Genomic DNA, 213208 nt, shown 5'->3' with positions numbered 1-213208 from the left:
AATAGCTCTCCAAATCAAAACAGAAACTTAATCGTGTCATTTATTGTTCATAAAATTACAGTTTCCGCTTGCATCTTTCTGTTCCCGTTTTAAAGAACCATAATCTTTTTGATTGTTATTGTTACATATGAATTCCAATGTTCGTACCTGAGTGCGATGTTTCGATGTAACTTTCATAAGTTAACTATATATTTATTCATTTATATGATGAACACATTCATTTCCGTAAACAAAAACAAGCCTATTTAAAAATTACTCACCCTAGCTGCTAGAACTTTGAAAGCTGTTCCTTGACACCTTGTAAAACACACACTCCAGTTCAGTTTCCAGTCGTAGCTGACCAAAGTTGAGGAAATTACCTATCCTGGTATCAAAAACTTGTTTCACACTTTTGCAAATTTAGTCAGTCTCTAGGTGGGTTTCGTGTTAGCACAATGGTTATAATCACCGTCGTACGCACACCAGGCGAAAAAGTTCAGGGTCCCAATCCTATCCAAGACGCGAGGAACTATTATGAGATTTTTCATTCCGTGGCTCAGTTAGTAGATCTCAGGCATGGACAGAAAGGTCCCCCCCCCCCCGAAACCGAAACTCGCTTTCTATCGAGAAATAAGGAAACCAACCAGAGAACACGCAATTTATGGGCATCATACACATGGGTAGAAGAGGACATGGGCATCATACACATGGGTAGAAATAGAACCCATATATTCATTTTGTCTGTAATTTGCGTGTGTTCTATGGTCGATTTGTCTGTTTTGCTGGACAAGAAACCCCAGTTTATGGGGGGGAAAGCCTTGCTATCCACGCCTGAGACCGACTAACTCAGCCACAGAATGAAAAAACCCATTCCAGTTTCTCGCATCATCGACGGGTTCGAACCCGGGTATTTTCCATCCGGTGTGGGGAAGACGGTGACGATACCACTATGCTACCCGCGCAGACGCGTTTATCGTTCAGCAAACGGCGAGTATGTAGCCCAGTGGTCAGGAGAGAGAGTGCCTAGCACGCGTTCCTTGAGCGGACTGGGGTTCAAGCCCGTGACTACTAAATATGATAAATATTTGTATTGACGATTTATTGTAAACTCTACTGACTTGGTTGTCGTGCCGGAGTATAAACAGAAAATTTATTTATGTAGCCCAGTGGTCAGGAGAGAGAGTGCCTAGCACGCGTTCCTTGAGCGGACTGGGGTTCAAGCCCGTGACTACTAAATATGATAAATATTTGTATTGACGATTTATTGTAAACTCTACTGACTTGGTTGTCGTGCCGGAGTATAAACAGAAAATTTATTTATTTATTAAACAGGAAATCGACCGCAGAACCAGGGCCGTGTCAAGGGTATATGGTGCTCCTAGGCCACATTGACTGATAGTGCCACAGGGCCATCTCCCTCCGTCTATCTAGACAACTTGACAGTACTCCTCGCATATACCACGATATCATTAGATATTCCACCAAAACAGCTGATTGGAGTGCCTTCAAGGACAATATAAAATCAAAGCTACAAATGGATACATTCCAACTAAACCATCTTGATCCACAGGAGCACCTCTCCCTCTTAACAACCACAATCCAAAAAGATTGTGAGAGAACTAGGAAAAAACGTCAGAAGCACCTAAAAGCAATCCCGTGGTGGTGCAGGGAACTAGAAAACCTAAGGCTCCAAATCCACACTGCCCGAAAAGCCTTTCAGAGAGCCAGGCACTCCTGGCCTCCTGCTGAGGTCCAGGCTCTACGGGAAGTAAATAGCAGATATCGTAACGACTACACAAGCCTCATTCGGCAGAAAAAGAAAGTGTCTTGGCAGAACCTTGTAACAACTACTGGTAACGCAGATCCTTGGGGGGTCGTTTATCGCATTGTTATGAACAAGCTGCCCAGGGGAGAGATGTTAAATGCAACCCTGACTCCCGATGGCAATCCAACACACACATGGGCTGAATCCATTAACAATATTCTGAATGCCCTACTTCAGACTGACGAGAGTCCCATCAATGATGAACAAAAGCAAATTGAACAAGACAACCAGGCCTTCTCCAACAATAAAATAGAACCTTCTTTCACCTCTGAGGAAATGAACAAAGCGCTTGACAGAACAAAAATAAATAAATGCCCTGGTCACGATAATATTGAGGCTGAGGTCATCAAGAAAGCAGCATCTTCCGAACCACCTATTAGCACTGTTCAACAAATGCCTTGCGAAAGGAATTTTCCCTGATTCTTGGAAACAGGCGGTGCTTCGACTCATCCTTAAATGTCCAGGCAAAGATCGTACTCTACCCAAATCTTACCGCCCCATTGCTCTTCTCCCGGTCTTGGGCAAGGTAATGGAGCGGCTGCTTCAATCCAGATTATCCACCTACTACCAGACAGCCAACTCAGACTCTCCAAAGCAGTATGGCTTTAAGCCAGGATTGTCCACTGAAGACGCTATGAACAATCTCCTCAACACAGCAAACTCAACCACAGAAAAATATCTACTGGCTATCTCCATTCAAACTGTCAGTATCCAATGATCATTGGATACTGACAGCATATTAGTTTCTGGAATGGAATCGTTATCAAGTGTACACTTCAATGCAGTTCTCAGAGAGGAAGCGAAACGGTGATAGTTTTGGGCAGAATTCCCAAAGCATGGCTCTAACAGAGTCGTTTCCTCCTCAAAATAATTTATTAATTATCTCTTGTTGGGTAGAATTATTGAGTAGTCCAGCGTTTGTACTTGTCATTATCTAAGTTAATTAATTATGTTAAACGTCATGTAATTTTGCGGTGTATATTTGAACGTCAATGAAACTAATTTTTCTCTCGTTTGTTGTAGGGTTTTAGGTGCATTATCAACTTAGGCCCTCTTGCGCTTGTATACTGTAATACGTCTGTAAATTACATGTTCTGTGAGCGATTTGCTGGTTTCAGGATGAAAAAAACCATGCTACCCTCACCTGAGATCGTCTAGCTCGACCACATTGTAAAAGAAGGCCCACAGAAATTCATCAGAATATCGACGGGACTCGAACTCAGATCTTTTCCATCTGGTGTGGAGAGGATGGCGATTTACTAACTGTGCTAACGGGAACGCAATTTTTTCTCTCCATTTCGCATGGATCCCTAATGGTTTTATGCTATTTAATTATTAAAAAGCGAATTCCTACTGCAAGGCAGGAATATATAGCCTTCTCAAAGTTTCCGAAGACCTGTACAGAAGAAGACGTGACCTCAACACGCACCAACCACATCATGACCAGTAGCGACAGTAATAAGCAACACTAACAAAGATCAACCGAGTAATTATAAAGAACTGAACAAAGGACGGACGGCTGCATGAGCTGAGCACCACAGCCCGGCTCTCTTTAACTCTCCTCCCTGGCGGGGGGGGGCGAGACATGTTGCCTCGTCCCCCTGCTACCCATCCTCTCTCTGGTGGGTCATACTGTGTGCTGGTGTCTTTTGCATGCTCCCGAGTTTTTGCCTTTTCTTGATAATTAAAGTTGCAAGCATAATATTTTCTCGTCTTCCCACTATTATAAAGTGATGTTCTGCCTGCCTATGCTCGTGACTTCGATGGATTCATCTGTAGATAAGTATTTTGTATTTTTAATTTCGATATGAACATCATGGCCGACACAAGAGTCTTTGTTCGGAGTTAAAGACGTTTGCTGTCATTGGTTGCTAATTGAATAAACTTGTCATCTTCTGGAAGTACTGGACTGAGCACTCTTTTCTCGGAACTCATTGCCCTCGGCTACGGGAGAGCGTAGTTCCCCTGACCTTTATTCTCCCACGGGACTAAATAATTACAGTTTTTGTGTAAACAGCTGAGTCACTACTAGACCTTACATTTAACACTTTTTTTTTCTTTTTTTTTTTAACTGCTGTTTTTAAAGAATAACATGATTAATAATATTGCTAATTTAGAATTATGAGATTTAACATGGAAGAGAAGACTAATTAATTAAGAAAACCTGTAAGGGGCTCAAAGGGTAGAGTTAGCAGTTCTCCAAAGTCGAATCACGAAACGTTATCGCAGTCAATGCAAGAAAACCGTAATAGTGAAGGTTCCATTTCAACTCAAGAAGTTGGAACTTCTGGTAAGCTCTGGAGAAAATGGCAAGACAGAAATTCTGAATAAATCACAGGATCCTTCTTTCATACATGACAAGATATCCAATATGAGAAAAGATGTAATGAGCTTCCTCATGGAGGAGACCAACAAAGTTCCTAAAAGGGCTGAAGATACAATTATGGAAAATGGTCAAATCTTGAGACTGGCATTACAGCTCTCTTAATTGATAATGAGAGATTAAGAGTTATTAATAAAGAAATCGAAATCCGGGCCAATTTACTAGATAAAATTGTACAAACTTTTTCAGTAGGGAATATTAATAAAATGGATCATAGCCAGCAATCAGTTAATCAAACTGCTGAAACAAATACAGCAGTGTATGAGGGAACACAGTTGCAGGTTGCCTCCTCTGTGAGATCATATGCTGACGCTGCCCATGGAGCAACTTCGGGGGAGGAAAAATCAGTATGATCAAGTGAAAATGTCATAATATTACGAGCTTCTGAAAACTAGTGTCGACGTAAAAAATTTAGTAACTAATAATTTAAAGTCAGAGTTCAAGAATGTAAAAATAAAATCCTTGATATTAGCGCGTAACAAAGGCGTAGTGCTATAAACTGCTTCTAAGTCTGACCTAGTTAGCATATCTACTTCAGATTCCCTGTCCTCTGCGTACATATCTACAGGGGTTCTCAAGAAAGACAATCCAGCAGTCGTGATATACGACATATCTAAGGATTTAAGTAAAGAAGACGTCGTTGAGGATTTATACAATAAAAATTTTAGTGACAACGGATTATCACTAGAGGAAGTCAGAAAGGAAACTTCTTTCAGATTTACGACAAGATCGAGATCTTCATTGAATGTTCACTGGGTAATCAGTTTTACCCCTCGACTTTATAAATGTATCTCAACTGTCAACAAGAATTTCTTGGCCTGTAGCTCGCATAGACATCGGCCATTTACTGTTGTTAGCAAGTGTTTCTTACGCTTGGGATACGGACATACGGCTCAGTACTGTACCCACACATCTCCATCTTGTGGGCATTGTGCCCAGAGTGGCCATGTCTACGCAGAATGCCCGAATAAAGAGGATTCCCCTTGCTGTATAAATTGTAAAAGGCGCAAAAGAAACTTCCAGCATTCTATTAAAGATCCCAACTGCTGCAAATATAAAAGAGCTTTAGAACTGGCACGACAAAGGATTTCTGATGATTGAATCGGAAGCTGCCAATACAGTGAAAACTGATTCCGTGGTGGATAGAGTTCTTGATTCTTCAGGAATTAAAATCATGCAGATAAACAGCCAACGTTCTAGGCTAGTGGCTGATGAAATTAGGAAGTCAATGGAGGAGAACTTCATTGATATAGTATCCGTACAAGAACCGTATTGCGCCAGGATTCAATCGGAGCAAAGCTTTAAGATACTGGGATATTCTCTGAGTGCACGAGTTGTGCAGCCTATACAAGAAGAACCCAAATCAGGAATCGTGGTAACCAATAACGATTTAGATGTTGTGATGATACACGGGTTGTGTAATCAATGTGCCACATGCGTGATAATTGCAACAACAACATTGCAATTTTATTTTATTTCATTATATTGTCCTCCATCAATGGATTTTAATAGCTCTTTGGATTACTTGGAACATGCACTATTTATGTTGAAGCCTAATCACATAATAATCACTACTGATGCAAATGCTAAATCAAGTCTATGGCATAGTTCTACAACAGATGGGAGAGGTCGTCTGCATGAAGAATTTATATTTAATCACAATTTATATGTAATTAATATATCCAATCAGACGGCCACATTCTCTGGACCTATGGGGCAGTCCAACATTGATATAACTATAGTAACTTCTGGCCTGCGACGCTACATCTATGATTGGCTAGTCATTTCTGACTGGACATCAAGTGCCCGGGTTGTTTCGGTTCTCACTGAAAACAATTGATTGGTCTGCGTTCGATGCACCAATTCTTATGGACTTCTCTGTGATAAGGCAACGTCAACTAATAGAATATTCGGCTGACTCTCTTGCTGTATTTATACAGGATTCAATTATAAAAGCAGCGTACAAGGCTGGTAAGAAGAAAGTTGCTAGATCGAAATACTGTCCTTGGTGGACTTAAGAGTTAACAGTATTAAGGCGAGCAGTAAACAGGGCTAGAAGACAGTATCAACGCCACAGATATTGGTCCCCATTCGAGGTTGCAAGGCTGCATGAGGAGTATTTGTCCTTAAAAAACAACTACAGTAGGAAGATAGCTGATCAAAAACGGGCGACATGGACACTTTTTGTGAAAGAATCGGGAAATTCTAACCAGTGGGGTTTACTATATAAACTGTCACGTGACAAATTCAGGTACGGGGAAGTGTTTAATACCGTAACCACGGATATAAGTGAGACTATTGGTTGGAAGGACTCCGTTGAGATAATTTAAAGTAAGCTATTTCCAACTGACGATCCACAGGAAGATACTGAATATCAAACTGGTATACGTAGAGATAATCGGCTCTATGTAGCTAGAGAACATACTGCGAAGTTTACGATGGAAGAACTTACAAGAGTTTTGAAGAAGCTTAATCTCACAAAATGTCCTGGAATTGATTTAGTTGAGAATATATTTATAACGAGGTTCTATAAATCGTTACCTAATATCCTTTTATTAATGTATAACAAATGTCTAACAGAAGGGCTGTTTCCAACGCAGTGGAAGATTGCATTAATGAAGTTAGTGAGAAAACCTGGGAAGCCACTATCTGAACGTAAATCATATCGCCCTGTCGCTCTTTTGGCAAACCTTGGTAAAATCCTTGAAAGGTTAATGTCATTACGGGTAACCGACCTGCTAGTGCAGAAGGATATGATATCGCCTCAGCAATATGGGGTCACTCCTGGGAAATCCTGTGAAGACTGTCTAGTGGCATTTCGAACGCATATTGGGAATTCTACATCCAAATATGAATTAGCAATCAACGTTGATTTCGAAGGGACATTTGATACACTTTGGTGGGAGGCAGCGATGGCTCAGTTAAGAAACGCTGATTGTTTCAAGGAATTATATATGCTTTTCAACAACTACTTCTCAAATAGCTATGTGCTAGTGAAGTCCAAGCACTTCAGCTACGGAAACAGGTTGTGAGAGAGTATCCTCAAGGCTCCGTCTTGGGACCCCTTATTTGGAACCTAGTCTTACAGAATCGGTTGGTTCGCACATTCCCTAATTGTAAGGTGCTGGCATTTGCAGATGATCTGACAATTATAATTGCAGGACGACCTCGCTCACTCTTAGAACATAGAGCTAGTAGTGTGCTGACAGACTTAAGTTCTTGGGCTCAAAGCTATAAGCTTGCTATTAGTCCTAACAAAACTAAAATGATGTTATTTAAAACAGCTTTAGATATAAATCGACCTCCTCAGATCAAGTTGAATGGTGTACAGTTACCAATGGTCCTTGATACCAAATACCTGGGAATTATTGTGGACAGTAAGTTATCATTTCACCAGCACTTATTATATTTAAGCAATAAAATCAGGAAATTTTCTGGTGCTATCATTAGAATTTCAAAGTCTGACTGGGGCCTATCGCATAAAACTGTTTCTGTATTACAAGGCAATATTCCTTCCTATAACTACGTACGCTGCAGGAGCCTGGTTGCATAGAGTTAAAATAGCTACCTTTTGGGGCTAAACTAAATTCCATACAGCGCATCATGCTTCTTGGTTTTCTAAGAGTGTGCAGAACGGTGTCCACTGCTACGCTGCAGGTGTTGGCCGGAGCGCTACCCTTGGATCTACATTTGTTGTATCTTGGTTATTGCTACCGTATCAAGAGGGAAATTCCTACAGAACTTTTTGGTATAGAGATCAATATTCGCTCTGACTGCAGAGGCGAAAAGAAAAGATGTATGAATGAAATAATCAATTTATGGCAGACAAGATGGGATACCATACCTACTGGAAGAGTGACCAACTTGTTTATCCCTGATGTGACTTTCTTTAATGACAAAGAAGTTCGTAATTGGTTTACAAGTAGTTCACAGTCGTCATTTTTGTTAACAGGGCACGGGTCAATCAATGAGAAATTATATGCATTAGGACTAAGTAACTAGGACCTTTGTTTTTGCTGACAACACATATTATATGATTGTCGAATATATTACAATGCCAGGACAGCGATACGTGAAATTCTTGAGAGTATAGCTCCAGGAGAAGAGAAGAAGCTATATTTTTAAGAGACTGTAGTAAGTTTCAGATGTTCCAGGTATTTGCTAAAGAAGTGTTTGAATTAAAGAAAAGTATGATTACAGTGATACGAGGTTGATCAAATCCATCTGGCTGGAGGCATCGAAGTGTTTTGATGCTGCCGTTCTTAATGGTTGCACAACTGGAAGATCTACTCTTCTTCTCTTTATCTGTCTCTCTCTCTCTCTCTCTCTCTCTCTCTCTCTCTCTCTCTCTCTCTCTCTCTCTCTCTCTCTCTCTTTCGGTTTTTGGTATATATATATATGTATGTATGTTTGTGTATATACATGTATACTTAAAACCAATATATATATACTAAGTATATATATTTATTTATTTTTATTTATTATTATTTTTTTTTGTTATCTTAGTTAATTAATTTTATTCTTTTCTTTCTCTTCCCTTTTGGGTTTTTTTTTTTTTTTTTTTTCTTCTCCTTCCTCTGGAGTGGGCCCCAGAGAAGGAAATTCTTTTTTTTTTTTTTTTTTTTGTTTTGTTGTTGTCTCATACTCTGAGATCATAGGTGTCCCATCTACTGGAACTGACCCACCTTCCCGTGGTGTGGACGAGTACCCAAAATCATCTGTCCAGGTGACTGGGTAGCCAAGTGGCCAGAACACAACAACAGCACACACACATAATACACACAAACCTCTGTCACACACATACTGGCCCATTTGTAGTGATACTGTCCTTTACAGAGATACGAGGCGGAGTTGAACTGACGTTCTAGGAGCCGTCCCTTACATAAACACATGTCCACGTGTCCCCATACTTGTCTGTGCGGTAGCACAGTGGTATCATCACCATCCTCCCCACACCGGGAGGAAAAGGCACGGGTTCGAATCCCGTCGATGACGCGAGGAACTTTACTGAGCTTTTTTCACTCCGAGGCTGAGTTAGTCGGTCTCAGGCATAGATAGCAAGGTTCCCCCCCCCCAGAAACTGGGGGTTTTTCGTCCAGCAAAACAGGCAAATCGACCAGAGAACACACGCAATTTACAGACAAAATAAATATAGGTAGATGTAATCATTTACAGGGTACCCTAATATCATAATTTTTTTTTTTGTCCCTACTTCTCTCCGGGTGGAAAAAGCCTGGGTTCGAATTCTGTTCGAACGCCAGGAACTTTAATGGGCTTTTTTCACTCCGAGGCTGAGTTAGTCGGTCTCAGGCGTAGATAGCAAGGTTTCCTCCCCAGAAACTGGGGTTTTTTCGTCCAGCAAAACAGGCAAGTCGACCAGAGAACACACGCAATTTACAGACAAAATAAATATACGGGTAGATGTATTCATTTACGGGAGACCATTATCATCATTTTTTTTTTTGTCCCCATACTTCTGCCTATCCCCTCCAGTCCTACTCACTCTAACTTTTGCAACTGTGTACGTCAGCTCTCAGTCGAAATCTAACTCGATATCAAAATCCAAATCAATCTTTTAACCCTTTCGGCATAGTTCTAGTAAAGCGATGTCCCACGTTTTTTTTTTTTTTATTATTTTTTATTTAGGTCCTAGCCACTGAAATCTCCGGAGACTAGGTGGGAGGGCCTGCCAGAATGCTGAATATAAATCTACTGGGTACTCTAACCTGGCTCCACAGGGGAAGTACGGGCAACGGGTAATCCACTATTGGGGGGGGGGGGTTCCAACGGCTAAATGGTCAGAGATACAACATATGTATACAAATGAGTACAATATAACTGGTAAATAAGTTAGATTAATTGGTATTTAATTGTTAGACAAATTAATTGAATGCAAGCATTATCTTGCTGTTAGCTATATTACAATGTTGTAATATTCTTCATATGGTTTTTCCACTAATTCCTTAGCAAGTACAAAATAATTAGTGTTTGTCATAACATACCACTGTTCAAAATATGAGACAGGTAATTATATTATCTTAATAGTGTAATTAGTGATTGACAATTAAATTAATAATTCGCATTATTATTAAAGTTGAATACTAAGAAAATAATACAGTTGTCGGGGTATATTTATATATATCTGAGGAAAGATGTCTTATAAATGCATTAAAACGTATGCATATGGTAGGTTCAACTTTGGGCAATTTAATACAGTTTGTTATTAAACAATAAGGGTTGACTTACCCGAAAATATTCTGCACCGCCTCCGGGGGGGAGGGTAGGAATCTGTACCAGACATCAATATGTTCCTTTCTCATATTTTCCTAGTAATTATTATTTACTTCTCCTTTACACAATGACAAAATCGGCCAAAACTATCACTACTCTTTTCTTCCGTCATGTCTTGCTCAAAGTTAACTGTGTGTGTGTCCCCCGTGTATCTATCCCCTTTTCCAATATATACCTCCGCATCCCCTCCTGAGCTCCCTAAGAATTGTTTAGTTCTCACGAGTCAACTATGGGGGGGGGGGGAGATTAAATGGATACTGTACCATGCACGGAGTGTCGAAGCTAATATGTTTATAAAGGTCTCGTTACACAAGACGAGCTGTGTCTTGCCCTGGTAATTTTCACCCGTATAACCGATGCTCCCGTTACACAGGAGAACAGGTGACGTCACTGAGTGTAGTATTACGGCGAGCGCACCCCTGGGGTGTTTGAAATCGAAAGTAAAAGCTTAGCTCTGTCAAGTGGCGCTATGTTCGTTGTACAGACCGTGAAAAAAAATATCAGGCACTATTAGGCAAAATTACTTCTTGAAAGTAAGCGAAAGGGCTGAAAAGTGAAAATATTTTTCACAGTTTATTTTGATGATTATAGGGAATGGCTATTGTCCTTTTAGCCTCTACAGTGGACAATCACTCCTGTCGCCAACTAAATCCGTCTACCTTTATCTATAGGTGTGATCGAACCCGAGAAATGAAATATTATTGCCGTTATGTGTCAATTTAAATTCGTACTTTATTTAATATTCGCGTTTATACTCCGGCGCGACCAATAGGTTAAATGCGTTTGAAGAGAGTCATGAATATAAGTAGTAGTAGTAGTAGTAGTAGTAATACTGGCATGTGATGCAAGACAGCAAGCGTATGAGCTTATGCAGCATTAGCCAAAAAAAAAAAAAAAAAATTCACACAATCATTCCCTCTAAATGTTTGTCCAGTTCCTCATTAAATTTATTTAGCCTCTCAACTTCCATAATGACAAATGAAAGTTTGTTCCAGCAATTAACCTCCCGCTGGTTGCTAAAAGCAAATTTCCGCACATCTATTCTACATCTGTCTTTCTTCAATTTGAATTTATGCCCCCTTAGGTTCGTAACCTGAACAAGTGGAAGAATCCCATCAGAGTTCAGCGTGCTCAAACCATTCAAGGCCTTATACACCTCAATCATATCACCGTGCAGGTGCCTAGTCTCCAGCCGCTGCAATTTGCAGAACTTAAGCCTCTCTTGGTAAGAGGATCCCTTCATTCCCCTCACAAATCTTGTTGCCCTTCTCTGTACGCGCTCAAGCAAATCTACATCCTTCTTAAAATGAGACTTCCAGACCTGTAAGCAGTACTCAAAGCGTGGTCTGACCATTGCCTTATACAGAGGGACAATCACCTCCTTTTCCTTGCTAGCAAAATTCCTGTAAATCATTGACAAACCCCATGACCTGCCCTGGCAGCCTGTCTGCATTGCTCAGAAAACTTCATATCTTAACTATTAACTATTATTTTAGGGTCAACCGGTAATTTTTTACATATACTCGTATTTGTGTCATTGCGTGTATTCTCTGGTCGATTTGTCTGTTTTGCTGAACGTAAAAAACCACAGTTTTTGGTAGAAAAAATCTTGCTATCTACACCTGAGAACGACTAACTCAGCCACGGAGTGAAAAAATCCCATTAAAGTTCCTTGCGTCGTCGACGGGATTTGAACCCGGGTCTTTTCCACTCGGTGCGGGTTGGACCGAGTGGGTTGGGCGGTGACGATACCACTGTGCTATGCGTAAAGACTATACAAGTCTTAGCCAAATTTTACAGGCATGAGGGCTTGAACCACGTTTGCTGTTGCACTCACGCTCGCCCTCGTGGGTAGCACAGTTCGTAGGATATCAATCTTCCCCACACCTTGTGAAAAAGACCTGAGTTCGTGTCCCGTCGATGACGGGAGGAATTTTTATGTGCCTTTTTCACAATGTGACAGAGTTGGTGGTCTCGGGTAGCATGGTTTTTTCTCCCGGAAACTCGTTTTTTTTCGTCCAGTAAAGATAAAATCGACTTCAGAACGCGCAATTTACAGACAATATACACGGATCGATATGGCTTTAGTCGCTGATGCTCTTAAAATCCCAACTACAACAACAACAACACTCTCGTCCCTGACTACTGGACTGCGTCAGGCTTTTTATTTTCTTTTATTGTAGTCTTATTTTATTTAATACATAAAGGTGGTTGTTATATTCAGAAAATTGTAAATCGAACTCAATTTTCTCACTTGGGTATACCTCCTCTGCATTTTCATTTATTATAAAAAAATAAATTAAAATAATTCTTATAAAGAGTGTTTACCTATGATAGGTGGATTTTCGTGCCCTCATTAATGCCTATGTTTGTAAATACAATATGGCTACCCACGTGGATGCAGAGGTTATTTTTTATTGACTACTTTTACGGTACTAGTACAGTAGGGACAGTTCCTATTTTCCGTTTTGAACAATTATTGAAATAAATTTTTTCGGAATGAATTTACTACCAAAAACTCGCTCGGAATTTGCCCAAGAAGAGTACTGGAATAAATTCTTCTCAAGAAGGGGACCTAAAGCTTTTGAATGGTAATGCTTTTCTCAAACTTACAGTAATCGTGTACCCCCTTTGAGAGTTTAGTCTTACCTGCGTACCCTTTCTCAGGCGAAGATAATTTGGGATAGTTTTAATAATACTATATTATCAGAACTAGAGCAAATACAGTACAATAAATGGCATTTATTTATTACTATATAAGTTATACATATAAAGAAATAATTAAAAAATGGAAGTAATAATAAAAATCAACAAACAATCTGACAGGACAGCGTAATATACATGGTGGATTCGTAGCAATTTGAAATAAAAGTACACATGTTAGTGAAGAAAGCACATTTTTAATGCTTACTATTTTGGTATTGAAATTGGTATTAAAATGTATACATTTAATTAAACTTCATTTAAATGTATACATTCACTGAGTAATAAATGATTACTCAAAATTTAACAAGGGTACTTTTTGAAAAGACTGCTTTCACTGGCATTCTAAAATTAACCGAGTCACTGTTCATACATACAACACTAGAGTTCGTTTGCAGAAAGGGAAGACAAAAAGCAGTAAAAAAAAAAAAAAAAAAAACGGCCCTAATTATCAAGTGATTACTCCCCACAGATGTCTGGTAAAATGCTTGGATCACTACAAGTAAACAACACACACAATGAGATAATACACATATACCAAATCAAAAGAGTGTAGTCTAATGAAATTAGATAGGGAAGAAAACCTGAAAAATCACTGATTATATAAATCTCATCTTTAGTGATTCAATAAACTGGAATTGTGATTCTAATAAGAGAAGGGTTTTACACTGCAGAATAGCATTAGAATTAGTAGAGGCATACGATGCAAGAAAGCAAGCTTATGCAGCATCAGCCAAAAAAAAAAAAAAAAAAACCACGCTTCCATTTCACCCTTCCATTCATTCCAAGTACCTGTCCACCTCAGCCTTAAATTTATTTAGGCTATCAGCTTCCACAACAAAGGATGGAAGTCTGTTCCACCAACCAACCATCCGCTGGCTAAAGGCAAACTTCCGCACGTCTATCCTACATCTGTCCTTCCTCAATTTGAATTTATGCCCTCTCAAATGATTATTCTGAGCAAGAGGAAGAATTCCATCAGCATTGACATGCTCAAACCATTCAAGGCTTTATACACCTCAATCAGATCACCTTGCAGGTGCCTAGTCTCCAGACACTGTAATTTGCAGAATTTAAGCCTTTCTTTGTAAGAGCAACCCTCTGATCCCTTCACTAATCTTGTTGCCCTTCTCTGTACTCGTTTCAACAGCTCTACATCCTTCTTAAAATGAGGCCTCCAGACCTGTATACAGTCTCAAGGTGTGGCCTGACCATTGCCTTATATAAGGGGATAATCACCTCATCCCTGCTAGAAAAATTCCTGTATATCATTGACAAGACACTATGAGCTACTCTTGCAGACCGTCTGCACTGCTCAGAGAACTTCATATCTGCCTGCACAATTATCCTCAGGTCCTTTTTTGTTCTCTACCACTGTCAGTGTTGTACCACAGAGTTGATACTCCACTCTGGGGTTGCTGCTTCCCATATGTAGTACTTTATATTTGTCAATGTTAAACTTCATTTGCCACCTCTCAGCCCATCTGCTCAACTTTTCTAGATCCTGTTGCAGCAGCATACTGTCATTAGTGTCCTTAACAACACTGCCAACCTTCATATCGTCTGCAAACTTGACATTAAGCTTGATATACCATCAATATCATTTATAAATACAGACAACAACAATGGACCCAATACTGAACCCTGAGGGACCCCACTAATTACATTAGTCCACGTTGAGCAGTGTCCATTGATTACCACTCTTTGTCTTCTCCCACTCAACCATCCCTTTATCCATAGCAGCAATTTGCCTCCAATTCCACAGTATAAAGGGTTCAAGTTTTCATTCAATAAAGTGGCAGATTCAATTAACAAATGATTCCTATAAGTGGAACCTGCTTTACTAAATTTTAATGAATTGTGTTCTGCAGTTAAAAAACTATGATAAAGTAGAATAAAAAAAATTGTGCAGTGTACCCATTTAAAACCCTTTTGTGTACCCCTGGAGGTATGCATATCACACTTTCAGAAACACTGCCATAAGGATTAGCACTTCCGTTTAGATCCTAAAAATCTTATTGATGTTTTTTTAGCTAATTATTTTTTAATAACTAGTTAGAAAAACTATTTTTCAAAATCACTGTCATCTAAGGTGATTAGAGTAATACAAAATAAAGTGATTGATTTTGTATCACTGTCATTAGTTTAAAAAATAATGATAAAGTAAAATCTGCTCACCTAACCCTGCATTGCATTGAGCTTGAAAAATTTTTGAAATCTCAACATAGCATAGTGTTACATGAATAGATTTTTAACTGCTGCATGTTTTGCTCCCTTCGTTTGTACACGTTTGAAATAAAGTAAAATAAAAATAAACATATACAGTGGACGTCACTTATTGCAAACAATTTGAGATACAGCTTAATTGATAAAACTAGCTGAAATATTCGGTTAAAATTCAGAGAAAGTCATCAATGAAAATGAGTGTCATAATGTTTCTGGAAATCAATACAAATAAAGAAAATATTAAAATCAAGAATTAGAAAAGGGTTAAGAATTTCTCTATTTCTTGAGTTTATTCAAACCACCTACTTCCACGACAACAGATGGAAGCCTGTTCCAACAATCAACCACCTGTTGGTTGAAGGCAAACTTCTGCACATCTATCATGCAACCATCCTTCTTCAACTTGAATTTATTCTCCCTCATGTGTAATCTTAGAAAGAGGAATGCCATGAACATTTAGCTTACTCAATCCATTCAAGGCCTTAAACACCTCAATTAGATCTCCCTGCAGGTGCCTAGTCTCCAGACACTGCAGTTTGCAGAACTGAAGCCATAGTATTGGTACTTTCTTTTATAGAGCATTGACAAATGAAGCAGCAGCAACTGGACATGCAGTGTGTCAGAGTTGCTTGTATTCTTTTGATCTTGTGAACTCCTCTGACCGTGTGGTCGTCCTGGAATATAAACAGAAAATTTATTTATTTATTTTATTTTTAAAAAATCAGGATGTTACATAATCACTTCCACTGTTCTGGTATAAACTGCAGTAAGGCAAAAAAAAGCAATAACATAAATCAAAACACTGATCACAATAAAAAATGTTTTTTTTTTTGTGTGCATTCAAATAGAAATCATAAAAGTGATAACATCATACGAATAATCACATTAAGTAGTTTGCACTGCATGTATATATGTATAGTTGTGTGTGTATGTATATATATAGACACAACCATGCACATATACACACATAAACAAAAGGTTATATGAACCTTTGAGCTCTAATACTGTGTATGGGTTGAGGGTTAAGAAGTTGTTGAGTCTTAATTTCTGCAGATGTTGTTTTCAAAAAATGAATAAGAATGAAAGTTTTTCCAAAGAACAAAAGTAAAAGATAAATGAAGAAGAAAAGTTTTGTGAGTTTCTAGTTTTAACTGGAATGGAATGTGAACTATTTAATGCACATGTTTGAATTATTTTGGAAGAAAGAGGTCATGTTTTTTTCTTCCTTATTGTGTTGTAAAAAGCTAATTCAGAACAATAGTGGTTAGGAAAATATCTGTGGAAAAAGGTGTGTAGCAGAAACTGAACATCTGCATGTTAGGAAAGTAGATTGATTTTGTAAGACAGAAATGAAAAATTAATCTAGCTGCTCTTTTTGTAGATAGGGGTTTTGAGTTTTGAGTTGATAGGGGTTTTGATGTGGTTCCAGAGGAACCACATCAGATGTAAAAAAAGTATTTACCATTAGAGTGGAATTTTGATTTGAACAAACTGTTAAAAAAAAAATAACGCAAAGTGAAATCCTAGTTTTTTTGATACAGAAGAAAGAGTATCCATGATATGTTTATATCAAGAGAGGTTGGAAATCAAAGTTATCCCCAGAAAAGATGTGTGTTCTTTCCTAGAAACCTGAGTATTGTTGAATATGAGCCTGGAGTAGAAAATTCTTTTTTTGCAAGAAATGACATGGGACTGGTAGTTAACTTAATTTTCTTTTTCCTAAGATTTACCTAGAGATCAACATTTTAGAACTAGTAGTTGATATTCAAGAAGTTGTGGTTGTTTGTACAAAGTAGGATTTATTGAACTGGAAAGTGGAATGTACTGTGCAGAACTATCAGCAAAACTTTGGATAAGATTTTCAGTTAAGAAGGCCATTAATATATAGGAGAAAAAGTGTGCATGAAAGGACTGAGGACTTTACATCATAGAGAGTTCTTTATTCCTGTCCATGGCCTTTGCCAAAGATCTTTCATAGTCTGTCTTAATCTCTGGGTGTTTTCCATATCAAGCCACTGTATTCACTTCTTTCCAGTGACTCTTTCACTTGAAGGTTTCTGATGTTTGTCTTTAGTTTGGACAAGTCAAGAATATTACCTTGTTTTTTTGCTTCCTTATTATGTTGTAAAAAGCATTCATCCTGCTGATCCAGAGAAATGTGGCTATTTATCAAGGAGGAAACCTGCAAAGACCAGTCATTTTTGAAATTAAACTCTCATAATCATACATTTAGATCTTGCGCACTGAAATTTGCCATAGATACATGTATCATCATACACAATTTCCCAGTCTCTTACACATCGGGCACCTCCGTGGGCAGGAGCAGCAGTGCGTAGCAAACGCTTCTTGATTAGACCGGGATTCGAGCCGTGACCGCCAAATACGGAGGATGCGGAAAGGTCAGGGAATGACCACCGCATATCCCAGAGCAATATGGCCTTAGTTGCTAATGCTCCTAAAAACCAAATAACAACAACAAACAAATAACAAAACTGTTACACATCCTGCTCACATTTTTGCCTTCCCAGTGCTAACAATATATGACTTACTTAGCACTGTCATGACAGTTCTTAACCATTGGATAATCTCTTGTTGAACTTAAATGCTTCTTTACCAAGAGCATAATCTTTCTTTCCATCTTTCAAGACTATTCTTCCAGTATGTTAATACATTTAACTATCCCAGTGAAGTTGAAAATTATGCCTTTGTAACAGAAATTTATATACCAGTGTTTGATGGCTGACAGAGCCAAGTCAATTCTGCATCACTGTAATCTTGGCGATGCAGAATTTCCCACTGGAATCACAAATATGCTTTTTACACGTTCAGCTATATAGAGATATGCATTATGAGGCGTGCACCCAGGATCTGTGTTTGGGGATGGTGGACAGGGCAGATGACCATAGTTGATCAATTTATTTTATATTATATATATATATATATATATATATATTTTTTTTTTTTTTTTTTTGAGGGAGATGCTGGAACCTGGCAGCTCCACTCTTGGGTACCCACCTGTGCATTGCCATGCAGAAATTACAATCCAGATGTCTTGTATATTTGAGCTTTTAATTTTTCTAGTATCAAGGATAGTTGGTCATTCTTAGCAGGAACATTTATCAACTAGAGATCAATTTCAGCATGCATTTGTTTCATCGAAATTAAACAACTGTACTTCTGCATACACTCTTTTAATTGCATCACTGATTTAAGACAGCTGCAAAACATGACCAAAATTCGGTCAGTGCAACTATTATTGTAATGTACAAAAATATTCTCACTTTCCTTAAATAATGCATTTAGCGAGTTGGCATCTTTTCTGTAGTGACAAAAAAAAAAAACAGTGCCATTACTCAATGTTCCCTCCTTTTATATTTTTTCATATGCATATCCTCCTATGTCATATCACTGTAGCTCATCATTATTTTGAAAATTACTTATTTTAGAGAACATTTATGTTAATTATTTAGGCGCGGTCTTTATTTCTTTTAGGTATGGAGAATATCCTCAGCTTTGCAGTTTGCTGACCAAATATATACGTGTTTTAGATAAGATTCTTGTTGTGGGTTGTGGAAACTCAAGCCTCAGTGCAGATATGTATGATGTTGGCTATCATAACAATATAAATATTGACATTAGTGAGGTTGTAATTAGGCAAATGGCAGACAAATATACCAGTGAACGCCCTGGACTAAGTTTCATAAAAATGGATCTTCTTCAGGTAAATATGCTTAAATTTTTTACTTTTTTTCTAAGTATTACAAATTTGCAAGTTTATTATTTACTAGACTAAGCAAGTTGTTAGGCATTAATTTTTTTAAAACATGTACTTATTGTCTATTTATTTTTTAATTAATTATTTGTTCCTTTTTTTTTATCTACAAAATGCAAAAAATAAGAAAGTCAGTCAGTCAGAAATAACAAAAAAAAAAACCAAAAAAAATCGAAGTTTATGAGGATTTTATGATTTTAATGTTTTTCTTATTAAAAAGGGTAATAATGCCATTTTTATTTTTATTTGCTTTTCTTAAATTGAAAATGGCCCTTCGGTGAACATTCCATCTACAGATCTTTTCAATCATTGAATATCTTGAGACCTCTATGGGACCTTGAGACCATTGAAAATTACTTAAATTTGCCCAGATAATTAACTATCCAGTTAGTAATTGATGATTAGGGACAATAGTAATTGATTAAAACTCAATTAATTATTAATGTTAATTAATAATTAACTGAGTTTTAATCAATTAATAATAATTATTTAATCGTTTAATAATACTAAACTTTGTTAAAAACTTTGCAAAAAAGAGGCCTCCATAGTAGGCCTCTGTGGTCAGGAGCGAGTTTTTTTTTTTTTTTTTTTTTTTTTTGATTTGGTAGTTGTTGGCGCATCGGCTTCTGTGGCCATATTGCACCTCCCAAGGTTTTTGCAGTACTTTGATCCAAGCCCGAGGCGGGAATCGAACCCGCGACCTTTGGGTTGCCGGGCAGGTACTTTACCCACTCGGCTAGCCCGGTCGGCCAGGAGCGAGTATGCAGTAGCACACACTCTTTGAGTAGACTGGGGTTCAAACCTCTGACTGCTAAATTCTGTCGATCTGCCAACCCGCACTTGACCAATATGTCAGATTATGATCCATTCCCTTAACATGAATCGTTGCTCCTGCAGTGGATTGATAATGACTGCAGTTTACCTTTTACCTTTTTTTGCTAAAAATTAATAAGCTTCCTTTCTTGCATTGTTTGCCACTATTAATACTAATACTAAAGGCAATCTGAAGAAGAATGCATTGCTCTGGCCTGAAAATTGAAACCTAAAACCTGAAAGAAAATCACATATCAATAACTTGATCATAACCTAAGGAAAGTTCCGGAAAATTTTTATTGAGGTGCTGACAGGACTTAATATTAATATCAGTATTAAAATGGCAGAACAACACAAGTAAGGAAAACTGATGTAGAATCTGCCATCAAAAAAGATAAATAATTAAACTAATAAAAAATATATATATATTTATTTATTAAATTTAAAAAAATACATGCAGTGCCTCATCATACTACCATTTCACATATGTCCAGTTATCATATATTTATCAATAAGTACACCACATTTTACTACCATCCATCTGCATGTTCATACTTACTATCTCCAAATACATACATCTCTTTGCTGTGAGAACAAGTGGTAACTGGTCAGTAAAATTAAAAATTTCATTTAGAATTTTACATTTAAAAGTTTTCATAGTATTAGTGTTTATTGTTACATACATATTGCCTCTTCATTTAATATTGTTATTTTCTATTTAAATGTTGTATGTAAAAGTGTTTTAGTATTTTAGTATTGCTTATTATTATTATCTATGTTTTATTGTATCTAAAAGTGTTAATGTTTCTATAGTTTCTGCACCATTAATTGTTATGATCCATCTGCAATTTTTAATCATAATCAGTGATGACCTATATGTATAATTTTTTATATGAAAACTGTTATTAATAGTAATATCAAGGTCCCATAACCCAAATATATGATACACCATCAGGCATCTCTCATATTGTGGAGTTATACTTCATAACTGTTTTGCCATCATTGCATCACTCGGGTACCTACCCACCCACCGAAGAAGGGCCAAATAGCCCTGAAACGGTGCCGTCTGGGTGGTGGTATCCATCTGAGAATAAGTAACATTAGTCTTCTCCTTAGGTGAAGCGTTACTTATTCGAAGTAGTGCAATATCATGGCAACTCGTTGTGAAGGTATTCACAATATGAGATATAACTTAAAACGATGCCGTTTTATTAATAATCTGATTTATTCAGATATAGCTATGTATTCCTGATGCATTTGCACTATATTTATACATAGAAAACTGTTATTATAAACAAGGCAGAAGGCTATGAATATAACAGCCAGATGTTGTAACTTATGTTTTAGCCATTCCTGAATTAATGTGATGGTGAAAACAAAGAATGAGAATAATGTGGACATCTTCAAGGGGCAATCAACATTCAACAGTTTGCATATATATATATATTGCCATTTGACTTTTAACTATTTCACGAGGGAGTTCCTGGAAAATTCACATTGGCTCATGCAGATGAGTTCCTTGAATCTGTGTGGACCTGTGGTTCAGTGAATTTTCTACATAAATGAGAGCTTACATATGCTCAGTTTTTCCTACGTTCTATTAATATTTTAGAAATAAACAAGCAGTTACCTTTTATTCAGTCAGTAGGATTTCTTCTTTACCAATTCTCCTTATGCGAATAAATTACAAAATGATATGTTAAAACAATATTACATAATGTAAAATAATTTAAACCTCATAATGTGTTCCTCACTATTGACACATGGGCAGTCCAACATCCCAGGATCACAGTGGTGAACCCCAACCCAACCTCAGAAATATCAAACCCCCCAATGTCTTAGTGAAGGAAGACATTTTGTCATAAATGCGAATTTGAAATACGAATGAAATAATATTAAAATGAGATAAAAGTATGATAAAACAATGAATTTAAATATCCACTAAAATTTCCTCCCTTTATTTCATCTGTATTATGAGTAGGGAACTTTTATCTCATTTTAATAGTTTTTCATTCGTATTTCAAATTCGTGTTTATGACAAAATGTCTTCCTTCACTAAAGGTTGCACGGGGGATTTGATATTTCTGGGGTCGGGTTGGGGTTCACCACTGTGATCCTGGGATATTGCATTGTGATCCTGGGATGTTTTAAATTATGTAATATTGTTTTAACGTATCATTTCGTAATTTATTCGCATAAGGAGAATTGGTAAAGAAGAAATCCTACTGAGTGAATAAAAGGTAACTCCTTGTTTATTTCTAAAAGTGAATTTTCTGAACACAGGTAAGATTATGAGTTGTATTGGTTGCGGACTCTGTAGAGTTAGTTCCTTGTAGATTTTTTGGAGTTTAGTAAAAATGAACAGTTTTTATGTAAAACTTTTTAAATATTAATGTGTTCTTATTTTGACTTTATTGTCCAATATTAGAGTGAAATTATTATCAAAAATCAAATCGGAATTTAAAAAAAATTCATAGTAAGAAATTATGAAAAATAAAAGTAAGCTTGTTGTTAATTTTTGTTTTTCAATGTTGCAATATTCTCTTCATCTATTTACATATCACATGATTCAGTTTTATCAACTTGTAGATCAGAAATCTAGAGAATTTATTCACTTTTGGCCTTTGTAATTGGCCATGTAATAAATTTTTGGACAGCCTCTGCTAACATGTAGTCCGTTTCTGTTTTCTTACTGCCTCTAATATAAACTACATTTGTGATTATTTGGAAACACTTAAGATAGTGTAACATCTATTTGAAGATTTCTAGATAATTCACACATTATGTGGAATGACCTTGAAATGTCTATATATATATATATATATATATATATATATACACACATATGTGTATAGAAATATCTATATATATATATATATACACACATATGTGTATAGAAATATCTATATATATATATATACACACATATGTGTATAGAAATATCTATATATATATATATATATAATTATGAATAAAAATTAAAATTAAGTAAAGAAAGAAAATGGATTTGAATTTGAATAGAGATAAAATGGAATATCAATAATATGAATTATGGATCAGGGACACTGCAAGAGCAAAGGTACCCTACAACCATAATGTATATATAGAAAATTATTTTAATGTTATGTGCAAATCTTTAATTTAACTTATGCTAATAATGAAAATACCGTGTACCCTGGGAGCGATGTATGTTGAATAAAGGGGGGGAAGAACGGAAAAGAGTAACGTTATAAACAAAGTGCGAATTTTGAAAAATGTAAAATTGAAAGATACTGCAATGCTATTTCTACTTTGGTCGTTCTTTTCAATAATCTGCTATTTCTATTTTCGTTCTTTTCAAATTTTACATTTTTCAAAATTCGCACTTTGTTTATAACGTTACTCTTTTCCGTTCTTCCCCCCCTTTATTCAACATACATCGCTCCCAGGGTACACGGTATTTTCATTATTAGCATAAGTTAAATTAAAGATTTGCACATAACATTAAAATAATTTTCTATATATATATATATACACACATATATGTATAGAAATGTCTATATTTATATATATGTGTGTGTATATACTCCACACAGTCCATATATGAAAATGATATTATTAGTATCTATTTGCAAAAGAGTTAAAATAAATCTCATAATCAACAAGTAGATATATATCGCAGGTATAATGACATGTTCAAGTGTTGAAAATACCACTACTGTCTTCTAACACTGGTATTTTTCTATAAATAAAAAGCCAGTCACATGTGAAACTTTTAGAAACCTTTCATAGAAGATCATTCACCCCATCAAAAGGATTCTCCATGGCAATAAAATGGTTTTGAACCCAGACCTCTCCATCGTATTATAGCCTTAGTTGCTAATGCGCCAATAAAACCTAAACCAAACCCAGACCTTTTCTCATTTGGAGAGTTCTGGGTTCAAAGACTGTAATATAACGGATGAATTTCTAAAGTTCTCTATAGTTGGGGGTGCAGTTAGCCAATCTTGGCTAACTACACCCCCAGAATAACCCATTGAAGGAACCCTACTTCACATTTTTAAAACTATTTTTCATATTGTGGGAAAACGTCATAGAATTTGATTGTGCAAAGAGAAAAATGTATAGTACTCATTCTGCTCCACTGAAAGTTGCCAGTTTATTCTTTACGTTATGTGTGCCTCCAGCTATTGAAAAATCTTACATCTACTATATGCCAATAAAAACATCACAATTACATATTTCATTCAATGTTTGGTATGTTTTATTGTGTTTAAAGTGTACAAAGTTATAGGCTTATAAAATTGGAAGCCACTTTTGAATTACTCTATATTTTTATATACAAGATATATTTTTATGCATCAGAAGAAGCAACAAGTATCTCATATTGAAGGGCATAATAAAATGAATTTTCTAGTGCCCAGAATTTTACAATTCTAATAAGAACCTGCAGATGAGGTCAAATGCCTTACCACAAGTTTTAATGACTATCAGTTGTATATATAGGGAAGATTTTGGAACTAGATTTAAGTATTTTATAATAAAGTAGAATTAAATGTATGGATCATGATCTTTTATTTATTTTGTGTTCTGTAAATAAATATGTGCAGAACTGTAGAAAATATATATTCACAGTCTACCTCTTTTAAATACAAATATTAATTTATTGAGGGATAAATATCAAATTAGCGGAAATACTGATTTATTCAGTTGAAACACATCATTTTAAATAATAATAATAATGATTGAGCTGGGACACAAAAGGATTATAAAGTTTCTTAAGTTTTCAGTCTGCTCTAATTATGAAGATTAAAAATATGATATTCATGTAATAAATTTTTTAGAAGCTACCCACGGTGACCTAGTTGAGCAGTGAAGTGACAGGACATTGATATAGTAATTGTCAGATGTGTTATTATTATTATTAGCCATATGGTGCAAGGAAGCCTGAGGGTTACCCTGAATGAGAGAGAGAGAGAATGATGATATCCAGCTCAGGACCCCGGGTGTGCCAAGCCCATGAGTCCCTGGGACTATGTAGTTAAATGATTATTGCATAAACTGTTTTATTTTTTCCATTATAAAAGAATATAAATTTTATATGAAAAATTTTATATATCACTGAAAAACTTTTTTTCTTTTTCTTTTTTGTCAGATGACTTTTGAAGATGGTGAGTTTAGTGTAGTGTTAGATAAAGGGACTTTAGATGCATTAATGTCTGATAATTCAGAAGATTCAAACAAGAAAGTTGATCAGGTGTTCATTGAAATTTGGCGTGTGCTTCGGCTAGGAGGACGCTATATCTGTGTATCGTTATTACAAGACTATATTCTGCACAAGCTAGTAACTTGGTTTCTTAACGAGTGTGTATTCTTTTTTCATATTGAGGTTAATAGTTAATGTTTAAATATTGTTATTGTAACTGTTAAATTAAGATAATTGTATACTCATGCTTCTCTTTAGTTTTTACATCAGATTCCACTATTGAAGTATTATTATTATTTATTTATTTATTTATGAATAAATAAATAAATGGAGTGGCATGAAATATTTATACATAAGTTCTATACACAAATTGAAGCATTCTTTGTATTTTCATCATGTGTTATATAACTGCTATATTCTTCTCCATTGTACATATATACACTATATATATATATGTATATATATGTTTTTTTTTTTTTTTTTTTTTTTTTAATTATGGTTGATACATTGTAAGGGTTAGCCCTCGAAAAAGTCCCTTGCAATGTATCTGATTGCCATAACTAACATTTTAATGGTATTTTTATATATTTTTATTGCTTATGTCATGGCATAGATTGATTTTTTCCAGGTCACGTTGGGTACTCACCATGGTTTATGGTTTACCTGATAAGCTAGTATATCATATTTTATTTTTAAAAAAACTCTAACCATTATTAACTTAACTCATATGTATATATATGTATACATATACATAGTTGAGCGCCAGTTATCCAGAATAATTGATGTCAGACCTCTTCCGGATAATTTTTCCGGTAAGATTAAATTTATTTAATCTTACCTTACGATTAAATTAAATAATATTAATTAAATCAAAATTTAGAAACCAATCTCGGAAAACAGAAACATCCATCCAGGCATTTTTATGATTTTTATACCGAACAGGAAAATTAGAAAGATTTTTAAATGCTCTCAATTTTTTCAACTTACCGATAATGAGCATGGACAATCTGTGCATCCCAGTAGCATTTGCAGACATAGCAATTTTAACTCGCTCTTTTCTCATCTTAAAACCTGTTGCTGGCATTTCTCTTTTAGTGGCTGGGTTTTTCTCGGTAATGATTTCCAATAAGTCCTCATCAACATTATAAACATTTTCTTTCTCATAATTTGCTATAACTGAAGCAAACTTACTTTTCAAAGGACACCGCTACCAATTCGTCTGCAGAAAGTTTCTCACCTTGAATATCTAGTTCACGTATACTGTGTCTCAGTTTAAAGTTTTTCAGCCAGCCTGTGCTTGCCTTAAAATCTTCATTACCTCTTAATTTTCGATTAAAACCCAATGCTTTTTTGCACAACATTGGGCCAGACACTGGTTCACATAAACTTCGCTCTGAAGAAAACAAAAAAATAAAGTGAGTGCACTTTCTAAAGCGGTATTTTTAGGTTTCAAACATCATCTTTTTCCTGCTAGTCCTCCTTCACTATCCATAATTGACACAAATTCTGTTGTAGCATTGGAATTTTTCTTGATGTCGTAAATTGTTGAAGTCCTCCCATTAAACTCTTTGGAGAGATTTTCTAAATTTTCCCCTTTTCTAATTCTATTAATAATTTCCATTTTTTGTTGCAATGTTAAAACTATGCATTTTCTTTTCATTCACATTTTACTGTAAAAAATTGAGAAAAATATAAATCGCACAGTTTCAGGCTGATATTATTCTTGCCGAATCTGGAGCTAAACTAATCTGAAATTCATTCATGCTTTCTGAGAAAACCCAGTAGTCTTTGTGATATTTTTCTAAAGCAAATTTTTTTAGGTCACATAGAATTCTAGAGGTCACAACCATAAAGCAAAATCAATTTGCAGTTTTCAGTTTATTGGGCTTTTTGTTTGTACAATCTGCTATAAGCAGGTAGTAAACTTGATCTTTCGCTTATTATAATCAAAATTCAATTTGCAAATGTGATCACTATAACCAGAGCTTACTGTACTACCGTTAATAAAAAAAGAAGAAAGATCAGTCTTTCAAATTATTCCAGATAACTGATGTTCTGGATAACTGACTTCCAAATAACCGATGTTTTACTGTATATATATGTGTTATATCTTCATTAAATTCATATACTAGATATTGTCTAATTAAGCATGAAATCAAATTAAGCATAAATCTGTGTTAATTATGAATAATATGCCTATAAGTTTCATTATGTACCATATGAATATAACTATTAGAGCTACAGTGAATAATTAGCATCATAACATTAATCCAGATAATAGGGTCATTGAAAACATTTGGCACTCTCTTGATTATCTTGCCATGTATTTGCACTACACTGTAACCTAAATATTCATAAAGCTGCACAATCCCACACTAACCGTAATTAAAATTATAAATAGTGTTATGTTATATTAAAATAATGATGTAAATAAATGAAATAAATAGAATGATATAATTCCGCCGGATAAAACTGATAAAAAGGTAACTTTCTGTACAATAAAATATGAAATTTTAAACTGCAAAGAATAATTTACAATAAAACAATGTAGATAAAACACAGGATGATAAAAGCGCTAAAACACCGTAGCTTTCAGAGGCATCCGCCTCCTTTCTCAACAGTGAGGTTTATCATACAGCACATCCTTAAATATCAGCAGGCTCACGGTTCTCAGCACGTGTTTCTACAAGAGCATGGGCAGTATTCTCCCCATGTGCACTGGAACCGGAAATGGCTTGGGAGCGTGCCAGGTGTAACCGCTCATCCCGTCCAAGAACCACAGCCTCGAAGAGGGGATGAATGCGAATTGCCCTGTCTCTATTAATGGTATTGCTCTTAGAGATACAAATCTGCAAGCTCTCGAGCCATTTGCGGTCCCAAAATCTATGTTCCTGGTCAACGATAACAGCTTTGTCTGGGAAGATTTGATGGTGCTCCTCCAAAAAATGTTTTGCAACAGCAGACTTCCCATAATCCGCGATCTTTATCGCGTTCATATGCTCCCGCAGACGATCTTTAAACCAACGTTTTGTTTCACCAACATAAACATTCCCCACAATCCGGGCACCTGATCTCATACACGACCCCACTTGTAAATTCCTTTGGTATGGGGTCTTTGACCTTTGACACAACTGTGTGCAACCTCCACCCTGGAAGCTGCACACAACGTGTCTGGCAATCTCGCAATACCCGAGCTATATGCTCAGTTAAGCCTGGATAGTAGGGAATGTGTGCGGTGGCAACTGGTGTAAACAGTTCTCTTCTTCCGTGCTCCGCTTCTTGGATATATTTATCTATGATCCTCTGGGGGGTAGCCGCATTTTCTGAGATCTGCTGTGACACGTTTAATTTCTTCTTTTCTATCCTTGGAGATGCTGCAATGGGACCCAGCCCTATTCAACAATACCCTAATAACACCATTTTTATGATGGTTGGTTTGTGCCGTATTGTAATATGTATATTGAATGTGTGTAAACCGGCACATGGGTTTCCTATATACATTGGTTTTCACCCTAGGGCCTTCCCTATGTACCAACACATCAAGGAAAGGGAGGGTACTCTCTACTTCCACCTCCGAGGTAAACAATAAAGGGGGAGAAGCTATTAAGGAAACCAAGCACCTCATCCTCTCTCCCCTTCCGAATAATTGTAAATGTATCGTCGACGTATCGTTTCCATCGAAACAAAACATCAGTTTATAGATCATTTGGGAGCATATGAACGCGATAAAGACCGCGGATTATGGGAAGTCTGCTCTGGCAGAACATTTTTGGGAGTAGCACCATCAATTCTCCCCAGACAAAGCTGTTATCATCGACCCGGGCACATAGATTTTGAGACCGCAAATGGCCCTAGAGCTTGCGGATTTGTTCCTCTGAGAGCAATACCATTAATAGAGACAGGGGAATTCACATTCATCCCCTCTTCGAGGCGGTGGTTCTTGGACGGGATGAGCAGTTCCACCTGGCATGCTCCCGAGCCATTTCCGGTTCCAGTGCACATGGGGAGAATACTGCCCATGCTCTTGTAGAAACACGTCCTGAGAACCGTGAGCCTGCTGATATTTATGGATGTACCTTATGATAAACCTCACTGTTGAGAAAGGAGGCGGATGCCTCTGAAAGCTACGGTGTTTTAGCGCTTTTATCATCCTGTGTTTTATCTACATTATCTTATTGTAAATTATTCTTTGCAGTTTAAAATTTCATATTTTATTGTACAGAAAGTTACCTTTTTATCAGTTTTATCTGGCGGAATTATATCATTCTATTTATTTCATATATTTACATCATTATTTTAATATAACATAACATAACACTATTTATACTTTTAATTACGGTTGGTGTAGGATTGTGCAGTTTTATGAATATGAATATTCCCAACCCCAGAGGCCTATTTGAAGACTGTAACCTAAAATTGCACTAAAAATTGTGAATTATAAAAATATGTTTTCAAATTTTTAGTGAACACCTTTCTGGATTTGTACTATAGCAACTTCAAAGATTATTATATTTGGCAACACTATTGATTAGTTTTCTCTTAAGTTCCCTTAATTTTATTGCAATCAGATAGGATTTATTATATGACTGCACTGTCCTGGTTATACAAAAAATGTGCACTAAAAATTGTTCGTTGCATAAATGCATTTTTAGAAATTAGCAGATACTTTTTTACATTAATAACTTGCAGCCTTAAAGATTATCATATCACTTATGTTCTTATGGCATCTAGCTATATAACCATAAACTATGATTCTTTGCACTGAGACATAGACTGGTGTCTGAATGCACTGTAACCTTTGTACATCCACTACATTCAAAAATTGTGAATATACAAAATAAAAATTGGTTGGAAGGATGTAAATAGGTTGTTTTTCTGATCTGTTGAAGGCTGTTATACTGTAGAAAGGTTTTACCAGTCTTTCCTAGTTGATAACATTTAATAGCATTAGTTTTAACTTTTGAATCATGATAAATTGCATTGTTAGTATTATATTACAACTAGAAATAGTTTAATAGTATTAATGTTAATAATTGTATTGATAGCATTAGCATTAGTAGAGGCATATGATGCAAGAAAGCAAGCTTATTCAGCATCAGCCAAAAAAAAAAAAAAAAAAAAACACCACTCCCATTTCACCCCTCCGTTCGCTCGAAATACCTGTCCAGTTGAGCCTTAAATTTGTTTAGGCTATCAACTTCAACAACAAGTGATGGAAGTCGGTTCCACCAACCAACCACCCGCTGGCCAAAGGCAAATTTCCGCACTTCTATCCGACATCCGTCCTTCCTCAATTTGAATTTATGCCCTCTGAGCTGATTATTCTGAGCAAGATGAAGAATCCCATTGGCATTGAACATGCTCAAACCATTCAAAGCCTTATACACCTCTATCAGATCACCTCGCCGGTGCCTAGTCTCCAGACTCTGTAATTTGCAAAACTTAAGCCTTTCTTCGTAAGAGCAACCCTTTGTTCCATTCACTAATCTTGTTGCCCTTCTCTGTACCCGTTCCAGCAGCTCTACATCCTTCTTGAAATGAGGCCTCCAGACCTGTATACAGTACTCAAGATGTGGCCTAACCATTGCCTTATACAAGGGAATAATCACCTCCTTATCCCTGCTAGAAAAATTCCTGTATATCATTGACAAGACACCATGAGCTACTCTTGCAGCTCGTCTGCACTGCTCAGAGAACTTCATATCTGCCTGCACAATTACCCCCAGGTCCTTTTCATTCTCCACCACTGTGAGTGTAGTACCGCAGAGTTGATACGTTGCTCTGGGGTTACTGTTTCCCATATGTAGTACTTTACATTTGTCAATGTTAAACTTCATTTGCCACCTCTCAGCCCATCTGTTCAACCTTTCCAGATCCTGTTGCAGCAGCATAGCGTCAGTGGTGTCCTTAACAACCCTGCCAACCTTTGTATCATCTGCAAACTTGGACATTAAACTTGATATCCCATCATCAATATCATTCATAAACACCGAAAACAACAACGGACCCAACACTGAACCCTGAGGAACTCCACTAATAACATTAGTCCACGTTGAGCAGTGTCCATTGATTACCACTCTCTGTCTTCTACCACTCAACCATCCCTTTATCCATAGCAGCAATTTGCCTCCAATGCCACACTGCTCCAATTTGTGCAGCAGTCTTACATGTGCAACAGTATCAAAAGCCTTTCTAAGATCCAAGTATATAATATCAAAGTTATTCCCTGCATCCAGTTCTTTTGTGACTACATCGTAGTATCCAATCAAATTGGTCAGGCAAGACCTGCCCTTAACAAAACCATGCTGCGTCTGAGCTATAACTGAATTCTTGTCTAGATGATCCTGCAGTGCTTCTTTAACCAGTGCCTCCATTAATTTACCTGGAACAGAAGTTAAACTAACAGGTCTATAATTACTTGTGTCAGCCTTTGATCCTCCTTTGTGAATTGGGGTTACATTTGCACATCTCCAGTCTATGGGTACCTCCCCTGAGTCCAAAGAAGCTCTCATAATTATGGCTAGGGGTTTGCTTACTTCCTTTGCTGCCTCCTTTAATATAACTGGATAGATCCCATCCACCCCAGGTGCCTTTTTTATGTTTATCCTCAACAATCTCTCCTCCACTTTCCTCTCAGTTATTACAAAATCATCCAGCTCACTGCCAATGTTTACTTTACCTACATCATTCTCCTTCCTGAATAACTCCTCATGCATGAATGTAGATGCAAAATACTCGTTTAGATTGTTAGCCACCTGAGCAGGATCCTCAACTGTTGAACCATCAATATCCAGTGGACCAGTCTGATTCATCCCTTTCCTTCTTGAGTTTAAATAGGTAAAGAACTCTTTTCTGTTTTTCTTTGCATCCTTTGCCAAGGATTTTTCGTAGTCTGCCTTTGCCTGCCTAATTTCCTTTGTGACTTGGTTACAGACCAACTTATATCTATCGTAGGCTTCCATGTCACCCATTAATTTGTATGTATCCCATGCATTTTTCTTGTCTGCCACATGTCTCATTAGTTCATCTGACAACCATTTAGGCCTAAACCTTGAACAATATTTCTTAGTTGGTATGTAAAGCCTGGTAGCCTCCAAGATTAGTTCCTTGAATGCTTCCCATTTTGAGTTTGCTGTTGGTAACATCATCAGTTGGTCCCACCGTATAGAATTTAAATACTGTCTCAGACCATCATAGTCACCTTTACGAAAACAAAAACCCTTCCCTTTACCTCTGATGGTAGTTACCTCCTTGAGTAAATCCCACTTCAACACACTGTGATCACTGCCACCTAGTGGTTCATTTATCTGCAGATTCTTAATGCATGAAGAATCACTACTGATAATCAGATCAAGAGTATTGCTCCCTCTTGTTGCCTCACGAACATGCTGATGTAGAAAACAATCATCCAATAAATCCACAAAAGCCTTGCTAGTGTGCGAGTGACCAACCCACAAATTCCAGTCAATATCTGGGAAATTAAAATCCCCCATTATAAGACTCTGATTTACTGGCCCACTCTATTTCCCTGTACAATATCTTATTATACTCATCAGAGTCATTAGGCCTATAGCACACTCCTACTCTCAATTTTGATTTCCCTATGCTTATGTCACACCAAACTGACTCGACACTGCCCGATATTATTGATTTAAGTTAATTTACAATACATTCCAATTTTATTCTAAATGTAATTATTAGTACATGATCTGACCTTATTAAGTGCTACAAGATGCCTGGCACCAGCTCATTTGGCAGCCATTTAAAAATGGTTTGTTTCTTTCTGGACACTGAGTGAGTGAAGACCTAGTTTGGGAAGATCTAATTAAGCCTGTTTTAATCCTAGTATTACATACGATGTACACCCATCAGGCTTTGTGTTCCAATCCCAGTTTTCTGTATTTATTATCATTATTATAAAATAGTATTATGATAAAATTAATATTCAGCTGCTCAAAACCACTCAAAATTTAAAAGTAAAACTGATATCGGAATAACGGGTATGCATGAGCTATTCATTTTGTTGAACTTTTGTCTGTTTTGAGTCCCTATCAGCTAATGGAGGAATGTCCAGATAAGATGAATGAAATTATTTAAGTTGTTATTAGATGGTAAATTGATATATACATGGGCACATCTGAGCCAGTATTGTGCCATTCAGCCTTTATTCATTAGTTAGCAAAATCTGTCAAAAGTCTGCTTGGAATGCAATCATATAATAATGTTTCAATCTCATGCTTAATTAGACAATATGAATCTAATGAAAATACATATTGATAATATTATATGTATGTGTAATATTAAGGTATATTATACGTACATACAATGGTTGGTTAGTTGATTTGCAATAGTACATATAGTGGTTAGTTGATTTGCAATAGTATTAATACTACATATTATCAACTAAACTAAATTTGATAGCAAAATTATAAATTCTCAGTAATACAGTATATTAATATTTATAATTTTATGTAATTTTTAAAAAGGTTTAGTTTAATTTACTTTTTTATTGCAACAACAGTTATATTTTTATAACAAATCACTGAAAGCCTGAATGAAAATTATCTTATTGTTGATATGTCAGAATGCTACCCTTGGCAGCCTAATATATGGCTAGAGGCCATGTTAGCAGCTTTGTATTGCCTATGTGCATATAAAGCTAAAATTAGAAAATAGCAAAAAAAGTGATTTCATTCATTCTGTATGAATATTCTTCCATTATTTCATCAAAGAGTACCCATAATTCCTTATCAGGCTACAGGATTGACCATGTGGCCACATGTTAATCACATGTGGCCACATTGTTGATCAACCACAAGGGGAAGGTGATGTCAGATAAATGAGAAAGGGAAAGAAGGAAAAGAAGAGAGCAGGTCAGAACACCTTAGGAGATACAACAATGTCAGTATTTTTTAAAACAGTACACTCCATAATGCCGACTGGGCTAGCCGGGTGGGTAAAGTGCCTGCCTGGCAACCCAAAGGTCGCGGGTTCGAATCCCGCCTCGGGCTTGGATCAAAGTACTGCAAAAACCTTGGGAGGTGCATTATGGCCACAGAAGCCGATGCGCCAACAACTACCGAAAAAAAAAAAAAAACACTCCATAATAGTTTGAATATGGATCCCTGGATTATAATAAACATTAGGACCCACTGTAAGAATGTGGAGGGACTTAAGCCAAGAATGATTGTGGCAATCATGTGCATAGTCAACTATTTTAGTATTACATGGATTTAGCCGAACCATGTTTCTCACACTAGTACTTGGGAGAGGGCAGAGTGGACAAAATTAGCAGTGCAGATCTCATCCTCCCCCTCCCTGATATTCAGATTCAGATATTCAGTTTTCAAGCCTCCTCTGAAATCAAGACCTTTTTTCACTAACTTTACTATTAGTTTATCACCAGGTAAATTTATTTACTTGTTTTGTTAATGTGATGCATCATTTCCAAGCAGCCAATGTTGGTCATTTTACAAGTACAAACCTGCAAAAATCATAGGATAAATGACTGACAGATGAATGTTACATTGTAAAATATATTTTATACATATTGACTATCCATTGAATTTTCCAGTATTTTCTGTGTTTTTTATTCCTCATTTTGATGCTGAGTAGAAATTGTTATTTTGGAGAAATCAGTAACGTTGGAATGAATACAGGTTTTTTTTCTTTACTTTATTTAGCTATTTCTTAATTCTATAGTATTTTTATTTGTCTGATTTTGCATTTACACGTTTGTTAACCTGTGGCATTCCAGTTTTATGAGAAGTTGTACTTTCTGCAATAAAAATTATCCTTGAAATATTTTGTGATTCTAGAAAAGATTGAGAGTCCCGTTGCATGGAATTCTGCTTTAAATTTTGGGAAGAATTTAAGTGTAGCTTGCATTTCTCATTTGATTTGGTTTGAAGTTTCACATTTACACACTAGTTGAATGTTTTCTAGTAACTGGCAAAAACAGAGACAGTTGTATTGGCAGGTTCACAGAATATTCTTTTAGTTTCTTTTTATTTTAATATTTTGTGCTCTTCTAGCTGGCAGAAGAGACAAAGATAGTCTCAACATATAGTATCTTTTAGTTGGTTTTTTTTTTTAATTATTTCAAAATATGAAATGTAATGTATTGTGAAAAAAATGAACCAATAAAAATTCCTATTTTTATTGGTTGGTTGGGTTTTATTGGCACATTAGCAACTAAGGCTATAATGCGCCCTATTTTTATTGACACTGGCCCTATTATAGCTCACCCTCTTATAATGTTCTGAAAACAATGGCACAGTGGAAACTGCATTAGCATGCACATTTTCATATAACAGTCAGGGACAGGTTCCATAAAAGCTATAAATTGTCAATGTTTACTGCATTTAGCATTAGCAAAGGCACATGATGCAAGAAAGTAAGCTTATATAGCATCAGCCAAAAAAAAAAAAAACCCTTATTTCACCCATCCACTCGCTCCAAATGTTTGTCAAGTTCTGCCTTGAATCTATTTAAGCTATCAACTTCTACAACAGATGGAAGTTTGTTCCAGCAATCAACCACCCGCTGGCTAAAGGCAAACTTCCGCACATCTATCCTTCAACCGTCTTTCCTCAATTTGAATTTATGCCCTCTCAGGTGATTATTCTGAGCAAGAGGAAGAATCCCATCCGCATTGAGCATGCTCAAACCATTCAAGGCTTTATACAACTCAATCAGATCACCTTGCAGGTGCCTAGTCTCCAGACACTATAATTTGCAAAACTTAAGCCTTTCTTCGTAAGAGCAACCCTTTGTTCCAGTCACTAATCTTGTTGCCCTTCTCTATACTTGTTCCAACAGCTCTACATCCTTCTTAAAATGAGGCCTCCAGACCTGTATATACTCAAGGTGTGGCCTGACCATTGTCTTATACAAGGGGATAATCACCTCCTTATCCCTGCTAGAAAAATTCCTGTATATCATTGACAAGCCACCATGAGCTACTCATGCAGACCGTCTGCACTGCTCAGAAAACTTCATATCTGTCTGCACAATTACCCCCAGGTCCTTTTCATTCTCTACCACTGTCAGTGTGGTACCACAGAGTTGATATGTTACTCTAGGATTACTGCTTCCTATATGTAGTACTTTACATTTGTCAATGTTAAACTTCATTTGCCACCTCTCAGCCCATCTGCTCAACTTTTCTAGATCCTGTTGCAGCAATGTACTGTAATTAGTATGTCATTAACAACCCTGCCAACCTTTGTATCATCTGCAAACTTGGACATTAAGCCTGATATACTGTCATCAGTATCATTTATAAATACAGAAAACAACAATGGACCCAACACTGAACCCCGAGGGACTCCACTAATAACATTAGTTCACGAAGAGCAGTGTCCATTGATTACTACTCTCTGTCTTCTCCGGCGCCCGTAGCCAGGTGGGAAGGAGCAGCAGCGCGTAGCACACGCTTCTTGATTAGACCGGGGTTCGAGCCTGTCACCACCAAATACGGAGGATGCGGAAAGGTCAGGGAATGACCACCGCATATCCTGGAGCAATATGGCCTTAGTTGCTAATGCTCCTAAAAAAAAAAAACCAAACCAAATCTGTCTTCTCCCACTCAACCATCCCTTTATCCATAGCAGCAATTTGCCTCCAATGCCACACTGCTCCAATTTGTGCAGCAGTCTTCCATGTGCAACAGTATCAAAGGCTTTTCTAAGATCCAAATATATGATATCGAAGTTATTCTTTGCATCCAGTTCCATTGTTACTACATCATAGTATCCAATCAAATTAGTCAGACAAGACTTCCCCTTAACAAACCCATGCTGTGTCTGAGCTATAACTGAAGTCTTGTCTAGATGATCCTGCAATGCTTCTTTAACCAGTGCTTCCATTAATTTCTCTGGAACAGAAGTTAAACTAACAGGTCTGTAATTACCTGTGTCTCCCTTTGATCCTCCTTTGTGGATTGTGGTCACATTTGCACATCTCCAGTCCAGGGAAGGAGTAATTATGGCTAATAATTATGACTAAGGGTTTCCTTTTTTTTTTTTTTTTTTTTTTTTTTTGATTTGGTAGTTGTTGGCACATCGGCTTCTGTGGCCATATTGCACCTCCCAAGGTTTTTTGCAGTACTTTGATCCAAGCCCGAGGCGGGAATCGAACCCGCGACCTTTGGGTTGCCGGGCAGGTACTTTACCCACTCGGCTAGCCCGGTCGGCAGGGTTTCCTTACTTCCTTTGCCGCCTCCTTTAATATAACTGGATAGATGCCATCCACCCCAGGTGCCTTTCTTGTGTTTATCTTCAACAATTTCTCCTCCACTTTACTCTCAGTTATTACAAGATTATCTAGCTTACTTCCAGAGTTCAATACACCTCTGGCATTCCCCTTCGTGAATAGCTCCTCATGTGTGAATGTCGATGCAAAATATTCATTTAGTTTGTTAGCTACCTGAGCAGGATCATCAACAGTTGAACCATCGATATCAAGTGGACCAATCTGATTCATCCTCTTTCTTCTAGAGTTTACCTAAGTAAAGAACTCTTTGCTGTTTTTCTTTGCATCCCTTGCCAAAGATTTCTCATAATCTGCTTTTGCCTGTCTAACCTCCTTTGTAACTTGGTTACAGACCAGCTTATATCTATCATAGGCTTCTATGACATGTTAATTTATATGTATCCCTTGCATTTTTCTTCTCTGTCACATGTCTAATTAGTTCATCTGATTAATTCTTTGAATACTTCCCATTTTGAATTTTCTGTTGGCAACATCTGTTGGTATAGAATTTAAATACTCTCAGACTACCGTAGTCACCTTTAAGAAAGCAAAAACCGTAAAGGTGACTACGGTGGTCTGAGACAGTATTTAAATTCTATACGGTGGAACCAACGCATGATGTTACCAACAGCAAATTCAAAATGGGAAGCATTTTCAGCTTATTTTTAAAATTCAAAGGTAATTAAATTTAAAAAAATCGAAATAAAGCGTACTTAAGCAATATTGTTTTGTTTTTAGAAGAAAGAATCTTCTTGTGCTGTATTATTCTAGTTTGCTTCTCTCTCTCCCTCAACCCTATGATGTAAGAAATCAAGCTTGTACAATGTCACCAAAAAAAAAATAACTTACATGATTTGCACATCCCTTTTAATAACTTATCCAGTCTTTCATTAAATTCTTTAAATTTAATTTTAAATAATTTAATTTGAAATTATCCTTTTTATAATCATAACAGTTCTGCTATAAAGATTTTTTCTGCCTGTACTTTACTAATTTACAATTAAAATATTTTACTTCACATCAGAGGTTTGCAATACTGTTTATATGTTTTCCCTCTATAGGGGGTGGATGATAAGGATCCATAGATGTTTTGAAGCTGAACAAAGTGATGACTCTCACAGTGCCACAGTTTTTCCAGTATTTATGGTTATATGCACAAAAATGAAAAAGCTTCCTGGACAGAAACCAGTAAGTGTAAACAGTAGCTGAAATTAGTTTTATTATTAGTCAACTTTATTAGAATATAATTATTATCAATAAAATGATGCAGGAACAAAGCTTATGTAACAACAGCCAAAAATAAATAAAATCAAATTTCAATTAAATTTAAAAAATAAAATAAAGTAACCAATGTCTGTTCATTTACTTATTTCTTTAAGTATTTATCTAATCCCTCCTTAAATTTAGATGAAGTTCCAACCTTCATATGTATTGGTGAGAGTTTATTCCAACAGTCAGTCATTCTTTGACTACAGAAAATTTTTGACCTATTTAGTCTACAGTTGTCCCCTCTCAATTTAAATTTATGATCCTTTGCATATGTCACTGAGTAAGCATAAAAATTCCCTCAAATTTTATTTACTCAAACCTTTCAAGGACCTAAAATATCTCAATCAAGTCACCTCATAGATACTTGGTTTCCAAACACTATTGCATCTTTTTTTTTTTTTTTTTTTTTTTTTTGAGGGTTGCAAAGACATAAAATACTTGTTGACATTAGACTTGAATTCTGTAGATTTATAGGATGAATTCATAATTTATTACTTGTAAGGGGTTATGTAGTGAGATTTTTTCTTTTTTTTAGGAGTGAAAAAGGGTGTTTTTAATTTGATATAATATAATATTATTCTTTTAGCTGAGAAGCGAACATCTTTTCATGTTCTTTAAGCTTCAGGAACAACAACAACAACAAAAATAAAGCAAGCCAAATCTGGAGTACACAGATAATTCAGAACAACTTTAATCCTAACAATGAAATTCTTGGCAGTGGTGCACATTTAAGTGAGGTCACATGTATTGAAGTTGTATTGTCAGCCTGTACTCATTTGATTTTTTTTGAGCTTGTCAGTGTTGAACTTGACTGGTTTAGTTCAGCACTAACACTGAAGTGTAACGTGGAGTTCCAAAACACAGAAAACATCACTTTGCTGACTGATGCTTGAACTTAGAGATTTTTTTTCGATTTAGAAATGCTGTATAGTAATTAGACTGTCTCTTGCAGTCTGGATCAAGCCAGGTTTCAACAGATCTAACATTTTTGCAATTAAAAACTCAATAATAGAGCTGAATTGAGTAAAGTTATGAGAGTTCATACATTGTTTGAACTTCCCTCATAGCTTCTGGCTGTTTCCAATAGTCATCATTGAACTTCATCAGATTACAAACCTGAGGGGGCATAAATTCAAGTTGCATCTATTCTACAACTACAGTTGTAGAATAGATACACCTTGATATACAGAAATTTGCCTTTAGCCAGCAGGTAGTTGGTTGCTGGAACAAACTTCCATCTGTCGTTGTGGAAGTTGATAGCTTAAATAAATTCAAGGAGAAACTGGACAAACTTTTAGAGCAAATGGATGTGTGAAATGGGATTTTTTTTGGATGATACTGTATAAGCTTGCTTTCTTGCATCATATGCTCTGCTAATGCCAACTTTTTCAGTGATTGCGGCTGAAACTAGTGCCGTTTGCAAGTGGGCCAAACACCTAAAGAACATTTCACTGCAGTCTCTGCAGTTTGTAAAAAAATGGAACTTCTTGGGGACTGTGTTGATAAAATGATGTATATTTTCTTCAGAGACCTCATATATCTCCATCCATGTGAAGCATCCTCTTCTAGTCACATTGAGAAATATGATCACTGTTCTAACTTAATAAACTTCTGATTGAAAGAATATCCAAATATTTGCTGTAGTTGCAAAACTATCTGTGCAGACTGAATGGTCATGTTTTTTAAATGAATTTCATGCCTGAGAGTGACATAATGAAAGTCATTCATTTTAAAAAATTTCATTTCAAAATTTTGCATAAACAGCAAGTCAGGCTGCTATATGGTTATTTGGATATGCTCATAATGGTAACTTTAATATAGAGGATACCTAATAATTCAGAAACCAGGCTAACGATAATGTATTAAATTTCACAGTACCTACTAATTAAAAGTAATGCACTATTCAAAATGCTGGTTTTGCCAGTTATCCCCTCCACAGAAATGATATGGAGGTTATGCTCAGTTGGCATAGATGTCTCCAATGTTGTATTGGTTGCTTTTGTTTTAAAGTCATTTTAAAGTCATTTCACAGAAAACATGAAATATTTTCTGTGAAAAGTAATAATTCTTTGATAATTTAAATACAGTTGTATCTGTCATGAAACATTTCCATTTCCATGGCTGTTATATTTATATATAATAATCATAAAATTATTGTAAAAAAATTTAAAAAACCCTCAAAATTGCTACTTTTTGATTGTTGCTTATTTTGCTTAATGCAGTTTTTTATACATTATATTTCATCTATTTCTAGTTCATCAGAAAAAAAAAAAAATTCAGTGACAGCTTAATTTAAGATATGAAACCTTGAAAAGCATGCCAATGGTTAAATAAAGTGATTGTAATGTAATCAACAATTTGTTTGTCATGAAATAACAAATTAAGATGTTCTTTTATTGTTAGGTGCCTCCGTAGCCAGGTGGGAAGGAGCAGCAGTGTGTAGCACACGCTTCTTGATTAGACCGGGGTTCGAGCCCGTCACCACCAAATATGGAGGATGCGGAAAGGTCAGGGAATGACCACCGCATATCCTGGAGCAATATGGCCTTAGTTGCTAATGCTCCTAAAAACCACATAATAACCAGTTATAACAATCTTTTATTGTTATGGTGCACAAGTAAAACAAAATGGGAACAACCAGAAAATTAATAACTTTAGCCTACATAGAGTAAAAAATGGTATTTCCTGTACAACTTCTTCAGTGACTATAAAAACAACAGAACAGAACAGAAAAGGTATAATTTTATTTGTAGGGTGCTTTCTAACTTTAATTTTGAACTTATTTAATAATTTTTAAGTAATAAATCAATAGACAAGTCGATTAACATTAATTAAATTACAAATAAAAAGACAAATATATAATAATGAAATAACAAAAATTAAATGATTACATAATTACTAATGTACCTGCACCCTTACAGCAATGTCTACTCAATGCACTTAGACCATTTCCTTTGGCCATATTTGATTGTTGCAGTTTTTTTGTGGTAAAGTCAAATAATATTTAATTAAAAATATGTATTATCTTCTCAAATGTTTTCAAAGATGCCACTAGTGTTGAATAAAATACAGATTTTTATTTAAAAAATGTATTAATTTATTAAAGAAATTAATATTGGGCTGAATGACATTCAGCCCAATGTCATTGCCCTATGCCTTTCTACTAGTTTATGATGATAACCAGCTGAATTTTGACACCTTCCTGTACAATACAGTTACCACTGTGCAATCAAAGAGGGCTGCCCTGGCCTCTTGCTGATATATCATTCCAGTTCATCCACAAGATGTTTTACAGAATTCTGTATATTCTTATGCAATAACCACCCTATCAGGATATGCCTGATGGGGGTAGTTATTGTCCCTGTCTGTCAGTTTTCTTGGACTACCCTGTCATAGTTTAACTGTTTAACTTTATCTCTTTTGCTCTTCCATCTTTTACAGTATTGGCTACTATTTACTTTGGAAGTCTCAAACATCTGCTGGAATACATGCTGATAAATTATTGACATGGTAGTCAACAATTGTACTTCTTTGGAACCTAAGTGCCATACTGCTTTCATACTGTCTGTTTCTGATATATTTGATATATCTTGCATATCTGCTCCTTATACACCTGGCTTGCATTATGCATTACCTTGGGTTTGGGGAGAGTATATCTGAATACTTTTGAGAAGCAAGAGTGTCTGATTTTTTATTTATTATTCTTTTTTTTTTCAATTCAGTCAATATGAGTCACATAGAGACTCAGTATCTTATATTAAGTCAATATGAGTTTCAAAATTTTCATTCCACAGATTATAGAAATGGCATTAGATCCAGAACAGGAAAATTCCTTAAAAAGGGTTGATACAGTGGATGAAGTTTATGATGCAGTAAAAGCTGTTCAGCAGTATGCTGTTCTGCGTCATCACCTTGCTTTAAAGTATGTAAAGTTTATTTGCTTTTTCTTATAAAGTTATATATGTTGCAGTCTACTATTATATTATTAAAACTACTATGCACACATGACAAAAAATATGGTATTGGATGATTTGAAAGACATGAAGTATTACACTGGTATATACAAGGTGGGCAGTATAGTTCCCGGACTGGTGCAATAAAAAGGACCCAAAGTGGAAGAGCTCAAAAATGGTTTTATTTTTATTCAAAGTAATCACCATCTGATTGAGTGCATTTATTATGCTGTTATAAAAGTTTCTGAAGAGAGTCAGCAAAGGCAACCAAAGAGATGATTTTCAGTTTTGTGGTTACATCTTCCTTTATGTCCTCAATGTCCTGAAATCTGTTTTCTTTGAGATCAGTTTTCACTTTGGGAAGGAGGAAAAAGTCCATTGGTGCTAGATTGGGAGAGTAGGGTGGATGGTTGATCTGTACAGTGCCATGTTTCATCAGAAATCTCTTCACAACAAGTGCAGAATGGGCAGGGGCATTGTCATGCAACAGGAACCAGCTGCCTTTGAAGCATCACATCTGTACATAGAATGCAACATTGACTCTCTCCCCTCGAGGTACAAATTTCTTGTTAAATCACACTATGTTTGTCAAAAAATTATGATCAGCATTGTCTTGATCCTGAAATTCTGTAAAAAAAGTTTCCAGGCCTTGGTGATTTTGAATTCTATGCATGCTCTCATGCTTTGTCTATGAATCATACTGAAACACCCAACATTCATCTCTAGTGACGATATAGTCAAGGAAATTAGGATTGTCTTGAGGTCTGGATGATGTCTTTGCATGATGACATCCTTTGTTGTTTCTGCTCAACCTTGAGGCTGTGCAACACAAATTTTGCACCTCTTCCTTTTCCCTAAATATTCATGCAGAATTTGATAAATTGTCTCCTTATTCATATCCAACTCATCAGCCATTATTCTGAGGGTCATATGACAATCTCTTGCCACAGTTTCCTTAACTTTTGCAACCCTATCCTCATTTCAATAGGTTGACATACACCCACTTCTTGGGTCATTGCAAACGTCTTCATGTCCGTCTTTGAACTGTTTTGTACCATTCAAAAACACAATTCTGTCTTATATGTTTCTGTTGCAGATTTTCCCAAAATTGTTACACAGAACATTAACTCCACTAATGAAACTGGTTGTTATTTGCAACCTGTTAGTCTACTGGACAATCTTTGTGCCACCACTTGTTGGAGGAAGTTTGAACAGCAACATACCATTTCTGTTTATTTTCAAACTCATCAAACATGACTGCAACAGCACAAGTTTGGGAATTTTATTGTCTCACTTTGTATGATTTTTGCTAATTGAAAACCATCAGTATATTTTTATTCCCAATTCTGTTTACTTACTAAAAACAATTTTTGTTTTATTCTGATGCACAGCATTTTTCTAAACCAGTATATCAGGGTATTTATTGTTGCAAATCTTGATAGTCTACTATGCTGTTATTTAAAAATATATTGTAATTAGTTGATTGTTGTAATCTAATGTATTAATAATTTGATTTATATTATAATTAATAAATTATTAATGTTACACATAATAACTTATATTGTAATAATTTATTATATTAAATAATACATTATAATATGTTATTTTATATTATTATATTTAAATAACTACATATGTTTATATTACATTCTTCTGAAGCTGCTTTATGCTTGAAGGTGTAATTTCTTAACTTGTTTCTTTACTTTTGTCCTCTACAATTAACTCTATTGGCATACTATACCAATCTTTCTTATTATTTTATCATCTTATTATTTATATATGTATATAAAATTATAATTACACTGTGGGACCTGGTATACTTGGGATCTGAGAGTTTCTGGATAATCGTTTTTTTCAGAATTTGGAGTGCCATTCATAAAATATGCAACGAGAAAAAATATTAGAAAAATAAAAGAATGACATGCTATTAACTTATTTATCCTTTTCTCTTTCCATTTTCAAATTGAGGAATGATAGTAAATATCAAATGTGACATTGTTTGAGGAAAATCATCAGGATTACCTGGACAAGCTGTGGGGTAGCTGTAGAGATACCCCACAGCTTCAAACATTGATGCTTATTCATACCTCTTTTAGAGATGTGTTTAAAACTTGGAATTGTTTTACATATTTTGGCCTTTCTTTTAAAAATTCTTATTCAAGAATTACAAACATTCTTGAATTTTATGAACAGACTTATATGATGCTCTGAAATGAAACTCCTTTCTTCTATATCCTGAATTATTTATTCTACAGTGCTTATCATCCTGTCAGTAGAAGTTTTTTCTTCTACAGTGCACTGCCATTCAATTCAACTTCAATACTCTCATTATCACATATTTTGTTTTCTGTCAGTTGGAGGGTAACTGGAACATTATTGTCACATTGAGGCACTGTTCCAGCGCCTTTTCATCCAACAACTGGGCTTCTTGATATGACTAACCTTTATCATAGTTTGCCAACTCAGCATTAATTTTCTTCTGTGGTACCAGGAACAGATTCGGGCTGTCGAGGGTCCATGGCACACCGTATAGGCCAGCCATCCTATAGGAATCTTCCTTGGGGGGGGGACTCAAAACTATTTCCTTTGGGTTCCTCATGTGTCTGTGCATAAATCCACCCATCTGATACCCTAAAGCTAGATGAATCAGATTCTTTTTCATCATCACCATCTAAAAATAGTGTATACATACTTGTAGATGGCTGCATTTTATACTGTCCTTGAATTAATTTTAATCAGCCATGGCCTAGGCTTTACCAACGCTCCAGATAGCAATTTTGATATTTAAGTTACATTGAAATTTCTCTGTTCCTAAACCTTTATCACATTATTTCAGCAATTTTTTTCCCCCAAAAATTACTCTTTTAATGTGACTTGAATGACTCAGAATTCTTTGATCAAGAAACTAGATCCAGGCCATACAGTTAGGTGGCAAATATGCTATACAAGGCTAATACAAATAAAATTTATGGTTAGTCACATACTCTAGCTAGAACAGATGAAATTACCAGTATTCAGGGTGTTTTAGATTGCTGAACATCATATGAACAATTCTATACTGTACTGTCTTACTCACCCACACCTTTTTATATAATCACTGAAAATATATAAATAGGTTTCATTCCTTACACTTACAGCAACAGAGATTTCAAGGAATCATATCTGATCAGGCAAACAGTGAATCTTCTTATTATGTCTGCTATTTCATGTGTTGAAAATTTACAGCAGTGGTTCACCAGAAAATGAAAATCCTTTGTACTTGGTATTCCAGTGATTTGGTATAAACTAGGAGATCACACATCTGATTATTATTTTTGCATGTGCAGTGTTAAAGGTTGCAGTGCTAAGAAAAAAATAAAAAGCTGCAGCATGATATATATATGCATCTTAAACAAAAACAATTTGCACAAATAAATGTAAATGTATTTCCCTCTTTAAAAACCAGATGATAAATTGTAAGGTGGCAGTATTTACAATGGTCCAAAATGATGACAAAGGCCTGATGTAACTGAGTGGTCAAGCACAAGGGTGTAGAAGCATATGTGCTTTGAGTGGACTGTAGTTCAAGCCTGCATGATAAATACAGTTAATGATTGTAATCATTATCAAAATAATTAAGTAAATTCCTTTGACCTAGTGGTTGTGCCAGAGTATAAAGAACATTTTATAAGAAAAAGTTAACATTAATCTTCAACTGCATAAATATTTACAGCACCAAAAACAAAGCATTTGCATTCATGTCAAAATATTTGACTCAGAGTTTCTCAAGATAAATTGTAATCATATTCTCACACTATCATTTAATTTAGGTCCATTTAATATCAGTATAGTATTAGTAATGGCCATATGACGCAAGAACACCTAAGGCTTATACTGCACCAGCAAATAATATAATTTGATAAAATAATTTATTTTATTAAATTATATTATTAATTTAATAAAATAAATTAATTATATTATTAATAATAGTAAAATTAAATAAAATAAATAAATAATAAAAGGAAAGGAAATTTCCTTTTCTTTTATTTGTCCAAAAAAAGGAAGGTGGGGAGGGGGGGAGAAAAGTATCTATTTCAGTGTATTGATATCTGGCCAGTACCCAATATTACATAAATTTTTAATGTAATACAGTATCCAGTTCCTTGAAGAGCCAAAATCTTTGTCATTTTTTCATTTAAATGGGAAGTAAAGTAAATTTTTCTGACAGATATTTTTAATATAAAAATGGGTAGTATTTATTTATTTTTTTACCTTGTATTTGAATAGGAAATTTGTTGGTAGTGATGTATCTGTCGATCTTTATTCACCATCCACTTCGCATCCTCGATATACCCTCTACGTTGTTGACCGAACAGATGCTTCCTCTCTTAAATATGCAATCTTCATAGTTCCACAAGGAAGGTAAAAATTTTATACTGTTATGGTGTTTTTTTTTTTTTGTTTTTTTTTTTGCATTATGTTTTTATCTGTGTTTTTAAATTAAAATTAGTAGTCATCTAATAACAAATAAATTATAGTTTTAGTTGATTAGATGAAGTTCACTACTTTTAAGCTTAGCGTGAATAACCTTTAAAAAGCATTTGCTTATGGATCTGTGACAAATGTTTTTTATCGTTGCAGAGCTTTATTAACATAATTTCTTTTCAGTTTATCACTGCTCAGTATTGAACATCACAGATGTCATGGCAAGATGAATGTCATGTGAATTTAATGATTGAGATCTGTGAATAGAAATTGGATACAAACTGGATCTTTGACATCAAACATGTCATTCATTTTTGCCATAGCATCAACTGACAGAATAACACTATATAAAGCGTGGCCTTTGGTACATATATACCCAAATGAATTTTAGAATATATATGTAAATTTCAGTAGCTTCTTTTTTCATTGAAATGTGATATACAAAAGTTTTATTTTAATTTGAATAGTATTTCATAACTTTTTTTTTTTTTTTTTTTTTTTTTGAAAGGGAGACTGAATGGTTGTTTGCAACACCAGAAGGCAGAACTAGCTTAGCTCAGTCTGCCAATTCTGAGCGTCTTGTGGTAGTTCATCTCAATAGAAATCATAATTACCAAAACCTTGATGAAGTTAAAGAGGAGCTTTCAAGTAAAGTAATGGAACTAGCACCAGCATCTCTTCAAGGAAATAAACAGGTGATTAAATATAAATCAAAAGCAGTGAATAAATATAAATCAATCTACTGTATCAATAGTTTTATACTTCCAGTTTTTCAGTTATATGATGTATCACTAGTCCTTATACTCCATTACAATAAGAAAACTCTTGATTAGTCTAACGTAGTCTCGGATTAAATAAAATACATTTTTACCAAATATGAAGGGTGTTGTTAAATTGCTAAATACAATTGATACTTGCGGGGTGCTACTTGCAGTTAAGCAGTTTTAATTATATGTTTTTCTTTTTTATTGTTGGAGCACGGTGTAGGATTTCCTAATATTATTTCATGCAGCAGTTGTGCATACTCTTTGAAGTATCCTGTGCCATATTGCTTCTGTGGGCAAGTTGTAGCTCTTGCTTGTTAATTTTATATTTAAAATTTTTATTTTAAAACTAATTTAACTAAATGTATTTTAAATTTTAGTTTTAAAATTTTAATTTTAAAACTAAAATGTGAATACCTATGTGAAGCTATGCATACATTACCTTGCTTGTTAATTTTAGTTTTAAAATTTTAATTTTAAAACTAAAATTAACAAGCAAGGTAATGTATGCATAGCTTCACATAGGTTATATTTCATTTCCAAAATGTTGACCTATAAATTTTGTATATCTTTGCCTAAATTTCTGTTGCTGAATTTTCTTATATACACAATTTTCACTTTGTCTTCATTTCCAGTTTCTTTCCCTCCTATAAAATAAAAATTTTTTATTTCTCTAAGGAAATTTCTCAGCATATATTTCATAGCACTTTTCACTAAAAATAGCAGTCAAAGTAAAATTCCTTTTTTTACATTAATATATTTTTTGACACCTTCACACACAATTGAGCTCCTACTCAGCCTCTAGAGAAAATAAAATTGAACTTTGATTTAGAAAAGAACAATTTTGAAAAATGTGAAAAAAAACATTATAAATGTACAAGAAGTTTAACACATATACTGAATGGTGTCAAAAGTGTGCCACAGAGGTTGCCAGTCCATGTTGACTCAATTGTTTCCCCACAGTTATTGCAAATTAGATGGTTGTGGATCTTTACTCTGAAGTGCACCTCATTCTACAAGTGCTCAATTGACAACTGCAGAAGCTTAAATTTGCTCTTTCCTGGAACCAGTTGTGTACAATTCTTGCCTTGTTGATGTGGCACATTATTCTGTTGGAAGAGCCCATTCTTGGATGGATACATTTCAGCCACTTAGGGAAGTGGCTTTCATAAATAATTTTCCAGATAATATGTGGCATTCAAATATTGCTCCACTGATTTAAGGAGATTGTTGACATCTGGCAAGATGGGACCATGGACTAATGTTGTTTATTGCTATATTCTGGTCCTTCCATCAGCATGAAACAGCAAGATTCAGGATTTTCTGACTAGTCAGTGTTTTTCCAGTCCATTATCAAGTTTTGGTATTCCTTATCCCTGAACCCACTAACTGTACCCACTTTGTTTTTTTACTGACAGGAGTAGAGCCTGGTTCATTTATTAGCTGTAATACCCCATCTATGAAAAAATACAATTTCTTTATTCAACAGGTTGTGTATTTGCCTTTCTGTTACCCTACACAATGCTGTCAGCCTCCAGTGACTTCTTGCCTAAACAAGCTGTTTGTGACCACAGGATCACTGTTGGCCAGATGTTATCTGGTTGTTGGACCAATCTCAGTACATCTGTCATAGTCATATGTGTCAACTCCAGTAGGGTTGCAGTTTTTCAGATACTCATAATGATACATCTTATGCTAACTACCATGCTGCCTTCAGATTCACTTAATTTTTTTTGTCTTGCCCATTCTTGCACTGAATTGCATACATACAGCATTCATGCCTATTTCCCACCTGCTTTATATCACATGGTATGAACAGGAATCTATCTAATAAAGTGGTCACTCAGTGTATGTATGCACACTAGCACACAAAATGTGCCAAAAAAATTTAAATTAAAATATTTACTGGAGTGATATCAGGGTGAATGTTAATATTCCTGTAGTATGGTGTTTGAACTTGAATCTGCATCAGTGAGTACACTGGAATTGAAGTATGCCAAAGAAAAAAAATTATGCAGCTAACTATATTTCACTTTTAATGCACTTTACACATCAACTGAAATGAGCAGATTGAAAAAAATTTGCATGGTACAAATGGTTTAGCATTCACCTGCTCATAATTTTTCAGTTTGCCTTCTTGTCTTCTTTAAAATTGACCTGTTTGACAGCTTAGTTGTCTATCACTGGAAAACATTTTATGTTACAACATGTAGCGCTTTCCCACAGCTTATATACCATTGAACCATTTAGCACTTACCAAACTATATGAAGCATGTACGTCATTGGCTACTGTTTATGTTGATTAATAATTAATCAGTCAGTGTAAACAGCAGCTTATCAGTTAAACTATAGGCCCATTTGAAAGCTATCATGGAAATATTTTTGCTGACTCACATTAAAAATTGTGCTATTAATTATTGTGTAAATTATTTTAAACGAATAAACAATGTTAATGTGATATGGATTTAATACTGGGCTATAATAAAATTTGCTTTTCAAAAAAAATTCCACTACAGTTTTCTTTCCTGTTGTTTTTATGATAGGTTATAGGATAAAAAAAAACATAAAACATAGCACAAGTAAAAAGTAAATCATGAGATTTATTTTTGATATGTGCGAAGCACATCCTTGGGTTACTTTTTGGAACAAATTATTGTTTTTTTGTTTTGTTTTTGCATAGTTTAGGTAGAAAAAAGTTACAACAATGAGTTTTAGTTTTCCTCATCTAAGTTATTTTTCAGATTCAGTTTGCTAAATTCTGATCTCTGTATCATATTTTGATTAATTGATTTTGAAATGATTTTGTTTTTTACCTTTAGGTTCCATTTCTGTCAGTTGGAGAAGATGTTGGATATCGTAAAGTTTGTTACATTGGTTTTAGTACCATTAGTGGGAATTTCATTGTAGAAGATGTTACAAATGAAGGTGTTTTTTTCCGAAGACTTATCTTCCTTAAGAATCAGAATGTAATACAGTCAGAAGCCAAATTAAAGGAAGGTAAATGGAAATTTGTAATAAGTTTTATGTTGAACATCGTATTTAATGTTCTATTCAGTTATTTAAAACACAATTTAGATGTAAGTTAAACAGCTGTTCACATATTTTTAACTTATTTATAAGTAGTTATGTAAACATGTGTGCACAGCTTCAAAAACAAGTTCTGTCTGTCTGTCTGCGTGCGTGTGTGTGTGTGTGTGTGTATGCGTGTGCGCGCACGAGCGGGGAGGAATGCATGCACATGCACATTATTAAGTATATCTTTGTCTATGGTGAATTTAACCCTTTCCCAAGTGCATATGTAGAAATACATTTTTCAGTACATTTCAAATAATGTGTCTGTTTATGTGCAAATTGCCTCGAGAATTTTCCAGTACATACTATCATTTCTTATCTGTGTTTTCAACTAATAGTAAACAGATGGTATAGTACAAAAATAGCTTTTAAAATCAGATGAGAACAATGCACATCTGTTGGTTGTTGTCAAGTTTGGCTTACAAAAGCTAAAATTGAAGAAATTCTCTTGAATTCAGATCCAGAAATTAATGAAATTGAATTAATGATATTATTTCTTGATAAAAAAAAAAGTAACAAGTTTATTTTTTATGAATTTTTTAAAACTTTTTTTTTGTAAAAATTATGGCTTGATTTTCAACAGTAATTTTACTTGGTGTTGGACAATCAAATGAAAATTAAAAACTAATATTTTGAAAGAATGTATACACAAAATTTTCATTTTTTAAAAACTTCAAAATTTCATGAAGCGTACCATAAAACACACCCTTGTTGGAAACTAACTAACTACAGGAAGCCCAAACATGTTTGGAAAACCCACTGTAAAAGTAACTTAAAAACAATTGTGTGTAGCACTAGGAATGTGTAGTTTTTGATTTATATAAAATGTTAAACTAATAAAAGACTGAACACACAGAAGTTAGGGCTAAAATTAATATTAAAAAAGTAATAATAAAATGAAATGGATTTGCAGAGATCTTAAAAGATCTAGCAACTCTGATAGTTCTTTCACTGATTATAGATGCATATGAGATGTGCCAAGCACATGAACATTTATGTTCATGGAGTCGGGCTGCCTTTTTTGTTTGATGTTTCATAACTTAAGGTGATATTCTGTAGATATTCCATCATCACATCTATGCTGGATCAAGATCCTTCAAACAGATTTTTTTTCACATGAGAGAGAGAGAGAGAGAGAGAGAGAGAGAGAGAGAGAGAGAGCTCAAAAATAATCTCAGAGGACCCATTCAACAACAAAAATGTGGGTGTAACAGATTTATGTAGAGAGTTTTACAGGTTTCTGACAAGAACTCCAAGGATATCCAGTATGCCTGAGTTGAGAAATCACATCTGGCTCTTGACATACTCCTCTCCTCTTTTAGGAGAGCTTTCAAAGAATCTTGCTACGTTAAGAGTTATAGATTGTGTTATCAACAGGAAACAAGTAATTTTCTTTAATGGAGAATATCTGAACCTTTTTTAAAGAATAGATTTTTTTCTCAGTGTAGGGAAAACTAGTTCCCATCCAAACCAGGAGATTTCAAAATATCATAATCCCTGAGGCAAGTGTTCTTGCACAGCAGGATTCTGTTCCTTTGGACCAACACATCTAACATTGTCCAGGTGCCTTGAGAATCCTAGGATTACAACAAACACAGTTGCCCAAAAACAACAAGATGTCCTTCATTCAGAAGGCTGCATCTTAGAACTTTCCAGAAGGTTACACAGCTACAACTTCAGAGGCCCAGCCCAAAATGGAATCGATTTATGACCATTGGTATACCAAATTTGATATCAGGTTAGTGAAAAAATATTTTTTCCTAAATTTATGAATAATTTTAGGAGTTGCACTCTTCCCTAATTAGTTTTCATTTCATTCAGTTTTTATTATTTAGCCATAATTGGCCTGTTATTGTTTGTTTGTTACAGTTAGAAGAGTAAATCTTTTTTTATGAGAAACATTTATTTTTCTTCAAATGCTTAAATTAGGCTTTTCCAGTATAAGCAACCAGTCCCCTTCCTCCAGAGATTATATATTGGTTAACTTTTAACAGTTTGACAACTCTTTGGCTTCCAGATTAGAAATTAATCTTGTTTCCATGTTCTTTTCTTCTCTTTCCTAACTCAGGATGTTCAGTTTCCTTTTGTCTCTATCTGAAGGCAGTCATTTTTAGTGTTTTGGGAAGTATTAATATTTCCCATTCATTACATCTATTTTATTTTCTTCGTATAATTTTCTATATATCCCCTTGAAACCATTAAATTTTAATTTTGGCAGAATATACGGTATAAAGTGCATCTTCTTGAAATTATGTTTAAAAAAATTCGATATTCAAGTAATTTACAGCAAAATTTCAAGCCATAAAGTTTATTTCTAAAATGAAATATCTTGTTTAATGTTATTTTGTTTTCTTTCTTTTATTTGTCTGACTTGCTGACAGAATCCCACAGTAGGTTCAGAACTGATAGTTTAGTTGTATTGAATGTTCTGGATGTAGGGTTCCCTCAATTTACCAAATCACTAAACCTGATCTCAATTGACTCTTTCAAACCTCTATTTCAGTGTTATTCATTAAATTTAATCTAATTTTAATTGTTAATTCTCCCTTTTACTCAACATATGAAAAAATACGTTGTGTTCTTGTGAACTTTATAAGTTTTGGTCCTTGAGGCTGTCACAGACATTCTCTCAGATATGCCAAGCTGTGCTTGCTACCTAGAAGTCTAAAACACTGATGGAGCTGATATTCGGGTGACACTCAAGTCAAGTGGACCTAATTTCGGTGAAGTCCAATCATTCTGGAACAGCCAAATCTTCTGATTGCACCTTCATGATTGTGGGACTATTAGTACCGTTGGTATAACGGCACTAGCATACTGGAGGTGACCACCCAGGTGTGAACCAATGTAAGCAGGGTGGCATTCCTCTGTTTTATCAGGCAATACTAGGTGGTAGACGACTCTCAATAACTGGTGCAATACAACCAATCTGCTTATTGGACAATTGAGGTGGTGGAACCCATTATTTAGTCTCTAGAGCAAAGCTCCAACAAACCCTCCCCCATCTCTTCCATCATGCAGTATGATTGATGTCTTTTGAGGTTATGATGAACATCATGGCAAGATCCAATCTTCCTTACATTTTGAGAGTACAGCTGTGAAACGATGTTCACAGGCTGGCCACTAGATAGGCCACCGGACCGAACACCTATTGGTAACTCTCTAGGAGGCTTCCGGATCAGCTAGTGTATAATCTCACTGCCTCTACTCTGCCAGATAGTGACTGGAGGGAGTCTAAGTAGTGTGTATGCATGGGGGGGGGGTACACCATATCCAAAAATTTTTATTACTTCATACAGCATGATCCCCTCTCCACCTTTTCTCACAACTGAATACCATGAATTGTCAAACTAATGTTTTTGTTTGTTTGTTATTTTGGAGCATTAGCAACTAAGGCCATATTGCTTTGGGGATGTGCGGTGGTCATTCCCTGACCTTTCCGCATCCTCTGTATTTGGTGGTCACGGGCTCGAACCCCAGTCTAATCAAGAAGCGTGTGCTACGCACTGCTGCTCCTGCCCAACTGGCTACAGAGGCGCCATCAAACTAATAGAACAGACTTATCTGCGAAAAGATCTAAACCTCCCAAACAAATGGTGCCCATTTCCATTAAGAATCTGCCAAACCTCCATGTACCTCTTCTGACAGAATCCCAGTTATTGGCTGATTCAACTCATCTCAGTTGTTCGAATTATTCGCTGAATGATTCCTTTCGCGTCAGTGGTGGTATTGCATATGTCCATTCTGATATTCCCTGTCACAGACTTAGTAATTTGGAATATCCTCTTTTCAAATTTCTCTGGCTTAAAATCTCTCTACCACATTCTGTCAAATTCATCTGTTGTCTCCTTCATTCTCCCAACTCCACTGATCACTTGGAACTTTTTGACTTCCTCTCTTTGAAACTTGACTTTCTTTTCTAATAGTGAGGTAAATTTTCTTGATGATTTTAATGTTCACAACTCCAGCTGGCTTCCATTTTCTAGCCACAACCCAGCTGGTCGTGACGCTGAGGCTTTTCCAGTTACTAATGACCTCACACAGATTGTTCATTTACCTATCAGAATGTGCCTCCGTAGCCAGGTGGGAAGGACAGCAGTGCGTAGCATACACTTCTTGATTAGACCGGGGTTCGAGCCCATCACCACCAAATACGGAGGATGCAGAAAGGTCAGGGAATGACCACCGCATATCCCGGAGCAATATGGCCTTAGTTGCTAATGCTCCTAAAAACCAAATAACAAACAAACAAACAACAACCTACCAGAATACCAGATAATCTTAAGCAGCACCAACGCACTTGATCTTTTTCTCACAAACAACACTTCTAAGTATACAGTTGAGGTGAATGGTCCTCTCAGCACCTCAGATCACAACTTGGTGATGGTCTCTTCTCCAATGGGTCCTTTTTTTTGTGGCCATTCTTACCCTCATGTTGTTTGGCATTACAAGAATGCAAAATGGGATGATCTGCATGATATCTTTTCTTCTTTTCCTTGTTCAGATTACTGTTTCAAATCTTCTGATGTCAACAGCACTCCACTTTAAAATCTTGTCCTTTATCTAAACCTTGGTTTTCCAATAAATGTGCTAAGTCTGTTCAAGAGAAGAATGTTTCATATCGTAATTGGCTTGTATGCAACTTTCCAGGACCATTTTCTGCCTACACCAAAGCTCGCAACAATTGTAAAGCAGTTATTAATCAGTTGAAACCTAGGCTTCGACCAAGCTAGGAATAAAAAACTTGCTTCATGTCCAAACGGTAGCTGAGTATTCTGGTCTCTTGCCAAAGCTATTGGCTGCAACTTTTGCCCATCTCTGTTCCGACCTCTGTCAAAACCAGATGGTTCTATTGCCACTTCAACCAAAGATAAAGTTGACCTGCTAGCATCCTATTTTTCCTCCAGCTCGTGTATTGATGATCTTGGTAAAACACCTCCCACCATTCCCAATATGCTCCATTCAATGCCTCTTGTGGTCTTCCATCAAAAGGATGTCAGAAGGAATTTGATCAATCTTGATGCTAAAAAGCACCGAGTCCTGATGTATTTCACTTGTTCTCAAAACCTGTGCTCCTGTTCTGTGTTGCCTTTTTTTCACTTTCTTATTCCAAAGGAGTTTTTCCTTCTGTTTGCAAATTTGCTCATATCCAGCCAGTTCCTAAAAAGGATGACAAAAGTAATGGAGAAATCAATTAACTGCCAACTCTTAAACTATATAAAAAACTTTCATCTGATCAGTGATTGCCAATATGGATTCTATCAGTGTTGGTCCACTGGTAATATTCTAGCTTATGTTTCTCATCTATGGATAAATTCAATGAAAAAGTTTGGTGAAACCCAAGCAGTTGCTCTTGACATTTCAAAGGCCTTTAATCATGATTGGCATAAAGGTCTCCTAAATAAGCTGCTTCCAACTTATAGTTTGCCAGCTGCTTTTTGTGATTAGGTATCCTGTTTTTTCTCTGGCCGCTCACTGTGGGTGATGGTAGATGGCTCTCTGTCTTCTAACCTCCACTAATGCTGGTATTCTCCAAGGTTCAGTTCTTTCTCCCACTCTTATCCTCTTGTTTATCAATTACCTTCTTTGACCAGAAATCCAATCCTATCCATTAACCAGAAATCCAATCCTATCCATTAACTAGAAATCCTATCCATAGTTTTGCTGATGATAGCACATTGCATTCCACCTTCCAGTTTGAGAAACCTTGCCTGGCGCAAACTTCTCGAATATCCACTACCAAATCTTTAAATGCTAATCTCCTGGTAATTCTCCAGTGTAGCAAATATAATTTAGTTGATTTCAATTCTTTTAAAACTCAGTCCTATCTTATATCTCACAAAAAGGATTCTTCGGCTACTATGCTCATCTTCGATGGCACTAATTTCTAGGCAAGACCATATATCTCTTATTGGGGATTACCCTGACTTCTAATCTCTCTTGGCATAAGCAAACATTTCTTCCTCTGCATCTAAAAAACTGAATTTTCTCTTTCGCTCTTGGCGTTACTTTTCTTCCAAGCAGCTGTTCACTCTGTGCAAATTTCAAATCCACCCTACCATGGAATATTGTTCCCACATCTGGGGTGGTGCCCCCAAAACCTCTCTCAGGCTTCTAGATTCCATTCAGAAGAGGGCAGCTAGGTTAATTAATGACTCATCTCTAATAGAGTCTCTCCATTCTCTGGAACAACCTTCCTTCATGCATATTCCCTGAAAATTACAATCTACAGAAGTTCAAGTCTAATATCAAACAAATAACCTCTTTCATCTTCTCAGCCTTCAACCCGTGGACAGTACTAAGTACTATAGGTTCTAATACCTCTCTTGTTTGGGGTGTCAGGTGCCATAAAAGAAAAAAAAGACAGTAAATTTATGTTGTTTGATACGATACTTATTTATATTCCATTTGGTGAGTATGAACTTGGCACACCCAGCTTCTCTTTCTTGGTGATTCCCTTCTACTTTTGACTCTCTCTCTCTCTCTCTCTCTCTCTCTCTCTCTCAGGGTAACTCGGGAATTTTTTTTTGGCTGGTGCAGCATAAGCCTCAGGCTTCCTTGCACCATGTGGCTAATAATAATAATAATAATAATTTGCACAGTAAATGTGTTTTTAGTGATAGGTATTTCTCCCCCCCCAATGCTGCCAATGATAGGTTAATAGTTTCCATACTGAAATATTAATAAATAGATGCTTAAAAGACAACCTGATTCACATTATTCTTAAAGAGAGTTATAAATGTAGAGTATTTATCATGCTACATAAAGATTGAAAATGTAATGTGGTCTAATTATATAATTTTTTTATAAATTAAATAGCCAAGAAAAAGAAAAAAAAGGATAACAGCGGGAAAAATCATAAAAAAATGGAAATAGACTATGACTACCTAGCTTGTCAACACCATAGTTTCATGGTTGCTGGCTTAGCATTTATAGAGTCAGCCCTATTTTTATCTGGTAAGCTTTTTAATTTGTTTGTTTGTTTGTGTGTGTGTGTGTGTGTGTGTGTAAATCAAAGTTTCAGTTATTATTAAAAATATGCATATATATGCAAGCATATGTGCAATCCTGTTCGTATTTATGTTCCATTCAGTTTTAATACAGCAGGATTGTGTATCTACAGTTCTTTTCTTTTTCTTTCTTTTTTTTTTTTTTTTTTTTTTCTGTTTTGTTCCAAACAAGAACAAAATCCCAGTTTATAATCCCAGAAAATTCCTTTTCAGCGAGTAGCTCTGCTGCTGTTATATATATTTCGGGAATCAACAGCCAGCTTTCTTGGTTTTCCACATTTCATGGACCTCCTAAATTTATCAGGAGGTTCATATTGTAAAAGGTATTTAAGAGATATTTCTGGGCTTCAAGACTGCCATTAAAGGACTCTGACTCTTCAGATCTGTAGCACAGAGTTCATCTAAATATTTTGATTTATGTTCACTATCCCATTAATAGTGAACATAAAACAGAAATCCCGTTCTGTTTTTATGTTATATCCATTCTCCATTGTTATTACTAACATTTCTTGCTTATTGTGTTTATTATGTTTATTGCTTATTGTATGTTTATTAAGTTTATTGCTTATTGTGTTTTATATATATATAAAACTGTAAAAATAATATGAAGAAGAATAAAAATAAAGAAAGAAAGAGACGAATGTGAATGTGGCTGCATAAGCAATATCCAACAACACATCGCATTACACACACACACACACACACACACACACACACACACACACACACACATATAAATGAGTTTTTCAATGTAACTCTTAAATTTTAGTCATTTCCTGGTCCCTGTAATGTGGATAGTTTACACTATCAAAGTTGTGATATTTCACACTATTTGACCTGTGTGTTTTCTGGGGATGCCGGTCTAAATCTGTTCATAATTGGTTTGTAAATTAAGGTATTATTCAAATTTTAGGTATGTATTCTTTTCACAAAACTCTCTCTTAATTTAGTTCTCCCCCTTGTTCTCTTCTATGTTTCTTTATTTAATTATTAGTTTTTTTTTTGTTGAATTTGCTGTTCTTAGGCTTATCCATTCTGCTAGCATTTTAATTTACATATGTAACTTAATTTACATTATGTTTCTGGCAACACGTTGCTAAGCAGCCACTGATATTTGCCATGTCTTCTTTCTTTATTTTATTTTATTTTACTTTTTTTTACAATCTGCTAATTAATTTTAATTTATTTAACAGGTTGTAGTGGGCATAGTTGCTTGGCATTGCTCATGCTGCCATCTATGGACTGGCTGATTTTGTATTTTATATTTTTATTTATTAACTATTTTTATTAACTATCTTGGTTTTATTTTTCACTGCATAAGGGCCACCATTATACAAATCTGTTGCATTGGCAGGCTGATAGTGGTCTCTCAGTTGCTGTCCGATGCATTGATTGATTGATTTGTGTGATGTTCGAAATGCAGTGATTCCACGACTATTGCTGCCCTGTGGCCTTCTGACTTTAAATTTTAAATTCTGGTTTTAAATTTTGTTTCATTTATTGGTCTCTGTGATGTGGATAGTTTGCAGTATCAAAGTTGTGATATTTCACGTTATTTGGCCTCTGTGTTTTCTAGGGATGCTGGTCTAAATCAGTTCATAATAGACTTGTAAATTATACCATGCTGGTTTTATTTAAGATATTATCCAAAACTTTAGGTACATATTCTTTTCACAAAACTCTGTCTTAATTTAGTCCCACATTCCCTTTAACATTTTTTTATTTAATTATTAGTTTTTGTTATATTCACTGTTTGCAGGTTTATTCATTCTGCTCACATTTTAATTTACATATGTGACTAAATTTACATTATGTTTCAGGCAACATGTTGTTGGCTTTGCTAAGCAGCCACTGATATTTGCCACCTCCTTTATTTTACTTTACCTTTTCTGTAATCTTTTTTCTTTATTTTATTTTACTTTTTTTACAATCTGCTAATTAATTTTAATACATATATATATATATATATATATATATATATTTATTTACAGGGCATTTTTCTTTACTTCCTAATAAAAAAAGGTATACCAGGTTGACATCTCCAAGACAAATTCACTATCAATTTTCTGACATTCAAATCATAGAGATGTATCCAAAAATAAAGGACCATTTTAATATCTTTTTAAGATCAGTGTAAGAAAACTGACCTTATTGACCTTGTCTTAGAGATGTCAACCATAAAATACCATAATATTTTATGGTATTTTATGGATTTGGACTAGCTTTTGGTTAGTTGTGGTTCACTCATCCTTAGTATTTTATTGCATGGAGATGGTTGTTGACCTGTTTCTAGATTTCCATGCCAGTTCTGTCATTGCTATTTGATAGATATTTTTCAACACCTTTGCTGTCTTCTTGGGTTACTCTCTATGCTGATCTTTTTATTTTATTATTATTATTTTATTTTTTAATGCTGGATCCAGAACTGCACAACTATACTTTTGGCAAAGTGAAGTCAGTTTTTGTGATTCTGGAATCTGGATTTATATGGCATTCTTCAATACATACCTCTTCTTGATCCCATCGCTCTATTCATAACCAGTCTGATGCTTGGAAGTTTTACTTGTTAAAAGAACAAGTAATTGGTTTATTTGAAATATGCATTCATAAATCATAACAAAGTAGCTGTACAACAGTTCAACTCTGTGTCACAGGTTGTAATAATGCAATTGTTATTATTAAATGTTTGAAAAGTAAAGACATTTGGGGTCAACATAAAAAAAAAACTATGCACACAAGTTTCTACTGGAAAATAGATTAAAATCTTAGTTGCAATAGCTAAAATTAATATCTTATTTCTATAAGATATTAGCATCTTAGTAGTTTCACCATACCTTCTTTTTATTACACGTTCATATTTCATTCTGAATATGCAAATGAAATCACTCTACTTGATATATATTTTATTGTTATTCTAAGGTTCCTAAATAACATCTACTGCAGAAATGACATGTTTACATGGAACCCAAACCTTGGAGTTGCTCTTGAGACCATACAATTATCACATGAAATCCATATTCTCATAATGAGAATGTGGATTACAGATAAAGAGAGAATTTAAAGTATGTTATTTCCTATTCTGTATGCCAAGTAAAGTGACATTTAAAAATAACTACACAGTTGGAGTGTAAATTTTTTTTTTCATGTAGATATTTCATATTTTTTCTTCAACTCCAGGGAGTTTTAAGTTTTCTTCAGTTTGATTAAATCAAAATTAAATTTCAATTTATATCTCACATTAATCAAATAAAAAGGGTTATTTTTCATGTTTTGTGTTTTTTATTTATTTATTATTATTTTTTTGTTATGTGGTTATGAAATTAATGAAATTACCTCTCTCACTAGCCCGCATTTTGCTGATTGGACTGGGAGGTGGAGGACTTGCATCTTATATTCATGAACATCTACCTCAGGTAAATTCTAAAAACATATTCGTGCCATTTCATCATCCATGCATATCTTAATTGATTAGAATAGAAAATTTATGGCTCACACCACTATCTCCCAACATTAAATTTTATGGTTGTTATATTAGCAATGTACTCTGCCTTTCATAAAATAATACCATAACCAACCTGGCCTTTGGGTTTAACAGTTATAACTACCCGTCTTCAATTTACTACTGAATCTGAATACTGTCTATTATTTTATTTATTTTTTTTTTAAATTTAACTTTGGCCAATAAGATACATACTAAAATCTGTCATAAGCCTACTGCTATTGGAACCTACTTACATTTCAACAGTTGCTTCCCGCCTCTGTTACAGGAAAGATGTTTTGTTTAATGAAATTCTCAATGCCATTAGATTTTGTACTACTGGAAAGGACACTAACAGTGATTTGTCATTATTTTCCCACAAGTTGTTTATAAGTGGGTTATCCCTCTAGGTTAATTAATCATACAGTTGTTTAGCACATCAAAAAAGCTTCTATTTCTTCTTATTATTATTTATTTTCCTCATATAAAACAACTGCTTAAAGAGTTCATTTATTTACCATTTGTTTCCTTCTGGTTATAAAAATATAACTTTTAACAATGAATATACGTTTTTACTTGCGTATACATGAATATAAAGCAAACTCTTTAAGTAGACAAAATCAGCAGTGTACAATATTAAGGGCACCTCCGTAGCAGGTGGGCAGGAGCAGCAGTGCATAGCACACGCTTCTTGATTAGACCGGGGTTCGAGCTTGTGATCCACCAAATACGGAGGATGCAGAAAGGTCGGGGAATGACCATCGCGTATCCCCGGAGCAATATGGCCTTAGTTGCTAATGCTTTTAAAAACCAAAAAAAAAAAAAAAAAACGATATTAAGAGTGAAATATGCTGTTGTTTTACAGAGAGCAGTCAATTGGTTTTTGTTTGTCAGAGCCAATCTCATGTCCAGATTCACATTAAGGCATGTTGTTGCAAATGGTAATGCCATATTTATTAGCGTGGAAGTTTGTCGTATCCTTCCGAGATGACTAACCAGAATTTTGCTCCTTCTTAGAGATGCAAACTGAGTTCATAAAAAAAAACTGGTAAAAGTGATGGCAGTTAAAAGATTACCTTCTTTAAAAATAAAAGTCCTGTGTTCCAACTGAATCAGCTTGATACATCATCTGCCACTCATTTTGCAAGGTCTGGGTTAAATTCTTGTCAACAGTTGGAGGAATTCCTAAAGTCTTCTTTGTTGAGGCTGCAGCTAGCCAATCCCAGGCAGAGGAAGTATCTCTCTCCTTCCCAATTAATTCCAAGTTTTTTAGCCCTAAAAATCTGCAAATTTGTCGATGAACATACATACCTACAGACAGAAAACATGATATGGACATGAGCAATATGCTCCTCTACTACTGAAATAATAATTAGAATTTAGAGAATTTAGAGAAAATGTGAGATTACTAAATTAATCTCATTTAGACTAAAATCCCTTGACATTATTTGTTTCTTAAGTTTGCAGCAGTCATCATAAGTTATCTATTCCTTGACTTTGTAGACATTTTGATGCTGTAACTGAAGCTTTCTTTGTATATATTACTATAGAGGAAATGGTAGAATAGTTTCGCAAACTTTTGTGCAAAGGTTGATCAAACTTTAATTTCCATTGTCATCCACTGATGTGTTGATTCAGCTACTGTGCATTGGAAAGCCAAAGTAAATCTGGTAAATAATACTTAAATTTAGATATTTATATTAAATTTTAGAATACCAGATGTTCTGAAACATTTTTGGTCCCAGTTGCAAATTTTATTTGCCAGGGATATCAGCTTTCTACATTTTAAATGAGAATAGTATAGATTTTGGTGTGCAGTTGCAGCACACAAATAATAATTCCTTAATTTATAAAAATATTAAAATCTTTTAGTTTTGAATTCTTTATAAAACCAGTAAACACTGAGAAAAAAGAATAAATACTCTCCTTTTTACATATTTTTTGCTTCTATTCAAACTAGTTTTAATATCATATTGATAGGTTTTATATATTTACACCATTATATTATCATTAATAAATGCCATTAATAATTATCATTATATTATATGAAAAAACTTTACACTAATTGTAGATAAATATGAGATTTATTGAGCTAAAACTTAGAAAAATGTCTTACGATGAGAAGGCATTTTTTCTGAGCTATGCTTTAATGTTTGATAATATAACACTTTATAAACATCACTCTATGAAGCACTTAATTTTTTGATTTTCCTTAGGTTTATTTGGATGTAGTGGAGTTGGATCCTGCAATTGTTTCAGTTGCAAAAGAGTGGTTTGGGTTAGTGACTAGTGACAATATTAATGTCCATATAGCAGATGGCGTAGCCTTTCTGTGCAAAGCAGCAAACAGAGGTAGGGAATTTTATTTTCCAGTAATTCTTTACTACCCAAATAAAGTTATTTGGCCATCATTGATGCTAGTCTTTGTTTTATGTAACCTATGATTTATACTCCTCTTTGTTGCTATTATTTCAAACTCTAAAAAGGTCATCCTGCTATAAAATGCACAGCATGTTCTGGAAAAAAAAAGCTGTGTGTAGTAGAAATTCATGTAAACTATACACGTTTTCATATAACAGTCAATGATAGTCAATGTAGCTTCCATAAAAGCTCTAAATTGTGAATACTTACACTTATTTCAAGCTTATTTTTATCAATACCTATTATGCTATGATTGATAAATGATATATTAAAATTCAAAGGTTATTAAATAAAAATTTATTGAATAAAACATGCTACGTGAACAATATTGTTTTGTTTTTGATGGCTAATATTTCAAGGGGAGTGGGGGAAAGAATCTTCTTGTACACACACACACACACACACACACACACACACACTCTCTCTCTCTCTCTCTCTCTCTCTCTCTCTCTCTCTCTCTCTCTCTCTCTCTCTCTCTCTCTCTCTCTCTCTCATTCATCAGATCATTCAATTGCTTTTCTTTTTTTTTTAACAAGAAGCTTCTTTTGATGTCCAGAAACATATCAGAAACAAACTTATAAAACTTCCTTTTTTATTTCAATATTTAATGCTTCTCATGTGGGGTTTTTTTTTTTTTTTTTGCACTCAGTTTCCAATATGTAGTAGTCAGAATATATATATAAGATATATAAATTAGAGAGAGAAAAAAAGAGGGAAGCAGAAAAAAAGCAAAAAAAACAAAAGAATAAATAATGAAGAGAGAAGAGGAAATTGAAGAAATGTGGTAGGAATATGATATAAATTTTAATAAAAAATATTAGATAAAGGGCGAAAATTATAAGCCAATGAATAAATTTAGACCGGTGTCTTGAGTGAAAATAATGATTTTCTATTTTCATTTACTTTAAAAAAAAAAAAAACTTCGATTTGCACTCCTCATTCCCCTCTATATTCTGTCTATTATTGGTGTTTATTTACTGTTATCAACTTCATTCCTTCTTTTTAGCAATAATCTAGTCTAGTGGTGAGTGCTTAAGCTTTCCTATTATTTTGCTTGCTGCATTAGGGCCTCCGTGATGTGATTTTATTGCTTCAGTGAGCTGACGTTTTAGTTAGTGCCTCTTGCATTTGCATTATGTTCAAAATGCAGTAATTTTCACAGCTGTTGTATCCAGTGGCCCTCTGATGAGAATGGATGCAACGGTCGCTGGTGTTATACAAAGGGTACTAGGAAAGTTTTGCAATATGACGCAACAATGAATCACAGGAAGCTGCTTGTTGCTGCATGTTGAGACATGTTCATACGTGCACAGTAGCCGCCGCGCCAAGTCAATGGGCTCAGTTATTCATTAGTAGTGAGAGTGTAAAGTGCTTGCGATGGCATCGTGGTCACGAAATGAGATAAGGACAGTTTTGCGGTATAATTTCGTGTGTGGTTTAACCATAGACCAGTGCTTAGAAGAAATGACTCTTGCACTAGATGATGATTGTCCACATCGTACAACGATATTCAGGTGGTATAGAGAATTCCAAAGGGGAAATTTCACTCTGGAGGATTCTGAGAGGCCGGGAAGGCCACGAACGTCAGTTACGGAGGAAAACGTTACTGCTGTGAGGAAAATGCTTGACGAAAACAGGCGAGTGACCTACCAACAGATAGAGGATACTTTGGGCCTAAATGCACCAGCAATTCGTTCGATTCTGCAAGATCATTTGCACGTGAAGAAACTTTGTTCTCTCTGGGTGCCGCATCAACTGACTGAAGAGCAGATGACACGACGTGTGACTTGGTGCCGGGAGATGTTAAAAAAGTTTGATAAGGGACAATCTCGGTATGTGAACAACATCGTGACAGGTGACGAGACTTGGCTGTACTATTACGATCTGCCGACCAAGGCTCAAAACAAAGTTTGGGTCTTTGATGATGACGACACACCCGTAATTGTCAGAAAATCCCGATCTGTAAAGAAGAAAATGATAGCTGTATTTTTCAAATCGAGTGGAATTGTGGAACGTGTCGTTTTGGACACGCAGAAGACAGTCACAGCTAAGTGGTATACTGAACAATGCCTGCCTAAAGTCATTGGATCTATGAAGAACCTGCGGCCAAAGTCAAGAATGGACACCTGGTACCTCCATCACGAAAATGCTCCAGCTCACCGCGCCAAAGCCTGCACCGAATATTTGACCACGACAGGACTGAAACTTCTCGAGCACCCTCCCTACAGTCCAGACCTTGCTCCCTGCGACTTTGCACTATTCCCGCATGTGAAAATGAAGCTAAAAGGGAGGCGGTTTTCCAGTGATGAGGACCTTCTACGGGCTTGGGACAACGAGTGTGCTTTACTCCCTAGTGAAACTTGGCAGAACTGGTTTAAAGATTGGTTTCGGAGGATGGAGAGGTGTATTGAATGTAGAGGAAATTACTTTGAAAAAAGTAAATAAACAAAGCTGTATTGCAAAACTTTCCTAGTACCCTTTGTATCTTATATTTTGCATGACATGTTGGATATTGCTTTATGCCGCCACTTACATTTGTGGTTATCTATTTTTATTTCTTTCTTTCATTTCTTAATTTTTTATTATTATTAACTTTTATATATATATATATATATATAGGAACTGTATATAAATATTTTGTTCCACAAAATATATAACAAATCAACATGTGAAACACAAGCTCATGGACAACCATAAACTGAAATGATACTAGTGTGAAAGAGTATAACATGGTTTTGTGCATTTAATGGCAGCCAAAGTGTTAAATAAATATGCATGTAGTTTCACACATGCATTGTAAGGTGGTGGTGGTGGTGCATTTCAGCAGGATGTCCTCATAAAGCAAAAGGTGAGATTGTACTTATTAGTCCTATAAAAAATTTTTTCTCATAGAGATTATGCAAAAATTATTGAACTTTCTGGATATGAATTTTTTTCCCTCCCTTTTTTCACCTTACTGAAAATATGGATAAGATTAAAAGAAGAGATGTTGTGATTCCTTACAATTCATATAACTGTCATATCTAGTTAGTTGTTTGTCTGAATTTTGCATAATACTGTACAGTGTAAGCAGTGCATGATTTTGGCCAGAAGAGCATTTCAGTTGATAAGTTTCCCCAGTGAAGGTAAAGAAAGCCTGCATGAGAGGCACGCAAAAGTTCGATGAAATTTACCGGTAAAAGTACTTTGCCGTAACGGCATTTGTATTGTTGCTCGCTCAGTAAACATACAGTGGGTGTTATCGGTCAGGAGTAGAAATTGAATCCCATGGGAGATTGAAACCCTCCCGAAGTGGAGGGGATAACCTGACCTTTTTTCTTTAGAATCACTAGTGGATAAATTGTTTATTAAGAATTAAAAAAAAAAAAAAAGGCAAAGGAAGCCCACACGAGAAGCACGGCAAACTTCCAAAAGGTTTACCGGAGAAACTACATTACGAATAATTTTTATGACACCAGAACTTCCAATATGACTCTGTTCATGATTCAATTAGTGATTCTAAAGAAAAAAGGTCAGGTTACCCCCCACCCTTCAGGAGGGTTTCAATCTCTCATGGGATTCAACTTTTACTCCAGACCGATAACACCCACCGTCTGTTTACCGAGTGAGTAACGATACAAATGCCGTTACGGCAAAGTACTTTTACCGATAAATTTCATTGAACTTTTGCGTGCTCCTCATGCAGGCTTTCTTTACCTTAGCCATTTCCCCTTTTAAATTAAGCTTGAAGTATTAGTTGTTAAACCTCCAAAACATTTTCCAGATTATTAAGATGGTCATTTCCAGTTAAGAACACATTCGCAATAAATTGCCTAGTTTTTGTGTTTTTGTATATATCATGCTTGTTATTGTTTGTTTGTTATTTGGTTTTTAGGAGCATTAGCAACTAAGGCCGTATTGCTCTGGGGATATGCGGTGGTCATTCCTTGACCTTTCCGCATCCTCCGTATTTGGTGGTCATGGGCTCAAACCCTGGTCTAATCAAGAAGCCTGTGCTACGCACTGCTGCTCCTGCCCACCTGGCTATGGAGGTGCCTATATATCATGCATGAGCATTAGCCAACATGTACTAATTTCAGAATTTTATAATTAATATTAGTATTAGTAGTGGCAAATTATGCAACAAAGCAAGCTTATAAATAATCAGCCAAAAAAAACAAAACTTCCTACATCACTTGTCCATCCCCTCCATTAGTTTAAATAGATGGACAGATGACATGGGAAGTTTTGTTCTTCTTTGAATTTATTCAGACTTCCACAACAACAGATGGAAGTTTCTTCCAATAACCACTCACTGCCTGAAGGAAAACTTCCACCCATCTATCCTGCAACCATTCTTCCTCAATTTGAATTTATGCCCCTTCATGTGTGTAGTCTGAGCAAGAGGAAGATTGCCATCAGCTTTCTAAATCCATTCAAAGCCTTAAACACCTCAATCAGATCACCTCACAGGTGCCTAGTCTCCAGACTGCAGTTTGCATAACTAAAGCCTTTCTTGGTAAGACCACTCTTTTGTTCCTCTTACCAATCACTTTGCCCTTCTCTGCACCCATTCAGCAGATTAGCGTCCTTCCTAAAATAAAGCCTCCAGACCCGTGTGTATATAATTAATAAGTCAAGCGAGTTACTTTGTGTGCCTGCAGTTTCCAGGAGTTCATGGACAAATCTTCTGGACATTATATGGGAGTAGGGATACAGGGAATTCTGGTGTGAAACAGCCTTTGGCTAAGATTTGAAAATTAATGTTTGATTCAAAAATCTAAGTACACTATGGTAAAAAAAGAAAATAATTCACCCTACTTTGTTTATTATATTTTATTTATGTCCTTATCCTGCTCTAAACTTATTATGGATTTATGCCATTTTAATAGAGAATTATATTTCCCTGCACATTAGGAATGTGTTCGTTATTACGTTTATGTAGATCTGAGTAATATATCTTTCAGCTTGATGGTAAAAGTTAAATTTTTAATTTTATGATCATTTACTTTTAGGAGATCATTATGATGTGATATTGGTAGATGCTGATAACAAAGACTCTACTGTTGGCATAAGCTGTCCTCCAGTAGAATTTGTGGAACCAGAGATTTTAAAGTACATGTCCCAACTTGTTGCACCATCTGGTGAGTATAGATTTTGAAACACAAAGCAGGAAAATGTAGGAGTACTGATTTAAGCGTATTAGCATGTTACATCACTTTTCTTATTTTCAGCAATTTAGACCTTAGGTTGTCATGCCAAGACCACTCTAGTTTGGGAGTAGGCTGATTCTGGTATGACGGCTTTGGTTCCAGTGGTAGATTACTAAAATTTGAGGATTTACATGTAAAGAAACCACCTGTTTTTATTGCAAAAAGTTATAATGTTTTAAGCTTAATACAGTAGAAAGATTGTTAGTAATAACATACTTTAAACTTTAAAAGCATTGCGTAGGTGAATTATTTGGATTTTTTTTTTTTTGGGTTGACTCATGACTCCAAGATGATTACAGCTTTGAATTTAAAAAATGTTCTTGTTTACACTCCAAGTCAGAGCTGTTTACAGTAAATCACAAATACAATAGTTAATCATATTTAGTCACATGGGCTTGAACCACGATCTACTCAAAGAGCATGTGCTATGGCACTCTTTCTCCTGACCACTCAGCTTCGTCAGTACGGTGGATTTATTTACCACTTGGCACTAGTTTGGAATGGGCTATGTTCAAATCTTGTTTCAGGAATTCTTAAAGACCTCTTCAGTTGACATTCTAGTTAGCCGATGTCAGAGTGAGGGAATAGTAGGGCTCTCTCTCTCTCTCTGCAAATTATTCCAGGTTTTCCACTCCGCCAGACATGCAAATTGAATGCACTTTTATATAGATATGGTATATGATAAACCATGTGAAGTGCTACACTGTGACTAAATCAGTAGCACCAAAAATTCACAAACAGTAGTTCTATGGATAAAACATTCTATTGAAATTAAAAGTGCAATTAACTAAACTCATAAGGAACATGTTTAACAAGTAAAGAAGACTTGTTGGATGCAGTAAAAGTTCAATTATCTGGAATAGCTGAGAGAAATAAGGTCTTCCAGATATTCTGTTATCTGAATTTTGAATACAGTAATACTATATAATATAAACAGTGCCTAAATTAGGCCAGAAGTGTTCTGATTGCTAAATTTCCAAAAAAGGTTTTCCAAATGGTAATATGATCATTGCTGATTACAGTTCAAGCACGTTTTTAATAATTGATCATTTACACATGGTCATAATTGATCATTTGTAAATGGCAGAACCAGTGATAACTGTTTGAATCTGTTAACTAACCCTTTTGGCAAAAATATATTTACTCTTGTTTCTGTTACCAAATATTACCTTTCTGATAATTAATATTTTCCATACTCACTGAATTCCACCCTTGATCATTGCCTCCATGATTTTCCCTACTACTGAAGTTAGACTGACCGGTTTTGGTGATTTCCCACTCTTAGAACCGCCTTTATATATTGGCGATACATTGGTACTTTTCCAATCCAAAATAAGGGGACTTTATTTGAATGCCAAATAAGTGGATTTTTATTGTATGTTTAAAAAGAGAAAAAGAAATTCAAAAATAGTGATGAGCAGATACTCGCATTTCAAAATGCATATCATAATTAAAAAAAAAAAAAAAAAAATGTTGAAAGTGATAACACAGTAATTGCTAATTAGACATTAATTTGTAAACCCAAAGCAAAAGAAAGATTAAAGATATGTTTTCCTATGAAACCAGACTTATATATCACCCTGCCTATAAAAAATCACATTGTCATTAATATAATGATTTTATTTCTTTAGGTGTGGCAGTTCTGAATATTGTATGCCGTGACCAGAATTTAAGGTCAAAGGTCTTTGAAACTCTAACATCAACATTTGGATGTGTGTACTACAAAAAAATCCCAGAAGAAGTTAATGAAATAGTGTTTGCTCTGTCTTCACAGTCATCCTCTGACATCCCTTCCTGGCTAGAACGTAACTTATCATCTCTCGTGAATAAACTGAAAACTAAAGTAACAGAAGCAGACTTAGTTAATGTAACAGATTTAATGTCATCTTTACAAGTTTCTAGGTAACAGTAAAAATATAATTTCCAAAGGCATGTAAATAGTTTGTGTTTTATCCTAAGATGTTCAACATTGAAGAAGAGGCGGGGGGGGGGGGGACCAATTCTTGGATTCTCTGAAGAATTCTGAAGATGCAGTTGTCAAGCAGAGAAATAATGAAAGTGGAAACTTTTTGTGTTGAAAACCACTTTAAAAAAACCTAAAATAAGAATAGCTTAAAAGTGTTTTGTTTTATTTTGCTTTCTTGTTTATTTTATTATTATTTTTTTTTTTTCAAATTTTAATTTGATGTTAAAAGAACTCATAAGAATACTTATTGTGTTGTTAATTTAATTTCATTCCTTTTTTTTTTATAAGTTGTCTTATTTTTTACACCAATCTTTCAACATATGCATATTTAAATTAAAGCTTGTAAAAATAAAAAGCCAACAAAACAGTTTAATATCAGATATAATAACACTGTCCTTTATAGTCCTCGTATAATATATTTTGTTGAAAAAGTTTCTTTCTTTCGGTTAGTTTAGTTTAAAACAATATACAGGTAGGACTCAGTTTACGCTGGGGTTAGGTTCCTGAGATTTCCAGCGTAAAATGAAGCGGCATAAATTGAAGCAAAGATATAATTGGAACATATGGAAATACGTTAGGTTGTGCTCCAAGATTTTCAGTAATCAACACAAAATATGTACTTGAAAAATGTTTTATTTTGTGAAATTTACATATTGAAAATTGTATAATGTTTAAGAAAAAACAAAGAAAATTCACTGCTTAGTGCTTAGGGTTATGTTGTCGATCCACAGGACAAGCAGCTTTTCCATTTTTTCGACTGTTTTATTCTGGGAATAGGTATAGTAACAGGATCCTGCACCAATATTGACCGCTGATTGGGAAGATTGCTTTGTGGTCTTAGCATTTTTCATTATAGTTGTTACAGTTGATGGTGCTAAATTGAAGGCCCGACACACATCTGACCGAGTTTCAACTTTCTCCATTCGCCGAATAGCTCCCATTTTTTCTTCGATTATCAATGATTTACGTTGTTTTTTAGTCTCTTGTCCAGATGCACTTGATAACACACGTTTTGGGGGCATGGTGGTAGATATGTACAGTATCTGTATATGAAAATACGTATTAATAAAAAGAAGCATCCTGTACTCTAGACACCAGTGCATGTTTGTCAGTTCACTTGCAGTTCTTAGTCCGTGATTAATGTAATTTGCTTTTTCTCGTCGCATTTTATATTCCGTTTTTTTGTTTAATTATTTAAATTTTATGCCATAGTTTATCATTTAGTATTATAGTTTTATTACAATGTTGGGACCATCTGTGTCTAGGAAGTCGGACAGAGTCACAAAGTCGTCGTGATCTATGAGAGGCGCAGAAGTGAAGCGGCGTAAACTGAGTCCTATCTGTATAGGTGTGTGAAAAATTATGACTCTCTCGGTCATTATTCCAGTGTGTAGTAATTGTCTTGTGTCGTAGCTTAGCTTTTGAAAGTCTTAGTTCTCTGCCTAGCAGTAATTATTACTGGGAATGAGGAGCTAAGACTCTCAAAAGCTACAATAGACCGTAACTTCAGGCTTATGTAACAACTAAATAATAACAGGAGGACTATTTCCAAATATTAAAATAAAATTTCAAGTTTATTTATTTTTTGTGATAAAATATCATCTCAGCATTGGAATGTTTGTTTGGCATAACACACCTAATGTGCACAGTGTCACTTTGCAGTAGCTATTATTTTCACTTTTCTCTCTAGGTTTCCCAGATTGGTCACATCATCCAAAGAAATTTCTATGTTTTTGACGGAGAAATGCACACTTATATGCCGAGTTTTGAACAGTTCCTTTCTAAGAGGGAAATGGCAAACCATGCAGAACATCAGGAATAGGTGCATAATCGAGTACCTCCACAATTCATGGGTTCAGTCAATTATGTTGTTCACACCAGGGAGCAACCCCTGCCTCGGTGGAGCATTGAGCGAGGAACATGATCGGTTGGACTCCTGAAATGTGGAAGTCCTCAATATCACAATATCAATGAATATGGATGTGAAAATGCATTTGATTAGAGGCAGTCATTCTACAATATGTTGAGCAGTTCAGAATGCAGGTGACTACCAGTAAGCCACAGTAATTGTCATTTTATTCATACTCTTCTAATTTCTGGACTGTATTTTATGCTGCAGCTGTTCTAATAACTAGAAACTTTTTTTCTGAAGAAAAGAAACCCCTTTGTCCTTCAGCAAGCATAATATCCATATTAAGAATCTATTAAGGCATTCATTTTACAATATAATATTTGGTTTTTGTGATGTTGAATTAAGGAAATACTATTGTTGAAGAACATTTTCCTTCATTGAAAACACTGGATTTTTCAGTAATGTGTTTTGTTTGAAAGCACAACACTCACAGTAGTCTGAAGAATAATTTTATCAATAAATTTATCCGTTACAATAATAACAGGTCCAGAACATGATGAATTGGCATTTTAATGAGATTATCTACAGTTGATTAAAAATAAAATGCCACATTGATGTGCATTACGTCTTAACTACTTATTAATGAATATTATATAAAACTATTTCTTTAAGAATATGCCCAACTTGGGTTCTCTTTTGTAAACACTGAATTACTTACCATCCCTTATGCTGGACGTGGTATGGTCATAAGTTAGAGTCAAAATGATGTGAAAAATCTCACTTTTGTGTCAGACAAGTGCAAATGTTCGGAGGCACATATAAACACTAAATGATGAGAGTTCAGGTTGCTTTTTTTTTTTTTTTTTTTTAACCTATAATATGTTTGGGTCTCCGTCTCTCTGCAGTTATATCTTCAGGATGATTTTCTTGCTTCTAAACACAAAAGGGTACATGAGACGAAGAAAGAGTGGAAACTTGTTTTCCAATCTAGAGATTAAACCTTTTTTTCTTTTTTTGCTTGTGTATGACATGTTAATTTGTAAACAATTCACTGACGAGACACTTCACAACCTATAATCAAAATGGCTGTTTTTCAGGTCAATATCTCGAAGCAAGAAAATATCAGTGTTTGCGTTCAACAACATGCTGATAAGGGTAGTGAAGGGTGTGGTCAAGATGAAGGCATGTATTTCTGACCTCCATTACCATGGTCACAGAGGCCTGTTGAAAGCATAAAAGAAATAATTAAAGGACACTACTCTAAATGTAGGAAGAAATAATGATAATTTCAGTTTATTTAGTCAAGTCATTAAGATACAAATCAGTAAGAAGTTACAATTAATATAAAATCAGGCAGATAAAAGTAAGAAACAAATTAAGGATATTATTTTTTCCATTGAATAATATAGGAAATATTATTTAATCATAGTAAGTATCTTTATAATCAACTGATGTCAAAATTTTTCTCAGATGGTGGAGCATATGATGAATTCTAAGGGGAAGAGGGTGGATGCAAGATCTAATTTTCAAACTGTGTGGAAGAAAAGAGGTTGAACTAACTTTTGGATGGGAAATGAAAAACTAAGAAATATATATTACGCAAACTATGTACTTCACTATAAATGTAGCTGTGATATGCCACATCATGAAACAGGCCAAAACCTATGTCCAGCTTAACTTCTGTGGTTGGAACTTATAAAAAAAAAAGTAGAAATCTATAATAAGATATCCAAATCGTAAATGCTGGAGAAGTTTCCATTTATTAACAGTAAATATCTTGGTTTATCTGTACTTCCCTAAGATTTTGTCCAAATTAATAATAAACTCTCTTCTTATTAACCGAGCATGCAAAAAAAATAAAATCCAAGAGTGTGCACATTACTGTATGTTTACCCATTTAAAGCACATAGACTGAAAGAAATATATGAAAATAGTGCACTTTATAATTTTATTCTTCTGACACTATATTGAATAATAAGAGCAAATAATGTCTTTAGTAATAGCAGTCTTATTATCCAAAAAAAAAATTACTCGCAGACTAGCCCATCTTTAATGAAGTGATGCAGAGCAAGAGAAGTTAAAGCCAACACCAAAACTTCACAAAATCAACATAGGCATGGACACCGCATTTTGTATGCAAACGTGGAAGAATTAAAGAATTTTTTTAGTTATAGTTTTCCAATTAAAAAATAATGAATGGTGCAGATCAACACTGAATATCATACTGGAGAAAGACTAAAATTCACACTGACAATTCTAACAGATATTTTAAATTTTAAGTTTATTTTTTGGCTGATGAGATGTACAAGGTGTATCTGTCAGAGGGTTAAAATAAAAACATTTTATTAGTAATTGCTGAGAAACTTTGAAAGAAAATAACTGTAAAGCTATATTTAAAATAATTAAATTATTTATTATCAGTACTATCTGATATTTAATAATTGTTCTCAATGAATTTTAGATGCAAAAATTTACCACTTTACCTTGGGTAGAAATTAAAATATAAAATAAATATATTTTATATATAAAAAAAACTTCTCGTCCTGCTATACTCTTTCCTACCTTCCAAGGAAATCCTAAAGGATGGGACACCATTTAAGTTCAGCATCTGTGAAGAACAGAGCTGTGGCCAAAATATCCTCGAGGTTGTTTTAAAATGGGCTTGGCTGCACTACCTGCAGGGCACCAGATTATTTGTAGTAGTGATGCTCACAGCTTCCTGTAGTCATCGTGACTGTTTGCAGGAATGAAGACAAAAGTACTGGAATTTCTAATTTTTTGTGGCAGTGAAATGTTAGTTTTACTACTAGCAAAATTCAATTTTCCATTTAATGTTTATCAGTGGAAGAAATTGTTTTGCATGCTGCTTATTTTATTTGAAAGTTATAGTTTAAGGAAAGTACCTTTAGATTTCTAAAAAGAAGACACTGAAAAAATGCTAATTCTTGGCCCTGAAATGCAGACAGTTTTGCCTAACCATTGTGCTAAATAGGCTATATAGCCCAGTGGCACCAACTTGTTAGGTTGCCTTCCTCCTGTGTGTTTTTTTTATATTTTCTGTTTTGTTGTTTTTATTTGTGAACGATAAAATCTATATATGTATTTTTAAAATAAATATCTAGTATTAATTGCTAAAAATATATATTCCACTAACTATAAGACAGTGCATCATGACATTAGTGGAAGGCATCCAAATTCTTTAAAATGGCTCTGAACCTATAATAGTCAACAATTAATTTCATCAACAACCAAAGGAATTCTTTTGGTTGTTGAATTCTTTAAATCAAAAATTTTTAATGATAAATTTTATCAGAATTAGAAAAAGCAAACACGTTTTAGGGAATGGAATCCCTGTAAGCATGAAGCTCAGTGCAATTGCATTATCAGCACTTCCTTCCAACTGGTCATGCTTTCACATCATAGGCATCCTCAAATGGGTCTCTATTGAACCTACCTCACATCTAGTATTACTTTTTCTGAACTACTGTTAACTCTGTACAAGTTTTGTAGACCTAGCTTAGAAGAACATTAAATTCCTACTATTTGCATTTTCTGTCATTATTTCCATATACATTATTCTTCTAAACTAGAATACAGGGGGTCCCTGGTATCTGAGTATTCATTATCCCAGTCCCCGTTGTTACGAGGATTTGAAAATTAAAGAATTAAAGGAAGCCCTTGAGAAAATTGACCAAGCACTTGAATATTTTTGTGAGAACTATCCTCTTCGTGATCAAAAGTTAAGCATGAAATTAAAGACAACGAAATGCTAACACGATTTTATTTGAAAAATACGGCAAAAAAAAAAACTAACAACTCTGAATTAATTGTTTATTCATAAAACTGAAAAATAGTGTTAACTTCAATAAACTTTACTTAACCTTACATTGTTTAATATATTATAATAAAAACTGTCTAATAAAATAATTGTCTCATTTTTCAGTTCCTTCAATACATTTTTCACTATGTACAAGCACATAATACACATTACGAAAATTTGGTCCCTGTTTTAAGTGGAATTTTCTGGAACCAGTTATCCTCGGATAACAAGGACTCCCTGTATATACTTCCTCCACTTCCAAAGCTGTTAGAATTCACATGAAAACCAACTCGTTGAACTTTAGTGGCCAATTTTTTTCTTTTCTTTTTATATACCTTGTTCCCACAGGGCAGTCTTCCTCCACATACATTTCTCTATGTGTATTCTTTAAAAATCTCAATCTTCAGAAATTCATATCTCATGTTAATACTATAAGTTCATTGATCCCTTATTTCAGGTGTTGAAGAGGGATATTGTTAGGAATTGACCAGCTTGGATAGTTAATATTGAATTTTCTCTCTAAAATAATAGCCATTGTCAATCCACTGCAGGATGGAGGCTTCCTCAACAAGTCATGTTGAGGGAATGGCTGTAATCTCCCACGCTAGTCCATAGTATTGAGCAGTCAGGGGCCTGAACCCCTGTATACTCAAATAACAGGTGCTATTGTACACCAACTCCTGACCACTCGGCTACAGAGGTGCTATATGTGTATGTGTTAAAATAAACAGTTTAAACATGCCAACCAAATTCTTTTACTTTCACTTTCAACCTAATCAACAGAAAGAAGGCCTTGGGCATTGAGAAACATGATATGAAAAATTTCTTGTAATGACTCGGTCATTACAAGAAATCTTTTGTGACACTAAAATTATTTTTAATGCTCATAACATTTACTGATATTTCAGATGACCATATTGCAACAATAGCCATCATGTAGTATGTATTTCTCCAAATAGGCCTACAAGGCTGGGACAATTCATATCGAGCAATTAGACTTCACACCAGCCTTTATTTAAATAAATAAATTTCAATACTGCAACTAAAACACTTTATTTACAATAAAATAAAATAAAATTACAAGTATATAGAATAAAAATAAAAACAGAATTATAAGCTAAAACTGATGTGGTTTAATTTACAATAAAATATGAGATAAAATATAATGATAAAAGCGATAAAAACAGTGAAATAATAAACTAAAATACCGTAACAACTGTAGCTTTCGGAGACAGCGGTCTCCTTTTTCAACATCATACTTTTGCTGTGCGGCACATCCTTAAATAGCAGATTCACGGCACTCGTCACGTGGTTCCTCAAGAATATGGTTGGAATTTCCCATTTGCGCACCGGAAATGGCTCGGGAGCGCACTAGCTGAAACCGTTCATCTCTCCCAAGAACAACGGCTTCAAAGAGGGGATGTAAGTGTACACACCTGTCTCTATCAATGGTATTGCTAGCTGCCCCAATACCTAAACTCTCAAGCCATTTACGGTCCCAGAACCCCTATGCATGATCCGTGATGACAGCATCCTCCGGGGAAATTTGATGTTGCTTCTCCCAGAAGTGTTCTGCCATGCAGACTTCCCGTAATTTGCGGACTTTATTACATTCATATGCTCCCCCAGACGGTGTTTCAGTTGTCTCACCCACATAACACACCCCACAATCCGGGCATTTAATTTCGTATACCACCCCACTGTTGCCTTCTTTCATTATGGGGTCTTTGACACGGGATATCACTGTGTGCAACCTCCGTCCGGGGAGTTGCACACAGCATATCTGACACCCCCGAATTATTCGTGCAATGTGGTCTGAAAGGCCCGGATAGTAGAGAATGTATGCAGTGCTCACAGGGATGAACGGCTCATTACGGGTGGACTCTGCTCCTCTAATAAATCTGTCCAACACCCTCTGGGGGTAGCCACATTTCTTGAGGTCTGCCATGACACGAATAATTTCATTATCTTTATCCTCGGAGGTGCTACAGTGGGACCGCACCCTATCTATTAAAGCCTTGACAACACTATCCTTGTGTTGGCTGGCTTGTGCCGAGGTATAATGGGTATATTGACCCCGGCACATGGGCTTTCTAAACACCTCAAGAAATGCGGCTACCCCCAGAGGGTGTTGGACAGATTTGTTAGAGGAGCAGAGTCCAGCCGTAATGAGCCGCTCACCCCTGTGAGCAATGCATACATTCCCTACTATCCGGGCCTTTCAGACCACATTGCACGAATAATTCGGGGGTGTCAGATACGCTGTGTGCAACTCCCCGGATGGAGGTTGCACACAGTGATATCCCGTGTCAAAGACCCCATAATGAAAGAAGCCAACAGTGGGGTGGTATACGAAATTAAATGCCCGGATTGTAGGGTGTGTTATGTGGGTGGGGTGAGACGGGGCGACAACTGAAAGACTGTCTGGGGGGAGCATATGAATGCAATAAAGTCTGCAAATTACGGGAAGTCTGCCGTGGCAGAACACTTCTGGGAGAAGCAACATCAAATTTCCCCGGAGGATGCTGTCATCACGGATCATGCACAGGGGTTCTGGGACCGTAAATGGCTTGAGAGTTTATGTATTGGGGCAGCTAGCAATACCATTAATAGAGACGGGTGTACGCTTACATCCCCTCTTTGAAGCCGTTGTTCTTGGGAGAGATGAACGGTTTCAGCTAGCGCACTCCTGAGCCATTTCCAGTTCTGGTGCGCAAATGGGAAATTCCAACCATATTCCTGAGGAACCATGTGACGAGTGCCGTGGATCTGCTATTTAAGGATGTGCCGCACAGCAGAAGTATGCTGCTGAAAAAGGAAACTGCTGTCTCCGAAAGCTGCAGTTGTTACGGTATTTTAGTATATTATTTCACTGTTTTTATCGCTTTTATCATTATATTTTATCTCATATTTTATTGTAAATTAAACCACATCAGTTTTAGCTTATAATTCCATTTTTATTTTTATTCTATATTATAGCTTGTAATTTTATTTTATTTTATTTATTTAAATAACGGCTGGTGTGAAGTCTAATTGCTCGATATGTAGCATGTATTGATCGTGATTTGTAAAAATAAAAATTTGAACTGAATTTTTTTGTTGGAAAGTATCCAAAAAATTGTTCTAAAGGATACTGAAACCATAATAGCAAAATTGAAACTACCATAGAGGAATACTCACAATTACCTAGTCGCTCTTCTAGCATGGATATCTGCTCACTGAGAGAGTTGATGTAGTCCAACGAAGTTCCATAACTGGAGTGATATCCTTGAGTATCGTAACTTCTATCACCTTTTTCTTTTGTTGGTTCAGGATGGTCAGCCATTTGGTCCTTAAGCTGAGACACTGATGCAGTTAGTGTATTCACCCTGTGTTCTAATTCTGTCATATCGTGTTCCTAATAAGCAAAAATTTGCAGGGTGAAAATTGGTTCAGTCTCACGATTATGAGCTATATTGGCTTGAAAATACTTGAAATTATTAAACAAATTTGTAAGATCAGTCCCAGTTGTTGTAGGATGACATACACAAATGATATGCAAGTTTGCAAGTTCTTTGGTTTTAGACCAGTTGTTTTGCCACCAAGGAAGACCTGCAAAACCAGGACTGCAGCCTTCCAAATTCTCTTAATTTTAAATTTAGTTGTGTTACTTAACCCTCAAGTGGAGACTTACTCATTTGTGACGCTAATACAGACAGTTTGTCTTCTGACTGCTTGAACTTTCACTTTTATCAGTTATATATATATATATATATATATATACACATGTTCAAGCTTTAAAAACTAGTGATTTGTGTTTGATAGCTATCTGAAGAGAATTTCGCTTTGGAATAGAAAATTTACTATCTTGGCATAATTTTCAGTCATAAAAACAGGGAAGTCAACAACATGAATTATACAGTTTTTATTTAGTACAAAATCAAAATATTGATCACAAATTATGTTAATACTGGATGTAATGAAGCAATCCATTATAATTATATTTTTAAAAATTAAATTTTTTTAGAAAAATGAAATGAACAGAATGACAGGAAATTTATGGAGCTTTTAGGGTGCAGTTAAATCATCTTGCCTGCATTCAGGATGATCTAGTTGGAGTTATGTGGATGCATTTTATTAAAATTTAATGATCCTGGTCACAAATTACTTTACTTTGAGAACAGGCAAAAAGGTCACAAAAAAACCATTTAAAAAAAGGTATAAATCTCTTATGTAAACACCAGCCACTCACAGATGACTACATAAATTGATTCAGAGGTGACACTTGTGTAATCTGAATTACACCAAAAGTAATTGTAAATGATGTAGCCACAATCATTAGAAAGTACTAAGAAAGATTTAATTCAAAAGCTTCTAAAGAGTGAGTGTGTTAAAGAAATCTGTAAAATTTCTAAAAAAAAAGTCATCTCACAGATGAGTAGGGAGAAGGGTTAAATTCAAATTTCTAGTTAATGTAGACACTTTGGAGTTATTTACAATAAATTACCCTTTATATTTCATGCAGAGAAGCATTTATTTAACTAGTTTATTCCACATGCATATTAATTAAGCTCTCAAACAGTTATAATAGAAAAACGTTAGATCAATTATGATTATTTAGTGTGTCTAAATTTACTCAAAACTAAATTTTAACTTAAAACTTTTTTTTTAAGTGCTTCAAATAATATTTCATTTGGAATTTTATGTGTAATCCCAATGAAAAAAGCACTACAAATTTAAAATGAGTAAAAAGAAGTCAAATATTTCTCAGTGGAGACTCAATTACACGATTTGGCTTTGAGTATATCATGAGACAGTTAGGTGTCAGCTAGGTTTGTAGCCATGTGAAAAAATAAGATTAAGAAGCATTGTATTGCTCAAAAATTTATAATTAAGTACGTGTACAAGTGACAAAAGCTAGGATTACTGCACATGAAACAACTGGGCACCAGCAAACATCCATAATGAGATTCTAAATTCCAAAGGACATCCTAAATCTGAACTATTTTAAAGCATTCATAAAAATTATCTGTATATCACCATGCATTTCAGTAGTATATATTGGTTCTGTTTCTGTTGTTTACACACTAAATGCAGAAAACATTAATTTCAATGGGCCATGAGGTTATTTGATTTTTTTTGCCAAGGTAAAAAAGTTTCAGAAACATTAATGTAACATATGGAATGGATACAAAGCCTTTTGACAGAGTTGAAGCACGATACCATGTTATGTACACAGTCACAGGAAACTTTGTGCTCCCTCAAATAATTAATACCGAGAACTTGGTCTTAGCAATAGTAATGGAAAATGATGCAAGGAAACAAGCTGGTACAACATCAGTGTTAAAAAAAAAAACAAAAAACTACCCACTTCATATGTCCATTCCTCTAATAATTTTTCTAATGCTTCTTAAAATTTATCCAAACTCTCCACCTCCACAACACCAAATAGAAGTTTGTTCCAACCATCAACATCCTGATTGATTGTTGTTGGTCTTATGTGTAATTTGAAGACACAAATGCCCTTATCCATGTTCTGCCTAAAGTTGTTAATATCTTTTTTAAATTTAAAAATATATGATCGTAATTTAAAATAGCAAGAGCTTAAAATGCCAAGAATTATGACAGAAAATATATGCTTTAGTCAAGGCTTTATTCTAGTTATGATTTTCAACTTCTGATTTTCATTTTTTAATTAGAGTACTTCCCTCCCCTTTTCACAATTCATGTAACTATAGTGGATCATTGAGGTGAGGGCCATTTTTATTAAGCCTTGACTAAAGCATATACATTTAAAAATATATTAACAACTTAGGCCAAACCATGGATAATGATATTTGTCTTTAAGTTGGACATAAGATCAACAACAACAAGCAATCAGGATCTTAATGGTTGGAACAAACTTCTATTTGGTGTTGGGGAGGTGGAGAGTTTGGATAAATTTTAAGAAGCATTAGAAATTATTAGTGCCAAGTTTTTGCATCAACCTTTTGAAGGAGGAGAAAGTTCCCCATGATCATATGCCTAACAATTACAGTAATACACCTCGGATCGCCAGACTTTGTCTTCTGCATTAAAGTATCCCCTGCCTGCATATTATTATTATTAGATATATGGTGCAAGGAAGCCTGAGGCTTATGCTGCACCAGCCAAAAATAAAAAAATTCCTGAGTTACCCTGAGGGGGGGAGAGAGAGAGAGAGAGAGAGAGAGAGAGAGAGAAAAAGTAGAAGGGAATCACGAAGAAAGAGAAGAATGATGATATCCAGCTCAGGACCCTGGGTGTGCCAAGCCCATACTCACCAGGTGTGAGCCCCTGGGGTTATCATTATAAAGTCCTTTCCCACTTAAAAATTAAATCAAAAGCAGTGTTTTGCATTTTAATTGGCAATGTGTGAGAGTTTTTTTTTTTTTTTACATTAAAAAATTTCTTCAAAGTTTGACCACCCGAGAGCTAAGCAAGTTATTCACTCTGATAAAGAACTTAGTTTTTTTGCATTTATTATAAAAAGAAATAACTCTGGCATCAGAGGATTTAAGTTTTGCTATGGTCTTATTCTTCATTAAAATATAAAGCTTGAAGCTGCAGTTCTAACTTAAGTAACAAGGCTGGTCACAATCACTTTAAATGTTGCCTAAAGATAATTAAACTTTATTACAAGAATGGCAATAGTGTTATTGCAGCCCTCAGAGCATATCAGAAAAATGGTCTTGAAGTTTCCTTATTTGACAACTGCATTAAATATTGTAAAGCACTAAGAAGAAGGCTGCCTATATGTGCTCAACTATCAGCATCAAACAATTCTCAGCTTTGAAGGAAGCAACCTGTCAGGAGGTAGTGAATCCCACTGGGAATTTTAAGGCAGCTGAGGAGAACACAATCATCTTAATTACTACACTGGTATGCAAAACTTAAGGACCAGTCAGGTTTTCCAGTAGCTTCTCATAGGAGTGGCCTGTATATGGGACAAGCACACCAAAGGAATCTCGTGAGGTACAGAAATGATGAAGGAAACAACACCGACACAACAATGGAAATAAAACGGTACAGAGGGACTTTATTCAAAAATGGCAACATAGCAGTGGCTGCCATGATACAGATGCATCACTGCTAAAGATGGAACAAAGGGAAGAGGTGGTCATCAGTAGGAGATATGGCCACCCCTAATGTCAATGCAGGCTTTGCACTGCCTGTCCATACTTAGAACAATGTCATTGATAAGTTCTTGTGGTAACACCATCCATTCCTCTGTCAGTGCCATCTTCAGCTGGTGAACATTTTCTGGTGGGTGTGGATGTGCCATTAGGTGTCTCCCCAGAGCATCCCATATGTGTTCAATGGGATTTAGATTGGTGGAACGGGCAGGCCAATCCATACGAACAATGTCTTCACTTTCCAAAAAGCATATGAACAGCTGCAGTGTGATGGGGTTTGGCATTATCGTCCATAAACACAAACTGGGGGCCAATGGCACCTTGGAACAGACACACATGGGGAAGGATTACCTCAGTACAGTAGCGTGCACTGCAGTTACAGTACTGCCTTACAGTATCTGGAGTTGTGTATGTCCATCCAAGATAACGCCTCCCCAGATGAGAATACCTCGACCACCAGTTCAATCCCTTTCAGTGATGTTTGTGTGTGCCAACCTCTCGCCAGATTAGCTGACATCCAGAATCACTGCTGAGATTGAATCTACTCTCATCAGTAAAGATTTTGTGGTTGTAACCTTTAGAAATAGTGTTAGTCCTTAAGTTTTGCATGCCAGTGTATTAGAAAATAATGGTAGACATATGGAAACCTGATCATCAGCGATTGGTAAAAAATTTACCTTTTCTTTGTTACTTTTCTAAATTAACCATTTTTCAGCCTCTGCCGGTTAAATTTGAAATTAATTTTTTTATTGTTTCTTAAAAGTTCCACATATACCAATTATAATGCAAAAAAGCAACGCGGTACGACCTATAGTTTAAGTAATAAAATTATACTATGCACTCCGGTTTGAATGAGATAAAACACTTCAGCAGTACTCACTCTTGAATGTCTGCAGTATGTGAAATTGCACACAAGCTATTTACAACATTGTAGCACAATTTCACTCTGTTGAATAATTTCTCTAAAATCACTTTTAGAAGCACCACAAGTTACAACTGAGCAGAATGGCTTTTCAGTGAAGTGGCAAAAAAAAAAAATCAGCAATGGTTAAATTAGTATGCCTATGCATAATATATGGTAGATATATATATAAAACACAAGTAAAAATAAAAGAAATGCTATTTCATATTACAGAAGAGGTAAAAGGACAATGTCAAGTTCGTCACTTTTGTGTATGTAGTTTATAAAATTGGTGAAAAGAAACTTTTGAAACCCAAATGTGGACTGTCAAAACCTTGTGTAATGTAATAAATATTTGTATTAGTGGCCCCAAGCATTTATTCATGATTGTATGTGTATTGTGTTTGTAGCATAAGTATGTTGTGCTGGCTGAAAAATCCTACTCCCCACCACCACAGACCACAGCCTTGACTGAAGAAGACTTTAGAAATTCCTCATCATCGACAGGAATTGAACCCAGATATGACAACGTACCATCCAGCTAAGCTGCCATGGAGGATATTTTTAATAAGCAGTGTGAAAGCAACTTCGATGTGCATGAATCAGAATTTTTTTAAAAAATATTCTTAGATGAGCAATCCCTCACCAAATGCATTTGGCAAAATGCATCTCCTTGCAGTTAAGGATTCCTGCAACACTGGGCATCATGAGAGGGTTTAAATTCCTCAAAAAACTGTTGTCACCATCAGTAAAATGTTATGGACAGCCAAGCTTATAACCAACCTTTAAATAAAAGAAGTCCTCATGGCTAGCACAGTGGTATAATTACTATCCTCCCCACTGGGTTCAAATCCTATCGATGAGAAGGAATATTTATGTGCCTTTTTAACAAGGCTGACTTAGTTGGTCTCAGACCAGGGTTGCACGGTTTTGTCTCCTGGAAGCTCGGGTTTTTCATTCGGCAAACATGAACTAACCATAAATACACAAAACTGACAGGTGCAATATACTGATGCCTCAGCCACAGGGCCGCTGCTAGTGGGTAAACGAAGTAGACCTCGCATACGGGCAGCAGTTCAGGAGGCACTAAAACTTTCTGATTGGTTAACATTTATCGATATTCAACAGTTAAGGCGGCAAATTTTATTTTGCCTACCAGTGGCACATAAGGTCGCCGAGCCACTGCTCAGCCATAGTTACTTTGGTGCAACACAAAAAAAGTATTGGTTCCAACAAATTCCTGTTAGTGTTGTAGTAGTTTTAGGAGCATCAGCGACTAAGGCCATATTGCTCAGTGTATACTGTCTGTAAATTGCATGTGTTCTGTGGTTGATTTTCTGTTTTACTGGACGAAAAACCCAAGTTTCCAGGAGAAAAAACCATGCTACCCTTGCCTGAGGCCAACTAACTCAGCCACATTATGAAAGGGGCTCATAAAAATTCTCCACGTCATCACAGGAGTCAGGTCTTTTCCACCTGGTGCAGGACCCGATTCCACTGACCATGCTACCCACGAGGACACAAAATATTGTAAAATATAAATTTATGTTACATTGATTAGTTTCTGTAACTCAATCTTGCATTCATTTGCCACTTCTATCATCCTCTGAATTTCAAAAAGTCACTGAACCTATCTGCATTACCTATCCATGTGCACAGTTTACTAACAAATACATTTTTATTGACAGTTAATGCTGTTATACCAGCCACGGGCATTTTAAAACCACCTTAAGCCATCTAGGCACCAAGAGTAGGGTAGCAGCATGACAACATATATGCATAAGTAAACTTGCATGCATCAGCCAGTAGGGGGCCAGAGTTTCAATGAACAGAAGCTAATTGTGCAACTGAGAAATTTGTCAGCGTACCACCAAAGTATTGGCAAAATGCAAGAAAGCAAGCTTATAGAGCATCGACCAAAAAAAATTCCCACACCACCTGTCAATCCCCTCCAATAATTTGTCTACATCTTCCTTTAGATATCTAAGGGAATCTAGCTTCAAATTTCCCATTCTTCCATCAGAATGTTTGTCAGCTGCTGTATTGTAGTCGTTAGAGGACTACAAAGCTGACTTCCCTTTCCAATATATCCGGACATTCTCAATTGGATTCAGATGTAAAGGATTAGGTGTCCAAGGGAGATGTTGGAAATCTTGGTATTTTGGTTTGAAAGGATCCATCAGAATGTGGGTGAAAATGAAGTATTGCACGGTGAAGTTGATCAGATATGACAGAAAGGTATTAATTGTAAGTGGCGCCTCCGTAGCCAGGTGGGAAGGAGCAGCAGTGCGTAGCACACGCTTCTTGATTAGACCGGGGTTCAAGCCCGTCACCACCAAATACAGAGGATGCGGAAAGGTCAGGGAATGACCACCGCATATCCCCGGAGCAATATGGCCTTAGTTGCCAATGCTCCAAAAAACCAAATAACAAACAACATTAATTGTAAGTAACATGACCTTTTAACAGTATGAGCGAACCCAGTCTGTACTAACGAAAAAAAAAACAAAAACAAAACCATTATTTTTCAGGCCACCCGAATAATTAAATTCATCTGCCATGCTGTGTATCTTATGTCTGTTAATTGCGTGCGTTCTATGGTCGATTTGTCTGTTTTGCTGGACGAAAAACCCTAATTTCTGGAGGGAAAAACTTGCTATCTACGCCTCGACCGACTAACTCAGCCACGGAGTGAAAAACGGCGACAATACAGTGGTATTGTCACCGTCCTTCCCACACTGGGTGGAAAAGGCTTGGGTTCGAATCCCGTCCATGACGCGAAGAACTTTAATTGGCTTTTTTCACTTTGTGGCTGAGTTAGTCGCAGGCGTAGATAGCAAGGTTTTTCCCCAGGCAACTCGGGTTTTTCGTCCGCAAAACAAATCAACCAAAGAACCCGCAATTTACGGACATAATGGCAGATGAATTTAATTATTCAGGTGGCCTAAAATTAATAGTTTTTTTTTTTTTTTTTTTGCATGCCTTCATGAGGTTCAGTCTACTACACTTTTACCCTTCTATTGGGAGAAAAAAAGTAGAACCAAGCCTCCTCAGACAACATGATCTTTTTTCATTGTTCTGCAGTTCAGTCTTGGCCTTGTCTGCACCGCTCTAGTTAAACCTTGATTTTTTACAGAAAGAAATGGCTTTTGTATAGGCACACTACTAGCAAGTCCCAGATTATTCAAATCTTACTGCATTGTTCAGTTGGAAATAGGTATTCCTTTGCCTAAAATTCAATTTTTCAGTCATAACTGCACACTGAAACTTCTATTCTGACACAATTCTCTTTAAATTCCTGAGGTATTGTTCCTGGAGTGCCAACTTTTGGCCACATTTCTTTCTTTTAGTGCTTCATTCTCCTTTCATTTTCCATTCAATGCATACTTTTGAGACGGTTACTTTCGACATACCAGATTTCCTTTATTCTCTCAGTTGTGGGTCCCGCTAAACATATTCCAACAATTATACCTCTGTGAAAATTGGAAAGATCACCTATCTTCCCAAGTACAATATTTATCTCATACCAAAGAACTTGTAATCACACCATATGACAACTTAAATGTGCACACTGCATATTTAATTATTTGTTGATACCATTTGCAAAAAGTTTCTAACTTTGTGCCCAGTGAATGTATGTACACTCATTTGAGCAAAAAGGAGCACAAGTTCGTAAGATTGGGCTTTCATTTTGTAAGTCAAATTCGTGGTATCCAAAACCTGTTTTGTAAATCAGGAGACTGTTGTACTGCTACTACACTACGCCACAAACGCTGTTCAGTGATATTAGATTAAAGATACCGTCGTTTTTTGTTTTCTTTTTTCTTATTTTGATTACCCAAACGGAAGTTCATACACGCGTGTGTGTCCTACGTTTGTAAATTGCATGTGCTGGTTGGTCTGCTCTCTGGATAAAAAAACCCGAGTTAAAAAAAGCTTCTACTGCTTGAGACCGACTAACTCGGCGGTTGTGTGAAGCAAGCCAATGAAAGCTCTTCACATCATTGATAGGATTTGAACCCAGAACCTCTTGGTTCGAATTATTACTCCCGTGTTTCATTATTCATTTTGCTAGCAGGGATAAGGAGGTGATTATCCCTTTGTATAAGGCAATGGTCAGGCCACGCCTTGAGTACTGTGTCTACGTCTGGAGGCCTCATTTTAGGAAGGTACAGTTGCTTGAGCGAGCAAGTGCAGAGAAGGGCAACAAGATTGGTGAGGGAAACAAGGAGGTCCTCTTACCAAGAAAGGCTTAAGATCTGCAAATTGCAGCGTCTGGAGACTAAGCAACTGCGAGGTGTGATTTAAAAAACGTTTTGAAATCACAGCAGTGGCGTAGCTACCATGTAAGCAGACAAGGCAATTGCCTCCGGCAATCTGTGGGCAATTTAGGGACCCGGCGTCTTTGGCTGTCTCCTCTTTTTGCAATTTTCATTAATTAAGTAGGGGCCCGAACACGACTTTTCCTCCGGCCCGAAAAAGGGAAGCTACGCTACTGAATCACAGCCTTATTAATCAGATTTGGTTCTGAATAACTTCAATGTAGTTTCTGTAGTCAAAAATGAAGATGAAAGGAAAATTATTTTATACCATCCAAGCGAATGTGAGAGACCAGCTCAAAGAGATCACTTTGGAGGAATTCCAAGAATGCTTTCAAAGGCTAAAAGAGAGGTAACAAAATTGGTTGGTTGTTGTAGGGTTTTAGGTGCATCAGCGCCGACCGGGCAAGCCGGGTGGGTAAAGTTCCTGCCTGACAACCCAAAGGTCGCGGGTTCAAATCCCGCCTCGGGCTTGGATATTACGATGGTGCCGTACTCTCCGGCTGGACCTCAGGGCCACTATACACGAAGGAAGCAGGAAAAAACTGGTTCCTTCGTGAATTGCTCACATCATACGATTAAAAAAATTTTTAAAAAGTGCATCAGCAACTTAGACCATATTGCATCGTATATAACGTCTATAAATTGTGTCAATCGTCAACTTGTACTTATTATTTTTTTTTAAATAAACATATCAGAAAATAATGCCAATATAACTCATTAAGGTATGGAGAGAAGTCTGCCTACCTTTTTATGCAAAACGTCAAGAATCTAACTATCTAGTCCAGAACTTCAAAACTGTACAATTTGAAATTACTTAATAAAATATGAGCATCCTCGTGAGCCAGAAATATAATGGCTGCGCGGGGCGTAATTTACTTGCCATTTTTGCTTAATTAGTAATGAGTCAGCTCAAATGAGGAACTTTTCTGCAGCTTATTGTCACCCTATAATGTAGCCTATTGCACTTCTTGCATTTCGATTCTGTAAATCGCATATATTCTATCGTTATTTGGTTTTACTTGCGGGATGAAAATAACATGTAACCCCCTGACATTAATTGCGCTAATTTGGCTCACCAACTGAAAAAAAAAGACTATAACAGTTCCTCCCGACTGGATGACAATTAACTTTTAACGAGAATAACATTATACCTGAATAGCGTGAAAGCGTAGCAGCTGTAACCACTACTCTATCCAGGAAGGCATTCTGCAGTAGCACATAAATTTAATTGATGTCAAGGAACTCAATCCCATTTAATGCGCACTTTGCATTCCTACTACCTTATCGCATCTAATTCTGCGTACTCCGTTTCAGACTAAAGTGAATGCTAATGACCGAATAAACGTTCGGGTTTTGATTTACATTTATTTCAATCATACATTTCTCGGAGGAATAAAAAAAAGTTTTATTACTCTGCACAGGCTGGTCGACTGCATTAACCTGAAGCAAGACTGGGGAAAATGCGTAATCTATCAGACTTGAAAAAGGTCTTATCGTGAGTGAACGGGTTATCAAGAGCCACGATTCAAGAAACGAAAGGTATTCATTTCTCATAAGCATCCATCTCAAAGGTTTTTAATGATTTGAAAGCAAGCGGTTCTTGGTATCTGCTGGAAGAAAAACCAGAGTTTCCGGGAGAACAAACCATGATACTCTTCTCTGAGACCAACTAACTTAACCACGTTGTGAAAAGACCCGTAAAAACTCCTCCCGTAGTTGGTGGGATTCAAATTCAGGTTTTTCCACTCATTGTAAGGAGGGCATTGATTATATCATCTGAACTGCCCACGAGGCCAGAAGACCGACGAAAAGCGCCAAATAAATTAAGACTGTGAGGCATCAGAATATTTTCTATAAATTGAGTATTGTTCTACGGTCAATTTGTATGCTGGATAAAATCTCGAGATTTTTTTCGGAGGAAAGAAGTTAAAAACCATGTAGTAATCGTCCGAGACGGACCAATTTAACTGCGTTGCGAAAAAAGCCATAAACATTCCTTGCGTCATTGACGGGATTCGAAGTCTGGCAATTTACACCAGTGTGGAGAAGATAGTGATGATTTTATCCTCTGTGCTATGTGCGAGGGTAAGAGGGATTGGATAAATGCTTAGAAGAAATAGCTATATGTGAATGTAACAAAGACTACAATTAATATAGTGTAGAAGGGGTTGGGGGGGTATAATACTACATAGGCATCCTTCCTTGCATCATTTTTCCAATACTGGTACTACTTTTTCGTACTTAGGAAAATATTTCGACAGGCAGATGAAAAACTAAATTTTGTCCTACTTATGAGTACATCATTTAGAAAAGAAATTAAGTTTCCTTTATTAAAAACAGCAATGATTTTGTCACAGATCAGTCTCGAACAGGTTATGGATAGTAAATTTAGCAAGTAATTTAGCAAGCAACTGCAGGCTAAAGATTGTGTACTTGTATTACATATTGATTTAAAAAATTGTCGTATTAGGGTTACTCGAGAATAACCTCATCACTCATGTACATTAAGTCTTTAAATTGAGCTACCAGTCCAGGCCACAACAATACGCGTACTGTTTTATGAAATGACAAGACAAGAATCCAGCAACCACTGGAATTGTTTTCACTCCAGTGAATGCGCTATTCTTTCCTTGTCATTTCATTGTTCTAGCCCGCTTCTTAGTGGCATGAACGGGTACTAGGAAGCAGCCTTCCTGGTGATTGAGTGGCCACTTAGCTTCCCGAACTAAGTGGCCAGAAACAACAAAACAATCACACATTATGCAAACTTAACATCAAATTTATGGAGGAGTTGGACTAACGTTTTTGAGCTACCCTACATGAGACACAACCCATGTCCACATACGCATTTGAGTGTCCTCGCGGGTGGCATAGTGGCTATAATCACTGTTTTCCTCACATCGCTAGAAAAGGCCCGGGTTCGAATCCTGTAAATGACTCTAGGAACTTTTATAAGCTTTTTTCACTCTGTGGCTGAATTAGTTGGTCTCAGCAAGGGCAATAAAGTTTTTTCACCCGAAAACAGGTGTTTCGTCCAGTAAAACGAGCAAACCGATCAAAGAATACACGTAAACGCGGGTATATGATATTGTTTTCGGGTAATCCTAATATGATATATTTTTTATTACCCATTTGAGTTGAGGAAAAGCTTTTGAAGTGTGCGTATAGAATCATAGAGTGATTTTTGTAGCAATGTAAGTGTAGCTCCCTAAATAAAGAGCGCCAAAACAACTACAGCTGTGAGGTGACAATAAACTGCTTGCCTGTGGTCGATTTGTCTGTTTATTGGACGAAAAATCCCAGTTTCTGGGAGTAAAAAAACCACGCAACCCTCGCCTGAGACTAATTGAGCCTGACTGTGAAAGAAAAAAAAAATACATTCCTGGAATAATTGATACGAACCTTGGAATTTTCCACCAAGTGTTGGGAGAACGATTGTGCTAGGTAGACCGCTAAAAGTATTTAAAAAAGAATCGCTCTAATCACTCCAATGAAAAGGTCTGAGTTCAAATCCCTTCGACTTGGAGAAATTTTTTATAATTCTTCCAAGGATTTGAACCCATGCATATTTCTTATGTCTGAGTTCAAATCCCTTCCACTAGGAGGATTTCTTATAAAGGTATTTTCACCTGAGTGATTCAGGTGTAACTTTTTGGTATAAAATATAGCTCATTCTATAACAACATTATAAAAAACAATGAATAGCTAATCATCAGAATTACAGGCCCATTCTGTTTTATCCTACCTTTTCCAATTTCTTTACTTTTGCCTCCAGTTCATCGTATCGTTTGATAACCTCATTATATTCTGGAAAACTCTTCAGATTCACTGTTGTAAAGAGAAGTATCAGTTCGAATAAGAAGTTTGGCAGTTATTTGTAGCATAATTCATTTAAAAAAATAATAAACAGAACCAATAACACGTTAAATAAAAATCAAAAGGAAGCATGTCCCCCAACCCAAAAAAAAAACAATGAAATACCATCATCGAAAAATACTACTTTCTTCAAATGGTAAAATATTTCGATAAGTTAGTAAGATCCTAAAATCATTAAAATAAAACTGTAATAAAAAACTGATCTGATGAATGTGGGGGATAGCAGCCATAATTATGACAGACATGTGAGTAGAGGCATTGTCCTGTTGAAACAAGACTCCTTTACTGAGTTTCCCTTGGCATTTGCCTTTGACGTTTTCACGCAAACGCTTCACAAGGGCTGCGCAATATTTCTGAAGGTAATCCAATAGCATCACTCCATCAGCTTCCCAAAAAAATCGATGTCATCACCTTGCCAATAGAAGGAATTGACTTGTTTTCTTTTGAAGAGAAGAGCTGTGTTTCCAATGTTTGGACTGCTCTTTGTCTTTGGCTGAAAGTGATGGACCATCCATGTCACAAACTTGCAATGAAATTTGCTGGATTTACTTGAAAACCATGCAAATGTTCATTTGACTTGACAACTGTTGTGTATTTTTGATCTGCTGTCAACGACTTTGCTCACACCTTTTCCATAGCGAAAACCTCTATTATTATGTGGTCATGAGATGCCAAAGAAGCAGGCCGAACTGTCATTCGTCGATCACTTACCACTAGATCATGCAAACTATCAACAATTTCTGGAGCGATGGACGTTGCAGGTCTTCCACAGGGTAGGTCTTTTTCCAGGCTCTCTCTCTCCCCCTCGTTTAAATTTGACTCCCCACTTCTTACCCTCTGACCAGGAAGGGGCATCCTTCCCCAACGTAACCATATCCTCATATATTGCCTTTGGCTGTAGTGCTTTTTTTCCACAAATATTGGATGACTGCACGATAACTTATTTTGTCTATCTTTTTTCATTCACACAATTTTGACTTCAGGACCTGTAACTCAGGTCACGAACTTTTCGAATACCCCTAGTACGTATTAAATTTCATGTCAAATCTTCAAAAGTCGACCAGAGAACCGACCATTGTTTGCTGGACGAAAAATCCTAGTTTCCGGGAGTAAAAACCATGTTGAGACTGACTAAATCAGCCATGTTGTGAAAAAAGGCCCATCTAAATTCCCCACCTCGTCGACGGGACTCGAACTCAGGTCTTTTCCACCCGGGGTGGGAAGGACGGAGATTCTATAAACTGTGAGAGTGATCTCTTAGAGGTAGACAACTTAATGTCATAAGTAGTTATACTCAATAAGGAGTTACTATCAATTAAAAGTATTTTCACTTTCAGTGAGCCAGAATTTTCCTCGCCAACCTTCCATCAGCAGGCTGAGCGTGTCAGACATCAGTAGAATCCCATCTGAACCTCCAGCAAGTAAACTCAAGAGCTCTTCACACTCTGAATAAGCATTAATCAGAATTTCTACTGCCACTATACGACGTGGCAAAATTTAAGGTTCTTCAACTCCACAGAACTGGTGAAATCGATAAAATACAATATAACATTTAACATTCTTTTTGGCTTATCAGCTGAATCTGTATAAATCAGATTTAGCTGATAAGCCTTATTCCCCACCCCCAAAACAGAGTCTAAAGCGAGGTTTCACTGTACCTAAAAATCAGCTCGCTTTGCTTTCATTACCAAGCATAGAGTGGGGGTGTGGTACATCTTACGAACTTGTCTGGAACAGGCCCTTACGAAAGCTAGCGCTGTGGCATTGTAAATAACATGATTGAAATGGGCTGGGCTGTGTAAATTGGTGCCAAGGCCATTTGAGTGTCTTAAGGCCAGTTTCTCTGTTTTCATGAAGGTAAACACCCTGAGAAGACACCTCTGGCTAGTTCAGCCTCTGCTTGAAAACGCCACAATCATCGATGGAATTCGGACCCAAATCTTTGCAAATTATATCGCTTGATATGTTATTCGTTTACTTTATTCGCTGACTTCGTTTTCTTTTCAAAAGTAAATGTACACATAAAAAGCCTCTATTAGAGGGGTGTAGACAGTGTACTAGAGAGGGTGGGCCAAAGAAAACTAGCTTGGTTGACGTGAGCTGATGTGCACTTGGTAATGTACTCTAGCTTAATAAATTGGTTGTCATTTGTAAATTCATGTCAGAAACTTCCTTTGCCATTGTAGTCTTTTCTCACGTCAACCGGACTTGCTTTTCTGTTGCCCGCCCTTCATTTATGCCAATGCCTCATGCCATCTGTCTGATGCTGAATGTTCTCAGATGTATCAGTCCAGTGGTCGGCAAATTTTTCCCCACCTAAATGCCAAAATGTTGCCAGAAGCCATGTTTGTGCGTGATGCTACTTTAAATTTCAAAAAAAAAAAAAAAGAAAGAAAGAAAGAAAAAGCAATTACACTCATATACGCCCTTCTAACATTGCAGACGTGCCAAGGATGTCATGACTTGTGGCAAAAGAAAAAAACCAATTTTTTTTGTACCAATTTTAAAAGCTTAGACATAATACTGTATTAGTATGGACAACAGAATGTACAATTTAAATGTAAAGTTTTCTTTACGTTTTAAAATGTAAACTTTTAAATTAATCTCAATCAGAATGTAAATAAATTTGAAACCTTTAAATTAATTTATGATTTTCTGGTGGATGATACTTTAGTGGCTCTCATAGCTAACACAGCGATTACGATCAGTTTTTTTTTTTTTTTTTTTTCGATCTCGGGAGAGGGCTGTGTGGTTTCTTTTCTCCGAAACAGGTTTCTCAAGCCTCTAAGCACTCCTAGGTGTGCCTGTGTACGTTAGTCCCGGTCACAAATAAAACCACACTTGCAGATGTTGAAACTCTTTCAACACTAGATCGACATGAATTTTATTCTGCTGACGTCGGAACTTCTTTGACGTGTGATGAGTGTCCCTCCGAGCGCAGTGCTAATCCAAACCATCCTCCGCTCCAGGTTGTCCCTCCTTTCCTGCCTGGAACTTTCTTCGACGCCAGGCCTCCGACTCCGTCGAGGGATTAACTTCACCGGTTATCTCCTCTTTTCTGCTGATCCAAGGCAACAAGGTTAGGATCTCTATGGATGCTTCTTTACTGTCTTGGGATCTACCTTAGTAACGTTGGGACCCTACTCATGAGGTAGGATTGCTTATCTGCTCACCAGGGCTATATATCACCTTCGGGACACCTCCTGTAGATGTTGTCCTCCTAGTTAACAGACTACCAAGGTCCTTGGAAGTGAGATACCTGCTGACCGGGGATCTTCCTTGATGTGGGATATATTGGTGGCTTACGAAGGCCTCGCACTTGGCTGTCCACCTTTGAACTTTTCCTCCCTCACTTCTGCCTAACCTTGAGCTCCCGGTGTCTTCTGAAGGGTCCCCTCCTCTAGGTTTCTTCCTCTGTTTCGCCTGGGGCCATCTTCATTAGAACTCAGACCTTAACCACACGATGGTTAAGGTCTGAGTTCTAATCCCGCCAATGACGAGAGGAACATTTTCACAACATGGCTCGGTTGGTGTCAAGCGAGGGTTTCGTGGTATTTTCTACCGGAAACGTGGATTTTCGTACAGCAAACAGGCAAATCAAACACCGAATACAGGCAATTTAGACACAATATGCTAACACCTCACAGCCGTAGCAGATTTGGTGATAAACAAAACAACATACAGTGTGCTGCCACTTTATTAGGTACACCCCTGCTGTGCACACAAATGGTTTCTCCCACAACGTTGCAAGTCATATGACTACAGTTGTAGATATAAATGCAGCAGAACCTTTCTAGAATCAGTTAAGCGTACAAACTATAGCAAGAATGGGGAAAAGGAGTGATCTAACGGACTTCGAACGTAGCATGGTAGTAGGTGCAAGACGTGCTGAACAAAGCATCTCTGAAACTGCAGTTCTCCTGAACTTTTCACGCACCACAGTTTCAAGGGTGTGTCGAGAATGGCGCAACGAACAGAAAACATCCTCTCAACGGCACTCCTGTGGAAGAAAATCGCTTGTTGATGAGAGAGATCAGAGCAGGATGGCTAGAATTATGCAAGCAAACAGTGGAGCCACAATGTCGCACATCACGTCAGAATACATCCTTGGTGCGCAGAACAAAATATCGCAACATACCACTAGTCGCACTTTGTCGCGAATGGACTACAACAGCCGAAGGCCAAATCGCGTGCCTTTGTTATCAATGAAGAACAAGAGAGCACGCCTCCTGTGGGCACAGCAACACCAGCACTGGACTGTCGATGATTGGAAAACAGTTGCTTGGTCTGACGAGTGGAAGTTCCTGGTGCATCATGTTGATAGAAGGATCAGAATTTGGCGAAAACAACATGAATTAATGGGCCCGTCATGTCTGACGACTACTGTGCAAGGTGGCAGGGGCAGTGTTATGGTGTGGGGAATGTTTTCTTGGCACACGTTCGGTCCATTGATACCCACAGATTCACGTCTGAATGCCACATCGTACGTAAACCTCGTTGCTGACCAAGTGCATCCGTTCATGTTTACAGTTTATCCTCAGTCAGATGGTTACTTCCAGCAGGATAACGAGCCCGTGCACAAAGCCCGAATCACTATGGAATGGTTCCAGGAACATGACAATGACTTTTCTTTGTTGCAGTGGCTCGCTCAGTCCGCGGATCACAATCCTATTGAACATCTTTGGGATGAGCTGGAAAGGGCTGTTCGTTGCAGGCCTACACACCTCCGTTGAATCTCAAGGAACTGCGTGACACACTCATGCCTGCATGGTACTCCATTCCTGCACAACGTTTTCAGCATCTTGTTCAATCCATGCCTAGACGAATTCAGGATGTTTTGAAGGCTAAAGGAGGCGCAACACGCTACTAGGTAGGTGTACCTAATAAAGTGGCAGCACAGTGTATATTTGGAAGAACAGTCAGCAATTAATTCTTACCGAGAAACTTTCAAGTGCATCTAAAAGGTGATTATTTTCTGGAGAGTAAATCTGGTAATTTGTTGTCAGGATGGTTCTTCGACAAAGCCACTTGAAGCTTCGCGAAAGAGCCAATCTGGCAACAAAAACATTGTACTTAAAAGCAACGAAGCAATCAAATGCCCAGAAGAATTTGTCAAATCTCTGGCGCTACTAAGCGTGCCTCCCCATAAACTGAAGCTCAATATTTCAATTTTCAATGTGTTCTCTTCAAGTTTCAGTGAAATCTAGACCTCTGACACTTTGCAATGGAACATGGTTGCTTGTAAAGAAGCTTATGCCATTTATCATTAACACCACCATTATAACTACCATACAGCAAACCAGGATGCATTAATTTTATCTAATCCCAATTCAATTTAAGTTACTCCAGTTTTGTGTTCACCTAAATCTATCATACGCATCAGCAGAGATTAGCTCGTTTTTTCTCATGAGCAATAAACTTCATTACTATCATCGCACACCTCGAACCCTGGCCTTTTTCGCTAGTGAAGGGAAGACAGTAATGACACGAGGAACATATATAGGCTTTCCCACTCCATAGTTGAGTTAGTCAGTCTCAGGTGAGGATAATAAGGTTCCCTCTCTCTGGAAACTGGGGTGGTTTCTCGTTCAGAAAAACAGGCAAACTGATAGAGAATGCAAGCAATATCTGACATAATACACACGGGTAGATGAGGTAATTCTCGGGTGGCCCTAAATATATATTCATTTATTTATTATTTTTTTTTACTTTAAACTAGTAAATAGTAGCCATATAGCGCAAGTAACGTAACGTTTTTTTTTTTTTTTTTTTTTTGGTAGTTGTTGGCGCATCGGCTTCTGTGGCCATATTGCACCTCCCAAGGTTTTTGCAGTACTTTGATCCAAGCCCGAGGCGGGAATCGAACCCGCGACCTTTGGGTTGCTGGTCAGGTACTTGACCCACTCGGCTAGCCCGGTCGGCCATATAGCGCAAGGAAGCCAGAGGCTTTTGCTGCACTGGTCAAACAATTAATAAATAATAATAGCAAACCTGAAGGCTTACTTCCAGGAAAAAAAAAAAAAAAAACGCAGCAGCACTCTACCAAGTGATAAGGAAGACAGACAAGCACCATTCTCTACTCAACCTAAGCGAGGAGACCCATCCCGCCCAGACGGAATAAACGAAGCTAGAAAGATGGGCAAAGAAGACACTCCATGGCAGACACTATAATGACTTCCATCAAGGCCACGTAAATAAAATAGCTTTCAATGGCTCCTGGAAGCACGTCCCTGAGACTAGAGGATTTGTGCTTGCCATCCAAGACCATGTAATCAACACCAGGAACTATAGAAAATACTTCGCCAAGGAGCCCGGAGTGACAGATGACACATGTCGACGGTGCCACCTGACCTCAGAAACGATCAACACATCACCGCAGGATGAGAGGTGATCACCCAGACGAAGTACACTTGTAGACACGACCAGGATAAAACATCAGAAGTTAGCAAGGAATTACCAATTAAACAAAGAAAGTGTGCCGCATTACAAGTACGAACCACAGGCCATACTAGAGACACCAACCACCGAGCTGTACTGGGACCGCGCCATAACGGTGGAGAAGGTAATCCCGCACAACAGACCAGGCATAACTCTTGTAGACAAGAAGGAAAAGGCTATTATCTGATTGACATAGCGGTGCCCAACATTGGCAGTCTCCAGAAAACCCACGAAGAAAAGATCAGGAAGTAACACAGACCAGACAAAGGAGATCAAAGGAATGTGTCATAAGCAACAAGTAACGACCATCCCGATCATTGTGTCAACCACCGGTATGGTGCCAAAGACCCTACACAAGAGCCTAGCAATAATAGGTCGCCGAGAGAACACCTACAAGGAACTTCAGAAAGTCGCAATCTTGAACACCTATAGGACAGTCAGAGTTCCTCGACTAACGGTAACACCGGACATAACAACTACCCTGTGCACTTGGTATCAGCACCCGTCATGGGACTGAATCCCCATCAGGATGAAATAATAATAATAATAACAATTAATTAATATATATATATATATATAAAACTAAATATATAAAAATAAAAGAAAAAAACCATCTTTTTGATTTCGTTCCTCACGTAGGCAAATATCCGATTTACTGTAAGCGCAGTGGCGTAGTGGTTCCAGGGGCCCCAGGTTTCAGAGTCCCCGAACCAATCGAATTCCTTTAAATAATAAAGTATTTTAGCTTTCAGTTAAAACGGTTGCGCCTGGGGCCCCCAAAAATCATGTGATAATGAAGACAGTAGCGCAATCTCTGATCAGACAATAAATTTATTTTAAATGTGTCTATAATTAACTTGTTGGTTGAAGTGCTGTAAGGTACAGACTGCGGCTTCATGTGCTGCTAGGCCTTATCAACTGCATCCCCCCCTGCTGCCTGTTATAGATCGTATACGACCTTCCAGCTATAGATGCTTTAAATTTGAATCAACGTTCTTCGCATCGTTTGTTTCTCTTTTGGAATGGCTGCTTTCTCTTCTTTACCGTTTTGCAACATCAACGCTACATTTGCAGCAGTAGAAACAATGCGACAGGCTAATTGGTTACTGGCCAGGAGGTCACTGACATTATATCGCGTATAAAATCAAAATTGCTTAAAAAGAGAGAGAGAGAGAGAGAGAGAGAGGTTAATTTCAGTATTAAATTTTTACTGTTTCCTATTTTTAATTTAAATGTTGTTGCTTAAATTTATTATTAACTATACTATAATAACGTGCATCGATTTGCTGATCCGATTGGAACTGAATATAATGGTGATCCGACTGGAACTGAATATAATCTGATCCTACTGGAACTGAATGTAACTAGTGACTACTTAATAATAAATTGAATATTATTTCCCTTCACAAGATAAATTTCCAGCTGTTACAAAAACGACTTTTGAGATTGAAATCAGAGAAATGTCGCTTTGTTTTAACCATTTTCAGTTTGCCATATTTCAGAGATTAAAAACAGAGGAATAACAGATTTAAAGTCTGTTGGCACATTTTGCGAAACTTCTTTTTGGATTATTTAAATTTGTGCACATCGACCTCAGAACAACGCAATTTACATTTACAGACAATATACACGGTGCAATATGGCCTTAGTCAGTAATGCTGGTAAAACCCTATTACAACATAATAATTAGTAAATATAACGCAGCAGTTGACTTTCAAGAAAGAAACGTACATTTACAACTTCTCCTGTTTTTCTTCAGAGTAAAACCTTCATGGCATTCACACGTGTAGCTGCCGGGAGTGTTAATACACTTGTGCTCACATTTGTTCCTTCCAGTCTTGCACTCATCAACATCTATAAAAAATAAATTAAAAATTAAAATTTATACTTTATATACAAAATTTCAAATAATAGAATTTAATTAGAACAATTTTAGCATTAAAAATCTAATAGCTAACGATGACATTAACAGAATGTTAATGTCATCGTTAATGATAATAAACAGTTCAGGCAAATATGCAATACCTTCTTCACAAAGACGACCCGTCCAACTACGAGGGCAGGAACAGTGGTCGGGTTTTTTGCATTTGCCGCCATTTTGACATTCTTCAGTGCAGATAGCTGCAGAAATATATAATAAATATATTCATTATATTAAACTAATTACATATATATATATAAAAATTCAAGAAAAATTATTATTTTTTTAAACAGGTTATGTCTTAAAAACTGCGCACACCCTGACAAAGACAGACAGATGCACGCGCACATTCACATATATATATATATGGTCGCGGGTTCGAATCCCGCTTCGGGCTTGGATCAGAGTAGAAAATGCAAAAACCTTGGGAGATGCAATATGGCCACAGAGGCCGATGCACTAACAAAAAAAAAAAAAAAAAAAAAAAACATTCACATATATATCAGGTGTGGCAATAAAGTTCCCGGACTGGTACAATAAAAAGAACACAAAGTGAAGGAGCTTAAAAATAGTTTTATTTTTATTCAAAGTAATCACGACTTGATTGAATGCACTTATTACACCGTTCTAAAAGTTTCCCAGGCATCAGCGAAGGCGTCCAAAGGCATGTTGTTCAGTTCGGTGGTTATGATTTTCTTTATTTTGTCATCGTCCTGAAATCTCTTTCCTTTGAGGACAGTTTTTACTTTGGGAAAGAGGAAGAAGTCCACTGATGCTGGCTCCGGAGAGCAGATGGATGGCTGATCTGTACAATGCCATGTTTCAACAGAATGTCTTTAGAAGTGCGGAATGAGCTAGGGTATTGTCGTGCAATAGAGGCAGCTTCCTTTCTCTCGAAATTGAGGCCTCACTCGGGAAATGGGCTTCAATAATCTTTGAAGCACCTGCACGTAGAACGCAGCTTTGACTCTTCTTTACAAATCCCTTCAGGTACAAATTCCTTGTGAAGGAATAATATCCTATTTGCGGAAAACATGATAAGCATCATCTTGATCCTGAACTTCTCTAAACCAAACTTTCTGGGCCTTGGTAATTATTTTGAAGCCTGCTGCATGATCTGACACTTTGTCTCTGGCAGCCAACACTCATTTCCAGTGGCAATACGGTCGAGGTAATTAGGATTGTCTTAACAAGTCTGGATGAAGTCATCGCATGATGACACTCTTCGTTGCTTCTGCTCATCCGTAAGACTGTGCGGCACATATTTTGCACAGACCTTCCTTTTCCCTAAATCTTCGTGCAGAATTTGACGACCCAGTTCATCAACCATCATTGCGAGGGTCAAAAGATGATCTCTTGTCACAATTTACAGAACTTTTGCAACTCTGTCTTCATTTCTAGAGGTTGTCGGACGTCCACTTCTTGGGTCATTGAGAACATCCTCACGTCCGTCTTTTACAGTGAGATTCAAACACGATTTAACGTTTCATCACCATAAAGTTTTTAACATTTCGTATGTTTCTGTTGCAGATTTTTCCAGTTTAAAGCAAAATTTAATATTCGTTCGCAGCTCCATTGAAAAATAGTGACACGGAAGGTAAACGCTACTAACTAAACTGGTTGTTACTCGAAATCTGTCAGAATCTCTGTGCCACCATCTGTTGGCGGAAGTTGGAACTAACATAGCGCTTCCGTTTATTTTCAAACTCATCGAACATCACGACCGCAAACAGTACGTCCGGGAATTTTATTGCCACACCTCGTATACTGCAAATATAGTAACATCTTGATTTAACGGATATTGTTGAAGATGGGAATTTTTATAAGCTTTTCTTCACAACGGGTGGCGAGTTAATCAGTCTAAGGCGAGGGTACCATGGTTTTTTCCTCTGGCAAATAGAAAGTTAATCACAGACCACACAATTTACAGACATTATGTAAGCGTAGTGTTGCCTAAGTTGCTGATGCGCTTCAAACCCTACTACAACCAATCAACCAAGTTATTTCACTGACTAAGCTTTCTGTAACCCTGTACAACTCGTCAGAATCCGTTGGCCTCTCGCATCAACCAGCTGTTTCCTATTGCAGGTTCTGTATTTGTTGGATGTTATTTGCTCGTTGTTCAAAACGATACACTCCGAGAAGAATCGTGCAAGAAAATAACACCAGGGTTGCAGTTTCCTAGATATTCAAACTGGTGCGATGGTCTGATAGCCATGCCATTTTCAAAGTCACTTAAATTCTCGTTGGTTAGGATTAATCTAGACCGCTTATATAGTTTATATCAATATTAGACCAATCCGAAAACAGCTGGGTATAATAAATTTAGTTTTCGTGGATGATGTTGTTGTATTTCCACTTTCCGTTGAAGATCGTCCCATACGTTCTGATTGGTTGGGTGTTGCAAGATTTTAGGCGCATCAACAATTTAGTTCATATTGCGCCATATTTGTATAATGATTTGCTGTTTGGTTGACGAAAAACAGGAGTTCCCGGGAGAAAAAAACCATGCGACCCTCGCCTGAGACCGATTAACTCAGCGACATTGTAAAAAAGACCCATAAAAATTCCGTGCGTTATTGAGGGGGTTCGAACTCAGGTCTTTTCCAACCGGTGTGGGGAGGACGGGAGGAACGTATGGACCACGTGCTACCCACGAGGGCCATACGGGTGGCGAGTTAATCGGTCTCAGGCGAGGGTAGCATGGTCTGTACAGGATATAATCCCCCTCCCTCCCATACTTCTCCTTCAACCCATGCACGGTACTAAGTACTATAGGTTTTGATACCTTTCATGTTTGGGGTTTTCATAAAAAAGAAAAAAAAATGTGGTGACTTGTCTGGCAAATTCAAATGCAGAAACATTTCTTCGTTTTAGTTTAAAACATTTCTTTTGCAATGTCCCTCTAATGAGTGTACCTCAAATGTTATTTTCAGTAAAAGGCACAATCTGATCATTCAGAATATTTGTATAGACAGCCTGATTCATCCTGGTTGGTACTTCAAGTAGGGGACCCAGTTTATAATAGTTAAAACATCCGCAAAGTATCACTGACCCACCACCAACTTGCACACCTTCCACACAGTCTGGATGAAATGCCTCATTGCTTGTCCCACGAACTCGATGCCTGGCATCATTACAGTGTAGGCAAAACTTGGATTCCTCACACCACATCACAGCTTTCCAATCATCAACAGTCAAGTTTTTATATCTTTTAGCCCATATTAGCCAGTATTTTTATGCGCAGCTGGTAACATTGGTCAAGACCCCATTCCAGATATTCATATTATGCAAGTCTCTTCACAGTGTTCTTTCAGAAATCAGCTGATGAGGTCCTTAGTTAACTGTTTTCAGCAATTTTTCTTGTTTTAAATCAGATACAAACTTTCAACGAGAGTTCTTCCACAGATTTCTGGATTAACTCACACCATTTCTTAAAAACTCTTTTTACTATTCTTTCTGAAACACCAATATAGCTACTTCTTCCGAAATTACTATCACCCCTTTTTTGCCACACTGACATTTTTCTGCGTCCCATCCTTTGTGGTGGAAACTTTGTTTCTCCAGTCATAGTTGGTAACCTGTAAATAGAAAAAAACAGTTACCCTTATACACTAATTTCATGCTGCAAGCAAACATGTATTCAATCATTATATGCCCTAAACACCGCATATGGCTAGTTTTTTGTATGGTGTTCAGAAACTGGAAAGTAACCTGGAAAAAAGAAAACAGAGAAATAAGATTTCTGAAAACAAGAAGCAATTATATTCTAAGACCAATCGATATTAAGAACGAAGCAGAATCCTAGAGTCGTTTCTTAAGGGAGCCCCTTAACATGTCATAAGGAAATGGTTTAATCTTTTTTTACATCGATTAGCAGGGGCAGCGATAATCGTCTAGGTAGGTCACCAGTTCTAAAAAACGCCCGTGGGTGCGACCTCATTCGTAGAAAAAACCAAGACAGTCAGCCATTAGTCACTCCTCCAAGGAACAGGGAGAAACTTGAGAGCGCCACAGCAGTGTAGCTTCCGAGGGAACAAATTACTTCTTCAAGACAGCATGAAAAACATTGAGGTACAATTCCTTGTATTCATCAACTGATAGGAAGGGGCAGCTTTTCGTGGAGAAAATAGGCCTCATACATTACACGCATTTGAAAAAGGTGTAGCTGATCAGAAGGATGACCATCAGGTTGGAAAAGCGAATAAAAGGGAAAGGTAATATATGGAGTTGCATAAATTGTTCCCATGAATAGAGAGAATGGGAAAGGTAATTCTACAGAATGTTTAACTGTTTATAACTGAAAACATAAAACTGTATTCAGTGTGAAATTTTAAAGTTTAAGGTGTTGAAACACTAATAAGGTGGCAATTTTACGAAATATTCAAAGAAATCTATAGAAAGGGCTGCACAAGTGAGGCACTTGGCACAGGCGCCGCCTAAAATAGGCCCTGCAAGATGTGCTACTGCATATATATGCGTGTTAAGATACGATATGAATTAGGCGCCTTTACAAGATTTTACCTCAAGCGTCACAACCACTAGCGCCAGCCCTGCGAATCGATTCCAATGTATTGACAGTGTACACAAAATTTGGTTGTACATTAAAGTGAAACAATCAAGAATATAATACACTTCCCGAAATGTATGATATTTTGATTGTTTTGCATCTAATAATTTTGACTTCCCGAGATGTATTTTGAGTTTTTAGAAAAAGTTTTCATCATTCTGGAAGGGGCTACAAAGCAGGAGCCCTTTTACAAGAATGGTGTATATGTTTTGCAGTTGGTTTCAAGGAAAGTTGAATTCTATAGTGGCGGACAAAAAAACTGCATCACCTTAAAAAAAGTAACATTTGTAGTGAAACGTATAGGATATTGTTTGATGACAGTCATTTCGTTTGTCGCAAAGCGAAAGTATTGTGTCAGATAACGCTTCTATTGCATCAGACAGTAATTGCAAGGTATTGCATCAGCCGTTTCTATAAATACGGCGTTGGAAGGGTATACACGCTCATTAGTATCCTGTTTTGCGGAGGTGTAAGCATGGTTCAGTTGACACCAAGAAAAAAAAGTGTATCTGTTGCTCTGTCCCAGGAAGGGCTTTCTACGCGTGCTATCGCTGAAAAAATAGGCTTCCATCAGTCAACAGCATCCCGGTTGCTTAAATTAAAGTGTGAGTGAAGAGAAGACCTGAATCAGGTCGTAAGAGAGTGACTACGCCTTCCCAAGATCGATATTTGAAACGGCTATGCCTTCGTAATTGCCATGCTAGGGCTACTGATCTAAAACTGGACTTTGAGATGGCCTCTGGTGTTGAAACAAGTGCACGAACTATCTAAAGACGGCTTTCGGAATGTGGTCTGCATGGTTATCAGCCCAAGAAGCCTTTGTTGACCCAACAAATGGGGAACACGCGACTTGCTTGGGCCAAAACGCATGTTTCATGGACAAAAGAGCAATGGGACACCGTCATCTTTTCTGACGAATCGAAATTCAACCTGCATGGCTCGGATGGGAAGCGATATGTCAGAAGACGAAAATCGGAGGGATACCATCCTGACTGCATAACACCGACTGTAAAGTTCTCCGCCGGTCGGGTGAGATGGTCTGGGGATGCATAATAAGCAAAGGGGTGGGGCGCATTAAGTCCATTAACGGAACGGTGAATGTAGAAACCTAGACTGATATCTTGTAGGAGTGCCAGAAACCCGTTATTAGGGATCACCACACAGACGTCCAAAACTGCATTTTTCAACAGGACTCGGCACCTTGCCACACAGCAAAATTTGTAGGTTTTATTCTATTTAGATTTAATGATGAGTTTATCTTCTTGTCTCGCAAGACTTGAAACATACTTACACCATGCTTAAGGTGCTCCCTTAAGGTGCAGTCATACCTCAGAAATGCTGGCATTACAGTATTGGACTGACCCGGCAACAGTCTAGATTTGAACCCTATTGAAAATTGCTGGTCCATAATGTCTTCTAAAATTGCTCAGAAGAAGCCAACAAGGAGAGCATTGTAAGGGTGTGGTACCTACCACGAAGTTGGGCAACCGTATATCCAGAAGTTGATGAATTCTATGCCAGATCGTTGCAAGACTATAATTGCAGCTCGAGGAGGAACAACTAAATATTGAGGACTTATTTTGCTGATTTACAGTACATAATACTATTAGGTTAACTTGTCATTTCAGTTTGTACACGTAAATGCAATAAAATGTATGTTTGGTTTGGTGCCTCCGTAGCCAGGTGAGAAGGAGGCTTCTTGATTAGACCGGGGTTCGAGCCCGTCCCCACCGGATGCGGAAAGGTCATGGAATGACCACCGCATATCCCCGGAGCAATGTGGCCTTAGTTGCTAATGCTCCAAATAACAACAATATGTATGTTTGGTTGTCATGATTTCTCATATTTCCATTAATTACGCATTTTGCCCTCTGGGAAGATATTTATGGCAATTAGGTATATCAGGTGGAATGTTTTTATTGGATTTCATTCACAGAGATATATATCCCATCTAACAAATGCATTTCGAACATTTCTGCAACCCACAATGCAGCGCAAGACACATTATTTGCAAAATTCACAAGTGATGCAGTTTTTTTGTCCGCCACTGTATCCTATTTAGGAATAGAATTTTTGAAACGATAAAAACAGAATTAACGTGACAGCCGAGTAGATAGTGGCGCCATCTGGTGTCCATCCCATTAACTACTAAGCTAATCAGTTGGATGAAGATGAGAAATAGAAATATTGAACATACAGCATCGAGTGTGGTGCAGGCTAAAGTGACTCGCGTTTAGACCATAGGCAGAAGGGAAGGTTTCGAAAAGTCGGAGACAGTCTCTTGAGGATGACAGTTGAGTAAGTGGCACGTCTCCCATATGGCTACCACAACTGAAGGGCAAGACCACCCAGCCTAACCAACTGGAAATGCTTCCTGCCTAACTGTGCTAGCGATCACCCAGAAAGGAAGAAGAAGCCAATATATGAAGTAGAGCATCCAAATGAATACGTTCATCATGCGAGCATACTACGAAGTAACGAAGCTAGATACAAACATGACAATGTACATGATGAAACTACACAGCAAGTGGTTGGAATGGTTCTTGACTGTTTAGGTCACCGAACAGCAAATAGCAGACCAGAGACGCTATTTGTGAGCGTGATGGACCATCACGCTCTTCGTGATGGTCCATCATCACGAAGAACGTGATAGCTCCTAAAATTTTAGAAAAAATCAAGTAGGATGTGAGCGACCAACCACAAACAACAACGAATAATACGGAAACAACCTAATAAAAACTGGAGAGGAGGAGCACCAAGCACAAGAACTACAACCAAAGCAGCCGAAGTGAAAACAGACGAGGTCGCGATATCCAGAATAATAGATGAAGAGTGGAAGCAGGCCCTAGCAGAATTCGAGGGAATGGACCCCACAAATACCCACACTATACTAAAGCAGAGACCCAACAGAATCTTGTGGCAAGTAACAAAAAAAAAAAAAAAAAAAAAATTCAAATTATTATATTAAGGTTACCCGTAATTTCTTACATAAACCTGTATTTGTGTCTGTAAATTGCGTGTGTTCTCTGGTCGATTTGCCTGTTTTGCTGGAAGAAAAAAACCCGTTTCTGGGGGGAAAACCTTGCTATCTACGTCTGAGATCAACTAACTCAGCCACGGAGTGAAAAAAGCCCATTAAAGTTCCTTGCGTCATGGACGGGAATCGAACCCGGGCCTTTTCCACCCGGTGTGGGGAGGGCGGTGACGATATCACTGTGCTACTACCCGCGCAGACTGTGGCAAGTAACACACCACCTAAATCAGTCAATAGTATCGGATTACCTCCACAACAACGAAGTAACACTAGACACCATCTTTGGTAGTGGTGCATCTATATCATGGCATCCAGTGCTATGTTGCCATTTTTGAATAAAGTCCCTCTGTACCGTTTTGTTTCCGTTTTGTGTCGGTGTTGTTTCCTTCATCATTTCTGTACTTCTGTACCTCACGAGTTTCCTTTGGTATGATTTTCCCATATCCAGGCCACTCCTATGAGAAGCTACAGGTGAAAACCTGACTGGTCCTTAAATTTTGCAGACCAGTGTATAACAGTCGATCAGGAAAAATCAACAAGATCAGTTGCACACGCATAGGCACACCGCGGAGCAGTTCACTCAAATAATAATGCACCCTGACACAATCCCAGAGTCTCTTTCTCAAGAAATCACCTACCTAACGGCTAACGACAAAGGCACCACAAACCCGGCGAAATAAAGACCAATCACCTGTTTCCCAACAATGTAGAAGATCCTGACAATCCATAACTAAGAAGATATCAGACCATCTGGAGTGGGTAGAACATCATGGCCGAACAGAAGAAGGAATGTAAGCAGATGAGCAAAGGATGAAAGGAGCAATTGACAATTGACACTGCAGTTATGGAGCAAGCCTACTAGAAGCACAGCGACCTGTACACGGCCTACATCGTACAACCGCAAGGCCTTCGACTCCGTGCCCCATAGCTGGCTAATAGAGACGCTGAAGATCTACAAAGTCAACCTGACACTGACACTTCCTAAAAGCAACCATAGCGAAATGGAGAAACACCATAAAGGTAGAGATCATCACGACCAGACCGATCCCCAACACAAGAGGAATCTTCCTTGGAGATGCCCTGAGTCCACTATGGTTCTGTCTAGCACGCAACCTACTGTCCACCATGCTCAATAACACCAAGTTAGGACATCCCCCCCACCACCAAAAAAAAAAAAAAGAAAAAAAAGAAGAATCTGTACACTCTCTCACCTGATGTATATGGATAACATTATACTCTATGGCACAACGAACCAACTCTAACAGATACTCGAGATCACTGAAGAGTTCAGCACTGACATCAGGATACAATTTGACCTAGACAAATTCAAGACCTGGATTCGATCAAGGACATCCAGTCGGCCGAAACTGCCAGCTGAGCACCGGTGAAACTATTATAAACTATTATATTGGGGTCACCCGGAATGTTAATTCAACTACCCACGTGTATTGTGTCTGTAAATTGCGTGTATTCTCTGGTCGATTTGCCTGCTTTTCTGGACCAAAAACCCCACTTTTACCAGGAAAAAAGGCTTGCTATCTACGCCTGAAATCGACTAACTCAGCCACAGGGGGAAAAGAGCCCATAAAAGTTCCTCGCGTCATCCATAGGATTCACACCCAGGCCTTTTACACCTAGTGTGGGGGAGGACGGTGACGATACCACGTGTTACCGCGAAGACTAGCACCAATGAAGAGATTGAAGCCATTATAGGAGAGACTACAAATATCTGGGTATGATACAGGCTCACCAGTTAGAACACAAGGAGATCAAGGCCCACCTGACTGAAAAATATCATCAGAGACTGAAAAGCCTCATAAAATCAAAGCTGAAAGGCTGGAACATGGTCACAGTCACTTACGCAGTCCCACTGCTAACGTTGTCCTTCGGGATCAAAGATTAAACCAATACCAAACTGGAGGAGATTATGAGATTGACCAGGATAATTATGACGAAGAGCCGCCAACAACACCCTAAGTCGGCCATCGAGAGACTGACCATAGCCCGAAAAGGATAGACGGAACCGGCTGACCTCATTGAACAAGAAAAGAAGGCCATTATGAACCTGTGGGATTACTTACAGGAAAACACAACACCAATGTATGATACTCCTCTATGATTTCGAAGGAGTTTGATAGACTTCACTGAACAATACAGTAAAGCCACTGAGAATTTGAAGGGTTACTTCCAGAAAAACACAGTGCCAATCTACTAGGCCATAAGAAAGATAAACAAGCGGCATGCCCCACTCACCCTAAGCAAAGAGACATCTCCTGCCCTTAGATTGAGTGGGGACACTACAATGACCTCCATCAAGACTACATAGATAAAATGACTTTCAACGCATGGCTCAAGGTATGTATATATGTATATTGTAAGATGTAAAATCTTACAAATTAAAATAAAAATATTTGTTTTGCTAGAAGTAATCTTAAAGTTTGAAGAACGCTAGATTTAGTAATGGATAGTTTAAGCGTGAGAATTAAGAATAGTAGCAAAGGGGTAAACAAGTAATTCAAATAATATGAGAGAGCAAATAGGGGCAGCAGGACTAGGTAAAGGGGTACCATTTGAGAACGAGCGTGATGAGGTTGCTTAGAGAAGAACAATAGGACGTGAAACGGGATTATACGAAGCGCCTCCTTTGATCTATGACACCGTTAGAACCAAAAACAGGAAATCAGTGGATGTCCAGTGTTCGCATCAAATAAACCGGCGTCAGGCTGACTGATTTTTGGGTGTTGGGATACTTTTATAGAGAAAGGTGTGAAACGAAAATGTGTTGGTTTGGAAGTTGCCGGTGGATATGAAAGGGTCATACTGCCTGTGAGAAAAAAATAAGAAAGTTCGCGAAAGGGGTTGGTTTGCGCGCTAGGGAGACAGCTTGGGAGAAATTATGTTAGAAAATAGGAAGGAACGGAAATTTAAACAGAAAAAGAAGATTGGTTGGAATCCTTGGGGGAGGCGTGCCAAACTTGAAGGGAAGTGTAAAGTTCGGGGAGAGAAAAATTGAGAGAGAAGCGCATTCGGTGTGGCCAAGTCACTAGTTAGATCAGAACTAATGTTCATGAACGAGACAGTCACACCTTTCTTAATAAAATAACAATATGCCTGATGAACTATAAACAAATCTAATGGTAAATGGCCAGAAAACACCTGCATAGCATTGGTTGAAACTGTTCTACATACATTCATTATAGCATAAAGCATAGACCTCTGAACTGACCACAATTTCTGTTTAATCTTTACGATAATTATTCTGCGATACCACACAGACGCTCCATATGCTACAGGTAAAAAAAACAGCTTTGTAGTATAAACTGAGTACTCTTCTTTTCAAACCCCATTCCGACCTTGTTATTCTGATTATAGCAGAGGAAAACCTTTTAACTTTATCATGTAAATGATTTAAGTGGGGCAAAAATTGCCCCACTTAAAAATGAAAGGCTGTCGTCTATTCTTAAACCCAAGTACTTAACCTCTTCTAACAAGGGAATCTGTACCCCATTAATTAATGCCTTAGGGGGATGCTGATAATATAACCTCCCTTTTAAGAAGCATCATTACTGTTTTAGTTCTGGAAATTACTAGTTTATGCAAATTAGCCTACTTCGCTAAACTATCTAACCCTTGAGACAATTTATTCTCTAAAATTTACCTAGAATTGCCCTTAACACATAACACCAAATCATCAGCATATGCAATTTTATGTATGCAAGACATGTAGACATGTATAGTACCTTATGCAGGACGGCACCTGAACGTCAATTCATCTCCGGCTTTGTACACTGTGATGATTACAGAAAGCACTGTAAAAGGCCAGAAATGTGTGTAACGCTATGTTCGTGCAGTGTGTGTGTTGTTTAGTTGTTTCTGGCTGTTTTGTCACCAGGCAGGTGATCACCTGGAAAGCCTGCCCAATGTCCGTCTACACCACGAGGAGGTAGGCCACAACTACGCATGTATTAGGCCAGCTCTTACTGCCCTAATATCAGAGCAAAAAAAAAAATAATAAATAAATAAATAAAAAAAATAATAATAATAAAAAAAATAATAATAATAAGAAGAAAAAAAAAAAATATATATATATATATCTAAGAAAATAATAAAAACTAGATAATAAAATCCTGTCCATCGGGCAGCCCAAACCCAGCGAACCAGCAAAAGTAAAAAAAAAAAAAAAAAAAAAAAAAGTAATAATAAAATTAAATTAAATTAAGAGAAAAAAAAAAATATATATATATATACAAAAATAAATAAATAAAAATAAAAGTAAACAAATAAAATATAAAATTGAAGATAAAGAAAAAAAAAAGTATATATATATATATATATATATATATCTCGTCCCGCACTGGCCAAAAGCCAGTGCCAGCTAGCCTCCTAGCCTTCCTCCTAGGAAGTATTCCGTAGTTGAGTGTGAAGACGTCTCCGGCGATCAAAAGCATGACGAGCAAATTCTTGCAGGGACTGGAAGTTTTCTCTGGTGCTCAGGAAGTCTGGCTCATTTCCGGGGACAGTGATACTGGTGGAGAGAAGAAGGTTCTGTCGAAGATCTTGGTATTGATGGCAGTGGTATAAAATATGTTCCCAGTCTTCTGGGTCGCCACAAGAACAGAGAGGTGATTCAGCAAGGTTGAAAGTTGCAAGTTTGGCATTAAGGGAGCCATGACCAGAGAGTAAATAGAGAGTGTACAGACCAGGATGAAACCATTTCTGAGTGGACTCTAACGTGGCAAAGGTGACGTTAGGGATGAACTTTAAAGTAACAAGACCCTTAGAGGTAGCGGACTATCTGTCTTGCCAGCTCTGCATCAAAATATTCCAACATGTACGCAAGAGCGGGAGGCTCCTGCCTGAGACTGAAGAATTCGTACTCGCCATCTAAGACCAGTAATCAACACCAGTAACTACAAAAAATACATCGCCAAGGAGCCCGGAGTGGCAGACAACATGTGGACGATGCCATCATGCTCCAGAAAGAATCGAATGCAGGGTGATCACCCAGACGTAGTACACACACAGACAGGATCAGGCTGCCAGGATTATCGTATGGCTTTAATTTTCACAGTGATAATCTTTACTTCTGTTCCTTTCATTGTGTCTGCTCGCCTAATTTTATTTCAGCTTCCCAATCCTCAACTAATTCACATCCTTGGAAAAGCTAGGATTCAACTGAGTAGACATGTTAAAACAATAATAATAAATAATCTTATCTGGATTATTGTCATTGAGATTTTTATTTTATTTTATTATTATTATTATAAAATTGAGGCCGATTTTCTGTTTGCTGGGCGAAAAACCCAGTTTCCGGGAGAAAAAACCATGCTAAGCTGGCCTGAGACCGACTAACTCAGCCGCGTTGTGAAAAAGATCCAAAAAATCCGACTGTCATCGACAGGATTCGAACGCAGATCTTTTCCACCCGGCGGGGGAGCACAACGATCCTGCCAACTGTGCTACCCACGAGGGTTTTTTTGGATTAAAGATATTACAAATATTTCTCTTTTCGCTCATACACCGAATTGTTGTAGGCACCAATTGTCTTTCACCAAACTGTCACATACAGCGAAATGTTATTCACCAAATTGTCTTCGAATACACCGAACTGTCATGCACCAAATTGTAGCATACAGCGAAAATTGTCATGCACCGAATTGCCTTGCAAGGAATTGACGTGGACCCGTGTCAACCACCAGCATTTTGCCATACAGCTTACATAAGACCCTAGCAGCAACAGGCCTCTCAGAGAATACCTCCTACAAGGAACTCCAGAAAGCTGCGATTCTGAACATCTGTAGGAGAGTCAGACATTAACTTGACCAATAATAATAATAGCCGGACAAAGCAACCACCCCAAGCATCTGGTTCCAGTTTCCATTGCGGGATGAGAAAAAAATAATAAATAAATACAGATAAGGAGAAAAAACATAATAATAATAAATTAAATATACCTTTACATTGCATAGATCTGAATTCAGAAATAATTTGAAATTTATTCAAAGTATTCATCAAAACTCGCATAGTTTTGATGAATACTTTGAGCAGCAATGGATTCAATTGAATGCTAAATCTCCCCAAACGCCTCCCCCCAACTTCAGCTAGCATTGAAAGAAATAAAACTTCATATTTTTTATTTAAATATAGACCTAACTTAATCTGTAAAAAATTCACATTCTGCGACGCCATTTTTTAAAAATGGCGTCGAAACGAAAAATTTCAATAGAATCGAAATTTTTTTTCGGTAATCTAAAATCATATAATTACGATAAACAGAATATAAGCCCTGTTAAAATAATTGTTTTACTATTATTATTTCTTTTTAAAACTAGCCATTCCATAAATTACTTCTTTTCCTGGTTGGATTAAGTTGCGTCGCAGCATTTGCCCTTTTTTTCTTTTCTTTTGCCCTTTTTTTTTCTTTTCTTTTGCCCTTTTTTTCTTTTCTTTTGCCCTTTTTTTTCTTTTATTTTGCCCTAACTTGTTTGTATACGTAATATATGGAGTTAAGTATTCCTGTACACACCTACCTTGGTTACAGTTTCTTGCCGTAGGTGAGGTTTGAGCCCATCCCTTACAGCAAACGTACACCGTTTCATTAGCAGTAGACATTTTATAGGTCGTTCTGAAAGCAATTTCGTACACCACCCTAATAAAAGAAATAAACAAATAATTAAAGCATTAAGACAAACAGCGCGTGGCTAAAAATAATCGTTAGAGAGAAAAGGCACCTGCCTCAATAACTCTACGCTGGTACTGCAAAATTCAAGTGCAAATAGCTTCACGAGGAACTTACCTGGCAGAATTACAAATCTTCTCTTTTTCGTGTTCGCACGGATGGCTGTAACTTTTGTACACTGGACGGGTATAACTTTCCTGTTGTCGTACTGGTCTGGTGGATACCTGAGTCTGCATGCATACGTGTCGTCTGCAGGAAAACAATGTCTTCGTTAATTACACTTAGGATTTATTTTAAGATGTTTGTTACATTTTAAAACTTTTAGCATAAATTAAACGGGGTCATTATGAAAGCACAGAACGGCTTCACATAAAACAAAACAAAAAAAGTGAAAACACTATAGCAGACGAGAATCATAAAAAGCAGACGCTTAAAAGAGAGAAAAAAAAAAAAAAACAACAGAAACGCGCAGTAAGTTTCAAATGATGCAGATTCAGCACTTGACGTATGAAAAGTGTTAGGTTTTCTCGAGGAAATGGAACAAAATCAATCCGATCGAATTTCTTTGTTCTTCTTAATGATTAAGAACCCTTTTTTCTTTTTTCTTTTTTTTCATGCTTACAAATCAGCCAGATAGACGATGACAACCCAAGATTGGTCCGTAACAGTCTCTGCAAATCACAAAAAATTCCGGCACCATGTGATACACTATGTAATAAAGTTTTTTTTTTAAACTAGAAAAATATAGTACTATTTTGTTATATGTGTGCATTATTATTTCATGATTTTCATATTTAAAAATAATAAATATTATTTTCACTTGTTCCATTTATAAGGCGTTTTCACTTCTGCCTGGAAATTTGCTCGCATTTAGCCAGTTTTAGAAAAGGTGACAAATCCTTTCAAATTATCACCCCTCTACCCTTGCAGGATGCACAATTGGTATAATTAGCATCCTCCCCACATCAGGTGGAAAAGACCCGAGTTCGAATCCCGTCAATGACGAGAGGAATTTTTATGGGTGGGTCTTTTTCCTATCGTGACTGAGTTAATCGGTCTCAGGAGAGGGTAGCAGGATTTTTCTCTTGGAACGCAGGTTTTTCATCCAGCAAACAGCAAATCGATCACAGAACACACGCAATTTGCAGACGTATTATATACAAAGAAATATGGCCCAAGTTGCTGATGCGCCTAAAACGTCCACTCCTCTATGCTGCTGAAATGTGGGCATCAGTCGCTACTACAACGAAGAAACCAATCCTCGCTGCAGAATTCTGGCTCCATAAATGGGCTAACCGGAAAGCTCGTCTCCCACCACAGGACAGAACTACAGCCTTATCAACCTCACTGGGGATGCAGCGACTGCCTGATATCATCGAAATACAACGACTGATAGCTACAGTTAAAATGATAACTGAGTCAGATCTCAACACCGTCCATTCGGGATTCGTGTTACTGGCGAATACCCAAGCCAGAACTCCGGTCAACCCCGATGCTCTGCTCGAGGAATCGGAGGCTCCATATCTCAGACCGCTTCCTCCCAAACCAAATGCTACCGGAAGTACAGACGCTGACTTGCATAGGTTTTGCAGCAATAAAACCTACAGGAAAGAAGTGTTAGCAGCTCGCTCCAATCCCAGAATCGAATAAGAAGTTCGTGCGCCGTCCACACCACCTGCCTAGCTCTCCTGTGCAACGACAAAATTCGTTTGACAGAGAAGTGCCATTCATGTATATTGGATATTTTTATTGTACATAAAATTTTTAAATAATAAAATTGTAAATAAGATATTTTTATTGTAAATATAACAGTATGATGTAACTTGTAAATATAGTTAATCCTGCGTAATGTGAGGAAGTGTAATGACATGTTTACATTTTACATTTTTAATTTTACAGTGTGCATTATCCATAATCTATTCTGATGTGAGCATTATCTATGTGCATTATCTACTATCTATTAACTAATTATCTATTCTGATGTGAGCCCCTGGCCGTTGGCCGTGACGGGACAATTGCAACTTCACTTAAATCTATATATATAAATTGTTTCATTTAGCTCTCTCTCTCTCTCTCTCTCTCTCTCTCTCTCTCTCTCTCTCTCTCTCTCTCTCACATAATCAATCAACCAACCTTTATCTCTTTCCAAAGTAATGGAGAAATACATCAATCGGCAATTCTTAAACTATCTCAAAGCCTTCCATCTGATCAATGATCGCCAATATGGATTCCATCAGTGTCGACGACTTGATCCACTAGTGATTTTTGGCTTATGTTACACATCTTGGGATAAATTCGATGGAAAAGATTGGTGAAACTCAAGAAATTGCTCTTGACATTTCTAAGGATTTTGGCATAAAGATCTTCTAAACAAGCTGCAGTGTAAGATATAAAATCTTACAAATAAAATATTTTATACAAAAGTGTGATTAATTTAAAGTAAAGCTTCTGATATAGCAATATGGGACAGCAAAACATTACTAGTCGCGAATATTATTTAGATAATGGGTCACTGGCTAGGAATTTAATTAGACAAGGTAATAGAGAAGGGAGCGGTAAGCTTGAAAAAGGCTAGTGGCAATAGGGGGTGCACTTCAGCTCCCAACACACCGGTCGCACGAAAACAATGGAAACAGGTAGCAGCGGCTATTGGCGAGTACGTGTGAATAATTATGGCCCCGAAAGAACAATACGGCAAAGGAGCGAGTTTGTCGGGACATTCCTTTGATCGGTGACAGCTGGAGAAGAGACGGGTAGTAAATACGGGACAAATGCTCAGGTAAGATTTAAGACTGGCGTCTGGCTGTCGGTGATAGCAAGTTTTGGGATATTAGGAAGAAAAAGTGTTAAGTGAAACTTAAAGATGGCGGCGAACTTCAAAGCAGCGGACTGCCTGGGAAAATTTACAAATTTCTTAAAATGAGGAGTTGGAGAGAGCACTGAAGAGACAGCTTGAGAAAAATTAAAATGGGCGAATAGAACAGAAAGAAAGTTTGATAAAATGAAAAGATTGGTTAAGACTGAGAACTAGGGCGGTACGTAATTCAGATGAACAAAATGTGAGTGAACAGGGGGAGTGAGACACAGAAGCCTGAGTTGAGTTTTATGTGGGTGTTTATGGAAATGAGTTAGGAGCACTGAGTTGAGTTTTTGTTCGTGTTTTGTGAAGATCAGTTAGGAGACACTGAGTTGAGTTTTGTTGGCATTTTGTGAATATGAGTTAGTCAAAGACAGAGTTGAGTTTTCGTTGGTGTTTTTTTATATGAGATAGAAGAGCACTGAGTTGAGTGAGTTTTCTTATTTTAATAAGAAGTTCTTAATAGGTGGAGCGGAGGAGCGAGGGTGGCACCCTATGAGCTTTCTCCTTGTGAATGAGCTGTAAAAATTGGAGTAGAGAAGGAGTTAGTGGGAGATGCCCTGTGGGTGTTAAAACTTATTCTTGTGAATAAGTTTTAATAAGGTGGAGAGAGAAGGAGCGAAATCCGCAGAATTAGTAGCTCGAGAGAAGGAGCGAAAACGCGGAATTAGTAGCTCGAGAGAAGGAATGAAAACGCTAAATTAGTAGCTCGATGAGAAGGAGGAAGCCTCTTTTGTGTCCCAGACGGTAGGAAGCAGCCCTTGTATCGAAACTAACAGGTGGTGACGGCAAAGTGCCAGCCCTATTAGACGGAGCGAAGCCGAAAAAGTAGTAGCCCGATCAGGATGGAGAAAGGACGCCAGGCCCATGCAGCCAAGAGTTCCAAAAATTTTCTGTAGCAGATTCAGGAGAAAGCAGATGAAGGAGATCCTCAGAAGGTAGCCTGACAGCCTAAAATGGAAGCTTGAAACCTCCCCGGAAAAGAAAAGAAAAAGACAGAAGTAGGTGAGAGATATATTAAGTACTGTAAGTTAACAAGAAGGACTGTTAGTGAAACAGTATAGTAATTAATTAAAAAGGGGCAGCACTAGAAAGTAAAATGATAGATAAATTATCTCTAAAGTAAATTATATATACTAACAGAGTTTATTATGTTAAAAAAGGTTAATGTATAATGCAAGGGAAACGAAGGAATGAGTAATAGATTAAATTGATGTACAAATAGCTATAATGTAGTAGAAGGGTAAAGTGCAGCCATTATCAACCCACTGGAGGATGTAAGCCTCCTCAACAATTCATGCTGAGGGAAATGGACCATAATCTGCCACGCTGGTCCAGTGCGGGTTGGCAGATCGACCGTATTCAGCAGTCAGGGGCTTGAACCCCGGTCTACTCAAAGAGCGTGTGCTACTGCACTCCCGACCACTCGGCTACGGAGGCACTGTTAGAAGGTTAGTAAAGTTTATAAAGAGGGATTTTAAATAAGTTTTAAAGACAGATAATTGAGTTATATGAGCAACACTGAATATATTGTAATGATAGATAATTGAGTTATATGAGCAACTTTGAATATGTTTTAATGATAGATAATTGAGTTACAAATTTTGTATATGAGAAACTTTGAATATAGTGTTTTTATTGATGAAGATTTGTTAGTTTATCAGAAAGACTAATAACAAATAGAGACTTTAGGAAGGTTAACATTGGTCTACAAGTATATTGCAACAGAGTGGTGAGAACACAGAGCATAATGATGAAAGTAGCATATTTGATTGTTAATATATGAAACAGAATTGTATCCAGGAGTAAGTGAAATAGGTAAAGTTTTTTTTTTTTTTTTTTTTTTGTAGTTGTTGGCGCATAGGCTTCTGTGGTCATAATGCACCTCCCAAGGTTTTTGCAGTACTTTGATCCAAGCCCGAGGCGGGAATCGAACCCGCGACCTTTGGGTTGCCCAGGCAGGCACTTTACCCACCCGGCTAGCACAGTCGGCAATATGCAAAGTGAATGTATAAGTGTTAGGAGTTAGTTAGGGCAAGAAGAATGAATCAAGTGTTTTCATATAATGGTCAACTCAGATTAACTAGTGAAGGGAAATAGGAATAAGAATAATATATATAAGGTATCTTTGATTTAACTTTGTGTGTCATATTACATGCTATCTAGTTCAGTTGTATCTCATGTTGTATATATATATGTAAATAAACTATGTTATGTTATATATTAATGTGTGTTGTTTGTCATTCTTGAACATTCAGCGTTTCCGAAGGGAATTATACATAATTGAGAAGTTCCCTTGAATCTGAAATTCTCCTGTGAAGCAAAGTCAGATGCGTAAGTGGGGGTGTAAGAAAAAGAGGTCTACAGTATATAGTTATAAGGGAACAAAACAAAAAATTAGGAATATTTATTAACATTATTATTATTAATATTCAAATAAAATTAGAGAAAAATAAAAAAAATACATATATAAAGTAAAGACTCATATTTCCCCCTCCCCCCCACAGCAGTCTTATGGATTGCTGGCTGCTTTTTACTAATTGGGTTGGGTATCCAGTTTTCTCTCGGATCGCTCACTGCGAGAGATGGTAGATGGTATTATTGGGCAAAAGTCCCTTTTGTACATCTTAATAATGCTGTTATTCTTAATAAATGATAGTCTAATACATTCTGATTGAAAAACTGTGCGATAACTTGTGTTTATTTATTTTTTTTTTATCTTTGATAGAAACCGCTTGACGCAAGCTATCAAAAATTATCAAGGAGTAAATAATTTTAATGGGTAAAAGAAGGAGGAAATATATGTGTGTAAAATAAAACAGCAAAGTGACTATTTAATGAACACGTGTCACCGGGAATGATGTATGAACTACTGAAATTTGATTCTTTTTTTTATTAATTGCAGAAGAACATTAACATTTCTCTCATAACTTAATCTGTCAGGAAAAAGGATTAAATTATTAACTCACATCATAAACAGAAATACGATCGCAAAATATGAACATTAGAAGGTCAAATAGTGGCTAAGTTTCATTCACTCACGAACGAGTTTCCATTAGCATAAGTAATTACACACTTTGATAGAAAGTTGAATGAAGCAGAAAAACCATTCCTTTTAACATTTGGACGGTTTACGTGATAAATTTCATGTAGTCCATGAGCTAGTCTCTACGTGAGAGCAATTCGTATAATCTTCCTTTTGGCCTCTTTTTAAAGGGTCAAACATTTTTTAAATGCATAGCGAAATGAGTACTCTTGAAATTATTCCTCGCGAGCACTGCAGCAATACGACAAAACCACTTACGTGGCTAACAAAACCACAATCTGAGGGAGTCATCTTGGCACTAAGCCATCTCTAGTTCAGTTAGCCTTTGTAATCAAAGGCAATCACTTCGAGGCATCATTTTCTCTCTGTTTCCTCATTGGCTCTGCTTTCCACACTTTGCTTTCTTTTAGGTCAAAATCTTCCCTAATTACTTCCAGAATGGCTTCCTCATTCCCAGCATACTGCTGTCCGAGAGTCATAAACCTTCATAACGCAAAGACACGTGCTCACTTTGTCACAAAAATGAGAACTTACTTAGTTCGCGATTAGATGGGAAAAATCAAAAATATTTTAGGTTGCCACTAGAATACAAAATCTGACTTACTTAAAATGGGCAGAAATGCAACGCAAAAAGCATAATCCTCTTCGAAAACAATACTGAAAAATTTTAAGAACATTATAATTTCATAATGTTCTTAAAATTAAAATTAATTGTGTGATGATCATCGCGACCTCCCTGGCGATTGCTACCTTTTCAGAACATATCTATTGCTTTACTTGAGTCAACAGTACACACATTGGCCAAAAAAAAAATTGTATTAAGACAGTCACAGACAGAAGAAATGCAAATAAATGAGAAGAAATGCAAATAAAACTATGACAAGGGGTGATAATGTGTTTCCTCGAGTATAAAGATTGCACAGGCTGTTTGACTGCAGCAATTTGAAGCCAGAATGAGGAAAATGCGTGATCTATCAGACTGTGAAAAAGGTCTCATCGTGGGTGTACGTTTAGCAAGAGCCACAATTCAAGGAACAAAAGACAAAACTGGTTTCTCATAAGCAACCATGTCAAAGATTGCATATGAGAAATATCCAATTAAAGAAATTGGGTATTGGCGATCCCTGCCTATTGGGAAGCCACTTGTTTTAAAGATAAACAGAAACATCCGCTTGTAGTGGTGCCAAGAATGTCGTGATTGAACAGTGGAATAATGAAAGAAAGTGATGTGGTTAGACGAATTACGATACACTTTGTTTTGAACTGATGGTAGGCAGAGAGTGTGGCGAGAACCTCACGAAGCGACGGACCCTGCTTGCCTTATTAGACAACCCAAGCATCTGGAGGTGGGATCATGGTATGGAGAATGTTTTGTTGGCACGCACTGGGTCCGTTGATACCGGTGGAAGGTCAAATGTCATCCAGGGAGTACCTGAATTTTACATCAGATGTACTGGAATGTTACACTTTTATCGCAAAGGTGATGGGCATTTTATGGATGACAATGCAACAGAGCATCGTGCCAGAATGGTTCGGAGAACATGAAACGGATTCCATCATCTTCCCTGACTACTCCCACATTCACCTGATTTCAATCCTATTGAGAATGTGTGGGATATGCTCGAGAGAGCTATTCGACAACGAAGTCTTCTTCCTTCAACTTTGTCGCAGCTACGTGATATTTTGCTGGAAGAATGGTTAGATTAGACCAAAAGCACTAAAACGCATTCTAGAATCCATGCTAAGCCACACGCTGTTATTTGGAATAAAGGCGGCCCGATTCGATACTGAATAAAGCTTCGTATTTTTTTGGGTTTTTGATGAAAATTCAAAAGCTCTCACTGACGAGATAAGAAGATAATAAATTAACGATAATAAATAAAAAAGACCTCCGATAATAAATTACGCTTTGAACTTTATGAAACTCTCCACTTCAACCACCACGGCAGGTGGTGGTTGAAGTGGAGAGTTTGAAGTTTTCCTTCAAACACACCACGGCAGGTGTGTTTGAAGGAAAAATATCAAAGGAACAATAACAAAAGCTTCACCGGTCAAGGTAAATAATGTCAAAGTTGTTTCTTGTATCCAACTGTTTTATGATTTCGTTATAATAATTAACTAAATTGGTATGGCAAGACTTCCCCTTCACGAACCCATGCTATAATCCATTAATACTACACATATTTACTATTTATTATTATTTTTTTTTATTTAAAGAATTTACAGAGTTTCAATCAAAAAGTCTGAATGATTGTTCATAAGATGTACTGAGGCCAATAAGGCCATGGATGGCACGATGTCAACATATCTGTAAATTGCGTGTATGCTGTGGTCGGTTTGCCTGCGTTTGAGAGGCAGAAAAACTCAGACTTTCCGCGAAAGAGTTGGGGGGCATGCAACCCTCGCTCAAGACATTAACTCACTCAGGTAGTGTACTATGTGTGTATTGTATGTCCGTGTCTCAGTTGGTCAAGGCTGTTTTCCAAGTGAGACTTAAAAACGTAGGTTTCAGGATTTCAGTGACGAGTGCTTGTGATTTATAACTACAATGAAACATTGTGTTACTTCCTGATAAAGCTGAAAAGAAACCCTATCCGTTTCTACGCCAAGTGCTGATGGTTTTAATTAGGAAATATTGAAATATCTGGAGAAAAAGGCTACAGCAAGGACTCAAAGAAGAAGAGAAAATATATACTAGTTTTCAGAAGTTAAGTTACAGCAAATATTTTTAAGTAATTGCATAATCTTTTTGCGTGAATCTGACTTCTCGTTGTAATTTAATATAATAAAATGAAATGTGACATAAAACTATGACTTTAAGCACTGGAATGTCACTACAATAGAACTACTTATTTATCAACTGATTAGGTTTTCTCTTTCTGGAAAATGAAAAAAAGGGTCTAGAAGACTCAGAGCAGTGGATGGCAGAGCAGTCGCAAGCTAAGGTAACCAAAGCTTTTAACTTTAAGGGACAACTACGTCAACCGCAAAAGAAAGTTAAACGTAGGGTAAGAAACAAAATCCCAGAATGACCAAGAAAACTCTCTCTCTCTCTCTCAGATCAGCCACAAGAACGACAGTTTCAGGATAAACTGTATATGCAGAAGACTTCAGGAAATGGGACTATACGAGAGCCAATCTTTGGTTTGTATTTCTCTCATGCCCCCAAACTTCCTCACGAAGCGATCCCTTCTAACTTAATGCCTCTGGGATCCAAATCTATGGGGCAGAGTTCTCTTTACATAAGAGTCGCGATTCGGTTTTGAAAATGATTCTCCCTAATAATGTTAGAGAGAGAGAGAGAGAGAGAGAGAGAGAGAGAGAGAGAGAGAGAGAGAGAGAGAGAGAGAGAGAGATGGGACAACAGCTCCCATTTTTCTAACATTAGGGAAACGAATCACTTTCGGAAGGCATTATGATGGTCGTAGTGATTTAAGCTGCTCAAAGGTACTGGGATGACATCCTTCAGCGATAATAATTCTCTTCCACATAGGACTCAGCTGGTCGACAAAATGAAAGTTATTTCTCGAATGGAATAGCCAGACGAGTGTGAGTCCAATCGGGCATGTCTAGAGCTCATTCAGGAGGCCAACTGGAGTACGTCTACCTTCTTCCAGAAGTAGCCAGGCATTAAGATTTGCTTCTGTAGATGAGTGGGATTTATTACCACAAAACCTTATCATGAGCCTTGAAAACAGCATGACACCATTGTGAGAGGTGTGTAGTTGGCAGGGGCGATCATATTCCATATTAAACGTCTGAATTACTGTCCGACCGAGCGAAATATGACTGTGCCTGGCAAAATGCTGGGACGATTCCATTTCAAGTATAGGTATGCCACATACGACTCGAATGAGGAATTGGTAAACAATTTCGGCGTTTTTCACAACAACTGCATAGTTCTTTCAAGTTTAAGAGGTTTGTTTTGTTAGCAAAGAAAGAACGGAAGTATTACCATCCGCATCAACGAATGCAAGAAGGAAAAGTGTACACAGTCAAGGTAAAAAAAAAAATTATATTTAAGGTCGTTAATTATTTTGATAAGGAAGCACTAAATGAAGTTCCAAGCTAGCTAATTAAACAAACAACAGGTGTTGCCACGGATTTTCGAAAACGATCATTAATTTGCCAAAACGCTATTCTCAAAATAAAATAAACAGTATAACTTTGATTTCATGCTTGAACAAAAAGGACCGCCGTACCATTGCGATAGTGATGCCACTGAATATATATGGGGAGATTTTAAAAAATATATTAGAAATTTTAATATTACTGGGATATATCTATGGAAAGATTATTGGAATTAACTATTAGTGGACCTTTGATCAGCAAAGAAACGTGGAAAAAATACTGTGCTCGTATATCGAATTTGGAAGAAAATTGGAGAAAAGATGCCTTGATGGAAGAGTTGTGCCACCCTTCTCTAATACCAATATCAATTAACGACAGTAATGAAGATACAAGTTACAGTTCAAACAACAAAACAAATTATGAACTTACTACTCCAAGATATTTCAATGTTTATAAACCTGAGAAGCAAACACTGAAGTTTTGTTAAATAAGCAATAGTAAAAAAGTGTCTCCTTTATACTGAATCAGTAATATACTCATTCATATATAAGTATAGTTTTAAACAGCTTTTAAAATATTCGCACGTTTAACCTAATCACCCTTTTTCAGCAATTGACCATGCGACCTGTTCATGCCCACATGAATTCAGGGACACATTTCGCGTGGTCGGACAGTACGTAGGTTGAGGGCCATGGTCTAGTTTTGACACAGGCCTGCCTGAAGGACGGGCCCATCAATTTTGAACAGTCACGATCTTATTATTATTATTTTTTTTTAATTTATGAAGAGCACAAATGATGGGCATTAGAACCTACAGTACTTTAGTACCGTGCATGGGTGGAAGGCTGAAAAGACATGTTCACATTAGACTGTAATTTTTGTAGTTTGTAATTTTCGGGAAATAAATGTGAAGGAAGGTTTGTTCCAGGGTTTGTTTGTAGTAACTAACTACAGCAATACACGTATTACGTAAAATTTATAAAGCAGTAAACTATTAATTATGTGCCCAATCCCACAGAATTTTGCAAACGAAAATATTCAAAAATTATACTTATCATCCTATTCTATAACTTCCCGCTGCAACGATATTGGGATATTCACGTTGGCACCGACCTTACTTTTTTTTTTTTATTATTATTATTAAAATCAGTTTATTTCCCAAGAAACCTTGGGTCACCCCGGGACGGCTCTGTAAAAGAAGGGTGTGAATATTTACAGACTAAGGTGCGAGGAACACATGTACAATAAACAAGAGTACATGTGTGCTCGACCCGAGACAATTACAGGATTAAATATACAATTGCATGAAGACAAAACAAAGTCTTTATCAAATACAAATAGGCAAATTAAAAAAAAAAGCAGTCAGTCATGTCCAGGAGCAGGTGAGTATCATAGATTCTTTATCTGGTAGCAGTTCTTGAGGATTTCCTTCCTGTAGAGCTTGTCTTCACAGAACCTATCAGGGTGGATCCTAAATTTATTGAAGATCCGAAGACAATTGGCTTGAAACATGTTCCTCAGGGAATCATTGCTTGACAGCGTAAGACGCAGAGGGAGCCAGGAGTCGGGGTGCTCCCCTCTTGCCCTCTTCGAGCCCGAGATTAATGTGGATACCAATGGAGCACCAATTTGCCCCGTTAGAAGCCGTGCAAGCGTGAGGACATTTTTTGTCATGATGATATGTCGCCAAGGAGTGGTACCCAGATTTGCTTGTAGGATCGATCTGGAGATAGTAGTTAGGGGGTGGCCTACCACCCTGTTCATCCATCTAAGCAACCAGTACTCGAAAATGAAAGTGAAACTTGTGAAGGTATGAGGCAGGGGCAGATGACCAAATTTCTGATGCATAGAGAGGGATCGGCGTAATACACCTCAGGATGTGCCGAACAAGCAGCGCTGGCTGACGCACAACAACGAGCTCCTGACGCACTGCCCAAAGAGCCGCGTACGCCTTCTGCCTCATCCTGACTAAGTGAGGCTGAAAGGTGAGCCCAACATCCCAGGTGAGGCCAAGATTAGTATGGGAGGTCACTTTTTGCACCGGCTCCCCACTAACAAAGATTTGGATATCATTTTTGATTCTCTTCTTACATTCTCATTATTTAGATAATGCAAAAATAAAACAAATCAGCCTAAAACAAAAAAAAAAAAAAAAGTCCCGAATTGACAAGTAAGCTAACGAATGTCTGACACAGAATAGCCGTTTTTATTTTTATTAAAAGCTGTCGTTTTGTTTATCAGGTTATTTTAAAGATTCGTCTTACCTGGATTGTTCAACTACGCAGTATATTAGTATTAAAATGGCATAATGATGCAAGGAGAACTTAAAGTGCACTGCCAAAAAAAAAAAACATGTTCCCATTGTCAAAAAATGCCTATTGGTATCGTTAAACACCAGCTTCCATTTTTAGGCAAGTTCGCATACACGCATACACACACACACACACACACACACACACACACACACACACACACACATGTGCCTATTGTCTTCACTATGTCTGACCGTCTGTCCGTCCGTTTATGGCAAAAGAGTAATAAAAATTATACAGTTGTCATTAAACTGAACGACTAAGTTTCGAGAACATAAAACTATAGAGTTTTATTGAATGTTCTATAAAGTTATATCTTAGTAATTAACTGATAAGGAGGTAATTATATTTACTTCTCACGCCTACTACTTACAGAAAAAGAAAAAATAATTAATTTAAGAAAAAAATTCTAACGCCCCTAAAATGTAACTCACTGCATACATTAACTTGTTCAGCTCCCTATTGGCAGTCGGGCCAAATCCGTTTGAAGCAACATAGCCTGGTTCTGATCGATAACCACCATCCCAAATAGTGTTACTATTTCTCCGTTACACATATTAAAAATTTTGTATTTCTATAATTTAACTGCAAAGGTTAATATTTTATTTAATTTAACTGCAAATTTATATTAAAATTAAATTAAATTCAATATAGTTCTAAATTTTTAGATAGATTTAAATTTTTGCTTTAATTCTAACTTTTCTGAATTAAATTAAATTCTAAAATTTATCTAATTTAATTCTAAAATTTAACTGCAATTGCTAAAATTAAATCTCCCCTCCCCCTTTTTTTATTTTTTCAATATAACATATTTTTATTAGTGAACTGGACATCAGTTTTTGATAGTAACATATCTCTTACAATTAACTAATTTGTAAAGAAGTATCAAAAGTATCAATTCATGTTTTAACTGATATATTCATAATTCATAACGAATATATTCATTCGTTACTCTTATATTAAATTATTTATTTTATCTTGATACTAAAATTCCCTGATTTTTTAATCATATATTTGTACTTTCGAATACTATTACTTTCTAGTAGGAGTACTCGAAGCTTAGACAATATAATACGCTATATGCTTGTGACATGGTTTTCTGTATTCAAAAATTTGTAGAATATTAATCAACGTTTAAAATTATGCTCACTAGAACTCAAAAATGTGAAATATTTACTTTCTTTCTTTTTCTAAAGCAAACTATTTTGCTCCTGGCAACAATCACAAAGTCATCAACGTAGTGTGCGCTAAGTGTCTTGACGTCACATTAGAATGTGGCCGTGGGGAATGTTTTAATGGTAGAGAATGAGTCTAAGCATCTAACTGCCTCTTCTAACACACAAAAAAGTAATTAAAAAATCCCTCTCAGAGTCTAGTGGAAATCAAGAAAGCAGTAACACACACACATTCATAACCAAAGAAATCCGTATTCTCTTTTCACCGTTAAAAAACTTAAGCTGAATTGTTTACAAAATTCGCCGCTTGAGTGCTTAAAATAATTACATATTTCACAACAGCGCACTCTACAATTTTTTTCTAATGAAAATCATTAAATATTACTAAATGTGTTAAAAATTATTAAAAATTAAAATTATTAAATTTAAATGAAAATTAAAATTATTAAATGTGTTAAATATTGATCGAAATATGAAATTCTAGTAAAAAACTACCTGACTGTTTTATAAATCGAGATTTATAAAATCTGTGCTCCTGACTGTTTTATAAATCGAGATTTATAAAACAGTCAGGAGCACAGTCCCAAAAACTCTTACATTTTCCCCAAGGTTAGTAGCCAAAATCGCAATGATAAGAGCTTCTAATCCTCAGCCTTTTCATCAAAGATACCGCATCCATTAAGCGTGCTGCACAGGCCTGTTCCTTCGTGAACTCTATACAGAGAAAAGGAGTTTATCTTCTTTGATCTTCAAGACCCTCTCAGCTCTTTCTATAAACAAAGATGTAGTAGAACCACCTGGGAGTACTAAATTTCTAATTGAAATCGACACGCAGTCTAAAAGTGTGTTTTCAATATCACAGAAAACGTCTCTTCTGGAAAGTGGCTAAAGATCAAATGTCATGGACACGTATCTGTGGGCCTGGGTGCGCTATTTTGTATTCCCTATTATGTGAACCAACCTAAGCAATAAATACACATCAGAAACGTATAATTATTTCTACATCTGTCACGGCCTAGATAAGTATACATAAATAAATAGATATTTATGTATTTTCTGCTTTATCGTTTTAAATTATAAAGTATCACCACTGTAAAAAGTTTCTTATCATTTAAATGACAAGAAACAGCAACGCAGACAATTTCTCCCCACAGCTGCAGGAAATATGCCAGAAAATAGCAGAGGAACTTTTAAACAAAGTTTTAGCAAATCTCTGGGAAGTTCACATTTTCTAGATTCATTCTCTACCTGCACCTCTGCAAGGAGCTCTCGTGGAAGCTTAAAAATAAAAATAATTACATTACATTCATTAGTTACTATTTAGAACTTTATTTTTTCATTTCCCTGTAGGGACGAATTTATACCCAAGCGTCCTCTTCACAAGTTACTTTCGAAAGTCCTTGTGGGATATTCGAAAGTACAGGTTTTCGCACGTTGGTACTTACATACTCTGCGTATTTGAAGTGTCTATGTTTCGTCACCGTCCTCCCCACACTAGGTCAAAAAGCCCGGGTTCGAATTCCGTCGATGACGCGAGAAACTTTAATGGGCTTTTTTCACTCTGTGGCTCAGTTAGTCGGGTCTCAGGCGTAGATAGCAAGGTTTTTTTCCCACAGAAACCGGGTTTTTTTCGTCCATCAAAACACGAAAATCGACCAGACAACACACGCAATTTACAGACATAATACATAAATGGGTATATGTAATCATTTACGGGAGGCCCTAATATAATAATAATAATAATAATTTGTACGGGGATGGTTTAATTGTTCAAATCCGCGTTCGTGAATTTTAACCTCTGCAAGCTATGCTTTGTGCCCCAGTGCATTATCATGGAAAAGCAAAACTCGATTACCCAAATTTCTCTTCTTTTTTCCCCCTTGATTTGCAGCTTTTAACTTTGGCCTAATGCTGTCATAATATGCCCTTTTTTATTATAGCTTTAGGTGTAGGCAATCATTAACAACAATCCTTTCTTGCTCCAGAAAAATGAAAGCAACACTTTTCTAGTTGACAGTTGGATTTGAAACTTTTTTGGGTTGTAGATTCCTGTGCTTCCACTACATGCTATCAAATTTGAATTCAGGATTATAAAAATGTAGCCAGGTTTTGTCATCAGCCATCAAACTGAATAAAAATCTATCTGGATTAACAAAGACTAATTTTAAATATTCTTTTGGTGACTCTGTGATGTTTGTCAAGAATGGAAAGATTTCTGGGAACCCATCTTGCACAAACTTTGGACAATCCCAAATGTTCAGTATTATTGATGAAATACTTCTATGGGAAATGTTAACTACTTTTTCAAGTTCAGGCTTTAATTCTTCTGTTTTCTAAACATTTTCTTTAACGATTGTAATTGTTTCAAATATTATTCCTTCAGATGAGTGACCAGACCTTTGATCGTCTCAATTGACTCCTGTCCTGTTTTTGAACTCTGCCGACCATCTTGCAACAACGGCATAATTGGGTGGCACTTCTCCAAACACTCTAGTTATTCTTTCACGGATTGCTTTAGCATTTCTGCCTTCTTTGGTCAAAAAATTTGATTACTGAATGATGCTCAATTTGCAGGATTCATTCTTCTTTTGCTTCCACCTACCAACATAAATATGCAAATATGAAATATTAAATTTTAGAAACTGAGTAAAACTGACACAATTTTTGTTATTTTGTAAGACAATAAGCTATTAAAATGACATATTCCATAATTTATGAATATATATTTTATATAATCTGTTCTCAGAAATTTTTGACCACCCCTCGTATATTCAAGCAAACCACAATGAACTGAGGTGTCATTATTATTTGTTTGACAAAACCAAAGTCTTTATGCTGGTAATTTTCTGATCTCCACCTTGAACGTACCTTATAATGTCATTCTGGTATTTCATTTGTGCTGATTTTTGTAGAGTTAGTTATAGGCCAAGGTAGTCCAGATATGTTTCCGCTAATCAAATATTTGTTTGTTTGCTGCATTATGTCATTTAAATCTGCAGCTCTGTGCGATATTATAAAGACTTCGAAATCATCTGTACAGATTAGAGAGTTTTTGATGCCAATAATTAAGCATAATTTCACGGTAAGATAAAGATTTTTTATCCCTCCCCACCTCAAAAAAAAAAAAAGAAAAAGAAAAGAAAAAACTAGATGTGTATATCTTGGATGGAACTGGCCAAACAAGACTTAAAAGCAGAAAATACGTGCAGGGACTTTAAATTCTTAAATAATATGTACGGGGGTTAAGAACTTTAAAGGTAGGATATTAGGGCACAGTTGTAAGAGTTGTAGTTAGACATGAATTTTTTTTTTTCCAGTATATAATGAATCCTTTGTATAACTTTAAGATTAATGGAAGAACATGCCAAAAATAATGTGTGCTTTAACTAATCATTAACGTTCATTTATGACTTTGTAGATGTTCAATTATGTTCAATGTCTAATGTGAACGAGTATCTTTTTTCATTTTCTCAACTTTCAACTCACGCACCGTACTAGCAGAAGAAACGTCCATTAACATTCAATATCTTTTCTACTATCTATTTTAAATTTATCACGATCAATCTTTTGAATTTGGTAGCTTTAATTTTCTCCTAGAAACAGTAATAATACTTTCTCTCTCAATAGGTCGTTTCCACGCATCTTTACGGCCTCTCATGAAGCTATTTCCAGTAAGAATTATACTTCCATGCGCGTTATCTTTATCCGAAATGGTTATGACAAAAAAAAATCATCTTTCTAAGAATGATAAAAATATCTTGGTGCTTTTTCTTTCGTCTCCCTAGAGTGATGAACAGAAGTGTGTTACCACAGTGTGAGCAAGCTCTGTTGCGTTTGTATATTTTACAGTCGAGACCATTTTAGTCCCTGAACTATCTCTGTTTGACACCAAGGATGTTGACATTCCGCATTAAACATTTGATTCGTATCATGATTGGCTTTTCTACGAAAGGAGTATATATATTAATAGAATAAGGAAACGTAGCATTTTGAAGAGAATTATGTAAATATGAAACTCCATCAATGACACAAGATATAATTAAAGCACCAACACACGAAAATAACTCAAAGTTAATTTTCTACAAAAAAAAATATATAATAATAATAAAATAAAATAAATAAATAAACTGTATGGTACAGAGACATGACAGAATAACATGAACATGAATGATTTCACACTCCCGCTGATTTTTAATGTAAATATCAATCCAAAAGCAAGGTCAACGAGAATTTAATGAGCTAGGGTCATCTGCTGCTTAAATGTTAAAAAGAAAAGAATTTTGGCCGTACGTCATATGCCAAAATAACATTTAAAAATATTCTAAGCTATAATTAATCTGTATGCACAGAGTAGCTACGAAAGAGTAAATATCAAACTCATCAATCTCTCCTGTGTGCGCATTCACAAATATGTTAAACATCTGGTAGCGACACACCCATCTCTATCCACATCCTACGAGTTCTGTCATCTGTTGACCTTTCAACATCCTTATGTCCTGTTAAAAATATGCAGTAGACCTTGCTTAAAGTTTCTTACATCTGTTTACAATGAATAAAGTCCAGTATAACACCTACATCGCAGTAGCTACATAAAGTTGTTTTGAAGCACTTACAGCATGAATTATGCATAACAGCTCAAAGAATGAGTTTAAGTTGTTGTTGAACGCAACCTCTCATGTCTACAGTAGAAAGGGTCAAAAGGATCATTATATTAGAGTATCGAGAACGAATGTGACCATTCTTGGAAATACAGAAATTAATTCTTTGGTTTCAGCCCATTATTAATTCTTCTTTATTTATAAAAGAGGCAAATTCTCAGATTTCATAAAACACTATTGCAGAAGAATTATGTATACACACTTTAACAATTCATAATCTGTAATTTTGATAATAAATTTAAGTACTTTTTTTTATTTAACAGTTCAGTTACGTATTTAGTTTCTATTTAAAAGAATAAACTCATTTCAGATTCAAATTGTCCTCCTCCGGCACTCATACACAAACAATATATTTTTTCAACAATCCTACATACCAAAATACACATAGTGTGCATAGTGTTAGGGGAAAGGCGCCTCCGGTGGTTTCCCACATCTGCGCCATATAAACTCTGTGGAGACAAACAGTATCACTGTGAAAGCCAGAAAGTTTTATGTGTTGTAAATGAACTATTGTGTTGGGTTCTGTTGGGTGTCCTGGCTTTTGGCCGCAGGGGCCCTGAAGGGAAAATACACAAGTTAGTTGAAATTCTACGTGTTTCCAATCCACATTGCAATGTGGATTGGAAACCTAGGAGGGTATTCAAATCATTCCCCCCCCCTGCGATCTACCCATTATTCATGAAATTGCCTGTCCAGAAAGTCACAGACAGCAGTATGAAAATATGGATTTGTACTATTCCGTTCAAAAAATACCTGTGATGTTGGGTACTGCACAATTCCTTAACATCTGAATTGCATTATTATTATTATTAGCTATATGGTGCAAGGAAGCCTGAGGCTTATGCTGCACCAGCCAAAAAAAAAAAAAAAATTCCCGAGTTACCCTGAGAGAGAGAGAGAGAGAGAGAGAGAGAGAGAAAGGAATCACCAAGAATGAATCGGTAACGTCCAATAATTCTGCGAGAGGAGATTCCCATCCACACAGTCGTTCCTGTCAGGTTAACATCTTTCGGCAAAGTGAGTCGAGGATTTTCACTGGCTCTGTAAACAAAGTTGTGACCATTCAACTGTCCATTTCGTACGAATCAACTGTTTTTACGTGGCTTCGTCTGACCATACAAAGGCATCCTCAAAAGCGCTGATTCCACCATTTTTTATGACGATACTACTCACAACAAAATTGTATTCTTCAATCTAGATCATCTCCATGTATTGCATGCAGTAATGGAGGTCTAAAAGGCTTCAATTTTATGTCCTTGAAAATTCTTGTAACACTCGATTAACTCATTTGCAGTTCTCAACACTGTCTACTTCTGTGGGGGGAACGTTCAATGTTTTTGATAATTCATGACATCCTTTCCCCCCAAATGTTTGTTTTATTAATATTGTGTACATAGTGGCATAGCATTTAGGATAAAGCCACCGGTGATCGCCCACATCTGCGCTATCAGTACTCTTGTGAAGTATACAGAACTCTGTAAATGCATGTGTGTGTGTGGCATGTTGTATGTGCATAATATTGTGTTGAGTTCTGTTGTTTCTCTAGATTCTTGACCGCAAGGTCCCTAGTGGGACCCTACGTTGCCCGCTACCACCACTGGGAGGTGAGCCAGGCTGCCTATTATTCTCGGGCTGGACTCCGCCAGGGTCGTCTGGGCTTCCTGGACGAAGTCCAAGTTTAAAAAAAAAAAAAAAGAAAAGAAAAGAGGAAGAGAAAAAAAAAAAAAAAGAAAAGAAGGGGAAAAAATATTGTGTGTACAGTTTCACATCCCACAAATTTATCACGCAGACTGGTTGTTGTTAAACGAGTAGACGCCCTTGTTCCATATTGTCTTTCCCATTCACTCTGAAAATCTACATTTTCAAATTTACAGTACCATTCAAAAATGCCTTTCTCTCGCAAAAGTTAATTATACTGTATGTTCTTCGAAATTTCTATGAGTTTCGACCAAACTGAAAAAAAAAAATAATAATAAATAAATAATAATAATATAAATCAGTAATCTAATTGATGAATTATGGATTTTTAAAGTGTGCATACATAATTTTGAATCACTCTGTAGCGCCAGATGGAGAATTTCGGTGCCACAGGCAAACTGCTGAATAAATCTGATCTAAGCATTATCCCTAAGAGGAACGGCTTAAAATATGTGGTCTGTAGAGCTTAGCATTTAGACATCTTAGGAGAGATTTGTTTGAAATGCACAAGGTCCCAATGTTGGGGATTAGTAAAATAAATGAGGGAGGAGTAGTCTCATTAGTATTTGACAAAATAATCAGAGAGCACAATTACAAAATCGTAGGAAGTAAGATTTTCTACATTACACTTGAAGATTTTATACATTATACTTGATTTTCCAAACAGTAGACTTGATCTTATCACGTTCATCTTTGTACAGATTGTTGTGGAACACTGGAATAAGTTGTTTACAAGTTGGCCTGGGCAGAGTTTAGCAAAGTTCAAGGAAGAATTGACACTTTTATTTTGATTATAGGATTTTTTTTTTTTTTTTTTTTTTAGAAACTGCAGAATAAGTTCACTCCCATTATACCATTTTAATACTAATATCTCCCAGAATTATTATTATTTTTTTTAATTTGTGAAAGAAGACCATTTATATTTTTATACATATTTTGACTCTTTCAAACAATGTTACTAAAAATTGAAAGAAATCTCCATTAAAATAAATCTGTGCACTGCTCAAAAATCAGAGAATCAGAGAATTAGATAGAAATAAACCCAAGATCAGGACTCCATGCGATCGATTGGGTCATTGGCTTGCCTCGTACACTCCCACCTAAATGTTTGGAATCACAGCATATAACAACAGTTTTTTTTAATTAATTTATTTTTTTTTAAATTTTCTATTACAATGTAACTCCTTTCAATAAAACACCTTGTTTTTTGCTAATACTTGTATGGAATAACTTTATACAGAGCTACAATGGCACTTCATTCTTATTTCTTGCCATGTTTATCAAGAAACACCCAGTTACACAAAACACTCTTTCTGAATAACAGGTGTTCGATTTTATAAGTTATAACTCTTACTCCTCAATTTATATCATTTCAAAACACTCTAGAATCACATACAATCTTCTATAATATTGAAACAATACCCCACTTTCTGGAATATTCTAGAATAATCTACAACGTTCAGGAATCTTCTACAATGATCTACAACGTTCAGGAATCTTCTACAATGATCTACCACATTCATGAGTCTTCTACACCTTTCTGGAATATTCTCGAATGGTGTAGAAATTTCTTAAATAATATTTACATTTTTTGATTTTTATATATAATAGAAAATATTTTAACCAAAATTGGTAAAAAAATTTGTCCTTTTTTAATAAGAACTTTGAAAATTAAGAAATATGAAACGTGATTCCAAAGTTTCAGGCGGGAGTGTATGTGTTATATTATTTTTTTATTAATAAAAGTACTTCCGCTTTCGAAATAAATAAATACGTTTTAAAACGTCAACGGAATTAATTTTTTCTTTATACACAGAAATGCAATCATGAAAAAAAACGACCATGCAAATATGCAAATTTCTGCAGTCTAGGAATCCCTGCGTACCAGGAAGAAAAATCTACACACTCAGCGCTTCAAATTACAACGAGTGGGAAAAGAGACAGGGAGGAGGTAAAGAAAACAATAGGGGGTTTGTTTACAGTACGACCAGCCTCGTTCACGACTCCAGACAATTGGCAAAGGAACCACTTGAAGTAGACAGTCGGCCAAACTCTCCCGCAGGAATAAATTTCTGTTTTGCTGGTGTTTTTATGTTGATGTTTGCCTTTCACAACCGTAAAAATCCCAGACGCCGAGCATAGGCTTAGACCATCCTCCTTGCTTTGATATAATATTACATGCTGGGAACGCTATCGTGGAAGACCTCCCGTCATGGAATGTAACTTTATAGCTCATCTCACACGAAATGAGTACCGGAAGAGTTAAAGATTCCAAGTCGATGTTTGCCTGCTTTTTTGTTCTTTTTTTCTCCAGGCCTTGGAATGATACATAACATAGCAAACATATAAAGTACGTGGACATGCGTGGTTTCTCTGTTTGTTTTAGGATTCTTCTCTTTCCTCCAAGTACACCTGTTTCTTTCTTCCTCTAAACCCACGGATTTCTATCTCTGCCTTGATGTACTATCATCTGTCATTCATTACGTATTTTCATGATCGATCATCCCTATGAAACAGCTCCTACAAGGGCTATCGGTTTATTAATGAAACAGTGGTGATTTCTGAAATTGAAATGCATATGGCAGATAGGAGTAATCCTGGCTGCCAAAGTCCTACCATCATTAATTACCCAAGGCGTGTGCGTGTGTCGCTTTTTGACCTTGTGCATGTTTATTTAGAGTTTAAAGAGGAGAGGGAATGTCTATTTTCCCCTATCTTTTTAACGAGGAACTCTGTGTTGAGGATGTGTCTTTAAACTGGATGACCTGATATTTTTTTCCCCTTCTTTTTAAATGATTACCTCCGATTGGCAAGTTTGTGTTTGCAGCAACGTCCCTTGTAGAACCACTCAGGCGAAAGACAACTATTACTTAGACGTGTCAAGCATGAATAAGTTGGCTAACACAAACGTCTTATGTCTAGTGTGATAATAAGCCAATCTGTCAGTGTCTACTGGCCTTGTACTATCGGTTCCACCCGTACATTTGACGTTATAACAAATACGAACGTGGTAGGGGGTCCAGCCTTAGACCAGTCTTAATCAGCAGCCAAGACACCAACCCTTGCACGTGCAGCGAGAGGCAAGTGTTTGATTCGCGATCCATATACCCTTAACAGCTCTTCGATTCTTGATATGTAAGCTGTCAAAATCACGAGATCAGTGGCTCGCATCAGTATACAAAGCACATTGCAAGTAATTTCTGCGTAGTGTTTTGCATATTCGCTACAAAAATTCATTATCAAAATCATAAATTGTAATTTTTATTGATAGAACTGTTTTTCAAGTATACTGAAATAGCTTTCATTTCTGAAACAAACGAACTCATATTTTCGTCTGCTTCCGATATAGTTACACTGCTCGACAAAATTAACAGAACAAAATGTCTTTCATGAGTATTTTATTGTGAACAGTGTTGCCGAAGGCCAACATTTGATATGACAGGCATGCTAGCATGCAAATTCCCAGTATCCAATAGAAATCGATCTACCACCTTACAGAGCGCACATTATGCAAATTATTCATTCCTATAAAAAACGGGTTCCGATCACATCACTTCATTCTTGTTTTTTGGCTTGCTCAGTGGGATAGCCACATCTCCAGTACTCACGATGGCAAGTCATAGATGATTCTTTGAGATGGCAGGCCATTGGACGAGTTGAAGCCGGGCAATCGCAGGCGGAGGTAGCACGTTGGCTTAATATGTCGTAGTGTCGTCTCGGCATTATAGAAGCAGTTTCAGAAGACAGGAAAAATTACAAGAAGAGCGGGCCAAGATCGCCCGAGGGCTACATCAAACAGAACAGACTGCTATCTGGCTCTAACAGCAAGACGGAACCCTACGATATCCTATCACCAATTGTCTCTTGAGGTTGCTGTGGCCATAGATGAAAACATTTCCAACTGCACTGTGTTAAGAAAGCTCAATTCAAGTGGACCCTACGCAAGAAAGCCAGTGGTTTGTATCCCATTAACCCCAAACAACCGCAGAGCTCGTAAAAACTGGTACCATGAACATGTGACTTGGAGCCCTGACACATGGGATGCAGTTCTCTTCTCTGATGAGTCCCGTTCATGCTTACAAACAGATTCTAGACGTTATTTCATCTGGAGACAACGAGGAATGCGGTACCATCCCTCCAACGCCAGAGAAAGGGAAACAGTGTGGAGGCGGTGTTCTCGTGTGGGGCGGAATAATGATCAACGGCCGTACCCCTCTTCATGTTTTTAATAGGAGTACCGTAACTGCTGCGCAGAGGTATCGAGAACAGATCCTTGAACCTTATGTGCGACTTTTTAGGGGTGGCGTTGGCCCAGGTTTTCTTTTCATGCACAACAACGCTTCTACACATAGAGCTCAAGTTATGGAGGAATATCTTAAACTGAAGATATTCTGATATATGATTGCCGTGGCCAAGACGATCACCACACAGACTTAAAAATCACTTGGTCACTTGGTAAGTTAATCTGCACCGGTGGAAGAATAAGATTTGTTGCTACAGAATCTTATAGGCACCCTTATATAGAGCATGGTTCGCCGCTGTCAGGCCTGTTGGAGACGATTATACACGGTATTGATGTCATATGATCATATATTAGAGCATTTTGTATCGACTTCTGTAACGTGACCTTTTTGGTAATTCTTATACAACCCCTATAAATGTCCCTTATACCTACTAGAAGTTTCTCTTTGTCTCCTCATTTCATCGTTATTTGGGAATTCAAAACCCAAGACAAAACTCAAAAGCGATTTCCATGCTCAATTTCCATTAACAAAATAGTACCATCACCATTTTTCAATTAAAGATAGTAACTGATAGGAAACACCACATAACCCAACAGACGACACGATGTGATACACTTCTTCAGGTGCAAGTATGAGGGCTGTTCAAAAAAGAATGGTCATAATTTTTAACGAAACAACCACACTACTTGCTACTTCTAGCTGATCTGCAGAATTTAAGATCAAACCAAGCTGCACACATAGCAACTGCGCAGTTGACTGGTGCACACGACCTTGGCGGTCGGTCAAATTTATGCCTGTTCCGTTTCGCCTACGTAACAATGGACGTGACAAGCAAGGAACAATATGTCGCTCTCAAATTTTGTTTCCGTCTCACGAAAACATCGGCTGAAGCGTATGAAATGATAAAAGAGGTTTATGGTGAATCTACAGCACAGCTGGTAGAATGTTTAGAAAGCTTAAAGATGGACGTGATTCAATCGCAAAAATCGGCGGTCGTGAAGCTCCAACCACTGCTGTCACCACAGAAACCATAAACATGGCCTGTAATTGTGAGAGAAGATCTATAACTTGTATAACAGTAAAACAACTAGCAGTGATGCTAAAAATATCAGCAGGAAGCACGCACGGCATTCTCCTCGATCATTTGCATATGACACGTATTTGTGCAAGCTGGGTTAGCATTAGTAGAGGCATATTAGTCAAGAAAGCAAAGCTCATCAGCCAAAAAAAAAAAAAAACTTCCCATTTCACCCATCCATTCGCTCCAAACGTTTGCCCAGTTCTTCCTTGAATTTAAGTTATCAACTTCCGCAACGACAGATGGAAGTTTGTTCAGCAATCAACCACTCGCTGGCTAAAGGCAAATTTCCGCACACTTATTCTGGAACCATCTTTCCTCAATTTGAATTTATGCTTCCCTCAGGTGCGTAATTTGAGCAAGAGGGAGAATCCCATCAGCAGTGAGCTTGCTCAAACCATTCAACGCCTTATACACTGCAATCAGATCACCTCGCAGGCGTCTAGTCTCCAGACGCTACAATTTTCAGAACTCAAGCCTTCTTGATAAGAGCAACCCTTTGTTCCCCCCTCATCAATCTCGTTGTCCTTCTCTGTACTCGTTTCAGGAGCTTTACATCCTTCCAAAATGAGGCCTCCAGACCTGTATGCAGTACTCAAGGTGTGGCCTGACGGTCCGACCATTACCTTATACAAAGGGATAATCACCTCCTTATTCCTGTATCTTCAAACCACTGTTTATCCGGTTATTTTATACGCTGCTAAAATTTGGGTATCTGCTTTGGCCTCACTTCAAAAACCAGTGTTCGCATGTGAAACTAGACCCTGAAATGGACCATCGCCGACCTTCCCAATTGAAAACCACTGATATGGCTGAGCAGCTAACATGTACCCAGACTGCCAGGGTTAACTGACAACAGGCGTTTAATGACTACGGTAAAAATGTTCACAGGAGTGATGAACGCCAGGAACATCTGGGATTTTTATCAGTGGCACAACCCTCTGCCATCCTTGAGGTCTGACCCTACACTAATCCTCAAATACAACCGTCTGAAATACATGCACTGCTGCGTCTTGGAATTAACCTGCAGAAAACAGCTACCGATTTCAAATACCGTCGCATATTCCTAGAGTGGATCGCATGTGTTCAACAGGAATAACTTTCCAAACCTTGTGGTTTGGAAAACTGTGCCAGATTACTAAACATCGACACCAACCATCCACCCACCTCTCCAATCCCTAGCGCGCAGTGTTTTTGAGCGGTTTTTGAGTTAAAATCCATGGTTTGATTTTGATTCAACTTCCCTGCCTTTTTTTTAATTGTTCTTGATTTGTGCTACGATGTTCATTTTTTCTCTTTATATTTTCCTATTTATTATAATTTAATTTTTATATGCGTTTTAATTTTCGTGTAACTTATAATTTCCTATGTAACTTTTCCTTTTCCTAATTTGTAATCACATGTACCATTTTCTGTCTTAAGGCAAATCTCCTGGCTATGTCGCCATGATGAGTATTATTGCTCCTAGTACTTGTACCATACTTAGCAGCAATAAAGAAATTTAAATCAAAATATTTAATTTAATGACTTAAGTTGCTGATGCGCAAAAAAAAACCTAGAACAACCAGAACTAATGGACAACTGCTAAAAACTAATTGGATCAGAATTAATAGGCAACTGTTATCAAGTGCTTTACCTTTTTTGATTTGAATCTTATCTTACAAAGACCTTACCGATACGTGCCATATTTGATATTTCATTACAATTACATGACATTTTATATATGCCTCCATAGCCGAGCGGTAATGAAAAAGAGTGCAATAATACACGTTCTTGGAGTAGACCGGAGTTCAAGCCACTGAGTGTTAAACACGGTTGATCTCCCAACTCGCACTGGACAAGCGTGGCACGTTATGGCCCATTCCCTCAACATGACTTGTTGAGGAATCCCGCAGTGGATTGACAATGGCTGAAGATTTATTTATTAATGATTTATTACGGCCGCCGTAGCAAACGCGAAGATGTACGCGCGTTTCATCTGACGTGGTTTTAGCCTGGGGCGATTGCTAAATATCGTGTGCCGTTCTTTTATTCTCTCTATATTTTACCCTTCTCTGATGTTACATGGCTGTCCCAGAGAAAGAATTCAACTTAGTGATAGATATTAGTAATTTTAATTTCAACTAGGGGTCTGCGCTCGCTTTTTTTGATAAAATGAAATAAAATACTTACAGCAGCTTTCGACACTGTGTGTGTCTCTTCTTCAGCTATGAATACATAAATACGTTACATATGGAAATCAGGAATGGTACCAATGGCATCGGCCCAAAAAAAAAGAAAAAAAAAGTACCTATGTAGTAGTAGTAGTAGTGGCATGTGATGCAAGAAAGCAAGTGTATGAGCTTATGCAGCATCAGCTAAAAAAAAAAAAAAAAAAAAAAAAAAAAATCACACCATTCCCTCCAAATGCCTGTCCAGTTCCTCCTTAAATTTATTCAACCTATCAACTTCCTCAACGACAGATTGAAGTTTGTTCCAGCAACTAATCACCTGCTGGCTAAAGGCAAATTTCCACACATCTATTCTACATCTGTCCTTTCTTAATTTGAATTTATGCCCCCTTATTCGTAATCCGAACAAGTGGAAGGAATTCACTTGTTCAGAATTCAGCGTGCTCAACCCATTCAAGGCCTTACACACCTCAGTCAGATCAACGCGCAGGTGCCTAGTCTCCAGCCACTTCAATTTGCAGAACTTAAGCCTCTCTTGGTAAGAGGATCCCTTCATTCCCCTCACCAATCTTGTTGCCCTTCTCTGTACACGCTCAAGCAAATCTACATCCTTCCTAAAATGAGGCCTCCAGACCTGTACGCAGTACTCAAGGCGTCGCCTGACCATTGCCTTATACAGAGGGACAATCACCTCCTTCTCCCTGCTAGCAAAATTCCTATACATCATTGACAAAACCCCATGACCTGTCCTGGCAGCCTGGCTGCATTGCTCAGAAAACTTCATATCTGACTGCACAATTACTCCCAGGTCTTTTTCATTTTCTACCACCTTAAGTGTAGTACCACACAGTTGGTATGTTTCTGTGGGTTTACTTCTACCCATATGCAGTACTTTGCATTTGTCAAGGTTAAACTTCAGTTGCCACTTCTTAGCCCATCTGCTCAAATTATCTAGATCCTGTTGCAGCAGCACACTGCCATTACTGTCATTAACAACCCTGCCAACCTTTGTATCATCTGCAAACTTCGACATTAAGCCTGATATACCTTCATCAATATCATTGATAAATATACAAAACAACAGTGGACCCAACACCGAACCCTGTGGGACTCCACTAACAACATTAGTACACGAAGAGCAGCACCCATTGATTACCACCCTCTGTCTTCTTCCACCCAACCACCCTTTTATCCATTGTAGCAACTTACCCTTAATACCATTCTGCTCCAATTTGTACAATAGTCTTCCATGCGCAACAGTGTCAAAGCTTTCCTGAAATCCAAATATATGATATCAAAATTATTTTTTGCATCCAGTTCCTTTGTAACCACATCATAATATCCAATCAAATTGATCAGACAAGACTTCCCCTTAACAAATCCATGCTGTGTCTGAATTATTGCTGCAGTCTTGTCTAGATGATCCTGCAATGCATCTTTAACCAGTGACTCCATTATTTTACCCGGAACAGAAGTTAAACTAACTGGTCTGTAATTACTCGTGTCACCCTTCGATCCCCCTTTGTGAATTGGGGATACATTTGCACATCTCCAGTCCGTGGGAACCTCCCCTGAGTCCAAGGATGCTCTCATAATTATGGCTAAGGGTTTTCTTAGTTGCTTTGCCGCCTCCTTTAATATAACTGGATAGATCCCATCCACCCCAGGTGCTTTTCTTATGTTTAACTTCAACAATTTCTCCTCCACTTTGCTCTCAGTTATTACAAAATCATTAAGTATCCTGCTACAATTTGATAACCTTCTGCCGTTTTCAAACCTTAATAATTCCTCATGTGTGAATGTAGATGCAAAATACTCATTCAGTTTGTTTGCTATCTGAGCAGGATCATCAACAGTCGAACCATCGATATCAAGTGGACCAATCAGATTCATCCGTTTCCTTTTAGAGTTTATATAAGTAAAGAAATCCTTGCTGTTTTTCTTAGCATCTTTTTCCAAGGATTTCTCGTAATCTGCCTTCTCCTGCCTAACCTCCTTTGTGACCTGATTACAGACTAGCATATATATCTGCCATAGGCTTCTGAGTCGCTTGATAATTTATATGCATCCCATGCATTTTTCTTCCCTGTTACGAGTCTCATTAGTTAATTAGATAACCATTTAGGCCTAAACCTTGAACAATATTTCTTAATAGGTATGAAACTTTTAGTAGCATCCACGATTAATTCCTTGAATGCTTCCCACTTAGAATTTACTGTTGGTAACATCGTCAGTTGATCCCACTGTACAGAATTTAAAAACTGTCTGAGACCACTGTACTCACCTTTATGGAAGCAAAAACTCTTTCCTTTACCCCTGATAGTAATTAAATCTTTAAGTAAACCCACATGAGTACACTGTGATCACTGCCACCTAGTGGTTCCTTTATCTGCAAATTCTTAATACAAGAATGATCACTGCTGATAGCCAGATTAATAGTATTCCTCCTTTTGGTTGCCTCTCAAACATGCTGCTGCAGAAAACAATCATCCAATAAATCCACAAAAGTCTGACTAGTATGTGAGTGACCAACCCACAAGTTGCAGTCAATATCTGAGAAGTTAAAATCTCCCATTATAAGACATTCCGATTTACTAGCCCAATCTATTTCTCTGTACAATTGTTCATTGTACTCATTTGAGTCATTAGGCCTATAACACACTCCTATTCTTATTTTTGGTTTCGCAGTGCTTATGTCACACCAAACTGACTCAACAGTGCACTGTTCATCTATATCAACTGGGTGCACTTCTTTTGATTTTATGTTTTTCTTTATTAACAGCATAACACCTCCTCCCTTCCTATCCTGTCTATCCTTTCTGTACACATTGTACTCCCCAAATTCCAGTTCTGCATTCCTTATGTCTGTGTGACACCACGTCTCTGCTATCCCAACAATATCCGCCTTTGATGTCTTGGCCAACACTTCAAATTCATCAAATTTATTTACTATACTTCTAGCATTGGTATACATGCAAGCATACATACTCCTACTCCTATTCCTAGTAATCCTAACACATCCCATATACCCACCTATTTCAGGATGACTGCCATCCGTCCCTGAAACCCCCAACACCCCTCGCTCCAGGTCGCTACTTATTCTAATAGAAGTTGCGCAAGAATCACTTTCACCTCTGCCTGCAGCTACTGTTAAACTATTAGTCCTTGTATCTCCCCAAGCTAGCAGTTTTCCAACCCACCTAACACTGCCTCGATAGCATCAGCAAATATTCTTGCACCCTTTCTATTTAAGTGTATCCCATCCCTGTAGAAGCAGTTTCTCCTGTTAACGATAATGTCTTTTATACGCAATTCTCAGAATTTTTTACCTCTTCTATGATATTTAAAATATGAATAAAAATAAAAATAGCAAAGAAAGATGTCATAAAAAACATTAACTTTATAATATTTCGTTTAACGTGCAAACTAAAAGTCAAAATGGCTCCAAGACACAAATAAAACAATATCTGCAGCAAAACTGGAATTTCAAATGTATGCATTTCATTAAAAAATTAGTTTCCGCTTGTTTATAATACTAAACACTAATCAACTTCAAAAGATTAAAACATTAAAATTTAAATGAGAAAATTTTCTAGTAAGTAATGAATCCTTTAAAAAAGGGTCTTCATTTTTTTTATTAAAGTTTATTAAAATTACCAAATAAATCAAAATCTAAGTAATTTAACGACTTCGTGACCCAACTAAAAATTGGTAATAAAAAAAATTACTGGTCTTATGGGCCTTACTGATCTTAGGTACACTCACTGGCCAAAAATTAGAAACCGTTATTTAATATTTAGTAAGGCCACTTTTTTTTTTTTTATCACTGCTGCAGGGCTCCCACTCACAAATTTTTAAAAAAACTTAGATTGCAACTTAAATAAACCCAAAAAAAACCTAGTTTTCATCATATAGTATAGCAACACAAATAAGATAAAACTTACCATGCAAAAATATCTTATATTTAATTGTAATCAGAATTTTCATCCCATTCAGTTCCCTCCACATTTATTTTTTGAAGTTCTTTCATTTTTTCAAACGTTCTTCGTATCTTTTATGACAAGTTCCTTGTATGACTTCTTTTACCAATTCTGATTTAGGTTTCCATGTATAGCAATTTTGATTAGATCTATTTATCGCCTGTTTTTCCATTAGTCGATTTTTCACAGTTTCTGGTTTAAGGGAGTTTGTGGCTTTTGTTTTTATATGGTTTACTTGGGAGAAGATTCTTTCTACGCTTGCCGAAGAGTGAGGTAAAATAGTTAGACTGGTCATAAAGTTAGATAAAATCTCATATTTAGAATTATTAAAGCCATCTTTTATATTACGTAACAGATACCAAAACTCAGGGATGGTTTTGTAAGAGAAATCTAAATCTTGATTTAAACGAAATGATCTCCATTCATCATCTAGAAGATCTAGTTTGTCTTCAGAAACAAGGTGAGGGAACTGCATTGCTAAATGGAAAATTGAGGATGGCGAATTGGCACGATCATGTATCACTGCTGGGTCAAGAACATTGAGACTGGCAATAATTCCATCATCATTTAGAGGAAATATTTTTCTGATTTCCATACAAAGTTCAACAAGAAATTTTAAACAATCATTTTTAAACCTGCTTTCACTATCACCAAGTGGTGTTGAATTTAATAAGGCCATACAACGGCCTCCCAAATATATTTTATTTAGAGGCTTATGATTTATTGCATTGCTTGGATCAATTTCAACCAGCTTGCACGAAGTAATGACTTCTTTTATGAAAAAACTAAGAATATTTTTATACTCAATTGAAACCATTGAATGAAGTAAGTGCAATCTGAAATGCTCAGATTGAAATTCAATATTCAGGCAGTTTATTTTCTCAGTACATATCCTAAAAACAACAACATATGCTTAGTTCCTTTGGTGATCATAGTATTGTAAATATTCACTGCACCATCGATTTTGTCAATTTTTGATTGAGACTGAAAATAAAGAACTAACGCATCCCACTGCTGACTAATAATTTTTATTACATTGCCACGGGATAACCAACGTGTTTGTGCTAATTTGGGGATTTCATGCTTAGCAGTATCTACAACATCTTGAATCATTTTGAACTTGTTTAATCTTTTACTACTAAGGGAAAAATAACAAGAGATATGTTTTATAAATATTTCTAGATATGATGGTAGTACCTTGACTGAATGACTAGCACATAATGCAAAAGAATGGCAAACACATCCCATTATAAATACTGATGGTACATCCTTTTTTAGCAATGACTGGAACCCACTCTTAGTACCCATCATAGTGGCACAATTATCACTATCAAAGCCAACGAGATTACTTATTTGAATGTTTTTTTTTTTCTATGAAAAGATCTTTTACAGCTTGATAAAGCCCTTCTGAAGTATCATTTTCGACACAAACAGTGTCAAGTAACACATCTACAACATCAAGTTTTTGAATATCAAAATATCTAACAACAGCTAGAACTTGCGATAAAGATAAATCTGTACTTTCATCTATTATCATTGAAAACTTGTTGTTTCTGCATATGTTAGAAATGTATATTTTTTCATGATAGGCTATGCCATCTTGTATAAGATAAGAGACTTTAATCGCCTTCATCTGAACTTGTTTTGCAATATTGCTATCATGAAATTCTTTCTTACATGCTTCTATATGGTGATCACATTGCGCAAATGGAATATTATGCTCAGAAATGAGTGCAGCAATTGTTAACTCTGCCTTTGCTACTTCTTCATCCTCCGTAGGTTTACGTTTTGTGAAGAACGTGTCTAACGTTGAACTTGTCTTAGCAATATTTGCACTTTTTTTATGTTTAACTGTATTTTTATGCGCTAGTAACATCAATTTATTGGCATTCTTTAATTTCATTTCACAACAAATACAGTAAGACGCACCTTTTTCATTACTGTCTTCTTTCAACCGATCCTTTAATTCCGGATCTTTTAACCATTCATTTCTAAAATTTTGAGTATACCACCGTTTACTCATCTTTCTCTGTGGGGAACAAGTTTCAGACATTGTGGGCAATTTGTGGGTATGGCTAATTAGCAGTTATCTTATTTAAAATGTCCTATAAAATAAAAAATAAATCACTAATCCATTAACATAAAATAGAAATAGTCACTACAATTTAAATTTATTATATCACTGTATGTAGTACACGCATAAATGTAAAAATCACACCGAATAATGCGATAATACCACGAACGATCACGAAAGACTGTGCAGTACAGACCGCCTTCCGCCTGCTCAATAGGCTGCGCATACATGTTAGTAACACGATCATGTATGCTTACATATATGAACATCTAAGCGTAATTTCATAGTGTAGAACCCTGCGAAAACTTTGAAATCCTTTTACATTTGTAGTATTTTGTACAAGTACTTGAGATATTACAAATTATGATCAGTATTGTTAGAATATAAAATTAAGAGAATTGTAAACTGTTATTAAATGTATTAAATTTTATTGTATTTACAAGAAAGAAAAATAAATTTTGACTTAAAATTAAAAATTACCGAAAAAACCCAGATAATGAGATATTTTTGTGAAAAAAACCTATCGACCCAGATAACAATCAAAAAACCCAGATCTGGGTGGAAAAACCCAGGAGTGGGAGCCCTGCACTGCTGTATTAATGTTGGCAGAGAACTTCGAAACCGAAGTGCCCTTTCTAACAAATCCCAGACATTCTCAATTGGATTCAGGTCTGGAGAATTATGTAGCCAGGGTAGATGTTGGGAAATATTAGGAATGTTCCTCGAGCCATTTAGATACAATTTTTGCACGGTAAACAGTTGCGTCGCTTTGAAAGAATCCGTCGCAATTCGGGTAAAAATGAAACATTGCAATGTGAAGTTGGTCCGATATGACAAAAAGTTATTCATTGGAGGTAACCGGGACTTGTAACAGTATGAGCGGGCCTCCGCACCAATAACATACTCCACATCATGATACCTCCCTCCCAGACGCTTGAATGGATGAACACGAGACGGTCTGGATGCATGGCTTCGTTAGGTTCATGCCACACTTTCATCCTACCATTCCATTGGTACACAAAATGTGTAAGTCGAGACTTGTCAGACCACAGGACTGTTCCACAATCCAATATTGGCGTTCACCACTCCAATCAATCTTTCGATATTTTGCAGAAAGAAGTGGTTTTCGTACAGGCAAAAGGCTACCAAATCCCAGATTCTTCAAATCCAACCGCATAATTCGTTGCCTAAATTAAATAAATTATTATTTTTATTTTAGAGGCTGTTAGTAAAATTGTTCCCAATACTTTAGGGCTTTAGATGTGTACAAAAATAAGAACTGATTTTGGTTAATTGCTGATGAAATAGCTCTGGTTTGTTGGGTGATAGTCCTCCTTTGAACAACGCTTGGGATTTTTGATGAGTGATTCCTGGCTTAGTTGTGACTGTAGACGTTTTGATATCTTCTGCTGGTATTTTTAAACGACTATTTGGTTCCTTGCCTTGTGCGGGCCTCAACATTTTTTGATGTCCGCACTTATACACAGTAAGATGATTGACTCTCCTGCTAAATGGTTGGTGATCAATGTTTGGTGGCTTTTTAGGCCACATTTAGTTAGTTATTTTATGTTGTGACCATCGGTTGGTGGTTACGAATTGTGATAGTATTAACTCCCAGAGAGGGATGTTTAATAGATTAAGAAATTGAGAGCAAAGATAGTAGTGTTGATATAAGCGCAAAGATATAAGCGCTCGTCCCCACCTCAAGGCTAATGGTCGCTCTTAGATGTTACTTTATGTTGTTCGGGAGCGTCTAAGATGCCAATTTACTTAAATGACAAATCCCACCGCATAGTTCGACTGGTCTTTCTTTGCCTAAATTAAATAAACAATTTATTTTATTATACTTTTCTGAAAATCGGAAATATCACATTAGCATTAGTAGAGGCACATGATGCAAGAAAGCGGACATTTATTTATCTGCAGACAACGACCAATTAAAAACGGCTTCCAATTATTTGGCCAGTGAGTATATTTTGAACAATAAGCTGCAATCAACTTTAGCATTTATAATTTAAAAAGAAAGTTCCATCATTTTACATACTTTAATTGACAAATTAGGGTTTTTAAAATTGCATAATACTGTATAAATTGTGGTCTTTGTAAAAAACATTCTTTATGTTTTTTACAAAGACCAGAATTTTTAAATTATTATTTAAACAGTTCCAAAAGGTCGTAAACTTCAGCTGATTTTTTTTCACAATTGTCTTCTTTCGAAATATTAAAGTAAATTTGTGTAACCCTTTGCATACATTTTTACCACCATTTACCACAAGGGCCAATCGCCTGAGAGGTTTCTAATGAAGTCCAAGAAAATAAATGTTTTATCCCCCCCTCGTTCACTCAGAACATGTACATCATCACTTATTCCATCTGAGTGTCAAATGCTGTCATCGCCAGCATCCTTTTTCCAGTTGTTTGATAACATCGTAAGAAGCACACTTCTTTTCTAGTTCAGTGGCCACTGGAATGCAAATATAAGAACATTAACCGGGTCTCATTACAAAACCTTGAGGCCATGGCTGTCTCTCTCTCTCTCTCTCTCTCTCTCTCTCTCTCTCTCTCTCTCTCTCTCTCTCTGGTTATTGTGACAACTTACGACAACCTTGCCTTGGCGTCTGTAAGTTATCCATGGTCATATCGTGCAACGACAGACAGACAGACAGATATTGATTTCTGTAGGTCACGACTAATAGAATTCCTTCTTAACAGTTGATTCGATGTTTGATGCAATTAAGCCTTTGTTATTCAAGGGAGATTAAGTTTCGCCTTCTGTCTGTCTAGTTTACTTTTTTTGTGTATATAAAGTGTTCTCACATACTTGAAATATTAATTGCTAGCTTCTAGCAGTGGCAAAGACCACTGCTAGCACTCTTCCGCACTGTGAGGAAAAATTTAGGAATATTTCCCTTTGAGATGGAAGGAAAACTTGTATGCTCTTTTTTCCTTTTTATTTATTTTTTTTTTCTTTTTTTTTTTTTTTTTAACACCGGAACCTCTTTACACGACCAACTTGATCGTGTAAATAGGAAGGTTACATGGTTTTTTCTTCCCGTCAACTCAAGTTTTTCATCCCCAAAGCAGGCAACTGACAACAGAAAATGAGCCAGACACGATATACGCTGATGACACGGAAAGAACCCAAACAACACCGGTACATATTATATACTATACTGTCAAAAGTAATCAGACACCTGCACGTTTCAAAGAGCTTTTTATTGATAAAATATTTATTCACGTGTAATCCCACTTATGGCCATAATTACGTACTGTATCTCGTTGGCAGAATACGAAATAATGTTTGGTAAGAGGAAGACAATATTCTGGTGAATTTCGCCTTTAGTACAGCTGTCAATTCAGCTATTGAGTGAAAGCGTGTTGAATGGCAAATTCATTGTCATTCTGAAGCAGAAAAAAGGCCCTCTCCATGCTACTGCTGCTACAAAGTATATGTAGAAGAATAAGAGAAATTTACCTCAATATGATCCGTAGAACACTTCTGCACAACACTCTCCAGAATTAAAAACGAATATAAAATTACATCAAATGAATTCTCACACCCACAGCAACATTAATGATTCGACCCGCCCGGAATCGAAGCCCCCCCCCCAACTCGACCGCGAAATACAACAAACCACAAGCACGCAACTATGAGTGGAAGAAGACATTATGTCCATAAATGTTCATTGCTGTTATCAATTTTCACTTGGTTTTATTTATGGAGATAATCTCTTCTTCCACTCATAGCTGTATGTTTGTGGTTTGATGTTTTTCGGGGTCGGCTTGGAGGGGCTTGGCCTTCGATTCCGGGTGGATCGTATCATTAAAGTTGCTGTGGGTGTGAGAATTCATTTGATGTAATTTTATATTCGTTTTAAATTCTGGAGAGTGTTGTACAGAAGTGTTCTACGGATCATATTGAGGTAAATTTCTCTTATTCTTCTACTAGAATATCAATGTACTACATGACGTCCATTGCTCCAGGAAGGCCAATCAATGGCCCAACCAACGAGAAACCTCAGACAGTGACAAAAACTCCGCCAAACGTAAGGGAAAGGGGATAGTAATAAATACACCAGCTGCCGTTGCACATGAACTCAACAGTTATTTTGCATCGATATTTACAAATGAAAAGCCTTTTGTGGCAAAGGGAAATTGTGGGAGCGAAGTTAAAAAAAGATGTAATTAATGATATTGAAATTTCGCAAGATTATTTAATGAAAAAACTTTCGAGCCTACAGACCAGTAAAGCTCCTGGAGTTGATGGAATATACCCTATAATCTTAAGAGAGGCGGCAAGCGAGTGCATTGAACCATTGAGGCTAATTATGCGAGCATCATTAGACTCTGGGGAGATTCCCTTGGATTGGAAAAGTGCAAATGTATCTCCCATACATAAGGGTGGCTCTAAAAGTGAAGTTGGAAATTATCGACCTGTCAGTCTGACTTCAGTAGTAGGGAAAATCATGGAGGCAATGATCAAGGGTGGAATTCAGGATCATTTGGATCGAATTGAAATTCTCAAGGATACTCAGCATGGTTTCGTAAAGGGAAAATCATGTTTAACAAATCTGGTTCGCTATTTCGAAAGGGTCACTCACGAGCTGGATTTAGGGAATAATTTCGACATTGTTTATTTAGATTTCAGCAAAGCTTTTGACTCAGTCCCACATGAGCGGTTGCTTTATAAGCTGGAACAGGTTAGAATCACTGGGAAAATCCTTAGATGGATAGAAGGATGGCTTCAGGGCAGGAGGCAGAGGGTTGTGATAAATGGCTATTCCTCAGATTGGGTTGATGTAAGAAGTGGGGTTCCCCAAGGATCAGTATTAGGACCACTGTTGTTTTTAATTTTCATAAACGACATTGATGATGGGATAGAGGGCGTGATGTCTAAATTTGCAGATGATGTTAAAATTGGGAGAGTAGTTAATGATCACTGTCAAGCTGAGCTTCTTCAGAGAGACCTAGATAGACTTCAGGAATGGTCAGAAAAATGGCAGCTGTGCTTTAATCCAACAAAGTGTAAGGTATTACACCTGGGACACAGTAATCCCAAAAAAACTTATTCACTTGGTGGAGTTCAACTAAACCCAGTACTGGAGGAAAGGGACTTGGGTGTTACGATACGGTCAGACATGAAATTCTCTGAGCATTGTAAACAGGTTGCAAGGAAGGCCCATGGTGTCCTATCGATGATCTATCGAACTTTTGCAAGTAGAGATAGGGACGTGATAATCCCATTATATAAGGCTTATGTTAGACCACACTTGGAATACTGTGTTCAAGTATGGAGACCGCACCTGAAGAAAGACATCGAGCTTCTTGAAAGGGTGCAAAGAAGGGTAACTCGCCTGGTGAGATCGGCAAAAGGGCGTCCTTATGAAGAAAGACTTCGAATATGTGGGTTGCAGAGTTTGGAAACTAGACACCTTAGAGGAGATTTGATTGAGGTGTTTAAGGCTCTGAGAGGCATCAGTAAACTGAATGAGGACAAAATTTTCAAGATTATAAATGATGCTAGAACTAGGGGACATAAATTCAAGTTACGCGGGGAAATGTTTAGATTGGACTGCAGGAAGTTTTATTTTAGCCAGCGAGTTATAAATTACTGGAATAAGTTGCCTTCATGGGTGGTAGAGGCCGACAGTTTGGGGAAATTCAAAGGTCATCTGGATAGTACTTTCGGGTAAGGGAAGCGCATAGGATGATAGGTTTAATTTCCTTTTTATTTATTTTTTATTTTATTTTATTTTTATTTATTAATTATTATTATTTAGTTATTTATTTATTTATTTATTTTTTGTTTTTATCATTGTTTTGTTCCGATTTTTTTTTTTTTTTTTTTTGGCTGGTGCAGCATAAGCCATAGGCTTTCTTGCACCTTGCGGCCGTTACTAATACTAATACTAATACTTCACAGTTGGGATGATACACGCTGGTAAATAACAATTTCCGAGTATCCATCAGATCGAAATACGGTAATCAGATCGGAAAATGGTGATTCGTCACTCCGCACAGCTTTCCAATGGCCTAAGGACTAAATACGATGAGTTGTGCACCATGCAAGCCAACGCTGTGCATTACTTGCTGCAGCTCTTCCCTACAATTCGATTCAATGAAGCTCCCTACATATCAGCCTTGTACTAATATCAGTTCCTGTTGCTTCCCGGAACTCTCGGTTGGAGACTCTTAAATCTTACCACTCCGGATCTCACTGGATCTATATACCACTCTTTTGAGGGTCCTCCAACCTATTTTATACTGTTTCTGCGGTTTACAGTGTTTCCGGACGATAGTAGCACCACGAAGTTTTCATTTTGTGATTATGTTAGCCAACATCCAGCCAGCTCTGCACGCCTACACCAAATGGTATGTTACTATGAAGTTTTTCCATATATTACACTTGGGCTGCAACTGTCCAAGTGGCAAAATGTTGTTATAGGGTTTAAATCATATCAGCGACTTAGACCATATTTCGCCGATGTGCATATGTCTGTATAAGTGTGCGAGCTAAAAGACAGAATAACTCACGGGGGTAACTGTACTCCATCCGCCTGTGATCAGCTAACTATAGCCCCCCATTGAAGTAGCCTTTAGAAATTCCTCTAGTCTACGATGGGACTAAAACCCATACCTCTCCATTTTTATAGTTAAAAAGAATAAAAATGGCACTCGCAAGGAAAAAGGCTGCATACCTGATTGGTGATCTAGCATATCCGATCTAGTGTTGCAAAACTGCAACACTAGACAGGTATACTAGATCACCAATGGCACTAACAGAGTGATTGTCAATATGGCGTCCTCCACTTCGTTGGTCAGCTTACAACTAGCTTAAAAGCAAGTAGGCTTTACAGCCTATTGCTTTCTTCGTTAGCGGACCAATTCCAAATTGGTTTGCTAACAAACATGGTTGATGGAGCACAGTCCTCATGTATTATTTTTCAATATTTCAGCAGACAAAAGTCAAAGTGACTTTCACCAGAACTTCATAGAAATATATTTTTGTAACCAGGGAAAAAGTCCGAAAATGCTGCTGTTGATGTTTTTCGGGGTCGGTGTTATTCCTCTCTTTGGTTCCCCCTCTGATTACTAGTATTTTAAAATTCCTCTGCTAGTAAAAGGAGCATTCTATAATGTAATAATTTGTCCTATCTTTTATCTACTGATGTTTTTTATACATCATAAAATGTGCTTTGGAGCATCTGACAATCAAATAAATTTGGTATGATTACATTTTTTTATCGGTACTGTACAACTCCTTGTTTAGTGAGGTAACGTTCAATGACCTACAAACGAAATAAAAATATTTACTCGAAGCATTTCTTTTCTTGTATTTGATTAAACCACATAATTGGCAATTGGATCTTGTGACATATATTCTGAGTGTGGTGAATTGCTGTTAACAGTTTCAAGCCACGGCTATCTAACATATTACAGGATGTTAGTCCCCCCCCCCCCCCTAAGTGAAGTAACTAAAAAAAGCCGTTGATAGTCATTTTGTCAAAAGTATCACCATCGATCCATCACACTCGAAAACTTTCCGTCAGATGACTCAAACTGTGCTATGATTGTAATTCACCTCGCGACACGGATTTCATCCATCTTGGCTGCCAACAAAATCTGTAGGCTGAACCAACCACCCCCTCTGTGAACTAACATGATGATTGCAAGTGTTACAGCAGATGATTACGTGACAATTTCCTGTTGACATTTGCTTTCAGCGCATGCTCAGTGAAAAAACAGTGTTGATATAATATTGCAATGGCCGTTTGAGGGACTTCTTTTAAAAATTCCGTATTGACCAAAAGATTACGTCACTACTTGATATATAGCTGTGTAAATACTGCGCCATCTGTAGAAATTCGATTCCAACGAAGATGTTCAAAAAAAGGGAGGGGGAAGGAACCGAACCGCAGCTCCGGATATAATCCCTTGGTTACATCAGGAATTTTTTCAAATAATTAGTTAATTCATTCAGTAACTCGTTTGCTTCTTTTTAAAATTCCTTTCGTGCTTGAAAGCAATTTAAAAACATGTATTTAAAAATACTCTCAATGAATTAATGCAGTTTTGTCTACTTAACTTGTTTAATAAATGCTCAATTTATTATTATTTTTTATTTATTTCCAAGATTTAACGTTATATATAAAACATTGCGCATTTCATAACCAGCTTACCACTGGGTGAATTTTATAATTAGCGAAACCAGCGAACTCTGGTGATCAAAGTTGCCTTATCTTAAAAATAAGTAACCAAACGAAATACTTTTTTAACGAAAAAAAAGTACATAATACTAATCGACCAACATTTCCTACTCAAAAGAGAGAGACAGAAAAGAGAGAGAAGGTATCATTATAAAATGTTATTAATTGCTTATTTTTATTTTAATTATTATTTTATTTACTTATTATTTTTACTTGCGATTTCGAGACCAACTCACTAATAAATTCAACTTTTATTATGACTTTATTTATTTATAAATAAACTCACTACAAAATTAATTTAATAAATCTATTATAATAAATAAAGTCAGCTAGATAACTTAATAAATTCATTTATTCTTGGTGGAAACACTTTTTTTTTCAACATATCATTGAAATGTACGAGAGCGTTCGATAAATTATTTACCTAGGGTACATGCCATAGTTATATTTCAATGATTCATCATGTTCATACGTACTTCAACTTGAATCATACTAATTTTGATCCCACTACGTTCTTAGGTTATGTTGCTGTAACAGAAAGAAGGAAGACACCTGTATCAAATTATGGATTTGCTGTGGAGCACCGTTCAGTCATCAAGTTTCTAACCAAAGAAGGAAATAGGCCAAAGGCCATTCATGAAAGGATGGTGACCGTGTATGGCAACAGTACACCTTTCAGCTTACCAGGCGAAATTCTGGTCAAAATAATTCAAGTGGGTTAGAGAGTTCATCGAAGGTGATCCACGTCCAGGAAGGCCTATGACAGCGACCACTCCAGAAATGTGCCAAGCTGTGGAAACTCTTGTGCTTAATGACAGATGTTCAAAGGTGTCCCAAACTCTAGGGAATGTGACATATCTGAGAGAACAGTTATAACCATCTTCCATGAACATTTGGGGATGACTAAGATTAGTGCAAGGTAGATCCCCAGATTTCTGACCCCTGTGCAGAAGAAATTCAGAGTACAGTGTTGTGAAGAGAATTTAGAGCTTTATGGAAGAGATCCTAAAACTTTCATCTCCAGAATGTTTACGGGTGATGAAACACGGGTCCATCACTGGGATTCCGAGATTAAGCAAGAATCAATGCAATCGAAGCACAAGGGTTCTCCCCTCCCCCACCCAAAAAATTTCGGACACAACCTTCAGCTGGCAAGATTATGGCCCCGCCATTTTTTTGGGATGCTGAGGGAATTTTGTACATTCACCACTTGGAACACAAGCAGACAGTCATTGAGAGTCATATGCATCCCTACTGTACAACCTAAGGGATGGCCCCTAATGACTATTTCCTGTTTCGACACCTCAAGAAAAACTTACCTGGACGTCGTTTTGCTGATGATAATGAACTGAAGTCTGCTGTTTCTGCTTTCTTTGATGGACAGCACAAAGAATTTTATTCGTCCTGTGTATTAACAAGTGTATTTGAGTTCAGGGGAGTTTCATTGAAAAATAAAAAAATATATTTTTGCCTCTGTCACATTTCCTTCATAGGTAAGTAGATAACTTATTGAACGCCCTTCCTATTGAACTTCTCCTTCAAACAGCAGGATATGGCCGAGGCCCCCTTTGACTATCGATCACTAATTTTGGTAGTATTGCAGGCTTTACCTTCTTCAATAACTAACAACTTCTAACAGTAATCTACATTAAATCTTTCCCACCATAAAAAAAAAATCAATGAGGATAACATCTTTTCATCCCAGAAAAAGTAACCATCCACTTGCTGACGGAGGAAATAGTCTTGCATTTTTTTGGAGGTGCCTTTTACCATTGTTTATCACACTTGTATTTATCATGTTTATCACACTTGTGAGTGTGATAAACATTCATCACCTTATTAAGATTTTTAAGTTTGCTAAAAATTTCTCTAGGTTCCAGCTTTTCGTTCAACAAAAAATTTTAGAATGCACTGCCCAACAGAATTTTGCATTTCCCATTTAGTTATAACGGTGGGTACAGACTACAATAGTCTTCAGGTGTCTACTATACCTAATGGTACAGTAGACACTCCCTTTAACGCATAATTTTTCCATGGTGCTTACCATCCTTATAATTCTTAACAAACAGGTATTTAAAGAAATTCTCCATATTTGACCCAACCGCATATAAAGTAAAACCCCATTATAAAGAACTCTGATTTAACGAAAATTTCATAACAAAAACATTTTTAAATCTCTACCAATTTCCTTTATTAATAATGCTTTTTTAAGTCTTGCTTGAATGAAATAGTTTATAAGAAAAATTCAATACAAAGAATTACTTTCAAAGTAAAACTATTCTTAAAATTCAATGGTTTACAACGACCAATGAAAAATTTAATCGGAAAACTACGCTAAAAACTTTTCTAGGTTCCAGTGATATCTGGAACCTAGAGAATGTTGTTTTAAAGTAAATTTTATTTTTCATACTTGTAACCAAAGCAGCAGCGGCTTAGACCATTATGTTATAATGACCATTAAAGGGGTATAAAGGAGTCCTGCACCTTATCACAAAACAATTGGGGCATGTAGAAAGTTCTTTGAAATACGAAGCCAGACGATAAGTAGAGACGGGAGGGGGGGGACCTCGAACAAGAAGTGATTCTTGGCACGAATTGGCTGTTAAAAAGCCATACAGCAAATTCCAAGAAATTCAGTAAAGCAAACTGAACATGAGACTGGGACTTCAAAATCAACTGAATACTGAATGGTGCGAAAAAAACAGAATACAACACACAATCTTTTTGTGCACACATTGAATGAAGATGTTCCAACGATTGGAACTTCCGAATAAGAAACTTTATCCAGATTAGAAATTTCCGGAAGGGAAGATCCGAATTGGAATTTCCGTCTGCAAGATTTCGCAGACGCAAAAGTACCTGCATCAATGAATATTTTTCCTCTTTTTCCTGGTGATAGTGTTTCAGCATTCTGTGGGATGAAAACTCAAAATTCCCGATGAAAAAATGCAGTCAGAAACAGAATAACTTAGCCACGGTGTGAAATAAGCTCGTAAAAGTCCATCCCGCTCTGACGGAAAGTGCTTTCCAGTTTTGCCATTGACGAAAATCGAACCCAACCCTTTCGACATGTAATGGAGAACAATGCACTCTCATTCACTTATCTTCGAGGGCATCAGGCCAAAGAAAAGGTTGGTCGTTTGGGACGCCCTGTATTTATAATATTATATATGTTTATATTTTGGGGGTGGAACATATTCTGCCCTCCACAGTATTTTAGGGGAGAAATGAAATATGAATATAATAAACTTTGAAAGGGTGATTCCCTTCGAGGTTTAAAGGCTCTCCATGGCTGCACGAACTCCTTAATTATGGACGTCGGAAGTGGGTTGAGTTTGTCTCTGCCATTAGATCCCTGGGTGATGAGTACACAGTTCTTAAGAGCCATACACTTAAGGAGTTCACCTAGCTCCAAACTATGTAACAAAAAAAAAAAACCTTCCTTGACAGCCGGAACAAAAGAAGTCCATCAAAATTAATTACGACCTTCTCTGTTGGTTTTGTGGATAGTAAATGACTGCGCCAGCAGATGCCGCCCTTGTAGACAAGCTAGTGATATCTTGCCGCATGCGTGCCCCTGGGTGTAATCCTGTAAAGAGATTACACTTTTATCTTGTCATCTCTTTCTTTATACCGCGGAATGTTGACTGGAGTTGCATGCCTGCACGTGGACAACATCGAGCCCTAGGCAGGCGACATTTAGACACGCCACCTGACGGGGAATCATACTTATTGCCAAAAACGGCAACAATGCACAGAAATCGGATAAACTTTATGAATATGAAAGTTGCGATTTCTGGTTCTCGCTGTTACCCTGGCAACTCACATCAACCATGGTGATATCAGTTGCCAAGGTAGCCAGAAGTGATTGACATTCTAAAGCCCAATCAAAGACATGTCTTATGGACAGAGTGTCATCTTCACATTCGCTGGAATTTTTTTTTTAACTTGAACGGTGTGATGAGAGAAAGCAAGAAAATATATTTTTGCTTTCTTCTAGACAGTCACTCTTCAACTTTTCTCTCTTTCCACTTCCGGCAAGAAGAGCTACCGTTCATTTTTCCATGACCGGCTTCTCTGTTCAGTTTTCCTGCTGTCGGCAGGTTGCCAAATACTGTTATCTTGAGGGTAACACCCTACAGGCGGCGGTCACTCTGCATTTAGCTGGGGTGATAGAATGTATCGTGTTGACACAGCATGCGATCACACGCGCAACAGTTCCGAGCTTTTTTTTTTCTTTTTCTTTTTTTTTTTTTTTTTAACCTTCTTAAGATGTGGGGCCAGACCGCACTTGAAGTAGATTTATACAACCAATAAGAAGGAAAGATGGCAAGGAAGATGCTCTTTTTTTACTAAGAACTCCCTCTCCTCCCCACACATGGATGAGTATTTATGGTACGAACTCCTTGGGGTCAGCAGACTTATCATCGGCGACGTAGACTGCTGACAGAAAGTGGAAGACACTCTGGTGTCAAAGTACAGTACGGACGCAGTCCTTTGAGATTTATTGATTATGTTATACAATGGCAAATACAAACAGGCATACAAGCGGCATATTAAGTCTTCTCAAAAAAATAAAGTCAATGAATTAAAAAACTTTATTATAAAAATCGCTTTCCTTAACTTAACCCCGCTAAAAAAAACAAAAAAAAACATAAATAAAATAAAACAAGTAGGGTTATGTCCGGTGAGCGCATCAAATTCATTTGCCTGGGCTTCTAAGCCTGCCATACCCATATTTACCCCGAAAAGTTATAAATTATTTCTGTCAAAAAGGAAATCGATTTATTATTTATTTCGGTAATAAATAATAGATTTCAATGCCCTCGAAATAGGCTACTCGACTACCTCCAAAAGACCCAAAATGTGGTCCTTTCAGCAAAGTTCTGATAGAAATAGAAAGAAATCAGACGGAGCCAAATCGGATTAACAGGGAGGATATTCTCACGAAGTAGCAGCCGAAGAGTTGTCGTGATGAATATTTACTTGTGCCGGCCACAATCTGTGCCTTTTCCACAAATCTTTTCCGCCTCAGGACTTTAAGGTAATTTGTGCAATTGACAGCTTGTGCTCGGATAAAGATTCTAAGTGGACAATATCTTTTTTTTTTTTTTTTTTTTATAAAAAAAAACAATAAGAACGGTCTTTAATTTTAATTAATAAATCTACAATGGTTCACTCCAAGACTGAGTTAGTACGTTTCAGGCGAGTAGCATGGTTTTTTCTCCAGAAAACTCGGGTTTTTCGTCCAGCAAACAGAAAATCGACCACAGAACACACGCAATTTACAGACAGTCTACACGGAGCAATATGGCCTTAATCGCTAATGCTCCTAAAACCCTACTACAACAACAACATGAGCCATCTTGGAGTGATGATTTACTCCAAAATGGTTCACTCCAAGCCTATCCACTAATTTGCAATTAACAGGACATACGCTCTTAAATCTCAAGTCAGTCAGTTTCAATCTTTCTAACATCAGGTGTCTTAGCTCTTGGCCCAGAAAACTTTTTTCTTTTTTTTTTTTAGACAATAAGGATAACTTCGAACAAGTTCAAGATTTTGCACAATTGTTTTTTTCCTTATAATCAGCAAATTATATTAATATCAGCAAACCACTCTCTACACATTTTTAATAGCCTATGTACATGAAGAATTGAACTGATCACATTGTATGATATATATTTTTACAGCCTATTTCTCCTGATTGTACTTGTACCTTCGCGTATATTACACTTGTGTTTTTCTGCACCTTCGGATAACCCAATTTACAGTTTATAAGAAACCTTGACGTTTGAGTAAAACTTTAAAAAGACTAATTTATATGAACTCTATATGGACTATAAACTGGACTTATCAACATCAGACAACCTCTATCGGACTTATTAAACTGCGTATCGACAGGAGCAGGTGGGCCACAACATTGTGGCCCAACAAAAAGTATAGCAACTTGTTTCGGTAGAAACAAGTTGCCATTCTTTTTAAACATTTGGTCCTAAACTACGGAACCTACAGATAATTAGTAAGGCCAAAAGATTCAAGGAAAGCAGACGTCTACTTTTATAGTTATCAACAAAAAATATCTGTCCACTCTTATCACACACTTTTCACCTCTGGAAGGTACCGATCCGGCTGCCCCTTAAAATTCGCCAGACTGTCAACCTCGACCACCCAAGGAGGCAGTTTATTCCAGTGGTCGACAACCCGCTGACCAAACGTAAACTTCCTGAGGTCAAGTCTATTACTTTTCCCTCAATAGTTTCTTTTTAGGATTCCTGCTGTTCTGGTTCCACTTCAGTCGCCGTCTTTCAATATCCCCTGCTCCAACCGACTTCCTCTCAGTGCCTTATACAGTACTTTATATATTAACAATAATAAAATAATAAATACCAATTTAAAAAAAGGTGTGAATTTCATAAAATTACAAATATATATTATTAAAAAAAAAAAACTTCCAAAAATTCTAGAGTTCGAATGAAAGAAGAATGAAATTCGATTATGAAATATTCGAATGATATAAATCGATTATATCGTTCGAATGAAGTAATACGATTACACTATTCGAATGAAATAATCGAATGATTTTCTATCATCGAATGAATTGTCGGAACTACTCCCAAATGAAAGCAGCAAAATGATCAAGGTCCCTTCCCCAAAAACCACCACCAAATGGGAAAAGTTCGATCACCTTGGCAGAGAATGGAACAGCTCTTCGAAAATATCTTGGTATGACGAACCAAACTTTAATGCATATCGAATCAGGTATTCTCTTCTATGCCTTCCGGGAGTGGCTACAAGCGATATTTTTCCCCGACAAGTTCATCTCCAGTGGCACAGCCAAGTTCGCACCTAGAAAATCCAAAGACTATTGGGGAAGATGTCAGTTCTATCCCTAAAGTAAACATCTTTTGTACTCTTTTCGAGGGAAAAGATGTATGGGTCGTTCTCCTTTGCTGAACAAACAATCACAGGATTGGTGTAAGATGGAGAATTGGCTCGCGTCTCCAAAAAAAACCTTCCCGGGGACATTGGTGTTCTCGTACTTAAGAGATACGGAGTTTCCTGGAATAATGGCGCGGAAGGAGACGGGACCGAAAGCGTGGTCTCCTAAACAACGTCTGACTTCTTTTCTCTGGGGATTATGTTAAAGCATACTATACTAAATTCCACCTTTACCAGTAACTATGTACGTCGACAATGACACCCTGTACAGGAATAAACGCTTTATTGTATTACATTGTATATTGTCATATGGCCTATTCCTACTTACCCTGAAAGTCGGCCACTTCGGTGGGAAGTAAGTGCAGATACACCTTCGGTGTACACTGTCCTTGTTTTCTGCATGGCTTCGCTGAATTTCGGATGAGAACCTGCTCTGGAGCAGACAGACGGCAGCACTAGTGCAATAAACAGAGATAATAGACTAAGATGAAATATCGATAACGCCTTCATGATGTTTAAGTGTAGAATGGCACTTTGAAATTTTCTTTAATGAACCGACATGCCTGAGGAAAGAAAGAAAAACGAAGAGAAAAATATTAGTGTTTGTGCATTACGAGACAGCCAATACAAAAGTAATTAGCGATGAGAATAACGGATAAAGTTTTATTCTTACTCCTAAAACTGGAAAAATCTGCTCTCGTCCATGACTTTGACTGTCCTTGTGTATTCTCTTGACAGATAATTAATCATCGGATCTGGCATTAAAAAACAAAATAAAACCAGTAGCTCGATCGTATTACGTCTATCTGATCGACCGCCCACACCAGCAAACCTATCGCTTCGTCCTTCTAGCTTCATTTTTTACTGCCACATGACATCTGTCAAGTTGCTATCATCTTATTTTTGAACATTAAAAGACCCGGAGTCAAGTTTACAGACAATTGATCTGCAAAGTGTAAACAAAACTTGCAAAAATAAATAACTTGCAGATGAAGACGATCAAACTTTCTACATCATTAGATCCGTCTCGTCAAAAAAATAAGAACGCATAATTTTTACTGTGGTAATTTTATTAAAATAGCACAGTAATCACAGAAACTTCTGCGTATACAGAGGTGATTGCAAATCACCGATGTCTCTCAGAGATACGACTTACACAGTCACGAAATGTATGGTAAAATTACAGGAACTACTGTTGTAAGTTTATCTAGGCCCTTTTTTCGTCACATTGAGTGCGCATGCCTCTTATATCTATCAGGTAGGTGTACATAATAAAACGGCCACTTAATATATACTATTCTACAACAAGTATTGGGACACCTCACCTGTGGGAAATTGTGATTAATTCCAAAGGTTACACAACAGTTAGATCGCAGTACTTGTTGTAGAATAGTATATATTAAGTGGCCATTTTATTACGTACACCTACATAATAGCGAGTAAGTTCCCCCTTAGCCCTCAGGACAATCTGGATTCGTTATGGGATGTTAGCTCATACTAGGCCATACTCCGAAGATCTCGTTCCACCTCAGCCAACGGGTGGTGCCGATTTGGATCAGGATCTGGCGACTGAGGAAGCCACTGCAGTAAGTGGATTTCTCTCTCACGTTCCTGTTCTGTAAAATTCTGGCCCAGTGATAAGGTGGAATAATCTATTTCCAGGTGGATACACAGCATCCACGAAGGGAAGGATGCATTGGAGGGAAACAGTCATAAAGGATGCATTAGGGTCACCTCAGAATTATTTCATCTACCAGTGTGTATTATGTCACTAAATTGTGTGTTCTCTGGTTGGTTTTATTTTTTTTTTCTGGACGAAAAATCCCAGTTTTCGGGAAAAAAAAAAACTTGTTGTTCTTGCCCGACACCGACAAACTCAGCCAAGGGGTGAAAAATCCCATGAAAGTTCCTCGGGTCATTCGAATTCGCGATGGATTCGAAACTAGGCCTTTTCCACCCTGTGTGGGGTGGACGGTCATTAAAAAACAATATCTAGGTAACCTGTGGCATCCAAATGTTACTCCGCTAATATCAAGGAGCCCAATGTGTACTAAGAAAACGTTCTCCGCCTGCAGTGTTGACACCGGGCAGAATGGGTCCATAGATTCGTGCTGCTTTCCTCTTTTCTGGCCTTTACATCAGCGCGAAACAGAAGGAACCGGGATTCGTCAGACCAGGCAACGTTTCTCCAATCCTCCACCGTCCAGTGTCGGCGTTCCTGAGCTCATTGTATCCATACCTTGTTTTTTTCCGACAGAAGTGGAACCCAAATCGGTCGTCGGCTGTGATACAACATGCGTGAAAAGGTACGTCGAGTTTTGCATTCTGAAATGCCTTTTTTGGTTACCACTGTCGTGCTGGGTTGTTATTTGACTGATTATAGTCTTTACCCTGATTACTCTGCACAAGTCTTGTTATCTACCGTTGGCCTCGCATCAACGATCTGTTTCTGACCATAGAATCTCCTTGGCTGAATATTATTTGTTTATTGGACCAATCTCGATACACCCAAGACAATCGTATGTGTGTCTTGGAAACTGTGCTCCAGCAGAGCACAGTTTCCAAGATACTCAATAGATGTGTCTGGTGACGGCTTTCATGTGATGTTAAAAATCACTTAAATTTTTTGTCGTGTCCATTCTTACACTGAATTGCAGCCCTCGCCGGTAGCACAGTTGGTAGAATCGCCGTCCTTCTCACACCGGATGGAAAAGACGTAAAGTCTTTTCCATCCGGTGTGAGAAGGACGAGGGAATTCGAATTCCCTCGATTATTTTATGGGCTCTTTTTCCCAACTTGGCTGAGTTAGTCGTTCTAGGGCGAGGGTAGGATAGTTTTTTCTCCCGGAAACTCGGGCTTTTCATCCAAGAGACAGCAAATCAACCACAGAACACACAATATACAAACATAATATATATGGCGCAATATGGTATAAGTCGCTAATGCGCCTAAAACCTTAAAACGAACAAACAAAAAATTGAATTGCACACATCTTTGGGCTAAAAACAACAACACAAACAACCCACCTGCTTTATATCGCATAATACGAATTTCGCTTTTGCTGCTGAGAGTTCTACTTCACGAAAAGGGTAGGTGTACCTAATTAGTGGCCGATTAGTGTTTATTATACGACAGTTATGATTTTAGTAATGTGAGCCATGGCTGAGTTCCTAAAGGTGCATATTGCCGATCCTTGTGGTTAGAGATTACACTAGCGCTGGCTTTTAACCTTTTTTTGAAAATGGCTTCATAAATGGCTTCACAAGCTACTTGACTAATAATCAGTCAAGAATTATTAGTAAGAATGGGTTTTATTTCGATGAAGGAGGAATGTATAACACTTTCTCAAATTTCAAACACAGCAATTTCGAGGAGAATTTTAATTTCTTCAACAACCCAGTTTCTTCACATTTTAAATTCTCTTTAATTTTTTTTTTCATCTTAAACCATTTTTAAAAATGGTTTAATAACTCCTCTTACCGGTGTGGCCGACCCAAATTATAAACTAAAAATGCATTTATTTTAATAAACACTCTTTACTCTGTTGTGTACGACGCCATTTTGAACACTCCAGTAGTCTATGTAAACTTCAATTTTTTTTTGCAACATACCAACAGCGAAAAATTATCCCTTAAATGACTGAATAAGTAAGAGAAAATAAATAATTTCGTGGTCTTTTACATCAACTAACAGGAAAAATTGACGCATTTGAGTATCGGAAATCTTGGTTCGAAAAGAAATACAGATCTTGAATATGTTAAAAGTTGAGGAATGATTGTTGACACTGAAACAAAAAATATCCTGGATGTAAGTGTACATACTACACGACGGTTAAATCTGCGGGATGTGAAGAATCAGCAAGTAATTTGAGAGTTTAAGAAACGCCGGAAACCCTAGAATGCGAAGCAACTTTTCAAGAAACTTCTGGGAAAAAGCAAAACAACTTAAGAAATTTAGGTGACCTTGGTGGCGGGACGTGAGTTTACGTTGGCAAAAAGCCTCAGCACGCATAAAACGATATTTCTGGAACCAGTAACTTAACTGTAGAAAGAAATCGAAAATCTACTAAACCACAAAATACTCTTTGGTGATCTTTGCCTACCAGATTGTTCATAAATTTTATCATTCTCGACTTTCCATTTTTTCACAAGACATTTCACACTGACAACTGAGCTTCTTAGAAACTCGTAAACTTTTCACTACAATACCTCTGCTGCTACTGATATCTGTAGTACTCCTTGACATTTTTATAGCTGCTCCTCTTTGCATAAGGGCGTGCGTCCTAATTTGTCCAAAGAGAACAACACTGCAAATCTAACTGGTTAGTGCAGAGTCCCAACTTAAACGATTATACTACCCTGTGAAGTCAAAGATGAGGACACGAACAAAAGCACATAATAGAAATTTCATCACTCTCAGCTTTTCCATCTACTGGGTGGATTAAATAAAAACCTTTGGCCTGTGGGAACTATCATTCGGCCTTTCTATGGACGACCCCTTGTTCCTGGCCCTCGGTTACCAGCTAGTGGCTTAGCTATCGAAACAAGTGAGCATGAATGATAATCCGTGGTTTTTTTCAGGTATTCAGGAATCTCAGGAAATAACGTCTACAAATGATTCATCTGTCTCTTCAACCTACCAGAATTTGAATGACACTAACTCTTGTGAAAACATCTTTCTACCCTGTCACTTGCCAACAATTAAGCCAAACAACTTATGCCCTACTGCAGCATCAAAAGATGCAATTACTGTATTCTATATGAACGCACGCAGTCTTGTAAAACATAATGATGAAATCCTCGCTCAACTGACATCATGGAATATGCATCCAGACCTGATTGTTTGTACTGAGACCTGGTTCTCTCCTGAGATTTCAATCCAAATTCCAGACTACTCTCTTTTTCAAAGTTGCAGAGGTGATTCAAAAGGTGGTGGAGTTGCTATTTATGTTCATAGTCATCTGCGATGCTCTGCCTTTCCTATCTCAAATCTGCCTGATCAAGCTTGTGAACTCACTTTTATCGGCATTGGCTCTTTGGTGATCGGGTGTCTATACCGACCTCCCTCAGCTTCAGTTAACAGCTTCCTTGTAACTCTTGACAACACTCTATCTCATTTCACAAGCAAATCCCTAAGCCGTCTACTGATTGGTGACTTTAATATTAACATTCTTCAAAGCTCTTCCTCTCAGGTGCAAGACCTCCTAGATGTCATTACTTCAAATGGTTTCTCTGTTCTTACTGATGGAGATATCCCGACTAGAATGGGTTGTTGTTTGTTATTTGGTTTTTTAGGAGCATTAGCAACTAAGACCATATTGCTCCGGGAATATGCGGTGGTCATTCCCTGACTTTTCCGCATCCTCCGTATTTGGTGGTGACGGGCTCGAACCCCGGTCTAATCAAGAAGCGTGTGCTACGCACTGTTGCTCCTTCCCACCTGGCTACGGAGGCGCCGACTAGAATGGGAGAGTCCCACAATTCCCTTCTTGACTTCACAATTGGGGAATGTTCTCTCACGTATGCAATACTTGATACAACTATTTCGGATTATCGTCCCATCTTAATGGTAATCGAAAATGAAATAAATGAAGCAGAGATCATGCACACTTTCAAATCTGTCACTCCAGGCTCTCTCAATCAGCTTTGTCACGACCTGCAGCAGTCAACGTGGGATGGAGTGCTTGCTACAAGTGATTCTGAAATTGCAACTAACTGCTTTTTTAAGCATATCCTAAACAGCTATGAAAAATACGTGTCATATATCAGGAGCCCAGGGAATAAAAAGGCCACCAGGACAAGAGGGAAAATATGCCCGTTCATCTCAAACAAGATTTGTAATATGTTAAAGAAAAGAAACAGCCTTGCAAGAATTGCTAGAGCAACAGGAATCGAGGCAGATAAAATTAAATACACAACGTACAGAAACAAAGTCACTGGCAGCATTCGGTCAGAGAAAAGAAAATACTATAGTTCTCAACTTTCAGGTATCATAACAAGCAAGAAAACATGGACAGTTTTGAACAAACTATTACCGGGAAGAAAACCGAAATCACGGAGCTACGTTGGAGATGTAGTTGAAAACGAGGTACAAATTTCAGATGACGAGCTAAAAGCTACTGCCTTCTGTAACCACTTTATTTCAAGTGTGAATAACCTCTTTCAAGAGAATTTGACTTCAGAGACAATGAAATGAGAGAATCTGCCAAATACTCAATCATAAACTCTTTTTTTCTCACTCCTCCTTCCGATCAAGAGATTTTAGAGGCAGGGAATCAATTGCAAGAAAAGGGAGCCCCTGGCTTTGATGAAATATCTCCGTCTCTGCTGAAAAAGGTCCTTAGCTCAATTCTTACGCCATTGAAGAGGAAACGGATTTGGGTGTTACTATACGGTCAGACATAAGTTCTCCGAGCATTGTAAACAGGTTGCAAGGAAGGCCCATGGTGTCCTGTCAATGATTTATCGAACAATTTCTAGTAGAGATAATGAAGTCATAATCCCGTTATATAAGGCTATTGTTAGACCACATTTGGAATACGGTGTTCAAATGTGGAGACCGAACCTAAAAAAAAAGACATTGAGCTTCTTGAAAGGGTTCAAAGACTGATAACTCGCATGGTGAGATCGATAAAAGGGCGTCCATATGAGGAAAGACTTCAAATATGTGGGTTGCAGAGTTTGGAAACTAGGCACCTTAGAGGAAACTTGATTGGGGTGTTTAAGGCTCTGAGATGCATAAGTAAAATGAATGAGGACGAAATTTTCACGGTTAGAAATGATTCTAGAACTAGGGGCCATAATTTCAAGTTACGAGGTACCGTTTTGTTTCCATTGTTGTGTCGGTGTTGTTTCCTTCATCATTTCTGTACCTCACGAGATTCTTTTGGTGTGCTTGTCCCATATGCAGGCCACTCCTATGAGAAGCTACAGGTGAAAACCTGACTGGTCCTTAAATTTTGCACACCAGTATATTAGTTATTTATTTAATTTAATTATTATTATTATTATTTTATCCTTTTTTTTTTAAACTGGTACAGCATAAGCTTTAGGCTTCCTTGCACCATATGGCCATTACTAATACTAAATTACTTTTTTTTGTGCATTAGAATTTTCGTGGGTTCTATATTAAAATTGATTACCCTATATTAAAATTGCCCTATATTACCCTATATTATTCTATATTAAAATTGATTTAAAGCTTCGTTCAAAGTGTGGCCGATAGTTTAAATAGTTATTTTCTAATTTTGCTTCTGACTCAATCAATAATTTTGATAATATAGGGAGCATCCTAACACTCAAAATTTGTAGGATTGGGGTGGAGGGAGCGACAACATTTAAGTCTTTCATTTAAATACAAACAGAAATACGAGTATTACAAAAACAAAAAAATGGAAAATCTTTTTTAGACAATACCCACTCCTCACATGAACGTCGGCAGAAATTTTAAGAGGGGTTAGCGTCTACGTTACGAAGTCCAGTATAAGATATACAAAGTAATGTAAAACGTAATGCTTGAAATCCAGGGGGGAAATGCCCCTTCCTTCATCTCTCTCTCTCTCTCTCTCTCTCTCTCTCTCTCTCTCTCTCTCTCTCTCTCTCTCTTCGGAAGCCCATTTTCAGTTTTTCTAAATACCTTCCTTCAGTTGAACAAAGTCGGATTAAGAAATAATTAACTTATAGAAATATGAAAAAATTTGCCGAAAATAAAATAGAAAAACAACTTCAGAGATAGGATATCATCTTAGAAACCGATATATGCAAAAAAAAAAAAAAAAAAAAACCCTCAAAAACGCGTCTGAGCTATTCCACAATACCCGTATAGAAGTGCTAATGAATGTAAACACAAAATGCTGAGAGGTCAGTCATTGCCCAGAGATATGTTAGGAAATAATTTGTTTATGTGCATGTATATAGAAGCCACTATACCCACCATTTTTTGTGCATTTATATTTTTATATACATGAAACAGTTAGTTGTGGAGTTTTAAGCGCATTTGCTGTTTGCTTGATGAAAACCAGAGTTTCTGGAGAAAAAAACCATGTTGCCTTTGGCTAAGACCCACTAACTCGGCCACGTTGTGAACTAGGCCCATAAAAAATCCTCAAGTCACTGACGGCATTCCAACTTAGGTCTTTTCCACCCGATGTCGGGAGGACGGTGATTATTCATCGCCTCGTCGGAGAATTACATGGAGATCAGCATTTAAGGAATTGGTGGTGCATATTCAAGAAGGGCAAGGTTTCTTAAACTGAAAGATTGAATGCAATGTGCCATCATTAGCAAACCTAGGGATAATATTTTAAGTCAGCAGATGCAGGTCATTAATGTTCAAAGAGGAAAAGGAAGAAAACTGAATTTTAATAAATCAGGTTTATATCATATATAGTGAGGATGTAAGGAAAACTATCTGGTTGTAACGGCGGTGGAAGAATGGCTGCACACAATTTGAGGCCAATAGCTTTGGAAATAGACAAAAATTTTCAGGAAGGATGGAGAAGAAGCAAGTGTTCTACTCTTAGCATGTTCAAATTCAATTTTCGATTGATTAATAACTGTTTTAAAATTTTTTTTCGATCCGTAGTGTAGGCAGAAAATGAAGCTGGACATTTGGATACAAGCCAATTGTGATATGCTACATTTTTATATTGAACAACCATAGAGCATTTATTCGAAAACCAAGGTTTAGGTAAGGGGCGAGATTTTAGGGCCACCGAGAGCCAACTCGTCTGTCTATGCGTAATATGTCCATATATTTCGTGTATTCTCTGGTCAGTTTACCTGTTTTGCTGGACGAAAGCCCCAAGTTTCAGAGGAAGAAAAGCTTGCTGTCCATGCCTGAGGACGACTAAGTCAGCCACAGAGCGAAAAAAAGTCCATAAAAGTTCCTCGCGTCATTGACAGGATTCGAACCAGGGCCTTTTGCAGCCGGTGTGGGGAAGATGGTGTTTATAACCACCGTGTTCCCCGCGCAGACTGTAATATCAGTCAGCATTACAGTCTGCGCTTACAGTCTTCAACTATTGAATTGTCCACAGAAATTCACCGTGTATTCCCAACAATGGTTTAAGCAGTATAAGTGGGAGGTTTTCTAAAGGAATTTATGGCATTAAGCACCCATAAAGCTGAAGAGGTAGTACAAAGGACACCTAAACGTTGGTGAGATTTTAATAAAGATGGGACAATTTACTACATTGATCGAAGTATGAAGAAGAGTCTCTAAGAATATTTAAGGACAGAATACTAATACCAGAAATTCGTGGCTGTGGAATTATTGAAAATCTTGTTTTGAAATCCTGTTTTAGAGAGAGAGAGAGAGAGAGAGAGAGAGAGAGAAAAAAAAAAGAGACAGGCCCATCTCCAAGTAATCCAGATAATATCAAAGCAACACAGTAGCATACTCCATCAACTTTTATAACCTGCGCAATACTCCGTCGGAATACCATTTAAAACCTATGAGATGTTTTGGAACTGTCATCGGGCAAACATCATCATCGCAATTGAATTCTGCTCTAAGGGTGAAGTAAAATGAATATGTGTGTATATTTATACGATTACCGCGCTGGTTGTCCTACTTATGCCATCTGTTTTACGTCTCCCAATCACCCAGATAATAAATTTACATTTAACGTGGCCTTTACGTAAATTATGATAGCAAAAGGCACATTTTCTACCCCAGGGATGACAGAAGTTTGACAGTTATAACCCTATCGAAAAAATAGTCGGTTATTTATTACATTGAAGAAGACAAGAACGTCACAGCTGATTAAATGCAACTGGCTGATACTTAAATAACATGGCTTCCGTCACTCAACGCACCGAGGACTGCACGAAGTCGACATACCGAGGTAGCAAATAATACGAAGCTATTTATTGGTTGATTTTGCATCGTGTCTGACCCTTTTAGATGATAACAGCGTGCGCATCATTTGTAAACAACTATTAAAATATAACTCGTAGAGTTCTGTTTGCCAAAAGATATTTATTACTTTATGTCCTGGTCCAAAAGATTAAAGGAGAGGAAGACCGGTGCTGTCGTTTTGCAGTACGTTTTTTTAATTAGTGCAAACGATTAAAAGGGAAGAAAATTATTTTCTGCTCACTAATAAAATGGGAAATAAAATTATAAAATAGAAAAAAATTATAAAAATATTACTAAAACGTTTCCGTAATTTTGGCAGAGTTTAGCTACAAGATTTGGAAGGAGTTATTCCAGTTGAATTGATGCGATCCACTCTAGGAGAATGCGACGGTATTTGTAATCGGCGCCTATTTTCTGCAGGTTAATTCCAAGACGCAGCAGTGTCTGTATTTTGCGCGGTGCCTGGAGAAGTAGGAAACGATTACAAAGTTTGAGAAGGTTGTATTTTAGGATTACTGTGAGGTTAGACCTCAAGGATGGCAGAGGGTTGTCATTTATAGAAATCATCCCAGATATTTGGGGCATTTATCACTAGTGTGAATTTTTACGTAGTCATTAAACGCCTGATGTCAGTTAACTTTGGGAACCTGGGTACATTTAGCTGCTCAGCCATGTCAGTGGTTCTCAAGTGAGGGGGGGGGGGAAGGGTCGGCGATGCTTATCTGTGGTCCATTTCAGGGTCCAGTATTCACATGAGAACACCGGTTTTTGATGTGAGGCGCATGCAGATGCCCAAATTTCAGCAGCATATAAAATAAGCGGATAAACTGTGGTTTTTAGATATCTGGTAGTGGTTTCGGCATCTTTGGCATGGAGTAAGTGCTGTTTCGCTCCCCAGCGTAAGGTGATAAATCGCTTCCGAGTTTATGCTCTGTGCGCATCAAATCTCAGCTTTGGATCAAAATAGACACCAAGGTCCTTATGGCTTGTAACCATTAGGATGAGAGTGCTTCAAACTGATGATTAAATTACTGTCGGTGGCTGTTCCGGTGAATAAATGATTATTGCAAAAGGGTTAACGTTTAATCCAAAAATTTGCAAGTAAGTTGAAAGAGCGGTCAAGGTCTCTGTGATTGAAGAAGCTATTCCCATCGTCACGGGGACAAATAAAAGGAATAAGAATTTCTGAGATAGCACAGAAAGGACTCCACCGTGAACCCCTACAGTGACCTTCCGGGTAAAGTGGGACTTCTTCATTGTGAGGTGGACACTTCTATTCCTCAATAAAGCGGTAAAGAAAGAACCGCTTTATTGAAGGTATTAGCCATACTTCATTGTCTTAACCATTTGTTCAGGTTTATTATATTTATTTTATTTATTTAATTTTAAATAGGTTTTCATGGCAAAGCTGTTGCTCACAAGCTCCACATCACACCAACGAACGCCAAACGTCACTTGCAGTGATGAGTAGCCTATCAGTGGAAATGGGTCCTTTGGAGCAACAAGTCGTGAAACAGTCTTCAAATTAGACGAAAGAAAGTTGTTGCGAAGAATGTCTGGGAAACATCATCTACCACAGTGTACTGGGCCTACAGTTAAGAGGCGGGAGGTCATGCGAGCAGAGATCTGCCGCCTTCCAGTTTGGGATGGGAAGCTGTGGATTCGATAGAATTTGCATAGTCCAGTATCTTTCATTTAGTAATCTGACAGAGTTTAATCTGGAGCCGGTGCTCCGATGACTTGTGGCTGTTCTAAGGAGACGCTACTCACTGTACATTATCTAATAAACTGGGCATTCAGTGTATTTACCGTATTAGGCGGAAAGATACAGGAAGTACAAAATTGAATTCATGGTGTGAATACAAGATTCGATAATTATGCACTTTTTAAATGGGTATGCTTATTATAATGGTTTATTGCACTAACTGGAACGATATATCATGTTTAGTGTCATTCGCGTCCATAATTCTGTCGCTTCTGCCCACGACAGAATTCTACTTTCCCCTCCAGCCATATTCTTTGATTGATTTTGACCCTGCCTTCCTTATTTGAGAAACGGTTGGCCATACTGTGAAGGTTAATATCCTTTTTTATATAAATTCCAGTTCATAAATGACTATTGAAAACAGTTCTGATATCCAAAGGCTATGACTGGGTGGAGTGTGTGTGCATTGCATTTTACTCAAGTACGAAGGTTGATACGTAAATGCAGACCACACACACATACACCCAATAAGGAACTTTGTTTTTCCGAAGTGAAGCAACAACATTTAATTTATTGGTGATTTCTGTTCTGGTCGATAATAAAAACGACAGAACCGGCCGGATTAGCCATCACAATAAAATCTCAACCTTTGTTTTTTTTTTTTTTTTTCCTACGGGAAATTTCTAGAGAATTTATTTCCATCAAGCGTGACATCGCATGATAATCCGTATTTATTGCTACCCTTGTTCCAAGTGCACACAGAAAAGTCAGTTCCGTATCTGAAATGGCAATCATTACGAAACTCCACGACACAGTTACATATGTTAAAAGACGCAATCTTGTTCATCTGAGGAACTCAGTATTCTTTCAGAAAGCATTGAAGTTGTTTTATATAAAAAGGCGTAAATTTCTACCAAATGATTTTTAGAGAATAATAAAAAAAAATAATAAGAAAAATATTTAAAGTGTATCTGTGGTTTAAATCTAGCCACTTGGATCACTAATTCTCTCATTACAAGTAATATTCTTTACAATTGAAGAACACGAGTTCTTCAATTGAAATTACTAATGTGCGTATTTTAAAATACATTATTCTGATCGTTTTTAGGCACATTAGCATATATGCACAATGCACTTACTGGCTTCTCTGTGTCCGTCCATCCGTCCGCATGTAACAATTCGGCTCCAGAGGACGGATTTTCATGAAATTTTATATTTGTGTCTTTCAATAAGATTTATCGAGCCATTTCAAATTTCGTTAAATTTGGACCAATAGAAATCCAGTAATTATTACTATTTGGACCGATTTTCATATTTTATATGTGTGCCTTTCAATAAGATTTAGTGAGCCACTTCAAATTTCGTTAAAAATTTCATTACAATCAAACCAATAGAAATCAGACAATTACTATTTCTTTGTCCGTCCACTCGGCTTCCAGTGAATGGATTTTCATGAAACTTTATATTTTGCTCTTTGGAACGATTTATCCACCCTTCCAAAATTTCATTAATATCGGACCGATAAAAATTCGATAATCATTTTATTCTTTTTTCGTCAGTCTTCATATCATAACTCGACTCCCGATGGATGGATTTTCATATACTTTATGTTTGGGCCCTTTAGAAAAATCTGTAGAACCCACCCGGATTTCATTGTAATAACTGGACTCCCAGTGAATGGCTTTTCAAGAAACTTTATATTTTGCTCTTTAGAACGACTTATAGACCCTCCCCAAATTTCATTAATATCGGACCAATAACAATTTAACAATTATTTTAATTTGTCAGTCCGTTCGCATGTAATAACTCGACTCTCAGTGAATGGATTTTCGTGAAATTTTATGCTTCGCTCTGTTAGAGAGAGAGAGAGAGACGTGTAAAGTAGTCCCAAATTTCATTAAATTCGGGCCAACAGAAATTCGGCAATTCTTGTTTATTTTTATCATACATATCACATAAGCTACCCATATACCGTGTATTTGCTAACTCGCTTGATATTTATTACGCTGGTACATTAACAAATTTGTTATCTTTATATAACGAACAACAGCTTTGCATGTTGAAAAAATTTATTTAAAACTAATTGTTTTAAAAAAATGGAAAAATAAAAATCTTTAACAGTAACCATGCAAGCCTATGCCAGACACTTTTTTAAGTGGGCTCTTTCTGGCCGATATACAATGAATGACGCTGTAAGATCCCTAGCCATTTCCTTTTGCAAAATTCTTAAATAATAAAAAATAAGATGTCAAAAACATACCACTGATACTGAGCATGAACCCCTATTTCGAGATTCATTTATGTGTGGGATCTTCACGATCCCGCACATGGTAAATAAAGAGATAATAATAATAATACTTCCAGACAAACGCACCACCAATCTACCAAGCCAAAAGAAAGACAGACAAACGGCACACAACACTCACCCTCAGTCTTCGTGGACAGCACAGCTGGTAGAATCCCCGTCCTCCCAACACCGGGTGGAAAAGACCTCAGTCCGAGTTCCGTCCATGACGTGAGGAATTTTTATGAGTCTTTTTCACAACGTGGCTGAGTTAGTCGGTCTCAAGCGAGGGTAGCATGTTTTTTTTTTTATCCCGGAAACTCGGGTTTTTCTTCCAGCAAACAGAAAATCGACAGAAGAACACATTCAATTTAAAAACAGTACATATACGTCTATATACGGATCAATATGGCCTTAGTCGCTGATACTCCTAAAACCCTACTATTACTGCTAAACCTCCACAAGGAGACCATAGATGGGCGCTACAACTTCCATCTAGACTACATAGATCAGATGGCTTCCAACCCTCTTCCCCGAGACCGAAGGATCCCCGAGTAACAGATGACACGTCGTCGAACTGGCCCCAGAAACAATCCAGCATATGACAGTAGGATGCAGGGTGACATAGTCGTGTATGTAAGTGTACTCCCACACGGAGTACACTCACAGACATGACCAGGTGGCCAGGATAATACATCAGAAGCTATTGCAAAAATACCAGCTGATCAAAGAAAGTTTACCACATTACAAGTACGAGACTCGGACATACTAGAGACCTATACTCACCGACTATACTGGCCCGTGCCATAATAACGAACAAGACGATCCCGCACAACAGACCATTCATAACCCTCACTGACAAGGAGGAAATGGCTACCTATCGACACAGCGGTGCCTAACACCAGCAACCTCCAAAAACATATGAGGAAGAAATCAGGAAGTATTCAGACTTAAGAAGTCAAAGATATTGGACATATGGAACAAGTAATGACCATTCCGATCACCGTGTCAACCACCGGCATGGTGCCAAAGAGCTCAAAGAGCTTCCATAAGCATCTAGCCTAGCAGCAATATGCCTTCCAAAGAACATGGAACTCCAGAAAGCGGCAATCCTGAACACCTGTAAGACAGTAAGAGAGTGTTTCTTGTCCAACTTCAATAAAAACAATAATAACAGTAATCGACGCAATCAACCGCCACATGCACTTGGTACCAGTACCCGTCAAGGAGCGGAAAACCCCATAAAGGAAAAAAAAAAAATAAATAATAATAATAATAATAATAATAATAATAATAACAGGAAGACAGTGGAGCAAGTGGCGCTGTCTCCCATATGGCTACCACAAGAGAAGGGCAAGACCATCCAGCCCCACAAACTGGAAGTGCTTCCTGCGCAACTGCGCTAGTGACCACCCAGAAAGGGAGAAAAGGCCACCGCATGAAGTGGAGCATCGAAACGAATACGTACATCATGCAAGCATACTACGAAATAACGAAGCTAGAGACCAATATGACAACTTACAGGGCGAGACTACATACCAAGTGGCTGGAACGATTCCCGGATATTCAGGTCACCTAACAGCGAATAGCGGACCAGAGAAGAACCATCGTCAAGAAGAACCTGATAGCTCCTGAAATCTTGGAAATAGTCAAACAGGATGTGAGCGATCAACTACAAAGGATAAAGAAGAAGGAACCAGAGGAGGAATAACATACCACCACCGAACCAGAGGAGGAAGAGCAAGAAGAAATACAACCCACAGCAGCTGAAGTGGAAACAGACGAGGTCATGATATCCAGAATAGAGGACGAGTGGAAGAAAGCCCTAACAGAATTCGAAGGAATGGATCCCACAAAGACTGACGTGATACCAAATAGAGTCACAGACCACCACAATCGGCACATAATACCGCATTACCTTGACAGCAATGGTGCAACACTGGAGGCCATCCACACAGCCGTGTATTGTGCTGCGGTAGCAGACACGAGGATTAATGGAAGAGAAACGAGAGACCAACAGCAGAAGAACCGAAAACAGAAGGAACCGCCAGCTTCGGAAAAGATGCTTCAGCAGAAGATAGAAGAATTAAGAGTCAAGATATGCCAATTCACCCAGTACCAACGGGTCAACAGGAGTAAAAAATTAAATGGAAAAGTGAAGAGCATCCTCAAGAGAGACAGTGTCCACGTCAAACATGAGACAAAAAATCAAAGAATAGGAGAGTACTTGGACACATTGAAGCAGAACCTCCTTGCACTCAGCAAGAGACTACGCCGATACAAAGAGAGCTCCGAAAGGAAAATAAACAACCGAATCTTCGATGAGGACCAAAGAGGCTTCTACAGGAGTCTCGGAAAAGACGGGAAAGAAGGGAACGGACCACCCGAGCAGAAGACGATTGAGGAGTTCTGGGGAAATGTATGTAGCAGGGAAGTAAGACAACAGCCGAGCTCCCTGGACAGAACTAGAACGCAAGAAAGCCAAGGACGTACAAGAAATGAGAAGGTGGGAGATTCGGGAAGAAGAAGTAAAACAGATGATCAAGAACTCTCACAACTGGCGAACTCCAGAAATAGATAACGTCCACAACTACTGGTACAAGAAGCTCACTTGCACACACAAACACCTGGCAGAGCAGTTCGAAATGGAGTACCACCATTAAGTTCGAAAACATCACAACCAGGCCAGGCCAGTCCCCATCAGGAGGGGAATCTTTCAGGGAGATGCCCTGAGCCCATTGTGATTCTCTCTAAGACTTAACCCGCTATCCATCATGCTCAACAGTAGCAAGTACGAATATAACCTCAAAGATGGAAGGAAGAACCAATACACCCTCACCCACCTGATGTGCATGGATGATATCAAGTTCTACGCGGGAACCGAGAAGCACCTCCAGCAACTACTCCAGATCACCGAAGAATTCGGCAATGATATTAGATGGAATTTGGTCTAGACAAATGCGAAACCCACGGATTGCACCAGGAAAAATTAGTCAACCGCAACTAACAGCTACAGACTGGTAAAGAGATGGAAGCCATGGCAGAGGAAGAGGCCTAAATATAATTGTTGATGATGCAGGCTCGGCACTTACAGCACAAGGCAATTAGGCCTACCTGACCGAAAAATACCATCAGAGACTAAGAAGCCTGCTGAAAGCAAAGCTGAACGGAGAGAACACAGTTAAAGCCAAAAACACCTATGCAGTCCCAGTGCTAACATACTCCTTCGGGGTCATAGATTGGACTAACACCGACCTGGAGGATATCATGAGAACGACAAGGACAATGATGACCAAGAGCCGCCAACACAACCCGAAATATGCCGTGGAGAGACTGACAATTGCCCGGAAAGAAGATGCCTGATATACCTCACTGAGCAACAGAAGACAGCGATAGTTAACCTGAAGGATTACTTCCAGAAATACAACGCAGCACTCCACTAGGCCATAAGGAAAATAGACAAGCATTATACCCCAATCAACCTAAGCGAGGAATCTCCCCACAACCAGGAGCCACAAACGAAGCTAGAAAGATGGGCACAGAAGACACTCCATGACAGACACTACAATGATCTCCATCAAGATCACATATACCCCTAGCATTGTCGCTGTTGTGGGTATTATTCCATCAGGCAATCATGTAACCAATCACTGCCTGCAATAAAGATATATATATATAAAATTGCTTCCAGTGTATGGCTCACGAGCGGGACGCTCTTCCCCGAGACTGAGGGATTCATGCTCGCCATCCAAGACCAGGCAATCAACACCAGGAACTATAGAAAATACATTGCCAATGAGCCCGGAGTGTTCGATGACACATGTCGACAATGCCACCTGGCCTCAGAAACGATCCAACACATCACCGCGGGATGCAAGGTGATGTGTTGGATCGTTGGATCAGACTGAGTACACTCATAGACACGATCAGGTAGCCAGGCTAATACATCAGAAGCTAGCAAGGAAATACCAGTTGGTCGAAGAAGGTGTACCGTACTACAAGTACGAACCCCAGGCAGTACTAGAGATCCCAACCCACAAGCTGTACCGGGACCGCGCCATAATAACGGATAGGACAGTCCCGCATAACAGACCGGACATAACCCTTGTGGACAAGAAGGAAAAGGCTACCTATCTGATTGACATAGCGGTACCCAACATTGGCAACCTGCAGAAAACCCATGGGGAAAAAATCAGGAAATACACGAACCTAAGACAGGAAACAAAAAGATGTGGCATATGCAACAAATAACGACCATCCCGATCATCGTGTCAACCACAGATATGGTGCCCAAGACCCTACATAACAGCCTAGCAGCAATAGGTCTCCCAGCGAACACCTACAAGGAACTCCAGAAGGTCGCAATTCTGAACACCCGTAGGATAGTCAGAGTTCCTCGATCAACAGTAACACCAGACATAACAACAACCACCCTGTGTACTTGATAGCAATACCCGTCACGAGGTGGAACACCCAATCAGGGAGAAATAATATAAGAGCAATAATAATAATAATAATATTATTATTATTATTATTATTAAGGTTTCCGTATTAAGGAATATGAAATAGTCTGATTATTGCAAGATAAGTATTTCCATGAATAATGCAAATTTGCGAAAAGAGAATGAAAGATGTATTAATTTGGTTTCGAGATTATGGTCAGCTTCCGAGAAATAAATATTTATTTATAAATTGTCAGTTATAAATTTCGTTATAAATACAATTATAAATTATCAGTGAAAACATTATATTGTAACTAAAAAACTTAATAATATTAAAAAAAGGAAAATACGAACTTTTTTATTACACCTCGTATACGCTTAACAATAAAAAAATTTGTTTCACTGGGTAGACTAATAAACACTAGGAACAGGACTATTAAATATACAAATAAGTATCTTTCCTGTTTGCCATATTTAAATAAAAAACAAACGGGGAAATTTGGTACAGTGGTAAATTTAAGATACCAGGAAAAGACCACTTAATCTGCTAATCTTTTATGTTATATTGTATTTGTAAAATGCAGCAGTTCTAAATGAATGACAGAATAAAGAAACCGTATCAAATATGCTTGATTTGATGTATTTGAAGAATATAACTGCCAAGCGAAAACAATACAATTTTTGGATATCATTTTAGATCGAAAAAGACAAACCAGTCAGGGTAGAGAGAGAGAGAGAGAGAGAGAGAAGTTCAGAGAAGATAAATTTGTTATTGTTTAATGATAACCGGCTAAGTTAAGATCAAAGGATGCAATTGATGACCGCATCATTACACCATGACCCCGACCTCGCACGCTATATCCTCTTCGTTCTCACGATTCCTTCAGGATAAGGTGCGATTATCAATATTTTATGACACATCACTCCAGCATGCCAAACTAAACAGTGTCTTGGTTAGTTTAAATAGTTTACATTGATAGAATGATTATGGTCATCGATTTTAAGTTGCCACCAGGATTGGGTCCAAATTTATGACCAAAAGTTGACTTATTAATGTAAGTTTTATCACAGTTATTACGAACCTCAGTACTTAATGCAGCCATCTGTGTTCAAAGTGATTCATTAGGCTTCTCTTTCTCCATATAAGGGGCAGTGAGGCAGAAGTCAATACTTGAGATCACGTGATTTCCGGAAATATTTCAAAACAAAATATTTTTGCAGACACTGAAATTAATATTATATCTCTGTTGTACTAGTTCGCCAAATATTTAATCTCATCTTACAGCTTTGCACAAGATAACAAAAAAGACAGCATCATCGTAATTTATATATTAAAATCGGTGAGTGCCTAGCCATTCAATTCATCCATATTCTATATTTGCTTTTCCTAATCTGTTTTCAATTCGATAACGAAAATCAGACACATGCCTAATTATCCAATGATAACTAATAAGAATAAAAGCTAAAAATAGTTCAGGATGAAAAATACTTAAGTGTCCACACGCAAAAACAGGAGGGGATTCATCATGCACTTTGCACCGGGGCCAGTGTTGCGCTTGCTCAACGTGGCAGACAGTGACTAAGCTCAGAGCCGTATTTGCTGATGCGAAAAATTCTGCTTCCTTGCATCGGCCCCACTAATGCTAATTAATACAAGAGAACTCGGGCCAAGAGTTGTTAAGGGCCCATCTCAAAATTCGGCTGTGTTTATGAATAAAACCATTGCGAATTACAGTGGTGCCTAAAATCTGTCAAAAGTTGCATTCCAGAAAACAGTAAAACTGCGCAGTAATACACCAAAAATAGTAAAACTGTGCAGGCTCAGCGAGGTGGTTTCCATTATCTTATAAGTTTATCCTTAGCTCTTCCCACCTGCAAAATAATTATCTTTATTTCCAACAGAATTTACAATTTCCTTAGGACGAGTGCAAATTCTTATATATGTATTGTCTCACTGATTGAGTTTTATTTATAACCATAGTTTCATTACAATAATGAACATTAGTACTTCAATGGCAGACATTATTCTTCAGAATTGCAACTCAATTTTATATTATTTTTTGCGAAAAGATAATTTATATTTTAAGAGGGTTAAAGATCCATCAATCAAACTTAAAGTTACTTTATGATGAAGTTTACTTCAATTCTTATCGGAAACATAACGTTGTTGCACAAAAATTTATTTTGCGGTTGAAGTCAGCCAATGTTTACTTCAATTGAGAAATATTATTTTAGAAATAAATTTTAATAAGATAATTTTATAAGATTTTTATAATTTTTAGCAATTTTTGGAAGGCTCCATAAAGTCTCTTTCTATGAAATCTCTCCCTTTAGTTTGTTAGCCAAACGATTAAAAGTATTGGTAGTAGCTTACAGAATATTAATACGCGAGTAAAAATAGTTCAGGATAATGGTTGTTTTATAATTTGCGAAAAAGCTTTTTATTACTATTATTATTATAATAGTAATAAAAATACCATAATACAGTACTATTTGGTATTTAGTATGTATTATGGTATTCTAAAGACCATCCTGTGTTAATAAGAATCTAAAAAGCAAAAGACCTTTAGGAGTGTAGAAATTACATGCAGTTAATTTTTAGCTAGTTTTACAGTTAATTTTTCTTTTATCATCAAATATATCAAATATTTCTTTACATTCATACAAACTCTGAAATGCAATTTAAATCATTTATATTAATTTAAAAGGATTGTTTAATTTAAATAGCGTACGTGTGCGTGTGTGTGTTCGGTTGGATTCCGATGGATTCCCAAAAAGGTTAGTGGTTCCTGTATACGAGCTATGTCAATGATCCTAATTTTCAATAGCCTTTGGGAGATGTGGGGATTAATCTTCCAGCTTCATTACCTGTCCATAATGACACGTATATCTGTATTCTACTCACGGCAGCCTGTCCGAATTTGATTAATTAAAACAGTTACAGGAAATGAATAGCAACAAGGCTTCACTGAAGTGGTTTCCATTTTCTTACAAGTTTGCCCTTCGCTCTTCCCACTTACATATTTCTTGTCAACACTGTAGGCTCTCAAGGTAGACCTCTTCTTTCTAAAAGAGATTTTTAAGCTTTATGTATACACCTAGGGAGATAAAGGAGCTCGTTCCACAGAAGGTATATTGTTCCTTGCTTCTTTTATTTTTTAATAGAGTAAGATCGACAATGACAGGCATCATAATTTTGTACAATCCCAAAACTTCAAACCTACAAAATGTCCCACGAGGTTCGTAAAGCATATATTTTTTTAAATTTTTATATTGGAAGATGAGGATGCAGGTCGGATCGGGAATGATATTAGCCCATCTAGCCCCCTCCTCCTTCAGATGTAAAGATTGGTAGAGTAGTTAATGATCACTGGCAAGCAGAGCTTCTTCAGGGTGACCTAGATAGACTTCAGGGATGGTCAGAAAACTGGCAGCTATGATTTAATCTAGGAAAATGCAAGGTTTTACAACTGTGGTCCAGCAACCCCAGAATATCTTATACACTTGGTGGAGCTGAACTAAAGCCGGTAGTAGAGGGAATGGACTTGGGTTTTATGATACGGTCAGACATGAAGTTCTCCGGACATTGTAGACAGGTTGCAAGGAAGGTCCATGGTGCCCTATCGATTATTTATCGAACAATTGCTAGTAGAGATAATGAAGTCATAATCCAAGTACATAAGGGTATTGGTAGACCACACTTGGAATACTGTATGGAGACTGCACCTAAAGAAAGACATTAAGCACTTGAAACGGTCCAAAGATGGGTAACTCGCCTGGTGCGATCGGCAAAAGGGCGTCCATATGAGGAAAGACTTCGAATATGTGGGATGCAGAGTTTGGTAAATAGACACCTTAGAGGAGACTTGATTGAGGTGTTTAAGGCTCAAAGATGCATAAGTCAATGAATGAGGACGAAATTTTCACGGTTAGAAATGATTCTAGAACTAGGGGCCATAATTTCAAGTTACGGTGGGGGAGATGTTTATACTGGACTGCACGAAGTTTTATTTTAGCCAGCGAGTTATAAATTGCTGGAATAAATTACCTACATGGGTGGTAGAGGCTCATAGTTTGGGGAAATTCAAAGGTCAGCTTGATTACCTACCGGAGGAGGGAAACGCATAGGTTGTCTATTTCCTTTTCTCTTATTATTATTTAAATTTTCTTCGTATTATTATTATTATTTATTTATTTATTTTTATTTTATTTTATTTTTTTTTTGGCTGGTGCAGCATAAGCCATAGGCTTCCATGCGCCATGTGGCCATTGCTAATACTAATACTAAAAGGAGGGTAATCGCCATCCCCTGTATACAGTTTGCCCAAATTAAATCATAGCAATTGAAGCAATGAACTAATTTTTGCGATCACGAAAAAATAAAATAAAATAGAAATTTGCGGAGGAAGAAGATTTTTCATCAGAATCCTTAAAGCGATTCTGATGAAAAACAAATTAATTTTTTTCTGTTGCTACGTGGCTTTGCATATCTAAACCGAAGCCAATATTAAAACGTTTGGTTTAAAATAAAATGCGAATACTTACGGTAAGCGATGGGCCTACATCTTATCGATGTACATCATCCTCGTGGTGTCATTACGCTGATCGGAGTAGCGCGTGCACATCGTTCCCTACAGCGACCAAAAGGCACAATGACTGACAATTCTGCTTTGAAACACCGCTTGCAGTTGATGTTACATACAGCGACACCTATATGAGACTTGCAGTGCGCATCTGTCACTGGTATTTTGCTAGTCAAGGAAACAGGACTCAGTATAACAGAAAAGAGGTTCATTTTCTTTCTCTCTTCACTACCAAGTCGGAAGTAGCAGTTCTAAGACTTTCATATTTCTAACTACTTATTTCCGACTCTAGGTTTACCAGAGAAACCTATGCTTGTTTACATGTCACTCTTACAGGAAGTGGGGACTTCAAATCGCATTAATACCAGTCAGATATGAATGGCAAAACAAAAGAGCACACAAGCGAGTCTTTATGGTTTCGTCATTAGTAGCTTGGTTGAAAAACATTAAAAAATCAAAGATCAGCTACAGTTTCAAAAGTGCTTCTTGATTTCTCACTGTCTAACTAGGTGAAGTGCTTCGTTTATATTATAACAAGTAAATGTGAGTAAAAAAGTAATCTTTCTCGAAAAAAAAAACTTAAAAGAATGCAAAATAAATGTTTCTTTATAATATATTTTTTTTTTATTTTAAAACTATTTTTATCAAACAAATGGAGGATCAGAGACTTCTTTGGAATTTTATTTCACCTAAAGCGTCTGCGTTAAAGCAAACGATGTTTAGACAGCGCGATGAATTTATTTTCCGTTAGCTTCGAATTTAACCGAATTAATGGAACAAATAAAATAAAACTTAATCGAATTAATGGAACAAAATCAGATTATAATTATCAAGCAACCAGTATTACACAATTAGTTATAAAGTACGCATTAAAAGAAAAAATGTGGCTTATCTCCCTAATAGCTCACAAAATATAGTGAAAAATAATTCCCATTTAAAATACATTTTACAATATCGATTTTTAAGTTTAAATTTCGATTAGTATTTTTCCTGGAATTATGACTATAGTTCTGTTATGAATATATCTCATTTTCTACGATTTACTAACCTTCAATATGAATATCACAATAACTTCTTTCTAGAATTGACTAATAACGTGATATTATTACCTCACAAAGATAATGATAATAGCAAAAATTAATATTCACTTACATATGTCTATAATGTTCCCTAAAATCAAGGATTGGAGTTAGTGTACTTCTCTTTCGCTTATTGACACCCATGATTAGAATGATAAAAAAAAAAATGTCTACTCTACTATTACCAGACGAAGGCATTATTAAAGAAAAAATCTGAAACTAGTTCCCTCTGGCGGTCAGCGTAGAAATATCCATTTACCTTTACCAGTTCGCATAATAACTTTAAAATCAGTACCGAAATGGAAAAATTCTACAGGCATATAGCGAAAAATTCAATTAAAATATTAAATAACATTATCGATAATTAAATAATTTCTAAAATATTAAATAATTTTTGATAACAAAATTACATCTTATTGCATTCACAGAAGTCAAACTCGCTAGTCTTTAATTGTCCTTGCCTTCGCGGGTAGCTAGTGAATAGAATCGCTGTCCTTCCCCCACCCCCAACAGGGCGGAAAAGACATGAGCTCGAATGCTGTCTATGCTATCTATGACGGCTGGAATTTGTATCGGTTCTTTTGGACAACGTAGCTGAGTTAGCCACAGGCGAGGATAGCAAGGTTCCCCATCCCGGAAAATAGGATTTTTCTTTCAGTAAGCCGTCAAATCGACCACAAAATACACAATTTACAAACACAACATGCTGACGCTTCATAGCCTTAGTTGCTTTGGCGCGCACACGCAGAATTGTCCATCACATCACTACAGATTTAGGAGCTGTTGGCAATTCTCCAGTTCAAGTGAATAATTCCAGAACCTAATGAACATTTCATTAACATTACTTTACTTTTATTTTTATGAAACCCAGAAGCACCAAAGGTATTAAAACCTATAGTACTTTGTACCCTGCGTGGGTTTAAGGTTGCGAAGATAAAAGGAGATACTTGTTGACATTAGATCTGAATTTGTGAAGATTATAATTTTCAGGAAATACTTGTAGAGAGAGGTTCTTCCAGAAATTGAAAGTTGAAGAAATAAAGGAGGAATAAGAAAAGTTGATTCTGTGAGTTTTAAGTTGGGCAATAAAAGTATTCCGACAAATACTGTTTGCGGCACGTGTTCGGACTGGTTTGGAAGAGAAGAGATGAATTATAGGACAGTGCCCATGGAAGTATCTATAGGAAAAGCATGCAGTAGTTACAGAATATCTATTAGACAGAAAGCGGAGAGACTTTGTTAGAGATAGGTCATTAATTAGCTTAATTGCCTCTTTTGAAAAGAGTCCAGAAGCCTGAGAGAGGTTATGGAGAAACCCAGATATGGGAACAATATTCCATGGTAGGGCGGATTTGAGTTTTGTATAGAGTGAGTAGCTGTTTGGAAGAAAAGTAATGCCGAGAAGAAAAGATAAAATCCAATTTTTTAGATGCAGAAGAAGCAATATTTGTAATATGCTTATGCCAAGAGGGATTAGAAGTCAGAGTAATCCCTAATAGAGATATGTAATCTTGTCAAGAAATCTGAGTGTCATCGAAGATAATCATAGGAGCAGAAGAATCCTTTTTGCGAGATATACGACAGAACTGAGTTTTAGAAGAACTGAAATCAACTAAGTTATCTTTGCTCCACTGGAGGATTACCTGGAGATCTGCATTTAAGGAACTGGTAGTGGATATTCGAGAAGTCGAAGCTGTTTGTGCAGGGCAAGGTTTCTCAAACTGGAAGGCGGAATGCAATGTGCTATCATCAACAGAACTATGGATCGGATTTCCGGTCAATTAAAGACGGTCATTAATAAACTAGAGGAAAATAGTGGGAGAAAGAACTGAACCTTGGGGAACACCAGCATTAGAAGACACCGAGCCGTCTATCTCACCCGCAGTGAGCGAGAGAAAACTGGATACTCAATTTCAAAAACAGTTGGAAAACTGTAAGATGAAAGATAATTGAGAAGATCTTTATGATAAACACAATCAAAAGATTGAATTTGTTCAGTATATCAGAAGTGGATCGACACTGATGGAAACCATATCATTGATCAGATGGAAGGTTTCTATATAGTTTAAGAGTTGGCGGTTAATTGATTTCTCCATTACGTTAGAAAGAGTTGCAGTAAGGGCAGTGGGACAATTATTGGTTAGGAGGAATTTGTCACCCTTTTTAGAAACTGGCTGGACATGAGCAAATTTCCAAGGAGAAGGGAATACACCTTTGGAATAAGAAAGTGTAAAAAAGCGACACAGAACAGGAGTATGGTTTTGAGAACTAGTGGAGAAATACCATCAGAATCTGGAACTTTCTTGCCATCAAGATTGTTCAAAATTTTTCTGACATTCTTTTGACGGAAGTGGACAGGAGGTATTGAGCACATTTATTGGAATAAGGGATTTCATCCCTACAAGAATAATTTCACTGACATGATCTGAGCAAATATTGATATCAGAAGATTTAAAACAGTGATCTAAACGAAAATAAATATAAAAATTACCCAGATCATCCAAGTTTGCATTATTGTAATATCAAATGACACCAGGCTGAGAAAACCTCGAAGGCTCCATTGGAAAAGAGACCATCGCAGAGTTGTGATTTAAGGTGCCTAGAGGGCCACTCCCCTGACTGTGCACTCATAAGGGTTGTTTAAGAGAAAAAGATCAAGAGTGTTGGCTGTGTTGTTAGGACAGTTCGGTATTCCGGTTGGTAAAGGAACAATCTGTGCGAGCTCATTAGTAATTGCAGAAGTCTCGGCATCTCGAACAGCTGGGTCCGTAGGACTAGAAAATTGAAGCCAGCTGGATTGTGAGCATTAAAATCGCCAAGGAAGATTACTTCACTGTTAGGGAAGTTGGACTGGAGAAAGTCAAGCTTCAAGGAGAAGCCATCAAAAAATTCCAAGTGATTAGTGGGATTAGGAGATCGATAGAGGTAACTGATGAATTTGGTAAAATGAGATAGAGAGATTTTAAGCCAGAGAAGATCGAAAAGAGGAGATTCCAAATTATTAAGTCTCTGACAGAAAATATCAGAGCGAACGTATGAACAAGTATCTCCTTTGAAGCAAGAGGAATCGTACAGAGAAAGATTAGGACAACTGAGTTGAACAGTTGGATCAACAGATAATTGGAATTCTGTCAGAAAAAGTAAGCTAGGCTTGGCAGACTCTAAGTGGAAACGTCTGCGCTGTAGCACAGTGGTATCGTCACCGTCCTCCCCACACTGGGTTGAAAAGGCTTGGGTTCGAATCCCGTCGATGACGCGAGGAACTTTAATGGGCTTTTTTCACTCCGTGGCTGAGCTAGTCGGTCTCAGGCATAGATAGCAAGGTTTTTCCACCAGAAACTGGGGTGTCTCGTCCAACAAAACAGACAAATCTACTGTAGAACACATGAAATTAACAGACATAAGACACAGCACGGCAGATGAATTTAATTATTCGGGTGGCCAAAAAACAATAGTTGTAAGTGGAAATGAGTTTGCGCGGGGTAGCACAGTGGTATTTTGATTGATTTGGTAGTTGTTGGCGCATCGGCTTCTGTGGCCATATTGCACTTCCCAAGGTTTTTGCAGTACTTTGATCCAAGCCCGAGGCGGGAATCGAACCCGCGACCTTTGGGTTGCCGGGCAGGTACTTTACCCACTCGGCTAGCCCGGTCGGCTGCACAGTGGTATGAAGATCCTCTCCGTCCTCTCCACACCGGGAGGAAAAGGTTCTGGTTCCAATCTCGTCGATGACGTGAGGAACCTATATGGGCTTTTCTCACTACGTGGCTGAGTTAGTCGGTCTCAGGCGTAGGACAACTGAGATGAACAGTTGGATCAACAGATAATTGGGATTCTGTCATAGATAGCAAGGGTTTTTTTCTCCAGAAACTGGGGTTATTTCGTCCAGCAAAACAGGTAAATCGACCAGAGAACACAAACAATTTACAGACAAAATAAATATATGGGTAGATGCAAAGGAACTTTTATGGGTTTTTTTTTTTCACTCCGTGGCTGAGTTAGTCGGCCTCAGGCGTAGATAGCAAGGTTTTTCTCCCCATAAACTGTGGCTTTTTTGTCCAGCAAAACAGGCAAATTGACAAGAGTACACACGTAATTAACAGACACAAATACGGGTTTATGTAATCAATTAGGGATAACCCTTATATAATAATTTGATTTTTCGTAAGTGGAAATGAAATTTGAAAAATAGTTACATTAAAGCTATTACAACTCAGAAAAGATTAACATGGATAAATTTCAGTCATACTTCTGGTAATGAGCATTCATAGGGTGTTTTGTATCAGGATTCTTGAAACTACGTTCTCAGTTGTTCTGAAGAAACAATAGATTGGATTTGGTCGAGGTATGGATTTGGTCGGTATGGATTTAGTCGAAAATGTTTTTATAACAAGATTTATTAAATTGAGAATGAATGTAGTACTTATAATATTGTTCAATAACTGTTTAATGTAGGGCACCTTTCCATTCTTTTGCCATGCTTAAACTAATCTGTAGACCTAAAATATCAATAACAGAACCTGTAGACCTATAGCGTTGCTATCTAATCTAGGAAAACAGTTAGAAAAACTTATGACTTTACGTTTACTGTAGTTTTTACAAACACATAATTTACTTTCTCCTAGTCAATTTTGATTTTGAGCCGATAAGTAGTCTTGTGAGGATGCATTGGTGGAATTTCTTTCTCATATTGAGAACTCAGCATCTAAATATAGTTTATTGACTTCGAGGGAGCTTTCCATTCCCTCTGGTGGGGAAGCGCCCTCAAAAGTCTTCGCTTAGCACATTGCCCCCCACAACTGTACTGTCTTTTCAGGAGTGATTTTTCTGGTAGATCAGTTGTCGTAAAATCTAAACACAAGCAGATCCTTCGAGAAATTTCCAGAGGATGCCCTCCGGGGTCGATTTGAAACCCTTATAATATGGAATATGGTACTGCAGAACTGAATCTCAAAAGTTTTTGATCATACCAAAATAACTGCTTATGCGGATGACCTTAATTTGTTGATTAGTGGAAATTTTCGTCTGGCATTGGTAAATAGTGCTAATTTAGCTCTTCTAATCTTTTTGCTTGTGTTGAGGCAAATTGGACATTAGGAGGCCACCGAAAATTAAAATCAACAATAAGCAGCTCCTACGTAAGGCCCTAACATAACTTAATCTAACTATACAGAACGAGTTCCTGCTGTTAAATCTGCTCCACCCTCAAGCAGTGGGGACGAGTACTTAGGGTCAATTTTCCAGGCGATCATTGACCCTGGGTAGCCAAGAGGCCAGTACAACAAAACATGGTAACATAGCATTATTACTCAAACATGACATTAATAACATGTCTGGCCTATTTTTACATAGTTTGTAAATTCACACTGACAAACTGAAGATTTGAACTAGCATTCTAGGTGCCGCCGTTACCTATATACATACATACATACATACATGGAAGTGGACATGTGTTATTGTTAGGGCGGCTCCTTGAACGTCAGTTCAAATCCACCTCGCATTACTGCAGGTTTTAATAGACTCTGTAAACTCGGCCAGACTTGGAGTAGTGTCATGTTTGTGAATTTTATGTATGTTGTGTTGTTGTGATGTGCTGGCCTCTTGGCTAACTAAAAGCAGCGATCACCAGGAGGGTTGCTTCCAGTTACTCCTAGCATTGTCGCTGTTACGGGTATTATTGCATCCGGCAATCATGTAACCATTCACTGCCTGCAATAAAGATATTAATTAATTAATACTCGTCCACACCACGGGAAGGTGGGTCAGTTCCAGTAGATGGAAATAGAAATGGACATCATTGAGATTTGCATTTAGACCATGTACATATTTATGAAGTAATCGAGGAAGTGTTTGGGAGTTGTAAATCTTTTCGCAGATAAGTTTGTTCTCTTACTTTAACTATCCATGATATACGGTATTCAGTAGTAAAGAAAAGATGGTAGAGAGCAATTTACAAAGAAATGAAAATTTGGATATGGCGTACACACAGAAAAAATATACTCATAATGCCCCCTTCCCTACTTACACTCTACTCGGACTCCCTCCAGTCATCTGAGAGACTAAAGGCAGAGTGATTATACACTAGCTGATTCGTATGCCTCCTAGAGAGTTATCAATAAGTTCAGTCTTGTGGATTATCTAGCGGCCGGCTTTTTCAAACACCTTTTTATAGCTTTACCCTCGAAATCTAAAGAAGATTAGATCTCATCATGACGGGCCTTATATTCCTTACTAATGGTAGGATGTACGTACTATTAAGTGCTGGATATGCTACAGATGGTTTGAATGTCGATGAATTGACATCCAAATATGACATCCAAAAATGACATCCAAAGCCTGTATTGATGTAGATATTTCAAACATGAAGGTGTTAACGTAGGTATTTCTAAATTTTTTGATGATACAAAGGTGGGCACGCTGATTAATGACAGTAATCATGTTATAGTACTTCAAGAGGAGGGATCCAGATAAACTAAGAAGATGGGCTGCAAAATAGTAATTGAGCATTTAACAGTGATAAATGCAAAGTACTACATGTCAGTAGCAGTAATCCCAGAATAAAATATACCATTTGAGTACATCACACTCAAACAGTGCAGAACGAAAAAGACCTAGGGAGTAATTATACAATCCGATAGTAAGTGTTCTGAGCTAGGTCAGCTCATGGAGTTCTGTGAATGATTAGAGAAGGTTTGGACAAAATCATTAGCAGAAATAGGCAGTGAAAGGGGCAATTTATAATTATTATTATTTTGCTTCCTTACATCATGTTGCCAATATTAAGAGAGATACTGAGTCACATTATGAAAGAAAGAAAGATCATACGAATTACTCCTGTCAATGACGAAGTTTCACTCGGTGTGGAAGGACGGTGATTACAACCATAGTGCTACCCCAGGGGTCAGCTCGACCTCTTCCTCCAAGTTCATATCGCTGCCAAATTCAATTGCCCCTTATCTCGCCGAATTGCACACACATACACACACATTCCGAAGGAGTGGTCGATTCCTTAGATAATGGGAGTGTATCTATTATATAAAATTCATAAAAGCGAGTAGAAAAACACAAGGTATAAGGTTCAGAACTTTTCGAATGTTCTCTAAAACCTCTCTTATCACTGTTTTGATGTGTTCCAATCTTTCTCTTAATTATTATTTTTTTCGTTCACAAGATTCGATTACTCTCCAAACTTAAATAACACGAAATTTTTGGTTCTGTTCTGTCTCCATGTTCCCCTCACAAGTCCCTGGAGATGGCAAGTGCTGCTAGGACAGAGAACACTTTATTCAATGATGGGTAGATCGTGAACATGGCCTGCTCAGATGTCACCATTAATTACACGAGTCTCCCTCCGTCGAAGAACGCTTAAGAAAGATAAGCTTCTTCAGTAACGCAAATAGACTGAAATATTAACAAAAGCAATAATAAATTTCAGTTGACAGTGATGTTAAATGGTTTTGGGAGCAGAACACGGTGGTTTCAGAATATGCGATCATTACAAGTCACAAAAAATGAAATGTAGCCTCATTATGTCAAAAGAAGGAAATAAAAATTAAATACGTGGAAAGACCGCGTTGTACATAAATCGCACTGGGACCGAGAGGGCAAGTCTCCTGATTTCAGGGTGATGCTCTCTGCATTTAGCAAATTGTTTTTATGATAGCTGTTGAAGATGATTTCTTAAATTTTTGCAGAGTGCTCTTACTCTTTGTTCACTTGGTACACGACAGGGGAGAAATTTCTCTCTTTAATCTAATAATCCTGTATGACACACGTTATTTTGAATTTTTCTGCCCTCGAACACACGCATATATCAATAGAGTAATCTCTCTCCATCTATGGATTTGAGATAACGCGATTTTATATTTGTATAACAAAATTTTGCAACCCCCGTTTTCTCTTTCCTTTTTTTTTTCTTTTATGTATTAGATGCGATCAAAAAGTTCGGGGACTGACTTTGTATTTTAAAATTGTGGCGTTTTAGTGAATTATAACTTGTCATAACATGTTCAATGATTCTTCTGCTGTCAGTCTGAATTAGCGCGCGTTTCGAAATATTTTAAAATGAGCAACGAATTGGCATCACATTTTGTATCCGGCGCATTATAACCTTGCACACAAAAATCAAATCACCATTTTGTGTCTAATTAGAAAAAAGTTCAAGGAATCCCATGAAATCCTAAAACGGCTTTCGGAGAAGATTCTATGTGTCGTTCAAAGACTTTCACTAATTTGAAAAGTTTAGAGAAGGGCGCTGGTCCGTCCAACGTCGCTTGACCGCCGTTCAAAATTCAAAAACCAATGATTCAGCCACTTGTGCTCGTAATCTAAATCAGAAGTAATTGAAGGTTAACTATCCACGAAGTTGCTAGTGAAATTAGTATTTCTCATGGGACATTTCAATCTGTTCTAATCTGATCTTTGGGAATGGGAACTCGTTTCAACCAAGTTTGTGCCTCGCATTCTCATTGATGATCCCAGGTTGGTTCGTGTTATTATAGCTGTACGAAAAACTGGAGTTTCCGGGAGGAAAAAACCATGCTACCCTTGATTGAAACCCATTAACTCAGCCACGTTATCAAAGAGGTCAAAATTTCCTTGCTCAAAAATTGACGGGATTCGAAGTCTGGCCTTTTCGACCTGGTGTGGGGAGGACGGTGACGATACCATTGTGTTGCCCGCGCAGACCACACTTTATTCCACAGAATAAGAAAGTTTTACAGCCTAAATGTGCTCCATGGTCGACTGGAGGGCTTTCTAATCTTCGAAAGCGAGTCCACCAAGCACGCAGGATTTTTCAAAATAAACTGGCCGACTTCAGAAGTGGAAAGACAGAAATAACTATCGAGGAATTATGTCAAGGACATGATGGTACAAAAACATACTTCTTAGCAAAATCTAGTTTTGATTGTAGGAAAGGCTGGTCCATGAAAACTGCTGTATAAATTAAGTAAAATTACGATCCACTGACCGGAGATGTACAATACAGTTATTACTAAATGTTGACACGGTTACTTGGCATGAGTCTGTTAAAGCTATCTCAAATCAGCTCTTTCCACCTGATGAGCTTTCATGTGATTCAGTAATAAAGTTTCATGAATCAATGCAGGAAGTCTTATTTAAACAACACAAGTGTCTAGCTTAGGGAATCTTCCCAGTCATTTGGAAAATGCACCCCTAAAAATAAAACAAAAACCTGGCACACCTAATTCAGACCAAACAGCACACAGACCTAAGACTTTATTAGCGAATTTGGGAAAACACTTTCAAAGCAATCAGAATTATAAATATTTTTCAACCCGACAATTAAATTCTTCGCGTCAGTATGGTTTTTAAATAAGATAGATATTGTGAGGTTTTTAAATAAGATAGATATTGTGAGGTTTTTAAATAAGATAGATATTGTGAGGTTTTTAAATAAGATAGATATTGTGAAGCGTGCCCTTACTAATCTTGTATCTCACGTTGAAATTTCTCGGGTAAAATATGAATTAGCTTTATTAATCGATTTGAGGGTGCTTTTGATTCCCTTTGGTGGGAGTGCGCCATTGATCAATTACATAATGCCAAGCGTCCTCATTAGCTTTAATAGGTCGAGGAGTTATTTCCAGAATAGAAGTGTAAAAGTAACTTCAAAACATCAATCTGTCACCAAATTATTTATTAGAGGAGTCTCCAGGGCTCTACCCTCTGCCTTGGGTCCCCATATGGAACATAGTTCTTGACAGTTGGCCCCTTCGAAATTTTGAAAATGCCCACACAATACCATGGTTGGTTGTTGTTGTTGAAGGGGGGGTTCTTATGCGCGTCAGCAATTTAGGCCATTGCGCAGTATATAATATTTCTGTAAATCTACAATTAATACAGCTGATTACATTTCGAGGTTCTGCTAAATCCTGTCTTCAGGCCTCTGGCAGAGTATAGGAAAGAAAACTGTGCCACGTTGTCAAAAAGGCCCATAAAAATTAACGGGATTTGAATTCAGGTCTTTTCCACGCAGTGTTGGGAGGACGGTCATTATACCAACTGTGCTACTCACGAGGGGGGAGCAGTTTGGTAATTAAAATGGTACTGTTGAAAACTTCACATATGAATTTTAAACCCATCATAATTCTTCTTCTTCTCAGGTATTCAGATTTAGTTAAGGTAAATATAATACTGTAATTGGATCTGTAATATTCTGAAGCATTATTAGATTAATTAAAATTTTTATTATAATTTATAAAATTGCTCCTTTAAAGTATTTGAACAAGTATTGGATGTTTCCAATATTGCTTACTGAGTCGTACTTCCCCCATCTTAAGAAGAAAAGCACATATGGTATTTCTATGGCACAAATTCTTTACTTCTCAAAGCTAACTTGGAAGCCAGTAAGTACGAGTAAAAATAAAAAGTTTATTTTATTTTTAAGCGTACTTACTGGCTCCAAATAATCTTAAAACTCCAGACCTTTATAATTTTTACACTAAAGGAGGACTCTGCATACAAATACATGGCTGACCTACTAAGGCGTTTACGAGACATCACTTTTACTGGATTATGTCTTGTTCTTGCACCGGTTTTCTGGTGGAAATGTTAAGCTACATATGTAAGGTTTCTGTGTGAATATTACTGCCTCAGTTAAACAAAAAAATAAATAAATGGAAAAGCAACACTTAAATGGCTTCCTGGCCTTCTTTTTGTGTACAGATACTTCGATTTTGGCGCCATCTGGTTTGCCAACTCCAGATTAATAAATCTGGGAACTGAGAAATGAGTTGAAAAATATTTAGTTAGAGTTGCCAAATTGTAGATTTGAAGGTGAGACGTGTGAGAGGATGAGGAGGCTGTAGTGGTGGTCACCAGGGGTGTAGGGAGAGGAATTAAAAACTGCAGCACCTAGAGGCTAGGCAGCTGCGAGAAGATCGGATTGAGATTTTTAAGGCTTTAAATGGATTGAAGAAGCTCAATGTTGATGAAACCCTTCCTCTTTCCAATGATGAAGCACAAATACGAACTGAGGAAGAATGGTTGCAAGGTAGATGTGTGGAAATTTGCCTACAGCCAGTGGATAGTCAATTGTTGGAACAAATTCCCATCTGATGTTGCAGAAGTATTAGTTTGAATAAATTCTACACAAATTTCTAGTGGGGATTAACAGGTAATATCTGAAGTGGTGGCATTTTAGCTGATGCTGTGTAAGCTTGCTTTCTTTTATCATTTACCATTATTAATACTAAGACTAATACTAATACCAGAACCTTGATACTCATGGAGGACAGATGATCTTTAAACGTAAGTTTAGAATCAAGAACAATGCCGAGTAAGGCTACTTAGTTCTTGGCCTCTAAAAACTAATTTCAGTACACTAGGTAAACTAAAGAATCATTTTTTGAGGGGTTAATATTAAGTCCAAAATAACATAAATAACTAAACTGATTGAAAGAGCTCTGAACTCACAATTAAAATGTACAAAATGCAGATCATCAGTACTAGGACACTGAACTGATATAACTACATAATCATCAACATAATGAAACTCGTATGGTCTTACCTTTTTTTGTAATCAAAATGAATTAGGGGCAAATTACTGCTTTGGATAATGGAATGGTTGAGAGGGAAAAGATAGGGACTAGGTATCAATGGTCGCTTGTTTTCTTAGTGGGAGACTCCACTAATGTTATTGATTCTGATGGAGGACAGATGAGACGGTATAATCACCTTCCTCCCAACGCCGGGTGGAAAAGACCTGGCTTCTAATTCCGTCGATGACAGGAAGAATTTTTTTTTTTTTTTTTTTTTTTTAAACGTGGCTGAGTTAGTCGGTCTCAGGCGAGGGTAGCGTGGTTTTAATGAGCCCACTGAATAAATACACTGGGCTCATTTTTATTTATTAATGATTAATGAAAGAATATATCAGGCTTAAAATCTAAGTTTGCAGAGATGATACAAAGGTTGGTTAATGACAGTAATATGGGTATGATATTGCAAAAAGATCTAGAAATATCAGGCAGATGAGCTGAGAAGTGGCAATTGAAATCTAATATTGACAAATATAAGGTGCTCCATGTGGTTTGCAGTAATCAAGGAATAACATACCAACTGTATAATGGTACTACACTCAAAATAGTAGAGAAGGAAAAAGACTCCGAGGTAATTGTACAGTCAGACATGAAGTTCTTTATGGCTGCCACGACAGCTCATAAGTTTATGGGACCAATTTCCTGTGCACATAAAACAGAGGCTGCGAAGAGCAACATTCTTGCTGTAATTCCAGGTGAAGCTACTGGCCAAACTACAACCACTGGATATTTCTATTAGCAAGCCTTTAGAGATTTCATGAAAGAAGAATGGACTAAATGGATGAATGCACCAGAACACAACTTGGCACCTACTGGTTATATAAAGAGACTAATAACTTCTTGGGTGTACCAATAGGTAAAAATTTCTTGTGATGCAGCAAAGACTGAGACAGTTGTGAAGTCATTTAAGAAGTGCGGCATCGGTAACGCCTTGGAAGCTCAAAATATGATATTCTGTTTGATGAGAATGACAATTCACTATCAGACAGCAGCAATGATCATGAGGATGAGGAGAGTAATCAATATCAAGACGAGGATGATAGCAGAGATGGATTTCCAGTTTTTGAAGATGAATAACAAACTTTATTTTATTGTTTTATGCCCCATTTTCTTATTGCTCTTTAAAGATGAATTAGAACAATATTTTGTGTATGAAATTCAAAATGATTAAAATATTTTGGGTTCACCATAGTATGGTATTATAAAAATAGTTATATGTGTAATAAAATGCTTTTGTTTAAAAAGAATTAGAAGTAATGTGATATGTGCAATAGAATAATTCAGTTCCTCATCCTCATAATCCATCAAAAATGCTATTAACTTTTTTTATTAAATGATTTCTGCTAAATTATGAGTGCGTCTTATATTGCGGAAATACGGTAGTTATCAAATATATAAAAAGAATAAATAAATAAACTGTTAATGTGCTTTTGATAGCAAGAACTGAATTTTACTTCGAAAATTCCGTTACTCAGTTGTGAGTTTAAGACAATTACATGCTATTCACACTAAAAGTTATGCTCAATATAATCTACACTGATAGCTCAAAATTTGAGAAGCAGATACTGCAGCAGTCTACCTGCTTTCACTTTATAAGCAAAAAGGCCTTTGTGCTCTGGATTCATATTAGTTCACTACTCTGATACCCCCCCCCCCAGAGAGATATTCGACACAGTTTCCTCCAGAATTAGCTTCCTGTTCTTTAGAAACATTGCTACCCGCAGAACATTTTATCAATATCAGCAATTCGGCAACAGACAAATCTTGAAATGTGCGCAAAACTTTGACAAATATCATCAGATAACGCGCATGCTTGTTACCCCTTTCCGCTACCCACTAACTAACAGTTTCTCTGAACTTTTAAGGTCTCCTAAGTGACATTTTTAAACAGGCTTGCCCAACGTTGTTTACTGTATTTCGTCAGTAAGAAGAACATTCCTCCCACCTGCTACGGTCGACCACGCTGGTAAAAACATCCCTTGTATTGCGTCTATGCAACATTCTTTAAAACCTTCCTGGGTAGAACAGTTGGTAGAATCTCCGTCCCCCCCCCCCACCGGGTGGAAAAGACTCGAGTCAGAGTCCCGTCATTGACGTGAGGAATTCTTATGAGATTTTGTCACAGTGTGGCTGAGTTAGTCTGTCTCAAGCGAGGGTAGCATGGTTTTCTCTCTCGGAAACTCGGGTTTTTCCAGAAAACAGATAATTTACCACAGAACACACAATAAGTTGCACTTTTTACCACGCATTGCAACAAGTTCTGTTATCTTGGTGGAAAGTACTGAATGTGTGATACGCGGTTCATCAATAATAAGTTTCTATTATTCATTTACACCCTCGTTTCCAGCATGAGTAGATTGTAAAGTACATATCGGTTTGAAGGAGGATCATTCTCCTTTAGAAATTTTATAAAACGCAATTTCTTAATTTAAAAAAATTAATTTTATTAGCAACAAGAAATTTAGATTCCGAATTGCAGGTATAGCGGATCAATGGTACATAAATACTCAATAATACAATCAACAGCAACTATACGTCATTGGCCTCCTTTCAGTATCAGTTACTTCAACACATTCCTGAGTTGTCCATCTCCAATTCAAGCAAGCATCATGGACAAAGCGGTCCTCGTTCGAAACGTCAGTTTGGAAATTCGTCAGTCAGCTGATGCCTAAAGGGAGAAAACAATCTGTAATTAGTGACTGGATCCGTAGAGGGGATTGCCCTTACGGAGGGACATCAGCACAAACAGATGAGTGCACCGTATACCTCCAGCTCCTAACGGGCAAACGTGTGCCGTACTGGTGCCCCCATCCCATCATCGAGATCCAGTTCCTCCGTCTTGAATAAGCCCACCCTCCATCCAATTCTTACAACGTATCAGTTTCTCGACTTAACTACCCTCCCGATGAGCTCCTTTGATGGACACGTTGGGTTTCCACTATGCAGCACCCCGTGTGGGAATAATGAACGTTCTCTCCATCCTCCTAACGAGCATCATCCGTACAGCAGTGTGCTGCTCAGTTGGAATCCAACACATCCATCACTCACCACATTTACATCTACTAAACAAAAAAAAAAAAAAATAGAAAAAGCTTATTTACGAACTAATATTACTATATTAGGAAAAAGGTTCTAACTATCATAATAGATAAACATAATTTTAAAATTTATATTTTAATTACTAATTTTTAAGTATTTGTTAATAGCTAACTATCTGACTAACTAACACTAATGAATATAAATAATTTATTTAAATTATTTTAAAATTAGTTTTATTCATCAGGGAGATAATACAATCATCTCCCGGTTGGGTAAATATCCTCGGATGGATGGATAGTTGCAATATTACGTTTCAGTCTTTGCTGTTTCGGAACAAACCGACATCAAAGCTAACTCCACCCTAGGATATTTGATTTGTTTACCAACTTCCCACGGTGCAGTTCCTCTTGGATAAGAAGCGACATCTCACTGGAGATATCTTGTAGATGGAGTGATGCTTTAAAGTTGAAGATCCGAAGTTGTTTTGGTGTACTTCAATGTCTAATCCAACCAGCTAAAACATACGCAAATTTTTCTGATGCAGGAAGTAGCTTAATGGACTTGCGAAATCAACAATCTGTTATTATTATGAAGTCATCAGAATGGGTCATAATCAGTGGATTGTTAAAAGATTCCCATTCGTTATAAGAATGGCCAACAAGTTCTGAACAGTGAAGACTACTTTAGTGTTGCAATAATTGAGTTTTGAACCCTAGTTCTGGAATTGTTTAGAACCTATAGTGTATAGTGTTAATTGTAATGAGGCTACGGGGGTTTTCCACAAATTCCGCGTCAGGCAATGTCACGAATACAAAACTCTGTAAAAACTATATTTATGTGGGTTAGTGAGTGTTCGTGAGTTATTAAGTCTGGGGCTGTATTGGTCGTGTTGTTCATCTGGCCTCTTAGCCTAGGGACCTGTGTTTTCACACAAACCCTCTGTACGGATGCTGAACGTGAGGAGGATAGAGGGCACAGTCATTATTCCTACACGGAGGGCTGCGTAGTGGAACCCCAACGTCACCATCAAATGAGCTCATCAGGAGAGAAACCGAAAAGCTGTTGCATTGTAAGAAGAGAACGGAGGGTGGGCTAATTCAGGATGAAAGAACTAGATCCTTGGGGTGCAGTGGGGGCACCAGTGTAGCAGATGTTTGCCCATTAGGAGGGCTGTTACGCGATGCACTCCTCTGTTTGTGCTGGTGTACTTCCGCAAGGGCTACCCCTACGTATCCGGTTTACTAATTACAGATTGTTTTCTCCCTTTAGGCAACAGCTGATTGACGGATTTTCAAATGGACGTTTGAAATCCAGGATACTTCGTCCAGGATACTTGCTTTAATCTGGGATGGACAATTCAAGAATCTGTTGCAAGTAATGCTGAAAGAGGCCAATGACGTACAGTTGCTGTTGATTGTATTTTCAGTGTTAGAATTAGCATTAGCATTAGCATTAGTAGAGGCATGTGCAGCCAGAAAGCAAGCTTATACAGCTGTCCCCCCCCAAAAAAAACTTTCACTTCACCCCTCTGTTCGTTCGAAATACCTGTCCAGCTGAGTCTTAAATTTATTTAGGCTATCAACTTCCACAACAAGGGATGGAAGTCTGTTCCATCAACCAACTACCCACTAGCTAAAGGCAAATTTCCGCTGGTCTATCCTACATCTGCCTTTCCTAAATTTGAATTTATGCCCTCTCATGGTGATTATTCTGAGCAAGAGGCAGAATCCCAACAGCATTGAGTATGCTCAAACCATTCAAGGCTTTATCAGATCGCCTCGTCTCTAGACACTTGTAATTTGCAAAACTTAAGCCTTTCTTCGTAAGAGCAACCCTTTGTTCCATTCACTAATCTTGTTGCCCTTCTCTGTACTCGTTCCAGCAGCTCTACATACTTCTTGAAATGAGGCCTCCAGACCTGTATACAGTACTCAAGGTGTGGCCTGACCATTGCCTTATACAAGGGAATAATCACCTCCTTATCACTGCTAGAAAAATTCCTGTATATCATTGATAAGACACAACGAGCTACTCTTGCAGCCCGTCTGCACTGCTCAGAGAACTTCACATCTGCCTGCACTATTACCCCCAGGTCCTTTTCATTCTCTACCACTGTCAATGTAGTACCACAAATTTTATACGTTCCTCTGGGGTTGCTGTTTCCCATATGTAGTACTTTACATTTGTCAATGTTAAACTTCATTTGCCACCTCTCAGCCCATCTGCTCAACCTTTCCAGATCCTGTTGCAGTAGCATAGCATCAGTAGTGTCCTTGACACCCTGCCAACCTTCGTATCGTCTGCAAACTTGGACATTAAGCTTGATGTACCATCATCGATATTATTTATAAATACAGGAAACAACAATGGACCCAACACTGAACCCTGAGGGACTCCACTAATAACATTAGTCCACGATGAGCAGTGTCCATTGATTACCACTCTCTGTCTTCTGCCACTCAACCACCCCTTTATCCATAGCAGCAATTTGCCTCCAATGCCACACTGCTCCAATTTGTGCAGCAGTCTTCCATGTGCAACAGTATCAAAAGCCTTTCTAAGATCCAAGTATATAATATCAAAGTTATTCCCTGCATCCAGTTCTTTTGTGGCTGCATCATAGTATCCAATCAAATTGGTCAGGCAAGACTTCCCCCTTAACAAAACCATGCTGTGTCTGAGCTATAACTGAAGTCTTGTCTAAATGATCCTGCAGTGCTTCTTTAACCAGTGCCTCCATTAATTTTCCGGGAACAGAAGTTAAACTCACAGGTCTATAATTACTTGTGTCAGCCTTTGATCCTCCTTTGTGAATTGGGGTCACATTTGCACATCTCCAGTCCGTGGGAACCACCCCTGAATCCAAGGAAGCTCTCATAATTTAGGTATCATTAATCCGCTGTACCTTCAATTGGGAATGTAAATTTCTTGTTGCTAATAAAATTATTTTTTTTTATTAAGAAAGCGCATTTTCTAAAGTTTCCAAAGAAGAATGATCTTCTTTCAAACCCAAATGGACTTTGCAATCTACTCTTAATGGGCTGGGAGCGAGGGTGTAGATGCATAACAGAAAATTTACAATTGATGTTCCTGGTATCAAACATTCAGTACAGTTACTTACCACCAGAACTGTGCCGAGCCATTTCAGTACCTGAGGCAAGCATGAAAAATTGCTCCCTTGTCTAAAATATTAAAAAATATTGTACATATCTGGTACACCTTTTAATAAAAATAAAAGTGAACTGGGAAAAATAAAAATAAAAGTAAATTTATACAGAGTGAATTGTGCCAATCTCTCTTGGCACAATTCACTCTGTATACATCCGGGTGTATACATTTCTGGTGCTCCCAAAACCTCTCTCAGACTTCTTGATTCCATTCAGAAGAGGGCAGTTAGGTTAATTAATGATTCATCTTTAACAGAATCTCTCCACTCTTTGCAGGAGCGGATTAAGGTCTGTTGAGGCCCCGGGCGCAGAAGAAAATATTGGGCCCCTTAAAAAAAGAGAGAGACAGGGAAATAAAAATACATGTTAACCATTTTTTTTAAATAAATAAAAAATATTATGTACTATTAATGTTTTATTTCCAATAAAATTTGAATATAATATATGTATAATATAATTAATAATAGCATAATAATAATCACAAAGTTTTGAACTAATAGTTGAACATATTAGTTCAACTATTAGTTGAACTAATTTGTTGGGGTTTTGCGTATAAAGTTGGGGTTTTGCGTGGGCCCTTCAGAAGTCGGGGCCCAGGGCGCGCGTCCGGTGCGCCCGCCGTTAAATCCGCCTCTGACTCTTTGTCTCATAGACGTACTGTTTCTGCTGCATGCCTCTTCTACAGATACTTCCATGGGCACTGTTCTTCTGAATTGGTTCTATAATTCCCGCTCTCTCTTTCAAAACAGTCCGAACAGGTGCAGTCACCAGCCAACATCCATTTACTGTCCAACTTCAAACTCACTGAAGCAACTTTTCATCTTCGTCGTTTATCCATTCAACGGCCGTTTTCTGGAACAACCTTCCTTCATATGTGTTTCCTGAAAATTACAGTCTACAGAAGTTCAAGTCTAATGTCAACAAATATCCTCTTTCGTCTTCTCAACCTCCAACCCAAGCACGGTACTAAGTACTGCAGGATCTAATACCTCTCGTATTAGATCCTACAGTACTTAGTACCGAATAAAGAAGACGGGACACGTGTGCCTGCCGACCTCTGACATAGCCAAGTTGAAAATCGACGGGCGTTCGGTTACAATCACCGGATGGGGAGATACTTCTTTCGGTAGGTGGCGTTACTACACTCTTCATTATAATTAAATCACTTTTATTGGGCATTTGGGTTGACTCCCTGGGTAGTATTCGGAATCCATTCAAATGGAAGTGGCGAAATATAACAGATGTCACTGTATGCTGTGAATTGGTGACGTAATCAATTACGTCACGAATTCAATGCATACAGAAGCATGCTGGGAATCATTAAAACACTAACTTTGAATGAGTAAAAACTCTGCTGCGAGGTAATTTGTTATCGACAATAAATCAATGGAAAATGTGCTCTTTTCCATTGATAACAAACAAAATATCCATTTTTTGGCAGATGGTCGGAGCCCCGAAGTTTTACAAGAAGCGTCCATTCCGGTTGTCCCTAACCGAGAGTGCAATAAGTCTTACAGTTGGTTGTCATTGACCACATTTCCACGCTGGATTACAGGAGATTTCCTCTGTGCAGGACTATCGCCAGGAGGAAAAGATGCTTGTCAGGCGAGGACCACTATTACTCATCTTCACACGCGACTTAGAACCGGTAGTTAAATTACCGCCGCCAAAGTTAAATTTCAAAAAGTTTGACTGTGGTTTATCCTTCGACGTGTTATCATTTCATTAACTTGTTTTGTGTTTCAGGGAGACTCCGGGGGCCCTCTGGTGATGAATGAAGGTGGTTCTTGGGCTCTGTTTGGAATAGTTTCCTTTGGTTATAGATGTGCCGAACCCGGTTTCCCTGGGGTGTATACCAGGGTAACGCGATTTCTCAAGTGGATAGCTGACAACACCAACCTTCGTCGTACGGCTTGACTCCAAATTATGTCTGCCTTATCCGATGCAGACCCACGAAGACTCTTACCAGAGTGCGCATGCCCAAGAGGTAGATTTCCCTCAAGTCGGTGTGAAGGTAACCTGCAGAAGGGTCATTCCGTTGATAACTTATTGCAACTTATGTACAAAACTATCTGAAGTTGTCCTACAGGCATCATCAGTAAATGCAGTCTAAAAATAAATAATTTTAAAAACCTCCATTTTAGTTAAGTAGATTACTATTAACAACAATCACCTCCCCGTCCCCTTTTCTTCAAATGTATCATATAAATTTATCACTTCGAGTGTGCCAGATGGAAGGGCATTCATCTATAAAGAAATTTTCCAGTAACCTGATCACCGAAGCAGTTGTTTTTGAGTTTCACCAACGTAACAACCCAGGATCAAGACCACTTCGGGTAAAATTAAAATTAAATTGAAAAATAACTTGTGAAAAATACTTTGAACAGCTAAGGTTATGAGGCGTCACTGTATTGTGCCTCTCAATTAAGTGATTCAATGAATGGTGGATTTCTCTGCTTTGCTGAATAGAAATCTAGAAATTATTTAAAAATACTCAATCCGTGAATAGGCAATTTCGAGTCAGTTATTAATCCATGTATTCTACTTTTAAAAATAAGTTTTACAAGCTCGAGATGAAGGCACGCTCGTCCGTATGGTTCTTCCACCATCTAAAGGTCTATCCGAGCAATTATTTGTAGGACAATTCGATATAAATTTGATCAGCACGAACACCCCATAATAAGGAGTTTGTGCAAAAGTATGAGGTTAGGAATAACTTCATAGTAACCCCATAACCATATGTGTTCTCCTCCAATCTCTTACTTAAAATTAGACACCATCCTTTCAAGGATTTAGACCAGTTGGCCTGTTCCTATATTCCAATAATTAAATTTTAATTTAGTTCTCCATCTCAGTTCCTTTTTACAGGCAAAGTCATAATCCGTGTTGACCAGTTTCTTTTTTCTTGAGACTTTTGAGTAGTTATTATTTCAGCTGGGTTGGTTACCAGCCATAAAATTAGACACTATCCTCTTAAAACAGTAATTCTATCAAATTACCTAACCACAAGGGTTCCCTCCAACCTTCCCCATGCTCCTCCAGCTGCCGACAGCTTCCAACTTCCGGATAATCCTCTTAGAACAGCCATAAAACCTAACTCAAGGCTTCCCTCTGACCTTCCCCATACTCCTCCAGCTGCAGACCGCTTCAAAATTAGAAACGATCTTCTTTGAACAGCCGTTTACTTCTATCAATTTCCCTAACCATAGGGCCGTTTACTCCTATCAAGTTCCCTAACCTTATTGGCCCCATGTCCCTCCAGCTGAGGACTGCTACAAAATTACGAGCAGTCCCCTTCGGAGAACCAATTACTTCTATCAAGATCCCTAACCAATAAGCCTTGCCCGCCTCCTACCCCATGCTCCTCCAGCTGCGGACTACTTAAGAAGTTGCAAACAGTCGTTGGCCACTTCTGTCAAGTTTCCTAAACTCGGCCATTGAAAAGGATTTCGACTCAGCTGAGTTCTGGTTGAAAAAAAAAAAGACAGTCGACTACCTCTTTCCAGATCAACCATCCTCTCAGCCAGCCTTTCTTCCATTCGAATGCTCCTTCTAGCTAGAATACTCCACAGATGGTTCCAAACTGTAACAAGTCGTTTCCATTTGGAACAACTATTTAATTCGTTACACCTTTATATAGCAGTTCAACAATCCAAATTGTTTAATTCTTAATATTTGATTACTGGAAATAAGTTTGCAACAGTTAAGCATTATTGCGTTTATTGTGACTCTGTTGCGTTGCCCAGTTCATTATTGTTACATTAGATCTGACTCCTCTTCATGCTGAGACCTGCAGTTCAAAGAAGGTAATTGTTTTTTTCATTAGAGAAAACATTCCTCGTTCCTGTTAATTACTAGCTAATAATTATTATTACTAACATACTAATAATAATACTTTAATATTAAAAGGATATCTCTTCGCCATTTGGTACAGTCCCTCCTTTCAAAATCTAAAGGTTATTCTGCGAATGGGATAGACGATACAAACTTGCAACCACATCCGTGTGATAGAGGATATAGTTACTCTGAAAATGTCCCACCTGTAATACAATCCTCCCATATTCAGCAAAACATATCCCTGTCAACGAGGCTAAATGCCTTACAAATCCCAGTTTCACGAATCATCAGATAGTAAAATCTAAAAGAGCCATATCAATGGGTCCTGTTGACCGCACAGTTGGTCCTCCTCTTCTAGTAAGATGGTGGGCTCAGTCTAGTGAGCTCAGTCTTTTTGGAAAATCAAGTTGCCATCAACTCCCCTGCAATTAGAACATTAAAAAATTCAGTATCATGTCCAGAAAAGATACACGATGTCTGTGACGGTAGTCTCCAAAGCAGAAAGATACGCACTTAGAGAAAACTCACTGCGCAAAGGAAATTATCTCCTTGGGACTATTAAATTCCAATAATTACAATTTTGCGATTATACTGCCATCTAGTGCACCCCGGACATTTCCCGATTGCTGAATAAACTTGATGATACCCTCTATCACCTGGAAGTGTGTTAAAATTCATATCGTGTATGTTATTCGCGCAATAACGGTTTAGTTTTGTAACGGATTTTGTCTTTTTTAAACTGAAACATATTTATCTTTTCGTCGTATGAAAGATTATTTAAATGATATGTATGCGCAAAGTAAGAAGCAAAAGCATCTTTAGCATTGTCACATGCTCCTTGAAAGGGCTGCCATTAGTTTATACAACATGCAGGTATTTTGAAGTAAGACAAACACGAAAATTTCATTTAACACTTTTATTTTAAAAAGTAACACTTTTATTTAAGAATATTCTTTAACAAAACTTCTGTATAGTAGTTTGGAAAGACTCGAAAATATACATTAAGACGAGCAAAGTAAATGGAAAACATTTACATAAACTTAAAAATCACGTTCATAAAAACAGTAAAAACATTAAAAAAAAAGAAAGATAGCAAGGTTTTTTCCCCAGTAACTGGGGTTTTTCGTCCAGCAAACAGACAAATCGACCATAGAACGCACGCAATTAACAGACATAATACACAGCACGGCAGATGAATTTAATTATTCGGGTGGCTTAAATATAATAGTTTGGTTTTTTGGACTCTCTCTCTCCTGAGGATGCTCTTCACCTTTTCAATTAATTACTTACTCCTGTTGCCCCGTTGGCACTGGGTTAACTGGCCTATCTTCACTCTTAATTCTTCTATCTTTTGCTGAAGTCTTCTTTCCCAAGCTGACGGTTCCTTTTGTTTTCGATTCTTCTGCTGCTGGGCTCTCGTTTCTCTGACATTAATCCTTCTGGAACATTACTTCCAGAAGGACATTAATCCTTCTGGAAGTAAGGATTAATGGCAGAGAAATACTGGAGGCCATCCACACAGTCTTATATTGTGCTTGCTAGCGCAGCACAAAACACGGCTGTCTTGCACCATTTTTGCACCATTTCAGTCGAGGTAATGCAGTATTATGTGCCGATTGAGGTGGTCTGTGACTTTTCACAAGGTTCTATTCAGCCTCTGCTTCGGTATCACGTAAGTCTTGGTGGATCCATTTCTTCGAATTTTGTTAGGACTTCTTCCACTCGTTTTCTATTCTGGATATTATGACCTCGTCTGTTTCTACTTCAGCTGTTGTAGGTTGTATTTCTTCTTGCTCTTCCTCCTCTGGTTCGCGGTGGTATGTTTTTCTTCCTCTGGTTTCATATTCTCTATCCTTTGTAGTTGATCGCTCACGTCCTGCTTGATTTTTTCCAAGATTGCAGGAGCTATCAGGTTCTTTGTGACGACGATCCTTCTCTGGTTCGCTATTCGATGTTCGGTAGCCTGAATATCCGGAAATCGTTCCAGCCACTGGGTATGTAGTCTCCTCCTGTAAGTTGTCATATCGGTCTCCAGCTTCGTTACTTCGTAGTATGCTCTCATGAAGTACGTATTATTATTATTGTTGTTGCTCTTATATTATTTCTCCCTGAATGGGAGATTCAACTCCGTGACGGGTACTGCTACTAAGTACACAGGGTGGTTGTAATGTCTGGTGTTACTGTTGGTCGAGGAAATCTCTGACTATCCTACAGGTGTTCAGGATTGCGTCTTTCTGGAGTTCCTTGTAGGTGTTCTGTAGGAGACCTATTGCTGCTAGGCTGCTATGTAGGGTCTTTGGCATCATACCAGTGTTTGACACGATGACTGGGATGGTTGATGCTTCTTGCATACGCCTCATCTCCTTGATCTTATGTCTCAGGTTCGTGTACTTCCTAATTTTTTCCTCATTGGTTTTCTGGACATTGCTAGAGTTCGGCACCGCTATGTCAATCAAGTAAGTAGCCTTTTCCATCTTGTCCACAAGGGTTATGTCCGGTCTGTTGTGCGGGATGGTCTTATCCGTTATTATGGCTTGGTCCCAGTACAGCTTGTGGGTTCGGGTCTCTAGTACTGCCTGGGATTCGTTCTTGCAGTATGGTACACTTTCTTTGGTCAACTGGTATTTCCTCGCTAGCGTCTGATATATTATCCTGGCTACGTGGTCGTGTCTATGAGTGTACTCAGTCTGGGTGATCATCTTCCAACCAGCGGTGATGTGTTGGATCGTTTCTGAGGCCAGTTGGCATTTTCTATATTTTCTATAGTTTCTGGTGTTGATTACTTGGTCTTGGAGGGACAGCATGAATCCTATAGTCTCGAGGAAGAGCGTTCCGTTTGTGAGCCATACATTGGAAGAAATATTATCGATGTGATCTTGATGGAGGTCATTGTATTGTCTGCCATGGAGTGTCTTCTTTGACAATCTTTCCATCTTCGTTTCTTTTACCGTTTGGGCTGAAGGGGTTTCCTCGCTTAGGTTGAGTGGGGTATACCACTGATCTATCTGCCATATGGTCTGGTGGAGTGGTGCTGTGTGGTCAGTATAATGGTCAGTCTATTTTTGTCTATTTTTGTTTTGTTTTATTGTAGTGGTTTAAATCTCTGTTTGGTGATATTTCACATTAATTTGGACATGGTGCCCATCAGAGGGGGCACCGCTAAATTTCTATTTAATTGGCTTTTAAATTTCAAAGAATTATTATTAGTTCATTTAGATTTTCTAAATTACTGTAGAGTTTCTAATGCAATATTTTTACTCTTTTACCCTTCTCTTCCCTCCCTGCTTGATTTAAAATTAGGTTTAATTTTGTCTTTTCGCTCTTGCCTTGCCGTACTGCTGGCATTATTTTATTTTTTATACCTTATTTTAATTTATATATATATATATATATATATATATATACAGGGTTATTCAAAATGAAGTCCGGGGTTTCAGAATTTTTTTTTGGGAGAGCGCATGTGTCATAATCATATATATATATGGGTACTCATATATATATATATATATATATATATATATATATATATATATTGAGTAAGTGAGAGAGAGGTAGGAGGCAGTCACAAAA

General features: G+C 37.2%; 3 protein-coding genes across 5 annotated transcripts; 1 reads left to right on the top strand and 2 right to left on the bottom strand.

The window, feature by feature from the left end:
- The first annotated feature begins 12916 nt into the window (after nucleotides 1-12916).
- LOC150083907 (eEF1A lysine and N-terminal methyltransferase-like) lies at nucleotides 12917-70961 on the top strand. Its single transcript, XM_090375590.1, has 13 exons — nucleotides 12917-13069; nucleotides 18900-19128; nucleotides 25127-25335; nucleotides 38494-38620; nucleotides 42496-42623; nucleotides 46921-47055; nucleotides 47627-47813; nucleotides 50702-50879; nucleotides 57774-57911; nucleotides 61310-61377; nucleotides 63659-63794; nucleotides 68858-68986; nucleotides 70687-70961. Exons 1-13 carry the CDS (start codon nucleotides 12978-12980, stop codon nucleotides 70959-70961), a joined length of 2031 nt encoding a protein of 676 aa, XP_090231716.1. The 5' UTR covers nucleotides 12917-12977.
- A 752-nt stretch (nucleotides 70962-71713) lies between these two features.
- Nucleotides 71714-72043, bottom strand: LOC150083906 (putative CENPB DNA-binding domain-containing protein 1). Its single transcript, XM_090375586.1, has one exon. The coding sequence runs from the start codon at nucleotides 72041-72043 to the stop codon at nucleotides 71714-71716; it is 330 nt and encodes a 109-aa protein (XP_090231712.1).
- A 1364-nt stretch (nucleotides 72044-73407) lies between these two features.
- LOC150083905 (epidermal growth factor-like protein 8) lies at nucleotides 73408-187018 on the bottom strand. Of its 3 annotated transcripts, none has more exons than XM_090374945.1 (9): nucleotides 186918-187018; nucleotides 164409-164643; nucleotides 115685-115816; nucleotides 115419-115537; nucleotides 101389-101484; nucleotides 101095-101217; nucleotides 92795-92877; nucleotides 79874-80090; nucleotides 73408-74094 (listed from the first exon to the last, which is right to left on the bottom strand). In XM_090374945.1, the coding sequence occupies exons 2-9, from the start codon at nucleotides 164588-164590 to the stop codon at nucleotides 74045-74047; spliced, it is 1002 nt and encodes a 333-aa protein (XP_090231071.1). In that variant the 5' UTR covers nucleotides 164591-164643; nucleotides 186918-187018; the 3' UTR covers nucleotides 73408-74044. The 3 variants fall into 3 exon arrangements, with proteins under 3 accessions (XP_090231071.1, XP_090231072.1, XP_090231073.1); XM_090374946.1 differs by having other exon boundaries at nucleotides 79880-80090; XM_090374947.1 differs by lacking the exon at nucleotides 164409-164643.
- Between the last annotated feature and the right edge of the window lie 26190 nt (nucleotides 187019-213208).

This window comes from Mastigoproctus giganteus, chromosome 6 (genome assembly GCF_048544385.1).
Source record: "Mastigoproctus giganteus isolate SK-2022 chromosome 6, ASM4854438v1, whole genome shotgun sequence".
Classification (NCBI taxonomy): domain Eukaryota; kingdom Metazoa; phylum Arthropoda; class Arachnida; order Uropygi; family Thelyphonidae; genus Mastigoproctus; species Mastigoproctus giganteus.
This window is presented reverse-complemented; position numbering and strand designations above follow the sequence as displayed.

Bases quoted from the DNA above. Each gene is read 5' to 3' on its own strand.
- LOC150083907 (XM_090375590.1), top strand. From the start codon at position 12,978: ATGAATTTACTACCAAAAACTCGCTCGGAATTTGCCCAAGAAGAGTAC. The intron at 47,814-50,701 runs GTGATTAAATAT...TTTTACCTTTAG, and splicing joins CTCTTCAAGGAAATAAACAG to GTTCCATTTCTGTCAGTTGG. The intron at 63,795-68,857 runs GTAGGGAATTTT...ATTTACTTTTAG, and splicing joins GTGCAAAGCAGCAAACAGAG to GAGATCATTATGATGTGATA.
- LOC150083906 (XM_090375586.1), bottom strand. From the start codon at position 72,043: ATGCCCCCAAAACGTGTGTTATCAAGTGCATCTGGACAAGAGACTAAA.
- LOC150083905 (XM_090374945.1), bottom strand. From the start codon at position 164,590: ATGAAGGCGTTATCGATATTTCATCTTAGTCTATTATCTCTGTTTATT. The intron at 101,218-101,388 runs GTATTGCATATT...TATTTTTTATAG, and splicing joins GGGTCGTCTTTGTGAAGAAG to ATGTTGATGAGTGCAAGACT. The intron at 74,095-79,873 runs GTGAGTATTCCT...TGCTTTCAACAG, and splicing joins AGAAGAGCGACTAGGTAATT to GCCTCTGTGACCATGGTAAT.